This window comes from Macaca nemestrina, chromosome 5 (genome assembly GCF_043159975.1).
Source record: "Macaca nemestrina isolate mMacNem1 chromosome 5, mMacNem.hap1, whole genome shotgun sequence".
Classification (NCBI taxonomy): domain Eukaryota; kingdom Metazoa; phylum Chordata; class Mammalia; order Primates; family Cercopithecidae; genus Macaca; species Macaca nemestrina.
Window position 1 is genome coordinate 92,910,555 of NC_092129.1, and position 288,358 is coordinate 93,198,912.

Here is a 288,358-nt window from a genome sequence, read left to right on the forward strand (position 1 = left end):
AAGATGGCTTCTACTGGGTGCAGAGAAATATGCAAAATCTATGCAACACATAGACCTTGGAAATGATAGATATGTGTATTTGAATAGGTAAATATTTCTAGATCTATGTTTATGATGAATCAGACACCATTAAAGAAATACATTTTAACTATTTACTTTAGCATTGAGATAAATGCCTTATAATGGCAAGCTTTGAAAATTTTACATTTTGAATTACAAGTATTACTAGAGAATACATTTCAGATTAATCTATAAAGCATAAAAATGCAAAATTACACATTTTGTATAATGGTACACAAAATACACTTAGTCAAATTTTAACTATAAAGATATATTCGTAATATAGCTCTAGCAGCACAATTTATATAAAATTCATACTTTCATTCTCTGATCAAAAAATTGATCTATTTAAGTCTTAACCTTAATTAAAAATTAAAATGGCTAAATATAGAGCATTTGTTTTAAATATTCATCATATTTTAAGATATTTGACCAGGTAGAACTCTAACATGGATTCTAATATGTTACTACTTTCCTTTCCTTTTCATTCAGTATCATTCTCCTCCCTGTTTTATAGCCTTCCAAGCAAGTATAATTGATTGGGCCAGAGCTGCCAATTCTCTAAAATGGACACAACTACCATTTATCTAAAATGTGATGATCCACTGGACTTTCTCTAAAGTACCTAAGAATATGCATGTAATTATTGTACTGCATTTCATTAAAACTTAGAAAGTAATTGTTCCCTCAAAAGTTTAAATCAAAGGTATATGCAAATATATTATAATTTGTTAAAATAAAGACAAAGATATGATAGTATAGAAAAATTAATTTCAAGTTGAGATCTTAAAGAACTCTCATAAGGGATCTTGTCCTTCCTTATTGAAATGCAGGATAATTTCTCTTTTCTCTGTACTTGTGAGGTAGATAAAGTAGGTTTTGTCTTTTATGGTTATCATCTATCTTTAAATGAAGGAACTTTCTGCCAGAATTTTCATGTTTTTAAGTTTCACAGACTTCACCACCAAAGCCTGCTTGTTAAAAGGCTGCTGAAAGAGTGACTATCAGATATTAAAATACTTAATTAAACTGAGATTGACCTCAGTCATTTCATCAATCTAAAATCAAATAGAGAATGTGCCAGGTTAATTCTGTAGCTTATCTACGCCAATGCGCCTATGAAACTAAACAATGATAATAATAACCTCATAAAATCTGAGATGATGTAAAATTTTTATGAAATTTTCTATCTGATATGAGTGCAGGGAGGGGAAAAGAAAACAACTTTAGACAAGTCAGATGACATAAATCCTTACTGTGCATTGAATTTTATTTCAGTTTATGGTCAATAGTGCAATTATAAAGATATCATCACTGTTGAAATCAACACAGAAAAACTGAATAGTTACCTACTTCTCTAAGTATAAGATATTCTCCCTGTTTTCAAAAAGAAACATGAGTCACAAAGGCATCATGATGGATGTTAGGTCTTTTGTGCATTGGGTTATGATTTATTCATCTGCATATGTCCCTAGTGCCTTTTTATATTTAATAAATACACGAAATGCCTACTTTTGATAGAGGTTTTGGTCACCATTCTCTTTCTGGAATCTTATGACAGTCAGATTGTGAATCTTTAATCGTTTTTTCCACATTATCAAGAAGAAATACAGTCACTTATCTTTTTTAAGTTTGTTTGTCCAAATGGGCAAATTTAGCATCTCCCTTTTGAGGGCTTCTGCTCTCCTTAATTCCTCCTGAGAATCTCTAGGCATACACTCAGTCCAAAGGGATTATATTTTGTCCAGATGATTATAATGTTCAGTGCACTACTGACTTTAGTTACATCACTGTCATATTGTATATCTGATAAAAATTGGCTGTACTTAGTATGATATCTTGTTATATAGATCCCTCCGTGCTATAATGTCACTTCACCTTTGAGCTAAAATGGTACAGCGCTTTTAGTTCATACTTGTGTAATCAGCATAAATACCATAGCTAGGTTGCTCGGTTCCAAGGCCTTTGAGTTTCAGCAAATGTCTTCACCCAGTAAATTTTAAGCTTAATTCTGTTTCCCTCACACTGAGCACTTCTTTGTGATACTTGGGCTCATTTCTTTCTCAGTCAGAACCATTCTAATCTTTCAGAGCTTCTAATACTGTTAAAACTAAAATGGGACAGGTTTTGGATCCTTTCCTCCCAGGAAGGTCCTTGTCTCTTATACAAACGTGCCTTTTCTTCAAAGAGAACAACTGCATGTCAGTCTAGAGGTATTATAAGATATCACTTCTGGTATGTATAGAATTTTATCCTTCCTCCATGGAGAGAATGTCCACAGCTTTACAATTTCACAACTAGGGGGCACTACTCCTGCATTTCTTTCTCTAAAACAGAAATTCCACATTATTACGATACATAGAAACTTTATATTTTTTAGACCTCTTCTTAGGCCTTTATGAGATTAGTCAGGCAAGTTTTGACAGAATTTCATTTTTAGTATTAACCACGGCAGAAGACTAGGATGAGGTGTGGTGTCTAAAATACTCCTCAGCCTAGAAAGTTCTCTGGGAACTTCAGAGGATCCTTAACATCTCTGGACTGTCAAGTCCCAGAGCATGCTTCATCCCAGCCTGGCCCTGTTCTTTGGGTAAAAGACTAAGATAAGCAGGAACAGACTAAGGAAGAATATATCTGAGGTCTCTCTGGAAACTCACAATTCTTCGGTTTAGTTAAAAAAACAAAAACAAAAACAAAACTGGAGTGAGTTTTTCCATAGCATAGTTCACCTTCTAATGTGCCTTTGAGAGCCTATTTAACTTGGCCTCTATGAACTAAAATAGGTCATAGGACATCTCACAAATTTTTATGAAGGCATTTTGTAGGCTGGCATAGGTACCCAGAGAGAAAGAAACTTAAAAGTAATCAATGAGACAAATATTATATATTCATAATATATATGTATATATACACGCACAAATACACACACATACAATTTCACAATTAACTCATCTTTACCTTGTACAGGGTGGACTTGATTGTCCAGGACACCCAAAGGTCCTGTTGCCCCCTGGTGGTCGCTGAATTGTCACAGATCTTGATACCTAAAAATCCTCTGGGTGAAGAGCTTAAAAATTGCAACATGAGAAACCATGGAAGCATGTAGAAGTAATTTGAATAATTTAAGCCAGTTCATCCTATCAGTCCTGGTGATTTATGGCAAAATGAACTAGAAGTAATGGAATAAAAGAGCCTCCCCATGCGAAATCAAGTTTGGAAAAAAAAAAAAAATCCACTAAGAGCACTGAACATGTGCTACTTGATTTCAAGTATAAAGTGCTACATTTTCCCAGCTACATTTTGTTATTTTAATATGATTTTTAAAAAGAGTAATTTGACGGAATACTTTTTAATATTTTAAGTGATTAGAAAATTTCAGTGGTACCTCAGCAATATTCAAGTAGACTCATAATTTAGATATAAATTACATTTTTATTTGTTAAACTGTCTCAAATTAACTTGGAAATTGTACTTAAAGAATTATAATTGTAATCTTCTGAACTTTAGTCATTTATCTGACCTCATAAAAGTGTGTGAAATTTTACAAAAGCACAAAATACATTCTTGACCTATGATTTAATTTCTGACCTCTTTCTATACTTTCAGCTAAATCTGAGCTTAGAAAAATTAGTGAATTAATACGTTTTAATGAGCTTAGCTTATGCACATTTTTACATTAAACCACAAACATTTTATATACACTATATAAATAATGCTAATGTAAATATGTAACTGATTTTCCTACACAGTTTATATTTTGACTGTTTATATTTTGACTGAAATCATAGAACCCAATTTTCTGTAGTATCTATTAACTGAGACATAATGCTTCTTTTCTGTTTATAATCAATTTCTTCTGCACAGTACCTTTTCTAATTCAGTTTAAATTACCCTTTTTCTGTGATGAACTTGCATTTTCACATTTGCCAGCTGTGAATGCATTTTGATGGTAAGTACAAAAGTAGCGGGTACAGAAACAGCCCTTTGATTTCATTGTTGTTGTTGTTAACTATTTAGTTTGACAGTCTTGGATTTGTAACATACTGAAATCTCCAACTGTTCCTTTGCCCTCAAATGGCCTGAATACTAGACAAACACAGTATATCCTTTTCTTTTATTTGAAAATTCATAGAACTTATTCCCTGAAGTCATTATAATTTACTCCTATTTCTCTCTTAAAATCAGATAATATTTCCCAGAGGTAAACAGTGAGGCAAATATTAGTATTGTAACAAGTTAAAACAAAATAGCAGGTGTACCCTCATTTGGAATGTGTGTCTTGAATTTGTACATTTTCCTACATGTCCAGTGATGCGATTATTGGTAATTATACAAATAAAATAATACAAAGTGCATTAAAATTGGGTATATCTCCTTTGTATCTGAAGAGAGGCAGTTTTCATCTTTCCACTATACATTTATTATAGATGTTTCAACAGAGGGGATATAAAATTGAAATATTAAGGTCTTAGTCTCTGTTTCCATTTACTTAAAATTCACTAAATACATGTGGACGACACTATCAACTTAATTGTACAATGAATGCATAAAAATTTAAAACTAGTTTTCAGAATTATTGCTTTGGCGCACAAGTGTTGGTCTCATACACTATTTGGTATTGCTCAGGAAGACAAGTTTCTTTTGAAATCACTTTAAATACAAACACCTCACATTATTAAAAATAATTGTTCTAGAAATAATATGCTTAAATCATAGAAATGAAGCTAAAATAAACTGTAATGGTGTGAGGAAGTTCACCATTAAATGTTATTTTAAAATAAGAAAGTTTTTATACTGATTATTTTTATGTCAGTGACTTCATGTACAAATAGGTCTATATGCTTTATCATTAGTCAAATACAGTCGAGTGTACATTTATATATTAAACATTTATTATCATTAGTCAAATACAGTCGAATGTACATTTATATATTAAACATATACTGTATGCTGAACACTGTCTTCTTGACTGTCATTTATTTTTATTTAAATGCTCCAAATTCTTTGTCAATGCATCTAAATACTACAAAAGAAAGAAGAGAAGGTTGAAAAACCTAAAAATGAGTATCATTGTGCAGCTATGCAGGGAGAACTGTCAGCAGCCTGGCACATGTGCATTTAATGTGAAACTTCTTGTCTCTAAAAATAAGAGTAAGGCTACACATGCCCCTGTGTCTGACAGAGAGAAGGGACACAAAAAGAGGACTCACTATACCACCTACACTCATCAGAGGAGTGAAGGATGTTACTTCTTTGGTTTCCTGGTTTTAATGGAAAAGTATTTGTATTCACATCACTGAGTATTAGTCATTCAATAGATGAAAGGAATACTTTAAACTTTAAAGGCTACCTTGGTGTCACTTTAAAAAGTGGGGATGAGACCCTGGCAAAAGTGCTGAAATCCTGGAGAATTCATTTTAACTATTACAAGTGGTTTAATATTTGTGAGATTGTAGTTCTATGAGTTCTAAAGACTAAGTGCAGGAATTATGTTTTTAACTCTCATGTTTCAGTTTACAAGTTTCATCCTTAAATCATCTATTTACGTAAATAAAGCTTCACCTCCTCTATAACAACTGTGTTCTCCCCACATTTTTTTGTCTCTTTCTAAGGTTAATCTATTTACATTTTCTATGCATCCTTTAAGGGGCACTTAAGATGCTTTTTTATACACTTTCTAAAATATTAAATAGGCATAATGGCTAGGAATACGTAACATTTAAGAAATGTTTCAGAAACTACAGAATCAAAGAGGGTTAAGGAACAAATTTCATATCTCTCTTCCATGTTATTAGGCAAATAAAAACTACAGTAGACAATTTAACATAAAATACAAATAAATATCTGGGGGCTGTCATCTTTGAGAAGTCTCTACTGTAAACACCAGAAACAACTCAATTTACTTTATATTTCCAGATAGAAAGTTTGGAAAAAGTTTGGAGTCTTATATGAGATCAAACCTTGTATCGATCAGAAATAAAAGAAAATCATAAATGAGAAATATTTGAAAAGGAAGAAATATAGGACAAAAAAAGAAATTCATCTTAAACATGTGATCAAGTTACTCTGTGTGACCTTTGAAATTGAAGATTTGGCAGTTAAAATTTTAAAGTTCTTCCTCTTATTACCTACCTCTTGAACACAGTGTCCAAAACTGCCTAATGGAAAACAGATTTCTCTACGCAGCCTTCTTTGCTGTTCGGATTGAATGAATTCAACTGGAGATATTAGTTATGATTTTTTTAATTCTTAGTTTCTCTTTGAAAGATAAGCATTGAATAATTCCTGAAAATGGTAAATACTTGCGAAGAGAAAGGTCTTGCTTTATGAATTTAATACGTAGTGGCATTCTTTAAAATTATGTGTAATTTATGCAGCGAAATGGAATACTATCAAAGAGGAGGCAATCCAAGGAAACCCTTAGAAAATGATAAACGCGTTAAAAAACGATACGCAACCGTCAGAAGGTTCTCTCCTAAAGTCCCACTTCCCTCAACAAACTATGGTGAAAAGATAGGGCGGAGGTGAAGGGTCGCTTAAAACAAAAGACTTCCTTTCCCACTCCCTTTTCCTCTGTTTCTTTTGCCAGAGCTTGTTGCAAACTCTTGGAAACACTGTTTAAACATAATACATTTGGTTACTTTATTCTTGCAGGGATTGTGGTGGGTGGTACCCAAAGCTGACTGCTCTTGGAGTTACAGAAAAAGAGAAGTAGAAACTTTTCAAAAAGGCAAAAAACAAGGTTACCCTGCCCGCGGAGGTTCTAACAACAAAAAAGTAAAAGACACTTTACTTAAAGGTACAGCTCATTTCACTGATCGGGCTCCGTGCTTGGTAGCTGAGAGAAGGCTTGCCTCGCCTCTGGTTTCTAAAAGATCGCGCGGAGTACAGCTCTAGAAAAGAGTGTAGTTGGGAGCGTTATTCTCGGATTTATTCTGCTTTGCGAAAGCTGCGGTTGCTAAAAGCAGAGCGTCCACAGCAGCACACAACTCTGCTGCCATCCTTGTTCTCCTCCGAACATCTAGCGCGAGCTCAGAACCTGGAGGGGAATCCTGGACCAGCAACCTGACTCCGCTCGGCACCGATTGGCTCCTGCCTCGGACCCCGCCCCCGAGGCCGAGGCGGTCATTTCACCGGGACCCGCCCCTTGGCCCTGGGAATCGCCTCCTGGCAGGCCGACTGTGCCTGCCACTCAGCCCGAGTGGCGGAGGCTCTCGGCTCGGAGCCCCGCCCCCTCCCCCCTAATTGATATTATTGGAGTGTGGAGCAAGCGGCCGGTCTGCAGTCGGAGACTTGCAGGCAGCAAACACGGTGCGAGCGAACAGGAGTGGGGGGGGGAAATAAAAAAAGCTAAACGTGGAGCAGCCGATCGGGGACCGAGAAGGGGAATCGATGCAAGGAGCACAATAAAACAAAAGCTACTTCGGAACAAACAGCATTTAAAAATCCACGACTCAAGATAACAGAAACCTAAAATAAAACCTGCTCATGCACCATGGTTTTTCAAACTCGGTACCCTTCATGGATTATTTTATGCTACATCTGGCTGCTCCGCTTTGCACACACGGGGGAGGCGCAGGCTGCGAAGGAAGGTAAGGTGATGGGAAAGCAAAGTTTGTTCTGACTTATTTATTTAGCTGTCTACCTGCACAAGCCAGCTCGTCCGCGGCGCCGCCGGCCGCGCCTCCGGCGCCGGGCGACCCTCCCCCGCCAGCTCCCCGCCCCCTCACCGCTCCGGCCGCTCCTGGCGGACCAGCGAGCGGGAGCCGGGGCTGCTCCGAGCCGCCTGCAGCCCTGTGCCTGGGGCCGTCCATCCGACGGGTGCGGGAATTCTGGCGCGGGCAGTCTGGAGGGCGTGAGCAGCAACGGGGGTGGGGTGGGGTTGGAGGAACGGCCGGTGAGCTTATTTCTTAGTACCTCAGGCGGGTCACATCTCTCTCTAGCTCTGTCTTCCTTCTCTCCTTATTCGCCTTCTGTGGGAGCTGCGGCCAGAGTTAGGTTGGAGACTGGGAAGTGCAGCCCCTACGGTCTCCGCCAGCCCGCCGGCGAGTGGCGGGAGCCCGGAGCCTTCCCAGAGGGACCGAGACTTCGGTGAGCTCGGAAAGCTCGGGTTACTAATGAAGTGCTCACTGCGTCGGAGGCGGCGGCGCGGTCCTGCGGTTGGCGCTCGGCCGCCAGCGCGGAACAATAACGCCGCGGAGGTGAAGCGCCGCGTGCGGCGCGCGATCCGCGGGCCTGGGATGTCTCCATTCAGCGCGCGCTGCGCGTCAGGCCCAGCGGTCGTGGGGGCAGCGGCAGCCCAGCGGGTTTGGTCGGGCGGTGGAGGCAGGGGGCGGGCTGGAGCTGTGCAATTTGTAAAGAGATGCCGCTTGGGCGACTCCAAGTCCCCAATTATTTGCCCCGTAGTCCAGCAATTGAGAAATCCGAATGGCCAAACCTTGCCAAAGACCTGAACCCTGAGGGTTGGTTCTGGTAGGAGAAGGCAGGTTTTATTTGGCAAGCTATTATAGATAAGCCTGTATATGTTATGTTTTCCTTCTTTGAACCTTTGACAGAATACGTAAAATACCTTTCGGTGCCTGTAGTTGGAGCTGGGGAAAAATAAACCCTAGCAATGGAAGTCTCTTGCTTTTGAGCAGTGTCACAATCCCACCCTCAACTCCCCCTCATCCCCTCGCCCTTGGTCTTTCAGGCTGTGTATGTAAGTTTCATTTTTCGATCTCTTAAAAGCAGAAGAGAAATAATAACTTATTCCTGATATGTAGAGGGAGAGGAATCTGTTTTCAAATTTAGGTCATGGTGGTTATCGGGCGGGGGGTTGGGGGCTTACATGTAGGTCCTTGATTCATCTATTTCTGAAAACTTAGTGCGGCTTTTCTTTATTCTCATCGTGCACCCCTCTTAGTTCACTCAAGCTCCCCTCCAGCCCGGCGCCACATTCTAGTCCTTCATTCATCCTGACCTTCTGACCCCACTTTCCACATCTGCAACCTGTATAGATGCTGAACCCATTCAGAGAACCCCGTGCCGCCAAGCTGGCGGTTACATGTTTGCAGATGGACGGACATCTGCTAGAAAGGCACACACATCCCCTCCAAAACCACATTTCTACTCCCCTGACGTTAGCGATCAGAAACCTTCAGCCCTGGCATCCTGTGATTCCTCTGGAATAGCGGACCAGAGGAAAAGTTTTCACCGCCGCGGCGAAGCCCCGCGCGCGAACACACGCAGACTCGGGCTGGAGTTTGGGCTATAAATAACTGCATCACTAGGGGGAGAGGTTCCTGCAGCCAGAATGTCTAGTTCGCTTTGCTCTTCTGGGTGCAAGCTACGTGAAGAGGATTCTGATTCTAGGAGCCTGAATTCTTTAGATGCAGAAGTGAGATATATAAAAGGCGCGGGGGCGGTGGGAGGGAGGGTGGTGATCGGTGGCTGGCGGGCGGCGAGTGCGCCCGGCTTCTAGGCGGCGACGCTTCTAGGGCGCAGCGGCGACAGAGAGCTGGCGTTCTAGGAGCCCACAAGCCCCGAGGCGGCCCGCAGTACCCAAGGGCTAGCGCTGGGAACCGCTTGGAGCAGGTGCCGGGCCTCCTGGGGCATTTGGGGGTGACTAGAGGAAGATAAGAAACCCCCTTCCCTCACTTTCCTTGTGCACGTTCTCTCGGGTAGGTCAGTTACCAGCGCTACAGGGAGCGCGAGTCAGACTGACGCTTGGAGGCAAAGTGCAGCTGCTACTTTTTCTCTCCGTAAAAGCCGCCGCCACCGCCTCTTCCTCAGAGGAGATGCTTCCCGAAAGCCACTCTCCTCTTCCCGACTCCTTCTCGAGCGAGGGCGCCACTGGCTCCCTGGAGTGCCCAGGTCTGGCAGAGGCGTAATGGATGCTTGGCGCGGCTGGCGCGCCAGTCTGGCAGTCCCCGCTCCGCCCCTCCGACGGCCCCGCCCCAGCCCCGGGACGCCAGCCTTTGCCCACGCGGTCCTTGCCTGGGTGAGCCAGGGCGCGCCCCCAATCTAGCCCCTCTCCCATCACCTCTCGGCCCTCACAGCGGGGCGCGGAGCCCCGAAGTCCCAGGCCTGGTCCCCAGCGTCCGGGTGAGCCCAGGGACTGACTGCACCTTCGCGGGCGCAAAGGGAGGTTGGCACTCTGCTCCGAGCGGGAAGGGAAACGCGCTCTCTTGAGGGTTTAACCAGAGAGCGGAGCGAGCAGAAGAGAGACGCACTGATCACTTGAGAGCGGCTTCTGATTACAAGTTCTCGGGCCGGTTTCTGTTTTGTTTTAATTTGTTAGTTTGTTTCTCTCTTAACTTGTTGGCCGTCACTGCTCTCTGCTTAGGTCCTTAGCTTCCACCCCCAGACTGAGCTGAGGGGTTGCAGAATGGCAATAAACGGTAATCTCGCAATGTTTATTTCACACTCGGAAATGACCCAAGAAGGTCACCTGGATTTAAAATCCTGTTGTCTATATTCAGCACACAAGAAAAATAAAAATAAAGCATCTCAAAAAGAGTAGAGTACCTGGCCACCCACATTGTTTCCTTGTGCTTCATCTGTTTTGTTGAGGATACAAGTAAACTTTAAAAATTACTTTTTATATAAATTCGCTAGTCCAACGATTTATCAATGTTACAAGTTGAAATACAAATTGACATTTTAAAAGTGTTGTGTGTATGTTTCTCATTTGAAAGGGAGTCAAATGTTGCTGATCAAGTTTTTTTCTTTTTTTCCTGTCAAAGTCTCCCTGAGAGTCTTAAGTGTAAAACACTAAACAAAGAAACAAACAAAAAATCCTAGTGTCTCTATATCTATTTTCATTTACAGTTAGTAACTTTGACTAGTGTGAAGGAATTAAACACATAATCAACTGTTCCTTTAAACACATAATCAATTGTTCCTTTGTTTTCTTATCATAACAGATTTTTCTTGTCTTTCAAATACATATTTTTATCCCTAGTGATTGGGTTGTATAATTATTAAACGTTCATATAAGCATGTATTTTAAGTCAAAATTTTAACATTTTGCTGAGACTGATGTTAAGCCTATTGACATACTTAAAATATATTGAGTATTATTTCTGGACAAATTGATGCATTTGTCAAAATGGTGTAGAGTCAGATAAATATTTTTAAAGTGTAAAAACTCATGTAACTCTGAAACCAGCTTGACCAAAAGAATGAGTGCTTTAGAAGAGAGTAATTGTCCAAAAAAGAAATAAAAGATATCACATAGAAATATTATGTTATTAATATATGATATTCTAATGCATTCTCATATTGATAGTATCAGGAGCATTTATAACACTTTATATACATATTAAATGCATTATGCTTTTTGATAGCATAAAAGTGAAATACAACTGTTTAGAAGTCAAGTCAGAGTTTATACCATTTTAAGAATTATCTATCACTTTGAAAATTTAGAAATTAAAAAAAAAAATGCTGAAAAAACTGATGTTTGACTAACCTGAATAAAAATCTTGCAAATAATAGGCAATTTAGTTTTCTGATAACGTTGCTTAACATAATTTTAACATTTCTGTATTCATTTTAGCTTAAGAAAAGACACTGTATGTGAAAATATTTTTTTAAAAGATAAACTCCAATTATCAAAAGACAATAGAAAATACGGCTGGCAGAATGTTACAAATTAATGACTGGATCAAAAGTAATGTAGGAATTATACCTTATTATGTTCGTATGTTCATTATATTTGACAAAGTTCTAACAGCTCAATGGTTTACAAAACTCTAATATATAGTTACTGTAGAATTAATATACCACATATAAAATTTCTACCCTCACTTTTATTCTAATATTGCATTTTAAGATTTATTTTAATATCGTAATTAAAGAATAGCAAATATAATATTGGTGTCTTAGTATCTTTTTTCCTTTAAGGAAGTGGAATATACATGTATCAGGAGGGTGTTCATATCATTCATTTACATAAATAACTACATATCTTAAGTCATAAAATGATAGTCATATAAAAAGATTCACCTTAAAAATGTTTACATGTGTACTTTGTGCTTAAGCGTTTCATGTAACATCTGGAAATACAACTTTCTTTTTCAGTACTACTGCTGGATTCTAAAGCACAACAAACAGAGTTGGAGTGGATTTCCTCTCCACCCAATGGGGTAAGTTTTTTTCATCATAAAATATCACTTTATTTTTAAAACTAAGAAACAAAACGTTTCCCTTCCCTCCAGGGTAGTTTTTCACATATTTCATGTATAAACTGTTCAATTCCAAATATCTTGTCCAATATTATGTTATATTTATAATGAGACATTGAGTACTCTGATTAGAGAAGGTATACTTAGTACTTGGGGAAATGGAATAAACAAAACCTCGTAACCATAGTCTTTTGAGTTCTTATTGTGTGGAATAATACCTCAGGGTCCAGGCTATAAATGCTAACTAATTACAGCAAACATTCCTTTCACAAACTCACTTAAACCTCTTTAGTTGCTTTATATTTCTAGTATAATCACCATGTCAGTGGTATATAATTCTTTAAAACAGTAAGTAATCAATCTGTTTTCCTCTTTTTGAAACAGTTCTGGCATCATTCAAAATGTACTTTGAAATATCACTATGTTCAACATTTTGGTGTATAGTTCGCTATAACATAATATATAGATTCTCCAAATTTATATTATGTACTATCTGCTGTTATTTAGCAGAAATTATGGCAAAACCTGCACATATTACAATAAAAATCTGCAACAGATATGAGTGACAATTGTCCAATAATAATCTACTGAAATATTAGTAAATCTTTAAAAATACTAACAATTATTTTTCATATATAAATATAGCTCAGTATCCGTGTCTTCAGGTCTTATTTTTAATTGTGAGAGAGGGCACATTCTTTATTCCTTATCGAGGAAGAGGGCTCTGAGAAAGGAGAAGATACCCTATTGCTATTTAAGTTTATCTTTGGCACCTTAAAAAAAATCTGAAGTCAAAAGTGTGTGGATTATAAGTTATAATATAAAAACTGTAGCATATTTTGCAAAGAGAAGAATGAAAGTTTGAAAGAGATTGTTGAGATCATGAAATCAACATGTCAGGAACTGAAAGTTTAAGAATGTAAAATATAAACAAAACAAATCTGTTTAAAATACAGTTTTCATTAAATTTAATTTTTAAGAGATTTCTTTCATGCATATTGTGGTTATCTGTATTGGTTATGATAAATTATTAACAAATGACAACCATTTTACAGATTAAATATAAAAATTCCATGAGTTGGAGGTATGAATATAATACCTTTCTTGAGAGAAGTGGTTTCTGTGAGTAAAATAATATATGTTATAGACAGCCATTCATGATAAAAAATGAAACACCTTTCTTGCCAATGACAGATGTAGCCCATTTTCTACCATCCATCAATTAAAACAAATAGAGATAGAGGATGGTTTTATCTCTGAGGAGAAGTAAACTGATATATGATTGTAGTATTTCATCCATGTAATATACAAAATGACAAATTGTGACTGTCAATGTTATCTTGGACTCAAATGGGCATTTTGTCAGTCCAAAGTATCTTGAGTTAACAGTTAACCCTACATATCTGTAGACATCAACATGTAATATTAGAAAACAATTGATCGACGATATTTTCTATATTTGTGCAATAGATTAGTTCACATGTGAGTAAATACCTAACTGTAAAGAAAATGTTCCTGAGACATAAGTTTTGAGAAAACATTTCTGTAAACATACTATAAAAATGCAGTGTCTGAATGAAGACATTTTTCCCAATGGCATCATTTGTGGAAATGTTCATAATGTCTTAGAAAGTGAGATAATAAAACAATAGTTGTGTTAAATGAATTTATGTAGTCTCAATTTTGTAATCTACATCATAGTTTTCCTGAAGCATTCCCCTCTGGAATAAAATTTTAAGTAAAAATAAAAATTAATTGGGTTTCACGGGTAATAAAATTGATTTTTCTTATACAGAATGAAAGAATAAATTTGTTCTTGAAGTTAGATAAAGGAATTCTTGGGATATATTCTTTTAAAATAGCTTTGGTTTCTTCAAACTGGGGAGTTGTTAAAAAGGAACACATTTATCTTTGGAGCTTTTGATTTTTTGGTATATATCATTACTAGTTTTACTTCTTTTTGTAATTTCAGTCTAATGAAGAGACTGAAATCTACCCATCCAAATGGATGCATTTGGTTATATTTGGCTGATTGCCATTCAGACTGTAGGCAGCTAACTGAAACAAAGGGAAGATATGCACACTGTTAACTAGTCACAAATGCCAGCTGAACTGAGTAAAAACTGAACATTAAAATGGGTTCTTTACTACATTTGAGTACCTTTCATGATATTAGGCAGTGTATAACAAAATCAACCAAATATGTAACATCACCAAAGAAATTTCTGAATTGTATTATATAGCTAATTTGTCAGTCTTGTTAATTTTCTAAGGACTAGTTTTAAAAGTATACATTAATGTTGTACAGAACATTTAAATAAATCAATACTCAAATCAGGTATTTTAAATAAAACTATTTACCACATGATTTTTATTTTCTCATCTTCTTTTCTTGAAACAATAGTTTAAATATTGTATGCTATGCAACTTTGGACTTGAACACATATGTTTTGTATTTGGCATTTTTAATTGGGGAAATTAATATTAACAGATGACAATTTCATTATTAAGACATCATAAATACAAAGTGGGAAATTTTTTAATAATTGTAAGAAAAAAACATATACTACTATTCATTTAGGCTTTTAACGCTCCTAGGTGAAATGCTTTTATTGATTAATGAGTGGCAGAGAATATTATATATGGTTTAATAGTTTGAAATTGTTGCAAATTCTGACAAATGCACTTTTTTTTTCCTTTTTTGGGAAAATATTTAATATAGATTTGTTTGTAGTATACATTATATCAACATATAAATGTACATTTTTAAACATCTGATATTTTTCCTGTCAGAAAGTGACTAAATATGATCCAGCATGCAGATTTGCCATGTATATTTGATTGTCTATTGAAAGCAATTTATTTATAAAAATGAATCATACTCTTATAACTACTTATTTATAGTTATGTGGCTTTGTGTACAATATTATATATAACACTGGAATAAATAAATAGCTCTGTAAAATGTTACTTGCTTACATCTCATTTTGCAAAGATTGTAAAATATTCCAAATTATAAATATCAACATGTTGTTGAATACTTTTACATTTCAGAGTACTGTTGGCATTTTCTTCTTCATGTTTTTAAGTACTCTGTAATCGTAAGTATGATATGGACACTTAAAATGTCAACTGAGTTATCAAAAATCCTGCCAGGCATCCATACGTATATACTTTCACTGGTAATTTAAATAATTGTGAGCTTTAGTCTATAAAAATCTCAATGAAGAACGTATACATAAGCAAAGATGTAAAAATAAAAACACTAATATACTCCCAAAAAGATAATCTCAATGAAGAACGTAAACATAAGCAAAGATGTAAAAATAAAAACACTAATATACTCCCAAAAAGATATTAAACAAAATGAAATATTTATTGTATGTATACACAAAGCAAGCAGCGTAAGTATGTTCCACCTCCAGGATGAAGCAGAACCTAGAATCCAGCATTCTCTGGATTATAGTTTTGCCAGGATAGGAATCAACCTAACTTTTTCGAAGATCCACGTTTGTGAAGTACTTGCACTTTCAAAAGCAAAATGTTATTTTTTGCTGAATGCCTGATGTACTTTTTTCAACTTTTGCAGTGGGAAGAAATTAGTGGTTTGGATGAGAACTATACCCCGATACGAACATACCAGGTGTGCCAAGTCATGGAGCCCAACCAAAACAACTGGCTGCGGACTAACTGGATTTCTAAAGGCAATGCACAAAGGATTTTTGTAGAATTGAAATTCACCCTGAGGGATTGTAACAGTCTTCCTGGAGTACTGGGAACTTGCAAGGAAACATTTAATTTGTACTATTATGAAACAGACTATGACACTGGCAGGAATATAAGAGAAAATCTCTATGTAAAAATAGACACCATTGCTGCAGATGAAAGTTTTACCCAAGGTGACCTTGGTGAAAGAAAGATGAAGCTTAACACTGAGGTGAGAGAGATTGGACCTTTGTCCAAAAAGGGATTCTATCTTGCCTTTCAGGATGTAGGGGCTTGCATAGCTTTGGTCTCTGTCAAAGTATACTACAAGAAGTGCTGGTCCATTATTGAGAACTTAGCTATCTTTCCAGATACAGTGACTGGTTCAGAATTTTCCTCTTTAGTCGAGGTTCGAGGGACATGTGTCAGCAGTGCAGAGGAAGAGGCGGAAAACTCCCCCAGGATGCACTGCAGTGCAGAAGGAGAATGGTTAGTGCCCATTGGAAAATGTATCTGCAAGGCGGGCTACCAGCAAAAAGGGGACACTTGTGAACGTAAGTAATATGTCCTTTTAAAACTCTACTGTGTCTTTTTATAAACATTAATAGTTACTTGAATAAGTGAATCTGCTCTGTACCAGAAGCGCAATTCTACTGATCTTAAACAAAGTCACCGTTGAACTTAGTGATTGCCCTACGGTAGCATCTGCACTAAGTGTATATAATCAATATGGGTGATAAAGATATTTGTTACTAAAATTTAATGTGTCCTATGCTTAATATGGAAGTCAATAGTTGCATTTTGGGCTATGGAGTTTAGAGAGGAGTCTGGGTAGTTGAATTTGTAGCCTGGCAAGACTGAGGTGACATTTAACAGGATTTAATGAGATGCCATTCCTCCTGTTTTTAAACCCATATTGTCTGGTCCCTTGAGTAGCAGTAAATAGGAGGTTAAGAAGGTTGTGAATAAGAGCTCTAGTGACAGGCAGGGCATAAACGAATACATTTATAAACTTTTAGATTTATCTTATATAAATACTGTAACTTTGATACAAAATTTTTCAAATTTCACTTACTAAATCTCTGTGGTTACATCTGCGAAAGGTGTGATTTTTATTTTTGGACTAAATACAAAAATGACCACATTTTTGTGGAAGTGGGCCAAAGTAAAGTTTTAGTTATTATAGTACATCAATTGCATGTTTTGAAACAATCACGTATGAATTAGTAAACCTTTTTCTTTGTTTTATAAAACCTTTTTTTTTCTCTTTCCTAGCATTATGTGGCTAAATTTTTAAAAATATGTCATGTGGGCCTTCAAGATTGATAGATATTGTTTCTAGGTTTTATGAAAATAAATTATAAAGTTACATTACTAGTGTCTCTTTTTAACTTATGGTATAGAAAACATAGTACATTAAAAATAACACTTATATCTATATATATATTTTACGCCAAAACCAGAAGCACAGGCGTTATACTTGCAATTCTTAGTTGAGCTAAAGGGGACCACTGATAATAATAGCTATTATAACTAACTTTTATTGATAACTTAGTATATGCAGACATTCCTCCATTTCCTTTATATATGCAAGCTTATTTAAAAAGGTGGGTATCATTATCATTTCTATTTTATACAATAAAAAAAGAGGATATCAAGATATCTAGTTACATTAGTAATATTTGTCTAAGCTTACCTTCAAACTTGGGACATTCTGACTTTAGAGCCTGGGCAACAATATTGCCCTAGTTTCAATCACAAAGCAAGGAGAATCCTAGGAAATAGGATTCATGGCTCATAGTGTTTAGGTGTCTCATATACATATGTAAATTGGATTACTTCCCCATAAAATTCTCATTCTAGTAGAATATTTTTAAAATTAAATAATTTTTAAAAAAATTTAGACCTGTGCTATACGGTACTGTACCCAGCAGCCACATGTAGCTCTTTAGGTTTTGAAAAGTGACTATTCTAAATTGAGATGTGCTGTAAGTATAAATTACACACTGGATTTCAAAGCCGTACTGCAAAAAAAAAAAAAAAAAAAAAAGAGTAACATATGTCTTTAACCATTTTTAAGTGTTGATTACATGTTGAAATAATCATATTTTAGATAAACAGGGCTAGAGGATAATATTAAAATTAATTTCAGCTGTTTCTTTTACTCTTTTTTAGTGTGGCTAGAAATATTAAAATTGCATTTGTGGCTCACTTTATATTTGTACTGGATATACTTTTCAAATGGAGTAACTGAGCAAATATCTTTTTCTGTCCTATTCAAAGAGTTAAATACTTCATGTGGCTGGCTGCTAAGCATGTAAAGTGCCTATGGCTCTGCACTCAATTATCATCTACACCAGAGGTGACATTGTGAAGTGAACTCTGAGCAAAACAAATGGAGATGATACAGGTTCAGGTCCCATAGGCCAGTTTAGCAGTCTCCTTTTATGTCCCTGAAGGAGTCAAGCCTGTCTCCCATTGTCCTCTTTCCCTTTCCCTCACTGGCAGTATTTCTAATTGAGTAGAAAATCTTGCAGTTTCCATATATGTGGAAATCAGAAACTGATGAAGATTTATCCCTGCTTGTAGGCAAAATGCTATTCCAATGGGTAAGTAGAGAAATATTCTCAGTGATGAACTGATCAATTCAATGAAAGGCAATGTTCCTATTGACAAGAGGTTAACAGCTACTTGAAAGTGATGGTGGATTCAGCAGTAACTGTTACAAAAAATTTTAGGAACATTATTGCACTTTAGCTGTGAAAGCAGCAGTTTCAATATTATGCAGATCTTGATTGATATGACAAAGGAACTTAAAACTTTTACACAATTAAAATGGGAAAAATAACAAAGCAGAAATATGTATAAAGGTACACAGTTAAATTTATATGAGAAAAGATAGGAAATAACATTAAAGGCCCTGTGTTTTAAAGGTTTTAAAGAAGATTACAGGTTTTTGTGGCTGTTGTTTCACTTTTTGCAATTTAACTCATTTATTTGTTAAGAAAATGTGCTTTCCACATTTATTCGTAAGAAAATGTGAACAGGAGCTGCTCGAGTTTTATGCTTCTAATTATAGAATTTAGTAAGAAAAGCAGTCTTAAACCACAGTAAGTAGATATATTTATCATGAAAAATAAACCTCAATTTATTTCAAATGAAAAAAATCATCTCATTAACCATGGTACTATAAAATTACTTACATTTGTCAAATTTAATTGGAAGAATTGAAACATTTTACTACCAAAATTATTGTTACCTGTAAACTATACCAAGGTTTTTAAAAATAAAATAAAATTACTCCACTATCATCTTCATTAATTCTGCCTCTGAATACTTGAAATTAGGTGTTAATATTGTAGTAACAGTTCATTAAAAAATAAAAAAAAACATGGTTAAAGGAGGCAAGATGCCGCCTTATGGTTTAACCGAAAGAATATGTGCGCGTTGTTATAAGTCAAGTAAATTGCTTATGACATAACTTTCTTAATTTTTAGCCTTGGTAATGTTGACAAAGGAATTAAATACCTTCTACTTAACCATGGAACTATGTTCATTTGCAAAAACACTTCCCTCCTTGGCGTAATTCCAATGCATTGCTGCAAGAGTACTTGCCTCTGGAATCACTCCAGGCTTGCCTTTATAGTATTCTTCCTGTTTCCTTTCAATAATCCTGTTAAGAGTTTGAAAACAAATTCCAGTCCCATATTGAGGAAAAGTAATGTGTTTGGGAGAGGATGCTAGTGAGTCCCTAGCCAAATGAGAGTGGTTAGCCACTTAAAGGCAAGTTTATCTGGGCACATTTTGAAGTAGCAGCCTATTGTGATGTTTGCTAGAAGACAATATGAAATATGAATTACTATAAAAAACTGATTGTTGGTTCGAACAGTTGATGTAAGAGCTTCTCTTCATAACTGAAAAAATAGCTCAATTTTGAAAATCAAATGCTTCTCAAGTCTACTAATATGTGGAGAACTTCTGTCCAATTCTTAAACATAGTATTTTTATGAGGACATCTCTTTATATTGATTTAAGAATTTATAATTTCATTTAGTATACTTTTATTGTCATTTTTTTTAAATTTACAAGTTACATAACTTTGCAAACTAGTCAATATATTTTCTTAGATTAAAAGTTACAGTTATTTTACAAATTGAGAGATCCTGTTATATTTTACACATGTAAATATTTTGGGAAGACTAATAAAATAAATCTACTGAAATATATTTCAATTTTTGTAACTTTTGTACAATTTTATTCCATTTAGAAAATAAAATAGTGCTTGTCAAAGTGTGGATCTGGATATTATAACTTGGATTTGCATAGGCAGTTTGCAGTTTATATTGAACAGTCACATTCAGTTTCTCATTTAAACCTCACCACATCACTAAGATGTGGAAAGTATTATTTTTTTTCTCTCTCTTTCAACGTATGAAGAAACTGAAGCTCAGAGATATTAATAAGTAACAAAATTGGGTAAGAATTCAAAAATTCTGTTTACCAATTCAAGTCTTTTTTCCCCACACCACTACTTCCCTAAAATTTGTTCTGGACTTTATCCAGTAGATTTTAGTTACTAAAAAACTAATAAAACTTTATTCTATGTAGGGTGACCATATGCCCGATATGCCTGGGATAATTGTTTTTTTAATTAACACTGCTTCTTTTTGCTTTGAAAAATGTTTTTTCTGATTTGGATGATAATCCTACTTGCACAAAATTCTTCTCATTTAGAAGTAAAAAATTCAAAGACATAAGATTTACATGCACATATATCAGAATATAGAAATGTGATTTACTTGCATTACTTATATTGCTTAATTTAAATTTTTTGAAAGCAAATAAGTAAAATTTTTCTTTCTCATGATTTCATGTAAAGGGGAATTCAAGTAATCATACGTTTATAATTTTTATAAGAAATTTTACTGATAGCAGCTTTTTAATAGTTTCTATTAATGTTAAGAGGTCTATTATTATTTTAATAATATATAATTTATGAACATATGTATAATTTAATAAATGAAGCAATACGTTCAATTTTATAGCATTAACAATATTTAAACTCTGTTTCTTGACCAACTTTTTTGAAAACTACTTTATTTTTGCAGACAAGTAGCATGCAATTTGTACCATGAAATTTTCATAACAATTGAGTCTTTATATAGCATTTATAATCGTGTGTGTGTGTGTATATATATACACACACAGAAATGTAGGAAACACCAGTGGGTTAATAGCTCAGATGCTACAGTCAGTTTCAAAATGCTGCTTTCACAACTTACTAGATGCATAAAGTAGGACAATCTCTCTAAACCTTAATTTCCTTAAGTATAAAATGGGGCTAATAAAAATAGTACCTCCCTCATAGGGTTCTTGTCAGAATTGAATGAAGTAATGTATGTACAAACCCTAAAAATAGTATGTGGGACATAGCAAATAATCAATGAATGCTTATTATTAATAATACAACAAGGAATTTGCTAAGTAAAGAAACCTCATGGTGATGAACAGATGAACATATATCTCACAGGCCACAAATAGTTAAATATCCTTTAATCAAGTAATTTCACACCTGTTAATTTATCTAAGAAGGCATTTCATTAAAAAAAAAATCTTTTATGTAATCCTTTTTTTCCACTAACAGTGTATGTAATTTTAATTATTGAAAATAACCCAAATGTCCAAAGTTAAGGCATATCACCTTGATTGAACTTAGTCTATAAAATATCAATGATGCTATAAAGGAATTTTGAATTTGTATTAATAATTTTGAATGAAAAAACAAAAATTTGTATAAAATGATGTTTAGAATTATGCAAAATATACATAGGAGAAAGAATAGATGATAGGCTAACAATGAATGTATCCATGTAGTGGGATTGTGGGTGATGTTTTGTTCTGTCTATAATTCAAGACATCTTGAACATTAACTTTTATTTTTATACACTATAATTTTAAGTTCTAAGTAACCAGGTAGCTTATATAAAGACAACTTGAATTATATCTTCAAAATATGGGTTTTTCCATTAAGTTGGTTTCTGTATAACAGGGCTCAGGTACTATAGGAGTAAGTGGCAAGTATGGTTTAAATTATATAAAAGGTAGAAGATATTAATAGAAGGCATTCAATAAATACAGCTCATAGATTTTGTTCGTTTTTAGTTAATAGATACCGAGTCCTATTTTAAGTACTTGCATGTATTAAGTAATTTAACCTTAAAGGGAGGTGTTACTAATTTAGTCTAATAGAATGAGACTATTATTACCCAGTTTAAAAGAGAAAAAATACTCTTACTGTAAAAAGTATCTCTCTCTCTCTCTAAACATGTATATATATATGATTATATGTATACATATATACATATATATGGTTATATATCTTATATAAGTTTTTATGTATATAAATTCACGAATAAAAACAATGTAAGGAAACTGAAGCATAGTGATGGTGGGTTAAGTACTTATAATCACAGAGTGGTAAATTGCTGTTTAATCAAGCTAGTCCAGCGTCAGAATCCTTATTCCTAATCAATACCCTGGATCATGTCTTTATAGAGGAACATTTTATCTATTGCAAAGTCTTTTATGAACATAAACTTTTTTCACAACATCTTGAAAGGTTATACAAATTTGAACATTTTCTTTCATTTATCATAATTACAAAATACGTGTCTCTACCTTTCCCAACATCCTAAGTATTTCACTTGCTTTGTCATTCTCTTTTTGATTCCAGTTCTTTCTTTAGATGGTCATCAGATTGTATTTTGTAAAACACAACATGGTATCATTATTCAGAAAGCTTCAGGCTTTTAATTACCTAGAAAAATTATCTGTTATTTACAGTGACATTTTAATTTCCTCATCTTCACCTTATCTTCTTTTCTAACTTTCAGTCACATTTTTATCACAGTTGAAGCCTTTGCTCCCTCTGCCTGCTGTTCTCTCACTCTACCTTAAGCATGCCCATAGATATTTCTACAATGTCTCATTATTTGACATTTGGCCTCAACTAAAAAGAAAAAAATTAACAATTATGTCTCTCACAATTTTCTATTATACCTTAATTATATACATTCTTGAAGAGGCTTCCCTAGCTTCTTTTTCAAATTCTGATGTTGGTTACTGGCAGTACCTTTCTCCTTGTTCTTAATCTATCTTGTTTTTTCCTATGTAGGTGCCATATCTTTTCTTATGGTCTCCCTGTTGTAGAAATTCTGCCTTTCCTTACAATATCAAATTAAATACCACATATACCCTGTTAGGTGATCTCTCCTTTTTCTTTTTCTTTCTTTCTTTCTTTTTTTTTTTTTTTAAAGAGATGAGTGTTGCCATGTTGCCCGGGTTGGAGTGCAGTGGCTATTCACAGGCACAACCATAGTAGATCATAGCACACTACAGCCTGGCACTCCTGGGCTCAAGTGACCCTCTCTGCCTCCACCTCCCAAGTAGTTGGGACTACAGGCACCTGCCATTATGCCTGACTTCTCCTTTTGAATACTTATACTTTGCCCTTTCCCTAGGGAAGTCATTGCATGCTATTTTATTTTATTCATTGTGTCTTCCTCTTAAAGATTCTATTTTTTTAAACAGCTAAACCTTGTGATTTTTTTAACCTACACACCATGATACCTAGCAGTGTCTTACACCACCTTAGCCTTCCAATAAATATTTATGAGGTTTCTTAAAGATTTACTCATAAACTACCCAATGCTAAAGCAAATATTTTTTCTCTGAATTCATTTAATTCAATGAATTTAAATTAATTTCAATGCAATTAATGTGATTTCTTGTATATGGCTAGTCTATATGAGTAGTCTTAAACTTTGTGAGGATGGGAATACTTAACTACATTTCATTTTCCTCATAGTAAATAACAGGATAAAATGCTAATAATTAGCAAACATAAACAGGACTGTCTTCTGGATTTGAGGAATTTATTTGTGTGAAGATAATATAACAGTTATTTATTGTCACATTCTCATTCTCTCTTACTGTCCTTATGTGTCTTTTCAATTTGTACCTTTCTCTCCTCTGAGGAAACAAAAGGCATTTCACCCTTGTTATCATTATTTATGTCTTAAAAAACAGAGATCTAAGAGCCTGATAACATTTTCTATATTAAGAAGGTCTTGAAGTGTGTTTATATTTATATTATATGGGAAAGCAACTTTTGTTATAAAATTATATTGTTTTGCTTCCAAATTATATGTTATAAATATTAGTTTGGATTGCAAAGCAAAAAATAACAGAAAGAAACAAAACATGATAATTATCCCTAAGCTAATATTACCCTATTGTCTCTATAAGTGGGAAATTAAATAAATTCCATATTATGTCAAAATGTTATTTCTCCTATTTGAGTTATACCTACACGTATTACCTTTACAATTTGTTTACACCCTTCATTAAATGATTCACATTCAGAAACTCAAAATACTTGTTTTAAGATATTTTTGGATAGGTAACATACACAGATCTGGAACAAATGTCATCCCTATGACACAGTTCCACAGTATATTTTCCCAGGTACAACTGTTGTTAGTAGTTTCTTGTGTACTTTGCAAAGATAATTGCTCTTACTTTCTTTAAAAACATGGGGAGATATCATTTTGATGCTTAAAATTAGAATCATGTCACAGTTTCCAATTAGAACATTGTAGGTTTTAGTTGAAATTATATTTCTTTTTACCCATATTTAATCATCTTTGTTCTCACAATGCATTTAACATGGTACTTATTCAGTAAATAAAGAAGGATAGAAAGAACTGATGAAAGGGGGAGGAGTACAAGGAAATATGGAAGGAAATAGGAAATTAATGTGTCTGATTTAGTTTTCTGTGGTTTGTTAGTTTAGTGTGACTTCAGAGTGTTTCTAATTAACCTAGCATTGGGAAGTATATGGTCAGTCTTTTAAAAATTTCTAGTGGAAGTTTAAATTGGCATCAGTTTCTGGCAGGCAGTGTTATAATACAAATCAATTACGCTTTAAAATTTTGCATTTGATTTGATTTTTCTGTGTAATTTGTAGCTATTTTCTCTAAGATAATCACTAATCTATGAAATATTCATGATGTTATTTTCTGACATTAATTATTTTGTAGAAATAATATTTTCATAGGAGAATTTTGACACAGCTATATATTTGATATTTTTCTCTATGTCCATACAAATATGATACATAAATACTAGAGGAAAGATTTCAGAAAATCTTTTTGTTTCAATTTTCCTCACATTTAAATAACTTTAAATTACCTCATGCCCTGCAAAATATCTCACATATTTAGTTTTATGGATGCATGTCTTCATTAGGATATTCATGTAAGTTTAACATGTGAAAAGTAGAAGGTCCCGTGCACATACAAGTTTTTATTTTTTAATCTGGTAGTAAAACAACTCAATTTAGAATTTGGTTCAAATTAATGTGTTATAAATGTTATTTTTTTGTTTTCTACCTGTGTTACACACTTTGTCTAAAGTTATAGAATCTGAAGGTATGTGTTGCAATATTAATCTCGAATGATAGCATTTCCCAGGAAACCAAAGTGATACATCAGCTGAAACAAATGTGCATTATTTTTCTTACATTCTGTGACTTTGTTAAGAGTTATGGAAGGGTTATTATTTAATTTACTTTGTTTAGTGGCGATGAATGACGTAAGTACAAAGAAACCCAGGGAAAATGCACTCTGGGGTGTAATAGTTTGGACGTTTTTTAATGGTTATATTTTTTATGGATATTGATTTTTTTTTCATGTTCTTTAGTCATTTAAGTTATTTACTGCTGATGATTATGTTATCTCTTCCTCCTAATGTATTAAAAAATCAGGGGACTTTGAAAGGACACACACTGTGTTTAATATTTTGTTTCCTGTGTCACCCCATTAACACCTAGTTTAGCCCCCGGACTGTGGTGGTGGTAGCCTCAGACTTACTCTGAACCCATTAACACTGAATTACAACTTTATATAGAAAACCTAGATCTGGAGAAGAGATCACTGTGATGCTTTTATGAATAAAGCATAATATCAATCTGATACAATATTAACTACATATCATACATTTATCATTTTTAAGTTGAATGATTCAACAATCTATTACATTAGTATAACCTAGTCTACTTTTTAAGAAATCATTCTTAGTAGGCGCAGCGGCTGATGCCTGTAATTCCAGCAGTTTGGGAGGCTGAGGTAGGAGGATTGCTTGAGGCCAGAAGTTTGAGACCAGCCTGAGCAACATGGTGAGACCCCAGCTCTGCAAAAATTGGAAAAGTTAGTCAGGCATAGTGGTATGTGTCTGTAGTCTTAGCTACTCAGGAGGCTGAGGTGGGAGTATCACTCAAACCCAGGAGGTTGAGGTCACAGTGAGCAGTGAGTGATGATGATACCACTGCACCCCCGCCAGGGTGATGGTTAGACCTTGTTTCTAAACAAAACAAGCAAAAAAGAAGGGCAGGAATCATTCTTTCTAAAAGATAGTTGGACTAGGAAAGGGATTAGGGTGGGACAGGGATTAGGATAGGTATGGAGGGATAGAATACATCTAAAGACCAATTGTATATGTGGAGTTGCTTGATAAAAGCTTATTCTGAGAAAAATAAATGAAAGATTAGTACATTCACTGTACAATTCTGTATTTCCAGTGATTTATATGTTCCCTGTTTATTTTAATAGTAGTTCACTATCATTATTTGCTAAACTAGTTCCGATACAGAAAATAATATCAAATGGCATTAGCTTTATGACATTAAACTAATATATAGGTTAAATAAACCTAATGGATTTTTAAAATGTTTCATAATATATTCTACATTCATCCCAGTAAAATAAGTGACTAATATTATATAATGTCCCTATTTTAGTTGACATTTTCCTATAAAGTACTTTTATCCTTGAAGAGAGATGTGTGGTAGGATATGCCCCTCACCCACTCAAATATGATACACTCTTTATAACACAAATGTTCTTTGGGCATTCTTATACTCCTTTAGGGCATAATCTCTTTCAAGACAATTAATATTATAAATTCTTCAAGTTCGAGTGTGCCTTAAAGATCATCAAGGACAAATTAGAGGGTTTTTTTAGTCTTTTTATTTTTAAATAAATGGGACAACTAAAGTCCTCATTTATACTTCTAACAGTTCATTAATGACAGATTCAAAAGTAAGTCACATCTTACTCTTTTCAGTTTCCTTTCTCCTTTGACAGTACACACATATAATACATATACACACATAACCACAGATATCCAAAAGCACGCATATATATACTCATACATGTACGTGCACACACGCGTGCGCACAAACACACACACACACACACACACACACAGCCGACAAGAGGGAAAACATAAGTCAACATAGTGGAGCAAGAAAACAAAATATCTTTTTGAATTATTTTTAGATTTCCAAATTTCTATGCATTAATTCCTTAATTTGGGAGTACTGGATAGTTAAGATTTTTTCTCTATGGAAATCTCAATTCACAATTAAAAAGAGGCTGAAAATTCCTGTAAATATTATTGAATTATTTCATATTTTAAAAATAATAAAGCTACTTCAGTAACATCTTTAAATATTGCTTCACAAAACAACAAAGGTATAAACAAACTTTATTTTCAAGTAGATATTCAGGTTTTCTTTATCATATGAAATACCTGAAGGCTATTTATGTCTGGGAAGAGAAGAGAAAGTAACCTTCACTTTTTATATACCTCTGAATTTCTGTGGTATTTTAGAACAAAAGAACACGAATTTTAGCAATTAGTGATTAGGAAATGTGTTTTAAAATGAGAACAGTGGGCACCTCTTGCACGATCAGAAACTGAAGATTTGCTCAGGAGCAGAAGTTTTGCTATTTTACCATGTGATTTCTGACCAGATCTCCTCTGAGAAACCTTTAAACTTTAGCCTCTCCGCCCTTGCAAGGGTAAAGGGGCAATCATCCTGCAAAATCTATTTCTCAAAGCTGACTTTTAAAATTAACCCATGTTAAGCTTAGACATTCAGGCTGTGAGCTGGAACTGGGAAAACATGTAGCCCCAGAGTTATGTTGAGACAGTGCTTTAGTTTGCAAAATAAACCTGATGGGAAATTTTAAAGTTCACTATTTAGCACATGGTCTTTACTGTGTCTAATGTTTATTCTGCACAAACGTTATATACAGGAGAACTGTGTTTTTCAGAGCCGAACGTAACAATTGGATCATTTCCCTCCTTTGTAAATTTTTCCAATGAGACAATTACTACTCCAAATTCAAACAGCTCACTTGTTGATTTTCAAGATTATTTACTAGGCCATCACTGTGTATGTATTCATCCTCTAATATGCCTCATCCTTCATTATAGTAAAGTGTATGTTCTTTTCAATCCCTGTTCCATCTGATTTCTTTATTTTCCTTCTGCATCTTCTCTTATAGTGTTTTAGACACTGGCATTAGATTTTCATTTATCTTTGAGAAAATTCTACACTATTCCTTTAATGGAAAGACAAATAGTAATTTCAAAATAAAAATTACAAATCATACTGTATGGCAAATTTTCATAATTTGAATTCTGGCCTCTTTTGTAGAGCTAAGAAAATAAATCACACTTTGATAAATGCTGAAGGTCATAGTCCCTTTTGTAACATTTGGAGAGTGACTTGAATAATTCCAGAATTACCACTGTCAGTCAATACCATAAAGGAACTCAGTCAAGATATTTATAAGAGTACTTAATCAGTTAAAGTTCTTAATCTTTATTTTTTTCTAAAGGCTGAAGTAGTTCTGTTATGGTGTGATTCAATTTGAGAAAGAGAAATGGAGACCAATAACAAATAAGAATATAAAAATAATATAAAGAAATAGTTTTTGCTGCCAGGAAGACAGATTAAGGGTGAAGAGGTAAGAGGGAACAAAGTTAGAATGCTCACACAACTTGTTCTGATCTTTAGTTTTTAAGGATTTTCTGTTATTTTATACCCTGTTGCAGAGACAACAAATTACATGTTAGATCTGTAAAAGAGCATACATACTCAGGAATCTGTGAATACAACTCATTTAAGCTTATACGTTACAAGCTGGGACAAGGTTGTCTAGAAAAACAAAAGACTGATGTATACCAGAGTTCACATTAAGCACACTTTTTGCAGCCACTTTCTTTTTCTTCCTTTTGTAAAAACAACTTCCTAATGTATAATATGAAAGAAAATAACAAAACCAAGTGTGCTTTTGAATATAGGGTGATTTACAAAGAAAACAATATACATTATATTCATATAAACCTAAAGGGCATGGTTATTATTCATTAATGTCCGTAGATAACGGAGTGTCACTTGCCAGTCAGACTGGAATCCGATGGAATGTTGACATCGATTGATGGACATATGAGAATATTCATAGGTAGACTGCTTAGGTCAGTTGAATACATAACACTATGCTGGACCCAACTTTGTGGGTGATAAATCTTGCCATTTTTCTTTATTCTTAAAAAACATTGCATATTCTTCAGAATTCAAATAATTCTTAAGATTAATTTAGAGTTTTAGGAGCATATTTATCAAATAAGAGTAATGACTGATTTGATTTAAAGAAAAACTGGGTTCCTGGTGCTTCTGGCTCCCATATTGGAGGAATAATTTTGATTTTGTTCACTCTATTTTATAGAGAGAAAATTCTAAATAAAAATTGATAATTGCTTTTCATATACATATTTGAAGTTATTGGAACTTTTCTTGAAAAAATACTATTTACTTGAGAGAATAAAAATTGAGCATCATGGATGCACAACCTATATGACATTAAAAATAGAAGGAAATTGTTCTTACAAGTGTTGGTATTGTATTTTTTTAATGTGCTTCTCCACCTTAATAAGTATACTTATTTTAATGATTGCAGTTAATGATGTATCTAGAACAAAGTTTTTGGCTGAAGAAATTTTCATTAATAGTTTTTTCAACTATAATTTGATAATATTCTCAATTTTAATGAAAACAGTAACACTAAAAATAATATTCAGAATATTCAGAATATTTGAATTAAGCTCATTAATAGATTCTATTTCAGAATCATATAATATATATTTTTCTCTACAGTCTAACAAAAGGGTTAACATGGTTAGAATTAGTAATTCTTATCTTCAGTTTTAGTGAAATCTTTTATTTTTAATTTCTCCATTTGTACTGGGGATTGTGATATTTATATTTATGTTGCATACATTTATTGTCTAACTCTGAAATTCCAGATGTGCAAATCTATTAAGTTATATTTTGTATGCAATAATTTTGATAGCTATGTATTGTATTTTAGAGCTGAGTTACAAATCTGCATGTTTCATAATAGTCATTTATCCTAAAATGTGTTACATGTAAATCTATTTGTAAAAACATTTTATCATTTTAGCATATGCATTTTTGAAAAGTGGAATTTGAGGTTATGTAATTTCTTTTACATTCAAGTATCAATAACAATTCTCGAACATATTAAAAGAGCTCACAGTCAGGATCTCAAGCAGCATGTAATTTATTATATTGTTATAGCATCCTTGTTAGGTATTAAATATTTTTATATGCTTTAAGTCAGGGTAGGATCTATATCACAGCTTCAGCCACTAGTAAAAAGGAAAATATATTTCTGAAAATGATGTAGAATTTTTTTTCTGGCATGTACATTTTAAAATATGGTTGTCAATAACTTTATATAAAATGACTAGAAAAGTACATTTTTTTCTACCTACTGAATAGTTCTGTATAATTGTTGTTTACACATTAGTCATCAAAATGGCATGAGATTTTGATTTTTCACCTAGAAAAATGCTATGAGATTATCCAAGGTTAATTTCGACAGATAAATGACATATCACTTTCATTAAAATGACATTGGGAAACTGAGATAAATAGGTTAGCATTTTCTGTGCTGACATGATGTTTGCCTGTCTGATTGCATCCTTTCCAATAGACAGCAGAGACACAATTACAAAAAAAGACATCTGTGCCAAGGTTTAGCTAGCCAAAAAGGGCACGCTCTTGTGTTTAAAAAGGTAGAGAATCCAATCGATGAAAACGTCTGGACCTGTTAGCACCAATAAACCTGAAGGCCACTGGGAAGCTCAGAGAGGGTCTTTGTTGTAGAGATAGAAGGAGACCCAAACTATGACACTTTCAGAGGAGAAGGGTCAGCAAGGAAGATCATCCATCTTCTTCAGTGGCAGCTTTCTGTCAGATTCTAACCCTGTTCAGTGGAGGAACTAAGCCTCTTCTGTTGACACCAACCGATTCTCAGCCAAGTGTAAATGAAGCTAATATTCACTGACCTTATGCATAGCAAATGAAGCCCTATGTGTCATTTGAGAAATAATGTTATCTGACACTTCAAAAAGTGAGTGATGGACAGATGTGTGTGTGTGTGTGTGCACGTGTGTGTTTGTGTGTATAATACGTAAAGATATATCCTTATCCACTTCATATTTTTAGTCGACTTTCACAATAACCACAGTTTTACCATCTTGACAGAAATTTAAGTTTGTATTATTTTCGTTTACATGTCTTGACATTTTACATGCAGAGCTTGACTGTGCTGCAGAACAAGCTCATTTGGCTTTCTTCTGTCTCTAAATGCAGTGCCTAGTTACAGAAGGAGAAGATTCAGTTTCTGCTAATAAAAGCTGTAAATTTCCAAGACAATTCTGAATTACTAGTTCACACTCAAAACATAATGAAGGAATATATACATCTTTCACATTACTAAAACATGTATTGGTCTTGTTAGAGATCAAGTCAAAAAGGCTTTTTCTTTAACCGTTTTTAAAGCATTGTCTAAAATCTCCTTTTCTTTTTCGTTAGTAAGTCTGTTAAAATCTAATCGTCTTTCTTAGTCCTTAAATCAAGATTTTCATGTTTTGCTTACTAAGAATTATATTTTAAATTGCATTTTATGCATTTCTCATTTGGAAAGATTTTCCATAGTACTGTAAAAAATTTCTCACAAAAAATAAAGTTTAAAATATACCAGTAATAAGAAAAATGCAATATATCAAAAATATTATTTGCTGTATTTTGTAAGTAAAATATTAATATTAACAAAAATGAAAAATAGTTGTGATAAAACTTAAATAATTTTAAAGAATGTATGGAAATTAAGGATTTGGGGAAAAGATAGGTTAAAGCACAGCATTGGATTTTCTGAGTTTCATGGAAGGTGATTATCTGACATGGTAGATTTCCTGAGAATCACCAGGACGGATCTGCATCTCATTGACATCAATCATGTTTGAACTGAAAATAAACAGTTGTAAAATTTTTGGAATCTGTGGATTGATTTTTGTTCACCTCATCAGTCTTGTTTATTTGTACTTATTAAAGAAGTGAACTTGTTTTTTGTTCTACCAAACTTAAAAAGACAGCATCTCATCAGTGAGATATTCTCTTCTTAGTTCTTTTTTGACAAGTAACGAAAATCAGATGAGATTGTACATAGTTTCCTCCTGGCATTGTTCCTGAACCTAATCATACATACACTAAACATGTGTTTAGTCAATTCTTCTTATTGTCCTCCCACATTTTTGTTAATCTAAGCACCTTTCTAAGTAAAATGGTGCTCAAAGACCACAGAGAAATTATCTGTGTTGATAGTAACTTCACCGAGTTCTGACTTTTCTCTCTCGCTCATCGACTGTTTATCCTCAATAGGATTTAGTTATGATATATATAAAAGGCACGTATTTGAATTGTAGCTTTGTTTATAAATTATATGCAATATCTGCACATACAGCTACAAAATTCAGCCAATGAAGCCATTATTTTTGAAGTAATACCATAACAAAGAAGAACATAGGAATTTTGTTATTGTTAGTAGTGGTAATGGTGGTTGAGGTGGTGGATTAAATTGAGCTAATTTTCAAATCTTTAGAATTGCAATAGTTTGTCTAAAAAGTCAAGATAAATCCGATGGACACAATTACATGCAAACACATACACTCAGAAATGACAGGAGCCTCTTATTATGGAGATAGTTTTGTGTAAGTGATCTACACAGTCTAGTTTAACTCTCTTCATAAAAATGTATGAAAAAGCTGTCTGGAGTACATATATAATTTTTTGTGCATTTTTTACATTAATTTGTGACGGTTTTTTTTTTTTTTTTTTTTTTTTCCCCCAGAAACCTCATTCAAAGAGTTTCCATAAAAGAGGGGAAATATATGATTTGGCTAAAAGGCAATGGATTTGGCTTCATGGAATCACTGGTTAATGGATTTAGCCAGGTGTTTGAATCTAAATTGAAAGGGCCAATTGTACTTTATGATCTGCAGAAGTCATATTAGATTAGTAACACTGAGGTTTAGAAACCAAAGTGGCATTTCATGCTGCTGTCAAGTAAGTTTCTACCCCTTTGCCCTGGGAGCTTAGAGATTTCAGTCTAGTTCAGTCCTCCTAGTCCAATATAGGATTTTAAAAAATATGTTAATCAGCATATTTGGAATCATAAAGTCTTCTGTTAACTTTCCAAGGTTATTCTTTATTGAATCATTTGAACCAATGATATCATCTCACTGGACCTCTTAGTTTAATCTTAGAGGCATTATTTTTGGATAGAAACTTCTAAGACTAAAAGGGTACTAAATATATTTCATATACTAATATAACAATCATTGATTGAACTACATCACTCAAGATTATTTAGGTACTATATTCACATATGATACTGATTTATATTTCAGATATTAGCCAAATAATTCCTAAAGTCACTGGGATTCCTAGGTTCTGGTCAGAAAGCTATCATAGCTGAGGGCTATGGTTTGAGTCAAAGATGCCAATAGAAGGTTATTAAAGATGCCTAAACAATTCACACCACTTCGACATGAATTGTGATTTGTTAAAACAGGTCTTAAAAAGAGTTTCAGAAATGTTTAAAGGCAGTCAGACTGTGGAATTGAAGCACCCTTATTCAAAGTTGATTGCAGTTACAGCCTCATATTATTATTCAATGAAATGAGATTTTTTTCTAAACTAGTATTAGTTTCATGATCCTGTGAAAAATAAGATATTGCTATAATTTATTTAATAAATAACTTTATGTAAGTGTTAGTTATTCCCAATAAATAATTTCTGTTTCTATTCATTTTCAAAGAAATATTGAAAAATATTTAAGAAAATTGATTATTGATTTTATATTTTATGTTTTTGTAAATCCCTCATCTGAAAAATATATCAAAATAGACATTATGCTTATTGCTTTTAAATAATAAATGGTGTTTTATTATATAATGGATAGGTTTGACATGCATACATTTTTCAATATGAAAGAAATTATTTTGCATTCAAGCCATTAAAATCAACTTGTTCTTTGGTAACAATTTTCTATGCTGTGTTCAAGTAGCAAAATGTTAGTTTGTATTTTTAAGGAATTACTTGTAGAAAAATAAGGTAAACGGATAGTATGCAGTTTTAAATGCATTTTTTTTCTGTTTAAAAATATGTTTAAAAATTTGATATTTTTTTGTCATATAATCAATTACAGAATCATCAGATGAATAGTGACATCTGTAACTGAGAGCCATGGAATTTGCTGGTTTTTTTTTTCTTTTGCGTCAATCTGGAGGGAAAAATAAAACAGTAGTTCCTATACCTGGTTTGCCGTTTCCCACCTTTTCCTATTGAGGCAACCAGGCAAAAGCAGTCAGGACAACTGAAAAGGTAACCATCCGTTTGATGGCGTGGTTGATTTTGCTCCTGATTCTTACTGTGCTGTAGGGGTCAAGGACATCTGGAGAGGCTTGACCTGTGTTTCCTGTCAGGAAAAATGTGTGATTTTCACTTTCTATGCCTGCAGACCTCTGGAGTTATGTGTATATTGGAGTTTACTGTGCACTGCTTTGTCAGCATAGTTGTGGCTTTCTTCGGCAGTTGTGAAAGAATCCTGAGATGGAAGGAATTGGGTGTAAAAATTGTGTTCTTCTATAGAGCAGGAGAGTGTACTGTATAATTTTTTACAAATTTAGATTGTACCATATGATTTAAAAAATTTAGATTATGCCGTTTTATTTAAGGAAATTGAGTCTAACGCTGTCTGATATGCTCCAAAGAATTAACACTATAATGAGTTAAAAACCAACTACAACTCAGATTTTATATTTTTAGTTTTTTGTTTAATCTCATAAACCATGAAGAGTTTGACTTTTATTCTATTTTTAAGTAGTTGGAAGGTGAATTAGGAAGCAATAGGTTAGAAAGTGGAATATTTTTTACTGTTGTCCATGTCTTTTAGCTAGTTAACTAATTAACTAACCAGCTTCCCCTTCCTCTATTTCTCCCGCTCATACTTCCACCTTTCCATCTGTCATTTTTATTCATAAATATGAGTTCCTAAACATATAGATATATTCATAAATATATAGATAATTTTCTCAGGTCAAGAAGTTCTGAAGTAAATCCTTTTCTTAACTGTATCTTTTCTTTTTGACTGGAGGAATAGTTTTTGAGTTTTGCATGTTCAGCCTCCTCGCCTTAGGTCCTTCTCTCTCCTTTTCTGTGGAAGCATCAACGTCCACATGACAAGAGGTTATGTTCACATACTAGAACAATTTGTTCTTGGTAATACCGTATAATTGTGTTTCAAAATTTGAATATTGGAGAGTATTTTCCAGTTTTCTTTCCCTCTCTTGCCAGTTGTCTCTTTTGGTTTGTTTCTTAGATGGTGATATAATATTAGTAGTTTCTCAAGTAAAGATGCCACAGAAGTTTCCATTTCCACTTTTACTCCTATAATGACCTCTCCTGCTCCCAAGGTATAGTTCCATCTTTCAGAACCTCCGTGAGTCTCTGGAGAGGTAGCACCTGGTAGAAAATTCTAAAGGGATTGTACTTTTCGGAGTACACTTATAACAAGGCTACAAGGATTATTAGACTATATTTGAATACTTGTTGACGATTTAAGTTATTACCAAATTTTAATGCATTTTAATGAAGGAAAATGATGAAACTCACAGGAATATAATATATTGGGGGATTAGGAATTCTGCAGTGCTTCATGGAGAGTAGAAGATCAAACACTACAAAAATATTGGCATTAACGAGAATTCAGTTATAAAAAGACTGTTGGGAAAAATGTTTGGAATATAAAATCAGTTCAATTTAGTTCAATAAACATTTCTTGAGTGCTTTTTGCTTACAGATTAACTATGATAAATTTTGGAGAGAGAGATAAACCTGCATGAGTTTGTAGATTGCCAAAAATACTTAAAACTAATAATGTTAACAATCCAACAATGCATTTTCATCTCTATTTGAGAAATTTAATTTTCTTTTATTTCCTTTAAAAATGCCAAAGTAACAGGAAAATAGAAAGAATAGTATAATGAACACCCTAATGGTCTTCAGACTCTCTAATTGTTAAAATTTTTCCACATTTATATCCCCAATCCCCCCAGCCCTGTGTGTGTATACACTTTTTTTTTTTTGTCCTGGCTGAACCATTTGAAAGTAAGTTATAGACATCTTGACAGTTAATGCCTAAAGACTCTAACATATGTTGGCAAAATGAAGATGTTCTCTTATATAGACACAATGCCATATTTAAAATCCAGGAAATTTAATATTTATTTTAAAATTTATCTTAACGTGTAGTTTCCATGTAGTTAATATGCCAGTTTCTGACCTACCTCAACCTGCCTTTTTTATAGATGATTTTTTTTTTCAATTCATGATTCAGTTAAGGATTTCATTTTGTTTTGTTGACATAATTTTTTTTCTTCTCTTCTAATTTGAAACTTTCATTCACCTTTTTTTTTTTTCACTTTACTAATTTTTTTTTGAGAATCCAGACCAGTTACCTCTTAGAATATTCCACATTCTAGATTTTCTTATTTCTTTAAATATTAGTTTCAAGTTGAATTTGGGGGCAGGGATACAATATAGTTGATGTGGTTTACTTTCCATTGCATGACATCATTCTGCTTTGTCTCCTTATTTCTGATGCTAAAGTTTAATGATTTGGTTAAACCAGAACCCTGTATTATAAATTTACCAGTTTCAGTGATACCTGGGGACACAGAAATTTTCCAGTTCCCTGACAATCTTTTACAAACTGCTTTATCATTAATTGATGATGTCAGCTAGAATCATTTGTTACATTGACAGTTACAAACTGTTTATTTTCTATATTTTATTCCTTCTATATTTATTGTTTTATTCTGTGAGAAAGTTTTTTCTTTCTCTAGTTCCAACTTCTTGTTGCTGTTATTGTTGAATAGTGCTGTGGACTCAGATTCCAATATCATATTTTAAAGAAAACTCTCATCTTTTTAATTTCTAGTTGAAGAAGGGTGAAATTAAATACTCATTTACTTTGATGGCAGTTCATAATATTTAGGATTGAACTTATAGCTAAGTAATTCCAACCTTTGTTCTATTTTTACTTGCTTATTTTTCCTCTGACAAGAATTTAATGATACTTTACTTTTATGCATCTTTTGTAATGAGTAAATAAGTATTCCATTTTCAGGAGACCTTTTGAGACATATTTCTGATTAGATTGACAGCATAACCCTATCAAATTAAGTAAATATCAAGAATATTTCTTCCAGACAAGAGATAGACAGTGGTGCCAGCCCAGAATCCACCACGTGATTAGCTGTGTGAAAGGGAAAGCTATTTAATCTCTCAAGACCTTTGTCTCCTACTTTGAAAGTGGGAAATATTAGCAGTATCTATTTTAAGAGGTTGTGTGAGGAACAAATGGTCTAATACACACAAAGTACTAGCACATAGAAAATGGGAAATAAATATGTGTAAAAATGAGATGATGCTTGTAAAGGATTTAACACACTTCTAACTCATGGTAAGATATCAATAAATGTTAACTATAATTGTTATTCTAAGAATTGCTTTCTGGGTTTGTATTTTGGTTAATGTGGCTGGAAACGATCCAGAAATCTTATTGATTCTCTCTCCAAATATCTCCCAAATCTATTCTGTCAATTTCTGTACATCCTACTGCACTATTTGGGTTTTAGTCTGTGTCTTATCTATCTTACAGAGTATCAGTAGCTACCTAATTTAGTTGTGTGCATTTGATCTTGCTCCCCTTCATTATTTTTTCTACTCACTCTCCAAAGCCATTTTTTAAATTGCAAATTCAATCATGTTATGATTTTCTTTAAAATATATCTTTTCCTCCCATAGTTTCTAAGATCTTTCTTAATATTTAATCAAAATCCTTTTTTACTTACCTTTGCTTATCTTTTTATGTATCACCTAATAACACTGAATAAGTATCCTAAATGTTTTATTTCCCCCTGCGATTACAATATATTGTAATTTTCTGCCTGGATTGTTATCTCTTTACGGAAGGTTCCTCTAAGCTTATCACCCTTCACTCTTCTCCCCATTTCCTTCTGAACAAGCCCATAGTTATGCTGGTCAGAGAGGTTTTCAATATGTACCCACTTTACTGTAATGTGCCCCATTAGATTATAGGTTACTACAAAATAATAGCATTTCTTTATATCCTTCTCATTTAGCACCCTCCCTGTCTAACTTACCTAATCAGTAATCAGTAAATAGAAGAGGAATGATTACACATATAAATGAAGTCATTTAATTAACTTCTGTAAAGCAGGAAGCACAGATTATATGTCCTTATCCAAAATGTAGTGAAGCACCAACAAGTGATTTTGATGATGGTAATATTGATAATAATAGGGATTGTCTTCCAGGGCAAGAAAATGCCTTTTGACTTTTGAAAAGGTGTCAACTTAAATGTCCAAGAATAGGGGATTAAGACTATTATGAATATCCTTATGGTGAAATGTCACTGAAACTCTTAAATTATGTCATTAAATTATATTTGCTTTCATGGAAAAATGTTAACGATATTAGACTAAGGAAAAAAGAAGCGCACAAAGTAATGTGATATATATTTTTAGGAAAAGACTGGAGGAATATGCAAGATAATATTCATGTGGGTCATCTTTGCATGGTGGACTATTTGGATTACTCTATGTTCTTTGTATTTTGCTCATGGATCATGAATTGCTATATGTACATGTGTATGTCTCTGTGTGTATATCTACATCTGTCTATCTATCTATCTATCTATCTATCTATCTATCTATCTATCTATCTAATATGGTCTGGCTTTGTGTCCCACACCAAATCTCATCTTGAATTGTAATCCACAAGTATTGGGGGAGGGACCTCATGCAAGGTGATTGGATCATGGAGGTGATTACCCCATGCTGTTCTTGTGATAGTGAGTGAGTTCTCATGAGATCTGATGGTTTTATAAGGTGTTTTCACCCTTCACTCTGCAATTCTCTCTCCTGCTGCCATGTGAAGAACGATGTGTTTGTTTCCCCTTCCTCCATGATCATAAGTTTACTGAGGCCTCCCCAGCCATGCATAACTGTAAATCGATTAAACCTCTTTCCTGTATAAATTACTCAGTTTGGGGTATTTCTTCATAGCAGTGTGAAAATGGACTAAAACAGTCAATTGATATCAGGTAGTGGGGTTCTGCAATAAGTATAGCGGAAAATGTGGAAGCGACTTAGGAAATAGGTACAGGCAGAGGTTTGAACAATCTGGAGGACTCAGAAGACAGGATGATGTGGGAAAGTTTGGAACTTCCTAGAGACTTGTTGAATGGCTTTGACCAAAATGCCAATAATGATGACAATGAAGTCCATTCTGAGGTGGTCTCAGAAGGAGATGAGGAAATTCTTCGGAATTGGAGCAAAGGTGACTTTTGCTATACTTTAGCAAAGAGACTGGTGGCATTTTGCTCCTGCCCTAGAGATTGGTGGAACTTTGAACTTGGGAGAGCTGATTTAGGGTATCTGGCAGAAGAAATTTCTAAGTAAAAAAGCATATGAGAGGAAGCAAAGCATACAAGTTTGGAAAATTTGCAGCCTAATGATGTGGTAGAAAAGAAAAAACAATTTTTCTGGGGAGAAATTCAATCTGGCTGCAGAAATTTGCATAAGTAATAAGGAGCCAAATATTAGTTGCCAAGACAATGGGGAAAATGTTTCCAGGGCATGTCAGAGACCTTCATAGCATCCCTTGGCATCACAGGCCCAGAGGCCTAGGAGGAAAAAACAGTTTTGTGGGCCAGGTCCAGGGCCCCCCTGCTGCGTGCAGCTAGGGACTTGGTGCCCTGCATCCCAACCCCTCCATCCATGGCTAACAGGGGCCAAGGTACAGCTCATGGCATAGCTTTGGAGGGTGCAAGCCCCAAGTCTTGGCAACTTTCATGTGGTATTGGTCCTGCAGGTGCACAGACGTCAAGAATTGAGGTTTGGGAACCTCCTCCTAAATTTCAGATGATGCATGGAAACACCCATATGTCCAGGCAGAAGTTTGCTGCAGGTGTGGAGCCCCATGGAGAACCTCTGCTAGGGTAGTGTGGAAGGGAAAAGTGGATTGGAACTCCCACACAGACTCCCCACTGGGGCAATGCGTAGTGGAACTGGGAGAAGAGGACCACTGTTATTCATACCCCAGCATGCAAGATCCATCAACAGCTTGCACTGTGCACCTGGAAAAGCCACAGACACTCCATGCTAACTCATGAAAGCAGCCAGAACGGGGAGCCCCTGTCTTGCATCAGCATGACCTGAATGTGAGACATAGAGTCAAAAGAGATCATTTTTTGAACTTTAAGGCTTATTGACTACCCTATTGGATTTTGGACTTGCATGGGGCCTGTAGCTTCTTTGTTTTGTCCAGTTTCTTCCATTTGGAATGGGTTTATTAACCGAATGCCTGTACCCTCATTGTATCAAAAAATAACTAACTTGCATTTTATTTTACAGGCTCATAGTCAGAAGGGACTTGCCTTGTTTCAGATGAGACTTTGGACTTGGAATTTTGAGTTAAAGCTGGAATGAGTTAAATCTTTGGGGAACTGTTGGAAAGGCATAATTGTGTTGTGAAATTTGAGAAAGATGAAATTTGGGAGGGGCCCAGGGTGGAATGATGTGGCCTGACTCTGTGTTCCCAGCCACATTTCATCTTGAATTGTAATCTTTAGGTGTTGGGAACGGTCCACCCCCGCCCATGCTGTTCTCATGATAGTGAGTGAGTTCTTACAAGATTTGGTGGTTTTATAAAGGGTTTCCTCGACTCCACTCTGCACTTCTGTCTCCTGCTGCTATGTGAAGAAGGATGTGTTTACTTCCCCTTCCACCATGATTATAAGTTTCCTAAGACCTCCCCAGTTATGCAGAACTGAGTCAATTAAACCTCTTTCCTTTATAAATCTCCTAGTCTTATGTATTTCTTCACAGCAGCGTGAAAATAGACTAATCATCTAACTATGTGTCTATCTATCTATTCTATTTTATCCATCCATTCACACATTACCATCTCTATGTATATCTAATCTATTTACATATAATTTTACAAAGAAAAAGGTTCATAGGCTCATGGGTGTAGAACAAGACCAAATTACCCATCCTTGTCTCATTCTTCAGTCTCATTAATATGTGGGGTACAATTACTTTTTTTGGTTGTTTTTAAAGAAAAAATATGAGGTACCATTGTAGTGAATAAATATAGGGTTTTTTATTTTCAAGAATATTCCAGTATAAATTTAAAAATAAAATCTGGACCAATTTAATTAATATACTACTATAAATGTAGAAGGAAAACAAGTTTGTGGGAGTTAAAAGTATGAAGCGTGTGATTTTTATTATTCCTTTCCGACTGCTAGATGACACAGAGGTGGATTATTTAGACACACTGTATTACATAATATGTAAATTCTCTCTATTAATATATATTTATATGCATACACATATATATTTTTCTCTTCTATTAATATATTAGTAGTTCTTGAAATACCACTGTTACTAATAAACCATTATACATTTGCAATCAGTTGCATTGTATTGTGGGAATGAATTTCATTTATAGAACAACCTGCAAATGGGTAGCATGAGTTCTAATAGGTTTTATATATTAATTCCCCAAAAGTAAATGTGCCATTATATGTAAGGATGAAATTGGTATATAATAGTAGATTAATCCTCAAAAGGAAACCAAATTAATTACATAACTAATAAGAGGAAGTGAATACATTGCTAGAATCTTCTTCAATGGCATATTAAATTTTGCCATATCCTTTGTATTACACACATATTTGTGTTCATAGTGCAACCAGTTTTTGATCGTCTGTTATTTCATATTCCAAATCTATGGGTTTCTTCCTTCCATTGAAAATATAGTAATATAGTTTTTCACCTTCATGCCATTTGGTGGGTTTGTTTTAAGAAATTAACACTAGTTTTCATGCTAAATTACAGGAGATATTTTAAGAAGACAAATCATTCAATAATGAGTTACAATATAAGTCAGAAGTTAATTGTAATTAAAGTGAAGGAATAAATTTCAATGAGGGAACAAATAAGGTCTCTCAGGAGATAATATGTACATTGAGGTTTAGACAAATGTGAGATCCTGTCAGGGCACTTCTAGGCACAGTGAGTGTGATGAACAAAAGTGAGTGACGTATAAAATCGCAGCTCTTATTTGATGATCAGATATCTGGGACTTGAGTGAGAAGGATTATAGTGATAAAGCTAGGAAAGTAGAAAAATTGGATTAAGTTCTGGAGGGCTTTCTATGTTGTACCAAATAATTTGTACTACTCTTGGTAGTTATGGAGCAATGGCCAAGAATTCTTAAGGAGGGCATAATAATTAAATTTTGGCTGTAGTAATAACTTTAAGGGAAGTTAAAGTTATTACTGAATACTGAACTAGATATGGGAGAGACTGAAGGCAACAACTTCTTTTGGAAAAATTTTAGGCAAAGACTCTGAGCTAAGATCCTGTTGCTGAAAATGGGAGAGAAGGAAGGCGGATGTGTTAGGGACACATTATGGAGGTAGAACTAGTGCTTAGTAAAACAATAAGATATATTAAGGGTAACACATGACATTAGGTTTTTGAGTTTATTTTTTAACTATTCTTTTTAAGCCAAATTCACTTCAGCCAAACTAACTTGGTCAGTAATTTTAATATTTTTGAGTGTGCTTGTTTTACTTTCCTAATACTAATTTTAATCCATCTCCTCCTAAAAGGTCTATATATTATGTGTCCTTCAAAAACTCATGTTGGCCAAGCATGGTGACTCATCTCTGTAATACCAGCACTTTGTGGGGCTGAGGCAGGAGGATCCCTTGAAGCTAGGAGTTTGAAATCAGCCTGGGCAGCAAAGCAAGACCCTGTCTACAAAAAATTAACCAACACACTGACAATCCTGTAGCCTCAGCTGCTATGAAAGCTGAAGTGGGCAGATTGCTTGAGCCCAGGAGTTCGAGGCTACAGTTAGCTATGATGGTACTACTGCAGTCAACTGGGTGACAACAAGACATTGTCTATTAAAAAAAAAAAAAAAAGAAAGAAAAGAAAAAGTAAAACCTCAACTATTATTCCTCCAGGAAGCCCTCTCTGATTTTTATGGTCAAAACTAATATCTCCTTTCTTAGAAGTCCCAGAATATTTTATTTTTACATTTTTTATGACAAATAAGTTATTGCCTCAGATATTACATTTTGGTGGTGTAATTTAATGTAATCCTAAGTGCAAGACCTTAGAATTACGTTTTTTGGTGAAGGCAAGAGCTCAGGGACCAGCGTTTACCACTTATCGGTTATGACCTTGGGTGAGCTACTTAATCTCACATAACTTTAAGTTTCCTCATGTTAAACTGAGGAACCATGATAAAATCTATGCATTGAGTGACATCCAAGATTATTATTAACATTAAATTATACATACACACACACACAATGAGTTCCAATATAAGTCATTGTACACACACACACACACACACACACTACAGAGTCCTTGGAATAAAATAAGTGCTTAGTAAGTGTTAATTTAATTATTGAGTGTCATGAGAGTTTATGTTTGAATTATTTAGAATATTTAACGCAGTGGGGAATGGAGATTTCCTTTTAAATGATGGGTCCATCAAATTAAACTCTCTTACCATCAGGCTCTTAAAACAACTTGTTGATTGGGTTCAGTGGACAAAGAGACAGAAGTAGTTTCAAATACTCACTTTCCCTAAAATCTCCTTGGTCAGTCAGAAAATCAAATAGTTTTTCTTAGAATGAATGTGGCTCTGGATGGTGGCTGTGTGTGATGGTAGTGATACCTCTTGAAAATGACTTGGGTATGTTGGGACCTTTTCGTGGATATTTTTAGAAAGATTAGTGGAAAAAACAGCTGGAAAGACAAGTTAGATTAAATCCTGGTGGGAGACTTTTTCATGGAGACCCACATGGAGCAAGTAGGATCTCACTGTATCGCTTAAACAGTGGTGAGGGAAAAAACCTCATTCAGTAAACTGGCGACTGAGTGGTAAGGTGGGGAAATGGCTGGAATAAGAATAGAGGTGTCATGAAGAAAGAAGAGAAATGACAAAGCAAATTTGTTAGCAGAGTGAATAAAAGTTTATTTTTAAATTATTTATGTTGTCTATAGCAGGGGTCCCCAACCCCCACCTGCAGACAGGTAGTGGTTGCTGGCCTGTTATGCACTGGGCTACACAGCAGGATGTGTGGGGTGGGCAGGTACATTACCACCTGCACTCCTTTTCCTGTCAGATCATCATCAGTATTACATTCTCATAGGAGTACAAACCTTATTGTGAACTATGCATGAGAGAGACCTAGGTTACATACTTTTAATGAGATTCTAACTAATGCCTGATGATCTGAGGTGGAAAGGTTTCATACTGCAAGCATCACTAAGCATCACTTCTACCCAACTCCCACCCTCATCCCCATTTGTGGAAAAATTGCCTACTGTGAAACCAGTCCCTGGTACCAAAAAGGTTGGGTACCACTTGTCTGCATAATAAGAGCTCCACCTTGTTTTAGAGGCTTTATAATGTGAGACAACAACATTGAGAGGTTAGTTTTAAGGAATTTTTCTATCCAAAGTTTTCTAAACTTATTGGATTGGTATAATGTGTACAGTTTACTTTAGAATAAGTTCTTTTAATGTAATTCTTAGTGGTATTTGGGGCAATGTTTGTGAACACATTTGGAGAAATGATTATCTAGGCATAGAAAGCTGGATTAAAGTGGAACAGGAACAAGATACAAGGCTGAGATCAAAGTGAGGAATTTCAGAATTTGTGACTGGAAATGAAAAATTTTATTGCTGACGATGACTTAAGTATGGCTGTGCATGTTGACAAATGGAAATGCTATCAATTTCTCTTTCCAAAAGACTGAGCAGAGGAATTGGGATGAGAGGATCACAGGTATCAGGAAAAAAAAAAAAAAAAAAGAAAGAAAAAATCTTTGTCACAGAATTCCAGAATGTAATTGTCTTTTCTCCTAACTTTTTAGTTTATTTGTTCCAACAACCATTAACATAAAGCTTGTAAACTTTTAAATTTGTGATTAATTAAATTTGTGACTAATTTGCTGTTTATTAATTATCCACTTGTTAGAATTAATAGGTACATGTCTTAATTATGATACTGAAAGTAGCAGGTTATTTGGTCTATAAAATAACTAAAAAAACCCTAGTTTGTAAGGGCTATATTTTAAGTGAAAAAGATTTTCTAAAATATAAACCTTTAGTCTGTTTCAGATAATGTAATAAAACACAATATGATCTTTTAGAGGGATATTACATTAGATCATATTTGGGTTCCCCACAATTTCTTCAGTCCTGGATTTATGAAAATCAGATAGGTATCATTTAATTATACAGTAACTTAAAATAATACCTTATTGCTTATTTTCCTTTCAGGTGAAAACTTACTGCATTAAAGTTTCTCAATTTGTAATTGTGTTATCAAGGACAGATGTGCATGGAGCACTAAAAACAGATAAATTTTAAAATGGCAAATGTAAATTCTTTGAAATAAATATACCCAATAACTGATAACATTCAAAATATATAGTGTCTAAACAGGACTTTATTATTTTTACAGAAGGTATCTCTGAAAATATTCAGGAGGCATTGCTTGATGGCAGCTTAAACAAGTGAAAAGCAAATGGAAAACAGGCAGTCACCGTCTGCAGAGCTTTTAATAGTTTTGGTGAAAAATTAAGGACCACCTGCCATGTTGAATTTTATGAGTGATGCAGAGGTACTTGCCAATACATTCATGAATAAGTGAAAAAACAGGGTTTTTTTCTTCTTTTTTTTTTTATAGTAACACAAACCTTCAAATGCAGTTAATAAAAGACAAGGCTCTTCTTTACTGGGTGGAAAGTTATCTGCTATATAGAAAGGCCTATTGAATGAAACATTTGTCCTCAAATTCCTTTTAATCTACTGTGAGGTTCTGCCTATTACCTCACTTGGAATAATGTGCCAATTTTGTAAGGATAAAGAGAATTTTATCCTTTTTTCATTCCCTTAGCTTTTTGATGCAGCATTTCCTTGAATTTCACAGTACCTGCCTGTTTTTAGCAGCTCTAATTTCAGACTATCACTTTCCTGGACTAATGTGTAAAAACTGATATTCTCATCTTTTTGATGGAGAATATTCACGAAATGCAATCCCAGTGAGAATGCCACTTACTAATGGGTATTTCTTTCTCCAGACATCCTAAAAAATTCTGTTTCAACTCTTTATACCTCTTGTTCTTTACAAAAAATGGATTAAAATGCCTGGTACCATGGTGGAATGTTTTAGGGTCACATATTGCTTTTGTATTATATACTGTAAGTGGTTATTGTTCACATTTCATGCCTTTAACGGTTTGACTTAAACTATATTTTCGTTTCCCTGTACCAAACTATTTGTCTTGTGGCAGTTTAGAACTGAAGTGCAGGAATTATGAGAGATTTTATTAGATTTGAGGTGTTTGGTCTTTACTCTTTGCTTTTCTAAGATAATTGGGCACTGCTTCTACAGATTGAAAAGAGTTAAATGGATTAATAATAGATTTTTTTAAGATGTTACTGGAGAATGAAATCTGTTTTGTCACTGAGGCAAGAAAGCCAGATTCTTCATACTAAATCAGGGTGCTTTAGTTAGTATGGAGAAATATTAAAAACAAAGAAACAAAATCATTTCACAGTTTTAAACTTGTTTTTGAGAAGATTGATACTGGGAAATGTATTGATTCTAACTCCTAAAAGCATTGGTAGAGGAGCTTCAAGGCAAAAAATTTCACAAAATCTCTAAATTTCAGGACTTGGGTGTATGTCTAGGTTATTGTTTGGTGTATGCCTGCTTTATGTCTAGGTGTATGTCTTTAGTTAGTATATTTAGAATGAATTTTATTAATGGACTCATCACTATAACTTCAAGAACTCGTTTATTTCTCTTTATTGTTATTTTAGTGATTAAGCTGACATGAATTCTGCTATTATTACTAGCTCTTTTTTCACTCTTGAAAGGTTCCTGGTTTGATTGTGTAATCACTGGTCATATAAAACTTTTGACTTTCTCTTTCTACATATTTTATGTTTTCAAAACAATCACATTTCTAAGTGTGTTCTTGCGTATTTTAGCTTTTTAAATATAAAAAGTTATTGTTACATATTGTATCCCAAGTTAAATTGATCTTCATGTAACTGATAATTACATTCCCTAACAAAAGTTATTATAATGCTCTAAAGTTAAGTTATTAAACTGTGACTCAAATATTCATATTTCATAATAGCAAAATGACCAACTATAACTTTTGGAGCCAAATCTAGAGCTGAAAATGTAAAACATTTTATAGAATTATTTGTTAAATTTAATTAAATGGGAAGAAAAATTATGTTTTGGAGGAAGAGGCAATTCAAGTTTTTAATTTTTCTTTCTACCTACTAGAATTAACATTCAATTAGAGTAAGCCCGTATTAAAGCAAATTTGATTTTTATAGTTCATTATATATTTATGTTCTGATCATAGTGCCAACTATCCCATGTGTAACAATTTTTACTTGAATAATGCTAACGTATTTCTTTTTCCTGTATTACTTATATTAACATAAATACTTGTTTATAATTTTATTCATTTCAGCCATATTCAATATATGTTTGTTTTTCATCTCTATTTCTATGTGGAATAGCTAGTGAATAAATGTATACATTTATGAAATGATTAGAAAATTGTACTTGACATTAATGAAGTACCAGATTTTACAGTACACACTAAATAACACAAGACTTTGCCAGAAGTTTAGAAACAGAATCCAGAATCTAGAATTCTAAATCTTGAAGCAGCGTAATTTACTAGAAACAGAAATGGATTCAGAAATGAATGACTGGATTCTAAGCCTATTTTTACTACCTAGTCATATTTCAAAAGTTGGTAAATTACTTAATCTCTCTGAGACTCCACTTTTGTAATCTGTCTAATGTGGGAACTTTACTTGTCTTGCCTATCTCATATGATGCTTGAGGACCCTTCTTGCAATTGTAAATCAAAATGCATTTTAAGTTCCAGTGTTTTAAAATGGAATCTGCTGGTGTATTCTGGATAATTGAAAAGTACAAGAGTAGAGACAAGGGAATATGTTAAACATTTCTTGATTTCCCTTATCGAAGATTTTCTCAATGTCCAATTCCCGCTAAACTAATTGATGCGTACTGCCTCAGTCTGCTGTCGTCGTCTTACCTGTCATCTTACATTACCAGCGAAGCCCTCCTGTTATTTTTTCTGCCTCTTGCTAATTCATCATGGGTAGAGTAATCTTTCCAAATGCAAGTCTTATCATAACACTGTCTTTTAAAAATCCTTTAATAGCTTTCTTTTCCTCTTAGGAAAAACAACATCTTACCTCCTTTCCCTGTCTCTTTTTCTAGCTCTGACCTTCGCTTCTCTTCCACTTGTATTTGGCACTTCAGCCACTTTGATGTTGCCTCCAAGGCACCATGATCATTGCCTTGGATGTGCCATAATCTTTTTCCTCTCTATTATTTATTTGCCTATGAATTGTCTCTTTCCAGTCTCTTGAATATCTCTTACTTTTTCTACATGTTTCAGTTATACCAAAGACACAAACTGTCCATGTTTTCTACAGTGATCTCCTTTCATAACACCTAATGCTTTATTAGAATGGTTTCATTTATTATTGGCTTTCTACAAACTGAGAGGTCTATGAGGGCAGGAACTGTGTCTGTTTTTCTTCCTAGAAGGGGTCTGGTTCTAAGAACATAAGAAGTACCCAGAATATTTGTTGAATGAGTTAGCAAATGACTGAAACAAATCAGGAATGTAGGATGGTAAATGAGGTGAGGTATGATAACGATTTGACACACAGAGTTACTGTAATGAGAGTGTCAAAAGAATAATAAACAGGAATTGATTACCTTGATATGAGAGGTAGAAGAAAGTAGAAATTTTTAAGTTTTCTGCTGTTAAAGGAATGACAAATTTGGAGGGAAATTTTCTTCTGGTTTTCCTTTTGTAATTTGAAATAGGGATACTGATAGAAGGGATGGTGGAAACAACAATGGTTCTGTCAACTTAAATCTATGTAGCACATTTTTTTTTTTTTTTTTTTTTTTTTAGTTTTTCAAACCTTTTTTCTTATATCACAGAATTATTTCAGAGTTACTCTCCAAGCAAATCATCTAGGGAACTTTGAAGAAAACCTAATATTTTAAAGGATGAAACTAACTTTTCTAATGAAATTATATATTTTTTGTTTAAATATTAAAAAAAAAAAACTAGCAATAACCATTATTTATTTCGTTTAGTTAGAATGGGCTCTATTACAAGGAGATACCTGGAGCCTAGAAGTAAAACTGATACCTGTTTGTATTAAAGCAGAATTTCTCAGCAGTGACACTATTGACATTTTGTACAGGATCATTCTTTGTTCTGGAAGGCATATAGGATGTTTAGCAGCATGCTTGATGTCTACCTACTAGATACCAGTAACAGACCTCCTCCACACCCAGTTATGATCATGAAAAATGTCTGCAGATATTCGCAAATGTTTCCTACAGGGCAGAATCACCTTCATTTGAAAACTATTGCACTGGAGAGTTAGAAATTAGATTACATAGATAAGAAAATTTGTAAAGTGTTGGAGCCTTGTAATTCTCATGTAAATTTTTTATGGATCTTTTATTTCCTCACGGTGGTTATATGTAAAATGTAAAGCATCAAGGTGATTACTTTCAGATACTTCCAGGAATGTGGAACTGCTAGGGATGCAATGCTGCTTGTCTCAGGAAACATAGATACCCGAGCAATAGAGTAGGTGATGAGAACTTAAGAAAAGAAAGACAATTAATTTATGTTTTAAAGGTCTTCCTCAAAGATGGAAGGAGAACACACCTGAGTCTGCCCAAATCTTTAACTTGAACGCGAGGGCTGAAGAGTTGAAGAGCTCTTATATTTCCTCAAATGTGGGGCTTCCATTTGGGTATGCATTTATGCATACAACCTACTTTATTTTTGTTCAAATACATTGATATGGAAGACATTAAATGTTACCTTATAAGGGAAGGACACGATTTTCCAGACAGTCAGTTACATGTATTTCTGTAGTTGGAAGAAGAATCTTCTGTTTCTGTTCTCATATATTATGAGGATCAGATATGTTCTCAAAGAAATCATGTCAGTTATCTGGTGGCAGACTTTCAGTGCTGAATTGGTTTATGAAAATGGGCCAGGCATAGTGGCTTATCCCTGTAATTCCAGCACTTTGAGAGGCCAACATAGGTGGATCAGTTGACCCCAGGAATTTGAGACCAACCTGAGCAATATAGCAAGACCTTGTCTCTACAAATAGTATTAAAAATTTAGCTCAGTGTGGTGACTCATACCTGTGGTCCCAGCTGCTCAGGAGCCTGAGGTGGGAGAATCACCTGAGCCTCAGCAGTTGAGGCTACAGTGAATAGTGATCATACCACTGCGCTCCTCCTGGGTGACAGAGTGAGATCCTGTCTCAGAAAAAGAAACAGAAAATGAAACCCCACACACAAAATATGTGTCCCCTGATAATTACTGGTGACAGTATAGCAGTGTGCCCTCTCTCTTCCTCTCTTGATTATTTTCATACTCATTAATGATGAGATGACCATCCCCCACCTCCTTCTGTCTATCTTCTACCATGTCCACATGGCATAGATTTTTTATAATGAATTTTCTGTGGACTCATTGGCTGGGATAAAAGTGGAAGAAACTCTAAAATATTTTCCTTCTGTGATCATGAATGAGGAAAATGGGAGCTTTCATTTTTCTTAGATGTCTTAAGAAAAAAAAAATGTCAGATTCTTCAGGTTAGGTGGGAAGCAGATTAATAGCAAATTGTGTAGAGACACATCACTGTTTAGGGTAGCAAAGAAAAAGCACGAAATGACTTCAAATGTAAGTTGTAGTTTCACAGAACTCTATTCTTTTTTTTTCTTTACTGTTTTGATTAGTGAATTTTTTATCTATACTATCTGCCTATTAGGAGTTTTTTTTTTAATTGAGCTTTTCAAATCTTGAAGGTTTTTTCTTTGTTTTTTGAGACAAGGTCTCTCTGTTGCCCAGGCTGGAGTGCAGTGGCGTGATCTCGGCTCACTGTAACTTCTGTGTCCCAGGCCTAAGTGATCCTCCTGCATCAGCCTCTCGAGTAGCTGGAACTACAGGCACATGCCATCTCACTATTTTTCTTATTTATTTATTTATTTTTTTTGTAGAAAGAGAGTTTCACCATGTTGCCTGGGCTTGTGTCAAAGTCCTGAGCTCAAGCCATCTGCCCACCTTGGCCTCTGAAAGTGCTGGGATTACAAGTGTGAGCCACCATGCCTGGCCTCTCTGAGTTTTTATCAGTCTTTCTAATGTTGTTGTTGTTTGGTTTTACATTTCAAGTTACACATATTGGAACATGAGTTTGGCATACTTAGAGTTGTACTTCTACCAAAATAACATGCTAAACAGAGTAAGATCAGTAACAGAAGGAAAACAGGCTTATTTTCAAATGAAGATTTTTAAATAATATTATTTTAAAGGTTCCAGTATACATTGTTTCCTTAATTGTTGAAATTATTAAAGGAATTTCTAAATTGAAACTTTCAGACATTTAGCTATATTGTTTATATAATGAGGCAGTTAAACAGGTTGTTTGCAAAAATGTTAAAAAAACTCTTCAGAAATTTTTGTATGTTGGGAGGAAGCAATATTATCTTTTTTAAAATGATATGCTTTACTATAATAATTATGATGATAATATTAACTGATACGTGTAAATTACTTACTGTGCGCGAGACACTCTTACATGTTCTTAATTTAATCCTCATAGTGATCCTATTAGGAAAATGTCACTATTATTGCTGTGTTTCAGATGAGGAAACCAAGGCAGTTTCCTATTGGTGGTCTAGTGATGGTTCTAGCACTTGAACTCAGGAGTTGAACTCAAGGTGTTTGGCTCCATAGCCAGCAGTCTGAAGGACAAGTCTCCACTGTTGTTTAATTTTTTTCTTAACCATCAATATGCATTCACATTTGCAAGTTTCTTCTATTTTGGCAAATAAAATTACAATGATTATAAATATACGTAAAACACCAACATATTTGGCAGTGTCAAAGATTCGCTAGTAAGGCATGACACTTCAAAGGAAGACTTACAAAGATTACACTGTGAAATATAAAGGTAATATGTTTGACACTTCTACATTTAGTTAGAAAAATATGATTTGCGAGGTTTTAGTGAGGGTATCATGCACGCGGCATGAGATAGATAGATAATAGAGAGATAGAAACAGAGTATTTGTCTATGTATATAAATTCATATCTCTATTCTTTTCTGTAGTGCTAAAACAGAGGAATGGAAAGACAGATGAGGGACTCAGTTACCTAACCTAGAGGTCAGATATGGCTTCACTAAGGAGGTGATGTGTTTTGGAAATTTAGCAAATATAACTGTAATGACTCTTTTCAGGAAGTTAGCACTACATAGTGTACTCCTTGATAGAACTATCTCTGTATTTGACCTGAATATTTTTTTACAAGCTCTGGATAGATATCTTTCGTGTGACTCCATATTATTTTGAGGTTCTCTGTTGGTTAGGAATTTAATATTCTGCTACATTCTTAATAATTCTTCTGACATGTTGTACATTTTTATTTATTTATTGTTATGCTTTATTTCTCTGAAAATTAATTGATGTATTTATGAAACATGAGGTATACTGTGAAAAGCTTTATTCCTTTAGGTACTAGTATGATATGTCAAATGAGCTTTGAAGTGACTTTTTTTTTTAACTTTTGTAAAACATGCAGCAATATACTAATCCATTAGTAAATGGCATACTTATGTTGAGCTTGTGATTATTCAAAAGAGAATACACCAGAAAAAAAAAAAAAAGAAGAGTGACAAATAGAGCATAAACCTTTGTCATTCTACAGAAATAACTTTGGAGATGTTGGTGAATCCTGAGAGCTAACAATACTACAAATCTTGATGCCATCATCTAAGCTCTCTAATTAAACTGTCTCACATAATACTATGTGATAATCCTATATGGTAAACAGCTGGCAAAACCATGAAATATCAGATTCCAGAGAATCAAGAGTAGAAGTTAATGGCAAGAATGAGAACCTATTCCATACAGTTTTCACAAATGATATTGAATATAAGAAGTGCAGTGTAAAAGTACTAAATTACATGCAAGTTCCCCTGACCTGCCTATGGAATTCACCATTTCTAAGAAGTCAGAGCTTCTGTTTTATACTTGACTCAAGTCATTTTTTCACATAACCAAATTATTGAATAATTACTTTACACAGAACATTTAGATTTTAAGAAAAGGTCAAGAATTATTGCTCTTGGAGATTTCTGTTAACTTTGTTATTTTTCCCTTTTGATATTGAAGCAATAAAATAGAATTTGTGATTATATTAATAAAATTAAATAGAAAAACTAATGATTTCTAGTTGTTAATTCCAAAGATATATTACTATAATTATTGACTATATGTCAAAATAAAAATATATCTTGTTATATAATCATGTATTACAATTAAATACTTGAGTAGAAAATGTATGTATTTTAATCCAGATAACTATTTTGACAATTGTTGAAGACATGCACTCTAAATTGTAAGAGTGTATACCGTAATTCAGAAGAAAGTACTACATTTTCAGAATTCTCCATTTCCTTTTAGTATAATTTTATTTAAAAGGGTAGTGGAAGAAGTAATTTACTAAAAAAATAATGAAATAATGATATAGATATTAAGGGAAAGCCAATGTATGAAATTAACTATTATATTTTTCATGTGAAAAGTGGAATGTTTAACTAACCATATTGAATAGCACTTAGGCTGTTATAGCTGCAAGCACAATGCTTTAGAGTTAGCCACTCAACACATTTCATCAACAAACAGAAAACTATTTACAAGTTTGGACAACCTATGCCATTTGAGGCCATAACTTAGAAGGAAAATTTATAAAGCAAAGATGTAATGGAAATAACAAGCAAAAAGCAATGCTTCTCATCTTGCTAAAAATTGTTTTCTCTAAATTCTAATTTTATGAAATATTTTATAGCATTCAACACTAATATATGATAAGAGTAGGATTTCAGCCTGGGAAAATCAAAAACCTTAAAACCTTATTGACTCTATGTCTAGACATTATTTTTTAACATCTGTAGCATGAGAAGATTCACTTTCTAGCCTCTCATTTAAACAGCTGCTAACTTAAACTGCAAAATAATCATGTTTAAAAAATGACAAAAGGAATAGTCATACTCTTACAAGGTTGTAACTCCCCTTTTTGTAATTGCTGGTATTTGACAAGTATTACCCCTTGTTTTGCTGTGCCGTAGGTAGTATGCTCATTATGGTGAAATGAAATGAAAGCATAAAGGAAATGTTCAAGCATCAGATATCTCCTTTATCATGGGTGTTCATCCACTGACAAATGTTTATTTTACAAGTTCTTATACAATGCTTGATTATTCCTAAGTAATGTAAAAATAAATCATTCACCCCTTAGCTTTTAGATATTCTGTTTATTCAGATGCATGTAAAACTAGTTATCTTATCAGTCTTTTGTTGAACATTTATCCAAAAGGGTAATTTAACTTAAATGTTGAAAAAAATATCGATTCTAAAAATATTGTCTGATCCATTCCACCTGGTATCCATCTGTGACAGTATGTCTTCACAATCTGTCATCTGCTTTTATCCTGTATGTTCTTAACCACTTCATTTGGGTGCAATCTTTGAACTGATTTTTTCCCTTCCTTATTTCTGGTTTTCTGATTAGTATAAATTGACATTTTCAAATCTTTAGTCAGGTTTGGGGATGATTTATACTAATTAATTAGGAAGATGTAATGTACCATCAGCTCTCTATACATATTCGTGTATAGCATCATTAATATAGAGATAGAATCAATCATTATATTCTAGTTTTTCATTTCCTTTGTAAGAACTTTCAATGCATTTTTATTTGGAAATATACACATTTACTTTATCATCATTTCCTGTGAGAAAACAGTATTTCACTTCTAAATTTCTAAATTATTTCAGATTGAAATATATGCACATGTAGGTGTTGAGTCTAATACTTTGTAGCGCTTGTCATTACAGTTGCCTGTCAGTATCAAGGGGGGATGGGTTATAGGATCCCCTTGGATACCAGCATCCACAGATGCTTAAGTCCCTTATATAAAATGGCATACATAGTATTTGCCATTATTGTATACAAATGTAGTATTGTATACAAATATGTATATTTATTTACAAATATGTATACATATTTGTATAAACTATGCACATCCTTTTCTATACTGTAAATAATCTCTAGATTACTTATAATATCTAATACAATGTAAATTATAGGCATGTAGTTGTTATATTGTGTTGTTTTTAAAATTTGTATTTTTTTATTGTTGTATTATTTTTTGTTATTTTTCCCCAAATATTTATTATCCATGGTTGGTTTAATCCATGGATGCAGAACCAGTGGATACAGAGAACTGACTGTGCTTTTTCTGAGTTCACTCTGAATATTAAGGTACTTTACAGTTTTGCCTGGTTTATAACTTGAAAAAAGTAAAGTAGTATATATACATATAAATAAGCTTTCACCTTTAGTTTTGTCGTGCCCCTCCGTAGGTCATAGATGAAATGAATTAATATATCTTAGAGACATATGAAATGTAATGGGAAACCAAATGTACAGAAGGGTGTGTGAATATATATGTGTATTTATGCTTATAATGAAAGAAAACAAAAGATGTAATATCTCATTGTTTTTAAATTAGTTTTTTTGCTTACTCTACAATTGTTTAAAGATTTAAAAGAGAGCCAGTAAGAAATAAATTGAAATTATTTTTCATAAGAAAGAATCAGTGATATTTCTGTTTTCCAATAGAAATGTTAATTATTAGAATTTATTTTAATAGTGGCCTGTCTAGTTCCAAATTACCAACAGAAATGAAAATGCTGTGTACTTATTGTATGGCAACTCTCAGTAACCTAAAACTAGAATATCACTTTTTTTGAATTTGGATAGGTCTTGTATTTAAAGAAAAACAGTTTTTTAAGTAATCCAGAGCAGGTAAAAACTATTACTCTTTAAATTTTTGTCTTGGAAGCAACCCTGAAATTATAGTTTTGTTATAATTTATAATTCTCAGCATAGTTGTTTTCCTTCTCTTGGACCTTTTCTCCCCTGTGTTCAGAGAAGATATTCAATTATATGCTCCTAAAATGCTTTTAATCTCATTTGGATACTTTTTCTTGTTACTGTATTAAGAATGCTTACAGAATCATGTTAAAATCATTTAAAGTATTAATCTAAATATGGCTGTGCCGTTGTCTCCCTGTGCAGCATAACAAGGAGACTTAAAGACTGAAAGCCCGTGAAGTATCTCTCCTTACTTTTGTAACCAAGGCTTCACTGCACATCAGTCCTATTGTTCCATTACTATGAAAAATTTACTAAGTGGTGTCAGTGAATTAACCTTTGGTAAGTGGGATGGTGTCACCAGATGCATAATGCTGGAGGATGAATAAAATTCGTTCATTCTTCCATTCAGTAAACATAGATTAACCTCCTGCTATGTGCTGGACATTGTGCTAGGCTTTGGGAATCCATGGATACATATATTATAATCTCTGAACCTGAGGGGTTCATAATGAGTTAGAGGACACATGCATAAAGAAATAATTATGGCAGTGTGAATGTCATAATGATGGTATGTTGTATTGAGGAAACTGTTCTCCTAAGTAGCTTAAGAGGTCAGAAAATATGGAGGAGGTAAAGCATTTAACTGATTCATGAAGAAGGGATGTTATTCTTTTAAAAAGAATGAAAGTATGTAGGGTTATTCCTTACATATGTAGCTACTTTTTCTGCAGAGTTTGTTTTAAAAAACAATTAAATGATATTCTGCTAGTGGCTATGTTGTCGTTTTGCAAAATTCTATGGATGCAAAGTTAATAGGATATGGATAGAGAGAGCTGTGGTAAATTATTTGCTTGGGTGTGGAGGTAAAAATCAGCAATTAATTAACTGGTTTTCTATTATGAAAGAGTAGGAAGTATGAAAATACAGTCGGAATTCTTACTAGCTTATTTCTAAAAATTCTATGTATCTTGCAAGTATGTGTGTGTGTGTGTGTGTGACCTTTTCTTTTCCTTCTCCTTTTTTTTTTTTTTTTTTGCTAGCTCCTTTTTTTTTTTTTTAAAAAAAAAAGGATTGAGCTCAACAACATTTTTATAAGGATTTATTCTGCTTGTTATTTTCTTTTATTTCTAAGAATCAAGGATTGAGTGAATACACTCATTGTCCTGATGCATCCATTTAATACGTCATGCTTCAGGGTAAACTGATTTCTTTATGATCTCCAGAAAATTTTCCACTGACATAAAAGAAATGATTATTTACCTCCACACATGTTCAAATTGCCTTAAAGGGCTTTAGGGTTATTTGCTTCACAAGACAGTATTGATCCACATTTTATAACTGACTAAATAAGGAAACAGAGTCTTCAACCAAATAGCCAGAAAGATTGCTTTAACTGACAATTTTGCTTTAATAATTTTTAAAATTATCACAGAAAACTGGTAGTGAAAAGCCCATGTGTTGGACTGCTGTGCATAGAAGTACAGGTCTTTATTTTATGAAATTAAGATGAAATTAATTATCTTCTTTTTAGCTATGGATTTTTCAAGGCTTTTTCCACTAATATATAGATTTAAATATATCATGGGAGAAAAATTAATTATTGACAAGCCACTCACAAGATAGTCTAATTTTAATCCTTTGAATTAGACTAAAGTTGCAATTTTTATGAACTTGAAGTAACCTGACATTATAGAATATTCTTATATTGCCAGATCCTTCATTAGCCTCATTGAAAATCAAGCCAATAACTGCCACAGATAGCTCTCCAGTTTATATATAATTGGTCAATAATGTGTCCCTACACACTTCCTGCGTGTCTAACTGTGCTGAGTAGTTTTCTCATTTCACATTGATGAAATGCTACAGCTTTGGCAGGAAAGGTGACTTTAGAGTTTATAGTCACCTCTGAAATAGGAGATAATTGGGCATGCTGTAAAAGATACAAATTAAGGTACAATATTTATAATTTATAGAAGTAATTTACTATTAAATATCAGAAATTTAATTAGCTTAAGCTCATAATCAACTGATTATCCATACCATTTGAAGCTAGTGGTCAAAAGGATAATGTGGTGTTTAGAGATCATCATTATTTGTCTTTTTAGCTGATATACCTTTTTGGTCCATTGCCTGCCTGACACGGTAATAGGTACAGTATGCAAATAGTAATTATTTGGTAGAGGAATGAATACTGGCCTATATTTGGTTAATAACTAATTTGTATTTCTTATTTGCTTACACATTTGGTAAAGTGGTTCAGAGGTTGTCTGGGGCACTACAGTGGTATCAAAACTTTGCTTCGAAATTGACATTGTGAAATAGTCACAGTAGTTAACTATTTATTCAGTGCTTAGTCTATTCCAGGCAGCATACTAAGTTCTTCACATGAACTATGCACTGTAATTCATAACAATCTTTTAAGATAGTCTTATTATTATTTTCTCTATTTTATATATGGGAAAACTGGACTCAGAACTTGAGCAAATTTGTAAAGGCCACACAGCGAATGTATACTAGGAGAGCAGCCAGTCTTATAATTGATATATAAGGACAAGCCATCCTGCCTCGTTAGGATCATTGAAGTCAGACCTTATATAGTGAGACTGACAGTGTCTATCATTCAAACTATGAATTTTATCTTTTGATAAATGTGTTAAAAATTATTATGTAACAGCAAATGTAATGATACTTAAAAAGAGGAATTATCACTCATATTTTTTAACATAGAGCCTACACTCTCTAATCCTCAGTATGTTTTCATAATGAGAATGAATAATAAAACTGATGTGCAAAATGTATGGTACTTTAGTAAATATAAGAGAACAATTTGAAAATAAACTTGGCAGTGGCATAAATGCTATTGAAAATTGTGCCTCCTGTCTGAAATCTTCCAAACACTAATTGTGGGGTAAGAACTCTCCTAATTGTTGCCTCTTGTTCATAAAGGCGTGTCCTCAAAGAAGATTTTTAGTAGAATAAAATAGTGCTGTGTCACAAATAAGCCATACTTTTAAGTTCCTACAAGTAAATAATATAATGTTTGAGTTTATGAAGCTAACTTCCCCTAATTTAAGTATTTTTAGTCCTTGGGAACCCCAGAATAATACTGTTTTGTCACAGACTTGAATTAGAGCTAAAAGTACTTTATTTTAGTACTTTTCCTTTCCAGTTACTAGATCCCGAGATTTCATAGTTCATTTTTTTTTTAATCTATAGGGTGAACTCTCAGAGAAAACCTATGAGGACATTATTGAGTGACATCCAGAAGGGTTTGCATTTCATTTTGAATCTTTCCTTTTTTGCACAAGTTGATTCTTTTTAGTAATTTACATGACTTAAAAATTCTATTTCTGGATACTTATCTGCATGAACCAAAATGAATGTGCACATCTTCAGAAATACAGGCAGGGTTCAGCAACAATGGCACAGTGAAAGCTAGGGGTAAACCGGTAGGCAGACGAATCTCAATCAGGCACCGTCAGGGGTGCCATGCAGATGCAGGACAGGCCTTGTAGAACTTGTTTTTTTTAACACTGTTGCTTGCTAAGGCATCTCTGAAAGACTAAGTGGGTGAACTCTGTGTTTCTATATGGCATATTTGTAGGAGTGGTTAGGCTGCTGATGGTAGAAACGTCCTTTTTTTTTTTTTTTTTTTTTTTTGAGGCGCAGTCTCTCTCTGTCACCCAGGCTGGAGTGCAGTGGCGCGATCTCACGATCTCGCGATCTCGGCTCACTGCAAGCTCCGCCTCCCGGGTTCACGCCATTCTCCTGCCTCAGCCTCCCGAATATCTGGGACTACAGGCGACCGCCACCATGCCCAGCTAATTTTTTGTATTTTTAGTAGAGATGGGGTTTCACCGTGTTAGCCAGGATGGTCTCGATCTCCTGACCTCGTGATCCGCCAGCCTCGGCCTCCCAGAGTGCTGGGATTACAGGCGTGAGCCACCGCGCCCGGCCCGAAACATACATTTTTTACAGATAGCATTTCAATTAAAACATTTGGAAGGTAGTTTAACAGCTAGATATTTGATTACTGTGTTATTGTTATAAACAATCATTTGCAGATAGAAATATAAAAAATAACTACTATGTCTATAGCACTTTAGAGCTAACAAGGAAATAAGGAAGTAGAAGACTAATGTGAAGTGACTTTGTCCCAATTGTATGCAGTAAATGGTGGAGTGGATTTGAACACAGATCCTTTGAATTAAAATCTGAATCTCTTTCGCTGTATCATAGTACCTCTTCAACATAGGCTCATATTTATAAAGTAGAAAACATAACAAGACAAAAGAATCATAGAAAATTCTAACGACTTTTTTTGTCTTTTTTATCATTTGGGTAATGACATCAGAATTGTAGTGATCATTTGGTGAAATAAAGAGTCCAGACCTCAACCAGATTCTTAACATATTCTGAAAATTTAAGTAAAGATGTGTTTACATAATGCTTTGTTTCATTTCATTTTACATTCTAAACTTTAAAAACAAAACTTTTTAAAGCTTCTTATTTTACGTGTTTTTCTTTCCTACTATATGATAGTAAGAAAACATCAAATAATCAATTAAATAACACAAATTAATAACAAACACACACACACGTAAAATGCCTCGAAATGAGTTTTTCTTGTTAGTTTTAAAAATGCCCATGTTATCATCAAGCACTTAAGTACCTGTTATGAAAACATTTATATTCTGCATGGTATCTTTTCTAAACTCTTGCATGTTAGTTCCAGGGTGACAGAGATGGTGTTTCACAAACCGTAATATACTCATTACATCATGTTGTTTTTATCCTCCCTGCCCGCTGTTCATTCTCAACATAAAAAATCATAGCATAATAGTGACAGGAGGTCTGTATTTTAGGCAGACTTTTAAAATTATTCCCACTGAGGTACAGTCAATAGGATTAAAATACAGATTCTGGATCTGTCCATCCCAGATGAGGTCAGTTCTTTGAGCGGTGGGAGTACTATTTCTATAAGCTGTGCTTTCCCCTTTGCCTTATAGAAATATAGATATTAATATGACGCAAATATTTGAAAGCTCCTATGGAAACAGACTGATGTTGCCTGAATTAAGATAAATATTCATCTGCAATAAATAAAATAACAGCATTCATTAGAATTCTTAACTACGTTTGTATGCAGATTTTACAATAATGTTAAAGCCCAGAAAGTTTCAATTACGGAACAATCTACTTATAGTTCATAATTAATAAACTCTTTGCAGCTGCATAACTGTGGCCGGAAACATCTGCAAAGCCTTATATTTTACACACAGACATACATAATTCCTTCAGAAAAAGTTCAATTGTGCTTAAAATCACAGGTCTGGAAATGGAGTAAGACCTGAGGAAGCTGAGTCAAGTTGTATTCAGTTAACTCATGGGGGAGAAGTGGAGAGATGGGAGGAGGAAACCAGCCCTCATCTGGCAAAGTAATGTGGGTGAAAAATAAGAATGTTTAATACCTGTTCAGAAATTCAGTCACAAGTATTTGTATAAAATATATCAAAAATCTCTCCTAAATGTAAGCTTGGTTTTTGTAAGACTATTTTTAAGTGATAAAATTATTATTCCTGAGATAAAAGATAAGCTATTATTTATGAAACTCAAAAACTACATACTAAATTAACAAATAGATTAAAAGAATACCTTGATAATAGATTTCTAATAGTCTTAAAAGCAATCCATAGGTAATTTCTTTTTTTAGTTTTTAATTTTTGTGAGTACACAGTAGTTGTACATAGGTAATTTCTTTTACCTAATTGCAACTTTATAACAGTTGATGCATATAGAGTATATATGTTAGAAAAATAAACTAATATAAGCAAATAAAATTTACTTTTTAAAAAAAATGTTTGCCTATTTAAATGTTCAGATATGAGGGTATGTTACTGATGGTTTTTTTTGAGACGGAGTTTCTCTCTTGTCACCTAAGCACCACACTAGATGGAGTGCAGTGGCACCATCTCGACTCACTGCAGCCTCCGCCTCCCGGGTTCAAGTGATTCTCCTGTTTCAGCCTCCCCAGTAGCTGGGGTTGTAGGTGCCTGCCACCACGCCTGGCTAATGTTTGTATTTTTAGTAGAGACAGGATTTCTTCATGTTGGCCAGGGTGGTCTCAAACTCCTGACCTCAGGGGATCTGCCCACCTTGGCCTCCTGAAGTGCTGGGATTACAGGCATGAGCCACTGTGCCCGGCCCTGATGGATTTTATAATAAGAGCTTTATTAAGGTATAATTCACGTATCATACAATTCCCCCATTAGAGTGTACAATATATGGGTTTTTGTTATAGTCACAGAGTTGTACAGCTATCACTGCAAATCATTTTTAGAACATTGTGATTACCCCAAATATAAATCTTGTATCTATCAACAGTCAAATGCCATTTTTGCTTAGCACCCCATCCCCTGAAAACTACTAATCTGTTTTCTGCATCTATCGATTTGCCTATTTAGGATATTTTATGTAAATTGAATCATACAATATGTAGTCTTTTATGACTGGATTCTCTTATTTAGCATGTTTTAAAGATTCATCCATATTGTATTATGTGTCTGTATTTAACTCCTTTGAATTGGTGGATTATATTCCATTGACTTAATTCATTCAGTAGTTGATGGACATTAGGTTGTTTCTACTATTTGGCTACTATGAATAATTCCACTATGAACATTAATGTACAAGTTTTTGTGTGCATATATGTTTTCATCTATCTTGAGTGTAAGTAACAATGCTTATTCTTTTGAGGAACTGGTAGTCTTTTTGAAAGTGGCTGCACACATTCCCACAAGCAGTGTAGGAGGGTTCTAATTCCTCCATATTTTCACCAACACTTGTTATCTTTTTGGTTATAGCCCTCCTACTGGATGTGTGATTTTGATTTGCATTTTCCTAATGGCTAATGATGTTGAACATCTTTTGAAGTGTTCAGTAGCCATTTGCACATCATTTTTTATGTGCTTATTACTCATTTGTATAGCTTTCATGGAGAAACATCAATTCAGATTCCTTGCCTATTTTTGATTGGCTTATTGATAGATTTTAGTTTTTTCATTTTTAAAAAATTCTTGATAATATCTAATTTTACCTCCTCAGTGCTTTAGGGGAGATATTTTATTATCATGTATTTTTAAGAGACTTTGATAGTCCAAGAAAATACCTGGAACCTCCAGGATGTTGGTTCTGAACACCTGTAAAACTTTTTTAAAATATAGAAATGTCTAGGCCTTAATAATGATTCAATTATTGTGATAGAGTCAAGACATTGGTGTCCTATCAAAGCCTTCCTAATGTGCATCCATGGAGGATAGCCAAGCAAGATATGGATTATCAGTGCCTTAATGTTCAGGATGGTGTGAAGTATGTCTGAGATAAAAGTTGGTGCTTCAGACTTCCAAAATATGAGTCCATTAAGGATCAGGAAATCTTTTTTGGCTATAAAAGAACTCTAGAAGTAGGTGGATTTTCTAGCAACAAGATTGTGGGAAGGGGGATCCTTAGAAATATAATCAGGTAAAATTTCTCCCAAGCATGCACCTATAGGTCATAAACCTAAAGAACTGGACCAAGTATGGATATCTGCACCCCCATTCAGGAACAAGATACATTCCATTACTACCTAAATGCTTAAGCTAAAGAGGCATGGAAATGTATGGCTTTTGGATGGCCTTTAGGATTGTTCATTTACAGTTGTTATACGATTACCCTGATTGGTCCACCGACTGCATAATGCCAAGTATAGACTCAGAGGCCTGGCATCCCATTGCTTAAACAAAACATCTATTCAAGACAACTATGGAATATGTGATTGTTAGGAGAATTTAATGGAGAATCAGCATAGAAGGTTTCGGTATCAACTCTCTTGTATGTTTAAATATATTTGATTTCAGAATTTTGGTGCTTTTTTATTCTTAAATAATTAATTTATAAATGGGAAACCTGATTGCCTTTCATGTTCTTTGTTAAAAATTTTGAATTAAAAATACTATTTAAATCAATTTTGTGGGGTAATATATTATTTAAATAGTTAAGATTAAATATAATAAACTACATTTATTTCATAACAGTAAATAATATAGCAGATCTTATGATTTAATGTGTTGTAATATAATTTAGTAGATATATTGCAGTAAATAATATTATTATTCTGGTATATAGAAGTTTCATATATTTTCTAGATTTCCTTTTTCTTTGATGGTTTTGCATTTAAAGAACAGACTAAGCAAAAACTTGCTTAACATATGAAATCTGATGAGATTACAGGTTTTAACTCTAGGATAATGAGCTTATTTTATTTATTAAGGCCCTAAGGACTAAAGGAACAGTCAAAAGAATCAGTCCTAGGCCTTCATGATATCATGGAAAAATACTGTTATTAAAATAAGAGGTGAAATATTATTTTTACAAAAGTAATTAAATATTTAAAACAAATTTTATGTGTATCCCTACTTTTTATAAATATAGTGAAACTACTTTTAAAACAATGTTCAGTTAGAAAAGCAAAAACATCAAAAGACACAGTTCCAATGCTATATTTCTTAAGGTAACTAACTTTATCCATAGAACACATACTATATCAAAGGGCACATGCTATATCAATTAAAGTTTGCTTTGAGTTTACGTGCTATTGAACAAATTGAGAAATAAAGCAGAGGAAAAATGTGTAAAACTGCTGTTGCACAACTCCTAGAATGTTATTGTTGTATATTTCATAATTATGTATGAAGGGAATTTATCTCTAAGGTTTCAGAAGGCATTTACCTCTGAAGACTTTACTAGTAGTTTCCAGAAAACCAGCTGCATTTAGAGAGAGGAGAAATTGCCTCGATTTTCACGTAGCTTTTCTGGGAGTAGTTGGTGAGCTCATCTAACTTTCCTGTATGTATGTATCTCTCAGATATGCCACTTTACCCTGCTTTATCTCACTGAGTATTTCACTGTAGGTATTTTGTGTAGATATCTTATCACAATTTCTAATTTTAAGAGCATCTGTTACTGCTTTCTCAATCTTTTTCCACCCAGTGGATCACTGTTATCCTAAGAGGTACCGCTTTTGTTTTTGCATGTTCTTGGCTTTGCTCTCAACACCATTGCTCCAACGCTTTTGTACTTACTTTTAATCACTCTAAATTGGTAGTTTCCTTTGAGATCAAATGAAAACTGGCTTGCTTCAACTTATTATTTTCAATAGTAACTGAACTGAGGCAAAATATTACTTCAAAGAAAAAATGTTAAGACTTTTATGATCACATTTTTCTGGTATTGCCTTTATCTATTTAATGATAGTCATACATATATTCCATAATTGTGCAGGTATCATCAGTGTCAAAATTCATAGTGAAATTGAGAATATCAGTTTAATATCTCTTCTTAAGGTATGTTAGGATATTATTTCATAGCTTTCTAAGTTAAAGTAATAGCTTTCAATTAGTAAAAATATATAATAAAAATAATAAGGATCCATTGAAAATTAATTTTTAGGGTAGCTAAAGCCCATGAGTCCCATTACGTAAGTGTCAAACTTTGGCTCATTTAACAGTAAATGATGATGGTAGAATAGCATAAGGCTGAGTGACAGTAGTCCTGTGTTTTAAATCTAGTTTTATTCTAGACAAACAGAATTATTTGAAGAACTCAGGTTACTTTTGCTTTAAATCTGTTTTCCCATCTGCTAAAAGGGTAACAAAATTCAATGTAATTGGAAAGTTAAGTGATAAGAGTTTGAAATTTCTCTGCATTAGGTATCATATAGATTCTTGAAATCATGTAAGTTGAGCAAGGATTGCACCTCATTTGTGGGAAAAAGGGAATCGGCCTTTATTTAGAGGCTTTTATTTGCAACAGGAGAATGAGAATTCTGAGGAATTCCAATAGTAGACATCATTTTGGAAATGTTAAATCATGTTGCCATTGTCCCCCCATAATCTCCTTGCCCTGTAAAACAGTAAACATACACACGATGTCATCAAAAACTTGTCAGCACACACCTCTTCTTGGTCTGTATGTCTACTTTGGTTGTTTGTTTTACTTCTCCAGGCCTGATGTCTCAGACAGAGAGTTGTGAGTAAAGCGTTGCCTTCTATGTTTTATGGAATGTTGTCTCTGATCTTTGAATTGCAAATAATACATAAAGCAAGATACAGTGAATATTTTAAAAAAGAAGAATTTCCATCCCAGAAGTCTAAGCTAAACGCTTTATCCTTTCTGTTAACCCTATTTTTTAATGTGACAAGATCATATCTTTAGGAACATTTTAAGGTTTTATATTTTTGTTATAATATTTAGTAATCAATATCATTGTTCTCTGTGTGCCTTATATTTGTAATAATTGCTATTGAAAGCAAGTGAGCAAGTGAAGATGCATTATGCTTCTTTGCCTAATGTTTTTTGTAACTGCTTTCCTGTTGTATTAATTGAGAAGCCAACTAAAGACAACATAGTCAACTGGCTTCTGAGGGCAATAGTGGGTCATAAATTTACAATGAGATGGTTTTAGCCCTGTATAAATCTATCTATCAATCTATCTATCTATCTATCTATCTATCTATCTATCTATCTATCTATATATCTATCTTTCTTCTATCTGTTGATCAATGGATCTATATTCACAACATAACATATCTTTAAATTGAGTCTTTAAATTATATAAAATATCTGTCTTGTTAATGTAAATCTACTTTCTTAATGCCCCCTAAATTATTTTGAGCTCCCAAATATATCGAAATTGTGCAATAAAATTCAGCATTTGAACAGAAGTTAAGGGATGACTCAACGTTTTCTGGAAACTATGACATCTCAGTAGATTAGGATTATTCCTGCTTTCCATGTCCCCCAGAGTGAAAAACGTAGTTAATTTTCTGCACAATACCCAAGTAGAGAATATTAAACAAACTTTCAGCCAATAAATTAAATGCTAAATTTTTATTTATGTTAAATTTTCCCTAGCTTTTGTTCATAGATATAATTTTCTTTTTGCTAAATATGAAGGTTACTACAATTTAGTAAATATGAAGAATAGATGGAATTTCTTCAATATATAATATATTAATAAAAATTATTGAAATAATGAAAAAATAACTTGCTAAATTTTCATTGAAGATAAATATAAATGTATGAAATGTCCAGTGATATTAAATGGTACACTGTTACTGGATTTAATTACAGAATCTAAATGAATAAGAGCAACTTCATTAGGAGGTGGCAGAAATGCTCTCTGTCCATCTCTGTTCATTGCTGAGAACAGTTGCTGTGTTAGTGTGATTGCACCCTAACCCTCTCTCAGCAGAGGACAAACAGGGCCATAATCTACTTGCCGTTGATGGCTTTCCCCTTGTTTCTGGTGGTGCAGCCATCTCCTATTCATAGGATTTCATTATTTTTAGTAACAAAGAAGTTCACTTAGTGGAAACCAACCTGCCTTATAACTTAAATTGGTTGAAATTATATCTTGGAGTTTCCTGAAAATTTGGGGAAATATAGTTCTATCATTTTTCAGGTGAAAAATTTTACATAGTTATTATTTCTAGTCTGGTAATTAAAGTTACATTAATATTTTTCAACATGAACCAAATCAACATGTCAAAAGTTAGTTTAAAGCTATATTATATTAAGAAAACATAACTTGGAGTGTTCTAATGCAGACCAACAAACAACTTAATTATGTTGAAATCAAAGTTAAATTTGAATTATATATCAGAATTAAATGTTCTAAGGTTTTGTCTAAATAAATTATGCCTGTATTCAGTTTTCTGCTGTAGACTTTGGCCTGATGCCAACTGCAGGTGCAAGTTTGCTGTATCATTTTGTTTCTATTATTTTGTTTTATAATGAACCATCATAACATTTGGCTACTGAAATACCCTAAAATGAATATTTTATCATAAAGAGCTTGTTTTTCGTACATCAAATTTAATATTTGATTCCTTGCTAAGTAATACAATTTTTCTTTAAAGATCGATTTGCTCTCATGTCTCCATTTTTGCTTTCTTTTGCATACTCAGCCTGTGGCCGTGGGTTCTACAAGTCTTCCTCTCAAGATCTTCAGTGCTCTCGTTGTCCAACTCACAGTTTTTCTGATAAAGAAGGCTCCTCCAGATGTGAATGTGAAGATGGGTATTACAGGGCTCCATCTGACCCACCGTACGTTGCATGCACAAGTGAGTTGTACTATGAAAGTAAAGAAGGACTTTCCAATCCCTTCCACTCATTTGTACTGTTGTGACATCAATGAAACAGATACTGAATTTGTGATACCTTCTTAATTATACTTAAATATTAAAATTATTTTAAAATATTAAGATAAAATATTTTTTCATAAGCAGGTTTAGTAATATAAATATATCTTACATCAACTTTGGTGTTATTTCCATGTCTGCAAAATTAAGATGCATTTTAATAACATTTTTCACATGTATCTCATAAGAATCATAAGTAAAATTAAAAGTTATTAGGGTCAGCCAGGCACAGTGGCTCATGCCTGTAATCCCAGCACTTTGGGAGGCCAAGGCGGGTGGATCACAATCACCTGAGGTCAGGAGTTCGAGACCAGCCTGGCCAACATAGTGAAACCCTGTCTCTACCAAAAATGCAAAAATTAGCTGGGTGTGGTGGCGCCCACCTGTAATCCCAGCTACTCAGAAGGCTGAAGCAGGAGAATCACTTGAACCTGGGAGGCGGAGGTTGCAGTGAGTCGAGATTGTGCCACTACACTCCAGCCTGGACAATAAGAATGAAACCCCGTCTCAAAAAAAATAAATAAATAAGTTACTAGGGTCTTGCATGAATATTAAATGTTACCAAAAAGTAATGGCTTCAGAATTAAAATTCCATTACTAAATACAGCAGATCTCACTAAATAGAGCAAACTTCACATCTTGGTTCTTCAATTAGTGAATGTTTGAGAGACCCAAATCCAAAGCCAATCTCAGACATTGCTATAAATCATTCTTGAGTACATTAAAATGAATAAATGTATTCCCCGTTATATGGTTAAAAGGAGAACTATTTTTAAACTACTGCACAGCTGTTTTTTTTAGGTGTATTAACTGTACTGTTTTAATTGCTTGGAAGAAAAATAGCTAAAGACTGTGGCAAAAGTACAAAGACAGTTGTTATCCTGTTTTCATTTTGACGTATTAAAAGGAAAATAAATAAAACCTCTTGCCAAGTGAATTCAAGGAGGCTTTTATACAGCTTCTCTAGTAAAGGTAATGAAATGTTTATGTGAAAGAAAGCATTTCAACTCGTTTTCTCTTCAGTAATTGAGCCACTAAGCTTAATGCCCCGCACGGATCCTTTTGTTCTTTTTGTTTGCATGTCTTTTTTTTTTTTTTTCTGTTTTTGCTTATTTATTTATTCTTGGTTTCCCAAGGGCCTCCATCTGCACCACAGAACCTCATTTTCAACATCAACCAAACCACAGTAAGTTTGGAATGGAGTCCTCCTGCAGACAATGGAGGAAGAAACGATGTGACCTACAGAATATTGTGTAAGCGGTGCAGTTGGGAGCAAGGCGAATGTGTTCCGTGTGGGAGTAACATTGGATACATGCCCCAGCAGACTGGATTAGAGGATAACTATGTCACTGTCATGGACCTGCTAGCCCACGCTAATTATACTTTTGAAGTTGAAGCTGTAAATGGAGTTTCTGACTTAAGCCGATCCCAGAGGCTCTTTGCGGCTGTCAGTATCACCACTGGTCAAGCAGGTATGTTTTGTGCTTATCTTCACTGAATGGAATAATGTGACTACCTAAATGAGATGTCTTGCTTGAATATTTAGTTAGTTTCTCTACACAGAGCTTGATTCTTCCAGCTTGTTGATTATTTACAGCTTTAACTTTTCCTGTTGCTTGTTATACCATTAGTGTACTCATTAACATCTTCACAGATCTGGCAGGAGAAATAAAAGGAGATAAAATTGGCCGGGCGCAGTACCTCACACCTATACTCCCAGCATTTGGGGAGGCCGAGGCGGGCAGATCACGAGGTCAGCAGTTCGAGACCAGCCTGGGCAACAAGAAACCCCATCTCTGCTGAAAATACAAAAATTAGCCAGGCATGGTGACACATGCCTGTAATCCCAGCTACTTGAGAGGCTGAGGCAGGAGAATCACTTGAACCTGGGAGGCAGAAGTTGCAGTGAGCCGAGATCACTGCACTCCAGCCTGGGTGACAGAGCAAGACTCTTTCTCCGAAAAAAAAAAAAAAAAAAAAGAGAGAGAGATAAAATTGTAAACCCTTAAGACTGCTATAAAACAAATAACTTTACTGAAAGATCTAGAGGAGGGGAGTGAAAATGTTGGTCAAAATGAAGTAAAGGATATATTCACACTTTTACCTTTTTGTTTGGTATGCTCATGATCACAAACTACATGATAATTAGGAATAATGAAAGAGTTGGCTTCATTGTCTCACATAATGTTACCCAATTTTTTACTACATAGACTATGATCTTTGTAATATATGACAAGTCTGCATTTTAATATGCATGAGGGAATTTTAAGTTCATCAGTAGATTTGTGATCATATTAATTTCCATTTTTATATTAGAATAAATGGCAGATTTCATGAGGATTTCAGAAGAAATGGAATAACCATGATAATTGTGAACTTGTAGCTTAGCCTAAAAGCAGTCTTCACTTATTTTCTTACTGGCACTTGAAATGCCCGCCTTAAGTTATTCCTTGTTGTGTTAGGTATGTTTTGGAAAATACAAATTGGAGACCTTCCAAACCTTCAGAAAAATCTTACTGCTGAAGAAAATCTCAGAAATTAGGGGCTCTCTCAGTCTTTTGAAAAATTCTTATTGCTGAAGATAGATGCTATGTAGAAAATGCAACAAAGTGCTATGTTATCAGCAATATTAAAATCGGGCCTTCACTAGAGTAGTGTGTTGTGTGAACAATGTAATAAGCTAATAACAAGGTCCTCTTGGTCTTTGGCTGGCTGTCTAAAAGCAACCAGTATTATCCCAAATTCCTGGGATAATAATCTATTATTCATTTTAGTCTTTATTCACAGACTATTCTTCATTTCCATGCCAATTTTAACCAACTGTTACCTATTTAAATTATATCTACATAATGAAAACTATGTAGATGATCTCAGGCTTACCATTTTGAACAGATTAGTAGGTTTTTATTCTAAAGGTTTCATTCTGATGCTTATTTCAAAGGCTGTTTCAATCAGATCTCCTATTTAAGAGCAGATATCGGAGGGTAAAACATAGAAATGTAAATATTTGATAATTAGACAAAAAGTAACTGATTAAGCTAATTACCTGGACTTCCCTATTTTATTTTGGACTTACCTCTTTTATTAGCAATGTTTATACTGTTTTTTTTAAATGCTGTTTTCATTAGATAGTTCCACTTGTGTTGTTTTATATATAACTTTGTCTCATAACTTTGCAGTGAGTGGATTTGAAACGTTTTAGGTTTATGATTTTTGACATAAGAGCTATCTTTTGGAAGCATTAATAGAAACTTAGTTCTACTAAGTTAGAATGACATTCTTTTATTCCTGCTAATATCAAGAAGTGACATTTTTATTTCTGAATATAACCAGGAGATGCTGAACTGATACCAGAAATAGTGTTTGCCAAATTGGCCACTTTGGGGATGTCTTTTCATGTTCCTAAAATGTCTATTGTTTGATTTCTCAAGTTAATACTATACAGGCTAAATATATTATCAAATTTCTGTAAATTTCTGGAATCAAATATTTCACAGATGTGTAAAATGGCTTTGGATATTGATTCCCTTCTGGTTAAGAACAAACTAGGTTGGCTGGAGGGTTTTGTTTTGTTTTGTTTTGTTTTGCTTTATTTGTGGATGAGGTTGATTTAAATGTACAATAAATATATTGATATATTGTGATGGTTATACAACCCTGTAAATGTGCTAAAATACTTAATCATATATTAAAATGAGTACATTTTATGGTATTTAAATTATACCTCAATAAAAAAAAATGATAAAAACAATACCTATAAGTTTATTAAATAACATAAACATAAAGGTTAAAAAAATAGGTTTGCACTTTTATATTGAAATACTAATTCATGATTGCCTTGTCTGACTACATCTCAAATGCTAAAACTCATGAATTTACAGTTAGCTTTTTCTAACAGAGGAAATTTGGAATGTGTTGGTGATTATTGTTCTTTTGTATGAGTATAGTCAGTTCCCTCCATTACCATATTTTTGTTCTTCCTAAAGGGGGGTGATTTGAAACTTGGTCCGAGTTCAAAACTATCCAAGGAACCCTGTAAAACCCTTGAAATTATCATTCTCCATTAAACAAATAGCATCCTTTCCAACCCAGTTTATGCTGAAATCACTTCAACAATGAATTTAAATCTGTATTTCTGGTTGGTTATCTTTCTCCTCAGCAATCCACTGATGCCTAGCATAAAAGAGTTTATTAAGAGAATTTCATGTTTCTGGGAAAGCTTAGAGAGTCAGAATAACAAATAATCAGCCAGTGCTTTAAAGATAGTGTGTGTACTTCGTAATTCCTTTTCTGTTAAGTTTTGAGTTTGGAGCACAAGACCCTATACCAGTGTTTGTGTGAGTAGAAGTGTATTGAACATCTTTTGCTCACGAGAAGAATAGGCCCATTGGTATTAAGGGCCCTGAGCTCTAGTTTCTAGTCTGCCACTAGGAGGTATATACATTTTGGGTCGATCACTAAAGCTCCGCATGAAAAAGAAAAAATCGGGATAAAATAATATCTACCTCCCTGTATTATCGTGTTAAGTGAGATGATATTAAAGAAAACTAAGCTCATACATTGCCATAAAAATGCTAATGCAGTGAATAGCAAAATGAATGCCAATTAGTCCTCTTTTTATGTGACTTTCTGGGAACCTGTCAAGGCAAAATGCACCAATTTCTTTATCTGGAGAAACATGAGGGAAAATAATATGAGTGCTGGATTAGCAGCTAACGTATTATAACGTTGGAAGAAGGAGAAATTAATTTTGTTTGGCCTGTAAAAAATATGACTTATGTAGTTATCAATTATCTTATGATTGAGGTTCTTGTGTGAACCGATGATTTTACCTTTAAGATAGACTTGTATTGAAAAAGCATGAAATTTTAATATTCATATTTATATAAGTTTTATACTTACTTATCATGAACATCCATACACAAACTGGCTGAACCATACATTTTTGTTCTTGTCGTTTTGTTAGTAATTATATTGACCTATTAAGGCTGAAGTCACAAAGATCAAGTTACATACAATGGAGATATTTTTTAAAATATAGAAGTAGGGGAAAAACATATGTATTTAATTTGCGACATTATGACCCTTATTCTTCCTTATATTTTAATGTTCTCTTTAAAAAATGCCTTTTTTTAACCTTTTATGTTAAGTTCAGTGGTACAAGTCCAGGTTTCTTACATAGGTAAACTTGTGTTACGGGAATTTGTTGTATAGATTATTTCATCACCCAGGTGTTAAGCTTACTGCCCATTCATTATTTTTCCTAATTCTCTCCCTCTAGCCACCTTCCACCCCCCAGGAGGCCCCAGTGTGTGTTGTTCCTTTCTGTGTGTCCCTGTTTTCTCATCATTTAGCTCCCACTTATAAGCGAGAACATGTGGTATTTGGTTTTCTCTTCCCGTGTTAGTTTGCTAAGGATAATGGCCACCCACTCCATCCATGTCACTGCTAAGGACATGATCTTGTTCTTTTTTTTGGCTGCATAGTATTCCATAGTTTTCCATTCTTAAGCACTATTTAAGTGCTGCTTTTTAATATTAGTTTGGCCAACTAGACTAAGTACCTAGTGCCTGTCAAGCACTATGGGGGATGCTAAGAATAAGAAGGTAAGAAATGGTTCTTTTCTTAAATATCTAACAATACAACACTTTATTATAATGTTGTAGAACAACATTGAGAACAAAATACAAAAACTCTGGAGAAAGAATGATTCATTCAGAGAACAAACAAAAGCCCTTACATAAATGAGTCAGTCAATCTAGAGTGTCAGAATGGATGTGCTTTTGCCAGATATAAAAGTAAGAGTATAAAAGTAAATCCTATTCTAGGCCCAGAAGAATACTACCCCTTTTCTCTAATCAGAACATGGTAATTGCCACTATCTTCCTTCCTGAAACTAAGTTATGGTAGCACAGAAATAGTATGCAGAAGTATGAAAGTTAATAAAAACAGATCACTCAAAAAATGCTGTTTCTTTCTTTAACACTTCATTCACTCTGGGATTATTTAAGCAATTATAATATGTGGTCTCTCCTCAAAGGGACATAGATGACTTAGCAATTATCCTTCAAGTCAGTAACTGTGTCATGTTTATCTGTGTCACCACCATCAAATACAGTCTCTTCTGCATACTAGCTGTACAAAAAGTGTTGTGGAATTAAGGCCAATGTGAAAACTAGAAAAATTAAATCATTATACAAGAGTGAAACCATTAAGGCATTAATAGAAAAGACATATTATTTGATATTAAATGACATAATTACATAATTTTAGACAAGTTACTTCACCTCTTTATACTAGAATTTTCTCCTCAGGTGGTACACTATCTGACTCGACATATTGTAAAAATTGAGCTAATAGCTTAATTCCAGGTACGTTTATTACAATAAAAAGGTGTGTTACCATACTGAAACAATTACAATAATAAGAGCAATAATTTTAAAATTACTATTTATTGAATACTTACTATGTTCCTGGTACTTTTTGAAATGTAATGTAAAATGTGCATGAAAAGAGTGTCAAAGTTGAGTCACCTATCTTTTTTGGCCTCATATCGTACCCATAGGCAACTGAGAGATTTGGAATATAAGACCTCTCAGAGCTCCTCATATATTCATAACTAAATAAACAAAGTAATAACTCAGTATACAGTACAAACTTATCACTATGCTACACTATTCACTGCACACTATTAATAGCTGAGTGATAGTGTACATATACTACAGTTTTTAATGAGAGTGATAACTATTATAATGCTCTGGAAAGCATCGGGAAGGAATTGGGATGAAAACTGAAACCTCCTGAAATAAGTTAGGGATAGTTTCTCAAGTTGGGCTCCCCAGGCTGAAGCAAATACTTATATACAGATTAGCATATACAACTTTTATTAGGAAAAATGTTTGGGATCAATGCCATCAGAAAGAAGGGAAGCAAGCAGGGCTGAGCAGAGCAGGGCTGAGCTGAGATGGGGTCTCATTGGAATCCTCAGCCAACTCCATGGGGAGTCCTCTACCTGTAATGAACCCTCAGGCTGTCCCTAGGTGACAGTTTTATACGTCTATGTTGTCCAGACATTGGTTGCAGTTTTTCCTAGGAAGGAGCAAGGTGTTTTCAGAAAGGAAATTCTAAGTGAGGCAGGGAACTGAGGCCCGTTTTCTGGCAAATATCTCGGCAGCTTGGCAAATAATTTCTTCAGTCCTTTTGTAAGGAAAATGTGGGCAGCCCATTACAACATCCATTCTAGAGAGTTAAATTATGCAAAAGAATCAGAGGGGCAGCATTCAGAGTGTGATTATGGAATAATGATATGAACTGGATGAACAAAGATTTGTGGGAAAGATTACTGGGGAATTTTTATTTTTAGGAAAATAATCTTTTCTGATAGACAGGAGGGAAACCTGAGTGTTTTTGAACAGGCAAGTAACATGATTGACCCTGGTTTAACTTAAACTTTTGTGATCTTCCACAGTACATTTCACGTAGTACATATAGTAGTTTGTTTAAAAAAAATCCTGCCTAGTCTTAATTACTGTGGAAAAAACATACAAAAAATACAGTTTCCGAAAACATAAGAAAGCGTCAAAGAATCTGCTGTTATGGTGTGGAGACATCTTCATTATCTTCAAAGGTCTCTTTAGAATCTCTCAAACAGAACTATATTCTTTCCCCATCATCAGTTTCGTTGTGTTTGGATAAATGATTTATATGACACGCACACAGACTGTACTAAAATTTGAACTAAATTTGTGGAGTTGTTAAGACAAGAACTGATATCATTTTAAAAGTAAAATTTCGAGAGTTCAAATGACTTTACAAAGGTCGCACAGTAAATGATATAGTGATGACCCAAATGATTGCAATCAAATACACTTCTTACCTCAAAATTATTAAGTGTTTATGCAGTCTTATCATAGGGTGCTATCTTTAAAAATGTAGCTCCATAATCCATTACACGAGAATTTGCAGATTGGTTTAATGGCCAGTGATAAGAGCTGTTAAGTGAAAAGGAGACCTACTAAGAAGCGTTATTTCCTGAGAATATTAACAAATGTAATCTTTGTGGGATAGCATTGCTAAATATAGCATTTGCCTTCTCATTGCTGTTTTATTATCCTTCTTCAAGAAACTTTAAAAATAGCCCTGCATATTTTAAATTGACTGACTTTCCTGCGTTTTTCAATGCCCAGATCTAATTGCTCAGTCAAAATAAAGATTTGCTTCAGTATTCCCTTTACTTTGATTTGTAATGTTTATATAATGTACCAGATGAAATATGATCTGAGTCATGTGATATAACATTATACATAAGCAAAATTATTCCCAAAAAAGACAAAACCAACAATCATTTTCTGTATTTGTCAGAAATAACTTCACTCACATGAATTATTGTGACTCAATTGTGACTGTTTTCTCATAAATTAGTGTAGATCGTCTCCTTTCAATGATTTAATGGACACACATCAAGTTATATGTCTTTAAATAAGTAAATCAATTCCATTAAATTTGTGTATTTTTATGCTTGTTAGGAATGTATAAGATTGATTTATATTTTAAAGGAACATGATATTGAGAAAATATATTTTCTTATTTTACAACATTTACTGATTATATAAAGTAATATTAAACACAGCATTCTCCACAGGGTGAAACAAGACATAATTGTTTTATCACTAGGTTAAAAATACATAAATGCAAAAAAACAGAAACCATTTTGTAGAGATAGTGTTATTGTTATTAAAACGTACATTCATATGCGCACCTATGCCACCTGCAGCAGAAAATCAATCGAATAAATTTCCTTTAACAGTAAACTGTTCAAAATATGCATTTCTGTTATATTTAGACATTTTATAAACCTGAGGTATCCAAAAGTGCAGGATTTAGTCATTCTAATTCATGCTGCAGGGCATGACATTTTAGTAATTCATATGCTTTGCTTAAACAAGGAGTAACTTTAGACTGTTAGTGAAATTTATTTAATATTTAAGTATTTTTGTGACATAAATATGAAAACATATATAGATATATTTACATTTTTATTTAGTGGTTGTAAGTTATTAAAACATACAAAAAGGATGATATTTTAGATACTATTTTAATAAAATTTTAATTAGGTAACATACTACCATGTTGACATTAATACTAATAACCAGGATTTATGTAGTGCTTAGTATAAAATATGTTGATTCCATGTAAAGGCCCATATGTTTGCACAGTATCTTCACATTCTGAATTTATAATGTAAGTTTAAGAGAAAATTACATGTTTCTGTGATATGGTCTTATACTAATTACATCATATATTTGTAACATTCTTCACATGTTAGTTGTGAAAATTTTATCTTTCCTCTTAGGCTTCATGTTATAAGAAAATGGTGGTACTTTTGATCATACTCTCTAACCCCATCAACATATTGGGCCAGGGTAGATGGTTAATAAATATTTGTTGGCTGAATATATAAATTCTTTGTATACCATAATATGGAAAGAAAATTTCTTAGACTAGGTTGTTAAAGAAGACAGTAATTTAAATCAAATGATATAATGTTATTTAAATTATGCAATGAGTACATAAGTTAATAATTTCAAGTATAGTCATTTTGCAACTTGGTCCTAAAACTGTAAATATATTTAAAATCTTAAACTGTTTACAGCCATAATGTAGTATTTAGGCAGAAATTTTAAACAAAAGCTTAACCTTCTTGTAAAATAATAAAGATACAAATAAACCTTAACTTTGAAAACTTTTGTAATGCTTCATATTTTGAAAGCTTGTTGAAAATATAATTAATTTATATCTTTTATGTAACATTGAATATGTAGAAGCACAGAGATCAGGATTAGAATGCTTTCATTATTACCTAGGAAAATAATATCAGCTTTTCATACATTATTTTAATATTTTTTATAGTTTGGTATACTTAGGTTTTGATATTTTTGTATTTTTTTTTTTTTTGGTTTTGTGACAGCTTTAAGGCTACAGCACACCACTGTGCCATGACTATTCTCAATTAAAACATACATAAGGAAACGCCTCTAAGTAACCTGTGTTCTCATCCCCACACTTTAACCCTGCCACGTCAACTCCCTGATCTCCAGTCCCAGTATCTTTCTGAGTTGTCAAATCTGTCCTTTTCTGATATCGTTAATATTTGTAATGAAATAGGCTTATGTTGACATTATGATGACAAGTTGATCTGCATACTGTTGAATGGACATGCTCTTAGTAGACAGTTGAAAAAATCCTAGTATAGGGTGTTTTAAGTTACTTCTCATATTTCATATTTAATGCTTCTTTATCTTTTCTTAAATTCTTTGGTCTTGCAAGTGCTACTTTGTAAATAATGATGCTTACATACTCGGGAAGCAGTAGTTCATTTTTGACAATAACTAGTTATTCTACTGCTGTGATGGAATTGTGTCCTCCCAAAATTCCTATGCTGAAGCCCTAACCCCCAGTGTGACTCTATACTCTCCTCCATACACACTGAGAAAGGCCATGTGAGCACATAAAAAGAAGATGGTCATCCACAAGCCAGAAAGAGAGGCTTCAGCAGAAACTGAAATCTGTTGGACCTGATTTGGGACTTCTAATCCTCAAAACTGTGAGAAAACAAATTTCCGCTTAAGCCCCTCAGTCTGTGGTATTTTCTTTTTTTTTTTTTTTTTTTTTTAATAATTTATTTATTATTATTATACTTTAAGTTGTAGGGTACATGTGCATAACGTGCAGGTTTGTTACATATGTATACTTGTGCCATGTTGCTGTGCTGCACCCATCAACTCGTCATTTACATCAGGTATAACTCCCAATGCAATCCCTCCCCACTCCCACCTCCCCATGATAGGCCCCGGTGTGTGATGTTCCCCTTCCTGAGTCCGAGTGATCTCATTGTTCAGTTCCCACCTATGAGTGAGAACATGCGGTGTTTGGTTTTCTGTTCTTGTGATAGTTTGCTAAGAATGATGGATTCCAGCTGCATCCAAGTCCCTACAAAGGACTCAAACTCATCCTTTTTGATGGCTGCATAGTATTCCATGGTGTATATGTGCCACATTTTCTTAATCCAATCTGTCACTGATGGACATTTGGGTTGATTCCAAGTCTTTGCTATTGTGAATAGTGCTGCAATAAACATACGTGTGCATGTGTCTTTATAGCAGCATAATTTATAATCCTTTGGGTATATACCCAGTAATGGGATGGCTGGGTCATATGGTACATCTAGTTCTAGATCCTTGAGGAATCGCCATACTGTTTTCCATAATGGTTGAACTAGTTTACAATCCCACCAACAGTGTAAAAGTGTTCCTATTTCTCCACATCCTCTCCAGCACCTGTTGTTTCCTGACTTTTTAATGATTGCCATTCTAACTGGTGTGAGATGGTATCTCATTGTGGTTTTGATTTGCATTTCTCTGATGGCCAGTGATGATGAGCATTTTTTCATGTGTCTGTTGGCTGTATGAATGTCTTCTTTTGAGAAATGTCTGTTCATATCCTTTGCCCACTTTTTGATGGGGTTGTTTGTTTTTTTCTTGTAAATTTGTTTGAGTTCTTTGTAGGTTCTGGATATTAGCCCTTTGTCAGATGAGTAGATTGCAAAAATTTTCTCCCATTCTGTAGGTTGCCTGTTCACTCTGATGGTAGTTTCTTTTGCTGTGCAGAAGCTCTTTAGTTTAATGAGATCCCATTTGTCAATTTTGGCTTTTGCTGCCGTTGCTTTTGGTGTTTTAGACATGAAGTCTTTGCCCATGCCTATGTCCTGAATGGTACTACCTAGGTTTTCCTCTAGGATTTTTATGGTATTAGGTCTAACATTTAAGTCTCTAATCCATCTTGAATTAATTTTCGTATAAGGAGTAAGGAAAGGATCCAGTTTCAGCTTTCTACTTATGGCTAGCCAATTTTCCCAGCACCATTTATTAAATAGGGAATCCTTTCCCCATTTCTTGTTTCTCTCAGGTTTGTCAAAGATCAGATGGCTGTATGTGTGGTATTATTTCTGAGGACTCTGTTCTGTTCCATTGGTCTATATCTCTGTTTTGGTACCAGTACCATGCTGTTTTGGTTACTGTAGCCTTGTAGTATAGTTTGAAGTCAGGTAGCGTGATGCCTCCAGCTTTGTTCTTTTGACTTAGGATTGTCTTGGAGATGCTGGCTCTTTTTCGGTTCCATATGAACTTTAAAGCAGTTTTTTCCAATTCTGTGAAGAAACTCATTGGTAGCTTGATGGGGGTGGCATTGAATCTATAAATTACCTTGGGCAGTATGGCCATTTTCACGATATTGATTCTTCCTATCCATGAGCATGGTATGTTCTTCCATTTGTTTGTGTCCTCTTTGATTTCACTGAGCAGTGGTTTGTAGTTCTCCTTGAAGAGGTCCTTTACATCCCTTGTAAGTTGGATTCCTAAGTATTTTATTCTCTTTGAAGCAATTGTGAATGGAAGTTCATTCCTGATTTGGCTCTCTGTTTGTCTGTTACTGGTGTATAAGAATGCTTGGGCGCCTGTAGTCCCAGCTACACAGGAGGCTGAGGCAGGAGAATGGCGTAAACCCGGGAGGCGGAGCTTGCAGTGAGCTGAGATCCGGCCACTGCGCTCCAGCCCCGGCGACAGAGCGAGACTCCGTCTCAAAAAAAAAAAAAAAAAAAAAAAAAAGAATGCTTGTGATTTTTGCACATTAATTTTGTATCCTGAGACTTTGCTGAAGTTGCTTATCAGCTTAAGGAGATTTTGGGCTGAGACAATGGGGTTTTCTAAATATACAATCATGTCATCTGCAAACAGGGACAATTTGACTTCTTCTTTTCCTAACTGAATACCCTTGATTTCTTTCTCTTGCCTAATTGCCCTAGCCAGAACTTCCAACACTATGTTGAATAGGAGTGGTGAGAGAGGGCATCCCTGTCTTGTGCCAGTTTTCAAAGGGAATTTTTCCAGTTTTTGCCCATTCAGTATGATATTGGCTGTGGGTTTGTCATAAATAGCTCTTATTATTTTGAGATACGTTCCATCAATACCGAATTTATTGAGCGTTTTTAGCATGAAGGGCTGTTGAATTTTGTCAAAAGCCTTTTCTGCATCAATTGAGATAATCATGTGGTTCTTGTCTTTGGTTCTGTTTATATGCTGGATTATGTTTATTGATTTGCAAATGTTGAACCAGCCTTGCATCCCAGGGATGAAGCCCACTTGATCATGGTGGATAAGCTTTTTGATGTGTTGCTGAATCCGGTTTGCCAGTATTTTATTGAGGATTTTTGCATCGATGTTCATCAGGGATATTGGTCTAAAATTCTCTTTTTTTGTTGTGTCTCTGCCAGGCTTTGGTATCAGGATGATGTTGGCCTCATAAAATGAGTTAGGGAGGATTCCCTCTTTTTCTATTGATTGGAATAGTTTCAGAAGGAATGGTACCAACTCCTCCTTGTACCTCTGGTAGAATTCAGCTGTGAATCCATCTGGTCCTGGACTTTTTTTGGTTGGTAGGCTATTAATTGTTGCCTCAATTTCAGAGCCTGCTATTGGTCTAGTCAGGGATTCAACTTCTTCCTGGTTTAGTCTTGGGAGAATGTAAGTGTCCAGGAAATTATCCATTTCTTCTAGATTTTCCAGTTTATTTGCGTAGAGGTGTTTATAGTATTCTCTGATGGTAGTTTGTATTTCTGTGGGGTCGGTGGTGATATCCCCTTTATCATTTTTAATTGCGTCGATTTGATTCTTCTCTCTTTTCTTCTTTATTAGTCTTGATAGTGGTCTGTCAATTTTGTTGATCTTTTCAAAAAACCAACTCCTGGATTCATTGATTTTTTGGAGAGTTTTTTGTGTCTCTATCTCCTTCAGTTCTGCTCTGATCTTAGTTATTTCTTGCCTTCTGCTAGCTTTCGAATGTGTTTGCTCTTGCTTCTCTAGTTCTTTTAATTGCGATGTTAGAGTGTCAATTTTAGATCTTTCCTGCTTTCTCTTGTGGGCATTTAGTGCTATAAATTTCCCTCTACACACTGCTTTAAATGTGTCCCAGAGATTCTGGTATGTTGTATCTTTGTTCTCATTGGTTTCAAAGAACATCTTTATTTCTGCCTTCATTTCGTTATGTACCCAGTAGTCATTCAGGAGCAGGTTGTTCAGTTTCCATGTAGTTGAGCGGTTTTGATTGAGTTTCTTAGTCCTGAGTTCTAGTTTGATTGCACTGTGGTCTGAGAGACAGTTTGTTATAATTTCTGTTCTTGTACATTTGCTGAGGAGTGCTTTACTTCCAATTACGTGGTCAATTTTGGAGTAAGTACGATGTGGTGCTGAGAAGAATGTATATTCTGTTGATTTGGGGTGGAGAGTTCTATAGATGTCTATTAGGTCTGCTTGCTGCAGAGATGAGTTCAATTCCTGGATATCCTTGTTAACTTTCTGTCTCGTTGATCTGTCTAATGTTGACAGTGGAGTGTTGAAGTCTCCCATTATTATTGTATGGGAGTCTAAATCTCTTTGTAAGTCTCTAAGGACTTGCTTTATGAATCTGGGTGCTCCTGTATTGGGTGCATATATATTTAGGATAGTTAGCTCTTCCTGTTGAATTGATCCCTTTACCATTATGTAATGGCCTTCTTTGTCTCTTTTGATCTTTGATGGTTTAAAGTCTGTTTTATCAGAGACTAGTATTGCAACCCCTGCTTTTTTTTGTTCTCCATTTGCTTGGTAAATCTTCCTCCATCCCTTTATTTTGAGCCTATGTATGTCTCTGCGTGTGAGATGGGTCTCCTGAATACAGCAGACTGATGGGTCTTGACTCTTTATCCAGTTTGCCAGTCTGTGTCTTTTAATTGGAGCATTTAGTCCATTTACATTTAAGGTTAAGATTGTTATGTGTGAACTTGATCCTGCCATTATGATATTAAGTGGTTATTTTGCTCGTTAGTTGATGCAGTTTCTTCCTAGCCTCGATGGTCTTTACATTTTGTCATGTTTTTGCAATGGCTGGTACCGGTTGTTCCTTTCCATGTTTAGTGCTTCCTTCAGGGTCTCTTGTAAGGTAGGCCTAGTGGTGACAAAATCTCTAAGTATTTGCTTATCTGTAAAGGATTTTATTTCTCCTTCACTTATGAAACTTAGTTTGGCTGGATATGAAATTCTGGGTTGAAAATTCTTTTCTTTAAGAATGTTGAATATTGGCCCCCACTCTCTTCTGGCTTGGAGAGTTTCTGCTGAGAGATCTGCTGTTAGTCTGATGGGCTTCCCTTTGTGGGTAACCCGACCTTTCTCTCTGGCTGCCCTTAAGATTTTTTCCTTCATTTCAACTTTGGTGAATCTGGCAATTATGTGTCTTGGAGTGGCTCTTCTCGAGGAGTATCTTTGTGGCGTTCTCTGTATTTCCTGGATTTGAATGTTGGCCTGCCCTACTAGGTTGGGGAAGTTCTCCTGGATGATATCCTGAAGAGTGTTTTCCAACTTGGTTCCATTTTCCCCCTCACTTTCAGGCACCCCAATCAGACGTAGATTTGGTCTTTTTACATAATCCCATACTTCTTGCAGGCTTTGTTCATTTCTTTTTCTTCTTTTTTCTTTTGGTTTCTCTTCTCGCTTCATTTCATTCATTTGATCCTCAATCGCTGATACTCTTTCTTCCAGTTGATCGAGTCGGTTACTGAAGCTTGTGCATTTGTCACGTATTTCTCGTGTCATGGTTTTCATCTCTTTCATTTCGTTTAGGACCTTCTCTGCATTAATTACTCTAGCCATCAATTCTTCCACTTTTTTTTCAAGATTTTTAGTTTCTTTGCGCTGGGTACATAATTCCTCCTTTAGCTCTGAGAAATTTGATGGACTGAAGCCTTCTTCTCTCATCTCGTCAAAGTCATTCTCCGTCCAGCTTTGATCCGTTGCTGGCGATGAGCTGCGGTCCTTTGCCGGGGGAGATGCGCTCTTATTTTTTGAATTCCAGCTTTTCTGCCCTGCTTTTTCCCCATCTTTGTGGTTTTATCTGCCTCTGGTCTTTGATGATGGTGATGTACTGATGGGGTTTTGGTGTAGGTGTCCTTCCTGTTTGATAGTTTTCCTTCTAACAGTCAGGACCCTCAGCTGTAGGTCTGTTGGAGATTGCTTGAGGTCCACTCCAGACCCTGTTTGCCTGGGTATCAGCAGCAGAGTCTTCAGAAGATAGAATATTTCTGAACAGCGAGTATACCTGTCTGATTCTTGCTTTGGAAGCTTCCTCTCAGGGGTGTACTCCACCCTGTGAGGTGTGGGGTGTCAGACTGCCCCTAGTGGGGGATGTCTCCCAGTTAGGCTACTCAGGGGTCAGGGACCCACTTGAGCAGGGAGTCTGTCCCTTCTCACATCTCAACCTCCGTGTTGGGAGATCCACTGCTCTCTTCAAAGCTGTCAGACAGAGTTGTTTGTGTCTGCAGAGGTGTCTGCTGCGTTTGTTTAGTTTACTGTGCCCTGTCCCCAGAGGTGGAGTCTACAGAGACAGGCAGGTTTCCTTGAGCTGCTGTGAGCTCCACCCAGTTGGAGCTTCCCAGCAGCTTTGTTTACCTACTTAAGCCTCAGCAATGGCGGGCGCCCCTCCCCCAGCCTTGCTGCTGCCTTGCCGGTAGATCACAGACTGCTGTGCTAGCAATGAGGGAGGCTCCGTGGGTGTGGGACCCTCCCGGCCAGGTGTGGGATGTGATCTCCTGGTGTGCCTGTTTGCTTAAAGCGCAGTATTGGGGTGGGAGTTACCCGATTTTCCAGGTGTTGTGTGTCTCAGTTCCCCTGGCTAGGAAAAGGGACTCCCTTCCCCCTTGCGCTTCCCAGGTGAGGCAATGCCTCGCCCTGCTTCAGCTCTCGCTGGTCGGGCTGCAGCAGCTGACCAGCACCGATCCTCCGGCACTCCCCAGTGAGATGAACCCAGTACCTCAGTTGAAAATGCAGAAATCACCGGTCTTCTGTGTTGCTCGCGCTGGGAGTTGGAGACTGGAGCTGCTCCTATTCGGCCATCTTTCTCCGCCCCCCGGTATTTTCTTATAGCAACGAATGCAGACTAATACTCATCCCTGAGGTAATTTAATTCCATCCAATTATTTTAAAGAAAAGTCTGTATTCTCCATATGCGTGAGGACAGCTAAGGTATGTAAAATTTTATTTATGGCGCAAGAAATGGCAGTTGTAGAAATTTTATACATTTCTATGATTTTTCCCCTCAAAAAAACACAAAACTTGTTTAGTACAGTACCTTTGTAAGTACCAGAAAATGACCAGTAATAATGTTTTCTTTTCAACGTCCAAGTCAGGTTTTTATTTTTTAACAGAGCCAGTTAATCATCTAATAAATTTTAGAAGGTGATACATTGATGGTAACAGAACATCCAATATAAAATTTATTATAAATTTTGTTCCTTAGTTTTGAAGCTTGGGTAAGTTTGTCAAATTCTTGGCAATTTTAACCTAACAATTTCTACATGATTAAGAAGTCAGTATCATTTCACGATTATCGTAGGAGAAAGTGTTTATAGCTCTTTATTTTGGAGATATAAATTTGTAATTTGCTAAATTTAAGCATCCTCTTCAAAAAATATGACTTCCCATTAGGATCATTATCATGGAATATTCCACAATGATGGAATTATATAGGGTAATTCTTATTACATGTATTGCCCTTAATAGAAGATCCTTTATTTTGCAACTGTGAGTTTATGGGGTAGACATTGTAAGTAAGCTGAATATTCATCTACTAAAATAATATTTACAAATAAATAGCCACTTTACCTTTAGAGTAAAGAAGTTTGTTCAAGTGATATATAGAAAATCTGTTTTAAGTAAAATGTGACTAACTGGACCACATGCTCTTTACTTTTAGGGGAAAAATACAAAAAGCAAGTTAACAGGAGAGACTTAAATAACATATGCAAAGTTTTTCAGGGCATAACCTTAGGTAAATATATATTGAATTCAATCTCTTTTTCTGGAGGTACTAAACAATTATAAATCATAAAATAATGAATATGTTATATTATAGTAATACCATGACAAGAATACAAACTAACACATTTGTAATAGGTTTCCAATATACATTGACTAAAGAAGTGTTTTTGGTTAATATTTCCTTGACTGAAACCAGTTACCTGATTTGCTTGATTCTATTGTACAAACAGGTTTTGTTCTATGAGTTGTGTGTTAGTTTTTATGTAGCTAGCTATCCTGCCCATTTCTCTAAGTGTTATTGAAGCGGTAGCATTGTGGAGACAGATACAGTTTCAGAAAAATTTCATTTAAGAGAAAGAAATCAATAAGATGCATTTCACAGAATGAAAAGCCAATTGATAGTAATTTCATACATTATTCATGTAAAGACAAAGACACATAATATGAATTGGTAATAATGATGACGACAGTAGTAAAAACATGGGTCCATTAATTTTAAGTACTGTTTAGGTTTTCCCCCAGTCCCAATTCCTATGCACTGCCACTGTCAATCATATACACAGTTTTCAGCCCTGGATCAGCTAAGGGACATAGCCTTGAAAGCTATTAAATATAGGTGAAAGATAGGAGATTGTCTTTAAATTTGGACAGGCATTTAGTTGTTGTTCTGTTTTCAGTACAAGTGTTCAGAGGGAGTAAATGTTGATTATTTTATCCCTTGCTTCGTTGGTGATGAATTGAAGCAAATTTGATCCAGACAAGCAATCTGGTGGAATGATGCAGAGCCATCCAAAAAAAATCTGTACTAATCCACCAATGCAGTAAATTAGAGTTACAAGGAAAAGGCATTGATCCACAAGAATCATTAACAGTTTTAACCAACTGATCCAAGTAATAGGGTAAAGGAGAGAACACTATCAAGATCTTGTTTTTCAGATCTGTCAATTTCAACTGCTGAAGCATGATTGTTACGTGTTTGAATTTTAACTGTTTTTATGACTTTGGTTCCCTTTGTACTAGTGTAAGCAATGAGTAAGGATCAATTAAGAGGTAAGAACTCTGGGAAAAAATTACCCAAATTTCCTGCACTTAATTTACAAATAGGTCAATCGCAAAGCGAGAGATAATTGCTACAACCTAACAAATTTAGTCAGGGACAAGGCAGAGCAGATAATGTATGTTCTGTGACAAAATACGTGGCAGAGATGTACATACAGACGTGTAGCTACTTGCTTTGTTTAAGACACAAAGACTACAGAGGAAGATTTGTGAAAAACAATTAGCATAGCTTTAAAGCATGCAGTTCTTAATTATCCAAAGCATATTGACATCAGATAGTGCCTTAATTTTTAATATTTTGTCATTAACTTCAGCATATAGGAAGATGCAGAATGTTGTCTGAGCATAGCATTCATAATGGAAATTGTATATGATGATAAAAACAAAACTGGTTAAGCCATATCACTATTGCATTATTCAAATACTGCTAATATTCTTAAACTCAACACCCTTAACTCTAGTTACGTCAGACTATACCACTGTGAGCTGATGTATTTATGTGTATAGACATGTATAGATAATAATAAATATATGTTCTTTAACCTCATATATTTTATGAGTACATGTATATTCCTAAGAGAATGGGCATTAGAATGGTGGTAGGGCTTAAATCTTATAGATTTAGGAACCTTATGCCTATAAATGGTGAGTTAATGAGTGGCCTTTCCTCGGAAGAGGAGTGGAGCTATAATTTAAAAGTGTGACGAAAAGTTTTGAGAAAACAAATAAGAATTGGAAGAATCTCAGAAGCACATGACAAAGACCAAAGAGGGGTGGCCAAGCCAGTTGAATAAGAGGGCTGTCACAATTACCAAAGGAAGGGACATTTTCTCATTAAGTTGATCATAGAATCAAGTGTCACAGGAGGTCAATAGAATGAAGACACAAGAAAGTCTACTGGATTTGAAAATTTGGAACCATGAGAAGCAGTTTTTGCTGATAACTTGAGGTAGAAAAATATCATAATGATATTTTTACCATGGTCTAAAGCAAAGCCTGACACTATGGCATACGTAGTAGAGTATTCAGCTCAATGATGGCTGAATTTAATTGTAATAGATTACTTTATGCTGATTTCATACAACATTTATCAGACTGGTAAAGACTTTAAGACAGAAGAATGAGTCTGAATTACATTTGGAAAAAAGTACTGCCTTTGTTAGTTTCTAATTCATTATCATAACCTTGTTTTCTCCTTGTTTTGACATCTCATCCTATTTTCTCACATCCCTGACATCACCAAGAACCCAAATATAGCCTCACATAAATTTCATTGTTGAGAACCTGATAATCTCAGAAATAAAGGTCATAAAAGGAAAGATATTAATTCTACAAAGATAAACTATGCATTTATAACTATCTCTCTTCTAATATAGTATCATTAATATTAAATGCTATAAAATCAAATGACTGTTTATACACATCTAATACAGAGACTGTGCTATGATAGATAGATGATAGGTGATAGATAGATAAATAAATAAACATATATCTTTTCTTCTTTCTCCAGTAGATTTTAAATTATATGTTCCATATCATGTACTTGCCAATATAAAAAGTATAACCACCTACAAATTTGGAAATTTTATTTTTGCTATGTGCAGTATTTGTTAATACTGATAAATCTTTTATTTTTAGACACATTTCCTTTATCTTTGAAAATTATATAAACAAAGAACAGAAAGCCATTATCTTATTTCAACAAACGTTGGATATTAATATAATTTGTAAGTGACTTCTGGTACACCTGCTGCATTAAACACTGGTGTTATGTTTGAAAATACGCCAGCTGACCTCCTTTAGACTGCTGCCTGCCTACTTTGATGTTTCATTATTTACTTCAATCCAAGGATGAAATGGATGAATGGATCTTAATTATAGTGTCCTGGTGACTCTTTTTTCAGAGCATTTTTCTGGACAAGCATCAGCTAATCTGACAAATCATGAACAGTTTACTTTATAGTTTGGCTGGGATTAAGTTACTAACTGGAACCTGCAGGGAACGCAAAAAGCAATGTCTCCTGATAAAATGCACTGGGTGTTTGCTATGCCTGTTTCAATTTTAATTCATAACCTTTAGGAATGAAGAACTATAAACAGATAATTTTCTGACAGATACATTTTTATACACTTAAATTTATAGCACTTCAAACACAAACCCTGTGTATCCAATTTACATATCTAAAATCTACATCATGTGTTTGACTTTGAGTTTGTTTTATTTCTGGAGTTTTCACTGTGTAAAACGAGTTACTTTGTAATTTTTTTTTTATTTAATACAGAAGTATTTCTTTCTTAGAAGTATTTCTTTCTTAGAACTAGGTTAAAACATCTGCAGTTATCCTTTTAATTGCATGTAAGTGATTATACACATTTGATTATGTTTTAATTTGAAGTATTTTTATGTGATCCTGGGACACAGAGATTGTTGAAGGAATTTGAGTTCAAATTTTGGATGTTTTTCAAGTTTCAACTAAAAAGTATAAAGTTTTGGAGAAGTCAGATGACTATTTGAGAGTTTGTAATAACTGTTGTAGATAAGTATTATTCAAAATTTTCCAAAGAACAAAAAGTGTTCAACCTTTATGCTTAGGTTATTATTATTTCTTCTAATAGTAATTGATTTTTTTGTGTATTTCATATGCCATCTGCTGGATGACACGATTTTCTTGTTCAGCATAAAGTTTGTTCTTGCAGACAGTATGTGTTTTCTTTACACATATCAGTAAAGACGTGTTCATTAGTTAGAGTAGGCAAATGAATAACATGTAAAGCCATAGTTTCTAATAACTGTCATTTAACTGGACATTTTTTCATCTTTCTTCGCTTAGATGCATGATAAACATATATAAGATAACTCAATATAGAAGTTAGATTTAATATCCTTCTGGGTAACTAAAATTACCCTGCCATCCTTATAAAACAGTATTTTTTATTGTTCTTACACTGTAAACAAATGTATTGGCAATAAAGAATTAACAGCACATCCAGGAAGACTTTATTTAATAATTACAATGTAAAATACTTCTTGTGCCATTATATTTATCTAATTTATAACTCTATTTGATTATTCCAGCATGCCTTTATCTGTAAGAATTGCACCCTAGGGACTAGTCAACTTATTAATTCATCACTTGTCTTTTTTTACGGTGACAATCCCCGTGATAGTATGAGCATAGAGTGATATTCTCTTCTGAAAGCTGCCAGCCAACTGGTTCCAGTCTAGGTGACCTTTTGTTTGTAACCATGGTCCTAATAGTTTTTCTATTGGCTTCTGTTTCTAATAGATTACGTTACAATCTACTTTTTTGTCTTATGGTATCATGATGAGGATAGGACAGCAAGAGTGAATTCCACACCTGCAATTACAGAGTTTTAAAAAGAGGAAAGACTTGCTTCAAGTTAACCTGTAGGCTTTAAAAAAAATGCCTTTTGATTTATCTGTCACCTGATCCATCAGCAATGAATAATTTTCATGGAAGGTGCACTTTAATTACATTCCCATTTGACTTGCATTATCAAGCCCTATCTAGGTAATTAATCTCACCAAGTATCCAATTTCGGCCTTTATTGCTGGCAGGCAGACCTTCAGAATTATGTGTGCTTGAATGGGTCTTGGGCCTTTTTCACCAGGCAGACCCTGAAAGAGATCTGAGGCCTTCCAAATCTTGAAAGTATGCCTATGAATTTTTTTCTCTTAGATATTGTGAATAAATTAAATTATATTTGGCATCACAAATATACTTCCATAATCAAAGAAACCTATAGATTATTGTAATCATGAAAATGATATTAAAATTGAGTCACCTTTCACTTCTGGGTGTAACCAATCTGCATGTCATTTTGTATGTAGAGGATCTGTGCTGAATTATTAACTGTAGCTAACATTTGTATCAGTTTGCTGGTGTAAGTTTGCAAAAGCTACCTCCTAAACTTCAGTATATTGGTTTAGTTCAGGATTTAAGGTTTGTATGTATTGAAGTGAGTTGGGGTTAAAGATGGTTAGATAAAATTAGAAACATTTACGATAAGCCTTGTACTTTAAATTCAGTTATATGCTCTCTTTTCTACAACTTCGTTTATTCTGAATTAATAGATTCCTCACTTTTTATATTTCCCTATCTTGATTTTCATAATTTTTATCTCTTAATTTCTGACACTGGTTAATGTCAAAGGTCAGTGATCCTAACAACTTAGTTTACACACACACATACACACACACATATAAACACACTCAAAGTAATTTTGAAATATAAAATTCGCCTTTCTGTTGTTGTAGTCTTATTTTATGATCTTGTGCAAAAATGCATAAATGTTTTATGATTTGTATATTTGGAAATTATGATTACTGTATATGTACTATTTTGATTCTCTGAGAATATTTCAAGAAACCCTGGGGGTTCTCTGAAAATCAAATTAAAATATAGAGTAGATGGATTGGCTGTCTGTTTGAAAGTGATCTAAATATCTGACATTATTTTAAGCTGTAGATTGTCTGATTTGCAGAAGAGAAGGCAGTCCAATCTTTAATAGACTAAATAGGTTATAATGTTTGCACAGCAAGAATTTTGGAAAATTTGGACTGATGATACTAGGAAAAAGGATGAGTACTTTTCCAGTTTCCACTGTCACTTCTATACAGTTAAGGCCATAAATCTCTGCTTCTTGCCCTGAGTTCTCTCACAAACTGCTACCTGTATCTTCACAAGGCCATAGATTGTGATTGCATTTATAAGTGTTCCACTATCAAAACCAACTTTACACAGCTAACTTTGGTTTTTTTTTCTCTTAATGAATAACTTTCATTTGACCTTTTGATTTTTACAAAAATAATTGAAGACATTTTAATGTAACATATAATATGGATTTCTAAAACATTTAACATTTCTTTGTAAAAACCACATGGAACTTTCTGTCCAAGTGTTAGTTTCCCTTGTCATTTAGAAATAAATCTTCAATTGTTAAAAAGTAGTTTAATTACAATTATATATAGGAACATTTTACTACAGGTTGAGTATCTGTTATTTGTAATGCTTGGGACCAGAAGTGTTTCCGATTTTGAATTTTTTTTGAAGTTTTGGAATATTTGTATTATACTTACTGGTTGAGCATTCCCAGTCTAAAAGTACAAAATCCAAAATGATCTAGTGAGCATTTCCTTTGAGCATCATGTCAGTGCTCAAAATTGTTTTTAACTTTGGAGCATTTTGGATTTTAAATTTTCAGATCAAGTATTCTAAACCTGTACCCATAATATTTCTAGAATGAAGATGTGATAATTTAACAATGTTTTCATTAGATACATTCATGATAATTGTTTACAAACCACATAGTAGCTTAAATCAGAATTTAAATTGGTCAGGAAGATTCATTACTGAATGATTTACTATTGTGAATTCTGTAGTAAAGTTTATATGTGCACATACATATATATACACATACACATGCACACTAGATATGTACATATTCTGTTGTATGAATATATATGAATTCACACTTTACATTTTTAAAGAAATTGTTTTGTTTATATAGTATTGACATATACTTTCCCTAACAATCAGACATATATAGCTAAACAAAGAGTTTATGGCTTATTAACATCTGTCCCTATCTTTAGTTCCCTTTTGAACCTAGGAATCATGAGAATTTATGTTTCTCAGTAATTGTTGTAATTGTTATGGTTCCCTGTAACACCATTTTGAATCGAAATATGGCAAATATAATTAATCTAACGTATATAGATAAAGGAGAGATTACTTGTACATTGTATAGTAAATAAATAGGATTTGGTTTAGTATTTAGGAATGATTTGTTAACCAGAAATATTCCCCAAAGTTATTTTACTTTTCTTTTATATATTCTTTAGACATATGTTTTTTCAATATATTGACATGCCAAAAATGTGTATTGCCTGGTCTGTTTACATAATCAATAAATACATCGAGCCCAGTGGATTATTTTTTCTATATCAAAATAAAATCAGTTTCTATGTAATAATGCATCTAGAGAAAAATAGACATAAAAGACATATCAGAGAAATTGGGCACTGGATTTAGAATCAAAATGTTTGAGTCCCAGGTTGAACAAATTGTTTTTTGACCTTGGGCAAGTAATGCAATCTCTCTATCTTATTAGTTAATCTCAGCATTACGTGAAGCAATACATGAAAAAATGTTTTATAAAATAAAAACCTCATTCTGTTATGAGTTAGTGGTGTTGATGTAGTAGAATTGAATTCTGTGCTATATATTTAACTGTGACAAAGTGGAGTTTTGGAAAAAGTAACAAAATAATGCTGATTATTATACAAGATTAATGTTGTCTTCACTCTCACAATATTGTAACCCTCTCAATAACCAGGACTACAAAAGAATAATAAATCATTGAGTATTCTTTAAACAAGTAATGTTGACATTTTTAAAAACCAATCTCTCGGCAAAATTTTTGCAATTAATGAGCTGCATTAGATATAATCAGTTTCTAAAAATGAACTTTGAATTCTGAAGACACTATCTCCCAATAAATTAAAAACTTATTTTTATTGCCAGTTTTCATATTACATGTTTTTAAAAAATGATGCTAAGTGTTCATGTAAAATTTTATTCCTGTACACTTTGAGAAATCGTTATTTGATAAAATGTTGGTACCCTACGGTATTATATGTGTGCGTATATTTATATAAAATTGAATATTTATTTAATTTAACATAAAATTTGATTATCTCTCTGTATATAGATACAGATAAAGCTATAAGGAGAGATGTATAATATAGAGATATATAGAGATATGTAATATGTATTATAACATATAATACATATGATTTTCTTCTCTATCAGACTATAGGACCTCTTCCATCATTGCACCCAATTTATGTCGTGTTTTCAGGGTTAGATAGCATAACTTTGGAAGACAATAATTTTATAGGAGGAACATTGAAAAGATTCAAAGATCAACTCTCTGTAGCTGTTTTAAGTTTTTAAGATATATTCTCTATCCCACCTCCATTAAACAAATAAGAGAATACAAAATAACCATTTTATTGTTTTGATTACTGTTTTAATATTCAGGTATAATTGAGAACTTTGAGGAAATTTTAAACGTTTGTGGACATCTATTTTTTGAAATTTAAGCCCATTTATAGCCAAACTGGACAAAAAAAATCCATGATTTATTGGAATACTGATTTGGAGAGAGAGTTGAATTTCAATGGTTCAGAGGTCGCATAGGAATCACAAGCAGAATATCCCCTTTTGTAATTTTGTAGGAGCTTCCAGGGCACCTGAAAGTCATTCTCTTATTTAATATATTTGATTGGTTTTAAGCTATTGAATATACACACACTAACACATACACCCTGCTTAGACTATTTCAAACTATTTCAAACTATTAAATTTAAAAAGCAAGAATTAGGAAGCTGAGGAATGTAAAACACAAGAAAAGAGAGAAGAGAGAAGCATGTGATTTCCACAAGTACTCTGAATTTGGATGGAATTGCATATGAATGACAGCAGTCCCAGACTTTCGTTAACCCCAGAAAATTGTTGTTTCTTTTACATCTACTCCCACAGGCTGTTGGTGGGGATTTGGGGGCAACATGATGATATTCTTAGGCTTCCTCTTCAAGACTTGTATACTGTTTGATGAGTTATCTCCCTTTTGTTCTCTCCCTCCCAATGCTTCTTCTTCCCTCCCTCCCTTTCTTTCTCTCCTTCCCTCTTTTCCTCACCTCCCTCCATCCTCACTCCATTTCTTCCTTCCTGTTTGTTTTGGTGGTAAGGAACTAGGTGCAGAGGAAAAAGCATGCTACAATATGAGATCATTATTCCAGTGTCACAACAGTCATATAAACGGTGCACAAAGTGCAAGTTGTTCCCTGAGAATTCATTTCTTTGCCTCCAGGATGCTGCTGTTTTTTCCATCCTTTGATACTTACTTCTCTTTCTGAGGTATATCTAACTTGAGAGCTCCAGGTTTGAGATCAGTAGTAAGAACAACAGGCTTGTCTGTGATACTCTACTGTTTGATATGGAAAAATATTGGAATATTTTCTTTTCCTGCCAGCTCTCTATGAGAGAAATCTCTCAATTATCTACTGAATACATTTCAACAAATCTGAATAAGTTTCTTTTAAAGTAGTTGTTTGAGGCCCTTTGAAAACAGATTTTCTTTCCTTTGACATTTACACATTCTTGTAAACAAAATACAGCACAATACCCAAACTGATTTTATGTTTATACAAGTAACTTTTTTTCTAAGGGTAGAATTGGTCAAAAAACTATCCACAGAAAATTAGGTCTCGTTTCTAATCTATATTCCAGAGAATAAAAATAGTCTTTTGCTATAGCCTTGTTCAATCAGTGTGTAAAGACATTCACTTACTAAAAGAACTTGTGATTCTGACCTTTTGGAAATGGTGTGCGGTCACTGGAACCTTGCTTTTGATCACTGGTAATCTTTGACATTATTGAGCAACCTTATCCTTGTGGATCTTTCTTCTGTGTTCTGGGTCAGTCTCCCATGGGAGAAAAGTGGAACTTTGAATTGCGGATTTGAAAACACAGAAGCAATACACTCTTCTGTTGTTTAAGGTATTTTCTGTGAAGATTCTCACTGTACTGACTATGCGTTCTACCAAACACAGTAAAACAAAACCAGCGGCCACTTTTAATTACTCATTGATACTTAATTTTTATGTCTTTTTCCTAACTACTTCGAACTGCCACCCCTATACAGGGCAAACAAAAGGAATAGGTTGACTGATATAAGCTTCCTTGTTTTTCCTTTTTTTTAATCAAAATAATACTTTGTACACTATCCAATTTATATTACTCTACAGATCCTTCAAATCTATGATAAAATTGTTAAGTTGGAAGAAGGATGTCATTCAAACAAGAGGTTACTCTTGGTTACTTGAGCAGTGGCTGCTATTGGAACTGGTATTGGGAATGAGCTATTCAATTCTGTTCTTAAAAGTGTAAAAGGGACCACCGGGCAGGGTGACTTATGACTGCAATCCCAGCACTTTGGGAGGCCAAGATGGGCAGATCACAAGATCAGGAGATCAAGACCATCCTGGCTAACACAGTGAAACCTCATCTCTACTAAAAATACAAAAAAGTAGCTGGGCGTGGTGGCATGTGCCTGTAGTCCCAGCCACTCGGGAGGCTGAGGCAGGAGAATTGCTTGAAAATAGGAGGCGGAGGTTGCAGTGAGCCAAGATCATGCCACTGCACTCCAACCTGGGCAACAGAGCAAGCCTCTGTCTCAAAACCACAGCAAGAAAAGTGTAAAAGGCTTTGAACAGTTGTACATTTGACTGCCTGCTACGCTTTCAAAGTGAAATACACATGAAATCCAAGCAATTTGTAACATGAAATATGAATAGAATCTGAAACTTTCATGTATACCTTGCATTTGCCTCATTTTCTGATGCTAAACTCATTGAAGAGGTTGTGAGAAATATTTTATTGGGCAACCTGAAAATATAAAGTTATGTGATGATTGTGTATTACTTTTCTTTCTTGTATTAAAAGACTTTTATTCCAGTAGTAGTATAGTATTAGGCTTGAAAGTTTCAGTGCTTAGTATACTACATGAACTGTTTTTTTAAACACTACTTTAAATAGGTTTTTAAAGGTACATCAATTATAATGAAACATTTTCCAATATGTTCTGGGTACCAAGTATAGTACTTGTGCCTCTTTTGTAGGTTATAGCAAGAAAGATGCGTTATATGCCTCCCATATACTGGATGCATGTTCAGATCTCTGTGCAGCCATTTCTGGAGTATATGAAGAAATGAAATAGGGAATTTAACTATGATTAGAATTTTAATAATCTCTATTGCTATATAGAAAATTTTCCATTTCTCTATTTAAATTTTCACAAAATACAGAGGAAAATAATGTAATTTACGGTTATTCATACCACAGTATGAAAATAATAAAGATTCAAAGAGTATAGTTTCCATGTGTCTATTTTAATTGTTATAGGTAGATAGGCATGGGATTAAAAAGCAAAAACAAAACCAAAAAAAAACTGTAGCTGATTATTACTGGTTAACTTATGGGTCTAACAGGTTATTCTTTTTGCTCCTATTTTCCCCCTACTATTCTATATCTTTGCTGGTGGTCTCCCTCATAAAACACAGGTGCTTTTAAAAAATATAATTATTTCACCTTTTAAAAAATATTTCCTTATGTCCTTATGATACAGAGAACTTTAACAAATCCTTTGGTATTATAATATAAATACCAGTGAAACTATAAAATTTGAAATATAATTATTGTCCCAGGTTTGGTCAGGGCAAAACGCTTACATTACAACCCTAGACAGATAATGTTTCACATATGTTGATGATTATGCTTTACATTAGACGGAAAGTCTCATTTCGTTCTAAAACTAAAAACAGAAATAGAAGCATTTTTATAATATTTCTTGAATATCCCCCATTTTTGGAAGCAGAAAAAGTAAGACTGGATTTATGTAAAATATATTGAAGGATGCATTCTCACCTGTTAACACTTAATTGACCCTCTAGGAATCAAACTTGCAAGAGTTTTGTGAGGAATGTGTTATTATTCTGAATGCTGAGAGAAGTTAAACAAATTGCCGAAGGTGATAAAGCCCATACACTTGCTGGGTGAGACAGCCCCTGAGGTTATATGGGTCTGTGGCCTGTCCTGTTGTTTTCTAGGTTATTTATTTCTTCCTGTCCTTGATTTTCACACTTGTGTTGTCCTATTTCTGGAAAAAGAATCAATTATAATAAACATGTGATTCATACTAATACTGGAAAATGTTAAGATATGAGCTACACATCACAATCTATACTAGTTTTGGATTAAGTTTAAAAGTGAAACATGCAAATATATTCATGGTTATCAGAGAATGAAATGGATTTGCATCACACATTTAACCTTGATATTTGTGGATTTGAGTCAGAATATCCTAGTTATAATGCATGGAAAAGCCATGGGGATAGTCTTCTATGCACAGTAGCAGAAATGCTAACATCTTAATGTGCTTCTTTGGACATTTTTTTTCTACATTATACATTAAGTTTGTTCTCTAATAGTTGGAAAGTGTTTTAGATTGTTGGTGTTGTATATACTGGTTAGAGAATTATTTTTAGAAATATAAAATTAGTTTAAGTTCCTTATAGATTCTGGCTATTAGATTTTTGTTGGATGCATAATTTGCAAGTATTTACTCCCATTCTGTAGGTTGTCTATTTACTCTCTTGATAGTTTATTTTGCTGTGCACAAGCTCTTTAGTTTAATTATCTCCCATTTGTCAATTTTTTTGTTGCAGTTGCTTTTGGCATCTTCATCATGAAATCTTTGCCAGGGCCCATGTCTGGAATGGTATTTCTTAGGTTATCTTCCAGTGTTTTATAGTTTTAAGTTTTACATTTAAGTCTTTAATCTATATTGAGTTTATTTCTGTATGTAGTGTAAAGAGGGGGTCCAGCTTCAATCCTCTGCTAGTCAGTTATTTGAGCACCATTTATTGACTAGATAGTTCATTCCCCACGGTTTGTTTTTGTTAACTTTGTCAACGATCAGATGGCTATAGGTGTGTAGCTTTATTTCTGGGCTCTCTATTCTGTCTACTTTTGTATCGATACCATGCTTTTGTGGTTACTGTAGCATTGTAATACAGTTTGAAGTCTGGTAACACGATGCCTAGAATTGACCTGACTAATTCAGCTCTTTTTTGGTTCGTATGAATTTTGAAATAGTATTATCTAATTATGTGAAGAATGTCCTTGGTAGTTTGATAGGAATAACACTGAATCTGTAAATTGCTTTGAGCAGTGTGGCCATTTAAACAATATTGATTTTTTTCCTATCAATGAACATAGAATGTTTTTCTATTTGTTTGTGCTATCTCTGATTTCTTTCAGCAGTGTTTAGTAATTCTCATTGTACAGATCTTTCACCTGCCTGGTTTGCAATATTAAACAATCCTATTACAAAGTGGGCAGAGGACACGAAGAGATGCTTTTCAAAAGAGAACATGCAAGTGGCCAACAAACACATAAAAAGTGCTCAACATCACTAATCATTAGAGTAATGCAAATCAGAACTGCAATGAGATCTCACAACAGTCAGGATGGCATTATTAAAAAGTAAAAAATAACAGATGCTGGTGAGGTTTTGGAGAAAAGGGAACACTTATACACGGCTGGTGGGAATGTAAATTAGTTCAGCCTTTGTGGAAAACAGTGTGGTGATTTCACAAAGAACTTAAAACAGAACTACCATTTGATCCAGCAATTCCATTATTGGATATATACTAAAGGAATATAAATTATTCTGCCATAAAGAGACATGCATACAAATGTTCATCACAGCACAGTTTACATGGAATCAACCTAAATGCCTATCAGTGTTGGAGACTGCATGGAGAAAATGTGGTGCATGAACACCATGGAATACTACATAGCTTTAAAAAAGAATGAGCTCATGTTCTTTGAAGCATCATGGATGGAGCTAGAGGCCATAATCCTACACAAATTAATGCAGGAAAAGAAAAACAAATGGTTCATGTTCTCACTTACAAGTGGAAGTTGAACACTGAATACAGAGAGACACAAAGAAGGAAATGACAGATATCAGGACTACTTGAGGGTGTAGTTTCGGAGGAGGGAGAGGATCAGAAAAAGTACCTGTCAGATACTATGCTTATTACCTGGATAATGAAACAATCTGTACACCAAACAACCATGACCCAAAATTTACCTATAAGACACCTGCACATGTACCCCTGAATCTAAAATAATAAGTTTAAAAAGATATAAAATTAACACAAAAAGAAAGAAGACATTGATTACTATTATTTTGATGAATTTGAGCCAGCATTTTTTATGTTTAAATTAATACCCTGCACAAATTAATTGCTTTAAATCTGCTGTATCACATTGTTGATCATATCAGTTTATTTGAAATTCGAAAATATTCTAAATCATATTTTTTACCTAATCGTATTGAAATTTTAAGGCATTTTCTGAAATAGCTCTTGCTTTTGTCTTCAGAATTTGAGATGTGTTAATACAATGTGCACAATAAACAATTCTAATGTTTATATAAACTTGCTTACTTTTGTCATGCACATATGTATTACAATATAGCACAAAAATTAAATTTAACATTATAATTGAGTTCCTATAAATTGCATATAAAAATATATAAGCCAGTTAGCAAGGAGAGAGATGGAATTTGTAATTTAAGTACATATCAGATAAAAGATTACAAATATACAAAGCTCATGTTCTGTAGATAACTGTTCATTATTTATAGTACTTACCAGAAATATAATTTGCTGGAGTTGGGGTGAAAAGAGTTATACTTACCATTATTATACTTATTTTATTTTATAAACATTTTTCTCAAATTATTAATTTTCTCAAGGTTTGTTTGTTTGTTTGTTTGTTTTTTGCTTGCTTTATTCAGTTCTACTTCTCACCTTCCACCAGGTCCACTGAGCTCCACTGTACTACACTTAATCTTAGCCATGACGCTGACAAGCAGTTGAGCTTCACTGTAAATATACTTTGAAACCAATTCTGTGAGAATTTTTTTAAACAAGTGCTATTATTAAAAGTCTTTTCAAAAGTGAAGTACCAATTTCCTGTGATCTCAGTGAACAACAAAAAAGTCAAGCACCTAACAATGTCAGGTGTGTAGTAGTTGCATAATATGTATTTTGTTGAAAAAATAGATTAATATATTATTTCTATTGAACTGAACTGTGTGAGACAATGTAGCATGTTGTCTACGTTTGCCTTAAAGCAGAGTTATATAATGAAAGCCTATTCATTCAGTCTTTGCTTGTGGATGCTATGAAAAGATAAAATGACATAGTGGTTTACAATAGTAGCTGAAAAATAGAAAGTACATATCTTTGAAGAAATAATTAATCAATAAACTAAACAAGGTATAATATGATTCAATTGCTATTTGCCACACATATACAAATTACATGGGGAAGTTATTGGATGAGAAAACAACATTGCTTCAATTGTTTGTTTAGTTCATGTAAAGTAATAATTTGTCCTTAGTTATTCAGATGATTTCCTTAACTTTCCATGATCATTTATTTGAAAAAATGTTTATGTGTGTACGTGAAATAAATTTAGTATGCATTCTAAACGAAATCTCTGTTTCTAAATAAGTTATAAATGAAAAAATAAGACTCATGTCTAGGTTTGATTTTTAAAAGCTCTGGAATTTTTTTTAGATTTTTCTGTTAAATATATAATCTGCATATTTCAGGGAGGCATGTATTCAGTAGTTGCAGAATTTGGAAACGGATTAAAGGTGAAGAAAACTGAGAAAATACCTTTGTGTTTAGCGAGAAAGATATTGAAAACCTTAAAAAACAAAACACGATTTTATTATAGTAGTGTGACTATACATGTGGAAAGTAAAACTAAGGAGAATTGTTAAGGCCATCTCTGTTTCCTTCTTTTCTTAAAATACAGTGATATCCTTCATTTGTAGTATTGTAATGTATACTTTTGTTGCCAAAATTATAACTAGACTTTTACAGATTTACTGCATTTCCATGTTGCTAATTTTACAATTCAGCATCTGCAGTACTTTTCCCCAAATAGCCATTAGATTATCAAAATGTTTGACATATATGCCCACTCTTGACTGTAAACCTAAACAGACAGATCATCTAATGAAAAGCCAGTTAAGAAATATTGTGGGTAGGTGTGCATGTTCTCCATACAGCAAAGTCCTAAGATCAGTTATAGAATAAGGAGTTAATAAATGCTTTACACCTTTTGAGATGCCTTCTTAGCTGATAGTCAAGCTAACATAAAAAAGAGAAAAGTAAATATTTTGCCCTTGGAGAACATGCTATTGATTGGCTTGGATAAAGAGCAAGTTTCAGAAAGGAAATCAGCATATTGAAGAGCTATCTGTACCTCTATGTTTATTGTAGCATTATTCACAATAGCCAAGATATGAAATCAACCTAAGTGTCGATCAACAGGTCAACAGATTTTTTTAATGTGGTACATATATACACAATGGAATACTATTCAGCCATAAAAAAGAAAGAAATCTGGTCATTTGTAGCAATATTGTTGAGCCTGGAGGATATTATGTTAAGTGAAATAAGTGAGGTACAGAAATACAAATACTACTACATGTTCTCACTTATATGTAAGAGCTAAAAACTTTGATTTAATAGAAGCAGATAGTAAAATAGTGGTTACTGAGAAGGTTGGGGAGAGAGGAAGATAGAGGTCGGTTCATATATACAAAACTAGAGCTATATAGGAGAAATAAGCTATGGTGTTCTTTAGTACTGTGGTGTGATATAGTTAACAATAATTTATTTTATATCTTCAAATAGCTAGAAGAGAGGATTCTGAATGTTTCCAGCACAAAGAAATGATATTAACAAATGTTTGAGGTAATGGTTATGCTAATCAACCTAATTTCATCATTACACGTTGTATACTTGTATCAAAATATTACTATGTACCTCATAAATATGTAAAATTATTATGTGTCAATTAAAAAGAGTCACTTTCATCCTATGATTACCATTTTGTGTACTGTTTGAAAACAATTTAATTGCTATGTTTAACATTGTATAACAAGAATTATTTCAACTTCCTTAGTTATCTCCCTCATTCCACTGACTCAAATTTTTCTCAATTCCTCCCAAATATAGTTTATCTTCTAACTAGTGTAAAAGGATAAACCTGCTTATACTTTAGGTGAGAGTTTACATTGCTAATAATTTAATTAATTAGTATTCTTGTTCAGTATCTTCTGCTCCAAGAATGAGTCTTTATTTTTTTGTTGTTGTTTTTTAAATTTCTTCAGCTGATGAGTGTAATGGAAAGAAGGTGGGCTCTGAAGCAAGAGACCTGGTTTCGCTTTCCAGTTCTGCCACAGTCTCCTTGTATAAAGTAGAACATATGTATAACAAAAGTATTTATACAAAATATAATAAAAATTATTTGAGACAGTAAGATTATTTGAGAAAGTCAATGAAGTTGCTAAGTTTATTTAGTCAGTTATACTCTATAATGGCTGAAATGTATTCTTTAAGAGATGTCTCCTTTAAAAAAAAAGTATACAAAGAATAGCTTTGTTGGAAAAGTATTTGAAAAATCAAATATGTCAGGATTCATACACATTTCATGGCATAGCACTCACATTCTTTATTAGGTGTGAAGTAAAATTCTTGGAACAGCTCTTGAACCATATGCTGTTGCTAGTTAGCATGTCTAAAAATGATAATTGTATTTTCATATTTACATTAATATTGCTTATAATCTGGCTTAGATATTAATTAAAAAAAGCTTTTAACCTTTCTGTTTGAAATAAATAATGATTAGCAATCAAACATTTCAGTTACTTCTGATTGTAAAAGTATAATAAGTGTTTAGTGGCCAGTGTCTCATTCAGAACTTGTAGGTCATACTCTGCAGTTATTTATCTTTGGTGTGTGTTACTTATATTATTACAATGCAGATCTGAAAAAAGAATATTTTCATTCAGTCTGACACTAAAATATACAATTCTTACAGGAAACAAAAGTTAAAAGTTATTGGTAATGAAAAAAAAACCCTACATTACTTTATTCACTTTAGTTCCCTGAGGAGTTAGTTATTAGTGTGTACATGTTATTGTTAAAGTGATTTTTAATATTAAAAGATGAATATGGATTTTTATAATGCAGTTTTGGTTAATTCATTCTGCAAAATGTGACCTTGGCTTGCTGTTTTTCTCTTCCCTCCTTAATAATGTCATCTTTAAATTAGAAAATAGTACTTTTCATATTCGGTTTATTATATTGTATAATCAAAGTATTATTTCGCCCATGTAGTCTTTTCAGGAGACCATGCCATTTTCTATTCCTCTTTCTCCTTACTATTTAAGACATGTGCTTAGAGGGAGCACATTGATTGTGGAGGGCTTCTATGGGAATTCGCTAGTGAGAATATATTATTACCCAGATTGAGTAGTGCCCCTTTGATGCATTAAAATTGCCATGACTCAGGAACCAATGTCCCAGGAGAGATCTTGGTATCCAAGATAATAAAGTCAGGTAAGGAAGACCAGATTACCTCTCTTTTAGGTGAAGAAAGATGATTAAAGTATGACTTATGATGCACTTTACAAAAGTGTGGATTCCATCATGCTAAAACACTTCCCAGCTGGCTAATACTTGAAAAATCACCAGTGAAACGTTTTCCCTTAAAACTCTCATATATTGTTGTATCATTCAAATATATTTATTCAGCCATTTCACACGTTTCATACATTACTCTAGATGCTGGGAAAAGCTATAGACAAAAAAAGAAATCTCTGTCCTTAAAAAGTTTCTAGTAGAAGTGGGGTGCAAGTAGAACAGACAGAAATATACTAAATATGTAACATACAAAAACTTAGATTATGTTGTCCAAACAAAATACATAGGAAAGCCATGAATGGAGTGTCAGGGGATTGCAGTTTTTAAAAATTGCCAGGAATGGCTTTATTGGGATGACGTTTGAATAAAGGCCTGAGTGAGATATGAAAGCAAAGCCAAACGGAGGAAGAGTGTTCTGGACAGAGAGAACAGCCTGTGCAGGTCCCAAGGAAAGAGCATGCTTAGCATGTTCGGTGGGAGAGATGAGTGTATCTGATGTGAAGGGAGAAAGGATGAGAGTAGAAGAAATGGAAGTCGGGTGTTAACAGAGTTGCAAGGACACACTATGTTAGACCTTGCAAGTCATTATAAACCGCTGGCTTTAGATGAAGATGGAAAGCCACTGGGGGGGATTTAAGCAGAAGAATGACATGAATATATTTTCATTAACAATCTCATTAACAATCTCTCTGCTGTGTTAAGAATAGGTAAGAGGGGTTCTAGGTTATGAGCAAGAGAATAGGAGGCTATTGAAATAATCTAGAAGGTGGCTTTCACTAGGTGGCAATGGAATGGTAGGGAGTAGTGAATTCTGAATACGTTTTGAATATAGAGTCAACAAGATTAGCACATTGAATGTGGAATATGACAGAAAGACAGTGACCAAGGGTGGCCTTGAGTATTTTTAACCTGTGTAACTTTTGAAAAGATAAAATAACTAGTAACTAGACAGAAAAATTTGTGGAAGAGACAGGTTTGAAGAAGTTTAGGAACTCAGTTTCTGTCATGCTATGTTTAAGATGCTATAGTTGCCTCTAGTTTATCTGTGATATTGGGGTTAATTATGTAAATCTGGAGCTTTCAGCATTGACATGGAATTTAAAGTCATGAAGTAAATGAGATAAAAGGAAGTGAGTATAAATAGAATAAAAAGCAGGGTTGAGGTGTGAGTGCCGGGGCACTGAATGATGAAGAACAATCAGGAAAAGTGACAGAGAATGAATGGCCATTGAGATAATAGAAAAAATTCAATTTGATGCCCAGAAAGCAAAGAAAGTTATTTCAAGGAGGAGGCAATGATCTGTCCCAAATGTTGATAGCTCTGCAAGGTGAGGAGTGAGAACTGAACTTTGGATATAATCAATTCAGTATGAGTCTAGTGGCCATCAGAACATCTCATATGTCTTAGACTGCATTGATTTATAGAGTAAAGGTGGCTGATACTCAGCTCTGCTTGGCACATTCACTTCCAACTGGGAATATTGTGCCCAATTCTAGATAGCACAGGTTAACAGTCATACAAATATATTTTAAAATGATGGGAAATATGAGGTAACTCACAATCATGTAAGATGGATACCAATTGAAAGAATGGGTTTGGCTAAGTTGGAGAAAACTAAGAAGACAGAACAGTAAAAATTTGCAGCTTTATATCTTAGAAAGTTCTTTCTTATATTCAGTTACTGTATGTCTTTCTGTTGTTTCTGCTCATTCATTGATGTGTTTAATAAATATTAAGCACCTGTCATGAGTCATTCTGCTAACCACTGGATATGTGGTAGTATGAAACAAAGACAAGATTCCTGTGTTCACAGAATAGATTCTCTGAAAGAGTTTAGTCCAAACACATCATATGCTATGATGGGATCCCAGGATCCATTCCTGCATTAGCAGGAAACTCACTTGCTAAACACAATGAAGAGGAGAGACCTTACCTTTAAGTTTCAGTGAACAAATAATTTATTAGTTTTAAAGCTTGCTTCTACTTATAATTTTCAGTGAAACTAGAAATCTTCACATAGAGACAAGTTTAGGTCACTTGCTAGTCAACCTTTCTCCTAACTTCTGCTTATGCCATTCATTAGATATTTAAGTTAACACAGGAAACTGTCTTCATATATTTTATATAAATAGAGCATTCATTAAAATCACTCTTTAATATGTTTAAGATGACATTGAATGTTGTGCAGTGTTTTATTGAAATGTGGGTTGTGATTTTACTCATTTGTTGAATACTTATTGAATGCTTTCTGTATGCCAGGTAATTTGCTGAGGGCTGGATATTCAGTGGTGACATGAACATAGCCTCTCATGGAACTTAGACTATAGGGAGAGATATATTTTAATTTCTTTCCTTTTTACTTCCCACTAATACCATGGCATAATTCTTCAGTGTTCTTATGAGATTTTCATTACATGAATCTTAGACTATGAATAGAATTATCTGCTGTATAGCTAATGTTTGGTGAACACAGCAGGCAGTTCGTAAATCTAGAGTTATTATTCTTGACTCTTTGTTAGATCTCATTGATGGCAAAGAGAGGATGTTGTGTCATTTTTTTTTTTTCAGTAAGCCTGGGCATCAGCACTACATCTTTCTTGAGCCAGCAGAGCAAACAGATTACTATTTAATATCCTGTGTTTGATGATAACCATTTTTTCTTGGCAAATGTTTGAATTAAGCAAGTTTTCTTTATTGAAATTTCCAAAATACAAAGTCCTTTTTAGCCACTTAGATACATGCAGATACTTCAAAGTGTGTCTGAGTAAGTATAAAATATTAAGTATACCAGTAGATTCATAACAGTTTTTTACTGCAGTTAACCTTGGTTAAATGTACACCTATTTTCAATACCAAGAAAAGTGATAGTTCATTTTGTTGGAATTTTTAAAATTTCCTTCATTTACCATATCTATTATTTTTACCTTGATTCTCTTGATAGATATATTTTGGTAAGTTTAGGAGTAAATGTAGAGGGTGGGAAGGAGTGGAGTATAGTTGGATGATAGATCCTAAATTTTACTATTTTAAACAAAGGTTACAATTACAGAAAATTGTAGACAACTGATCATAGGAGATACTTATTTTAGGTCAGGTGCCCATCACTGGTTTGGCCTGTATTATCATGTAGCTAAATAGGCCTGGGTTTTGTTTGGATACAGAGGCATATATCATTTTAGAAGTACTTGGTGATGAACTCCTCACTTAAATAATTTTACTTATTATAAAAGAATAAGTGATATAATGCTGAAGTTTTATAATATAAAAACCACTTAGGACCAATTGTTTCTGAATTCCATTGATAGTGTCCTTTGAACTTAGGGTTAAAATTGAACTATAGCTTATTTTATAACAACTATTTCCCTATATGCATATATTATTCCTGGCAATTCTAAATATTTCTTCAGCTGGTAGAATCTTCACACCCACTCACTCTCATTCTCCTCCCATACACCCTCATTTTTTATACTACATAACCCCAGTGTTAGAAAAGGTATGTTCACTGGAAAAAAAAAAAATGCCTTTTTTCAGGATTGTTATTAATAAGTACAAAATAAAATATGGGTGAAAAATCTATCAATAAAAGGCTTGCACATATCCCTTCTGCCCTCTACAATGTGAACCTCTTTTGCTTTTACTCCTACTATGAACACACAGAAACATTTTACTCAGCTTGCTGGCCAAGGCCTTGGTTTGTGAAAAATTATGACTTTCTCAATGCTTTTATGTTTGTTTGCCTAGGTGACAAATAGTGAAGATTTGTCTTTCTCTGTATATGTGTTGAAGGCATCCTTAATACTCTCTTTTCTTGATTTTATGTTTCTGCAATCTCAAAGAATGGAATGCCCCTATTTGCCCTGGCACACTTACACACATATTCTTTTAGAGTATGGCAACCAATGTTATTTAAGAGGTAGGATACACATGTTGAGAGAGTCTAGTTTCCTTCTTTCAGACTTACCCTATTGTGCGCTTACATGTTATATGAGTTCTGTGATCCCATTTTTGCCTTAAGGCCAATCCTGCTAGATTATTGTATTTCATGCCTTTCATCCGCCGTTGGGTTTACAAAAATCTAATAAAGGTTTATAGATGACTTCCCCAAGCTAGAAAATCTAATGGCACTGATGTTTATGAAATGCTCCGTAGCCCCACCAAGGATCAATGTTATTTTCAGATAGAAACTTTTTAAAATTACCTGAGATTTTCTTTGCCACTCTTGTATAATCAGAACCCAATTAAAAAGATTCTGATGAATATTATGAGGATGTAATTAGAGGCAAATTTTATGTTAGTTCTAATATACTCATATGTTGGTAAAGGAAGTTATCCCAGTACAAACTTAATGCAGATTTTAAAAAAATCAGTCTATCTATTAACATTAATTTTGCAGTATTTTTCTAAGGAAACACATCAAAAGACAGTAGCAATACTTCTGCCTTAGGCGAAAAATCTCAAAAATATTTGTCGTGCTCCAAAGAGTCTGTCTGCCCCTTCATGGATGGTTTAAGATAACTTTTGGCAACAGAAAGCAGACCACTGATAATACTTGGAGGTAGTTTTGTATTCATGATTTAATACATGTGAAATATGTAATGGAGGGACTCCTGGAGTGAAGATTTTAATATTTCAGTTGTAGATAACTCTCTTTGAAAACATAGCTTTTTATACAGATTTGGTGTGAAAATGTTTAGTTGAGCAGATGGAGATCCAGCTGGTAGAATATATGTTTGTCAGGGTATCTGGCATTTAGCTACATCCAAAAATGATATCAAACTGAAAGATGCTAAAGAGCAGCACTGTATGAAAGCCAGTATGATCAGTTAGGGGTAGAGTCCTTTAATTTTGGATTTCCTAAACCTTGTAGAAATACATTTTAATCCAGATGGAATTTTTAATTTTAAAAATAAAATCTGAGAAAATGTAAATAAAATTGTCAAACATCTGCCTTTCCAAAATCTTGATTACAGTGGGCCAGGAAAAACATTCTACTTTGTGTGTTAAAATTTAGTACCTAATGAATAGTATATATTTGTACATGTACAATAAACATGCACATTTCCCAGAACTTTATATTCTATATATTTAATATCATTATTTTGGTTTCTTGAACTAAACTGTAAGAAGTGGTGGATGATAATTGAGTAGAATATTAAGAGAAAGAAGGAAAGAATTTGTAGAAGAATGACAAGAGTCCTAAATGTACTCGAAAATGTTTCACCCCATTGGATTCCAGTGTTTAAGTCCCCACTGAGGTGGATAAAAAGCCAGCTTAGTAAGGAATCATGTGTTTAGTTGATTAATACAGTCTGCTTATTTGTTTCTTTCATAAAGAATGAATATTTAGAAATAAATTATTTTGTTAAAATGCTTAAATATGTATACTCAAAAAATTCTATATTATGCATTTGAAGTTGTTTATTTTAATTTAAAGCAATCAGGCAAAACTAAAAAGTTTTTTCATCTTGTTTTTTGTTTGGTTTGCCCTTTGGATACCATATTAATAAAACTTTCATTCAAACTTTTAAATTAAGTCCACTGAAAATGCCCAACTTGATTAACTGTTATCCTATATGGCCCTCAAAACGTGATAATTGACATATTCATTCATAGTGCTAGTAAAACACACACACATGTAAAGCACAGGTGGGGAACAGAATGCTCCCTGAATCCATAGAACTGCTTATCATAGTGAGTAAAAGTATCTATAGGTGACTTTTGGAAGGCTTCCCTTAGGGATGTATTTGAATCACTAAATCCAAAGAGAATATTTAACCCTTATTTGATACAATGACTTCATGAAAATGGGTCCTAATTTTGAAGGTATAATCAGAGTTAGATAGTCACTAGTATGCCTCTCTAATTCAGTCATTGATATAACCTGAGCTACGTGCACTGCTTTAAAATATTCCCTTACCAAAAACTAAAGCTGGGAAAAGCATGTTCCTTACGAGCATGATTTAGTAAATCCAGACTTAGAAATTAATTAATGAAGAGTGTGCCTCTGCAAAACTCCAGTATATTTATCAGAAAAGCACCCCTCTATGAAATAATGAAGATTTCGGCCTTCCTGGGGAGCTTTATATTTTATAAAACAAGACACACAAAAAAAGGAATTGCTTGCAATAGATTATAAGAGATACAAAATTTCCCTTTAAGTTTTTGTTGTAATATTTCTTCCTATATTTTAAAAAGAATAGTAATTAATGCTATCGTTTTTCTTCAAATTCCATCTTAAACTTTACTTGTTTTATATCACCTTCCTACAGTGTAAATTATATATAGTATAAATTACAGATATATAATAAATAAATAACATACAGTGTAAATTTTATACATCTGTATATACATGTTTGCATTATGTTTATAAAATATGTGCATGTATTCATCTGTATAGTGTGATAGCCTGTGTGCTTAACTTATGACATATTGAGCCTTGTATTGTTTTTTACATTCATTATTCATTCATTAATTCAGTGAATCTTCACAGTGCTCTATAATGTAACTAGTATTAGTGTCCTCATTAATATGAAGAAATTAATGTATAAAGAGGTTGAATAAGCCCAAGGTTGTACAGTGGCAGTAATCAAACCCCAAATTGTGCTCTTAATCAAAATGCCATATGGCTTTTGTTAATTTTCTAACATTTCTAAAAGCCAACATTAATCTCAAAAAGAGATAGTTTGGACATTTACTTGAGTAAGTGACCAGTTAGTTTAAGAAATTCCTGTAGAACTGACCAATGAATGTTGATGCAGTGTGGAGTTGTGTAGACCACAGGGACCTGAAGAGGGATTATCTCCTTTATAAGCAGTAGTCACTTCCCTGTTCTTGCTGAAGATGCGTAAGTGCCCAGTGTGGCCAGAAATGTCAATTCCAGAAGTCAAGTCAGAAATCTAGATTTGTCAGTGAAATTTCAGATATTATAATTTGTATCTTGTAATTAAACTTAATAAACAAAAAGCACCTTAATGGTGTCCAACAAAACAAATATAGAGAGAGGAAATAAGAAGAGCAGTAATTAGTGAGCTCAGTCATATCCAGATATTGCAGGTTGAGTTCCAAGGATAAACAAACTCTGAGACAGAGATACATATGCAGGAAGTTTATTGGGGAATGCTCCTGGGATCAATGCCTCATCTATTGTGATTGATATATACATAATCAACAAATAATATATTACTGTTGCCCATGATTTGATTCTTCTGTTCTCAAATTATTATGTTCTCACAGTTGATATTAGGTGCTTTTTGCAATGCAAATACTGAGACCCACACTCAGGAAGTTTTGATTCTGTAGACAAACTTGGTGGAGAACAGTTATATACATTTTTACAAGTATGCAGGTAATTCTAATGATTTTAATACATATGCCACATATTGAGATATACTGATTTAAAAGAGACATATATAAATAAGAATTTATATATTTTCTCGAGGGTATGAATTATATATTGTAAATCTTTTATAAGCCCTCATGTAAGATGTAATAAATAATTTGAATTTACTATTTTATTTAGCAATTATTACATGATACAAAATATACACAAATTATCTTGTAAACTATATAACGTTTTATAAGTGAAATTATATTTCAATGAATCAAAATTATTTTTGAAAATTTCTGACTTGGTAAGCTACAATCCCGTATTTCAACATTTTAATGCTGCCTCAGGACTTGGCTAATTGTGTTGGGCCATCTTGTCTCTAAAGCATTAAATACTAGCAAAGCTGTGTAAGCTTTAAATATAATTTTCCAAATTATATTTTCCCACTAATGCTTATGAAATTTCATATGTTATCAAAATTGCAATAAATTTCTTTATTATAAAATATATTTCCCTTAGCTTTAATTGCACCTCTGACCTGTGTCTAATAGCATCTTTTAAAACCATGAAAGAGAATACTAAGCATTATACTTCTGCAGAACCTGTTTTTTCTAGCTACATTCTTAAGTATATTTAGTAAATATGAAAGGGAATTGTTTTTCTCCCAAGTGAAGTAAAATTGCACTACAAATCATTTTCTGCTAATGACTGTATTCTTTTAAAATAGCAAAGCATATTTGGTCTCTAATCACTTTGCCTATCATTGTAATATAATGTTAATTTTAAAGAGTTCTCTTTTGGAATGAAAGAACTAATATACTGAATCTGTATTCGAAATTTACTTATATATTAAAATGCTTTGCTAAGCTTTTGTTAAATCTGCAGAATATTCCAACACACTGAATCTTCTTAATATTAAAATATGACATTTATTAAAGCACTTCTGAGTAAAATAAAACCAGGCATGAAAATGTAATATCAGATACAATTTCTACAGTTTCACAAGGAGGTCAGCTAATCAATGAAATGGATCAGTGATTTCTCCTTAAATGAGCAGCCCATTAATACTAGCACACAATACATGCTAGACATTTCACCACTGAGTCACATCTTTAATTATCTATCATACTTTCTGATTATAATATTTTTTCCAATTTATCCCTAAATATCTAGTAAATGTATACTAGTAAGAGGGAGCCTCAGCAAAGAATATTTTTCAGCTTACCACATAAATAGAAACAAATGCAAAAAATGAACTTTTATTGCTATACAGATATTATTTTTCATGTGAATTTATAATTGCACAGTTATCAATTACTAAATAAAGAGTATATTTGATTATGAATATATGTAATCTTTCAGCAAATCTTATTGAATCTACCTTCCAAATATTTGTAAAACATATATATGGAATATGACCACTTTCTTCACTTCCACGGCTATGTAGTCCCTATCATTTCCTATCTGGGTTACTGCAAAACTTCCTAATAGGTCTCCGTTGTTCTATACTTGACTCTACATCCAGTTCTCAATCACAGCAGTTACATCATTTTTAAAGCATAGACCATTTTGTTCCTCTGCTCGGAAAGCTACTGTGACTCCATATCTCACTCAGAGCAAGAGTAGAAGTCTGCCAGGCTTTATGTGATCTGCTTCCTGTCTCACCTCCTCAGCGCCTCTGGTCTCATCTACCACTAAACCCCTCACTCATGCATTCCAGCCGTGCTAGTCTGTTTATTAATCCTTAACACACACCAGAAGTGTTCCTATCTTTGGGCCTTTGTTCTAGCTGTTCCCACTCCCTTAAAATTATCTACCCCTGGATATCTGTTTGGTTACCAAACTGATCTCCATCAAATCGTTGTTCAAACTCTGCATGCTCAATGACAGTGTGCAAACAACCTTACTTAATGTAACAACTTGTAACTTCTTCAACATTTCTGACCCCATAACCCCACTCTTTTTTTTTTTTTTTTTTTTCTGTCTGGAGTACTTCACAACTTCCACACTGTACAGTTTCCTTAGTTGTTAACTCTATTGTCCATCTTTTTGGGGGGAAAATATGTGTTTTACTAAGATAGAGATGTTTATTTTCCTTGATTTTACTTCCTAAACACTTACAAGAGTGGTGTGAACATACGAGGCCCTTAATAAATATTTGTTAAATAGAATTGAAATAAATTCTAGTTTGTGACATTAGCTGGAAGATAAATTATTAAATGCATATGATTTTTATTTAAGAATTGGAATCTAAATTTAAGTGACAGCAATGGTTCAGAGGTTGAATTGCCAGAAAAATTCATTGTATTTTTCAGAAAACACCACTATTTTTCTTTTCCCTTCAACCACAGCTAGTTTCCTGATTCTAGAATTTGGGGTAACTTTAAAATTAAGAAAACAATTTTTTAAGAAGTAAAAGCTGACAAATAATTGCTGCTTTCTTCTAAAGCTTTGTTATTTTTTCATAAAAACTACAAGAAGTTCTAATAATGAGTCTCATTATGGTATCATTGCCAAAATGGTCATGTCATAGATAACAAAGCAAAAGCAAATAAACAAAAAACAAAGTGACATAGTACTTTTATCTCTACTGTTTCTTAAAAGCAGTTGTCTTTAAAAACTAAGCAGAAAATGTAATTTTAAGATTAAGGTCATTTTTTAAATTAAATATATTCAGCTTTGTTAAAAAATGCATAATTTATTGTATTACCTGTCTTTTTCTCATTTCTCATGAAAACTACGTCAAGAAATTGTTCTTATCTGCAAAACTGCACTTAGATACAATGAATTAGGGAACTTGTTGGCTTCAGAATGCCTGGTTCCAAGTAGCTTCTTTCTGTGCATATCTTTCACTTTCTCACCAAGCAGATGGCAGCATAGTGGCAAGTTATGGAGACATGCAGGCCAATTTATTCTGCCATGCACTAAAAACTGTGCTAGAATTTGTGGGCAAAATAAAAGCAAGAGAAAGAAACTAACACTTTTTGAGAGCCATATTATATACCAAGCTCTGTGTTAGTGTTTTCATATACACTATTTTATTCAAAAAAATTCTTGAATTAGCAAGAGAGATATGTTAACACACAGGAGTACAGTATGTCTTATAAGTACATTTTTTCTTTTTAGAAGGGTAATGCCATAATTGGATTAGTCGTTTGAACTTTATGCAGTATAATATTTCTATCAAAAAGAACTGGTGGGACTTTCCAGATACAGTAAATGATTATGAAGAAGGTATTGAGGTGAGAATGAGAGTTATGATTACTGGATGGCTGACCTGAAGGAGGATGAAGAGTTCCAGCTCATATGTAACCTCATTAGATAAGCTGCTTTATCACTTTCTAGCTAATGACTCTCCAAGGGGTTCGTAAGCCAGCTGTGATGGCAGCAGGAGCCAGTTTCACATATTGTAGGTGCTAGACACAGCCAAGGATTTCTGCCTTTATAACAGCTGAAGGGGTTGGAGGTGGGTTGGTTTGATATGAAGGGAGGATACAACTTAACTATATTTTAATTCAGGCAAAATGGGTTCTGCTTAAGCAGTCAATATCTAAACTTGTGATTATGTATAATTCTGTGACCAAGTTTAAATGCAGCTTAAGACTAAATCTTTATATGCCAAGGCCTCATTAAAAAGAAAATTAATAATTCCTTTGCTAATGTTAAAATTGAATGACCTGAAAAATGTGTCTGAGAATTAACAGTGGCTATAATTCATATGTAAAAATACCAAGGCCATCACAAAACTGGGTCCGGTAGAAGTGTGTTGCCCCAATTTAGTACCTTTACTTGTTGAAGAACTGTTTTTTCTCAGCTAGCTTCTACTGCCTTTCATACCATGCATTCCTAGGACTGACTCCCACCTGTTATGTATGGGAAATGTGAATTCATTTTCACATTAGCTTATTTAAGACATAATTAAAATAGTAAATCTTCTTTAAAATCCCTATAGTAAATTTCAAAGCCAGAAAGTTGTGGGGTTTCTGCAGGAATATTTTATATCTACCTAGGCAAACATACCACTTACACACTAGAGAATAAAGCCCTCAAGAGCATCTGCCTGTAAGTTTGCTTGCATCCTAGAAGAAAGAACGAATGAGGACATAAGAGAGGAAATCCAAAATGTTGAACAAGTTATTATATGTTGAGGAAAGAGCAGCCAGGGAGAAATGACCCCCGTAAGCACAGCAGGTAGTTTTACTAAATGTACAAACTGAAATTACTATGTTCCATCTTAGGACTGTAGTTTAGTTTTCCTCTTGTCAAGGCTAATTATTATTTTCCAACTGGCTTCTAAATGTTTTCAATATTTGTTTGTATTGCTATCTCACTTGTATAGTTAGAAGCCAAGCATATAGGGAATGTATTCAGAGAATCTAATAATGAATACTATTCATTTACATAATGCAGAAACTCAATATCAACAGGACATTCTTGAAAATACATAATCCTTCTGAAATATAATCAGACATAGTAAACAATTTTGCCTTAAGTTTACTTAGTCATTTTACTAGTTAGTGTAGAAAGTAATTTCTTTGCACAATTGATATTTTATACGTAAGTAATTTATTGCATATCAGATAAGCAGTTTGCATCTGATAGGTAGATACTCAGAAGAGTATATATTGCTTTAAAAGGATAGATGTTTTCACAGAAATAGTGTTACACACAATCTAGAAATTCTATAATTACAGTATGTAATATAATACAAACAATATTAGAACAGTAGCTTTCCAAGTCTCTGAAAATATCTGTAACCTCACAGGGAAAACTCCTAAATATTTTCAGGTTGATTCTACAGGTAAATTCTGATGTTATAAGCTAAGTGACATATTCAGTTCAACAAAATGAAAAACTTAAAAGGATATATCTTTAAACATAGTTAGGAAGTTAGAAAGGGGGTGTTATGCAACTATTCTTAACCATAGATAATCTCCTACATACGCATTGTTAAATATGAGGATTTTTAGAAATCACTCCTTCCTGCTTTACCAGTTGTGGTTTGAGGGAGTAAATTACGCTCATTCTTAGGATCTGTTAGCTTCACTGTTATTATTATAAGTACGGCAGTGCAGGCCCTTCCTACGTTAGCACAACTATATCATTTGCTTTCTTTCCAATAATATGTTCTCATTGTACCCTCTTATCACTTTCAAAAACATAGGAGCTTAGCTGAGCCATTTCTTTAACTTAGAGGAACTTTAATTTCTACAACAGGAACAACGAAATCAACTTTTTCCCATCTATCAAAAGTATACTTTAGGGTGCATACCCCAGCGCGTCTAGTCCTACAACTAGGTTCTTATAATAAAACATAAACTGTGGATCCCTAAAGAGAGGATCAAACACCGAGAGTGAATTTTTAGTACTTTTAGCATCAGTAAAATAACACACTAAAGAAAATTAAATAGTTTCATAGGCCATAAAATTGATAAGACAAAACACAGTACTTCTTAGGTAAAAAGTTGAACAAGAAAAGATCAGCAGAGAGTGAATCTGTTGATCTTAGAATTCAGTGATGAGCACTTTAAAAAATATGCAGCAGAAGCCAAATCACTTATTCATCCACAAGAGTAACACTAATGTTACAGAGATTTTTCAAATAGAAAAAAGTAGACTTAGCCATTGGTTTCCATCACTTATTCATCCGTAAGAGTAACACTAAGGTTACAGAGATTTTTCAAGTACAAAAAGGTAGACTTAACCATTGGTTTCCATAACCAGAGATAACAGCTGAAATCAGAGTAAGCTGTTATATAAAGGGGGATGAAGTTTCTGTCATTTAGATTGTTCTTATTAAGTATTTTTTTTTAATTTGTCATAGATTTGCATGATTTGGGACCTTTGAAGACAAAGACCACACAACTGCTGCATATTCTTATAATTATGCTCTTTATTCTATGACTTAGTCTACATCTTTGAGATATGTGACACACAGCTTAGAAGAAATTACCCTACTTTTTTGTTAAGTATGAATACCTAAGTGATACATATTTTAATCAGAGATTTAAACCCAATGAAAGCATCTAATATTCTGGGTTATCAGATTTTGATAATATATATTTACTTACTAATCCCTTAATACATTTTATTTAAGAAAATTATATTGTTAGTCTTAATGTTAATTTTCAAGTTTTTAACGTATAAATATCATACTGACTTAACATTTTTTAAAGCTTGCAAGCATCACTAAAATATTTATTCAATAACTATAATATCTAATAAAATTTATAGTTCAATTCCAGACAATTATCAGTTAAATATCTAAGTTCAGTTTTCTTGAGTAAACATTTGATTTTTTTATATTCCCACAAAATTGGTTGTATTCTTCAACTCACACCTACTAATATGGCTTTCATATTTGGTCATCATTGTAGGTCCAGTATGTAAGGTGGTTTTGTTGCTCTTGGTTGAACTAAGAGCTCTGCAGATGGTCAGTAGATGTATACTTTACTTAAGGATTGTGAGGCAAGTTAAAACAGATATGGAGGTTGGGCCTGTCAGTGAAAGGGTCAGCCTCTTTGCAGTCGAATATGTTTATGCTACTTTATGCTACTTTGTTAAATACTCATCCAAGCCTGAGATTCTTCATCTCTGCAGTTGTAATCACAAGAAGTAATAAGGATGATTACTACGCTAGTTAAATAATACATAAATAATTAATGTTAGACAATATAATAAAAGCTGTGGTAATGGGTGTATTATGTAGGATTATTGCCATATAACACTTGTTAGAAGGAAAAAAAAAAAGAACTGTTCAGCCAAACTGAAACTTCTTGACATTTGTTTTCTGATGTAATTTATTTGGTATATGGTATTTTTAAAAACCCAAACTATTTTAGTTTTTTTTTTTCCCCAGTAGAAGGAATATTTCCTATGGATATATTTACCTCAGGAAAAATTAAACATAATAATATTGTTTCAATATGACTATTTTTGAAAACATTCTAAATAGCCTAAACTGCATGTTGAGACAGCTATTGTTAAGTAGAGCTAACACCTTATAAAAACAAAACAATTGAAATAAATGGATGAAGAGAAGGATAAGGAAGTTAATGAAACAGAAAAATATAGGAGAAAAGACTGTGGACTATAAAACATAGAAGAATTGAAAATGAAAAGAAAGATGAAATGAGTGAAATTATAAAATATACCACAGGAGTAGAAAAGATAAAGGAGGACAGAGAAGGGAAACATCATCTTTAAACTCATTATCCCTAATGAATTTGCTACCGTCTTGTATCTGTCTACCAGTTAGTGCTAGGCCATGGTACTGCTGCCGCAGATTTTTCTCCTTCCTAGCCTAAGACCGCCTTCCTTAGTCCGGTCCTATTTCTTAATCATCATCTCATTGCAGCGTAAAGAAACTTCTGCTTGAGTCTTTATATTGCTTGTGCCGTATCTTTTAAGAAAACTTAACCTTAATGATTAATACTTATTTACTTTTATTTTTTTTAATCTGAAATCATATGAAAAATACCTTGGGTCTAATTTAACAATCTTAATTTTTTTATTTAGTAATTGTTTAAAAAATAGAATGTATTTTGTTCTGCTTAGTTATCCATATTTAATTTTGTTTATATCTTTTTATACCAACTAAGGATATTTTTACTATATGAGATTCTTTTAAAACATTTGTTTTTTCTGCCTATAAAAGCAATAAGTGTTTCCTGAAGAAAATGGGAAACCCAGATATGCACAATGGAAAAACAAGAAAGAAAATAATCACCAGCTATTAAAATTTTCCCAACTTTTCATCTATAGTATATATTTCATCTTATATGCTACTTTTTCCTCAATACCATGTAGTATCCTTTTCTCATGAAATGAAATCTTTTTTGAAAACGTTACCACCACTGTTTTTATAATATTAACATCTGAAGGTTATTCAGGTTGTCTCCAACTCTCTACTACTACAGACATACCTGGTTTGATTCTGTTTTGCAGATATTGCATTTTTTACTAATTGAAGGCTGTGGCAGTCCTGCATTGAGCTAGTCTATCAGCATCAGTTTTCCAACAACATGTGCTTACGTTGTGTCTCTGTGTCACATTGTATTTTATATTTTTCATTATTATTATAACTTTCATGGTGATCTGTGATCAGAAATCTTTGATGTTACTATTGTAATTGTTTGGGAGCACCATAAGCCATGCCTGTACAAGACTATAACATAGCAAACTTAATTGATAAATGCTGTGTGTGTTCCGACTGCCCCACCAACTATTTCCCTATCTCACTTCCTCTCCTTGGGCTTTCCTATTCCTTGAGACAGAACAATAATAAAATTAAGCCATTTAATAACTCTGAAGTAACTTCTAAGTGTTCAAATGCAAGAATGAGTTGCAGGTCTCTCACCTTAAATCAAAAGCTAGAAATAATTAAATTCAGTGAGAAAGGCATGTGGAAAGCTGAAGGCCAAAAGCTAGACCTCTTGCACCATACCATTAGCCAAGTTGTGTATTCAAAGGAAAAGTTCTTGAAAGAAATGAAAAGTGCTACTCCAGTGAATACACAGATGATAAGAAAGTGAAACAGCCTTATTGTTGATATGGAGAAAGTTTTAGTGGTCTAAGTATAAGATCAAACCAGCCATAACATTTTCTTAGTCCAAAACCTAATCAGCAGCACAGGCATAGCTCTCTTCAAGTCAATAAGGGCTAAGAGAGATGAGGATCTCAGAAGGCAAGTTAGGTGCTAGCGAAGGTAGGTTCATGAGCGTTAAAAAAAGGAGCCATCTCCATAACATGAAAGTGCAAGATGAAGCAAGTGTTGATATAGAAACTACAGCCAGCTATCTAAAAGGTCTAGCTAAGATAATTGATGAAGGTGACTACTCTAAAGAACAAATTTTCAGTGTAGATGAAACAGCCTTATATTGGAAAATGATGCCATCTAGAACTTGGTATCTGGAAAGGAGAAGTCATTGTCTGGATTCAGAGATTCAAAGGAGAGGCTGACTTTCTTTTTAAGGGCTAAAGCACCTGGTGAATTGAAGTTGGAGATTCTGCTCATTTAACATCCAGAAATCTTAGGGCCCTTAAATTATGTTAAATTTATTCTGTGTTCTATTAGTGGATCAATGAAACCTTGATAACAGCACATATGTTTACAGCATGGCTTACTGAATGTTTTAAGCCCGCTGTTGAGACCTACTACTTAGCGGGGAAAAATGCCTTTTAAAATATTACTGCTGATTGGCAATGTACCTGGTCACCCAAGGGCTCCGATGGAGATATAGGAGATTAATATTATTTTAATATCATTGTCATGCCTGCTAAAACGATATTTATTCTGCAGCCCATAGATCAAAGAATAATTTCACCTTTCAGGTCTTTTCTAAGAAACACATTTCCTAAGGCTATAGCTGCAGTAGATAGTGATTCCTTTGATAGATCTGTGCAAAGTAAATTGAAAACTTTTCTGGAAGGGATTCACCATTCGATAATGCCATTAAAGGCATTCATGATTCATGGGAGGAGGTCAAATTTTCTACATCAATAGGAGTTGGAAGAAGTCGATTCCAACCCTTGTGGATGATGGTGAGGGGTTCAAGACTTCAGTGGAAGAAGTAACTGCAGATGTGGTGAAAATTGCAAGAGAACTAGAATTAGAAGTGGATGCCGAAGATGTCACTGAATTACCACAATCTCAAGATAAAACTGTAATGAATGAGGAGCTGCTTCTTATGGATGGGCAAAGAAAGTGGTTTCTTGAGAAGAAATATAGTCTTCATGAAGATTATTTGAATATTGTTGAAATGACAAAGAAGGACTTAGAATATTACTTATATAAACTTAGCTGATAAAGCAGTGGCAAAGTTTGAGAAGGTTGACTTTAATTTTGAAAGAACTTCTACTGTGGGTAAATTGTTATCAACCAGCATCACAGGCCGTGCTCACACCTGTAATCCTAGCACTTTGGGAGCCCGAAGCTGTTGGATCATGTCAGCCAGGAGTTCAAGACCAACCTGAGTAACATCGTGAGATGTTACCATCTGTGTAACAAAAAAAAAAAAGTAGCCGAGCACGATGCACATGCCTGTAGTCCCAACTACTTGGGGGATTGAGGTGGGAGGATCACTTGAACCCAAGAAGTCAAGGTTGCAGTGAGCTGTGATCACACCACTGTAGGGAGACACTCAAAAAAACAAAAAACAAAAAAACTTAACATCACGTGCTACAGAGAAATATTTCACAAAAGGAAGAGTCAACTGATGCAGCAAACATCACTGTTGTTTTAAGAAATTATGACAGCCACCCCAACGTTCAGCTACTACCTGATCATCCAGGTAGCCATCAACATCAAGGCAAGCCCCCTAATCAGCAAAAAGATTATGAGTCGCTGAAGGTGCAGAGGATCCTTAGCAGTTTTTAGTAATGAAGTATTTTTTAATTAAGATTTTAGACATAATGCTGTTGCCACTTAATGGACTAGAGTATAATGTAAACATAACTTTTATATGCATTGGGAAATCAAAACATTCATGTGACTCACCTTATTGAAATATTTGCCTTATTGCAGTGGTCTGGAACTAAATCTGCAATATGACTGTATTGATAATCCTTTCCTATATTTTTTCCTTTCTTTTTTTTTTTTTTTTTTTTTTTGGTAAAGACTGGCTCTTGCTATGTTGCCCAGGTTAGAGTGCAGTGGCAGTCCCTCTACCTCAGCCTCCCAAGTAGTTGGAACCCCAGGTACACACCACCACACCCAGCCGTATTTATTAAAGATCTATTTTTTACCACATTGGTATCTATTTAGGATATATTTAGAGAAGCTGAATTACCTAGTCAGAGACTTGGTGTTTATTGTTAAATAGCTTTACAAAGGGGATATTTCACTGTACAATGCATCTAATAGTATAGGAGCGAACCTTCTATAAGGTTTTTTGTTTTGTTTTGTTTTGTTTTTTTGAGATGGAGTCTCTCTGTCGCCAGGCTAGAGTGCAGTGGCACGATCTTGGCTCACTGCAGCCTCCACCACCCGGGTTCAAGCAATTTTCTGCCTCAGCCTCCCGAGTAGCTGGGATTACAGGCTCCCAGCACCATACCTGGCTAACTTTTATATTTTTAGTAGAGACGCAATTTCACCATCTTGGCCAGGCTGGTCTTGAAATCCTGACCTCGTTATCTACCCAACTTGGCCTCCCAAAGTGCTAGGATTACAGGCATAAGTTACCACTCCCGGCCTTTGTTTTGTTTTTTAAGTTTTGTGAAACTATAAAGTGAAACATTGTGTAAAAACATTGATGTCATCTATTTGGGGGATTTTTCCATTGCTTATTTTTATTTAATTTTCAATGCTTATCACAATAAAACTGAAAAATCACTTGTAGGGAGTGGCAGTACAACTTTCTCCATTGAAGTCATAACCAAAGTTTATATGAACTTGACTCATGTCATAGGCCAAGTAATTTATTCCAAAACCTTTTAGCACCATGAAAATTAAGTTAATTTAAATAATTCATTTTTATTGAAGACTGTTAAAAACATACCTCTTTTTAGTCTTATTCTTTTAAAATGTACTTGCTAGATGCCTGATAAAGCAATTAAACTGTCAAGGAATTAAGGACTGTGAACCAAATATAAAATGACTAAAGTGATTAAAATCCACCTCTTAAAAATTAATTCTCCATGCTTCTGATCTCACTTTCTTTATTTGCCATTTTAAAAAGTCAAAATTTAAAAAATGTTATTTTCTGATATTAGAGCATTAATAGAACACTTAACAATATTGTTCATTTAATTGTGGAACTACTCATGGCCTTTAACATCAGAAGTTGTGTTAATGCTTTTACTTGCTAGTCCCTGTGAACATTCATTTTGTTCTTCACATATGTTGATCTCAAGTATAAAATATTTTATGATAAAATATTTTATAATGGTATAACATTTGGATGGGTATGAATTTATTTTCTCATACAATTATCTTGAATTATATAAATTATATATGATCATAGTTTATCAAATTCAAAAAATAGATTTATTTCAATAGCATATGTAATAAATATATTTTAATTAGCCTTATTGAGCAACAGATGCTTTTTGCAGTATTTAATTAAAAGTGAAAATTTCTTTATGTCATTATTTTATATCAAGTTTAGGCTTTTAATTATGATTGTGTTAAGTGCTAAAAAAATTTTGTGCCCAGAAATATTTTAGAACTTAGATGACTACAATAATTTCTTCATATCAGCATTTCATATGGCAAAATATATGTATAGAACATTTTGAAAGTAGCCTTCATAACATGAAGAATTTCAGAAATAAAGTCTTGTTGCTGCTTTTCAAAGAAAAGACAGCTCTGAAATGTATTTGTTAAAAGATGTTTGAGGCTGGGCGTGGTGACTCACGCCTGTAATCCCAGCACTTTGGGAGGCTGAGGCAGGCAAATCACCTGAGGTCAAGAGTTTGAGACCAACCCTACCAACATGGTGAAACCCTGTCTCTACTAAAAAAAATAAATAAATAAAAAAATAAAATAAAATAAATAAATAGCTGGGCATGGTGACACATGCCTGTAATCCCAGCTACTCAGGAGGCTGAGATAGGAGAATCGCTTGAACCCGGGAGGCAGAGGTTGCAGTGAGCAGAGATCACACCGTTGCTTTCCAGCCTGGGCGACACAGCAAAACTCTGTCAAAAATAAATAAATAAATAAATAAAAAGTTTGAATTATTTGTAAGTAATTGTCAAACTAGCCGGGGCTTTTAAAATCTACACATGGGTATGCAACTAGCTATCTTAACTATATAACTGAACACCTATGTGTAGAGGTTAGAGCCCTAATCTAAAAGCCATTAGTAATGATACCTTTAAAAAATACCTTTAAGGCCGGGCGCTGTGGCTCACACCTGTAATCCCAGCACTTTGGGAGGCCGAGATGGGCGGATCACTAGGTCAGGAGATCGAGACCATCCTGGCTAACATGATGAAACCCCGTCTCTACTAAAAATGCAAAACTTAGCCGGGTGCGGTGGCGGACGCCTGTAGTCCCAGCTACACGGGAGGCTGAGGCAGGAGAATGGCGTGAACTCGGGAGGCGGAGCTTGCAGTGAGCTGAGATCCCGCCACTGCACTCCAGCCTGGGCGACAGAGCGAGACTCCAGCTCAAAATATAAAAATAAGTAGTAATAATAATAATAATAATAATAATAATACCTTTGAAAATGTATTTGTATAGGACTGGGAAATGTTGAACCTATATTTATCTGCTGTGGATTCACTTAGTATGTTAGTATATTCCTAACTAGCTATTAACTCTTAACTATGTGATTGAATACCTATGTGTAGATTTTAAAAACCCAACTAGTTTGACAATTATTTGTAAATAATTCAAACATCGCTTAGCAAATAAATTTCAGAGATGTCTTTTCTTTGAAAGTAAACACATAAATAAGATGTTGTTTCCTTTCTGTGTACATCTCAGAAAGGGATATACTAACATACTAAGTGAATCTTAGAGCGGAGAAATTTAGTTCCAACATTTCCCAGTCCTACATACACACCACATTTTTAAAGGTATCATTCCTGATAGCTTTTAGATCAAGCTCTAAAATAAATAAATAAAGCAGTGCTTCTAATTGTAACAGCAAAAATAATAAGGTATATTTTCCTTTGGTATATTGAAATCTATTCTACAGTAGCCAGAGCAGGTGTTGAAAAGCCTGTGTACTCCAGTCATCAAACCACAGAGAAAAAATCCTAGTATCCTGAGCAAGAGGGGATGCTGACAGTTAGAGCCTGAGACAGTTTGAATTATCATGTAGGCATGTCACTCAAGAGTGATTAAACTTCAAAAGATTAAAAATGGCCAACATCTCATGAGATACAAAGAATATGCTTTCTGTTTGGACAGTGTCAGTTTTCGGTGACTGATACAGTTACTCTGGTGCTGTTAGTTTATTCTGCACACTAGCATTTCTCCCAGCCTACACCCTGCACCAGGAACACTGCAACTCAGGATCATGTTCTCTCTTTATTCTGATAGTGACGACATCTGAACAAAAATGCACAAATACATATTCATCGGAAAAAAGTCTTGATATTTGAGAACTAAGTAGATGTTGTTTACTACTTTCACTATTTTTGAGTAACCATAGAAGTTACTCTCATTATTATTAAATCTTCCTGATTTCTCCCAAGCTCAATGTATGGATGAGTAGTAGCACTCTCCTCAGAATGAAGAAGACAGTACAAGTTGATCCACTCATTAGGGAGTTAGAACATAAGCTTAATGATTGGTCTATATGAATATGTAATATATATGCATACATATTTTACAATATTTATATTTTCCACTGTCTACTAACTACTTGATCTGAATGTCATAAGATTTAATCTGTATTAGTCAGCCTAAGGGGAGTGCAAATAAGCTTGGCTCAAAATTGCATAGTTTACAGTGTAAAACTTAGAAATTATTTTTTAATTTTCATTGAATAGATTCAGTGCTTAGATACTGACTATTTTGGGAAGAAAAAAAGTGCGATTACATCCTTCTTGTTATTTTCCACAATACCTATTCTTTAAAGGATTGTGGAAATGGTTTAGCTCAGAGTAAGCTGGAAATCACTGCACAGGGCTTATTCAATATCTGTTATCAGTGTCAGAACAACTTTTACCTAAATACATTCAAAGCTTTCTTATATTTCATTTATTTCTGTTAAATAATGTGGACCCTGTCTTTTAACTAGAATTTTGTATTTATGTTTGCTATCATGGTGATTTTTTTTTCTTTTCAATACCACATATTGTCACAGTGGTTGATTTTATAAAAAAATACAGGTTATCTAACATTTGGTTGATGCACTAATTGGTATCATTATTTAAGTATTATTCATAAAGAGATGGAGTTTAGAGGGGTTTGATAATTTATAGACTGAATTTATTTTTATTAGCAGTTATGTTTAAGTCTTGTATTCAAATATTATAATTATACTTCTTTTATGCAATAGTATTCTATTATGATTTAATGGAGATATGAGCAATTCTAAATGTGTCAATCCACTATGATATTTTCTATTAAAATTAATTATAATTGCTACTAAAAGAAAGAATTTATTTGATCCATCTTCATAAAGATAGTTTTTTTCTCCTTCTAGAGGGAATTGATTTATTTCATATGATGACCAAAACTAAGCATTGTTACAATAGGTCATAATTTGGTTCAAATTTTAGCATAGTGAAAATAAAACTGAGGGATGATTGTCTAATGCTTTGGAAAGTTAATGAGATTATTTATATAACATATGTATTATTTACATATTTCATGATAAATATTGATTTGAACTGCACATGGGATTTAGTTTAGAAATCAGGAAAAGTGAAAGCAACTGACTTAAACTGAACATTTTGTTAAACATTGGAATTCGTTTTACATTAAAATTTATGTTTAGTTCAGTATAACATAATTCACATGAAATATTACCTAGCTTTAGATCTTTGTTTTACTCCAAATTCTTTGGTTTTGTCATTTTTAAGTTCATCATACTGTGCCATGCACACACATTTGTGGGGTTGGCTAGTTCAGTAGAAATTATTTGCTTTAATTAATCCATTTGGATATTTAAGAAATATATTCCTAAAACTTTTTAGTACTTTGTGCAAACATGATTCTTGGCAAATTCCCTAAGGACACTTTTTTTTACATTTTCACTCCAACAGAAGCTAACATTATAGTACCCTTATCCTATTAAGTGATATAAAATGTAAACTTCTCAATATATTCTCTGACATATCAACAAAGTAAAAAGTCATTCAACTGGAATTTCTGGGAGACTTTATAAAAGCAGAGAAATATTATAGGCTGCTTACAAAATTCTGCAGTCAAATTATATTTTAAAAAATCCTTCTAGAGTTAGAGACATGTTTGGACTAATTTAGTTCAAGTAAGTATGCTTCTTGCATAAATAGTGATTCTCACACTAGCCTTTTTAATGTAAAAATATTAACAAGTATTTCTGCTTTTTAGACCAAAGTAAATTATATTCTGGTATTTTACTATGATATCCATTGTATAGACTGATTTATTTTAAAGCCAGGAGTTTCTAGGTAAATACTGAATATCTCTTAATGAGAATAATAGTGACTGTATTAAATACTATTATATCTGTGTGAACATGCAGGATATATGACAACAAAGAAAAAACTTAATTTATTTTTTGTTTTCTTCTGACAGATAAATTTGCAAAGGTGGCTCTAGTAGAGGTATTGACAATAGCAAACGAAAAAATCTATTCCCATAGGTAATGAAATAAATTAATTACTTATGGTTTTCATTTACTAGGTAGTTTAGTCTGTATTATTTTCACAGTAACCTCAATATGTCTAATAAGTCTAAATAAACATTAAATTTTATTGAAGAATGAAAAAGAAAGCCACCCTCGGAATCACTAATTGTTGCTCCCTTAATTGTGTGTATTTTTCTTATTTGGTTACCAGGAAATATTTATTTCTCACATAGGCTCTTTAGATTGGAATTGCCTGAGTGACTTTTAATTTTTATAGAGGAAATGTAGAAAGAATTATTTCTTTTAAAAAATTATTTATAACCCCTATAAGGATTCATAGTATTATTAAGAAATTTTAATTCACTGAATTCTGGAGAGCAGAACTCCTTCAGTCTCTTACATTTTTTTGGACTTTTACTTTCATAATTTCTCCTTTCACTAATACCATCTTTTACTTTTATTTTGGTCTTTTACTGTTCACCCTGCTTAATCAAATCTTTCCCCATCCTATAAGGTCTAACTCATGCTTTCCTTCCATGAGCACTTTCAGCTGTGCATTGATTCAACTACACACATGTACTTTGTACCAGGAAGTAATAGGGAAGCTATAGAAATAGTTGTGGGCCAAATACACACACACACACACACACACACACACACACACAAATTGCTAATATAAAAGCTTGTAAAGCTTACATTCTAGTGAGGTTGGGCAGACAGCAAAATTAATAATCTACATTATATTTTAGAAGGTGATAAACAGCAATGGAAGTAGAAATGGAGTGGTGAGGCAGGGGTTGATTGACAATTTTAAGTAGCAGTAAGAGGGTGATATTTCATAATGTAGAAGAGGAAAGGAAGCAAACCATGTACATATCTAAGGAAAGAATCTTCCAAACAGAATACCGTCTGTGGGCCATGAGACTGAAGTATGTCTGTTAAGTTCTGGTAATGGTAAGGAAACCAGTGTTGAAAAAGCAAGATAAAGAGAGTAGGCAGTGAATTCATGTAACTACTCTTAGGACTTGGGCTCTTGTACTGAAGCAAGTGAGAAGCCACTGGAGAATTTCAGCAGAGGAGCGACATAATCTAACTCTGGGTTGAAAGAATTCTCCTCCTATAAAACAATGGCCTTCATTAAGGCAATCATTTTTATCTAACTTCCTGGACTGACTTCTTACTTTCCTAACCTGATTATATGCTCCTTTTAGTCAAGGGCATGAGATTTAATCAATTTTTTTATATTCCCTACAGCATCTAGAATAAAGTAGGTGGTGTAGTGGCACTCAGTAGAGAGTTATTGATTTGGTTTGGGAGGCTGGAGCAGAACAGATAAAAGAAGCATTGCTTCCAGCATTGGCAGCTCCAGAAATCTTTTCTGCACAACTCTGTTAGTTTAGCTTGTAAATACAAACAGTCCAATAGAAGCTGCCTTCCTATCTTCAATCTAGAACCGAGAATAAATCACAAGTCATCAAGTGCATCTGTATTGTCTTTCAAAATCTGAGCAGGTATACAAATTTAGTAATTACTCATAACAGCCAATCCATTCTAGAATGCCCACTATTCCTTTACACTTTGTTTTAGCAGATCCTGTGATTTAGTCAGAGAAATGTCCAATGTCCTCTTCGTTTGAGTGCAGTGAAGTCTGTCTTTAACAACAGATGCAAAATCATCTTTCTCCTCTTCATTTCTCAGACAGTTATGTCTTGCAGCATGTGAGAAGCATATTAAGTGCTAGTCAGGTAATATAAGAAAGGTTTCCACAGATAATGCTTGGCAATTCAATCAAAGAAAAATCGGGGAAAAATGCATGGGAAAAGGTGGCTTATAGACGATAGTGGAGTTCCTGTGGACATTCACAGAATAAAGAGCATTCCCTTGCTTTCCTTTCTCATACTTCAGAAACATAACTTCACCTGTCATTTTTATAACATCTTAAATCTCCTATCTACTGATGAAATTACATTTAAAACCTCCAGTAGAAGCTTAATTAATTTAATTTTAAAACATAGAGCAGATACTATGCTGGTCCATATGATCACGTGTATGCCTTTGTCTTCATTTATTTCCATGTTGTTTCTTAGAAATGAATATATGGTAAGATGTACTGCTTAAGGTAATATGTATGCAGATCTAAAAATGCAGCCATCAACAAACATTCCCGCCACTACATCCAGCTTGATTTTTTGTCTCTTTAGTACTTCTTACTATTAACAGAGCATATATTTAATATATTTGCCTTATTTTCTATCTACCCCCTTCCCACCCCTATTAGAATGTAAGCTTCTTGGACTCTTCTGGAAAAAGACTGAAACTGGCAAACACAGAAGTAAGGAGGTAGGTTAGCAAGCTATGAGAGGGTACAATGCTGTCTTTTAATGTAGTGAGAAATGCTTAATACTGGCTGTATTTTGAATATTGAGCCAGCAGGATTTGGTGTAATAGACACACGGGTGTTCAGTATAACTTCACATTCTCTGGTCTGAGCAAATGTAAAGATGAAGTTTCCACTGAGACAGCACTAATTGTGAGCAAAGTAGGATCATGGGCAAACATCAGCAGTTAGGTTTTGCAAGTGCTCAGTGACAGGCAACTGTTTTATGCCTACGTAGTATATGGCCTTGTGCTTCCTGATCCATTCTTCGTGATTCCCTTGCTCTATGTGTATGGCAGGTCTTTTCCCCTGCAGGTAATGTTTCCCAGGCTACCTTGTCAGCTAACTGACATGTGGATCCTATTAAGAGCTGGCTAGAGCTTGGAAGGCAGAAGAAGGCAAAAAAGGCGAGTATTTCTCCCTTTTTCTGTGCTTTAAGTGTAGTTTCCATCAGCAGCTGTTTCTCTTCCATGACTCCAGGTCCCTCCATGCAGTTCCGGTTTGTCCTCATTTATTCCTGTCCAGTAACTCTGACTTCTCCTTTTCCCCCTCCAGTGAAAGAATAGCAAAAGCATCTCCTCTTGCCTGAGGCTTGTCAGCTCTTCTAACATCTGTATAAACAACTTCATAAATTAAATTATCTCCGTTTCAAATATATGTTGCTGTTCTTGCATCCAGATTTCTATAATTTATAAGCAGAGATAAAAGGTAGAGCAGTCTGCATATCAGAGAATTATATGTGCCAGTGCAGTTGAAGAAGTCTAACAGTCCAGGTACCAGAGGGAGTGAGGTGAGAATGATAGGAAGTAATAGAGAGTGCCACCCTGGAAATTGTTAGGTATAAAAAAGGTAATGATGAGGTCTAGGCTATGCCATTGGAGGGGACGGTTGACGTATTTGGAGACATGAACACTGAAGAACAAGAGGTCAAAGAACCGAGGAGTCATAGTTCAGTAAGAATTATTACCTGGACATTGATAAGTGAAAATGTCAGTGAGCTAGGAGCTGAAATCTTCAAGGAGTGAGAAGGACTGACCTGGAGTCTGTGAATAGCAACAGCTTAGAGGGACAGAAGTCACATAATCAGTTGACATAAGCATTATAGCTATGCGATTTTATATGGAAGTGAAAAAGTAGTAAGACTTTCAAGGTAATGGAAGAGAAGAGCAAGGAGAATTACCCACTTTCAGGCCCAGTGATGAGGAGGATGGAAGAACAACCAGCCCTACTTAAGAGGGGTTCCAGAGAAACTATGTGCGCTCAAAAGTAATCAAGATTCTGTGTGGCTGTTAGAACAAGAGAGGATAGGGAATGTTGAAGAAGACAGTGAGGATTTTGCTGATAACTAAAGATAGAGTAAGGCATGTGGTTATATTGTTGTGGATGCAGATTTGTGTGGAGATGATAATTCAGATGTCGAGCAATGACTTGGGAGTTCTGGGTAGTTGTAGTAACTGATGTATCAAGGACAAAAGACATGGAGGGATTATTCTAGATTGTCTTTGACAAAGATTGCATTCACTATGCTGTAAGTATAGGGAGCAAGGGAGAGGCAAGGGTTTTTCCAGGATTACATAGAACTTTGGCTTCTCTGTCATCACTTTTGCTGATGTGGAGATGTCGGACAGTTACAATTATTGAGAACTACTGATAATGTTGACATTTTTGCTAGAGTATATGATTTGAAGTGGTTTTTATTTGTCTGTAAAAAAATCAATATTAAATTTATTATATAAACATTTATAAAGTATTTAACAACTTTGTTTTGAATGGATTTATACAGAGATTACCCTTTAAATAGTCTACGTTTCCCAAATTGTAAGATCAGTTATTTACAGCAGAAAATATATTTTAAATTTCTTGTTTATTTCAAAATAGCTGGAAGAGAAGAACTATCATGTTTCCAATACAAAAATATTTTAGGTGATGGATATCTATCTCAGAATTACCCTTATTTGATCATTACGCATTTTGTACTTGTATCAAAATATTACATGTACCCTCAAAATATGTACAACTATGAGATCTCAATTAAAAATAAGAAACTTAAAAGAAAATACATTTTTAAACCAGAGTAGATAATATATTTATTGTGGCCAGATATTTAAATTTTGAGGGTCACTTCATCACCTGTATGAGAGATACAGTCATGTACTACATAATGACATTTTGGTCAAGGACAGACCACATACACAACAGTTGGCCTATAAGATTATAATACCATATGTTTACTCTGTTTACATGTGTTTAGATACACAAATACTTACCGTTATATTACAATTGCCTAGAGTATTCAGTACAGTAACATACTATGCAGGTTTGTAACTTTGAAGTGGTAGGCTCCATAGCCTAGGTGTGTAGTAGGCTGTCCTGCCTAGGTCTGTGAAAGTATACTCAATGATGTTTGCATAATTATGAAATCACTGAATGATGCATTATTCAGAATGTATTCCCATCGTTAAGCAGTTCATGACTGTATATTCATTCCATGCAATGGAACAAATTAAGAGACTTTAAAAAACAAATTAAACAATATTCCCCTTATGTTATCTAACATGTCTAAATACATTTGAAATATTTATTGAATGCATTATTAAAATATCAAGGTCAATTGGGAGAATTTTCATAGTTATTTGGGTTATAGCTTTAAAAATTACAGATTAAGTGTTAGCAAAATTTGACTAAACATCGAGGACTCTTCATTATTGTATTCATGTATAATTCTTTTTTAAAAATTATACATGTCCAGAAATTCATAAAATTCCAAAAAGTTGTAGGAAAATAAAAATTGTCCTAAATCTTATTGCATGTATTTCTTACATTTCTCCAGGTGTGTTCTGTATGACTCTTCTATGCCTGTATTTGTATATCTGTTGTTAATTATTTTTAATAAAGTTTAGATCATACTGAATATGTTGTCTTATTTTCATTCAACAAAATCATCAGCATGTTGCCACAAATGTTTCTAGCTATTATCTGAATGCATGGTTTCAACTATCACTGAATCCTATTATATGATTGTAATACTATTATTTTAATCACCTCTATTTAGGAAATTGTTACTGGTGCTTCTCATGTGAGAAACAATCTGTGTTTAAATCACTATACCTACCTTTTTTTTTAACTTTCGGTTCAGGGGTACATGTGCAGGTTTGTTATATAGATAAACTCATGTGTGACAGGGATTTGTTGTACAGATTATTTCATCACCCAGGTACTAAGCCTACTACCCAGTAGTTATTTTTTCTGGTTCTCTTCCTCTTCCCACCATCCATCTTCAAGTAGGCTCCAGAGTCTTCTGTTCCCCTCTTTGTGTCTATCAGTTCCCATTCTTTAGCTCCCACTTACAAGTGAGAACATGTAGTATTCACTTTTTTGTTCCTCTGCTACTTTGCTAAGGATAATGTCCTCCAGCTCCATCCAAGTTCCTGCAAAAGATGTGATCTCATTCTTTTTTATGGCTGCATAGTATTCCGTGGTGTATATGTACCACATTTTCTCTATCCAGTCTTTCATTGATGGGCATTTAGTTCGATTCCATATCTTTGCTATTGTGAATAGTGCTGCAGTGGACATTTGTCTTTATGGTAAAATGATTTATACTCCTCTGGGTATATACCTGGTAATGAGATTGTTGGGTCGAATGGTAGTTCTGTTTTTAGCTCTTTGAGGAATCACTATACTGCTTTCCACAATGGTTGAACTAATTTATACTCCTACCAAAAGGGTATAAATGTTCTCTTTTTTTCTGCAACCTTGCCAGCATCTTTTATGTTTGTCTTTTTAAATAATAGCTAATCTGACTGGTATGAGATGATATCTCATTGTAGTTTTGATTTGCATTTCTCTAATGATCATTGATATTGAGCTTTGTTTCATAAGCTTGTTGGCCACATGTATGTCTTTTGAAAAACATCTGTTCATTTCCTGTGCCCACTTTTTAATGTTTTTTTTTCTTGTAAATGTGTTTAAGTTCCTTATGAATGCTGGATATTCCACTAATAAAGCAGAAAAGAGAGAAGATCCAAATGAACACAATTACAAATCACTATATCTATCTTTGATTTTTTTCAATAATCAATTTTCAGAAATAGACTTGTTTAGCTACAAAGTGTTGGAATTTTATTGTAGATAGCCAAGCTGACCTCCAGAAATAATGAACTGCTACGAACCCTTACCGAAACTCAGCATTGTCTTTTGGTTTTCAATCTTTGTCAGTGTGATAGGCAAAATAGTTTCTCATTTAAAAAGGGATTACTACTTGGTTTAAGGCTTAGTATTTTTCATATCCTTATTGGCAGTGTATGTAAGTATGTATCAGTGTTTCGTTAGGTCTCTTTTCCAATTTAAAAATTAGGATGCTCTACTATTCATCAAATATGGATGTGAACTCTCTTGCATATATCAGTTCATATACATATATATAATATAAACGTTTGTGATTTGCCATTTAATTTTGTGTGTTGCCATTTAATTTTATATGTGCTACTCTGCATTTTTATGTCTTTTGCTGAATGGTTTATGGCTCTGATACCATATTTTGAAAACTTTAGCCATAACAAAGTAGGAAAATATTTATTTCCGTGTTCATCTTTTGTTAATTGGCTTAAATTTTATGTTAAAATTTATTTTATCAAGATTTTGTTTTGTGTACAATGTGAAGGTATTTCTGACTGTCAGCTCCCACTAATCTATTCAGTAATGTTGATACCTTTATTATAAAATACATCCTTCCCACAGTATTTTGAAAGACTAATATTTTTTTTCCAAGGCCAGGTAGAGACTAAAGCCTGTATCTAGACTTTCTGGTCTTATTTAATTCTTTATTATTTATTTTGTGGCTAATATGACATTGTTTTACTGATCATAGATTATCTGTTTCACAGATACTGATATACCAAACATGTCTTTGAAAGAATCTCTGAAAAGATACATAATTAAAGCTAAAGTTTGTTGCATTGAGGGCTACTTTTATTTCTACCCAAACCAAGGATAATTCCATCTCTAATCAATGGGTAATTACATATAAAATATTATAATGGAAATAAGGGCTAACTCAGGTATTTTGGAGAGAGATATATGCTGAAGTAGAAACTTCAGTGGCTTGAAAAGCAATTAGCTCAAGCCTTTGTAGTATGTCTTGGTGCAGACTTGAAGATATAGTATATATGGACCTCAATTACTGAGTTCCTGTTTTTAGTAAATAGCTGCCCTGTAGGTCACTAAGTGCTATTGCTGACAAGGTTGTGTATGAGAAAGCTTTTATTTTTGTAACCAGTGGCAACTGGCACTTAAAAAGAAACTTTCCATTTCTCAAAATTATTCTTTGGTTCAGAACGGCTATACAGAATTGCAGGCACCTCAGGGTTAGTAGAACTAAACCAATTATAAACAAAGGACTAAATGAGACATCAAAGAAAAGGAGTTTTTAAGTAGAGACAGAAAACCAAAACTTATTCTTATGGAATGTGGTTTGGTGTCTTTATGGCTATATTGACCAAAATAACTTTGGTTTAAAATATGCTTTACTTAAGATCCAAACACAATAACCTGCAAATAGGTAAATTCATTTTCCTCAGAAAGAAAAATAAGCTATGCCTAGTTCATGTAGTCTACACTATAGTTGGCAGCTTTAATGCTACAGGTTTGGTGATCCTGGAAAAGTTACTTAAATTATTTTAACCTGTATCCTCCCTGTAAAATGATGAAAATGCCTTCTGTGAAGACGGGTTTTAGGATTCAATTAGTTAATTACATAGAGTGCCTTTCTCAGTCTGCAGTATGCAGTAGTTGAGAGAAATGAATGGTGACCAATGAAAAAGCATGATTTTTTTTTTTTTATTTTTTAGGTAAATTCTATTTTATATATTTAAGTTATACAACATGATGTTGTGGGATACATTTAGATAATAAAATGATTACTATAGTGAAGCAAATTGACATAGCCATCATTTCATACCGTGACCTGTTTGTTTGGTTTTGTGACAAAACCAGGTAAAATCTACTCATTTAGCAGGAATCCAAACACAGTATAATTTTGTTAACTATTCTCATGTTGTATATTAGAATTTTATGAAGTTGCCAATGTGATAGGCAAAATAATTTCTCATTTAAAAAGTAATTACTACTTGGTTTAAGGCTTAGTATTTTTCATATCCTTATTGGCAGTGTGTGTAAGTATGTATCAGCGTCTGCTGTTTTCTAGCCCGTGAGCTGCATCATGCCATTTCCTCCTCAACCCCTTCTTATCCCTGGTAACCATTATTTTATTCTCTATCTCTGTGTATTTGACTTTTTCTTAGATTCCACATGTAAATAAGATTATGCAATATTTTTCTTTATGTTCCTGGCTTATTTCTCTTAGCATAATGTCCTCTAGGTTCATCTATGTGGTGGCAAATTGCAGTATCCCCTTGTTTTGCTTAAGGCTGAATAATATTCCATTGTGTGTGTGTGTGTGTGTATGTATATATATATATATTTATATATGTAGTTTCTTTATCCAGTCATCAACATATACTTAGGTTATTTCCTTGACTTAACTGTTGTAAATAATGTTTCAATAATAAGGGAGTACAAATATTTTTACAAGGTGGTAATTTCATTCCCTTTGGGTATAGTCCCAGAAGAGGGATTGCTGAGTCATATGGTATATCTGATTTTTAGTTCTCTAGGAACCTCCATATTGTTTTCCATAATGGCTGTGGCGAAGTGTGTTCCCACCAAAGTGAAACAAGTGTTCCTCTCAGGAACATTTCATCTGTTGTAAAAACCAACAGATGAAAATCTATAAAGGGCCATGTAATATGCAAGGTTTTATATAGAAAACTACAAAACATTTTCAAATGGCATTAAGAAGGCCTCAAAATACAGAAAGGCATAAAATATTTATTGCTTGGAAGTATTAATATTTTAATTATATAAAGCCTCCTTAAATTAATTTATTAATTAAATATGAGTATTGTACAACTTCCAATAGGAAGTGGTATGTTTGTGTATGTCTGCTGAATTAAATGGAAGATCAAAAATGGTGAGGAATAACTAAAATTATTTTGAGGAAAAAGTTATGGGTATGTATTATAAAGCCATGAAATTCAGAAAATACATTGTCAGCCTAAAGATAAGCGCATAAATAGGACAGAAATCTCAAACAATGGAAAGATAGATAACAGAGGTGACAAAAATAGATAATACATAATAAATAAAATCAGTTCCATAGATTAAGGACAATTATGTAGGGAAAATAAACACTTTCAAAGAAAATATAGACTATCTTAATGACCTTTGATTAGAGAAGGAATTCCAGAAAACCCAATCCATAAAGAAAATCTTGATAAAATTGACTATAAAAATAAAAATATAAGACACACAGCACAAGAAAATGTCATATATATTTGTGATATGTATTTAAGTATAATTAGATATTTAAAGAAATATCTAGTATATATTTATTTAAAAAGAAAACCACAAAACACTAAGACAAACAATCTAATCAAATGTGTGAAACTGAAGGAAAAAGAATGTCTAGTAAATACACAAAATTACAGAAACTACCAAAGTGGAGAGCAATGAAAAATTACTTAAAACATAATTAAGAAGTGTAAAATATTAAGTAAAAATATAGCAGCATATTAAAGGTCATCCCAAACACACAAAAAATGGAAAATTTCATAAATTTCTGGTTGAACTGCAGATATGTAAATCTGATTAGAAGTAATGTAGCAATATTTATCAAACTGGAAATTATCTTACTACTGAAATTCTAGTGTACACATTCACAAAAAGTTCAAAATGGTTGATCTCTCTCTCTCTCCCCATTCTGCCTCCTTGTTGCTCTCTCCCTTCTTCCTTTCCTCTTTCTCTTTATCTCTTTCTCTCTCCCTTTTCTTCTTTCCCCCTTCCTCCTCAGTTTCAAAAAGTAAACATACTGTATGATTTGGAAATTTTTCTCAGGAACTAAGTCAATGCAAAACTTTTCAATATTAATATCTGAGAAGACTATTAAACAAGCCAATCTGGTTTTAACATAACTGTTGCATATTTCAGATAAATTCAGTAAAATATATACAAGCAAAGAAAAAGTACTGATTTTATTCTACTTGCTATAGCCCTCCAACATTTTGACTTACCAATGCCATATGTGAATCTATATCTATTAATGTATGCATTGAAAAAGTTGGATTTAAGCTGAGCATGTAAAAATAATAAACAGAGGTATATTAGTTTATTTTGAGAGCTGGCAAGTTATAATTAATACAACCATAGTTTTGTATGATTATGCATATTATACTTATATATTCTTTGAAATAAGCAACATTTAACTACCAATTGATGACATTGTTCTGTTTACTAAAAAGAAAAACTAGACATATAGACTATTTTTTCTTCTTAAAAAATGTGTTAAGGAACATTCCCCTTAATAAAAATCAAGGTAGTTACCCATCAAAAAATATATTTCTCCAGTAAATATTCTTCCTCAGGTTTAGTGTATCAGTAGTTATATATAAATCAACTTTTTCAAACATCAGAATAGACATTTTAACCATAACTGTCATGGGACTTAAATTTAGACTACCTTGTCACATCATCCCTGATACACTGCCCATTTAAGGGCAAGGAGAATCCTTATTACATGAAAAAGAATTTATTTTAGTATATTCCATTCAGAGTCCATAGTTAAAACCCAGGCTATGTTGTCATCTTCACATTCAAAATCATAGTGTATTAAGACTTTTTCCACAGCTAACATCCTTGAGGTTGACATCTTCTTGTGACTGAGTAGATAGCAGCAAGAAATTCAATTACAGCAAGCCAGCTCTGTCATTGCACCTGTCTGCTTGCACGGGAAGTGATTTGTAAATTGGGCTTTATCTTTCCCGTCCCATAAATCTCCTGTCCATAATTGACACTTGTCAGCATAGATGAATAGTGGGAGAAAGAAAACAGAAAGTAAATGAGTAGCCCACCTGGGAAAAATGATGTCTTGTTGCCTTTGGGAGTCATTTACAAACAGCAGTATCTGCGGGCCAGTTTTTATCCACAAGCAGGTTGCAAACATTTTACTATTGAAAAATACAATGCCAGGGCTGAATCATAACAAAGACAAGACAAAGGAACCGTAATTAACACATAACATTTTTCCAGAGAATATAAACGTGTCTTCCAAGGAAATTGAAGCTTTTTCTTAGTATGTGATGCTCACTTATTGCTGCTGCACATTTGTAAGTATCGGGTTAGCATCTGACCTGTCAAAATGCATTCATGAAGCAAGCATTTTGCTTGTCTTGGGAGTTGATATTGTCACTTGTTACACAACTCAACATCGGTTCAAAGTTGTTTGATACCAGTGTCGACAGATTGCTTTTAAAAAGACATAAGAATGACGATATTTTCTTTCAAATGTCAAAGAAAGAAACAGGGGATTTCATAACGATGATCTTGGGAGCGAGCACTAACCATAAAAACATGACAGATAAACCTTCATATCTAATTTTTCTAAATGTCTTATTTGACTTCACATTCCTTTCTGAAGCTTATCGCATGTTACAAAATATTTGTATTTTAAACCCAAAGGAAAATATTTCAGAATTCATTAATAATCTTTTAATACTAAACTACCTAAATATTCTGAAACATAATTCTTAAATTATCACTAAAATTTGATGTTTTAAATTTTAAAAGTACCTGAATAAGATGAAATGATAGATTGAATATTTTGCAAACTAAATTATGAATAACAAAAAATTATATATATATATGGGTTTACATAGTCTTTTCTACATATTACCTGATTTTTAATAATCTAATTCTTAAATGTGTATAATTTTGTTAATATTTTTTTAAAATCTTTAACTTAATATTAGAAAAAAGAACTTATCATTATTTTTGAATTGTACAAGGCCTCAAACTATTTCTCATCTCCATAATTTACTAATATATTCTAACTTAACATCTTTCTTACCCTCTTTGCTCCCACAGATCAGCATGAATATAAAGAGTTTATACCTTCTCCAAAATGAGCAAAAACTATTAGAAATGGAGCACTTGACAGGAGTGTAGATTTATCTTTAATACCTCTTATCACCTGTAGTTCAATGGGTTGTTTGCCTTTCTCTCTAGTATTTACAGAAGTTGTAAACATTATGTTATATGTATAATACAAAATGAAAAGTTATCTGATGATGTTAAGTTACTTCTCTGTAGGTTATTGTTAGTGTAAAGTAACATATTTATTTATTACCTACTTTCATATGCTGAGCTTGTAAAAACAGTTGGAAATCTCTTGGATATTGATCTAAAGCAATAGGTATTAATAGCGTAATACAGTAGTACTCCATAACCTTTTATCTGCGTCAGCTTTGTCATGTGGCAACTTAACTGAATAACACCCCCCGCGAAAACACAACTTTTCAATACAAATAAGAGTGCTGCATTTCTACCTGTCTTTTCTTAGGTCATCAGTTTTCCAATAACAACTATATCTGCTATTGTTTTTCTCATTGGTATCAACAGTTTGGACAGAGATATTTAAAATACTAGGGTAAAATTAAAATATTAGATAGCATTGAAAATAGAGATGTGAATACTTTTGTATTTATGACTGCATTTACCAAGTCATGTTCCCCATTGATATGCAAAATAAAAATAAATAAAAAAACTAATAAGTAATAAAAATAACTAATAACTAACAAGGGGAGGGAGAGCATTTAGCAACTTGGACAAAATGACATAACTAATAAGTGACAGAGCTGCGATTGTGCCTTTTCTTGCATGACTTCAAATCTTGTGAAGGAGTGTAGGGAGTGTCTTCAGTAATATACTTTCTGTTTACTGTAATTAACTATGTATGCTTATGAGACAGTACCCAATCATATGTTATTGTTTAATTCCAAGTATGAGAAGTAAAATTTATGTTGATTTGAAAATATTTTTCTAACTTTGGAATATAATGGAATTATATTCTATGTGTGTTACATACCTTGAATATTTTGACATATATGTGTATGTGGCTAAGACTTCTTTTGCACCTTGTCTGAGGAGTAATGTACAGTTTTGCAAACAAATCATTGGGAAGCAACTAACAAATAGCTTTTGTTTTTTGTACCCATAACCTGGTAATCTGGTTCCAGAAAAGTATTTTTTGTCTATTGTTTAGTGATGGAAGATTAATCAATTTTGCAGCTTTTGTCAAATATTGTATTTGCCTGTGTGATTAGATGCTTAAGGATAATTCTTTTTGATCTTTGACAAAAAAAAAAAACTGTAAAAGCCCTAGAACTCTGTTAAATTCAAAAGTTCTTATTTTAAAAGATTGCATAAGGAACCTTGCATTCAAAATAAATTTTTAGTAAGTAGAAACTGTAGAGAGTATGCCTTTTATTTATCATTGATATGTAGGACTTTATAAACAAAATGTTACACAATTGCTTTTGTTTGCCATCCAAGACAGTTTAGGACAGAAATCAGGGATGTATTCATAAGGGGATTTTCAGAGATGGATGCTACTGAACAAATTTTATTACTATCAAAATATAAAATTTACTCATTTTAAAGAAAAATTCAGCATTTCTTGGTCAGTGATTTGCAAATATTAAGTGAACATCTACAGAGTAGTGTTTGCAACATGAACTATTGGGATATATTTCAATGCTGTATTCATTGTTTGCAGCTGTATTTTTTGTTTGTTTTATGATGATGATGATGAAATGCAGAATCCGATTTATATTAACTATTAGATATAATTGCCTTTTAATGAATCATTTATGTGACTTTTTTCTGGGCCTCAAATCTTAAAATGCTAGAACACTGGGCATTTGGAGGCACCTCACTATTGTTTAGTGAGAAGTCCTGTAATGGAACGTATTCATACCCTGTGTTGCTTCACATCTCAGGAAGCAAACATTGCTGCCAAGTCTTGGTTATAGTTTGTATATAATCTAATGGTTTAAGCAAAAGAGATCTAAAGCTGAATAATTAACCTAAATCTAAAATTAAAGGAGAGAGAAAAGACAGAAGAGAGAAATTATTTCTATTTCAGAGGAAGATTTTAGATAATTGAAAGTTATCAGACTTCTAGGGACTAATTCCAGTCTCTCTGAATTAGACCTGGCAAATTGCTAAGAGTTGAAGAAAATTCCGATGTCATTTTGTATGTATTACCTATCATTGAATGGAGAGCTGAAACCTTATCAATCTTGTACAATTATTGTATATAGAATTCATTTTTAGAGAATATGAGCCAATACAATTTCCATGACTGCATTATATTAAATGAGAAATATTTTCAAGAAGGTACAAGTCATTTGTTACATAATACTTTTCTGTAGTTATCATATTATGGAATTCACTAGTCAGAGAATTACCAAAATATGTTTGTCATAGATTGCTTTTGACTATAAATATGAAGACCTTTTTATATAAAAATCATTACATATGTGTATATTTATGCACATATACATATATGACAAGTTTAAAAAGGAAACTCTTGGCTTAGATACTATAAATAAAGAACTATAACCATTTTGTTACATGGAAAATTACAATAAATATTAAGAAGATGAGTGTTGTGTATAAAATAGAGTGTGTATCAGTTTAGACAAAATTTTTCTTTAATAGTTTGTTATATTTTGCTTTTCCATCCAAAACGATTTTAAGACCAAGGGAATATATAAACTAAAATCCTTCACCGTGATGACCATTTAAATGAAAATTCAGGGAATTGACACTATCATTTTGATGGGCTTTGTTTTATTAGTAAGTGTGGTATATATAACAAACGATTTTATATGTCCTATTCAATCTCCAAATTCCTGTTTAGTCATGCAGATAAAATGTAATGAGATAACTTGGTTGCATTTGTTTAAAATAAGGTAAACCCTGAGATTACTTTTAGCAAAATTATTCTACATGCTTTTTTTGGGGGATGGAGTCTCGCACTGTCACCCAGGCTCCAGTGCAGTGAGCGATCTCGGCTCACTACAAGCTGCGCCTTCCGAGTTCAAGCCATTCTCCTGCCTCAATCTCCGGAGGAGTTGGGAGTTGAGACTACAGGCACGCGCCACCACGCCCAGCTGAATTTTTGTGTGTGTGTGTTTTAGTAGAGATGGTGTTTCACCATGTTAGCCGGGATCTACATACTTTTAAAAGCTATCAATTCATAAGCTATGAATTAATAGTTTTAATTAATTGTTACCAAAATTTATCTTAGTGATATATTAAAAATTATCAAAAAAATTATTGTTGACTTTCAAGTTGTTATTCTAACATATATGGTATCACTAATTTGCTTCTCTTTCTCTCATTTGAGAGTTAATGATGTTTCCTTCTTAGAGATTTGCAATATACTAGTTTTTTCCCTCTTAGAGAATTGCAATTGCAAGCACTAGTTAAAAATATAAAGTCTGATCTTGAGGTGTGTGTACAATATTACAAAGTTTTATAAGATATTTTAGTACTTTAATTTGAGCAAATAAATAACCTAGAACCTATATGGGGGGAAAAAAAAGCTTCCTGTCCAAGAGGGAAATTTTAGGTAATTGATAGTTGTTATTCATTCATTTAAACAGAATTTAATATACGTCTAAAGTTGCATGCTGTGATAAATAATGGAAACATATTGGTTAGCAAAACCAAATGTGGGCCCCCCACCACTTTATGGTACTTACAGTCTAGTGGGGAAAACAAATAGTCATCAAATAATCATACAAACACATGCCAGTTTTCAGCTGTAAAGTGTTACGAAAAGATACTTCCTAATTCCACGAGAACACATAAGAGATGGATTATACTCAGAGAAGTTAGGAAAGTCACTTTAAGAAAAGAACAGTCAGAATGACATCTTAACTTGATGTGAAAAGCAGCTGGGCACAGCTAAGCAACAGAAAAGAGTATAAGGTGCACAAAATGAGGGGAGATTTATGCATGGTGAGGCTGGAAAAATACATGGGACTCAGACAGTACATGGTAATGATTTTGTTTCTTATTCTAAAAGTCATGCAAAATGAAGTATTTTAAACAGCTTTTATTAGGTATAATTTGCATATGATAAAATTCACCCAGTTCAAATGTATAATTCAGTGATTTTAATAAATTTACTGGATTGTGCAAGCATCACCACAATCCAGTATTAGAACATTTCCATTACCCCATAAGATCCCTTCTGCCCATTTACATTTATTCCCATTCTCACCCCCAGACCTAGGCAACTACGAAACTGCTTTGTGTCTGTCTAAAATTGTCTTTTCTAGACATTTCATGTAAGTAGGATCATATAATGTAGTTCTGATACATCTGGCTTCTTTCACCTAGCCTAATTTTTTGAGGTACTTTTGTGTTGTACTATATATAATACAATACAAGTCCATTTGTATTGAGCAATTCTATTTATTTGTATGTATTCCACCTTATTTGTTCACTAGTTTATGAACCTTTAGTTTGTTTCTACTTTGGAGCTATATGAATAATATTGCTGTGAACATGCACATTTAAATCTTTGTGTGGACCTATGTTTTCATTTCTTGTGGGTAGATAACTAAGAGTGGAATTGCTAGGTCATATGGTAACTTTATATTTAACTCTTTAAAAAAAACTGCTTTTACATAGTGACTGCATCACTACCATTTCTACCAACAACATATAAAGAATTCTATTCTTTTCACATTCTTGCCAACACTTGTTATTATCTAGATTTTTAAAAATTATAGTCATTCTAGTTGGGTGTCAAGTGATATCTTACTGTAGGTTTAATTTGTATTTCCCTAATGACTAACAATGAACATCTTTTCATATGGCCTTGAAGAAATTCGACTGTTGCTTGAGTAGAAGGGGCTTGCAAAGGAAACAAAGTGGTAGCTAAATGATGAGAACACATGGACACACAGAGGGGACAACACACACTGGGGCCTTTCAGAGGGTGGAGGTTGGGAGGAGGGAGAGGATCAGGAAAAATAACTAATGAGTACTAGGCTTAATACCTGAGTGATGAAATAATCTGCACAACAAACCCCCATGACACGACTTTACCTATATAACAAACCTGCACATGTACCCTTGAACTAAAAATAAAAGTTAAAAAAAAGAGAGAATCAACCAGATAGGAGAAAAATTAGAAGAGAATGTGCCACAAAAGCCAAGGAGAAAAGGACAGAGAGATTAAAAATATTCATGCTACTGAGAATCCAAGAAAGGTAGAGATTGAGAAAAGCACTTCAGTGTGGGTAATCTTATCAATAACTCATTTAATGGAATGAGAGGGACTGAAGCCAGACTAAAGAAGGTTGAAACATGAAAGGAGTTGAGAAAAATAATATGGACTTTTTTTTATATATATATTTGGCTATACAGTGAAGAAAAGAGATTCTCCAGCAGATGGAAAGGGTTATAGGCTTGAGAAACAATTTTATTTTCGTGGGAGAGTTTACACAAAATCTTTCAGGAAGAATCCAGTAGACAGGAAGACACTGGTTTATATAAAAGAGAGAAGGTAATTTGTAGTGTCACACCATTATTCATTTGTTTAGCATATACTAAGTACCAAAAATATGCATGGTGGAGTATTCCTTGTTAGTACTGTGAATCAATTTCAGACTTTTTCAAATAAATACTTCTCAATTGTAAAATAGCAAAATTAAATGTTATTGAAAGTCTTTTAAAAAGGACTATGTTGGCCGGGCGCGGTGGCTCAAGCCTGTAATCCCAGCACTCGAGGTCAGGACATCGAGACCATCCTGGCTAACACGGTGAAACCCCGTCTCTACTAAAAAACACAAAAAAACGAGCCGGGCGAGGTGGCGGGCGCCTGTAGTCCCAGCTACTCGCTACTCGGGAGGCTGAGGCAGGAGAATGGCCTAAACCCGAGAGGCGGAGCTTGCAGTGAGCTGAGATCCGACCACTGCACTCCAGCCTGGGCAACATAGTGAGACTCCGTCTCAAAAAAAAAAAAAAGTGCTATATTCATGCTAATTAACATGTTATACATGCCATCTAGTAAATGACTTCTCTCACTGGAAATATGTTTAAATCACCTGATGTGACTGTTTCAGACACAACCTGTTGCCCTGTTCAAAGTCCCTACAGCTGTCTGGTCCTGCAGGGAAAAGCCTCACCTGAAAACTCCCAGATACAAGCAAAAAATATTTTTCTCATCTGCTACCTCTTAAACCTGACAAATGAAGGTTTAATGCTATCATATATAGTCTTCCAAGCCCTAGTTTAAAAACTATTATTTTTATCCATGATCTGGTGCCTTCACTTAGGAAATCTGAATCAATTCGTTTGGTTCTTTCTGTTCTATATTCAGAAAAGAAATTAATTGGGGAGGAGGGAGAATCAAGTTAAGTGTGTGATCTCCTTCTCCTCTGCTACTGGGATGATGAAGGTGACAGACACTGCTAGTTTACTCCCTCATATCTTCTTTCTTCTTATTTACCATATTTTTTTAGTGCAGTAGTACAGCCAGATTCCATTTTAAATATCCATTTCCCAGCCTAGGGAATGAGATGCAAACAGAAGATTTCCAGAGCTTGTGGGAAACTGTGGCTTTCCGATTTGAGGTGCTGAGCATTCGCACTGCCTTTTCCTTCTCCACGCCTGCAATATAGATGTCATAGGTGTCGCAGCAGCAGCCAAGAGGGAAGGGCCATGAGAATCATCTGTACAGCCTTGAACAAATGAATAATACATAGTAGATGCCCATCTGTAGAATACATTTGTTTGTGTGTAGGGGGTGTGTGTGTGTGTGTATGCGTGTGTAAGGAAAAACAACAATCAAATTACTAGTTTTTTGTTTTCTTACTTGCAGCCAAACAGACGCTAACTCAGACAAAGGAAAACTTTTTCTGAAAAGGGCCAGGTAATAAATATTTCACGTTCTGCAGGTCATGTTTTCTGTTAGAATTCCTCAGCACTCACATTTTAGCACAGAAGCAGCCAGAGGGAATATGTAAAAAAAAAGTGCGCTGTGATCCAATGAAACTGTATTTACAAAACAGGTGGCTAGCCAGATATGGCCCATGGGCCCCAGACCCCAGCTCTAACTGAAAAAAGATGAAAGTCAGTACATAATCTACTTTATGTTTATGTTCTAGTTAGTTTTTGAGTTTGTTATTTCTTGCTGGCTGGAGACTATTTAGGAATAAAGCCTGGACTTCATATGTGTCAAGAGAAGGAGAGAGGCAGACAACAAGCAAAAGTTTCTGTCCTTGGCTAAGATGTATCAGAATATGGGGAGAATTCAGGGAGATCTTAATTCCTGTAATTGAAGCAACCGCATCAGTAGTAATAGCAAACACATTTTATTCATTGTCTTGGTTTTCCTCTTTTGCATAGTAACTAATATTAAAACAGAATTGTTTTCAATTCCTTATCTGTGCAAATTTACGATAGTTTAAGAACCTTCTGGGTCAAATACGTGTTTGCTGGCTGGCCTAGCAATCTGCTATTTGTGATATTATGTCTGTGTTAAACAAACTCCAAATTACAAACAACGAAATTACAAATTAACTTTTGGAACCAAACTTATTCATAAATTGGTAACTCTCACTCTATATAACTATTCATTATAAGCCACATCTTCCCAGTGCATAAAAGTGATTCTTGGGTATTAATTAGCTGTGTTAATTTTCTCTTGGTAATAAAATATTATAGAGTGAATTAATGCTGCTTTGTAAAACAACAACTTTAAAAGACAAGTTGCAAAGCTAATCAAAATGTATTGAGCAGAAAATACTAAACTTAAGTGCTTAGTTTGTGGCAGATTCTTGCAATAAAGTGGTAAATCTTGACTAATATTGAGAACTTTCTGTTAAGCAATATGAATTTCTTAAGTTTATGCACTTTTGAGATAAAATGTATTCAGAGTACCTGGAGCAATTGAGATGATAACTTTTTTAATTGTACATTTTTAAAAATTATACTTTAAGTTCTGGGATACATGTGCAGAATGTGCAGGTTTGTTACAAAGGTATACACATGCCATGGTGGTTTGCTGTACCCATCCACCCATCATCTACGTTAGGTATTTCTCCTAATGCTATCCCCCACCAGTCCCCCACCCCCAACAGGCCCCGGTGTGTGATGTTCCCCTCCCTGTGTCCATGTGCTCTCATTGTTCAACTCCCACTTATGAGTGAGAACATGAAGTGTTTGTTTTCTGTTCTTGTGTTAGTTTTCTGAGAATGATGGTTTCCAGTGTCATCCATGTCCCTGCAGAGGACAAGAATCTATCCTTTTTTATGGCTTCATAGTATTCCATGGTGTATATATACCACATTTTCTTTATCCTGTCTATCATTGATGTTGATGGGCATTTGGGTTGGTTCCTTGACTTTGGTATTGTGGACAGCACCACAATAAAAATACGTGTGCATGTGTCTTTACAAATGAGATAGTATTAAGTCTTAGGCCACTTGCATTTTCCTTCCTTTTCACTTCCGTCTCCCCCTGCTGCTGCTCCTCTTTCTTATTCTCATTCTTCCTCCTTTCTTTCCTGTTTCTTTTCTTCTTCCCCTTCTAGGATAATCCACTTTACAGATCATCACTCTGAGGAACACCAGAGTGATGATTTTGAAAAAAAAATAAATGAACAAAGCCACTAACAAGGAAGAATTCTGCAAAAACTAACATTGTTAAATCATGTTTAAGAAAGTCAATTGGTATTTGATACATGCGGGTTTTAGGCTTAGAAAAAATACAGTCAAAAACAATCCATACTATATAGAAGGAAAAAAGGAGAGAAAGAAAATGAAAAGATAGAATAAAATAAAAAAATATATGGTACTGATAGCAGCCAAAATATAATGAAATTGGTCATTCTCTTCAGCCATTATTGAGAACTTTGGGATGGAGTAAATTAATGGTATAGTATGGAACTATCAAACATTTTCACTGTATGTATTATGTTTTGTATTTTATCAGCTTAAATGAATATCACTTTATGAATAGATGTACCTTCAATTATATTTTATGTAATATAGTGATTTTCAAAACTTTTAAATGTATTTATAGTAATTTCTAGATGCATATTATGTATCTTTATTTTCCTTTATCCATATGCACATACACATGTGAAACAAAGGTTTTATGAAACTATATTACTATCTGCAATGAACTCAATTTTTATTCTAATTTATTTGTAAAAACTTTGGTTGTAATCCATTCATTGTGTTCACAATAATGAAAAATGCTGGTGTGATGGAAAAGTATTTGGGAAATTATAAACACAGTGTAGTCACCTATTAAGCACACAGTTAGTGTTCATAACGCAAGTTTTATTTAAATGGATAAATAGGATTTATTATGAATGGGTATGATTAACAGAATATAAAATATGTGCCTTCAAGACAAATCTCATATTCCCTTTTTCTTCAATTTCTTTCTCATGGACCCTGTTCTTAATAAACAAATTATATGTTGTTTAAATACATTATTTACTGTTTCTTAAAAGTAAACCAAGTCTGTGAATTTCCAGAGTATTATTATGTCCATGACAATGTTATAAACATTGTGTACATATTTTGGAAAAGGAACTAATAAGCTTACTTAAGCACATAGTGACATATATAAATATATGTAAAATTGTATTACATAAAATTATTTGTACATTTTGTGAAATATATAATAAATAAATTTACCTTATCTAAATGAAGGATTACACTGATGTGCATGTTGTAAGGAAATACAGTTATAGTACGTCAAATTGAAAATCATTTACCTGTGTAATAGAGAAATCCATATTGTAGAATTTAAATATCGCTATGAAAATTTAAAGATATCCAGAGCTTGACATTTAGACTAAGTTATTATGTCAAAAATTGTCAACTGGTATTATAATATTTTTCGATTGGAATACTATATATTTCTCTCTTTATAAAAAAAAAGTTCTGAGGTCAAAGAAAATGTGCACAACTGAAAATGTTACTCTGATGACCTGCAAGGGAGGTCATTAACTAATGTGTGTGTGTGTGCGTGTGTGTGTGTGTATAGACATATATACACATATTCTACTTAAAGGTTTATTGTTAAAGGAGTCTAGTTGTGGGCCATAGCTGTCCCATACTTCCTGATAAATCATTTCTATGATTATTCCGTCATTAAAGCTAAGCCACAGTTATGTAGTTGACCTTATAGAGTACCCTTTGGCTACCAATTCATGGAAAATTAGAGATGGAGCCAGTTTACTGACTGTAAAAGTACGAAAGTAGTTTAAAACAAATAATTCAAAATATTAGTTTCCTCACCAATCAAAATAGAAATTACTTAATCTGTGTATTTCTCCTTCTCAATATATTTTATAACAATTTGAAAAGAGTGTGTGTTGTCGGTCTTCATCTCATTTTGGTAGTTATTTCATTTTCTTACAATGATGTATCCCTTCTAAGTGACTTAACACTGATGATGTACTTTTCTAGCTAGTTCATGCATATAAAACAGAGTATACATTATACGAATGGATTATTTACTGAAATGGCTATTTTATAAAACTTACCAATGTAAGATTTCAAAATCTAACATTGCCAGCATTTATTATGGATAGTGCTAGTATCCCCCCTTAGAATAGCAATTTATGTTCCTGCCAAAGATTTAAAGGAATTATTCTCAATCTCAGCTGTCTGTCAGCTTTATCTAGGCAGTTTTTGAAAAATACGAAGGCCTGAATCTGATATTAGAATGAGCGTATTCTGGAAGGTGTCCCAGGTATCAGTAATTTTAATACAAACAAAGTCAGCATAGAATAATAATACATTTTTTGGGGAATTCTTACCATGTGCTAGGAATGATTTTAAGTATTTAACATTTATTTATATATTTAATTTCCATAACCCAATTCTATCTATGATGTAAGTATTCTGATTATCCTTATTTTAAAGCTGAGAAAACTGAGACACAGAGAGGTTCAATTTTCTGGTCAAGATCACACAGCAAATAAGCCATGGGCTAGCCCTCTGGCCCATGCTCTTCATTCCTATGCTCTACTGCTTCTCTAGGTTTTCTACCTTTAAGGAGCATCAGAATAGCTGAGGAGATAGACAGGTGTAACATAATTGAATGCCACATTGTGTAGCTACTCTTACCAACAGAAAACAAAATCTGTATTAGCTGAAGCAGAGGAAGAATGATTCAAGAAGTTGTTGCTTACGGGTTGAGGCCACTAGACAGAAAAATATGTGCCCAATCTTGAAACTGAGTTTGTTACTATCTAATTGATACAAAGTTATCACTTGCAGATTATAGATGCAATGCCAAAAGTATTGATAAGCTGTTTAAGTGCATGGCTATATACCAATCAAATGCTGAATTACAGATGGGATCGACAACAGGGAAATATTCTGTGTGTTTTGCTCTTTAATGCCTCCAAGGAATATGTTGGCACTTGATTTATATTTCATCTTTGTTACGATATTTAGTTTTGCATTTAGATTGTTTGTGCACATTCACGTTCTAACTTGTTTTCTGGATTTAAATCTGGAAAGTAGAAACTGAGACATCATCATCTCCACAATTCGTACAACTCCTTATACTATAATCAGTCATGAGAAATTTTATGTTGAAGGTATGAGCGAAAGGAGTTTTCATCAGAAATCTGTAAAAATATTATAGTAATCTTACCTTTTGGGCATTTTAGTGTTACAGTGAAGGGTATTTAAGACTAATGCTAGCATACTTTTAAAAGTCACTCTTACTCAAAATGCCAGCATATGACAGATAAGTAGTTAGCACCCGAAAGAAAATGATCAAGGAAGCTGCAAAGAAAAAGAAATGCTTCTTTCATCAAGAAATCTTACTAAGAAAAAAACGTCAGCTGAGCTACAAAAAAGTGCTTACTGATGTAGTTGATGTACATCTGACACAAGTTCCTCTCACACACCAACAACTTGCAGCTGCGTTTTGAGTAGCCAGCCTGCACTTTGAGTGGCACTGCTCTAGAATATTTTAAATAATAATAACTAAATAAAGTGCTCGTTTTCTTTTCTAAAGCAAAACCTCTAAAGGAGTTTTCACAATGGCCACATTTTGCCTATTCCGTCCGTGTAACTTTGCCTACCTCTTTTCACCTGTGGGCACTAGACTACTTTGAAATATTTTACTCTCCTTATAGGATTAACTAATTAGATACCAGTTTGCCAGCAGTTTCATTGGATCATAATGAGTAAGAAAAAGAGGTGGGAAAGGACCATGCTTATTGATAAGTGTCTGGTCAAATAAATCATGGCGCATATGTATAATGGAATACAACAGAGCTGATAAAAGAGTGATGCAAATCTGTATGTGTTAAATGATATGTTATAAAATACAGCATGAATCAAAAAATACCATTCATGTAAAAAATGCACATATTTGTGTTAACCTAGATGATTTCTGGAAGGATACCAAATAAATTGCTGAGAGTGGTTGCTTCAGCGAGAAGTACCTTAGTTACATGGGGACAGGTTGGGAGGGAGTGTCAATTTTCACGCTTCAGTATTTTTGAATTTTGTAGCATATACATGCATTTTCCATTTAAAAAAATCTCTGCTCAGCTTAATCTCTTCTAGTATCTGCAGCTTCTGAGACTGCTACTGCCTACTAAGCAGATCCCTATGGGTCTTTTGATCCTTATATTCTCAAAACCTAATGTCGTGGCACATCATTGATTCTCAATAAATATTAAACAAATGAACGACTGCTTAGCTTTCCTCTTGCTAGTTTCTGTTCTCAGGAAGTGTCGGAGCCTAGAATTTTGCAGTATAGTTGAAAAATACTTGGGAATTAGGGCTTAAAATATGGATTAAATAAAAATATGCCTCTTTCTGAGATGATGCTACTTAATTTTTAATGCTCAACTTCTTCACACACATACACACACACACACACACACACACACACACACACACACACAGAGCAAGAAAAACAGTATTTACCTCATAGGGCTTTAGAAGGAAAGAAATCTCTCTCTCTCTCTCTCTCTCTCTCTGTCTAATGTTGCAAATTCTAAGGAACTATAAAAATCCACAATGCCTTGCATATAGTAAATGCCAAACAAGTATTTGTTGAATAGAACTAAACCAGTAAAAAGACAGTATTACTTGTTGATTGAAAAGATAGAGAGCATGTGTCTTACTATCAGGAACTCCTTAACCATTCTAAATTGTCATGTTAGGTCATTATTGAGCTATTCCTTTGTAAGACTGGTATCAGTAGGACAGCCAGTTCGGGGAATTTGCCTAATTTATACCTACTGTGTTCAATATTTTATATTTTTTACATTAAGAGAAATTATATTAAAATTAAAATGTATGAAGAGTTACACATTAACCTTTCAACAGTTGACATTTTAGTCAGTACTTTAGCAGATATTAGGAGGAGTCCTAGTATGTGTTTAGCATCAATGACCAACAGTAGCTCTTCTCCACAACCGGATGCCCCTTATAGCCTTTTCCTTATAGGTTTTCATGAGAAGTGCTAACTTCTATAATAATTAATTAAATGTCCAAACAATTGGTTGCCAATTATCTGGTGATTAAAAAAAGAAAACTTTATTCTCAAAAAGATGTATTGTCAGATCATTTTTACAATCGCTGCTTTAAAGAACAGAATTGGTCCTGGTTGATCAGATTGTGAAGTGGTGACTTTTGTAGTTCTTATTTTGTATTTTATCACTCTACTGAAGATATATTGATTTATAACTCACATGTATACCTGACTGGGGCCCCTATGCAGGATGCTTTTATTTTCCTACTTTTTCAGCTCAACATCATATTTTTTTTCAGAACTTTCAAACCTTATTTCTTAGTCAAGTTGTCTTTTTAGTAACTGTTTCTTGAATTTATTTAGAAATTCATTCTGTTATATATCTTATTATATTGTACATTTTACATTTTGAAAATCATTATCCTAATTGGTATGTTAAGTAGATAGCAATGTAAATAACGTAATTTAATTTTGAAAAAACATCATTCCTCTTCCACCAATTTTTTCAAACACTTACTATAGAATGAAAATTTATGTTGGTTTTAACTACAGATCATGCTTCTTTCCAGTCAAATATAATTAGACAGACATCTGTCACAAAAGAATAGCTCATAATTGCTACAGGTTCAATTACCTTTAGTTCCTGTACCTATTTTTTTAGCTAAAATTGTGTATCTATCATTCTTAATATTATCAGTGCCCCTGTTTTTCCACAGCCAAGAAATTGAAATTTTGTGAAATTATGTGTTTAGCATTTTATACATATAACTACATACCCTAGAAACAGAATTGCTATGTTACATGATACACTGCACTGCATGTATAACTATGGCCAAGGATTTCATTATTTAAGCAAATTTGTATGTATTTTTATGTTTTTCCTATAGTGCAAAAATGAACACCTGTGGGGAAGAGTGAGAAAGCTAAAAGTTGAATATTTTAAAATACTAGGCTCATAGTAACACATACATTTGTTATTTCGAGGATTGCTAAAAATGAATTTCTTACTGATAATGTGTACTAGCAAAAGTGTTCCATGAAAGAGCATCATTCTACTATTAGCAGGTTTTCCTTTGACTGTATTCCAAAGATGTCTTTATTTTTCCTTTTTGTATTTACCTAATGGATTTCTAACAAATTTCAGTGGATTTAAAAACTTGATATATTTGATGAAAGGTCATTTTATGCTTGTTGACCCATCTTATCTTATTGTATAGTTTAAAAATACAGATATATTTTTCCATCTCATTCTTTGTTTAAATTCAGTTAGAAACATGTAAGTGTAGAAAAAATAAATGGTATAAATAACTGACTTTTTAAATCCAAAATGAAATTCATTATCTCGGTTAAGTTCTTTTCTATGAAACATTGTATTTTGGGTCTTAAGGTCAATATTCCTTGATTCCATGCTGTTTCAACATATAATTTAATATCACATTATTTAAATATGCAATCACTAGCCTGTTTTCATAATTTCATAAAAATTTCAGTAAGTCTGATTTTTTTCTTACTATATGTATTCATTTTCTATCACTGTCATAATAGATTACCACAAACACTGAACAATTTAAAACACTCATTTATTATCTCACAGTTCTGTAGGTCACAAATCTGGGCACAGCAAGGTTCAACTACTAGCCTCACAGGCTGAAATCAAGTTATCAGCTGGTCTTGGCTCTTACTTGAAAACTCTGGGGAAGATCTACTTCCAAGCTCATTCCTGTTGTTGGAAGAATTCAAATTCTTTGCTCTGATAGGACTGAATTACTGATTTCTGTGCCGGTCAGTCAGGGCCAGTTTGATCCTAAAAGCTGCCCCATATCTTTTCATGTTTCTCTGAGGTCCCCTCCAGCAATGTCAAGTTCGTTCCTCCCACAGTTGAAATTTCCCTGACTTCCGCAGCATCTCTGTTTGCTCTTAAGGGCCCATATGACTAGATAGTGCCCACTGGGAAGAATCCAGGATAATCTCTTCATTTTAAGGTCTGTAACCTTAATAACATTTGCAGTACCCTTTTTGCCATGGAATTTACATATTTACCTGTTTCAGAGATTAAGGTATAGACATATTTGTGGGGTCACTCTGCCTACTATTCTGTGCTTTAAAATTGTCTTTTTCCCTACTTCATGCTAAGAAATTTTCATTTACAAATAGTTAAGCTTAACAGGTTGGCAGGGGGTAGAGGGAGGCAGTACATAGACCTTATGAATAAATTCCATTCTGTAATTTAAATACATGTTTTGTAATTGGATTTTAGTTGGAAATTGATTAAGATCAAAGATCACATATGAGTGCTTGATACTCAAAATCTGTAAAATGCTGATTGGTTCAGGTCTGAACATAAACCCTCCATTCTTGTTACTGATTATTTTTCAATTTAAAGCCTTATACTAACAAACCCATTCCACAAATTTACGTTTCTGCCTGTCATTAGACTTTTGCTTTACTCATTCATCAAATTTATCAATTTTGTTTTCATGCTGTTGAGATTTACCACTTTGAACTCTGGAAACAAATTTTGAATTTCCTAAGGTCTTCTGTCATTGTCATTTGTGAAAATTCCAAATACAATTAATAATTTTCTTCATGACTTAGTCTGTTTTATATTTTATTTATTTGTAATATCTTGTATCCCTGATAAGACTTGAAGATCTTTAAGGGCAAAGGAAGTTCCATCTTTCAGTTGAGTTTAATTTTTATATTTGAATATTTCTAGAAACTCTAGTAAAAATGAATGTGTTAATTTTTTGTTAGAAATCCTACTAAAAATTTATGTCAAAAAGCTGTTTTATATACAGTATGTGTTTACCTATGTCTTTCAATTCAGGAACTTCATTATTTTTGTTGGTTACTATTTACTATCTTCACATAATTCCAATTACAACATATCTAATTTCACTTTGATAAGTATAACAATTATAATTTAAATGTTATAACACTGAATTGGTTCTTAAAGCATGTAATTAATTTGTATATTCATCTGCATATTGTCATTTGTATATTTCATTTGTATAGTTCATTTGTATATTGTTATTTTCTTTTAAGAAATGAACTTTAGATGGTAGTTAACTGAATATTTTGGTGTAAGAGTGAGCACATTCTTAGTGAGATTGTTACAATATCATTAAGTTAGTAAATCAAATATATTATCCATAGAAATCATTGTTTTAAGATTAACATACCTTATGCCACTTTAATTTTACTTTAACATATAACTTTATCTGAAAATAATTACCTTGTTAGAATCTAACTAGGCTAGAGATGTTTTTGGTTAGAAGCTGTATATCCTGTGAGTTGTGTATCCTTTATACCTAAGATATTGAAGCTCGGGGAACATATAATCACGTTTTCTGTACCAAATGTTGTATTTGAAGGACATAAGACAGAGAGAGATTTTTCCTGTCATGCAGTTTATCCATTCTCAAGGGCCATGTGCTAGTGCTTCCGTTTCTGACCCTCTTAAAATGTGTGACTTGATATAGTATCAGCAAGGGATACAAGAAAAAAAGAAAGAAATATAGAAGAATTCAGGAGTATATTCACTTACAGATATGGCTCCTGTGCAAAAGGGAAAATACGTTGAGGCATACTTCACTGTCAGCACTGTGATATGAGTTTCAAAATATTATATATTTCAAGTATTTTTAGCAGCTTTTCTTTTTCAGTCTCCAATTGCTGTGATTTTATAGGTAAAAATTATTTTCCAGGGTGAAATAATGAATGTAATTTTAGTATATAACTTGCAAAAATCATCTCATTTTATATTTAGATCTTGTTTCAATGTATCAGAAACTTAGGGTAGATTTATAACCCAAATCTTTTCCATAACTTGAAGAATTCAGAGTCTCCTGCCTCTTTTATCATACCAAGCAAAGTGATAGTTGGGGATAGAAACTAAGCAAAATGTCTTAGTGTTTGACTTATACTGAAAATCACAGTAGGCTATGGGTGTTATTTGAAAGAAACCTAGAGATTTACACATATGATCTCTCTAACCTATTTCTAGCTAACTTATTTTCAAATGGCACACATAAATTGTAAACCCTGATCAGAGACCAGCAGCACTCCTGGGTAACTCAGTGTGTTGACGATTGCAGTATACTCACCTGTGCTGCAGTCTATTGTTTTTACTAGTTAAAATGTACATTTTTGCATGATTTTTTAAAGTAAGTTATACTATTAGAGATTATTTGTCAAGTAGAATCTCATGTCACAATTAGTTGGAGTTGGATTCCTAAGGCCATGGCCTAAGGAAGCAGCCTCTTGAACGTTGCAGTCTGCTGAGTTATGCTAAGCATGTTCTGGGTACAGAGACGTGTCACTTTAGAGATAAGTTCTTGTTTACTGCATATGTTCAGGTTTCAAAAGTTGTGACAAAAATAAGATTTCTTATTAGACATTAGCTTTGTTGAACACATAGCAGAAATGCATTTAGACTGTAAACACAGTTTGTTGAGTACTTCAGCTACATCGCCTTCAAGGGAAAGTTGTCCCACTTAAACTGCCCTCGTTACGCTTTTGTTAGTAATCTGGGAGGAAATGAGAGTCATGCATCTTCCATGTCCTTCCTTCAAAATTGCCAAGCCGGAAAGAAGTGAAAAATGTGTTTTATAGACATTGATACAAGAAAATATTAGGTAGAAGAAACAAAATAAAGCCAAAGGGATAAACATCAGAAGGTTGCTTAAACGGCTTGGTCCCATATAATTGCTTTTCTGTCAGCAAGATTATTAACAATTTCAGACATCAGAAAATTAAATTAACAGCCTGAAAATATTTTACAGAATGAGATAGAGCATGATACATGAAACATAATGACCCCACTGAAATTCAGCCAAGCCAGAGCAGCTACTCATTTAGACAGAGTAGACAACTAGTTAATCATCACTGAGCAAATTAGACAGAGCAAATTAGTTTGCTACATTCCACAGACTTAGCTACCAAAAAGAGTATATGTCACTAATTAGAATGAAAGAACTCTAAGCATATTATTATCTGTATAGAAAGAGAAAGCAAGATTGTAGCTTTGAATTGCTCCTTTCAAAGCTTGAAACCTAGGTTACGTAGGTATAAATTACACATGCAAGAGTCCATGTGTATGTATGTGTGTTCATGCACATATTTTAAGTAGCAGGCAGCCTTTACATTTTCTTGCATCTTGACCTAATAAAGTCTAAAGATGTTTTCCAAAGTTGTTTGGAATTCTTTGGGAGTATACACACACCAAGTGAAACATGAGAACATTTTTAAAAATATGATCCCTTTCACTGAAGATCAAAGTAGCCATTTCATACACTTTTTCTTGCATAATATTAAATTATTTTTTCTTTTAAAAAGTGTATTGCTGTTGCATGTGAAATAAATATTTGGACTTAGTTTATCACTGGAGATTAATCAGAAATCATATTTTCTAGCCTTAATTAGCATTCATTTGCTTAATTGTCATTCTCAGCCCCATCATTTCCATTTTTCACTAACTTGAACAATGCTATCTTCTGCTGTTTGCACTTTAATTTAAATTTCTATTAAGGTTTATGAACAGTAATAAGGTCCTGTTTGAATATTCATTAGCTTCTGAATTGTGAGCTATGAAAAGGTGCTTTCTTTTACCTTAATGAAACTGGCACAGCATGGGACTGATCAGTTGTGACATTTGATTTGAGGCATCCAGTGAATTTTCTCATTGTTTATTGACACATCTTGTCCAAACAGCTCCCTCGCAAGTGAGCGGAGTAATGAAGGAGAGAGTGCTGCAGCGGAGTGTCGAGCTTTCCTGGCAGGAACCAGAGCATCCCAATGGAGTCATCACAGAATATGAAATCAAGTATTACGAGAAAGTAAGTGCTAAGAGCAACTGAAATGTACAATGTGCCGTGTGTCTCATGTCATCCCACTGTATTGTAGACTAAAGTTGCTCATTATGCCAACAATTTGGAGCTACTTCAAACTTCATAGTTAATTTTAGCCATTTATAATAACCATCTCTGTGAATCTCTGGCTCATTACTATAACTGTGATTTCTGTGTATTAAGTTTCTGTGTTACACAAGTGAAAGTGTCCCATTTGTAGCATATGTATTTATTTATATATTCAGTTTTTGATATCGTAATAATTAGATGTAGGATATTTTAGTACCACAGAAACCACACAGCCCAATGCATTTTGAAAAATATTTTCTTTAGTATGTCTGTTTCGGACCTTAATGATTTGTTTAATTTATGTGGTTTCAGTGATGATAATGACTTCAAATAGTTTAGTAATTTGAAATAATATTTTGTATAATAAAGATATAGTTCTTCAGACTTACAAATCACATGATGCTATTTCACTCCTTTAAATTCCTCCTGAAGTTTATTTTATATGTGTTTTAATAATCATGTATGGTACTTATTTACACCTCTCCTTCCAGGAAAAATAGTATGGCTAAAACCCAAGTGCTGCCTTTTTAATCTCCCTATAATGACTAAATTTTAGTAACTAGTGATGTATTTGAGTATATGAGTGTATTTATTTCTGTTTCATTTGGAAAGAGAGAGAAAAATGTTTATATGAACCATGTTCACAGATTATGATTTAAAACTCCACCTCACAGAAAGATTTGAAACGTGGAAACCATTGCTATTACAAACAGTAATAATAATGTGTTACTATTTTTAGCTTACCTGAGTTACCTGAAGTGCTATAATACACATAATTATTTTAACTGTTTAGACAATACAATTAGAAAATTGGGAGCTTAAAGCTTTGAGAAAACTTTGGGGATGAGTTGACATGACTAAATAAATTGAAATGTATATAGTACATTGGCAATAGATACCTTTGTTTTTTTTGAAGAAAAATTAGTTTAAAATATGATTTTGTTTTAATGTTCAGATTAAGTTTAAAATATTTTTGCTTGTTACTTACATTATGAATTCATGACTTCATAGCTAAGGTTGCATTTTATGTGCTTCATTTCTCATCCCACCAAATGTGTTTTAGAGGGGATAATTGTTTTTAACGCTGGTTTTAGTATATATGGTTTCCCATGAGAGCTAACAGTTATAGTCCCTGATGAAATTGCATCAAATTTCAAAAGCGATGTAACAAATAGGTGGTAAGAGTAAAGTTTCTCACAACATAAATCTGAAATATTTTGCAAATGTTTTCTCTAGAATAAGTCTGTTCAAATCATGTTTTTTGGCCTTACAGAAAAAGTATCTACATTCGCTAAATTTGCGTATTAGGCAACTAAAAGACAATAATAGCATTGTATTGTATTATATTGTAATGTATATGTACACATGCGTGATGTTTGTGTCACCTGAGTTATGCCTAGGTCTTTCGTTTGCAATAAATATATGTAATACAAACTATCATTTTTATAAATGATTGTAATGAGGACAATCACAGATCAGTTTGAGTAAATCAGGCTTAAGTATATATTTATTTACACTTTTGCAAATCTCACTGTGAAGGCAAATCGAACAACTAGATAGACATTTTAAGATTTCAATGAAGAATTTCATTGCCAGATAAAGTTGAACACATGAGTTTATTATAGACCAAGTAAGAACTCTCTAAAATTGTATATTTTGAAGTATAATTTTTACAGCTTTTATTCATAAATAGCTTGTGAGAATCATATGAAGGACGATTTAAATTTTTATTTATTTAAATATTGTTTTGATGGAGTTTTTATATGCTTGAGTTTTTACATTTATTTCCTTCTTAATCTTATTGTATATGCACATAAAATGTGTTTGATGATAGGATAAAAATTGTTAATAAACATGAAACTATTATTTTAGTAAACTCTGCATCAGTTTTTATATCTGAAATATGAAAAAAAGAAATAAATCATGTTTAAAATATTCTCAAGCCATAAATCATATATATGTAAAATTTAATATTTATAATTTTACTTTAAAAATATTTCATTAAATACTGTGTTGCAGAAGTGGTTTATTCTGTGAGAAATTCAGGGTTGTTTTTAAAAAATTGGTATGTCAATATAGTGGTAGTGTTAACTGAATTTCTTGATTTAATAACTTTCTGGATTTTTAGCATCTAGCTTTTTTTCTTGCTGAATAACTTTCAAAAAAAACGTAAGAGAACTACATTATGATGTGATGACTTCTACTAAACTGTAGATTGTACAGGTGTACCCACTCTTTGACCAGTAGGATATTTTATTATATTATGGCTAAGTAGTTCTTGTCACGTATTACCTGTGCGAAAGTTAAAAACATCATAAATGTTTTAACTAAATTATTTCCCCCTAAATATATATATTACAAAGGCGTGTGTTTCACATTTTCATTTTATATTACCTTAGAAGTGACTTAATGTTATAATATTCCACAAAGTGCAATGCAGCCTCTATAAAAACAATGGAGCAAATTGAATTAAATTGAAACAGTTGACTGTCAAATTGTCTGGTTGCAATCACAATTAAATATTTCCTCTAAATATTGTTTCTAGGATCAAAGGGAACGGACCTACTCAACAGTAAAAACCAAGTCTACTTCAGCCTCCATTAATAATCTGAAACCAGGAACAGTGTATGTTTTCCAGATTCGGGCTTTTACTGCTGCTGGTTATGGAAACTACAGTCCCAGACTTGATGTTGCTACACTAGAGGAAGCTACAGGTAAAATGTTTGAAGGTAATTATGCCTTTGGTTTGGATTTTTACTCTCAATAACTCCAGCATATATTATTATTTTTTCAATATTGGGGTGATCATTTGCATCATCATAATTTGTACATATACAAATATATATGTACATATAAATGTACTTTGTAAAAGTTCATGATAATTTAACATTTGCTGTTTTGTTTAGCAATTTTAGAACCTTGTGATTTAAATTAGTTTCTTTAACGCATACTGGATTTATTTTTTGAAAAAGGTGAAATTAGAAACAGAAGCAGGACTGATTAATTTGTGTATTGACACAAGATGTTTTTGTCAACCTCAAAACAATCTTATTCTAAGTGTGTCCATCAAAGCGGCTACTTCACAGAAACCCACAAATGAAGCCAGAATGTGTAGTGAGGTGAACAAGAGAAAGATGGTATCTAAGGACCTGTGTTCATTTAAGTGACTTACCCTTTAGCAATGATTTAAAAAACGAGAGTTCAGGAAGGTCTTAGAACTTATATTTATTTTTATTTTTGATATTTTTCATTTATGTTATGGGATATTTCATGCATACTAAAGAATATATTTAAAGTATATATGAAATATAAGGGAGATAATTAAATGAATATCACTATAACCACTCATCTTAAAAATAGAATATAGCTAATATCTTTGAAGCCCCTTTATCATTTTGTTCACATTTTATAATGCAACAAGATTATAGTAAAATTGCATGTATATATAGTGTATAAGAAGTAAGCAGATGTATCTTGGGATGTATGTCCCCATTTGCTGTCAGAGTGCAAGTTCAGAACACCCTGAATACCACTGCTGTTGCTCCTCAACAGAGCCGATGTCTCAGTTTGTGTTTCTATATTTTAGGGTTTTGATTCCTCCTGATGTTACTGCTCAGGCACATGAGTTTTCCCGCTGTTATCTCTTCTCCTTGCCAATCCAGCATTCCTCCAAAATTCTAATCAAAATTGAGTTGGAAAATGTTATGTGACTTTTCTCAATTAAAATATTTTAAACAAATTAAATTCATATAAGTTTGATTAAAGAATTATTTTGGCTTTAAAGAAAGAATTGTATAGATATTTAAAAGTTAGAGTGAATTGATAAATATCCTTTGCATTAACTAATGTTTGTTAAGTTTGGTAACAGTATTATTCTTCCACATATTTTGTTACATTTTAAAATAAATCTGTAACTCTCATAGCCACAAATAATAAAAATGTATGTTGAAATCATTTTGAGATATAAATCATTCACGTAAAATGGTAAACATAAAGGCATCCATTTAAAAATTTGCTACATAATTTGATTTGGTGAACTTAATGCCATTTTTATGATTATTATTTTTAAATAGATTATATAAGATTAAGAATCAGCATATCAAAGTTTACTGTCCCCCAAAACATTAAAGCATTTTAAGTTAAGATTTCAATGTTTAAACATTTGAGTGGTTAGTGTTAAAATGTGCTCTAGTAGTTTTCAACTCAGATCTATATCATAATATCAGCCTGTAAATTCAAATATAAAAAGATACTTCAAATTATGGTTTCTTTCATCTTTTAATAAATAGTTTAAACTTAAAATGTCAGGTATCTCACATTTACCTAATCATTCCTTATTATTTAAAAACACTTTTAGATTTCAAAAGATTCAAGATGAATTTATGCCTTTTCCTGACTTTGTAAATTGAGAATATTAAACCAAACTATCATTTAATGAGTGCTGAGATTCATAGATATTATTTTTATTATTTAAAAAAAGAAGTAACCAAGACTCAGAGCTTATAAAGTAGTGGAATCTGAAAGATCACATGAAATGTATGTTAAGAATGGATTTTTACATTAGAATTTGATTTTTACTATCAATATATTCTCTCCCAGTGGAATGTAAACTTGATGAGAGAAGAATCCATATCTCTTTTCCTTACTGTTGTCTTGCCAGTGCCCACTATGGTTTCAGGCACAGAAGGCACTCAGTAAATTAGCAATAAATGAATACTTCACACTGATCAGCATAGAATGAATTACTAATATCACTCAGTGCCAGCAGAGAGCTGCCTAATTTCAAATCTCTCTGCTCTGCCATGTCCGGTTATAGGAGTTTGGATGAGCTAGGTCTCTGTACCTTAATTTCTAGTAAAGTAGTCCTCAATTCACAAAATATTCTGAGGATTAAGTTAATATATACAAAGTGTCAAGGAGAGTCCCTATCATGGAAAGTCTCCAGTGTCAGCTCTTATTAAACACAGCCTTTCTCAAAAGTTTTCATCCCAGGAGCCCTTTTACTATTAAAAAATGTTGAGGATATCAAAAAATGTTTTATATTTGTTATATCAATTAATATTCACCAAATTAGAAATTAAAATGGAAACTTTAAAAACACAAGAACACACTAACACATTTTATTAGCCATCAGAGTCATGGTATTATCTTGTCATAACCTTCTGAAGATCTTAACTGCATTTGTAAGCAAATGAGAGTAAAAAAGGCAAATAACATCTTCATATTATATGAAAACTATTTTGATCTTGCAGACTCTATGAAAAGTTATTGAGGACTCTCAGGGTTTTCCAGATTACTCTTTGTGAACCAGTGAATCAGCGTAAGTTACTATGCTAAGAATTAAGGAGACACTGAAACATGCAGTTCATGATCTTTATTGAAAGTTCAGTGAAAGAGAGGGGCAGGTACAGAGATTCTGGCCACACAATTAAGCAATGGTGGAATGCATGGTCCAGTGATACCACCATGTCAGGGAGCAGTGACTTGCTGTGCCGGAAAGCAGGTCAGAAGATAAGATGCAGTCTAAAAGAAGTCACTTGAGCACTGTTTGTAAAGAGAAGTTTGACAGTCTCTCATTGCACATACATCCTAAAATCCCCTTCTATGCAGTATCCTATCTACTTTTTTGAGTTTTTAAACCATGATATTCTATTTATAGCCTTAGCAAATTATTTTTAATAGGTATTGCCCGTGAAATAGATGAAAATATTAACCTTAATGTCAGCTGTGGAAAGATTAAAGTATGACCCTGACAATATACAAAAATGTATAAATAAATATGCACAAATTCTGATTCATCATTCACCTGAGTTCACTTTTCTCATTAGAGTTCTGTTTCTGAAGCTAAGGGAAAAACCGAGCCTAAGACAAGCAGAGAATTAGGCCCATGGGACACATTGCATGGAAAGAATTTCATAACATATGTACATAATTTTTTTCTTCCTCATGACTGGAACTACTCCATTCTTTTACTTTCTTAAAATGTATAGAAAAAAGACTAAAAACATAAAATAAACAAATTTTTAAAGTACTTGAAGTCATCTTTTCTCTGTTGTGTGATAATAGGCTGTAATTCAGAAATTAGTATTTGAAAGTTGTTTTCTTCTGTTTTTTTTTTTTGGGGGGGGGTTCTGTTTTTTTTTTTGTTTTTTTTTTGTTGTTTTTTTTTTTTTTTAACCTTTTTAAGTTCCCTCAGGGAGCAATTTGGCAGGTGATAAATTAGAGAATGTGTATAATCTTCTTTGTTCAGAAAGTATCTACTAGACCAGAGCTGTTTTTACTGTTTTTCAACACAGGAGCTATCTCTTGTTAGCATAGGTATACGAAATTAAGAGATAATTTGTCAAAAGGAGACAGACAAATAAACTAGAGAAAGGCTGATCTGAAAAAAACTTTATACTTCCTATTGTGGCAAGATATGTTTTGCCTTCATATGAATTACTACTCTAGAGATCTAGTCCCTTGCCATCAACAAGAAGGAAAGGTAGTTTCCATCCTGCCTTAAATTAAAGATTGCAGCTGTTGATTGTTTCAGAATTAGCAAGTTATATTAGTTTGACATTATGTATTTTATGATATTTGCAACTGGATCATTTATTGAAATATTCATTTTCATTTTTTCAAATGTCTTAAATGATTTTATAAAGTCTGTATTGCTACTGAAAATATGAAACTGGGAAAATATGACAATTGTGAGTCACCATATAAATAAAATTTCACTAGTTTGGAAAAATGGAAGTGATAAGTGCAAAAATTCTGTATCAGAGAGTGTTTTAAAAGACATGCAAACATGTATTTGTTCCCAAAGAGACTGTCAGAAAGGTTCAGCTGAGTTTGCCTTAATGAGCATAGAAGAATTATTTTTTATTGTACAAGAAGTGTCTGCAGTTAGGTAATGATAGCGTTTTGTTAAAAAGTACTTGCAGAAAGTTTTCTCTTTCTAAAATAGGCTAGCTATTTTTGTAATCTTAAAATATGAAATGTGTTTACTACATACTTCATGAAAATTAACACAGATAATATGGCTCATCGTTTTCCTGAATTATAGTGGACTATAATTTCATGATGTTTAACTATGATTACACTATGCTTTCTATTTTAATTGATGATATGAGAGATAAAGCATTTAATGTGTATTAAAGTACTTTAAAAAATACACAAGGTATGTATTTTGGTTCTGATTTCACATGCCAGAAAAAAAGACACAAAGGGATCAAAATCAAATGCCTTGCTGAGGAACAATAGGGATTTAATAGCACTAGCAGATCAGATGTGTCTATCTCTTGATTTATAACTAAGCTTTCTACAACTAAGCAGGAATATAGTCATTCAGTGAGCATTTATACGTTCCTTTATAGCTAATAAATGGAAAATATGTGAAAGTATTGTCCTTACCAGTTCTTTGAAAGGCAGAAATAAACATTTATTTAAATTTACTTTGTTACAAAATAATGCAGTTATTTAAAATTAGAGTGAATTACATAGAAAAGATATCACTAATTTTATTTAACCTCTCACGTTCTTGCATGGTGTCAAGTATTTCTGAGCCTATTTCCTCTGTTTGCAGCTACAGCTGTCTCCAGTGAACAGAATCCTGTCATTATCATTGCTGTGGTTGCTGTGGCTGGGACCATCATTTTGGTGTTCATGGTCTTTGGCTTCATCATTGGGAGAAGGTAGAACACAAAGTTGTTCTAATCTCAAACATTAAAACATATTGCTTTTTAAGAATTATGTCAGCCTATTACTTAGTGTAATAGAATTTTAAATAGTAAATGCAAACATTCTTTGATACAAAACAATAAAGATCAATAACATGTCATTCCTTTAAGATCAAAATGTAATATGAGTTTGATCACTGCCTTTAGTTTAGGGGGAATGAGTATTATAGTTTTTATTGTGTGAATTTTTATTTCTTATTTTCAGAGTTAAGTTTTCATAATAAATATAGAATATACCTGGGGAAGTATTTACTCTTTTAGTTATTAAATGTTTGGGGAAACCATTTAAAATGTGTTTTTTTCCAGAAAAAAATACAAGTAAACATTCACTTGTGAATATTTGTGACTCATGAATATTTTTGTGAATTGAACTTTGTGGATTCAAATCATATTAAATTTTGTATATTCATTCTAAATGTATTTTTAAAAATGTTCCTTTTACATTTTCTCACACAAAAAGTTTGTTTTCTGTGCATCTTAATCATGTGAATTGCTATATTATTACTAAATGGATTCATAACTATGAACAGTAAATTTAACTCTAGTAGGTTGTTGAGTAACTAAGGTGCATTGTAATGAAATTTAAATATAAAAAGTAAAATCACTAAGATTGTCACAAATTTGCTTTCTTCCAGGCACTGTGGTTATAGCAAAGCTGACCAAGAAGGGGATGAAGAGCTTTACTTTCATTGTAAGTGTTTGGCTTTTCTTTACTATGATGTACCCCTATTAATAGAAAAATCTGGTTATTAGCATTGGCATTAACAAAGTCCTTATGCATCATGCTTGAAATTATACCATGAGCTCAAATTGTTGCTTTAAAGCATTTGAATAAGATGTTTAGAATTAAAATCATGTGATATGAATTTGAAAAAATAAAATATATTCAGAAATGCCATATAACTGCAGGATATTCAGCTGCTTTTACATCATAATGTTTCCTTTTGCAAACTTTGCCCAAGTGTTTCTTGCCATCATAATAATAATACATTAAAGGTTGCATGTGCCCATTTGCTAGCTATGGAATGTCATTTCAGGTTACAAGGATAGGCCCTTTTTTAATCCAATGAGTGGTGCTACCACAAAAGACTAAATTAAGGAGCCTCTTTCTCTTCAGCTACTATAAATTACCTATCACTGATAGATATTTCACAGAATATAAATAGTATAATAATAAGATTCATGCCTCTGATGTTTTCCTATGGATTTGAGTTAGCTTATTCTTAAAAGTTCATTTTAGAAATCATATTTAGAAGAAAGCTTAGTGACCCAAATAAAATAGATGCCTATCTGCATTAATCTTATTCTTGTTGCAGTGAGAATGGCATGTGAAAATGCGAGCACTGAGAGTAAATGTTATTACTTTATGTAGGCAAAATCAAAACCTAATCATCAAATTACTTCAGTTCTGATAATTAATGATGTTCTTACCCAAACCCATTTTCCCCATTTTTAATCCTTGAGAATATTAAAAACCAATTTTATTATTATTTTGTATTGCCTGTAATCTTTGGCAAATGTTCTCATGTGTAGATAAATTTCCCATGACATAAGAATTGTATCTTTTGTGTTATTTATTAGATTCTTATGTCAGTATCTGTGAAGATGCTGTCCTATACCCATCATAAAGTCATAAGAATAGCAAAGCCTCCATCAAGAATTTCTAATACATTTTAGATTTTCTTTGTGATTCCTTTTTTTGTAAAAAAAAAAAAAAAAAAAAAAAAAAAAGCTCAAATGACAATGTGTGGTTTAAATACACAAATTGTAAATGCTCTTATCATTCCTAAATTTTCTCAATATGTTTGCATTTTTGAACCAACAGTTACCTTCAGTTTTCAAAATAGAAGTGGTTTTACATAACACAAATCCAAATTGAATAAGAAATTATCTTGAATCTCAACCACTGATGGTAGGAAGGGCATGTGGGGTAGTACGGTTTACTACAAATGGAAATTAAAGGTATGCCCAGAAGTGGCTTTATTATAAAGTTTAATATTCAAGGCCTCTTACTTTCACAGGCCTATTTTAAGCCGTGGGAGTGCTGTAGCAAATTTGTGTATATAATCATGTATTATTTCCCCTAAAGACAGTATCCCAAATTGTATATGGGTTAAGCCTCAAAAGACTTAAATATACCCCTGATTATGACTGAATATGTGTGTTTCTATACCCCACTTGGGATTATTTGATATGCCCCCAATGTCAGAACTTCCTTTTGCTAATCTGGCATTAATTTTCCTGCGACAAGCCTCAGTGAAGAGAGCACCATAGGTAGTTTATAGCTAGAGGAAATAAAGAAAAAAGTGGAGGTTACCTTTTTTTTGTTTCTATTTAATGACATGGGAGAATATTTTTAACACTTCCCCAGACAGGAAGGAGCAGATCAAAACTTGAATTTCCAAATTTTTTTTTCTAGTGTAGAATGTATATAGAAGAGTAACATAAGACTGTAGTTCCGGGAATCCCTGGTCCTGCCCATATGTGAATAATTTAATGGCACAATTATTTAATATTACCATAATCAGTATGTCACTTTTATTTGTTGAGCATATTTGAAATATCCCCAAATGATCACATATACCAGTTTATTTGCTTTTAACTTGCAGGTTAATGCAGAAGGTCAATTGAAACATGACTTATCCAAAATTTGTTGTATAGCCTTATAAGTTTTAATGTGTTTATGCCATTCACTTTCTTCACATTTCACATCCAGTTTGTAATTAGAAAATATATAATTGCATGCCTTACTTGCTAATATATACAAGATAAGCTTGCTGTATATAAAGTTTTAACCTTTAGAGAAAACTAGCAATGGTGGTTTTAAGATGTTTAACTTTCATGAGAAATCGAAATAATATTTTAAAATACAAAAGTTCATACTCAAGTTGGGATAAACCAGAATATTCAGAAATAATGTCAATATTTTCCTTATTTTAAAACATTCATTTCTTAAATGAATAATGAAAAAAAGTGCACTTACCATATCCTATCCTGGTGAACTCTTAATATTTTGAATCACCCTTTTTCCAAGGATATGTTTTCTTCTTGTTTGATTAAAACAAGGTATTTTATTTGATTTTATGATTACTTAATATACAAAGTATGATACTGTGGTAACCAGTTGTTTACAAGTTGGTGTCTTTCTATTACTCTATTTAGTTCATGGACAATTTTCCCAAGTGCTAAAACACCAGATTGAATTTTTACAGAAACTTGAAAGCAACCATTTAACTAGCTTTTAGAGCACTGAATTTAATAGAATGTCCAGTCATTTGTATCAGGCACCCTCAACTCTCCATGCCCCCAAGTGCTACATTTAAAGATATAAACACAATGGAGGAATTTAGTGAAGCAATTCCGATTTACATTTTGTTTCCTCCTACCATTTCTTCTAACAATGTCTTCAAATCCAAGCTGGGCAGTATTTCATGTTTTTATGCCAAAATAGCTCTGGCCTGTCAAAATGTTTTATGACAGCTTGAATAAAGAACCGTCAGAGACCGTTTGAGATGCGGAAGGTTACCTCCAATCTAGCTCCCTTATCAAAACAAAATTTTAAAAAAATGAAAGAAAGAGAGAATAAAAAGGGAGAAGATGGCTCATTCTCCATCTGCCTGCCAATCTAGGAGGTTAACCTATTGTTTTCTTCCCTTCTCTCTTTTTCTCTTCCCCCTTTCCCTATACTCCTTCTTCTCTCTTTTCTCCTTCTATCCCCTCTCTCTTTTCTTCTCGTGTTGTTTTTTTTTTTTTTTTCATGTTCAGCTTTAGTAACAAATGAGCATCTGTCAGTTTTATAAACTGCAACAATAATTGTTTAAGACAATCAATTTTGGATAAACAATCAACTACAGCAGAATAAATCAAGATTTTTAAATCCCATTTTCCTTTATACATTTTGCTTCTTTTTGTTATGTGTTTATTTTTAAAATATAATTTTAATGTGATGACATAAGCACAGTTAGGCTGCAGTGTAATATATAAAGAAGTATATTGTTCTCCAAATAGTAAGATTTGATGAAAAGATTGTTCAGTGGCTTTGTTAAAACAATAAAGTTTTTTTGAGGATATAGTGTAATTTTTATTGCATTAATATAACCAAATATATGCCTATCTATCTTATCTTTGTCTTTTACCAAATAGATTTGGAATACATTATTGTAATTGAATTTTATTTAAAGTTGACATAGTATTATCTGTTACCTGCATGCTTCTGGGTGCATTTTAAGAAGATTTTAACTTTTAAGATTATTCTATGTTGTTTGCATTTTGACTACCTTTTGTGAGGCATATTGGCTACCTCCTCAGCAGTTAAGATCTTCCAGAGCCTTATAATTGAAAGTTCATATAAACCATTCCTCTTTCAAATCGCTGTCATACTTGGTTAACAGATCCCAGGAATATTGTAAATTTTCTACTTTACTCTGCACTTTGTATATCTGGCCTCTATTGCCCTTGAAGGTGAAGATGAAACTGTCTTTAGAAGATATCTCTTTGATTCTGTGATAGAAGTCCCTCACATCTTGTATTAATTTTATGTATATGTCAACGGTGGTTGGTCTTTTAAAAAATAAATCAAAAGAATAAGTAAGATGTCTAAATGTTTTTAATATTGCTGTCAGTGTAGTAGGCTACCTGTAAATGAAATGTCTTCTTTTCCCAGTGTATTAATTTGATTGATTGACTGACTGGTAGTTTTACAAATGTGTTTCCAAGTCCATTACAAACCTCAATATGGCTTGAACTATGCCATGATAGCAGTGAATTTAATTAAACCTCCCGTCTGATAGGCATGTCAGAAATTTTGGTGAATGTCTTTTGTTGATTTACTGGAAAAGCAATTCAGTTAGCAACCTATGAGCTGGATCCTATGTTACCTATAGAAGCTTGCAGATAATACCTATACGCCAGCAGACTGAAGTAGTCTGTTAAAACTGCTGTGAATCAGGTGATGTGGAAGCAAGTTCACTGTTCCAAGGAGCACTCTGCATAATGAAATTCCTGGGCTGACTGCACAATAAGGGCTTTGCTTCATCACAGTCATGCTTTCTTACATCATTACAGTTAAATTTCCAGGCACCAAAACCTACATTGACCCTGAAACCTATGAGGACCCAAATAGAGCTGTCCATCAATTCGCCAAGGAGCTAGATGCCTCCTGTATTAAAATTGAGCGTGTGATTGGTGCAGGTAAGGCTATTGTAGCTTCCTTGTTCAGCTGTTCCATTTAGCCAAGATCGAAAGTCATACATCATAATGACAGGCAAATAATTATCCCTCAAGTATAGAACTTTTGCATTCACCTGAACTGTTGGAAGCAGTGAGGCTGTACTTGTTTATGAAATCTTACGAAAAAATGTGAAAAACTAGCATGTGGCACGAAGAATCCATATATTTTTGTTTTCTGTTGGATTTTTAAGATATTGTTCTATTACAAGCTACTTTATAATAGCTCTGGCCTGTCATTTAAGAAATGAATTGTATTTTTAAAAGGTCAGAAATTTCCAGAATTTTGCTGCGCATTTCCTTTTACTTGATTTACTGTCTTCTTACAAAACTTTCATTTTTATCTTTTTTCTTGTATTTGTAGATATTAGCCATTGTAATTTAAATTCATGTAGAAAATTAATGTGTATGAATTATTTAAAGGGAATATTTTCTATTTGTATGTATTTTTATAATATACATTTCTGATTCTAATTCCTTTAAATCCAGTAGACATAGTGCATATAAATTCCAGATTTTAAATGTTTAATAAATATTTTCTTCTCAAAAGGAATAGCAATGTTTAGAATTTGCTGTGTCCTCATGCTTTAGTGGGTAGTCTAGGTTATATACTAATGCCATATATAAAAAATAATTTTAAATGTATAATAGCATAATTCAAATCTGAATGTTAACCCTGAGTGTTGGTTAATTCAATTGAAAAATAGTAGCCTGTTTAACAAGACAGTTTAGGAAAGCGTAACTTCTATGAAGGAGCTCTGAACTGTATCTTCAAGTTTTAATTTCATTTATGCCATTATTTTCATAAACAACTTTTGTGTCTAGGAAATAGACTCCCCTATATATGGGAATGTATTCTATGTAACTTACAGGGCTTTATCAAGTATTTTTGAAAATATTTTAAAATGCTTTAAATAATTTACTATAAGTTAAAGAAAAATAATTAAATGCATTTGCTCTTAAAAGAAAAGTACAATATTTAGAAAATAAAATATGCCTGCTTGTTCTGTTACTTCAGGAGAATTTGGTGAAGTCTGCAGTGGCCGTTTGAAACTTCCAGGGAAAAGAGACGTTGCAGTAGCCATAAAAACCCTGAAAGTTGGTTACACAGAAAAACAAAGGAGAGACTTTTTATGTGAAGCAAGCATCATGGGGCAGTTTGACCACCCAAATGTTGTCCATTTGGAAGGCGTTGTTACAAGAGGTAGATATTGGTTATATCTTTATTTTATAAAACAAACCGAGTGTCAGAAATTAGTATTATTATGTACATAATAAAACAAATTATGAAATATGTTGCATAGTCTAAATGAATGAGTTTTCTTGGTATGTAACTAATAAAAAAATTCTTCCTTTATGTTATCACCTCAAGGGGGAAAAAAAGCAGAAAAAAATGAATGTAAGATTAGAGTTGAAGAATAACTGATAGATGGAATGACTGATAAATATTTTTATTTCTCTTCAAGAGACATAATAATTATACAATATAGTCTTTACGTTTTACATAAAGTATAATTTTCTCTGAGTTTTACTCACAAAGCAGGAGTCAGAAGAACACCATGACTTTTATTTATATGTTTTAATTTTATGAATCATGATCATGTTCCAAGCAGACATATAATGACTTTTTGAGCTTAGCAGCAACACTAAAAGAAACACTCATACTTCACACACACACTCTTTCAAAAGAGCACCATGTGTTTTACTGCGGGATGAGAAAGGAAATAACCCTGCAGTTCAGGTTACAACTTCTGAAACTTTTTTTTTTTTTTAATTTTAGGGAAACCAGTCATGATTGTAATAGAGTTCATGGAAAATGGAGCCCTAGATGCATTTCTCAGGGTAAGTACCAAAGTGATCCACTTATTCTAAATATACTATGCTTGCTACCAATATAATTTTTTGAATCTTTTTTGCGATGTAAAATGAGAACCTTGTAAAATAGTAAGAGGTTAGAAAATTGTCTTTGAAAATCAGATTAATAATCAGAGTTCAAGACTAGATTAAACTAGAATAGTTGAAGCATTTAAGTGATACAATGTGGTCACAAAGTTATTTCCGTTAATATTATTACCTGAGATATGGAGGATGCCTGAAGCCCTGTAATTTGAATTCATGTTATAAAGCAGCATGTGCAATTGTAAATGAAATATAGAGATAATATGGAGAAGACTAAAAGGTGAGATAACCATTCTGTGTTGACACTTTGATCACAACTCTGCTCTGTAGAACCATTTCTATTTTATTGTTAGGTGAACACCAAGCATAAAATATATGATTATTAACATTATTTTTCAAATTAATGATGTGTGATTCATTTGTAAATGACATATAAATCCAAAATATATAAACATAGATATTTTTCCTCTCAGAGGCTTTTTAACTAAGAATATTAACATGTGAACATTTTTCCAAATGGCAAAGAAAAAAATAATCTAAAGAAAAAGAGAACTTGTAAAGTTATTTAATATGATCTGGAATCATATTTAACTCAGATGTCTAAACAGTCATAGGATTTAGAGCAACTTTTATTGCTGCATCATCATGATATAAGAATCAATTAGAAAATTCATCAACTCAGACTAGCACACTTCATCCAGCATATTTATATTCAGCTGGAGTAATTTTTTGGTTAAAATAGGTTAGAAGTGACCGGTCTGGTTGCAAACAGTTCTCAATCCCATTTGCTAGTACATCTGTCCTAGAGAATCCTTGTTACAAGTAACACTCCTATCAGTAGCATAACTAAGAAAAAATTAAATGAAAACCAAGTCAGCCACTACAATCACTTTCTACATTTTAGTTTCTCTTCATTTTGACTCAAATATTTCCCCCTTTCTCATTTTTACCATTTAGAGGAAAATAAACCTTATTATATGTATATTAATTTCATTATATACTTTTATGTTATTTAGACTTTTTGGCATGTGGGGAAAACACTTAGCTAATTGGGGTAATTTTTTAGATATTCTATTTCCAAACTTAAAAATTAGCATATACTTTTAGACTTGTGCAATCTCAAACTGTTAGTTCATATTAAAATATCAAATTAATATAAATAACTAAATGATTACCAAAATTATTTGGCTATCAGCTAAATGAGCATCTTATGCTTTTTTCCACAGGTATCCATATTATATAAAAAATTAATTAACAATTCCTGTTATACAATAGCAAATTACTAGCATGCAGATATTTTTCATGGTGATTTTTGTCCCTTTTAAAGTATGCAATTAACTGGGCTTTCATTTTTGTCTTCCTGCAGAAACATGATGGGCAATTTACAGTCATTCAGTTAGTAGGAATGCTGAGAGGAATTGCTGCTGGAATGAGATATTTGGCTGATATGGGATATGTTCACAGGGACCTTGCAGCTCGCAATATTCTTGTCAACAGCAATCTTGTTTGTAAAGTGTCAGATTTTGGCCTGTCCCGAGTTATAGAGGATGATCCAGAAGCTGTCTATACAACTACTGTAAGAAAAAGTCATTTACTGCACTTTTTCATATTCTTAAGATTTTTCTACCACGAAAGCAGGACCTAATAATGTAAACTAAACAGGAAAAATGAAGCAAATTGAGCTAAGCATTTTGAGGTTGCTTTTATTTGTTTTTTGTTTTTCTGGAAGAATCATTGTTTGTACAGTGTATATATAAGCTAAGAAGGAAAGTGTTGATAACATGACTACCTTATATTGAGAGAGTCATAGAATATAGTTACATACAAAAACATCTAGTTACTAGCACTCATATTTGTAGAAAACTATAATAACATTTTAAATAAAGATTTAAAAGAATATTAACTATGCTAATCCTTATAACTTTTGTAAGATTAGAAAAAAAGAAAATATGTGAGAGTTTATTTAAATTATCCATATTTTATTTCATTTTCATAGTAACTTTGCCTAGTTTGTCTTTGTTGTGACTGTTGTTGTTGTCCAGGCTGGAGTGCAATGACGCAGTCTTGGCTCACTGCAGCCTCCACCTCTCGGGTTCAAGCAATGCTCCTGCCTCAGCCTTCTGAGTAGCTAGGATAACAGGCGCCCACCACTACGCATGGATAATTTTCTCGTATTTTTAGTAGAGACGGGGTTTCACCATGTTTGCCAGGCTCGTCTCCAACTCCTGGCCTCAGGTGATCCACCCACTTCAGTCTCCCAAAGTGCTGGGATTACAGGTGTGAGCCGCAGCGCCCAGCCTCTCATTGTTTGTTCAATATACTCTTGCCCTAACACCACACAAAGCTCCATCAGTTGAGTTGCAATGTAAATTTGAAATGATGAAATTTGTAATGGGATTCTAAAAATCAGATTAAGAACTTTAAATACACATAGAGATTCAAGATGGGTAGACCTGATGCTGCTGAACTACCAACCAAAAAGGCACATATGTATTTATGATATTGCCATAAATAATAGATAAGTTATTATACATATTTTAAATGTTCATTTCTTTTTATAATAGGGTGGAAAAATTCCAGTAAGGTGGACAGCACCCGAAGCCATCCAGTACCGGAAATTCACATCAGCCAGTGATGTATGGAGCTATGGAATAGTCATGTGGGAAGTTATGTCTTATGGAGAAAGACCTTATTGGGACATGTCAAATCAAGATGTAGGTGTTACATTCATTTAAACAAAAGAGATTGAATACATTAATAGCCACTATTACTGGAACACGTAGGTAAAGGCTCATTAAGAACACACTTTTAAATAATTATAAAAATACAGTTTTCCACAATTACTACCACACTAATTACCATAAATTAGTGGCTCTACTAATTTTATTATTTTGGCTTTCATTTTGAATAATGTCTTTCTCTTTTTATAATACAAATTCTATGGACACAAAATAGAAGCTTACTAACGATATTTCTTCCTTAATAAAGATAATGTTTCCACACTTGCACAGCTGGAGTGGGAGCATCACATGAGTAAAAGAATCATCTGTGAAGAGGAGGGAAGGAAGTTTGGTTGTGCTTTGTTTTGTCTTTGAAGCTTATCTTTTTCTTTTAGTGTTCTAAGAAAATTCATTTAAATTATCTACTGTTGATCAGTGTAACTAAGTTTTAGTTTCATGCGACAATCTAGATTTTATGATCACTATCAGTAAATGTTTCATAGTGATATTTTAGAATGTAATCACAATAAGAATATCCCTGGAAATTCCTTTTAAAAGTGTATTTATTAAATGTACATCCCCTGCTGCCATGAGGATATGCTAGAACATAAAGCATACTGTTATCCGTTGAGAAAAGAAACTGATGGTAGTCCATGTGAGGGTACACATCTCACACCAAGAGACCATTTATTCAACAATATAGCAAAAGTGCAAAAAAAAAGTTGCTTTTATTAGGTTGAGTTTGATAAAATGGCCGTTTTGTAGGCCAAGAGCACTTATAGTTCAACCTATTGAAATATGAGTGAAATTTAGATAGATGTAGAGCCAGTATGAAATGTAGCACGATATCCAGGATTGTACTAGAAATCTGGAGGATACCTTGGTTCAGAGCTGATGAGCCATTCTCTAAGGAAGCACACTGGAAAGTTGAGAGGTTAAGGTTTAGAGGTGTATGAAGACCAATCAAATGGACTCACTTTTCTATAACAGAGATGCAGTACACTTGTGGTAATTAGAAATGAAGACGTAGGTTTGGACAGATTGATGAAACAGTTTTCGAAGGAGTCTGGAAATTATACTAATCCAAATTCTTGGAGTATGAAGTAAAAAAATAAGTAATGCTTCAGGAAAATAGAAGCTGACTACTACAGTTACATTTGAGTTATTTTTTTAAAGAGATCATGCAAATTGTTATATTAAATCAATAACTTTGATTTGAACTTTAGAATTGCCCATATCAAGTTGCTATGGGTCTTAAAACTTACAGTAGTTATTTTTAGACAACTAACATTTAGACTGTTTTATATGTTGTTGGTAAGGTTATTTTTGATGCTTTCCCTACAAACTTTTGCATTAACTGAGAAGTTCCCAGTCTGAAAAGAGGATGGTTATAAATCAGTTAAATCTGTTGATATGTTGAGCTGGAAGATGACATAAAACTTTTTCATTTGCTTTTAGTTTATTGTTGTTGTTTTGTTTTTCAAAGATAAAAGTCTAAATGACGAGTCTGTTTGGCAGAGGCAAAGTTGTTAATATTTGACAGGTCTCAGTGTCAAAGATTTCATGGACTGTCAAAATGTGGACAAACAAATCCTTAGGGCAGAGAAAGAGAAATATTTACATTCCCTAGATACTCAGTGGAGTTTCATTTCTTTTGACACCTTCCTTCTGTACTGGATTCAAACATAAAGGGACTGACAGGACTGACAAATTCAGAGTTCACTTAACTTCCAAAAACAAATAATGAAAATGGTTAAGAAGAAACAAATTAATATTTCCAATTTTAAATTTTAAAATGTGTTAAGTATTGTTTTTTGTTTTTCTTAAAAATGAACATCATGAATATAGCCTTAATATACGAAGGATTAATAAATATTTTATTAGTCAAATGACATAATTATGTCTATTGTGCAGTTTAGTTCTAACCTAAATTATTTGGCACATTCTTTTATGTTTTTAGTTAGAAAGTCTAAAATAATTAATAAATTTGGACACAGGTTTGTTTAGCAGTGAGATATTACCTAGATAGGTCAGTTTGTACAGTGAAATTGATATTCATATTCCTCTTATTACATAATAGCCATTATTTTATAATTATGTCAGTAGAGTGCTATTTGAACAATTATATGTTTAATTTTCAATATGCAAATGGAGAAAAATTGGATAATTTAGGATAATGATTTCCATTCTGGGATAAAATTTTCTAGATAAAAGCTTTTTTACTAGGAAGCTTTGGTAGGAGTTCATGGAGAGACTTAAATCTATGAACCCCTGATACATGTGGAAACTGCTGTGTATGTGTGAATATATTATTTTTTTCTGGGAAGGTTGCCTTCGTCAGATTTTCGGATATATTCATTGTTTTTTAATTAGCCTAGATGGATTTATTAAGTGAACCGATTCACTTTACATTATTAAAATTTAGTTGCTAGGAATTTGTCAGGGATTTAAGAAAGCCCTCACATTTTAAATGCCTCAGATTTTAAAAGATTTTTTACAAGACACAAGAAAACAAGATGTGCAGTGATGGTTACATTTCTAAGCAAGTCCACACAGTTCCAGGCTGAATGCTGGATAAGGTGAGGTTTTTGTAACCTGAAGAGACACAAAAGGGTGGTGTAGAAGCTAATGAGTGAGAAAGTTCTGGACTATCTGGACAGTGTGTGTAACTCTGGACAAGGCAATGAACAAGAAAAACCTAGGGAAAACTAATATATGTATACATGACCAGACTCATACTCAAATAGATTATCCCTTAGTTAACCCTTGAATGGGCACTCATTTGTATTTTCATGTGTCTATTATTTTCTTAAGTTTTAACTGCATTGGAAACAGTCAGATTCAGTTACTTGCAATTAAAACCGAGAGGTGAAGCTTTCCAAATAAATTTCCAACTTTTATTCTTCTAAAAAATCTGCAGACATTTAGCTCTTTCCATTAATGACTTTTCAAAGAAAAATCTTCATGTATGTAAATGTCAAATATAAGAACTTTTGTGGAAATTGAAAATATCATTTTGGTTTTCACAGCAGCTATCTTTTCATTGAATTTATATCTTGATTCATCCAAATCAAATTTTTACCGTCAAATTATGAAATTTTAAAGTTTTTTACTATATAGATTTTATTTTTCCTACTATTTTTCTTACATTCGTATTTTAATGTATTGTAATATAAGAAAAAATACTACTAGCATAAAAAGAATAAAATCTATATAGTAAATTAATTATCTTAATACTTAACTAAAAAGTATTTTTAAAAAAGAATGTAAGAAAGTATTTTTCTCTTATATAAAGCTAGGCCAGTAAATTGTTAATTTTCCTAGTTGGTAGATATTAGGATATTAAAAAATTTAAGCTTTTGTAAAGGTATGAGACATAAAGATAATTCCTTAAAGCCATATATGAAAAATCATTTAAGAGCTTTGAAAATATAATATACTCATAAGTAAATGTATTCTCAGCTAAATTGTGATACCTAATTTTTCATTTTAAAAGTCACCACTGATTTATGACTTTATTATTTTTTCGTGTTAAGATAGAAGCAAAATTATGATGTTGTTTTATGTAAAACTTTGCCATAATCTCATAAGTGAAGTCCAACATATTTAATTGCATAAAATGTGGGTCATGTTACTGCGAGGTTAATGAAATAGAAAATGAATATTGAGGAGAGGACAGAAGCCAATCATATCATATGCCATTTTGAGTTATTACAGGCTCATTAATGGGGTCTTATTGTGTTCCTTTTTCTCTTAATTACAATGGTCATACTGTAATAATATGGAAACACTTCTCAGTAAGTAACTTTTGTTTTTATTTCTAAGTATTGCTTTACAGCATTTGCCAAAGAAGTGGTCCTTGTTGTGTCCCAGAGATCTTTTTTAAAGTTACATTTACCCAAATCACTTCTGGTTCCTCTGGGAACTATTTAGATATAGAACTGGTTATGAATGAATTTTATTAGAATACTAACGCAAATACAAGGAGTTTCTAGTAATTTCACAAGAATATGTGTCAGATGAATTCAATGAACCAATTACATAATCCTCTAAGAAGTGGAGGGTCAGCCATCTTACCTCTGTGCATTGTTTTTCCAAGAATATCTAACTATTTGAAGAATGTACCTATTTTTTAATTGGAAAAATAAAGGCATTCTTAACAGCAAGGGCTCTGGTCAGATAGCCTACGTTAAATTCTGTCTTTTCTACTAACAGCTACCTGATATTGAGTGGCCCTCTTTCTTTTTTTCCTGTGTGTCACACATTCTTTATCTCTTGAATCAGTGTAATAATGATACTTAATAAGGTTTTTGTAAGAATCAAATAAGATAATTAAAGTTTAAAACCATGCCAATCATATAATAAGCATTTAATATATATTAACAGTGATTATTAATTACATCTTTAACAGGGAAATTGTTTTACTGCCAGGCTAATAAATGAAAACTGCAGAACCTCAAGGTTCGGTTTTTCCCTAAATTAGCTCCTATTGGCTGGTTTTGTTTCAAAGGGTATATCTTGGATTATGCCAAACTGCTGTATAAGGTGGAAGAGTTCCCAGCAAGTACCTTAAGTGTTCATGTCCATAGGGATGTGACTATTAATGAGATTATTAAAGTCCCAGTATCTCTTATTTTAAATGTTATATCTTCTTGCTATCCTTTATGAATGTGTAAACCACTGTATCTTTGAATATAGCTAGGAGTTTCACTTTGAAGTGAGATCAGTGTTGTTTCTCTGCAATAACAAAAGGAATCATTAAATTTCCGTAATGCAGTAGAACAACTACAGAGGTTCATTAACTCATTTTTTTAATAATCATTTAAAGGTCCTATGTTCAGTGCTACAAACACTTAAGAATATATTGTGTTGAAAGCTAAAGAATCAATAATTTTAAGTGTTCTTTTGAAAGCTTGGAGTGCTATTGAAAAGTATTATGTCAAGAGGGCATGATAAGATTTAGATTTACATTTTAAAACATTACTTGGAGGGAAAGAAAAAAGGAAAGATCACTCAACTTACATTGTTCCTTTCAGAACACCTGAAGATAAGCTGTAAGCAGGGAAGTAGGTTAGGAGGTGGTGGGAAATAATGAGGACTGAATTAATGTTATGAGCATTAGAATGCAGTCATGTCAAATCAGAAATAGACTGCACGTGTTTAAATAGAAGCAGCCTCATATACAAAAAGCCACTCATTTTCCAAAAGTAAATTACTTTTACTTTTATTGACATTTTTTAACATAGCATTTTTGAATCCAAGTACAGTGCTATTACTGGAATGTTTTGCAAAACCACTTGAAATTCTTAGCATTTAAAATGGTTTTCAAAAAATATAATTTCTCCTATACTTATATATTTGTGATCTTTGCAGAGTTACCATTTGTATGTATTTGTTTGATGTATAGCTTTTAAAAGTGATATATTAGAGGAATGTTTACAGTGATATGCAACATTTGTAATTATGGGGTCATAAAAGGACATTTTTAAGTTCTGTCATATGACCTCCATTGCATTTAGTACCAACACTGATTAAGGTCACTTAAGACCAAGGTGTTTTCTCCATAATTGTTGTTCAAAATAAAGTACTTAAAGAAACACCTCAGTGTGAAACTAAGGACTTAACTATGAGATAATTACTCCATCATTTCACAGAGATGTATATATAGAGAGAGATATATAAATGTAGATATAAATATGGAAAAATACTTTTTCTAGTATTTGAGCATACATTATATTTGGGAAGTAGAAATCATCAGAAAGTGGTGACTAATTGTGTATATGAGGATGTGAGGCAGGAAGATCAGGATGTGGGGCCCTGGAGTTCAAGGCTGCAGTGAGCTGTGATCGTGCCACTGCACTCCAGCCTGGATGACAGAGCAAGACTCTGTTTTCTTCTTTTTTTAAAAAAAAAAAAAGAGAGAGAGAGAGAGAAAGAGAGAATGAAAGAATCTGGGACAGTTTGCAGCTTTCTAACTGGGACTGGAAGTGCTAATAATTGAAATAGTAAAACATTGGGAAGAGAGGTGGTAAATTCAGTTTTAATTATATAGAGTGGAGGTACCTATGAACAATTCAGATGAAGAGTTTAATAAGCTGATAGAAATAAAACCTAGCGATTAGGAGAGCGTTTGGTCTTAAATTTTATACTTATATGAATTTTCAAAAGTTACTATAAGTCCATCTATTTACTTTTTAAACTTAATTAGAGATTTGCCTTAAAGAAAAAAGTAGACGTTTTTTCCCCCTTATACAAAAGAATTTTTTTTTCAAGCATTGTTGATGCCAGGTACTGTACTCATTATATCCTATCCTATAACTTTTTATATTTTAAGGTGCTATTTTTGAGTGTCGGCATGCATCTTAAGGATGTGTTCCCATAAAAATATTAAGGCCAGCAACATTTCTTAAAGCCAGCTTTTTGTTTGCCTACTTTTGGCCTTATTTTCTTTGAAAATTCAAAGTTTTTTTTTCCTGAGAGGGTCATTTTCTGTTATATTTCTACCATTATATCAGTCAGTGTCAAAGGATTTGTTCTTCCCCCTAAAATACTATTTTAATGTTCTCCAAGCCCTTCTTATTTCTGCTATTTGTCTTCTTGTTCTCTTCCCTTTGCCACTCAGATTTGGAACATTTTCAAATTTTTAAGATCTATTTTTGCCTTTCATATAAATGAAAAACTCAAATCTGAATGATAATTTTTCTGATTGCCACATACAAATGTTTATAGGGGCCTATTTTTCATTAATACTCAAAGCTTCATATAAACAGTTTTTTAGGCTGTTATTAGACATAAATAGGCAGTGGTATGCTGATAAAAATTAAAAATAAAAACCAGCTCTCTGACTGGGAAAGCCCTGATTTGTAGACTTTCCCTATTTCCTGCTGTAACCCTTCCCCCACGCTTATTTCAGTCTGCCAGCGTGAGGTAAGGGAACTTGGAGTAAGGAAGGGATGCAGTCGCCACTCATAAACCAGTACAACCTCGCTCCAGCACACTACTGTCTTATAACACTAACAATAAGCTTCATATTATTTAAAAGACTCATGGGCTTGGTAATAACATTCATATTATTTTGATGCCCTGTTTGAAAGTGAATCATTCTGGCTCATTCTGGGTAACTCAAATTCTTTTTACAACTTGCAGAATTATTAAATGTATGGGCACATACGTATACTCACAATTATATACAAGTAAGATAGTTCCATAACATGTTCCTTTTTGAAAGCCTCTGGGATGATGTTAAAAACGTTTCCATCTCTTGCACCCTGGATGAACTTAATTGCTGCTCCCTATTGCTGAATTAACTAGCAAATGTCATCATATCCTCCACTTCATGCACTCCTTAATAACTTGCTTAGTATTCATGGAAATTTGGGGGAAAAAAGTAAGTCTTTTGTGAAGCATTGTGCCTCATTCTTATCTGGATAAATCATTTTGCCTACCGAGAAATTTGTTTTATTATAATTTGCAATGTCCTTTTGGCTATTAGGTTATAAAAGCAATAGAAGAAGGTTATCGTTTACCAGCACCCATGGACTGCCCAGCTGGCCTTCACCAGCTAATGTTGGATTGTTGGCAAAAGGAGCGTGCTGAAAGGCCAAAATTTGAACAGATAGTTGGAATTCTTGACAAAATGATTCGAAACCCAAATAGTCTGAAAACTCCCCTGGGAACTTGTAGTAGGTAAGAAATGCCTAAGAGAATGGAATCTGGGAGAAATTAAAATAGTCACATAAACCATTCATTTCCTCAACGCCACCACAATCGCAAATTGACTTTTGTGTTGAAGTATAAATTCATATTAAATAGATTATATTTAAAGAAGTTTATTTTTTCTTTCCAGTTAAGCTTACCTTCATTGGTGTTTAAAGAGAATATATTAGTTATTATTGTATTTTTTAAAGTTATAAGTATTACTAGCTGCTTTTATCAAAAAAACTTTATGAACTGAATTTTTGTGATATGATAGTAGTTCATATTTTCAGACCAATACTTTTATTATTACATGGGTTTTTATTACTGTTGTTCTTGTTTTTTGTTATATTCATAGTACCTACTTAATTGTTTTGCTTCAAGTCATTTAATAAATTATTCAATGATGTTAAAGTTTATAAAAGAAATTCAGGCCAGGCACGGTGACTCACGCGTGTAATCCCAGCACTTTGGGAGGCCAAGGCGGGTGGATCACGAGGTCAGGAGTTCGAGACCAGCCTGGCCAACACAGTGAAAGCCCGTCTCTACTAAAAATAGAAAAATTTGCTGGGCGTGGTGGCGGGCGCCTATAATCCCAGCTACTCAGGAGGCTGAGGCAGGAGAATTGCTTGAACCTGGGAGGCAGACGTGGCAGTGAGCTGAGGTCGCACCACTGCACTCCAGCTTGGGCGACAGACCGATACTCTGTCTCAAGAAAAAAAAAAAAAGAGAAATTCAATACATGATTAAAGAGGTGTACTCATTAAAAAGAGTCCATTCATCCTTTGCATTAGGCTTGCTTGATTGTAATGCATATTAGTAGTTATTCAGCCTCAGACGCCAGGTAAGATTGATGCTCTGGTTTACACTGATAGTAAGGCACCTGTGGAGGTGCCTTACTTAACTCCCCCGGCATTCACAAAAATGCCATCAGCAAAGGAGATGCACAATATCTCTGCAGCATTTGTGGCCTGAACAGATTAGAACACAGCCATATGTGCATCGTTTATTCCCAATTACTTTTGGAAAAAGCAAATGAACAATTATTTACTGATTCCAAATATTGTTGGCTGTACTTTTAAAAACATATGGAAGACAAAACCAGGTGGTCATCACATCTAAATAGAATATAAATTTAGGAGTTTGTAGTTACTGACCTCCTGGATGCTTTAGGTTTTTATTAGCATATAGATGTATTTTTTTATTATATACACCAGTTAAAACATCTAATTTTATTCTTTATACCTTAACTTTATATGGGTCAAGACATTCTTTCTTTGGTAGTTCATGATAATATTCGCTTTTCTGTTTCATTTTTATCTAGGCCAATAAGTCCTCTTCTGGATCAAAACACTCCCGATTTCACTACCTTTTGTTCAGTTGGAGAATGGCTACAAGCTATTAAGATGGAAAGATATAAAGATAACTTCACAGCAGCTGGCTACAATTCCCTTGAATCAGTAGCCAGGATGACTATTGAGTAAGCTTAAACTCTTAACATTATATTTAAGGTTTTATTAGGTACAATCTGCACTTTATACATTAGGTTATCTTCTTTATGTTAAAAGAATTTGAATCACAAAATCAAGGAAAAAAGTATTTCTTTAACAAGTTCTTACTGTGTACCAGGCATTATGCTAAATAGACCTTTAAACACATTACCTTTTTAAACTTCACAACAATAATTGTATTAAGTCTATAGTTTTATACCTATTTCATTGCCAACAAGGCTAAAGTTCAGAAAATTTAAATATTTCCCCTAAGCCAACTTAACTAGTAAGTAATAACTAATATGACTCCATAGCTGGTTTCTAAACACCATCCATTGAGGCTTCCTCTGTTGTTAACCTCTGTATTATTTAGATTCCTATTCACTGGGGAAACTTTCTCCATTGCAGAGGAGGATTTCTTTCACCATGTTTTTGTTGAACTTAAATAATCTCAAAACTTTATACTCAATGCTGAAATGCATTAGAATGTCCAATATGATTATTTCTGAAGAGATCAAAAGAAGCTTAATTCAGTTAACCATAGCTTAAAAGTAAGAGTTTAACTTACTTTTTGGAAGATGTGTGATTGATCGATTCCTTTTTTTTAACCTGAAAAAAATGACCTGATAAAACAACTTTTGAAATTGCTATGAACTTGAAGTTAAAAGAACTCACTTTTCCTGTCTGGCTCCATCACTAATTATGGGGTCCTGGACAATCTAAAAATCTCTAAACCTCAGTTGACTTGGCTGCAGCATGATTTTCATGGGTGACATAGTTCCTCTCAGTCAATGTGTTTGAAAATGGAAAACAATATTCAAGGTTCCATTTGTGGGATTCTATCTATGTACTGTCATCGTTTTTCCAATGAGATGAAGACCAGCAATCAAATATTATTTTCTGGCATATGCCAGGAAATGTCATGTACATGAATTTAAGTGTGTGCATGCTATTTTGTTCAGTTTTCTTATAGTCACTATGTGGGCATTTTTACACTTGGGTCTCCAAAGCAATCTGTACCCCTGAAAAACCATGTTTCTCTGTCACTGCCATGAAAAACTACAGTGCTATAGTTTTGTAATATTTTAGCTGCTTGTAAAGACATAAGCTCAATGTGTCTGGCTATTAGGAAAGGCAAGAAAACACAAACAGATACAATTCTTAATTCAAATTTAAGCTATTAAACAGAGATGTTGTACATTTTTAAAGATAGTTTTTATGACATATAATGAAATGATTGAACTGACTGGAGTAAGTATATAACCAATAATATGCTCAGAATTACCACATGTTAATTAAATCCAGTATAAAATTTTACAAGGTCATTGATGATTTCCAATTTTTCTTCTAGATCCCACCAACTATTTTCATTATACTATATCCAGCTTTTTCCAGTTAGAAATTTCTAAATCCCAATTAGGTTCAAGAAGACAACATTTCAAATAACATTTCCTAACCTTCCCTCAAGTTAATAATAGCTTTAAGACTTTAATAATTTCTTACGTAAAATTTCAAATCACTTTAAAAATGAATTGAGAGTAAATTGAGAGCCTGAGCAGTTAGATTTTTACAAAGGAGAATGTTGATACAGGTTTTACTATTCTGATCTGATGCAGGGGTGTGATCATAATACCCAAGAACACTAAGATAAGATCTATTTGGCTAAGATAACATATTTAATTAAACAGTTGATGATAGTTTCGTGCCACACTTACTCTTTGTAAGGTACCTAATAAAAACTACATTTGTCTTTTTCAGGGATGTGATGAGTTTAGGGATCACACTGGTTGGCCATCAAAAGAAAATCATGAGCAGCATTCAGACTATGAGAGCACAAATGCTACATTTACATGGAACTGGCATTCAAGTGTGATATGCATTTCTCCCTTTTAAGGGAGATTACAGACTGCAAGAGAACAGTACTGGCCTTCAGTGTATGCATAGAATGCTGCTAGAAGACAGTTGATGTCCTGGGTCCTTCCAACAGTGAAGAGAAGATTTAAGAAGCACCTATAGACTTGAACTCCTAAGTGCCACCAGAATATATAAAAAGGGAATTTAGGATCCACCATCGGTGGCCAGGAAAATAGCAGTGACAATAAACAAAGTACTACCTGAAAAACATCCAAACACCTTGAGCTCTCTAACCTCCTTTTTGTCTTATAGACTTTTTAAAATGTACATAAAGAATTTAAGAAAGAATATATTTGTCAAATAAAATCATGATCTTATTGTTAAAATCAATGAAATATTTTCCTTAAATATGTGATTTCAGACTATTCCTTTTTAAAATCATTTGTGTTTATTCTTCATAAGGACTTCGTTTTAGAAAGTTGTTTATAGCTTTGGACCTTTTTAGTGTTAAATCTGTAACACATTACTACACTGGGTACCTTTGAAAGAATCTCAGATTTCAAAAGAAATAGCGTGACTGAAGATACATCTCTGTCAGAACATTGGTATCCTTTTTGTGCCATTTTATTCTGTTTAATCAGTGCTGTTTTGATATTGTTTGCTAATTGGCAGGTAGTCAAGAAAATGCAAGTTGCCAAGAGCTCTGATATTTTTTAAAAAGAAATTTTTTGTAAAGATCAGACAACATACTATCTTTTCAATGAAAAAAGCAATAATGATCCATACATACTATAAGGCACTTTTAACAGATTGTTTATAGAGTGATTTTACTAGAAAGAATTTAATAAACCCGAGTTTTAGGTTTATGAGTATATTAAAAAAATGAGGCGCTTCATCTGAAGAATGTTGGTGAAGGCAAGTCTCTGAAAGCAGAACTATCCAGTGTTATCTAAAATTTAATCTGAGCACATCAAGATTTTTTCAGTCTTGTGACATTAGGAAATTTAGGATAAATAGTTGACATATATTTTATATCCTCTTCTGTTGAATGCAGTCCAAACATGAAAGGAAATAATTGTTTTATATTATAACTCTGAAGCATGATAAAGGGGCAGTTCACAATTTTCACCATTTAAACACAAATGTGCTGCGCAGAATATCACCATTGCAGTTCAAAACAAAACAAAACAAAAAGTCTTTTGTTTGTGAACACTGATGCAAGAAACTTGTTAAATGAAAGGACTCCTTACCCTAGAAGGAAGAGGTGAAGGATCTGGCTTGTTTTTAAAGCTTTATTTATTAAACCATATTATTTGATTACTGTGTTAGAATTTCATAAGCAATAATTAAATGTGTCTTTATAGATATTACAGGAATGTATACATATTGTGAGTAATGCTTTCAAAAGTTATGAAAATCATGAACTACCCCAGAATTGAACTGTTGTACTTCCAAAGATAATTGGGCTGTTTATAATGATTTTAATAGAGAAAGATCCCAGGGATCGGTCATAATTGGTCTTGTTTGATAATGTGGGCATCCACAAACAAACAAACAAATAACAGAAACAAAATCTGTAAATGTTCCTTTGTAAAACTTGTAAATTTTATTTATACTGTCTTGTTTTGTACACACATTTCTCCGTAGTGGGCTCTGAATACATTGAAAATGCACTATATTTTTCTATTTTACTTGCAGAGCATCACAAAAGAACAGGTATTTTCAGTGCTACATAATGTGTTTTCCCACATTTAGGACCAAAGATGGCTATAGAAAAACTCAAATGGATTGCTTCCCAAACCCCTCCCCACCCTATTTTTTTTTGTTTTAAATCACTGTACAGTGTTATTTGATATTTTAATTTATTTTTTGATTGACTAGAAAAATCATTTTAATTTCACTAAAATGTTTTTTGTCCCTAAGGAAAATTAATCTGTAAAAATAATTTTAATTAGCATAATACAGTCACCTAGAAACTTCCATTTGTAATCTTTGTAATAGACTGTAAATATATTTTTGGAACTATAACACAATGTGCTTGAGGGTTATTTTTCAGTGTCTGCAGTGTATACAAGTGTTTATACTAAGTACAGCACTTTACAATTCTAATCAGTAGCATTGGCCTTTGTGAGAATGAGTGAAAGAGTTTGAGTGAGTGTTCTTAATTCCTTTTGGATTCTAGACTCACTAATAATGAAGTTCTTTTCTTGTTCATAGCTTAAGGTGCTTATTTTTTCTATTAAAATTAAATTAACAAAAAGCCATTCTAGAAATAGAAGACATAGTATGGTACACGCAAACGGTGTCTTTCCTGCTTTTTTCTAGCACTAGATTTATAGTTGAGTAGTCTTTCTTGAGTAGAAGGGCAGAATAAAAGTTTTTTTGAGTTTTTATCAAAAATAACTTTTTCCTTCAGCAATATACCTCATCTGCCTTAAATTTTTTACAGCTCTTTACAGGGAAAGGGGAGAAGGGATGGGAAAGACACACAGCACAATAGGAAGTGTATGATTACATCACTATCTCGTTTGTAAGTTTCTTTTCCTAATCAACATTATGATTTTGAAATACATGTATGTGAAACAAATATTAAGAGAAAAAGAACATTGTAATGCTGATTGTAATACTCTCTTCCAGAAAGAGATGAGATAGTATAACGATAAGAATGTACAACTTGCACCTTGAAATCTTTTTTTTTTTTTAAATAAATTAGTGCTCAGGGGAGGAAAAGTAGGAAAGTGAACGTCAAAAATAGAATTCCAGCATTATAAAAATGCAAAAGGAAATGGCCTCCTTGCTTTAACAGAGCCACCTTTTTTAGAACGCTGTCCTCACACTTGACCTGTGTTTTGCATTCAGTACCGAAATAAAAGTAACTTGTTCTACATCTGAATCTAACATTTTCTCAGCAATTGATGTGGGCCTTGTTTACTAGAACTGGTGGTTTATGCTTGTCAGAGCACTATTAGTTGAATCATATTGTATACTTATGTAATCTACATTAGCTAGTACTGTTTAGGACTATATTTTAATTGCTCTTCTTATCCGTGTTTTTAAGACAATTAAAGTGGTGTAATTCACCTCTCTTTTTTATTTAGGTAATGCTGATATTCTCCCTTTTGTTTCTTGAGTAGCCTAGAACTATGCTACTCACTGATGTGCATGTTCAAATAAATTACTGATGTGTATTTTTTTGCTCTATGTGGAGAAATCATGGGGAACTCGGGGCGAGATGTGATTTTTGTTGGTTGAATTTGTCCCTCCTTGCCTAAGAAATACTACAGGGGTCATCCTTTTATAAGGACAAACTGCTTTTGAACAGTGTCTTCAATGTATCAAGCACAAATAACTCTTTCTTCAACACGAATCATAAGTCTCTTTTTACCAGCTTAAAATAATAAACAAGTCTATTAGACAATGTAAAGAAAATCCTGTCTCCAATCATTGGTGGATTCCTTTATGTCCCTTACATGTTCTTTATTTTCCTATGTAATATTACAAGAAGAGATAAAGTTTTATTGAAATAGTTGAGTGGACCAATCAGAATATGAAGAAAAATGAATATTCATTGTTTCCTTTTAATCTCTTGCACACTAACAATTCCACTCTAATTATTACAGAATAACAAGATCATGCTTCAAAGAGCCATACTGCCAAATAGCTACAATCTTTCTTGCTCCTTCTGAAACTACTGCATGATACAACAATAATATTTGCATGAGAAAGGAAATATTTTGTCATTGGACGTTCACATGTATTTTAAACATTTGATAGATTAAGTTAGATTTTTTGTTTTTGTTTTTTGCATTCAGGTTACTAGATAATTCTAACGTTAAATCCAAAACAAAAGGAAAAAGTGATAAATCTGGTTGAATGGTTGAGTTGTTTAACATAGAAAGTGACTCAGTGATCGTTGGAACTTGCACCTGAAATGAAAACCAAGCACTCCCTATTTTAAAACACCACCCTCTTAAATTCCCCAAAAATGAGAATAATAGGCAAATGTCAGATGAGGTGCTATTGCTAGCTGTCATACTTGCAGTGCTGAGGCTCATGCTACACTGAACTGAAATTCAAAGATAATCTTGAAATCCTGGCCTGTCCCTGCCCAATTCTCATATGCATATTAACAAAATGCTGCTCAAAGATGCAAGACATACGCCAACATTCTTCTTAAGTTTATACAGTGATAATTATATATCCTGGAACACTGAGGAAGATTCCAGAAATTATAAAATTATCTCTAAAATATTAGGTTTATAACTGGTACAAAAATACACTATCAAAAGCCATTCTTAAAATACGAAAGTTCTATAACTAAATAAAAGTTATATTTAAACATTAATGGTAATCATCAGTAACAAGGTTTTTGTTGAAGCACTTATCTCCTACTTTTACCCTTTGTTGTATATTGTTAGCTGCAATGAAAAGTCAATGTCAATTTTAAAGAAAGCTACTGAAAGAAACACACAAATCAAAGAGATTACCTACATCTTAAATGCAAAAACTGTAACTACAGATAGTAAAATGATAAAGAAAACATGGTGACTGGCAACTTTTCAATCTGTGGAGCAGCATCCTCTTGGCCTTGTGTTGGTGTCCCTGCAGTATCCCACACAATCCTACCAGCTGTTCTTACTCTTCTGTGTAGTGCATCTCAGCATAGCTCAAAGAATATGGGCAGAAAAATAAAATATTTCAATAGGAATGCTTCTGAGAACCTCATTAGAGTTAAGTGCTGTAAGGGGGTGGATTTTTTTTTCAAGTTCAATGATGGAATATAATTAAATCTGTAATTAAAACAATAAAAGACCTGACTGACCTTGAGGTTAAAATAAATGTAATTAATTGATCCAATTTAATTGGACCTATTGCACAAAGTTTAGTAAGTAGTGATGCACTAGCCAACTGTTTTGTAGATATGGAACAGTAGTAGGAATTTATAAATTTGATAATTTGGCACCAAAAACAAGTGAGGTGTTGTCTATTCTAAACCTCCATTAATGGCAAATAAAGCTCCATCGGATATAACCTGCACCTTGTATTTCATTATTTTAAATGTCCTAGTTATCTACTGCTGAACATTATTTTTATCTTCCTCTTGAAATTTAAATTAGATATATTTGTAGATTTTATATGTAACTAAAGAAGGTACAATATGTTTTTCAATGTCTGGTTAATCATAGATCTTACTTGAAGATGCTCAGAGGAAAAAAAAATGAGCAAATTTGTTTTAAGTAGAATGGTTTTAGGTTAGCAAAGGACAAACACTGTTCAAGTCTCACCATTTCACATAACTAAAACTAAATAAAATGAATGACTAGACAACAAACAATACGAAAACAAATAGAAAATGTTAAACTGCATATGCAGAGCATGTTGAAATAAATCATAGGATTTTTAAAACATCAGTTCATAGAAATGAAGCAAATAATTTAAGAATACCTTTAAAATGTAACATGAATTTGCAGATGCTTATTACACTGATAGCACAGACTCCGCAGCAAATTACAACAGAAATTTCTGAGTTTAACTTGATATTCTTCTGTCAACTTGCTAGAAATATGCACTGTTTACATTAAAAAACAGACAGAATATGAGACTAAAATGTATTCCTTCCAGATGACAGACACCCATGCCTTTCTTCATTCCTGACATTTGCAGGAGTGTTTTCAGGGATCTACTGGGCTGGAGATCTGCATTATAATTCTTTGTTTTCACTTAGATCCTAACCAGTTACACACTGAGCTCCACACAAATTCACCAGGACCCAACTTAACAGGAACTACAGGAACCTGACACTGCAAACAGTCACGCTTAGTTTTACCTGAGAAATGAATGTGGGTTAATGCTTGAGTTACTGCTATTATTGTGATGGCTCCTCTCATAATAAAGGAGTCCCTGTTCGGTTAGGTTTGTTGTGGAGCCAGCAGAACAAGGTGCAATTAAATCCCTTCTGCTCTGCTTACAAAGCAAGACCCGCAAACATTAAATACAATCCTTCATATTTTGAAGAGGACTAAGTAATATTGTATAGAAATTTGTATAGAAAAGGCAGAGATGAATTACATAAAATCTTGAAAGTCAAGTAGGAGAAATTGAATTTAACAGGAGAGGCACCACAAAGCTATTGGCAATTTTGGCCAGAAAAAAAAGATATGGTGGAAATGAAGTTTAAGGCAATGGTGTCTGAAATACAGATTAAGTTAACTACTGACTGTTTCTGGATCAGATCAATAGATTATATACTCCTTGACTTATGATAGGGTTACGTCCCCATAAGCCTATTGTAAGTTGAAAATATTCTAAGTGGAAAGTGCATTTGATGCCAGCAACACAGCAGAGGGTCCGCAACTTAGTTTTTCCACTTCAGTATGGGTTATCAGGACATAGTCTCATCCTAAGTGGAGGAACTCCTTAGAATTTAGGATGAGGTTATGGCCTCCACTGAATGCAAATGGCTTTCACACCATTGTCAACTCCACAAATCATAAGTGAAACTATTCTAAATTGGAAACAGGCTGTACGTCCATGCTCCCATTCTTTTGCTGTCCAGCTTCACATTCCCTCCCACGTTTCTTTTTCTTTCTTTTAACTGTTTGTTTTGTTTTGTTTTCTTAGAAAGAATCTCACTCTGTCGCCCAGGCTGGAGTACAGTGGTGCCATCTCGGCTCACTGCAACTTCCGCCTCCTTCACTCAAGCAATTCTATTGCCTCAACCTCCTGAGTAGCTGGGATTACAGGCATGTGCTACCACGCCCAGCTAATTTTTGTATTTTTAGTAGAGACAAGGTTTCACCATGTTGGCCAGGCTGCTCTCGAACTCCTGACCTCAGGTGATCCACCCGCCTCCGTCTCCCAAAGTGCTGGGATTACAGGCATGAGCCACCGTGCCAGGCCTCCCTCCCACATTTCTAAATGGGAGAAATCCCCCTCTCCAAGATATAACTCAGAAGTTATTTCCTGCAAGTCTTCACTGACGCTAGGGACCCAGAATTAATTCTCTTCGGCGCTTTGCTTACACTGTTGGTGCTACTATTATCCTACCTTGTTCTGTCAGATTATTTGTGTGCGTCTCTCCAACTAGATCAAGTGCTCTTGGAGGGCAGAAGCTAACTGGAAATCTTTGTTTTATGTCCTTAGGGACTTAGCAGTTTCTGGCACTCAGTAGACACTGTATAAATATTTTAGAATCCTTGAAGTGTAAATTAATTCAAATTGTTTTCTTCTTAAAAGGTAGCGAGAATTAGGTGCTCTGAAGGATGCACAAAGTGCAGGAAAGGTGGTGGGAAAATGGGTGTTGAGGGAGAAAACTAATTTCAGAGCATGGATGGATGCTTCTGTGATGGACTGGGGAAGCGGGAACGCCCCGAGGGACTCAGAGGAGGAACAGTGGTGTGAACCTGCGAGAGAAAGGAGGGTGGAATGAGCTGATTAGTAAACAAGACCAGGGTGTACCAAATAGCAGCATCTTCCAGATATTGAAAAAGAATAGGCGGCATCAACGGCTGCAAATAGCAAGGCCAGATCAAACAATTTGAAATCAAGTGGAGGAAATTGGACTTGATGAGAGAAACAAGGAAGGATTATTTACCAATATCTCATTTGATGAGGGAGACACATGGTAAGAATGTTTCTGAAGAAACAGTAATATGCAAAATATGTGAAATGTTATTTTGACCACTTTAAAATTTAGACAAGATGAAGACGAATATTTTTTTTCTTCTTTCATAATGGAAAAAAAAAAAAAAAGCCCTCATTTTACCTCATTCTATCTCCCAAACTCAAGATATTAGTAATTCTATAGTTAAGAAAAAATATAATGAAATAGAATGTTGTTGGTCAGCCTATAAGTCTGCTTAGCATTTATATCATGAAAAAGTTAGCATGGGGTGGTGGGGTAACTGCAGAAGGTTTGAAGCCAGACTGTGTGGGATTTATCCTTATTACTACATTTGTAACACAGGGAAAATAACTTCATTTCTCCATATCCTTCCTCTTGTCTGTAAAATGGTCAAAAATACTACTTACCTTAAGAGTTGTTAAATTTGTTAATTGATATTCAGAAAGTATTTATAATAATATAGAGCGAGGAAGTACATGTTAAGTCTTATTATTGCTTTGGGTAATATTTTGTCTGCATTTCTATCTCTTTAGCAAACATTTGTAAATTCATTGCTGTGAATTCTGAACAACTAATTCACAAATGAATTTTAGAATTTAAATTATGTTTTTGTTCCAAACTCTTCCTTATCTTTTACTCAGTTTTGTTTTGTTTTGTTTTGTCTTTTAATCATCATTAATCTCATCTCTCAAATCAGTACACAGAGAGTCAAACTTCATTCATCTGGCCATAAACAATTGTTCCCCACATCCAGTTGATTTTGGCTCTTCAGTATCCCTCGAATCTATCACCATTCCACAGTCACTGACCTAAATTAAGTTTTCGTTATCTCTCACCTAGATTAATATCACATTTTCCAAACCTGTTTCTCTACCTCTATCTAATCCTTTTTACTTATGACCCTCTGAGTAAATTCTCTAACACTTACCATGCTATTGCCTAGTTTAAAAGACTTTGATGGCCCCTCACAAATCAGAGAGTCACGCCCAATTACGTAATATAGCATCAGGAATTGGGACCCTGCCCATGCATGAACTTCAACCATTCTCCTCTCTTACCCATGACTCTGCTGGACTGAACTACTGGTGTCTCCTGCAGCATAGATCTTTTACATTTCCTTGTAATTATGAGTTATCTAAGGGGGATAAGCAAATGTATTTTACTCTTTTTAGTATATACGGAGTCCAACACAGTTTCCAACACAGGATTAACAGCTAGGATGGTTTCTATTCCTATCCCCTAATGCAAGAATATGTAATTATCACTAAAACAATTCTTATATTTGGAACATTCTACTGAACAAAAAAAAAAATTTTTAATTTGAGGAAAAACACACAATTCCTACTCAATTTATAGTTGATTTCACCATGTTATTTTTCTTCACTTTCTCATATCTCCTTCAATGACTCGAATGTGCCTCTGGAAGGTATAAAACAAAACATCGTTTTGTTAATAAACATTACACTTTAGGTGTAATAGAAAGTTGTAACTATTGCATGCTAATTTATATTTTCTTTCTTCTGAATATGTATTTTAATTTTATCTTTCATTGCTATTGTTGAAGCAGTGTTGGGGAGATTTCTGCATGACTTTGTTCTGCCATCTTGTCAAAAAGTTAGAAAACCCCTAATTTTCCATTACCAAATTATATAATATTTTACATTTTTTTCTCTGTCAATTATGTTGCCTCACAGATATGGAGTAGCATTTTTGTTCAACTCACATTTGTATTCTAAAGCCTGGAACAGTGACTAGCACCTTATTGATTCCTAACAGATATGCATTGAATGATTGAAAGTCACATGATGCTCCAAGCCAGTGACTCTCTGATACTCTAGCAATAGATCCAAACCTAGTACAAGAAGACTATTCTCTAGAACTGAGACTTTTAGTCACTCTTGTCCTCCTGAAGTGTCTCTTTTCAATGATACAAAAGATTTCCAGATGCTGCACTGTGCCATTTTTCACTTATTCCTCATCTTCACTTGACATCATCATTCCAAAATACCAATACTAAGAGAATATGGCCACTGCTATAACATCTATATATTTCTTCTCCCTATCATTTTCTAATAATAAAGCTAAATGTTTTATGTATTTTCCCAGCCTTGTAGCCAATTCTCTCATTTGGCAAAATGTCTATATGGCCTTAACACAATGCAATGTCATACTCACTGTCATACTCACTGTTTAGCTCATTCTCTTGAGTTTAATATTCTTAAAATGCACACCTCTGTGCTTTATCATTTATTCACTTATGTATGCTGAGTTAAATAAGCTCAACATGTGCTGCTATAATTCTCAGTCTACCCTGATTTTCTGCTCCCAAAGCAGCAGCAGACACTCCTATCTGCCATGTATTTGGAAAGATGGCCAAAGAGGTGTGCATCTACTGTCTTCATACATTCAATGTGCTAATGATAAGAACCAAAATCTGTTCCTAGTACTTGCATTTATTGACATAATTTTAGTACCATTTAGGAGTAAATAGATCTTCATGCTTCCTACTTGCTTCTTTTTATAGAGTTAACTTTCCATTATATTATTGCAGAGTGTCTTTCTGCATGAGTTATGGCCATGGAGTTATTATAATGAATATTCAGGTTTGTATGCTTACTCAGCACAGTATATAGGCTGAATAAACACTGCCTTACTCATGGTAGATACATAATCAATGATTTTGACTGAATAAGCAATTCTGTAGCTGCCTTTGAGGCTAAAACATATAATACATTTCAAGTGCAACTGAAATAGAATCTTTCACTTATATAATACTGTCTCAGTTTTGACTATTAGTTATACTATCATCATGCATAAATTCATATAAATTTGATATGAAAGAAGAATCTTCACAATTAGCCTAAATCCAGTCAAGACACACAAAAAAAAGTTAAAAGGTTTCAAAATTAGAAGACTTCAATAGTAGATGTGTTAGTCCTGGCTCAAACCATTTACTGATTCCTTGACATTGGGGGGAACCATTTAACTATAAAACTCAGTTTCTTTATCCATCAGATTGGAGATATCTGTCTTGACTTATTTTTCTCCAATGACTTTAAGAAAACTACATGAAATTAGACAATAGCACTTAAAATAATATAAAGCAAATTAAAAATAACATTATGATGATTTTATCTCTTTGGAAAAAAGGTATCTTTGCCAAATCCCTTCTTAAATGTTTCAGTTTAGCCTAATAAATCCCACTATATGTGCGTAAGAAAATATATTGATGCTTTCTTATTTGTAATGATTTTGGTATATTTTCCTGGTATCTAGGATGGCATTTTCTAACTTACTTGTGGCTTCTCAACCTTCATGACTTGGATATTATGTAGTCCAAGAATTTCCCTCTAGCCATTGTTTTGCTTTTCCTTCAATGGCTTCCACTCAAGCACAGGCTCCGCGTTCAAGGTTTTTTTTTTTTATTATTTTTATTTTTTTTGTAGCTTCTAAATCTTCTAGAGATCTTGAAATATGTAATCTGCAAGGTCTCTTAATCCCATAAACGCTAGAGTCGTGTTCTCTATCCTCCAAACTTCATACCATTTATCTACCCTTACCGCCTACCTGGACTTTCTTGATCATGATGAATTCCGTGTGCTGGTCCCTAGGTTACAGGAGGTGGGTGTTACTCAGTACTTGTGTAAGCTGCCTGGATATAACAACTGTATTTTTGCATGAATAAATGATGTTTGCTTATTCACTAATGCTCCAGGGTATAGTAAATTTTGATTCCTCTATTTTAATTTTGTTTATATGCATATCTAATTATGCTTGTTTGGTTTAGCACTGCACAGACATGTTAGGTAATGCTATTATCAATGGTTTGCTCATCTTGAAATATCAGCCATAGGACGAGAGCAGAACAACTAGAGTTGAAGCAACATGCCTGAGGTTTGGTCAATATTGTTTTTAGACTCTGTATAATTTTAGAGATTTCTAACTTGGATGTAAATAATCACATCAGATTCAACCATGGCAGTTCTGTTCTGACTCTTCTCTCCAGGTCTCAGATTATTTGAATCAGGTTAGGTGACTGACATTTTTGAGACTTTTTTTTTGTTACTCTGGATTTTCAAGAGGCTCAGTGCATTTAAAAGAAAATAGACTTTTTAATTTTAATGTATTTCAGACAAATAGGAAAGTGCATGCATATACATAAATATCAGTGCTTTGAAACTAACCATTTCAAAACCATTGCAACTGAATAAATAAGCACATAAAAACTATTGACATTAAAGAAATACATTTCAGAGTTATTAAACTCTTTGACTTGCTTGGTAGTTCCTCCATCTTTGACAATAAAGTTATAACTTCTATTACGTGTAGATCCATATAATTTCTGATAATACATGGCATATTGTGTCTTGATCTGCATTTTGCTGTTTCCTAAAGAGCTTGCAGTTCTGGTTCTTAAACCGCTTATCTTCATTTATCAAGTTATCAGAATCTTTTCTCAATTTAAATATACAAAATCTGTTGACACAAGTGAGAGTAGTCTTTGTTTTAATTTCAAAATTAGATGTCTAAAATTGTAGATGTGCTAGTCCTTGTTTTAATTGCAAAAGTAGATGTGTAAAATTGTTACCTTCGTGGGATTCCAAGATATGACACTTACGTCTCTTCTGTTCTCAGTCAGATGTTGACAGTGTGAGCAAGCTAGACATTCACAAATACTTGAGCTTGGCTAGAGGAAAAGGTTAGTAGTGTTTGTCTGTAAAGAAGATGTGAAACTCTTTTGTTTCTGCTTTCAAATCCCAGTTCACCAATTACTGGTGGTGTGACCTTAGACTAGTTCATCACATTTTTGCCTCCTTTTCTCCTTGTAAAATGAGAATGGTAAATAGTACCCATTTCATAAGGTTGCTGATAGAAATAAACTAATTAACATATGTAAAGCTCTTAGAAGAGTGCCTGACTATCATTATTTTAATCATTAAGCTCTGTGACTAAAGATTCCTCAGTATTTGTAAGTTAAGAGGGCAACAGCCTATCTAAGGACATGTTTCATTATAAACATTCAAATAGAATCACTGAGAGCAACTTAAATGTCAAGCATTTTACTAGGCCTCAGAGTCCTGTGATTATGGAGGAATAAATGACAGAAAATGTAGGGAACCCAGAAAATAGCTTTTAGAGAACTTTTGAAAGAAGAAGGCTATATACCTGAATATGCAGATTTCCAGAGCAAAGCATGGATTCTAAGAAAAGGGAAGAAAGCCTGCTTATGTGTTATCTTAGTACACAGATGTGAACTATGGATTTCTTAAATCTCCCCCTGCACGACTGCACATTTATTAGAGTAAGACACATTTTTCTTAAGTGAAGACTTGACCATTCAATAAAAGTGACTTTGAGGCTACCTCTCTAACATTTTGAATCTGTATCATCACCAGCCAAATTGGGCTAAAGTACCTCTTCAAACTGCTGCTTTAAGAAGAAAAAAAATAGATATAGCACTCTCTCTACTAGTGTAACAAAATGTTGACTTCCCTCTCCTTGACCAAACCAAGGGATTGACAGGACACACGGAGGTATAAAGCACGCCTTTTCCTTGGTCTACCAGGATCTGTTTCCAAGGACAGAAATCCTCGCAACAAAGACAACAGTAGCAGTGACTGTATCTTCACACTGTACATGGAAACCCCAGCTAGTCTCTTCTGCCCAAGGAAGCTGAAATTTTTTTCGGTCTATACCCACCCCAAATTGCCTCATTAGTAAGGAGCAGCCAGGGCATGATGCAGCCACTGTCCTTTATTATTAACACATCTAAGAAACAAAGCCTTCTGTTTCCACCAATGACCTCCAAGCCCAGAATATGATTTGAATGTCAAATTTTTTAAGATTCAATTTTTAAAATTATCATCACTCAGAATTAACAGTAAGTTATTCTAAAACTTAGTTAACATTACAAATATACCAAATCTAAGTAGAAAAAAAGTAAAAAAACAGAAAAAGAGATAAGCCATTTAGTTGTTGAAGCAGGGGTAAAATTGGTAGAATAATAAAAAATGAGCTAAGAGTTGATGTAATGCACCCCCACAACACACATCTACAGCATATAAGTTCATTAAATGGGATGTGTGAACATATATGATGCCCTGGCATTTGTAATCATAATGTAGTTCAATATCTCAGATAGTGTGAATGATACAATAGTTTGTGTCTCAAACTCGGTGTAATTTAATAATGAAGAAATACAAGCCAAAGAAAGAGCGATATCTAGTCACTATTTTTACAACTTAATTCATCCTTTTGCCCAAATGCCCTTCCCCTTCACTATCATGACCAAAGAAGAACTAGTTTTTAAGAAAGCATACCAAGAGTCTGCCTGTCTAAAACTGCACAGGTTTACAAAGCCCATTTCTTTCCTGTTTTCTAAATAGCTATAGAGAGAATCATGAAAATTATAGAAAAGCACAATCTTCCTCTACTTTATCTTCATATGCATTCCATATTGTGTCACTGGTAGGAAAAATAGTATCTTGCCTTCATGCATAGATCAGCATATAAAAGATAACTATTTGAATAAGTAGGCAAAAAGCTTAAGCAATGAAAAGCAAGTCAAGAAAGTATATATACCCCCCTCCTTATGTGAATGTTTTAAAATATGAGCCTGTAAACCTCTAGTTATTAAATAGATAACAGTCAGTCATTGAACTTACGATCCTAGACGAGTTAACGCACCAGGCAAAAATCCACATTTGAAATACTGTGAAAGCTTAAAAGTTGTCCTTCAACTTCTGTTAGCTGGACTTCTCTGTTTTATTGAGGGATTTGAAACTAAGTGTTTTCATGACTTCTATATTGTAAAATTCCAATTCCAATTATGACTTTCACCATATTCAGAAGTATTTTCAGTGATTTTTCAAGACTTTACTGCTGGGTATTTTCTAATTTCTTTCTTTCTCTTGGAGGGCAGTAGGTGAGGCTTGCTTAAAATAATTGTTTTTTTAAAACTTTTAGTGTCTTACCTATTTCTCAGATAAAGTCCCCACTAATTAACTTATAGGGATCTTAAAGAAAAAAAGAAAGAAAAATTGGCCTTTAAATAAACAAACATAATGACATAGCAAATAACTTAGTATTAAATAACCTAAGATCATCTCGAGAGAGGTACAATTTCCATCTTTACCTCACAAAATTTTGATGGCACTATGAAGAATCATTTGCAAATTTCTGATCGGTCTATACAAATAAATAGAAGCACAATTGGTCAAAGTTCCTATGAGAACTAGCACTTTCTCACACCATCAGCAGATTGGAAATCGTTTGTCAAAAACCTTGGGAGACCTTGGAAGTTAAAACAAGAAATAATTTTACTTCAAAGAATTCTAAGTAAAATAGTTTTCATATTTAGGTTTCAAAACAATATTTCCATTTCTTAATAAAGTATAAACTAAATATTTTATATGACTATCAATGTACAGCCTACTTTTCCTAGGAATAATCTAAACCTACTCATTCTAATTATCTTGCCTGTGCTATAAATACTAGCACTCCCCACCCTCTGTATTAGCCCTGATCACGTTGTTCGCAAAGTTTGAAATCTTGCCAAATACTAGTATCCTTTTAATTATTATTATTATTTCCAACTTTCCTTTGTTATTACTTCTTCAAAAGCTAGATATCATTGAAAACAGTCAACCTCAAATGATTTCACCTAAATGTTTTCTTTAGTATAAAAATATTTAGTTTGTGAATTGATATTGTAAACAAGAAGAGAGAGCTGAGTCTAGAACTCAAATCCGCAAGCTAACACTTATGCTGATGAGTCCCAAATTTGAGGCACATTAGAATCAAATAAGGGTCTTCAAGAAATATACATGTCTTGCTACAACATTGATCATTTTGTTACAAGTGGTCTGTGGTACAACCTGCACATTAGGATTTTTTAAAATTCAGGTGATTTTATTGTGTAGCAAAGTTTGGAAGCTATTGGTTTGGACTAGTTTACAGGCTTTAAGACAGAACTAAATAACACTCTTCCAGCTCTTTTCTCACTTAAAGAAAATTTTATAAATGATAATTCCTTGCAAATCTCTCTTCTACTCCCACTCCTCATAATCTCAGGAAAAATGAAGTAGTTGCCTCGGTCTCATATTTTTTATAAAACTTTAGATATGTCTACAATGAGGAAATGTTTGAGAAAGACTGTTCATCTTAATTATGTTATTCTTCCTTAGTCAAGAAATGGGAAGTTGAGATCATCCCTCTGCATCAACAGAGATATGTTTATCATTGACATAAAATTGTTTTTGGGTAACCTAAATATATTCTTAGGGTTTGTAAAAGATTCATGTGGTTCACTTTATGCTGTGTAGAATAATACTAAAGGCTAAGACTTTTTTTTCTTTTCCAAATGGTATTATTTCAGAATTCTAAGTGATTCTATATGAGCACAACAATGTAACTCCTTAATAGTACTCATGATTTTACTTCTTCATGGAAAGTATTTTTGACTATATAGCTTCAGCGAAACTTATAAATAAATGGTGATTTTCTAACATATAATAATAACACTTTGTAGCATCTTTACAAGACAAAATATTAAAAAAAGTTTATAAAGTTCAATTTTTATGGACAGTAGTGAGGTAAATAAATATGTTTAGGTCAATTTTACATAGGCTAAAAATGAAATAAAAAATAGTTATTTCCAGAGATTTCATAGTACTGAAATTGCTTTTTTATAACATTCTAACATCTTAAATGTTAGATGCTTTACATATATAATGCTAGATGTTTAAATGGTAGAATTATTCCTTGGATATATATAATCAATATTGTAGGCTTAATTTATTGAACATATCAGGTGCTTTAGATCTTATCTGATTTTCTTCATTTAACGAGTAATAACTAAACATTATTTTCAAATATATTTAAACATGCAATAGTAAAAATAATAACTGTTAATTTGTGTTAATAATAATACTGTTATGGATAAACATAAACAGAATTACAACTTTTGCCAGGAATATGCTAAATCTGGTATGTGAATTATTTCAATTATGTGCTCTAAAACTAAATAAGGTGAAGATTTTTGTTAACTCAATTTATAGATGTGGAAATAGAATTAGAGAAGGTAAATGATTTGCCCAGATTACACAGAGAATAAACTGGCATCCAGGTTTCAAACCAAGGTAGATCATTTCCAGAATCCATGTTTAATATATTGTAATGAAACTAACACTAGACCATGACTGGGTATGTAACATTTAAATATCTTGAAGAAAAGTTTTAAAACTTGTATTGGCCACTCTTTATTGGCCAATGAGATCTGTTATCCAGATATTTAGGAACGTGAATGCATATTGATTTTATTTTATTGTTAACCAAATACTGGTGTCACCATATACAGTGTTACTTTTTATATAATTTGGGATGACAACTGACAAAACCCAAAATATTTTTAGAATAGACCCATAAACATTTTTCAGACTGAATACTCTATTGGAGTTAACTATCTGGATATGAATTAGGGAAGCTTTCTTTTTTAAAAATAATCTGAGCTTGTGCATTAAATAGAAGGGGAATATTCATTGCCCATTTGCAGTATAAACTTCATATCCCTTCTTTACCCTCTTACTATCTGAAAATCACACTAGTATTAGGGGCCAGGCCCTTTAACACATCAAACTCAAATGGCATAACCCATACCACTTCCTTTGAAGGACATTCTTTAAATAATTAACCCAAGCAGCCTTGAGGGTTTTCTAGTAACTATATTGACAAGGTGATATGTGCTCTGATGTGTTAAGGCAATGCCTAAAACTCAATAGTTCCTCTTGTAAATTATTGTCATTTCATAATTGCAGACAGAAATTGCATAATTTTTAGATACAATGTCTAATAAGCTAATTGTCTATAAATTCTAAGAAGAGTTACCCTTTAAAAACAATACACTACTTTTTGGTACAGATTGAAAAGCTGTATCAGGGCTGATCACAGCACTTTGGGAGGCTGAGGTGGGAGAACCATTTGAGGCCAGAAGTTCAAGACCAGCCTGGGCAACATAGCAAGACCCTGTATCTACGAAAAAATTTAAAAATTAGCCAAGCATGGTTGAGCACACCAGTAGTCTCATCTAGTTGGGAAGCTGAGAGCCCAGGAGCTCGAGATTATAGTGAGCCATGATTGTGCCACTGCACTCCAGCCTGGGTGACAGAGGGAAACACTGTATCAAAAAAACTGAAAAGAAAAGAAATCTATATCAGAACTATTGGTGAACATGAACTGAATTACAGGAATAAGAATTATCTCACTATCTCCAATCCTGAGAGGATGATGGGATAGTTAAGGGTGAAAAAATTACAAACATACACAAACAAATCCATACAAGGATTAGAAACACAAGGGTTATATAGTCTTTTGATGAGAAAATAAAGAAATATATAAAGCTAATAGCTAAACTTAGATGGATATTTACTGATGACATTATTACATCATAGCCATCTGTAGAGGAGTTAACTGCTAGACTCAATATATGCCTTCTTTTTGTTTATCATGATAACTCTGTGAGGCAGACATTCTCAGTCCACAGATGAGAAAGCCATGTTCTAGAGCGGTTAAGTAACATATCCAAGGTCACACATCCTTGGTGGCCATATTTGACTCTGAAACACCACACTCTTACCTGCATACCACATTAACTAAATTGTTTGCTTAGTTCTGCCTTCCTGGTTCTAAATGTTCTCTCATCTAAGCAGGAGAGAAATAGAAGTATATATTCCTAGAATCTTCTCGTAAAGCTTCCCAGAACCATAAAATGTGAATATCTTACATCATCCATTAAAGAGCTAAAAATACAAAATGTGTAGATTAAGAAATACTTGTATTCAATATGATTTTTATTTCAGCTTTTTCTAGTGACAGGTTTAATTTTTTAAAATAGCTACCAATCAAAAAACAAGGAATGTTATTAGTATAATGCAGTCCTCCAAATTAAAAAACAAATAGTTTTAAGATATCAAAAGAAATACATCAGCAAAATTTAATAGACAATATTTTAAAATTTAGAATTGTGAAGAGTCAATTAAAAAAAACTATCTTCTCAGTGTGTGCTATAAAAATCTTCTAAATCTAGTTTTCAGGTGCTGTGAGCCATGACACTTTATGCTGTTTAGAAAAAAAGAGCATAAATGGCATAAAATATGAGGAAAATTTCATGTAACTTAAAAAAAAAATGTTGGAGAGTAGAAAAGACTATAGCAATTTTGCAGTCCTGAATTACACACACCTAAAATTCATTTTATTAGTGTCCTAAAGCTGCACTGTAACACCTGGGTGTGTAATGATTCAAGCCCTCAGTCCTCAAGAAACACATGGTCCTGAAGCTGTGGCTCCACCTCCCTATTTCCACCCTGCAGGCTTGTCACACCTCTAAGCTCTAACTGACAGTCTTTAAAGAAACTGATTACCGCCGGGCACGGTGGCTCACGCCTGTAATCCCAGCACTTTGGGAGGCCGAGGCGGGCGGATCACAAGGTCAGGAGATCGAGACCACGGTGAAACCCCGTCTCTACTAAAAATATAAAAAATTAGCCGGGCGCGGTTGTGGGCGCCTGTAGTCCCAGCTACTCGGGAGGCTGAGGCAGGAGAATGGCGTGAACCCGGGAGGCGGAGCTTGCAGTGAGCCGAGATCGCGCCACTGCACTCCAGCCTGGGCTGGGCGACAGAGCGAGACTCCGTCTCAAAAAAAAAAAAAAAAAAAAAAAAGAAACTGATTACCTAATTCCTGACTTTAGTGAATAATTTAAGGAATTGCTTAGGGGCAAAATGAATAAATAACACTAACAAAACAGACTTTGTTTTTAATCTTATCTCAGTACCCAAATCACCAATGTGGTAACCTCTGAGGCTAGTTTCCTCATCTGTCAAGTGAAGATCTTGATTTCAAATTTTATTGGCCATCACAATCACCAGAAGGGCTCGTTAAAGCACAGACCGCTAGACTCCACACCCAGAGCTTCTGCTTCACTGGGTTTGAGGCTGGGTGGAGGAAGTTATATGTCTAACAAGTTCCCAAGTGATGCTATGTTGCTGGTAGGGACTACACTTTGAAAACCACTAAATTAGATGATCTCTACATTTGCTAATATATCTAACATTCCAATATTTTCTGCTTGAAGATTTCAAAATATTTCCCCAATTTTTCCTCCAGCAATATGTCTAATAACTGACATTTTTACATTTGTATTGTGCAAATAATAGTATCAACATATCACATTCACAAAGTCTAAAAACCCTAATAGAGAAGCTTCAGTCTTTTCCAACACCTTGTTAGAAGAATGAAACCAATACCTACTCTATTTTTTTGTGTCTAATGTCCTTGTTATTAACATTAACAGAAATGCAGACTGAGAAATTAAATAACTTCCTCAAAAACTTAGTAGTGAAAAAACCCCAAGTTTAACTTAAGTTCTTTTTTCCAGGGTCACAAAATTATGCTTTAGTTCAATCTTGCTTTAGAGATGTGTCTGATATTATATCTTCTACTGAGGAAGGATTTTGAAATTATTTTGGTATCGCTCTATGCTCTAGACATGAATAGATTCAAATCTGAATCAACACAACAATCTCAAGGTGCAATTTTTCTGGGTAATAGTTTGAACACAATGATACCAACAGTCAGAATAATTATTATCACAGTACAGCATAGTAGTTTGAATGTGTATCTGATGTGTCAGCTTTGATATGAATTCTGGGTATACATATCGGTTCCATAATGCTTTTTTTTTTTCCTTTCAAACAGACAAGTTCAACAAGAGCTCTTTAGCAGTCATGAGGCTGGGACAAGGTTATATAGTTGCCTGATATCTCAGGCACTCTCCTGTCACCCAGCTCTTACTGCTATACTTAGCAAGTAATTGTCAGCAAAGAGCCAGAGGAGGAATCCAAGGGCAGACTTACATATGAGAGGGTTATTCTCTCATAACAGCTATGGGACTCAGTTTGCTGTGGTCAGTTTCCTCATGGCAGATTCGAATTTATCTTTCCACACATACAGAATATGAAAATATTACATCCCTTTTCCCCGCTTTTATAATTAATCCATACCAACTATCAGTGCCTTAATTCAGACCATGTCTTCCTTATATGGGGAACAAAAACACTTTCTCATCAGGGTAAGAGTTTTTGTTTTTGTTTTTGTTTCTGTTTTTTGTTTTTGTTTTTTCCTAATCTCATGAGGCAGGTATGACACTTTCAGGGGTCCGTTCTTAACTTGCTGGGTTGGCCAAGCCAGCAGGGTGGAGTGGTAAATATGCTACCCTCCTAGGAAGTCAGACAGTTAAGAAAGCCTTGTTCATGTGATCATAGTCTTTATGTTCTGCTAGATTCGGCATTCCAGTACTCTAGTCTTGCTCCTGAGTACTGGTTTGAACTCTTATTCTTATGGTTTGGTATCATGGTTTTGCATCTGGCCTTTGACATTTTATTGTCTACTTCTAAGCAGTTAGTGAAATTCCTTATTATAAACAATGGTATCACAAATAATGAAAGGACGTAAGGAAAAATTGCTTAATTTCTGGTGAATTTCAGATATTAGGATAGAGTTTGGCAGACTCATAGGTGTTTGAACGTCCCTCGGTTACCAACAGTTTTGACCTCTCTACAGTGGTATGAGTAGCAAAGAGTAGCAGGACTAATGACAGTTCTATTCTTGTACAGTATCCATTTTATGTTCCCATTAAATTATCATCACATGAGGAAAAATGCTGTAAGGCTTGATTGTAAAGATTACTATAGAGGAAATTTATACTAAACAAAGTAGAGAATCAGAAGAGTGGATTAAAACCTTTCGCAGATTCCTCTTAATATCTGGACTAGACTAGTTAGGGAAATGTGATATATTTTAGTCAATCATATATGTCACAGTGTAAATCTAGTCATGTATGTGCATGTGTTTTGATGATTTTTACTGTCATAGGAAAAAATCCCTATCTGAAAAATTTGCTGTCCCATATTTTTGGGAATATTCTTAATTTAAGATGGTATGGACATTCAGTCTATAACTGCAAATAATGTGTATGATTCAAAGCCCCCAAAAAGTAAGACATTGAGTCCACAGGCACAGGTGTACATGTGGCTCATTATGTAGTCTTTGCCTGAGCAGCCTTTCATAGAGAGATGGCAATGAAGGTAGGCATGGTGGCTCAGAGTATACCTAGGCCTGGGACAGAGAAAGACAAGAGCCATAGCAAGAGAAACACAGTTTTAGCATGCTCCACGTTTTGTCCATGAATGGTCTAATTTCCCTAGTGAGGAACACTTGGTGATATCCTGCCATGGTAAATATTTGTCAGTTGCCTACCCACTGTTCGTTGCCTCATCCTCTTGACTAAACTACTCTCACTTTCGGACAAGTAGCCACCGCTGCAGCACATGTGCTTCAAGTTAGCATCTAAGAATAAGGCTCTATTTACTTAAACTTTGAGATTTAATTTTGTCATTTGAAACTTAGGTACACAGGTTTGGATTATTCATGATCTTTGGCTTTTGTAGTACTTATTTTATTGATCCAAGCATGGCCCACTGGTATATAATTAGTTAAATAGTTCAGCTTAGTTTTTTATTTTTCAATTTTATTTTAGTTCGGGGGCACATGTGCTGATTTATTACATAGGTAAATTGCATGGTTCTGGGTTTTGGGGTGTGATTTTGTCACTTAGGTAGTGGGCATAGTAGTCAATAGGATGTCTTTCAAACCCTTATCCTCCTCCCACCCTCTACCCTCAGGAAGGCCCCTGAGGCCTCTTGTTCCCCTTTTGTGTCCACGTGTACTCAATGTTTAGCTCCCACTTGCAAGTGAGAACACGTGGCATCCATTTTTCTGTTCCTGCATTAGTTAACTCAGGATAATGGCCTCCAACTTCATCCATGTTGCTGTAATCCATTTACAAGGTATATACTCAATTAGTTTCATACCATACCAAGAACCCATGAACCAAGCATCTCAAAGCCTAACTGAATCTGATATTATGTTGGTCATTATTATTCATATGGTTTTGCCAAAGTCCAATAGATATAGGCATTACATCCTGACCACCTGATAAAATATGTGAGAGTGGACAAATAGCTTTTGTTTTCTCATTACTCACAGTCCCTCCTTTGTATAACTGATCACTGCTCATACTGTGTGCTGGTCTACCAATTCAAAAACTCCATGCAACTAGCCACAGGGATAGGTATGTGGCCCCTGCCTGAGCAATCATGGCAAACCACCTACCTGGCTACTGTAAGTGAATTATGAGTAGAACTTTCTGGACTATTGTAACAGCTATGGCTTTTATTTTCAGCGAGATAGTGAGGCACTGGAGGGTTGAACAGTGAAGTGTGGTCCGATGTGCTGTGTTTTAGGGCTACTCAGCTGCTCTGCGGAGAAGAGAATCAAGGAGATAAGCAAGTCAAGAATTTTGTGAGGAAAAGATCCAAGCATAGTCTGACACTTCCAGTGTGTTTTTTAACAACCTTGTGCTCTGTGCAGAACATGCTGGCAAGCGAAGAAACTGCATTATGTGAAACAAACTCACAGCACAGCCAGTATGTCTCTGTTACCTCTGTAGAGCGCACATGCAAAACTTCCTTGGAACTTGTTAGCCACATGCATGTCAGTGGCTCTCACGCATGCCCCCAACTTTCTGTATTCCCCACACTGCAAGGCAAGGGTTGGGGCCTTTTTCTGCTGCATGAAGTAGGGTGCATTCAGCCACACTGCCGTGTCAGCTGGAAATGGATCCACTAGCCATGAAGAGCCGACTCATTGCAAGGGGCTGGGTCCTGCATGCTCTTTTCTCTTGCTGTGAGTGAACACTGCACCACTTCAGCCTGGTGTATGTCTTGTCTGTTTTCAGCAACCTCAAAGCATGCACTGTTCTGGGTACTGCTTACCTGCCTTTTGACATTGGTCTCGCTCTTGTTACATCCTATACTTCAGGGCAAAGAAACAAGTATCATCTAGGAGGGTGATGAAATAGATTGAAGTAGGTTTTAGTAGTGGATTTGGTGAGAAGAATTAAATTATAGATATATGTTGAAGATAGAGACAACATAATTTATACTGATTGGATATAGATGATGAGTTAAAGAGGCAGAGCAGTAAACAATGCTTGATGTCAGGACTGAACAACTGGAAAAAAAAGAAAGGCTCTATTAACAGATGGGGAAAACTGGAAGAGGCATCAGTTTGGAGCTAGGTAGAAATCAGTTTCTATCAGGAGAATGCAACTTTGCAGGGCTATTAGATATCTATATGAAGGTGACAAGAAATAGTTTGATAAGTGGACCTGGAGTTTAGGGAAGAGTCTGAGGCTAGAATTTAAGTTTGGAAGGTATCAGCATATAGATGACAAGTAAAGCCAGGAAACTGAATGAGATAATCAGGAATGAGTGCAGACAGAGACATGGGCTAGACAAACCAGGGACACTACAGGGTGCAAACAGAGGAAAGGGAGCCACCAATGTAGAGCAAAGAGGGACAGTTTCTGAGGGTAGGACGAAAGTCAGAAGAGAGAGTTGCTCTAGAATATGGAGAAAAGGAGGGTGTTTCTATAGAAAGGAGGGATCAACTCTGTCATACATCACTTACGAGTCAAATAAGATGAGGATAGAGAATCAAACAATGGAACCCAGATAGCAGCAGCTCTTGCAGAATAGTGAGGTTAAATATTTATTGGAGTAGGTTCAAAAAATAATGGGAAGAGACAGGTTGGAGATAGTGAGTATTGATGTTAGGTTTCCTCCTTGAGAGTTAGATTTTACTCCTTTGAAAAGATTTACTTGCTATTCGACATTTTACTAAATGTAAAATGTACATGGCAATTAATTTAATAAATTCCTTCCTAACATTTAATGAAATGTCTGTGTCTTTTTGTCCTCTGCAATGATTGAGATGTATGGCATGCAATAAAATTATTAATAATGTTATCCTTTTGAATGAGAATCTGCTCTTCGATTCACACCATTAAATAACCTTCTTATCTGTGAGCCAAAATGTCAGCCAATACGTTGGACTGGGTCCTAAGAATATTGGTGGGTAAGAAGAACATTCCTTGGCTGGTTTATTTTTCTTTGGTATTAGTGCTTACTTGGCTCATCTCAACGTCTGTAGTAAATTGCTTTTCACCCAGGAATTTGCAAATAATTTAGCTGGAACATTTCTAACCATATGTATATATATTTTTTATTAAATCCTGGCCAGATTCCATCAGTTCTGGAGCTGTATTGTTTTACTGATTTCATGACTGGTTTGTCTCATAAAGCAGAACAAAATCTAATCTTTTTTGTTGTTTCTGGGTATCAGTTTCATTTGGCAATGCTTGTATTTCAATAGCGTCTACAAGATGTCTGATGTTGGGTCATGGCTGAGAATGAGCCATTATTGAGCATTTTTGGTAACACACATTCGTTAGCTCAAGTCCAATGTATCACCAGACAGACAAACAAAGGTTGGCTATTTATTCCGAGCAATGTGTCCCCAGAAATCTACTTGGTTTTAACTTTAGTACAAGCAGATGGATTTCAATAACATACACAAAACAAACCCTGCAATTTGGGAAGAATATTTACTTTTTTCCCGAAACTGTTCCATGTGAGCTTCGAATTTTTCACATACAGTAATTACAAGAGGAGACAAATTTATGATTACATAGGTTACAAGGATTTTAACAGAGACATTTTAAAATATAAATATCTGGTGATATCAAGTTATATGATAAGTTCATTATATATTTCTGAGATTTCTAGATGCATACATAGATAATTTAAATACATATATTATTACCACAGCATAACGATTTTAAAATATCAGATTTTAAATATCTATATTTAAAACTACTATGACTACTATTAACATCTCTATGTGTACAAACTAGAACACCTAAAAGAAATGAATAGATTCCTAGAAACATACAACCTCCCAAGGTTTAGCCAGGAAGAAATAGATTATGAAAAGACCAATACCAAGTAATTAAATGGAATCAATAATTTAAAACCTCCCAACAACAACAAGATAGCCCAGGACCAGGGAAATTCACAGCTGGATTTTATCAGATGTACAAAAAGCAACTGAAACCAATCTTACTAAAACTATTCCAAAAAGTCAAGGAAGAGGGATTCTATCCCTAACTCATTCTATGAAACTAGTATCACTCTTATGCAAAATCAGTCAAGGACAAAACAGAAGAAGAAAACTACAGGTCAATATCCCTGATGAGCAAAATGCAAAAATCCTCAACAAAATACTGGCAAACCAAATCTAACAGCACATCAAAAAGATAATACATCACAATCAAGTGGGTTTTATTCCAGGGATGCAAGGATAGTTCAACATATGCAAATCAATAAATATGGTTCACCACACAAACAAAATGAAAAACAAAAACCATATGATTATCTTAATAGAGATGCAGAATAAGCATTAGATAACAATTCAACATCGCTTCCAGATGAAAATCCTCAACAAACCAGGCATCAAAGGAACATAGCCGCATATAATAAACCCATAGCCAACATTATACTGAATGAAAACAAGTTGAAAGCATGCCCCCTAAGATCTAGAACAAGACAAGGACGGCCACTCTCACCAATCCTATTCAACATAGAACTGTAAGTCTTAGCTAGAGCAAGTAGACAAGAGAAAGAAATAAAAAGCATCCATATTTGAAAAAAGGAAGTCAAATTATCTATATTTGCTAATGACATAATATGATACCTAGAAAATCCTGAAGACCATGGCAAAAGACTTTTAGAATTGATAATGACTTCAGTAAAGTTGCAGGAGACAAAATCAGTGTACAAAAATCAGCATTTCTATACACCAATAACATTCAAGCTGAAAACCGAGACAAGAGCATAGTCACATTTACAATAGCTACAAAAACAAAACAAAAAACAACAACAAAAAACTATGAATGTACATCAAGATCTCTACAAGGAGAACTACATAACACTGATGAAAGAAACAAATGGTAAAAACATCCGAGGCTCATGAATTGGGAAAATCAATATCATTAAAATTTTATACTACCCAAAAACAATCTACAGAGTCAATGCAATTCTATCAAATTACCAATGTCATTTTTCGCAGAATTAGAAAAAAATCCTAAAATTCACAGGAAACCAAAATTGAGCCCAAATAGCCAAAAAGAGACGAAAGCTGGAAGCATCACATTACTTGGCTTTAAATTATACTACAAGGGTATAGTAAGCAAAAGAGCATGCCACTGATACAGAAATAGACACATAGATGACTGAATATGATAGAGAGCCCAGAAATAAAGCCACACACCTACAACCACCTGGTCTTTGACCCAGTCAACAAAAATAAGCAATGGGGAAAGGATCCTCTGTTCAATAAATGGTGCTGGGAAAATTGGACAGCCATATGCAGAAGAATGAAGCTCTATCTCTCACCATACACAAAAATTAACTCAAAATGAATTAAAAATTTAAATGTAAGACCTGAAACTATCAAAGTCATTTTAAAAGTCTAGGAAAGCCTAGGGAAAACTCAACTGGACTTTGGTCTTAGCAAAAAATTTGTAAATAAGACCTTAAAAGCAAATGCACAAAAACAAAAATAGACAAATGGGACTTAATTAAACTAAAAGATTCCGCACAGCAAAAGAAATAATCAACAGAGTAAACAAACAACCTACAGAATGAGAATGATTTCCAAACTGTGCATCTGGCAAAGAAATAATATCCAGAGTCTATAAGAAACTCAAGCAACTGCTCAAGAAAAAGCACAAATAATCCCATTAAAAAGTGGACAAAGGATGTGAGCAGACATTTCTCAAAAGGAGATACACAAATGATCAACACACATAGAAAAAACTGCTCAACATCAGCAATCATCAGATAAATTCAAATTAAGACCACAATAAGATACCATTTTACACCAGTCAGAATGGCTATCATTAAAAAGTCTAAAAACAACAGATGTTGGGAAGGACTTGAAGGGAAGCACTTATTCACTGTTTGTGAAAATGTAAATAAGTACAACCTCTACGGAAAACAGTATGGAGATTTCTCGAAAAACTAAAAATATAATTACTGTTTGACTCAGCAATCCCATTACTGTGTATCTTCCCAAGTGAACAGAAGTTGTCATGTAAAAAAGACATCTGCACTTGTATGTTTATTGCAGTACTGTTCACAATAACAAAGTCATAGGTTTAACTTAAGTGTCTATCAGTGGATGACTGGATTTAAAAGAAAAAAATGTGGTATATATACACCATGGAATACTATGCAGCCATGAAAAAGAATGAAGTCATGTCTTTTACAGCAACATGATTGGAGCTGGGGGGCGCTATCCTCAGTGAAATCACTCAGAAACAGAAAATTCAGTACTGCATGTTTTCACTTATAAGTGAGAGCTAAACAGTGGGTATACATGGACATAATGATGGAAATAATCAATACTGGGACTCCAAAATAATCAACACTGGGAGTGTAAGGGAGGATGAATACGATTGAAAAATTACCTATTGGGTATAATGTCCACTATTTGAGTGTTGAGTACACTACAAGCCCAAACCTCACAATTATGCAATATATTCATGTAATAAATGTGCACATGGAACCCCCAAATCTATTTTTTAAAAAACAAACAAAAAAATCTTTTAACAAATATCCACAATGTATGCTCATTTATTTATTTATAAATTGGGACATATGAAACATATACAAATGTGTGCAGTTTAAGGAATGATCTGAAGATTAAATAATTAGTTTTTCATGGCTTCATACTGCTACTATCTAGTTTCTCAAGATACAATATATTCTTAAAAATAGGCTTAGTATATCAATAATGAATCCAGTTTTATATTTCAAGTAATCTATTTATTTATTTAATTTTGGGTGGAACAACTTTTACTCAAATTATCTCTTCTTTTTTTTCGTTTTAGACAGGGTCTTGCTATGTTGTCCAGGCTGGTCTTAAACTCCTGGTCTCAATCAATTCTCTTGCCTCAGTTTCCTGAGTAGCTGCAATTATAGAAGCAGCTACAGAAGCTAATATGTATCAGAGAGTTCTTATATATTATTATTATTTGCTCTAAGAATCATTATTTGCCTGGCTAAATTACTATTATTTTTATGTCTTGACATGCTTGGGAAGAGCTCTGTTCTGGGTGAAAGATGATGCTCCAGGACTTGGAGATTCAAAGTCTCTGGCTTCATGAAGCTTACATTCTATTAGGGGATACAGATGAAGCAATACGCAAATGTCATCTCGAATGCAGTAAGTTCAAGGAAAGAAGCATCCAGTAGTATAAAGGGAAAGAGTTATTTGAGATGGAGTGTCCATGGAAGGCCTCTGAAAGGTGACATTGGAGCAAAGACCAGAGCAAAGTGAGGGACAAAGCCTTGTGAAGGTTTGACAAGGAGTACCCCGGGTGGGCAGTTGGTTTCTTCGTTGCCTGTCTGACTCCCTCAGAATATAATCAGCACAAATTCAGGCAGCTTCAGTTATCACGCTAACTGCAGGTATCACAGTATACAGTGCCTAGTACAGAGTGAAAGTTCCGTAAGTATTGGATTAAATCAGTTTTTGAAATATTTATCTTTTGAAAATTAGTTTGGTGATAAGTTAGGGAAGAATTATAAAAACACCACAGACGAATATCTTTTAATAATAAATCTGCCAAGATTTTTTCTGAACAATATGAACACAAGGTCAACAAGTGTTATTAAGGAGTGGAAAATATGCAGTGAAATTTTAAGTGGAATGCTGATTATTAAATTTACAAGGAAACAAAAGTAGAGAGCTAAATAAACAAAAGAAAAAGGAAATCACTCCATAAAAATGCAGTTTCTGTGGAAACCCAAGTTTCAGCTCTTAAATATTTTTCAGGGACTAACTATGCTGTTTGGGCTGTGTGGGAAGCAGATGCTGGGATGGAGTTAGGAGTTCAAGAGTTTTATTGGATGGTAACACCTGTAAACAATGAAAGGAGAAGGAAGCAAGACAGGAAGAAAAAAAATACTTAGGTCTCAAGGCAATGCAGCGCTGACAGATGTAAAGGGAAGGCAGAGCTAGGGACAGAGGAGAGGAGAAGCAGGATTAGGCAGCAAGTGCCTCAGGCTGAGTTGCAGATCTGAAAGTGTCTCCACCAACTCAACAGGGAGCTCCAGAGCAAAGATTGCCATTAGAGTAAGCCCACATTGGTTAGAAATGGCCAGGCACTTGCACTCTGACCATGATCAGTCATTTGTTGGGGGCTGCCAGAGAGGAACAGAGGCAAATGATGCAGCACTAATACCCGCAGGCTGTCAGCTAACTGTGCTTCTTGCAGCCTGACAGCAAGCTCTTCCTTGAAGGAAGATCAGAGAGGTGCTCCTCCGTGCATGACACACTCACAGAAGAGGCAACAGCTGTGGTGTCAAACTGGATGGCCTTCCAGGGGACTCAAATTAGAGGTCGCACCTCCACCCTTCTTGTTGTTCTTTCTGGTGCTGGTGTTAAGAGTTTTTATCAATGATCAGACCCGTTTTGTAAAAAAAAAAAAAAAAAAAAAAAAATCAGGCCCCCTCTCTACTTTGTGAGTCTTGATTTTGTTAATAGTAGATTGTATAAGTGAAAAATCCATGTCATTGGCCACAGGTAAACTGCAAACACTGTGAATTGCTAACAGCAAACAGAGCAGTTGAAGGTGCAACATCCTACCTCCTGCCCTGTTCTCAGATTCCTTGTAGACCCTCCATGACACATGGTTGAGCTGCACTAGTGCAGTAAAGCTGCCAGTTCAAGTGTCTGTTAATATTAGCAGAATTTTTTTTTCAATGTTTTGTCTTATTTATTAAGACACACACATATGCAATTGGAAATGCCAACATTTCCTCCATTGTCTGTTTGGGGAATGGTGATAGTCTGTGATATGTAATGAGGAGATGCATAAGAGCTCATGCAGGTCTGCAGGCCTTTTATATTTTTTTATTTTTATTTATTTATTTATTTATTTATTTATTTTGAGACAGAGTTTCACTCTTGTTGTCCAGGCTGGAGTGCAATGGCGCGATCTCGGCTCACCGCAACCTCCTCCTCCCGGGTTCAAGTGATTCTCCTGCCTCAGCCTCCCGAATAGCCGGGATTACAGGCATGTGCCACCACGCCCAGCTAATTTTGTATTTTTAGTGGAGATGGGGTTTCTTCCTGTTGGTCAGGCTGGTCTTGAACTCCCGACCTCAGGTGATCCGCCCACCTCGGCCTCCCAAAGTTCTGGGATTATAGTCGTGAGCCACCGTGCCCGGCTTCTGCAGGCCTTTTGAAGGCAGTATTCTGTGAGGGATTTTGCTCACTGCATCTGCCAACTGCTGATATCAGGCAAAATACATGCAATTCAGGGAGCACTACCTTTAGTTCTAGCTCAAATGGCTCTTAAGATGGCAACTTAATTACCATTTATTGAAGCTTAATACGTATCAGAGGCTTTTTGTATGGTATGATTATTAATTGCTTTAAGAATAGTAAGATTATTTCCTCTATTTTGTAGATGGTAAATCTGACACATAAAAGGAGATTAAATATCTTGCTCATATTCACAAAGCTATCATTTGACGGAGCTGAGATTCAAATCCGGTTCTGATTCCCAATTTCATATTCAAACATGTTCTAATTATTTCTCACAATGAGAACTTTAACAACTTGCTAAAATATTGTTACAAAAAAAATAGAAGAGTATAACTTGTTCATATACAGCATAACAGAATGTACACATTTATTTATATTTAGTAACTTTTTTCTATCTCATTATTTTACATTTTGTTTACTATTGGCAGCTACCCTTTCTGTACTCTATTTATATTTCAAAAACTGTCTCTGTATTGCTGTGAAATTGAGAACAGTTTTCTTATTAGTATTCAGGTGACAATGAGAGGAAGCTACCAAATGATGCACAGGAAGAAGGTAAGCCTATCATTATAAACTGAGTGTGTGAGAAATGCCAGTCAATGTTGGTGGCTCATAGACTGGCCTACCTCTTCCCTCCATCCCTCCCGCCCTCCCACCCTCCCTATCCCCTTCCCCCCTTCACCCCTTCCCCGCTTCCTTCTTCCTTCCCTCCTTCCCTCCTTCCCTCCTTCCCTCCTTCCCTCCTTCCTGCCTGCCTGCCTGCGTTTAGAAGCAGCCTCTACTTGCATGGTAACATGCTGAGGGCAATGTTATTGTCTGAATGCTCTGAAACCAGAGTAACTAGCTTAAAGGAGACTTAGGGAACACACTTGGTCCACAAAATGAGCTTCTGAATCAGGCAGAGTGCTAGTTCACCTTTCAGAGAGGGCGACAAACTCTGCTCTCTTCATACTTGGCAAAATTACTTGGCATTGCCATGTGTATGTTCCTGCTCCATGTTTAAAAATTCCTGGAAAGAATTCTTCTTTGACATCCTAATAAGAACATCCATTTGAATCCGGGTCAGTGTTCATTGGATGCTTCCTGCCAGGTGGTGCAGATCCTTCTGTACTAAGATGTTTGTGATTTTCTGAAATTGTGCAAGTGTGAGCTCTAAGGAAGCAGAGATCTTTATTTGGCTTCCACTGGCTCCTCAATTTGCTCCTGCTACAGTGAATGAGGATTTCAATTCCATAATTCGAAAATCTCCTAGGCAATCTTGTCTAGACTGAACAAAGGGAGGTTGCATGGCCCCCTGACACTGGGGGAAACAAGTCACTGCCCTGGAAGAACTCTCTTTGGCTACTCTTAAGAATCTGTGTAACCTCTGTGTGGCCAGTGATATGCACTCAACTTATTACTGCTGCTTTAGAATGTAAGCTCTGTAAAAGGAGTAACTGGATCTTTCTAGATAGGTCTCTCTCCCCAGCACCCTAGCCCTGAGGCCATCAGAGCTGATTGATAAAGATGTGCTTATATGAATAGAAGAGCTGAAAGGAAAGGTATCTTGTTGTTAATTTTTGTTGGTTGGGTGACTGACATTAGCCCCGTGACATGCTACTTCAAAACCTGTCATGAACTTCTTGTAGATTCATGTGAGGCTCCTCAACTCTGGCTTGTTTTTTTCTGTGTTTGTTTGGTTTAGTTTATATTTTAATTTAGTTTTTTACAAATTATAATTGTATATAAATACAGGGTACACAGCCACGTTGATATACGTACAATGTGGAACGATTGATTTTGAACCTCCCACCTTAACTAGCTTCCTATACTACTTCTCTCTGTCACTATTTATGTCTCCTCTGGCTCTGGCTGATCCTCCAGGTTCTGGCTCTTTGCTTTCCCTAACTTCTCATTCCTGCCAGTTTCTTCACACTCTGATCTCTGCTTCCAGGATCCTTGCTTCCTAGGCCTTTTTTATTGCAAGTGTGACTTTTAAGCTCAGTGACCAAACCAATCATTCCCTCAAACAGCCATCTTCCTGTCACTTTCCTTCCCTAACCTTCACTTGTGTTCTTTAGGTGGAACTATGTCATGAACACCGGGGATTTTCTTTGAAAGTAATGATGCTTGCTAATGTGAAATGCTTCTCTGGGAACAGAGACTGACAGGCATAGCACAACTAAAGTACCCTCGCCCAAGGTAGAAGTGAAATGCAGTGTGGCTTTCCATTCTGTGTACTTTGAAGATATGTTGTCGTTCGGCAGCCATCTGAGCAGCTATTTTGAGCATATCACTAGACCAGTTTCTGTGAGGAATACATAAAAGCAGGTTCCTCACTGTTCAGTGGCCTGCAGGAAGAGTGGTGTTAGGCATAGCAACGAATACAGGGAAAGATAACGGGATAGGTGTATGTGAGCACTGCCAAGAAAAGATAGCAGGAGTTTTAGGAGCAAGTGAATCACTAAGAATCCCAAAAACAAAAAGTAAATGTTTTCCCTCAGGCTTGTTTGGATTCACTCCTAAAGAACAACAATCATCTTGGGAGGGATTTCATATGCTGGAAACACCCAGTGGGACAGATGCTAAAACCTTTTATCTATCATATTTCAAAAGGAGATAATGGAAGGTGTTTCTTTTAAAATGTATGAATTAAAATATTTGCCTTTCCAACAACTTATACTGCAAATATTTTCCCCATGCGTTTTCCATACATATTTCACTTTAAAATAAAAATCAAGGAGATGACCTTAAAATATATTATCATTGTTATTTTTTTAATATGCAAACATTTGCACAACCCAGACCACAAGTCATGTGAATAATTCACAATTTATCTTTTTTTTTTTTTTTCTATTGGAGAGAGTGTTATCTTCCATACTGCAAAGAATTTGGCTCCTTAGTCAATAATATTTAGCAAACGAAGTGGAGGAATGTAGAGTGATAATCTGAGATGTGGACGTGTTTCAGCTGCCACATCTCTGAAGCAATAATTCCTTTCTTCTGACAAAATACAGAACTTTGTATAGGTTGCCCACTGTTGTGTCACAAACAACCCTAAACTTTAGTGATCTAAAAGAACAATTCATTTTTCTGTCGCATGGTTCATGGATTGACTGAGCAGTTCTTCCTCAGAGTCTGTCATGTTGCAGACAGTTGATGGTTGAGGCTAGAGTCATATGAAGGTTCAACTGAGTTGAATACCCACGATGGTTCATTCAGAAGGCTGGCAGTGTGGGCAGGCCTCTGGCTGAGAGCTTTTTTAGGACTGTGAGTGAAACACATACACGTAAGCTTTGCATGTGTCTTTGGGCTTTAGACAACATGGCAATATGTCCCCAGAGCAAGCATTCTAAGAGGCTCAAATAGAACTAAAAAACTTCCTATGATGCAGCCTCCAAAGTCCCAAAAGTCATTTTCACTATACTTTGTTAGTCAAGTAAGTTACTGGGAAAGTCCCTATTCACAGGGAAGTGCATTAGGCTCCACCTCTCGATATGAGACTCAGCATGTGTAGAGGGACCAAGACTATCTACCAGTTGGTCTGTGGCTATTACAATTCATATCTCTCCCACATACAAAATACGCTCATCTCCATTTCAAGACCCACATGTTATCATTCCAGTACACTATTAGTTCAAAGTCCAGGAGTTCATCCTCTAAATCAGGCCCTGGTGTGATAAAGGTTTCTCAAGTGTAGTTACTTTCAATGAAACCTGTGAACTAAGGAGACAAGTTAGCTGGTTTCCTCACACCCACCATACAATGTGGTTTCAAGGATATGACAAATGCAATTAACTCTTCAGGGAAATAAAGTTGGAGAATATGGAATGGGAATAACGTATCCATCACTAGTCCAAAGCATTTCTGAATTCTAGCTAAACATATGATGCCTTTTTTTTTTTTTTTTTTTTAAATCAGGCCCTGATTCTGTTCCATGCGAGTGATATGCTGTTTTAGTTTCCGTTCTCTGGACTTTTGGTCTGTATTTGTGGCTTTCTCAGCCTACTTCCAATTACAGACTTTTTTTTTCCTACTTGAACTGTCTCTTTAACTTTTATTTTCAGTAAAGGGATGCAAGTACAGGTTTGTTACATAGGTAAACTTGTGTCACGGGGGTTTGTTGTACAGATTATTTAACCCAGGTATTAAGCCTCATATCTATTAGTTATTTTTTCCTTATCCTGTCCCTCCTCCTAACTTCCACCCTCCGAAAGGTCCAAGTGTGTGATGTTCCCCTCTTTGTGTCTGTGTGTTCTCATCATTTAGCTCTCACTTGTTAAGTGAGAACATGAACTGTTTCTTTTTCAATCCAAGATAGCAAGTAAAATTTCCTTGAAAACTTTGTAAGTTTCTTATCAATCACATTAGTGTTCACTCTATTAAACATGAGTGAGATCTGTTGATCTCTTAGATACAAGTTCTTCTTAACACCTGACAGTCAAGGTGCTACAGGACACACTCTTAGAATTTTTAAAAGTCCTTTTGTCCAACAGTGTTCTAAAAAACGAGTCCTTTGTCTGCATTTGAATATCCAGTTTACCCAGCACTATTTATTGAAGGAAGAAATTGTCCTTTCCCTAATGTGTTTTTGATGACTTTGCCAAAAATGAGTTGACCATAAATGTGTGGAATTATTTCCAGCTTCTTTATTTTTCTCCATTGGCCAGTGTCAGTTTTTATGCCAGTACCATGCTGGGTTTATTTATTTATTTCTAGATAGGTCTCACTATATCGCCCAGGCTGGTCACAAACTCCTGAGTTCAAGTGGTTCTCCTGCTTCAGCCTCTCAAATATCTAGGACTATAGGCACATGCCACCACACCTAGCTACCATGCTGTTTTTGTTACTATAGCTTTGTAGCATAATTTGAAGTCAGGTAATGTGATGCCTCCAGCTTTACTTTTTTGCTCAGGATTTATTTGTCTATTCTGGGTCATTTGTGGTTCCGTACAAATTTTAGGGTTTTTTTTTTTTTTTTCTATTTCCATGAACAATGTCATTGATATTTTGATAGGGATTTCATTGAATCTGTAGCTAGCTTTGGGTAGTATGGACATTGTAATAACATTGATTCTTCTAATTCACAAACATAAAATATCTATCCTTTTTTGTGATCCTCTTCAATTTCTTTCATCAATGTCTTAGAGTTTTCATTGTAGAGGTCTTTCACTTCTTTGGATTAGTTTATTCCTTAATCAAAGGGTTTTGTTTTATTATTAGCTATTGTAAATGGGATTACATTCTTGGTTTCTTTTTCAGATTGTTCACTATCAGCATACAGAAATACTACTAATGTTTTTGTATGTAGATTTTGTATCCTGCAGTTTTACTGACTTTCAGTTAATAGTTTTTTGGTGTCATCTTTAGGTTTTTATAAATATAAGATCATATAACCTGCAAGCAACAATAAATTGTTTTCTTTCTTTCCAATTTGGATGCATTGTATTTCTTTGTTTTGTCTAATTGTTCTGGGTAGGACTTCTAGTACTATGTTGAACATAAATGGTAAAAGTGGATATATTTGTCTTGTTCCAGATCTTAGAGGGAAAGCTTTCAGTTTTTCCCTGTTTAATATGATACTAGCCATGAATTTGTTACATATGGCCATTACTGTGATGCGGCATGTTCCTTTTATATCCAGTTTGTTGAGAGTTTTTATCATGAAGGAATGCTGAATTTTGTCAAATCTGTTTTTTAACTATTGAAATAATCATATTGTTTTTGTCCTTTATTCTGCTGATGTGATGTATCACATTTATTGATTTACATATATTGAACCATCCTTGCATCCATAGGATGAATTCCACTTGGTAATAGAGAATGATCTTTGAATGTGTTGTTGAATATAGCTTGCTAATATTTTGTTGAGGTTTTTTGCATCTATATTCATCAGAGAAATTGGCCTGTAGTTTTCTTTTTCTATTGTGTCTTTGGTTTTGGTATCAGTGTAATACTGGCCATACAGAATGAGTTTAAGAGTATTCCCTTCTCCTCAATTTTTTTGGAATAGTTTGAGTATGATTGGTATTAGTTCTCTCTTAAATGTTTGGCAGAATTCAGCAGTTAAACCATTAGGTCCTGGGCTTTTCTTTAATGGAAGACTTTTCACTACTGCTATCTTGTTTCTTGTTATTGATCTAGTCAAGTTTTATGTGTCTTCGTGGTTCAATCTTAATAGGCTATATGTGTCCAGAAATTTATTTGTATGCCAAAATCAAATCAAAATGGAGTAAAGATTTAAATGTTAGACTTGCAGGTATGAAACAACTAGATGAACACATTGGAAAACTTCTCTAGGACATTAGTGGTCAGAGCAAAGAATCCTTGAGTAAGACCTCAAAGGTAGAAGCCAAAGCAAAAATGGACAAATGGGATTATATCAAGCTAAAATCATCTGCACAGCGAAGTGCAGAGGCAGTCTACAGAATGAAATAAATTATTTTCAAATTATTCAATTGGTAAGGGATTAACAACAAGAACACACAAGGAACTCAAACAACTCAACAGCACAAAAAAATTAATTATCCAGTTAGGAAATGGGCAAAAGATCTGAACAGATATTTCTCAAAAGAAGACATATAAATTGCCACCAGGTACATGAAAAAATGCTCGACATCACTAATCATCAGGGAAATGCAAATCAAAACTACAAAGAGATATGCTCTTGTCCCAGTTAGAATGTGACTGTTATTAAAAAGACAGAAAAGCAATAGATGCTGGTGAGGATGCAGAGAAATAGTAATTGTTATACACTGTTGGTGGGAATGCAAATTAATACTGCCACTATGGAAAGCAGTATGAAGATTTCTAAAAAAAAAAAAAAAAAAACCTAAACTAAAAATAGAACTACCATATGATCTAGCAATCTATTACTGGATATATATCCAAAGGAAAATTAATCAATATATTAAAGAGATACCTACACTCCTATGTTTATTGCAGCTTATCCACAATAGTAAAGATCTGGAATCAACTTATATGTACATCAATAGATAAACGAATTTAAAAAGTGTACATATACACAATGGAATATTATTCAGCCCTAAGAAAGAATGAAATCTTGTCATTTGCAACAACATAATGAAACTGGAGAACATTATGTCAAATGAAGTAAGCCAGGTACAGAAAGCAAATATCATATGTTCTCACACATATGTGAAAGCTAAAAAATTGATCTCATGGAGATGGAGAGTGTAGTGATGGTTACCAGAGATTGGGAAAGGTGGTAGGGCGGGGGAAATAAAGAAAGGTTGGTTAATAGGTACACAAATACAGTTAGAATAAATAAGATCTAGTGTTTGGTGGCACAATAGGGCAACTATAGTTAACAATAATTTATATATATATATATATGAATATTTTTGTATATTTTAAAAGAACTTGAGAAGCGGGCTTAGAGTGTTCTTAGATTGTGTTAGATTGTAATACAAAGAAATAATAAATGTTTAAGGTGATGAATATCCCAATTACCCTGATTTGATCATTGAACATTGTGTACTTGTATCAATATATCACATGTACTGCATAAATATGTACAACTATTGTGTATCCATGAAAGTTAAAAAGTTGGTCATTCAGGACTACTCAGAAAAAAAATAAAAATTGGAAAAGTTACATCCTCAAGATTCATGGATGTTTCATTGTTTATTTCTTAGAGTGTCTTTGAACATATCCTTAAATTTTTCTAAGCTCCAATAAAGGATTGTAGAGTTGCACCCTTGACTTTGTTTTTACCATGAGGCCATTTCTTGCTTTGAGAAATTTTCGCTGGCTAGAAAGACAATCCTGGGCCTTCTGTAATTCCAGTTTAAACTCCTTTCTCTCTCTCTTTATCATTTGCTGCTTTAAAAGAAAGTTGTTACTTTCATCATTCTGCCTAGAAATCTCCTTAGTAAAAATAGTAGGTTGGTATATCCTATTTTCCATGTTCTCATAGGTAGGTAACTGGTGCCCAACTTTCTTCCATTATGTAACAGAGGGCACTTCTTCTACCGTTCTGATAATGATGTCTTTCATTCTTCATTAATAGTCTTCTCAAGGCTCTTCTATCTTCTGCCTGGCTTCCAGTCTCAAAACAATGCTAATTTGTTTCAGTTTTTTGTTGCAGTGGGACGTCATTTTGAGACATAAATTCTGTTTTGATTATGTATTTCCGGGAAAAAAATTACTTGAAATATTAGTGGCTTGTAACACCCAGTTTACTTTGCTCACAGCTTTGTAGGTCAGGAACTTGGGAAGAATTTGATTGAGAGATTTCTCGCTGATTTATATGTGGTCATTTGGAGCATCTGGGCCAGAAGATGAACTTCCAAGATGAGCCCTTCACTCATATGTCTGGTGTTTCAATTTTCCTCATCCTTTCGCTTGTGGTTTCTCATCCTCCAAGGCCTTGCCACACGTCTTGGGCTTTTTACAACATCGTGTTCTCAGGTAGTACCACTTATTACATGGTACATGGCTTCCAAAAGGAAAGAAGCACAAGCTCCCAGGTCCATGTTCAGAACTGGCTCATCATCATCTGCTGCATTCTATCAGTCAAATAAGTCACAGAGTTCATCATTCTGGTGGACAATGAAGTGGAGAAATAGGCACCCTTTTTTTTTTTTTTTTTAATGTGAGAATGCCAAGGTGTCATTGCAGAAGACTTGTTAACTTAGGAGATAGAGTTGTGAGCATCTTTGAAAAGTACAGTCTGCCACTCTCTCTTTGATGTTCTGGCCAAACCTGTCACTCCACAGTGCCTCATAACTGAATTCTACCACTCATCAAAGCTATTCAATGCCTTGCCAAAAGATTGATGATATCTTATTCCAATTAACCTAAAATTAGCTTCTAATAAAAAGAGACACTTTATTATACTGAGAACCTTATTTTTAAGAAAAAATTTAGATGCCAAAAGCAGGCTTAATGCTCTATCAAAAACCTTTTCCTCTGTATTTTCTCTCAAATGTAATAAAATATTAGAAGGGCACAAGAATTATCAGATTAAAGGAGATGAGTTCAAGTTTTTTCTTGACCTAAAATATATACAGTGTTATCCTAAGATGTAAAACAATATTTACAAGCTTCTATACGAAAAGAGAGATCCAAAAGTTTTTTATGCAGTTTAGCCATCTGCATTTACTTCTGACAAAACTTTAACAATCAGAAGATTGCCAAGTAATCTGTGAAGTGCATAGTATTCAGCATATATCTACATATATTATTGTAACTTCACATCGTGATTTTTAATTTTTCTCAACTTGTAACTTTAAGAATAATTTCTTTAGACAATGGTATAAACTTACCATAGAAACAAAATACAATTTTGGGTTTAAAGAGGATGTTACTATGAAATGGCCACAAATAAGTTAACACTTCCTTCTGTTTGAATGCTAATATTTTGATAACATTTTATATCAACAAAATAATGAAAGAAAATACGTTTCAAGCTTTTGTCTTTTAATCCTGTTGATCAGGATGTATTCATAGTTCTTCCAATGTCTAAATAGCATGAACTGTTTTATTTATTTATACTAGATACTTCTATAACCTAATATTATTTGGGGCCATTTTCTTCTGAAAACTGCATTGTTTCATATTATTAAAAGGAAATCAGAATGTGTAAGAAGTACTGAATGGAATTTTTTTCCACCGTGGCATCCATTAATAGGAAAAGGGAAGACTATTTTATATATAGTTATGCTAGACTGATATGCATACCATCTAAAAGCAAGCCTAATTTTACCCTGGTCTGGTGAAACACCACGCTATGGTAATTCTTGGTAGTGGAACCTCATACAGGATTCAGTAGCTTGTGGGACCCACTACCAATATGGGAATATGACATCAGAGAGTGTATGTTTAGCATAAATGGAGGACACCTGGGATTTGGAAGGCACGGTGTTAGAAATTCTATTATTGACCTCACTGAGTTAGGATTATTATTTTTCTAGGCCTCCTTTCTCTTCCTTCTCTTTTTCCTCCTCCTCCTCCTTCTTTTAACATTGCTTGAAGGTTTTAAAAGTTTTTAATAATTTCTTTATTAACAATTGTATTAAAGAATATTTACATACAATAAATAGCATCTATTTAAAGTAAAAATCTGATGAGTTTTGACATGTGACATGTATCCAAAAAACCATGACCACAAAAAAAATAATGAACATCGCTCCACTCCAAAAAGTTTTTTCAGGTATCTTTGTAATCCCTTCAAAATCCCACGTAACCTCCCATCTTCAGGCAACCACTTATCTGTTGTCACTATAGATAAATTCACATTTTCTAGCATTTCATAAAAATGGAAACATATAGGATGCACTCATTTTTGTCTGGCTTCTATCACTCAACATAACTATTTGGATTTTCATCCATAAGATTGAATATATCAATAATTCACTCCTGTTTATTATTATGTAATATTTCATTGATGGATATAACATAATTTTTTAATCCATTTTCTCGTTTAAGGATATTTGAGTTGTCCAGGTTTTTGCTATTACAAACAAAGCACTCTGTATAATTGAATACAATTATTTGTATGAATGTAAGCCTTCCTTTCCTTTGAGTGGAAAGATGGAATAGATGGGTCATATGGTCAGAGTGTGTTTAACTTTTCAAGAAAGTATCAAATTGTCTTTCAAAGTGCTTGCACCATTTCACATTCCCAACAGCAGTGTGTTAGTTCTAGGCCCTCCACATTCTCATCAACACTTACATAATCAGACTTTCAAATTTTAGACATTGTAATATGTGTGTAGTAGTAGTAGCTTATTTTGGTTTTCCCCAGTGACTAATGATGTTGAGTGTCTATTGTATGCATATTTGCCATCCATACATCTTTTTTGAAGAAGTATTTGTTCAAAACTTTGGCCTATTTAATATATTGAGACTGTCCTTTTTAAAAATAATTTTCATTGTAAATAAAAAAAATTATTTTTATAAATAAAAAGTAAAAGTGATGTCTATTATTTTTATTGTGGTGATGGTTTTGTGGATATATGTCACATATCAAACTCATCAAGTTTTTACTTTAAATAGGTGCAATTTATTATATGTAAGTATTATTTAATACAGCTGTTTTTAAAGAAGTTATTAAAACTTTTAAAACCTTCAAGCAATGTTAATTTTTCTTTTATAAATAAAAATGATTTGTATTTATAATTGATACACAATTATACATATTTATGGAGTATAAGGGGATGTTCAATACATGTATACAATGTGTAATAATAAAATCAGGGTAATTTCCATATCCATTACTTAAAAGTGTTACCATTTCTTTGTGGTGATAACGTTGAAAATTTTATCTTCTAACTATCTTGAAATATACACCACATTGTTAACAAATATAATGTATTTGCTGTGAAATAGAACACCAGAACTTATTTTTCCTAACTGTAACTTTGTACCTGTTTATTGGTGACTATTCTTGTTGAGTTTTAAAAGTTCTTTATATATTCTAGATAAAAGTCCTTTATCAGCTACATATTTTGCAAATATTTTCCCCAGTCTTTTTCTCTTAACAGTGTCTTTTGAAGAGCGGTTTTAAATTTTGATGAAGTTCCATTTATAAGCTTTTCTTTTATGTATTATTATTTCTGATGTTATAGCTAAAAAAATTGTTGCTTAACCCAAGGTCAGAAAGATATTCTCTTACGTTTTCTTCTAGATGTTTTATAGTATTTGCTTTACATTTAGGTTGGGAATACATTGTGAGTTAACTTTTTATATGGTAGAAGTTATGTCTCAATTTTTAAATATAGATATACAGTTACTTCAATACCATTTTCTGAAAAGACCATCTTCTCCACTCAATTTTTTTGAACCTTTGTCAAAGCTCAGTCATCCATCTCTATGGGTCAGTATCTTGACTATTCATTCAGTTCTATTGATCTATTTGTCTCTATGCCGAGACAATACATTGTCTTGATAACTTGATAACTGTCTTAGATAATGTTAGTAATCCAACTTTTTTCTTTCTTTGCAAATGTGTTTTGTATATTCAAAGTCATTTGCATTTCCATATGAATTTTTGAATCAGCTTGTAGACTTCTATTTCACATTTATTTTAAAAAACTTAACATTAGTATACTTTATTACCCTCCTCCCAGTCTTGGTGCTATTATCATATATTTCACTTTTAAATACATTATAATCCCCACATTACATTATTATTAATATATTTGTTTAAAGAGCTATCTTTTAAAGATATTTGAAACAATAGAAATCTTACATATTTTCTCTCATAGTTACAATTTCAGGTGCTCTTTATTACTTTTGAAGAACGATATTTCCATCTGGTGTTATTTTTCTTTTGCCTTCCTTTAATTTTCTTGGACTACAGGTCTATTGGTGATGAATTCTTTCAGCTTTTGTATATCAAAAAATGTCTTTATTTTTTCTTCGTTTTTGAAATGCATTTTCACTGGATATTGAATTGTGGTGGACAGGCCTTTTTCTTTCATTACTTTTAAGCTGGTACTCCTTTCACTTCTCACTTGCATTGCTTCAATCATCTTTGTTACTATGCCTATGATATCTTTTCTTCTCTGGTTGTTTTTAAGATTTTATCACTGGTTTTAAGTAATTTGATTATGGTTGACTCTGTGTAATTTTCTTTATCTTTCATGTGCTTGCATTTTTGTGGGGGTTAATTCTCTCAAATTTGGAAAATTGTTAGTCATTATCTCTTCAAATTTTCTTGTCCTCATCTTCCTCTTTTAGATACACATGTGTTAGGCTGTTTGGTGCTGCCCACAGCTTACTGATGCTTCATTCATTTTTTAAAAAATTGTATTTTGTCTTTGTTTCATTTTGGATAGGTCCTATTTGGTGTCGTCAGATAACTCATCATTTTTTCTGCAACGTTTAATCTGCTGTTATTCTGATCTGATGTATTTTTAATTTCAGGTATTAGAGTTTTCACATCTAAAATTTTGATGAATTTGTTTTATTGTCTATGTCGCTACTTAAGTTTTTGGACTACAAAATGTTAAGTAGAGACACAGACAATAGAAATATGGACTACAGTTGTAATAGCTGTTCTAATGTCCTTGTCTGCTATTTCTAACATCTATTTGAATACTGGGTTGTTTTCAATTGATTTCTTTTTTTCTCATTATACATCCTATAATCCTGTTTCTTTGCATTCCTCACATTTTCTGATTGAATGCCAAACATTGTGAACTTTCTTGGTAAGGTTGTGAATATTTTTGTATTCCTGTGAGTATCTTTGAGTTTTGTTCTGGAATACAATTAAGTTATCTGAAAACGATCTATTTTCTTCAGTTCTTGGTTTTAAGTTTTTCCAGAGGGACCAGATCTGTATTTAGTCTAATTTTCCCCTATTACTGAAGCAAAACGCTTCTGACCACTGCAACCGATGCCTCATGAATTATAAGAATATCCAGTTTGATTGATAGGAGTAGGCACTCTTCCCAGTCTTGGATGAGCTCCTAGAACTGTTCTCTCTAATCCTTTTTGGGTATTTCTTTCCCTGGTGTTGGGTAGCTTTCTCATTTTTAGATGTGCTATACTAGGCTGCATAATCAAGAAGCACCAGCCTCCAGGGTTCTCCGTCTGTGCAGCACTGTCTTGTCCATTACTCTCTTCCACAGTCTCTAGCACCTTGGTCTCCTAAGACCCTCCGCTTTGTCTCTCCAAGTCTGAAAGTCTGAGACGTTCCTTCAAGTCCCCCTTGCTGAACCACAACCTGGAAACTCTCTGAAGCCGACAGCTAAGGCAATTACAGGGCTAACCTTATTTATTTCCCATTTCTCGGGGATCATCATTCTTTCTTGCCTAACATTTAGTATCTTGAAGTCCATTGTTCCAAATTTCTTCTTATTTTTAAAATGGTTTTGTTTTAGTGTATATATATATATATACACTATATATATACACTATATATATACACTATATATATATACACATATATATATATATATGTTTGTCCCCTGTTATTCCATTTTGGCTTGAAATTAAATTTTGGCTTTTTCTCTTAATGTTAGAAAACAACACCCACCTCTAACTAGTCTAGGCAAAGTGTCTTTTATTTGTCTTAGATTAAGAAAGCAAACATAACAAACAAATATATATCAACCTAAAAATTATCCAGTGCTTAAAAGAGAATTTAAAACCATTTTGAACATTTAACAGAGAGACATAAAACGTACCAGAGAGGAATTCCATTCGCAACTCACGTATCTCTCCAAGTCTAGCTTCTTGTAGCTCAGCTGGGTTCCAGTCACCTAGCACTCACTCTGCCCTAGAACTATCCCCAGACACAGTTGAGCAGGAGTGTCTTTTTTTCTCCCCACCTTTTCTTCTCTTTCTTCTATCTATATGGTTTGATGTATCTGCCTTTCTAATGGAAATCAGTAGAGATCTTCCAGTCTTCTTTCAAATTTTCTCTCCACCAACCTCAGAGGTATAGACTTAAAAGTTCTGCCTTCAAAAAAGTTAAAAATTAAAACGTGGTAAAGTGTTATGTGTATGTCTATGTGTGTTCATGTGTTTGTGAGATAGAGAAAAGCTTGTGAACATATATATTTTAATTTTTCTTTTATATTTGTCATAATCTTCTACCTAGAAAAGTAATAGAGTTAATCCCCCTCATAATTAGACAAATAGCCTTTCTGTCTGGTCCTGGTTTCCTGATTATTAAGATCTCTTCTGGCTTTAAAAATCTGAAGGTTGTTGTGGGTTGTATGACTTCCAATCCTTCCATACGGTTCTAAAGTCATTTATAGAGGCCTGAAGACCTGAAATGACAGGAAATATCTCTGTGTGACATGACAAGAAAGGTGGGACCTTGAAGAGCCATTGCATATTTTCCCCTAGGATCACCCTACCTCAGAGAGCTACACCTGTGTTCAGGGCCACCACAGCCCTCTAGTTTAAAGGTTAGACAAGAGTCTGCAGGAGAAGGTTTAAGTTTACACCTTCTCGACAGTCTGAAATAAATGGCCCTGATCCTGGTCCCTACTACTGAACTAACCAGAGATAAAAGTCTGATCAGAATAACCAATCATGTGTAGATATGGGGCTGAGAAAGCTTTGCTTAGAAGAATACCTGAGAAGGCAAACTCTTTTAGGAAGAATTGTCTTCCTAAAAGTTTCCTCACATGATTTCATGTTGTCATAACATCTGTGTCATGTCTTTTCTACAAAAGAGAATCTTCTAACTAAAATGGTAAAACAGGTTAAGCGTGAATTTAAATTCAGGCTAGGAGAGAAAAAAAATGTTATGCATGAAGATAAAATAGCACTTAAATATTTTAAATTCATGTCTTTAGGCAGAAACAAATTAAATCCCAGTTTCTTGTGACAATTCATGTTTTGATTCAGTAAATATTTATTGAGTGCCTACCAAGTACCAGCACTGTTGTAAATGTTTGCTTATACAGCAGGGAGTAAAACAGATAAAGATCCCGCCCTCAAAGTACTTTTATTTGTAATTGTGATTGCAAAAGTATTATCTTTACTCTTGAAGTATCACAGGGAATGGGAAACTGCCAGATGACTGGAGATGCCAAATTCCTTCTTAATATTCAAAAGTAAATGGCAGCAGCAGAATTCAGAAACTCTGCACCCTGAGTGACAACCTGGGGTGAGGGTTTTGAGGGTTTAGATTTGAGTCCTTAAAACAAGAAAAAAGGAATTACTTAACAAATGCACAATTAGACTAGTCATATTATAACAGTCTTGCTTCATTTTATCATTGAATTATGATACAAGAAAATCAAGAGAATTCTATGTGTAAAGTACCCCTTGATTTCAGCAGGGCATTTCTCAGTATTTCCACATTACTTTGAGGCTACATAAAAAGACTGACTGAACGAACACTCCCTAAGAATCTAGCTTTAATGGATTATTACCAAGTTGCAAGGATATTTAAAATCTTTTAGCTGATATAAATATATCTTCTCCTAATCTCTCAGGGACTCTTGTCATAAAAATAAACCTAATAGTGAAACACAGGCACAGGTATGTAGCAAGACAAAAATATCTACCTCATGCCGTTTTATGAGGATTAAGAGTTCTGTGCTTGTCACACAATAGGAACTTTATAAATATCACTTTGATCCTCCACTCCTCGGCTCAAAACATAATATTTACTTTTCAGCCTGTTCCTGAATATGTGCTTAGATATCACTATTACTAAAACAAAATATAAGAATATAGGTTGAGTATCCCTTATCTGAAATGCTTGGGACCAAACGTGTTTCAAATTTCATACTTTTTTTTCAAATTTTTAAAATATTTGCATATATATAATGAAATATCATAGGGATGGAACACACATTTAAACGTAAAATGCATTTATGTTTCATATACAAGTTATACAGTTAGCCTGAAGGTAATTTTATGCAATAATTTGTGTGTGTTTGTCATATGAGATAAGGTATGACATTTTCCACTAGTGGTGTCATGTCAGCACTCAGAAAGTTCATAATTTTTTAGTCTTTTGGATTTTGGATTTCCTAATTACAGATACTTAACCTGTGTTATAATTTGAACTTTGATAATATCTGGTGTTCTATTAGTTTAAAAATGATGTAGAGGCACTCTTTACATGTTATATCACATGAAATTATTTAAATTTTAAATGTAGTACGTATACTAATTTTAAAACACAGGTAACTTATTGACAGTTAATAATAATATTTTTGACATAATAAGAGTTCAAAACATATAAAATAATTCACTTTAAAAAACCTACATTTTCTCATAAGGTGGAAACAGAAAATATTCTTAGTCAGGTTCTCAAAAAAATCTACATCTTTAGTTTCTCTTTTCTGCAAATGTTAACACTTAAATAATATGGTCCTAAAGATAGGTGTTAAAAAAATGTTCTTTGTGGACACAAACAAATGGAAGAACATTCCATGCTCATGGATAGGAAGAATCAATATTGTGAAAATGGCCATACTGCCCAAGGTAATTTATACATTCAATGCCATCCCCATCAAGCTACCAATGACTTTCTTCACAGAATTTGAAAAAACTACTTTAAAGTTCATATGGAACCAAAAAAGAGCCTGCATTGCCAAGACAATCCTAAACCAAAAGAAAAAAGTTGGAGGCATCATGCTACCTAACTTCAAACTATACTACAAGGCTACAGTAACCAAAACAGCATGGTACTGGTACCAAAACAGAGATACAGACCAATGGAACAGAACAGAGCCCTCAGAAATAATACCACACATGTACAGACATTTGATCTTTGACAAACCTGACAAAAACAAGAAATGGGGAAAAGATTCCCTATTTAATAAATGGTGCTTGGAAAATTGACTAGCCATACATAGAAAGCTGAAACTGGATTCCTTCCTTACACCTTATACAAAAATTAATTAAAGATGGATTAAAGATTTAAATGTTAGACCTAATACCATAAAAACCCTAGGAGAAAACCTAGGCAATACCATTCAGGACATAGGCATGGGCAAGGACTTCACGACTAAAACACCAAAAGCAACGGTAACAAAGCCAAAATTGGTGAAAAGGGATCTAATTAAACTAAACAGCTTCTGCACAGCAAAAGAAACTACCATCAGAGTGAACAGGCAACCTACAGAATGGGAGAAAATTTTTACAATCTACCCATCTGACAAAGGGCTAATATCCAAAATCTACAAAGAACTTAAACAAATTTACAAGAAAAAAATCAAACAACCCCATCAAAAAGTGGGCAAAGTATATGAACAGACACTTCTCAAAAGAAGACGTTTATGCAGCCAATAGACACATGAAAAAATGCTCATCATCACTCGCAATCAGAGAAAAGCAAATCAAAACCACAGTGAGATACCATCTCACACCAGTTAGAATGGTGATCATTAAGTCAGGAAACAACAGGTGCTGGAGAGGATGTGGAGAAATTGGAACAATTTTACACTGCTGGTGGGACTGTAAACTAGTTCAACCATTGTGGAAGACAGTGTGGCGATTCCTCAAGGATCTAGAACTAGAAATACCATTTGACCCAGCCATCACATTACTGGGTATATACCCAAAGGATTATAAATCATGCTCCTATAAAGACACATGAACACGAATGTTTATTGCTGCACTATTCACAATAGCAAAGACTTGGAACCAACCCAGATGTCCATCAACGATAGACTGGATTAAGCAAATGTGGCACATATACACCACAGAATACTATGCAGCCATAAAAAAGGATGAGTTTATATCCTTTGTAGGGACATGGATGAAACTGGAAACCATCATTCTCAGCAAACTATTACAAGGACAGAAAACCAAACACCACATGTTCTCACTCATAGATGGGAAATGAACAATGAGATCACTTGGACACAGGAAGGGGAACATGACACCGGGGCATGGGGGAGGGATAGCATTAGGAGATATACCTAATGTAAATGATGAGTTAATGAGTGCAGCACACCAACATGGCACATGTATACCTATGTAACAAAACTGCACGTTGTGGACATGTACCCTAGAACTTAAAGTATATATTAAAAAAAATGCTCCTTGCATCATTGAAGTCAGAAAAAAATTGACTTTAGGAGAGTGGTTATGTAAATTTTAATACATCTATACAATGAATTATAGAAAACAATAAACAGTAAGAATGTGAACCTATAAATATTGATATGGAGTGATCTCAAGAGAACTATGGAAAAGTTTCACCGTCATACAGTGTATTTCAAATAGTGTAAAAAAGCAAAAAGCCAAAAGACATATGTACATCTGTATGTGTGTGTGTTTGCACGTATATACCAGCAATAAAGTAAAGGAAGAGGGGCTAGAAGGTGGTACTTAATCATTTTGTAGTGATTACCTCTGATGGTGTAAGAAGGAATCAGTAGGGTAGAAGTGAATGGGATATTTATATTTTCTTCTCATTTCTTCTACATTGATCACATCTTTTAAAAAAATTTTATTATACTTTAAGTTCTGGGATACATGTGCAGAATGTGCAGGTTTATTACATAGGTATACAGATGCTATGGTGGTTTGCTGCACCCATCAACCTGTCATCTATATTAGGTGTTTCTCCTAATGCTATCCCTCCCCTAGAATCCACCCCCTGACAGGACTCGGTGTGTGATATTCCCCTCCTTGTGGATCACATCTTTTATAGAGGCCTGGCATGGTGGCTCACACCTGTAATCCCATCAATCTGGGAGGCTGAGGTGAGTCGATTGCTTGAAGTCAGGAGTTCGAGACCAGCCTGGCCAACATGGCGAAACCCCATCTCTACAAAAAATACAAAAATTAGTTGTGCATGGTGGTGGACACCTGTAATCCCAAGAACCCACAAAGTTGAGGCACGAGAATTGCTTGAATTGAGGAGGCACAGCTTGCATGAGCAGAGATTGCGCCACTGCACTTCAGCCTGGGCAACAGATTGAGACTCCATCTTAAAAACAACAACAACAACAACAACAACAACAAACTTTTATAGAAAAATGCATGCATGTATTTCTAGTATAAAATTTTTAAAAAGCACTGATATTACTTATAGGGATTTAATGTAAAAGAATAACCAATCCTCAGAATTTTTGGTCAAGAGAAGAATCGTTTAAGCCTGGTCTTGCAGAGCGCATGACTACCAGGAGAATAATCAGGGACTCAAATCCAAATTATGAATTCATTGTTTGAAAAGAATAATGAAATAATACTCTCATGATTAAAATTTTCTTCAAAAGTCTAATTTGCCTATACAAAGAAGCAATTTTGCCATTTGCAATTAGTCTTCTTTACACAATACGAGCAAATATAATTACCATAATTTCTTTTCTACTATCATTTCACAAGAAAAGATCTAAACTAACAATATAAAAGTGGAAGATTCATTAATTTTATTTTATATTATCATTTTAATTAATTTGTCTAGATTGATCCTCAAAATAGAGTAAGAGCTCATCTTCTACTTTTAATATTTACAAAGGGAATTCAAGCCCTAATCTTGATTGTAATAGTGGTATTCTCCCTTGTCACCCCCTATTCCTCTTCGTTTTTCTTTCCTCCTTGTCCTTCTGTTCCTTCCTCTCCACTTCCTCCTGCTACTGCTGCTTCTTCTTCAAATGGCACTTCTGTTATTCATTGAATATGAACATTCTACCAAATTGGAATATGTAGAATGGTTTTACCTGTTACTCATATTAACCGAATCAGCATCAGTGAAAACATTTTTACACAGTCTTCTCAAGAAAATCTTGAGAAACCACCCTCAAGTCCAGTGTCCCCAGCAATACCTCCACCATATATTCCTGCCTTTACCTTTTTTCATTTTTGTCTCATGAAATATCAGCATTTCTGAATGTAAAATAAAAGTTCTGATATGAATCAATTATTTCACTTGAATTTAGCTATGTTCTAGGAAACTAACTGGTCCTTTCTCAGGGCAATGCCTTTGATGTTGCTGGTGTCAAAAATGTCATCTGCTCCTGCTAGAGAGAACTGTATCTTTTGGAATAGGTCATAGCTTTTCTGTCTATCTGAGCAAGTTATATCATCTTTTAAAGAGGCTGTCAGTTTGGTCATAGGTCACTTGAAGCACTTATTTTGTAAATTGTGGATGTTTTATTCTCTCAGAGGTGCCAGAGCACTTTTTTTCTTGTTCCTTTCTAAATTTTGCTATGAATAAAAGAGCTGTCATAAATCACCTTCTTTGACTTTCACTGGGTCAAGACTGTGTCTTTCAACTTTAAGAAACAGTTAACTACCACATAGATTTCTTTATTCTTCCTATTATAAAGAAATAGTCCAATAGAAAAAAAAAAAAAAAACATGCAGCCATCTGTGTGATAAGCACATTCCTGTTACAGTAATTGTGTAGACAATTATTTCCCATATCAATCTACATGGAGAGGGCCTCTTTGTCCCACTTTTTGGATATAGGTGCAAGACTTCCCCATTTTTTTATATCCCATTAATTCCAGGCTCCACCAAAGTTCTTCTCATGCACTCAGAGAGGAGAGAGAGAGAGATCTTCCAGACTTGAACTTGACAAGTATTCAGCTTTAGTTGAGTTCCATTGTGACCACGTGCATATTTTAAACATTTAAAAAATATTACTTCAGAGAAAACAACTTAGGACTTGGCTCTGCATAGATCTCAGCCCCTTGATAAAAATGCAGAAGCAGAGAAGTGCTAAGCATGACTGAGGCTAAATTTTCAACCATCTCATTTGAAATCAGCATTTAAGTGGAATTAGAGAAAATAAAGTGATTAGAGAAAATAGTGACGTCGTCTCCTCCTGCTGGAGAGACCTGTATCTTTCGGAACAGGTCATTTGAAATCAGAGAAAATAAAGTGATGCTTTATTTATCAGCAAATATTTGTTGAGTGTCTACTCTGTTATAGGCAAGGCTTAAAGTGGCAGAAAGAAAGGTGAAAGCAAAAACAGGCAAAAAATGTTGGCCTCATGGAGTATACATTCTGGTGCACACCTATGACGGTGGACTGAGAAGCTACCATGTCAAAACTGCTTGGGGTTTTGTAACGATCCTTCCGGCCTGCATGTCCTTGATGATGTCCAATCATCACCCTAACACTATGCAGAGATGACTATAAATTTTCAGAAGTAGCCATAGACTTGGAAATACTATAATGAATATTGATATAAACATGAAAGCGAAAAATAAAAACACTTTAAAACACTTGGGCCTGTAAAGTGTGGTAAGTATATGACAAAATAAAGACCTGTTAGAATTTTTCTACAACATTAAATTTTCTGTTTTTCTTGAAGAGCAACCAGAAAAGAAGTGGTATAGAAGGCAATGACCCAAAGTTCAGACTCAGAATTTCTTTAAAAACGTCAAAACTCTGAAATATTACATGCTAATGTTGTCAGAGTTCTGTGAAATATGACTACCCCCATTTCCTGGACAAACCATCTAAGAAAGCTTGGGCTTTCTCCTGAGCTAAGTTTTTGGCATAGGCTAATCCTATGATGGAAATGGTGATGTTTTGGAAATATACATACAATTTGGCACAGACTATATTCTGAAAGTGTAACTTCTGCCATAAAGAAAAGATTTTTAAAAGTTAGCAAGCAGTGTTTGGTTTCCTGTTCGGCGGGTGGGGGGCTGGGGGAGGGATAGCATTAGGAGAAATACCTAATGTAGATGACGGCTTGATGGGTGCCGCAAACCACCATGGCACGTGTCCACTAATGTAACAAACCTACACATTCTGCACATGTACCCCAGAACTTAAGGTATAATAAAAAAAAGTTAGCAAGCATTTTTTGGGATGCTGTAGCAAAGGTAGTCACCTAAATTTGTCCTAGTTAATGGAATATGACCTGAGCAGCACAGTCTTAGAGAATGGGTTTATAAAATAAATTGTAATTTAACAATTGTGGTTGAATGGTTTATCAGTTTAAAACAGACTTATGAGCATATCAGAAAGAGAAGAATTTTCCGGGAAAAAAAAAAAAAAAAAAAAAAAAAGCCCTAAACACTTATCAGAAGACTAATTAAGAAAAAAGAAAAAAGTAATAAGGTACCTCTATTCTTACTGAGGCTAGACATTTTGGTCCAGAGTTCACTGGCCAACATCAGATAATTTGTTTCTGGTTGATTTCTAACAGATTTGAAAGGGTCTAGGTAAAGTCCTATTCTGTGCTCAAGTTTTCCCTGATTGCAGGATCCTAGCCTCCACTTTTAACCACTGACACCATTAAAGGACAGAGAGAAGGAATTGCTCATGTCTAGTGGCCAGTGGATCCATGCTAAGGTTATTTGACAAGTAGCAACTCAGGATGTGCCAGACAAGGCTACTATTATTCATTGCAGGTAAAGTGTCTGCTGGACACGTCAAAGGCTTTGGAGAAACCATATGAAAGCTGGTTTCTTTTTTGCAGGGTTCCTGAGAACTCGCTGCCAAAGCAAAGGAATTCCAGTATCCTAAAAGTGAATCTGTTTCTTAGTGTGCCATTTATGTGTTGGCCAAAGGCCAAGATAGGATAACACTGTTGCAGAACATTAGCCTATAATCAAGAATCATCAGCCTCACAATGAAGGTCAATATCATGAAAAAGACATTAAAAATTCCATGGAATGCCCCATGAAGCAGATTTAATACGCTAAGCACCTCATAAAACAGACTTAATAGACCAAATATTGAACAAAAAGGAGAAATAACCTTAGGTAAAACAGATATATAAAAATCATAAAGAATATTATGTACAATTACATGTCAATAAACTTGAAAATGTGGGTAAATTTGAGGCAAATAATGAAATGTCCAAGTTGGTTCAAAAGGAAGTAAGAAATTTGAAAAGATTGATAACCAATAAAGAAATTTGAGTGTAGTAAAAAGGCATTCTCTTCAAAAATTCTAGGCCTAGAGGGTATTACAGGTAAATACTCTCAAAATGTCAAGTAACTGATTTTATTTCTCTTTCCAAACATAGTTCTGCAAATTAAATCAATATATTAAATTAGGCAAAGTGTCTGATTCATTTAACTATGTAAGTATTACCTTAATCCTTAAACTAGGAAAATAAAATTATATGTAAATTTTAAATAAACATAGGTATAAAATTTTTAATTAACATTAGCTGATCAAAAAGTGCAGGGTACTAACAAAACAAGTCATCGTATTTGAGTAAATTTTACCTTGAAAGTGTAAGGCCAGTTAAATAAAAGAATATCACTCAGTATTTTCCACCACATTAGTGGGGGAAAAAGTCACATACTTTTTCATACATGCAGAAAAGTCATTTGAAAAGCTTCAACACTTATTTAGGATAAAAGCTCACATGAACCAAGAATAGACAGGAAATTTCTTAACCTTATAAAAATTGTCTCCCAAAAACCTAAAGGAAAGGTATGAGGAACTTTAGAAATATCATCTTTAAAATTTGGAAGAGGGCAACAATTATTGGTGTTGCCTGTATTGTACAATATATTATAAAATGTAATATAATATATTACAATATATTATAAAAAACAGTAATATAATAAGCTGTATGGATAGAAAAGACAACATTGTCATTATTGCCAGATCATTTGGTAATTTATCTAAAAAAACCAGAAAGGATAAACACAAAAGCTTTTAAAACCAATAATAGACTTCAGCAAGATTTTTGGATTGATATAAGTAGCCCCAAATCGGCAGTACCTCCCCATACCAGCAACAACCAAAGATGATGTAACAGACAAAGTGCAATAAATGTTTGAGAATTAATTTAACATTCTACTAAAGGACAAAATATAACAGCTGGATAAATGGAGAATCACATTATGTTCATAAATTGGCCAACAACACCATGAGGAAGTGAATTTTCTTTAGAAATAAGCCATGAACACATAAACAACAACAAAAAATTTGGATTTATTTTATAATAACAAAGCAGTTCATTCAAAATAAAAATTTTAAATTAACAACTAGAAAATGTTACTAATATAAATAATACAAAGAATCAATATCAATAAAATGTAGAATTTCCAATAAATTTTTTAAAAGTAAGCCAAAAATATGGTGAAATGATATGAACAAGCAATCACAGAAGACAATATTAGAATGACAATAAGCATATGAAAAGTTTTTAAAATTAAAACTAATTTTAAATAATTTATCTAAGATACTTAGCAATATCAATTTAAATTTAATATTAAATTAGACATCTTAATTTTAAAAAGCCAAGGGCATATCTTTTCTCACCTATCAGATTAGCAAAAATAATAAAATCTGATGCTATTATGTGTTGGCAAGACTATTAGGCGCTGATTCTCAAACATTTCTGCACATGGGAATCACCTGGAGATCTTTTTTTTTTTTTTTTTTTTTTTTTTTTTTGAGATGGTGTCTCGCTCTGTCGCCCAGGCTGGGGTGCAGTGGCGGGATCTCAGCTCACTGCAAGCTCCGCCTCCCGGGTTTATGCCATTCTCCTGCCTCAGCCTCCCTGAGTAGCTGGAACTACAGGCGCCCGCCACCACGCCTGGCTAGCGTTTTGTATTTTTTTTAGTAGAGACGGGGTTTCACCATGCTAGCCAAGATGGTCTCGATCTCCTGACCTCGTGATCCTCCCGTCTTGGCCTCCCAAAGTGCTGGGATTACAGGCTTGAGCCACCACGCCCGGCCACCTGCAGATCTTTAACATATCCTAATGTCTGGCTCCCCAGTATTCTGATTTACTTGGTATGGACTTGCAAAACTGTGCCTATGATTTAGGCTTGATCAGAGAATTACCATGATCTGCTATGTAATTTCTAATTTTCAAAGGAATGTTAGATAGAATATTAAATTGTGAATCCTATGGGAACACTGGTACTAATAAATGGAAGTTGCATTAAAAAATTGGAAAAATTTTTAGCAATAGTGTCCAAAGAAAGAAGGACTTTCTTTACTTGGTTGAAAGCTAATATCACTGGAAGTGTTCAAGAACATGTTGCATAGTAACTTGGTAGGGTTTGCAGAGCAAAATTCAGGTTGTTAGACTGGTAGTTAAAACAGACGACCTTAAAATTATACTTATAAATGTGATACTTGAAACGCTGGTTACAGTCCAAGCTGAATCTCCCTTTCACCTCTCTCCCTGCGTCCTTTTGTTTTCAAGAATTCCTGACTCAGCCTCTGTCTTGGGGGACAAATAAGGCATAACCCAGAAAGTGGCTGTGTATTCTCAACTCTTGTTTCTATATGATTGTCGTTGTCAATAATTACAGAGTGAGATGGAAAATAGAAATATCACACCGATCAGAGTATGCTTAATAAAATGCTTCCGATCTTGGAAAAGAGTGGGGATTTTTCTCTATCTTTGTGGATGACACTACTGTCAGTCCATTTGGGTCCGTATAAAAGAAGACTATAAGGTGGCTTATAAAAAACAAAAATTTATTTCCCACAGTTCCAAAGCCTGAATAGTCCAAGATCAAATGGCCAGATTGAGTGTCTGGAGAGGACTCTCTGCTGCATAGATGACGCCTTCCATGTGTCCTCACAGAGCTGAAGGGTCAAATAAGCTCCCTCAGCCCTCTTTTATGAAGGTATTAATCCCATTCATGAGAGTGGAGCCCTCATGACTATACATCTCCCCAAGGCCCATCTCCTAATACAACTGCATTGGGGATTAGGTTTCAACATATGAATTTTGGGGAAACACAAACATTCAGTCTATGGCAACCGGGCTCCTGCTTCAGAGATCACGCCTCTTCCTGAAGGTGATTATTTGGCTCTTTAGAACCTTTGGAATACTGGAGCACAGTCTTGTACAGTACCCGAAGTTTGACAATGTGTACATAAAAAAAGGCATGAATTTATGACACTTAAGTTTTTTTACTAAGAACAAAGATAACTAAACCCTCTGATAATATACACTGGAACTCTTACTTGGAGTCTGGCACAAATGGAATTTTCAAAGCAAATAATCATATAACACCATTCAAACAACCTCTCTGTATTATAGCTACTCACATACATACATACATATATGTGTGTATATATTATATATAATAATAACTTTTGTATTAAGAACATGGACAATTACCTATAACATTTAGTTTTTAAAAATAGGCTAAATTCTATCCACATGTAAGCATGTGTATTAACATATCCTGCACATATAAATTTCATGTACATAATTTACTCTAGTACGTTATAAAAGCAATTATTGACAGGAAAAATAGGATATCTGTGACCATCAGAGGAAAACTCCTCAAGGTCTTGAAATAGGTTACTAAGCAGTAGAATAGATAGTATAGCTGATTTGTTACTTTTGACTATTGTCTTGACTATCTCATCCATGCGCTCAGTCCTAACATCTAGTTTTCCTAAGTTCTTATTGTCTTTATTTTTAAAAAAATTAGTCCCGTGTTCTTGGCTAGGTGGGTACGAGGAGAAGGAGGACTAATTTAAGAATTATCATTCATTGTGAATTATGATGTGCTAGGCATTGTGCAAAATACCCACATGAATTTTCTTACTGAAGCCACAGAACACATCCATCAGATGTTCCAATTACATTTCTTTTACAGAAGAGGAAATTGAAACTATACAGTGATTCAATAATTTGCCCAAGATTACATACTGTGAGACAGAACTGTGATTTGAACTCAGAGCATCTGACTTTGCCATGGGTGTATGAATGTATAGAAGTTTGTTAAACCCTGGTAGGAGAGAAATTTTTTACAAGTTCATATTGCGTATAAAGAGAGCTAGGACTAGGTATCTGTCAAAACAAATCAGTTTTATGTGAAAATCCTTTATAAAGAAGTTTTTTATTTAATACCATAAAATAATCAGCAGTGACAAAAATGTGAAATCAAATATTGAAAGACATCATAAATTTAAAATACTTTAATTTAGAATTTGTAGCTAATTATATTTAGTCTACATAAAATTGACTTGTGCACGTTTTTAAGACAGGAGCATTGTGTGTAAAATAACCGTAGGTGATATCTTTGAAACTTGAAGAAGAAACTCTGCTGTGTGTTGTGACATTACTCATTATTTACTATCAAATGATACTGCTAAATCCAAACGAGTTTTGATAAATTTATACCTGACCTCCTTATAGAAATATATCATAACTAGTTTAAATGATGTTAAGATTTTAAAGTAATTAAATGCAATTCATTAAAATATTTAATAGTAGATATTCCTTAATATTAAGTAATATTTCCATCCAGTAATTTCAGATTAATGAGGATTTATTATATCTATTTGAATCAGTGCCTATAATTTTTACTACTTTTGAAGAAATACTGGTGTTAGTTAAGATGTTTCAATCATAGGGTAAAATAAATGTTCATTTTCCTTTTAATATCATTCATTTTTATTAGCAGAAAGTAATGTTACAGTATTTCTTTATTTTCAGTTTTATATTCAAATTGGTTGTAGGTCCAAGTATTTGTCCAAGTGCCTAGTATTTGTAAACTCTATATTATACAGAAGTTTCCAAATTTGGAGCATACTGTTCTCCCACCATCTGGGGGATTCTGTTTTATAGAAAAGTAATAACTTGCTTGAACAAAATTACTAATGCCATTTCCAATGATGTTCTTGTTATGTTATAACCCTGACACCAAAAGCAATAGTTAGGGCTAAAGCACAGCATAGGTGCTTGTTCTCAGCCTGATCAAAGAAGCTTAATTATGACCTCCAGATAAAGGTACTGCCATTAAGCCATTGAATTATCACAGATAAGGCTGAGTCTTCGTTACTGTCTGATGATAAATCACAGCTAACAACAGCAAAGAAGTTAGCTCACACAGCTAATCCTTCGGAGATTTTGAATGGGCTGGTTCTCCTACTGTTTTGCATCTATTTATATTGCACTCAGAGCCCCCAAATGGTCTCTGCTTATCTCCAGCTTTAGATAATTTATGCTTTTTGGTGTGTCACCTCACCGCTGAAGCTGTTATCAGGAATGAGGAGGTTTAGGAAATCGGATCCACTGAAATGCTAATCCTCCTGCCAATTACTACACAAAAACAAGTTTTCTTCACTGATTTGCTTTTGTTTATTTGATACTGCAAATGTGGATTTTATGATTACAGTTTAGGACAATTGTTTAGCTCCAAAACAAAATAAGCATTTAATTTGACTAGCTTTCTCTTTTCACAAGAGTGGTTGGGCAATTTAAACTGATTCAAATGGCCAGATGGTTTCCTCTCTGTTTGTCACTGACTAAATAGATGTGTAAATATTTTTATTTTCATAGAGGGCTGGTCTTGAGAAGAGAATTTGTTGAAGCCCCCCTCGATGGTGGGCTCCTGCTCCAAGATGCACTCATCCTAATTTAGATTCTTCGATATAAAGGATATTCTATGTGAAACTTTCACATGGAAATATGATGCCTGTCTTGGAAAGTCATTAAGATAATTTTTTTTCATCCCTTAGTGCTGTCCAAGTTTTATGAAATCTTATCTCTGAGACTTTTATGAGGTTGTTTGACTAGTAGTTAAATGTATTACTTTTCGGTGATATCAAACATTCCTAAGTGAGTAACTATCAAGCTCACAAAATTCTCCTGTGCTTATTAGCATAGTATAATGAAAATTTGAAATGCAAGGTTGGACTGTACTTTTAAACAGGCAAATTAAACTCATACCTAGCTGTGTTCTCCAATTTATTTTTTCTCAATAAGATCTCTAAGTTTCCAAGATTTGGAAAGGATGAGGTCACCCAATTGTCATGATTGATCACCAATTATTCAAGTCTTCTTGTGTTGACTATTGATGCCAGTTATTGAGATAGTAATCTTCAAAGTGATAAAGGAAGTTACAAAATTAATTCAACCTCGAGATTCCATTACACTTAATGTCAGCTAATAGGACATTTGATATTTTTAATCCTAGTTAAAGGCTTTCTTGCTAAGCTAATGCTGATGGCAGAAATGATGGAAAAGAAAAATATCTAACATTATAACTTCTGCAATTCTTTTTTTCTCGGTATATTTCAGTGTAAAGCATTTATGTAGGTGGCTTCCCAGATGGCTCCTTGATTCTTCTATAGAAATGTAAGATAGGTGTCTGTATTTTAACTTCAAAATGAAATGCTCAAAAGACTTCTTTAGACATATGTGAAAGTTTCTTCTCTTCAAAGACTGCTTTCTGTATTTTAAACGTGTATTTAGAAAACCTTCTTAACTTTTTTTCCTGAGGCAACATAATTAAAAATATATATTGATTACTAGATACATGCCATTCCAAGAGCTACTTAAAACTGAATTTCAGGTGAGATTTAATATATTAGCAGATATTGTGAAGCTAAATATCAAATCACTAACCACCTGATATATTTCATTGTTTGTTTTATATTTATCAGTAGGCACATCCCTTTTGAAAGAGCAAGTTCTGTTTTTATTTTTTTTATTTTGTTTTATTTTTATTATTTTCTTTAACAGCATGTTTAGATATCAATTTCAAATTTCTCAGGTGCTAACAGACTCCTACTATTAAATTTTACCTGGTTTTACTGTATCCAGGCCTAAGGTAATATAACTCATTACTCTTAATGTAAATACACAGAAATAATTAAGCAGCGTTCTCAGATGCTTTGCTTCTCCATACCTGGAATGAAACTTTCAAAGAGATGGAAGGGCAGAGCACTCATCATTTTATGGCGCAAGTAATTGTGGTGTCAACAGAAAGTCAGTATTTGACTTTGGAAATAAAAATATCTGCCACCTTATTTGGCTTTCATGTGCAAGGGTTTGAAATTAACTGACATTAGGGCATTAAGGAGTGTATGCATACGTTTATTCATCTCAATTCAATTATCTCTAACATTGAAAACACTTTTAGTAATTTTATGTATCACAGCTCTTAACCAACTGCTCTATGCCAGAGTCCTAGTGGATATCATTCCCTTCATTGAGCATAAAACAAAACAAACAAACAAACAAACAAAATATGAAATAAACAAATGAAAACAGAGTAATCTGCCTTCTTGCTGATAACAATGATTATTTTTTACAAGAATGGGAAAGAAACTTAATAAAATAAATTCAGCTTAAAGGAGTTAACAGAATCCCAAGTTGCGCAATTTGGGAGATTATTCTTAGTTTTTTTGTTTGTTTGTAAAGGATTGCTTTCTTGTACTACCTTTGCTCTCAGTCACCATCTTCTCTCTCTTCATCTTTCATCTAAAGCTGTTTTATTTTCCCCTCTCTGATACCTTTTCTTCTGCCCTTCTATTTCCCAGAGATGTGGGTTTTCAAACTGCCTTGTTTTGTTAACATTTCACATATAGACCTCATGGTACAGATGCCTCAAAGTGCTTTAGATATGAAATTTGTTCCTTATGCAATAGTAAAGTCTTAAGTATATAAAGTAAAATGTGATCTTAATATGAGAAAAGCTAAGCATTCAAGGTTTAAAAATTATTTTTCTGCAAGGATGTGCTGCCGTTATTGTCCAAACTAGCAAAGTTATTAAACTATTCTTAGACAAATTTCTGTCAGCTGAAAGAGTAAGAGAAAGGGAGGAAGAGAAGAAGAGAAGAGGAAAGGAGAAGAGAGGCTGGTCTGTAAAGGAAAAGCATGGAATTTGAATATTCTATTTCACATGACCTAGATGAATAAGTCAGACAGTTATTTACCATTAAATAATACACATAACGACCTACATGGAAATTTTTCTCTACTTCAAGTTTGGATCCCTTAAGATCAATGAAAAGATTATTGGAAACTCTTTATTGATCTCTCACATTTCCAAATTCTCAACACATTTACTGTCCAAACTATATAATTGAGGATTGGCTATATATTATTTACATTATCACCTTTAATTGTTTCATATATGTGAATTTTTTTCTTCCCAAATAGCTTCTAACTTCCTTGAACATGGGAATGCATCTTATTTTTTAAATATATTCATTGCACTGAGAATAGCTGTTGGTCCATAGACCTAGGCTATCAATATATATTTAGGGATTTATTAAGATAGAGAGATCATAGGTGAAGATCAGTCTAGAGCTGCTCAAAGGTGCTGTGCACAAGATACTCTAAGAGGTTGTGCTCAAGAATGATATGTGTTTGTAAGAGGAATCTGACAGAGATAACAATAAAAAGCATAAACTTATTTATTTCATAGGCCAAGTGAGTCCATAGCCAGGCAGTTTGACAAGTCACTGTCGAACTGCTTAGTGTACATAACTCTTTGGGTTATCTGCTCGATTTAAAGCGACTACCACAGGCACTAGAGATAATATTACAGAATTTAGATTGGACACTTATTTATTATTTCTTCATAGGTACTTTAAGCAGCTTAAGATACTGTTGTCTACATCATGCAAAAAATATGTAACTATTTGGGTAGAGAGACCTTTAAAATGATATTTAGACCAAGAAAAATGGGGGCAGAATTTTTGACATTAGCCACAGAAAATGAGGATTTTTGTCATAAGTGTTTGTACCCAGTTCTTAGAGTTGCAATAATCATAAAGTCAAACAAAGCCAAATGACCACATGTTGTGGTTTCAGTTAAGCAAATAACTCAGGAAAGCATGGAAATCACCAGATATCTATGTAAACTTGTGGTTTGTTTCCTGGTTTATGCATGTGTACTCATGTGAGCTATTGACCCTGTTTTATAAAAGCCTGCTGGGAAAAAACACAATTGGCTTTGGGTATTTTATTAGATTTTTTCAGAGGAAAAAAGTCCAAACCTCGTATAAACTTTGCTGATCTTTAAATCTGTGAAAAATATTAGAATACCCTAGAGCAAAATTGAAAGCCTTTGTGTTTGTGTGTGTGTGTGTGTGTGTGTGTGTGTTGTCCTATTTTTTAATAGGGAAATCACAAAAGCAAAGACATTTCTTTGTATTTCAAATGAATGTTTGGTATGGAGACAGGGGTATTTCTCTGGAGATTCTATTTCTCTTTCCCAATCTCTCTCACATTTATGTGCAGGAGATTCCAAGTTAAAGAGCAACCTTGAGTAAAGGAAAGGACAAAAGAAGATACCAAAACTCAAGACACAACCTGAGAGAAATGGAGACAGGAAGATGCAGCTACTTTGATTGAAGGTTGTAGCTGAAAGGGACTTTAGAAATCTGATACTCTCATTCTGCAATGAAAGAAAGGGAGGCCCAGAACCTTTAAGTAACTTAAACACACTCACACAAGTAATTAATGGCCAATGTGGAACTGGATCTCCTTTTCCTAGTTCCTACTTCTAAGTCATTTCCCCTAAATCAAAATGTCTTTCTTGTAAGTGACGTGTAAGGGAGAAGAGAAGTCATACAGTTTAAAATATCTTCTAGTCTTTTAAACTGCTCATGCACACCTGAGCTTTGCCTATTCTTGTCACTACTTAAGGCAAATCCCCAGCCCACTGTTCAAGTCCTATAATTCGCTATAACTTAAATTTGAACCACAGGCTACACAGCTAAATATAGAATATTGTAACTGATTGAGTGGCTATAGATTGCCTGGGAAAGTAAAACTAACTCCTATTCACCTCTAATGAAATAAGAAACAGACTGTTGCGTGTTGTGTAAATCGCTCTGTAGTGGGCCCTGTGTTGTTCATGATTTGTGAGCAGGTATTTAGTCCTGTTTTTTGAGCGAGCCCAGGGAAGGTGATGTCAGGAGGACAGCGTGGTGTTGGCAGTGAGGGCCTGCCTGAGATCAAGTTGAATGAACTTGTTCTTCCTGCTTTTGTGTTCCAAAAGTTTGTGGCGGTGCACTGAAAAGATGAAATTCCTTGAGATAGAGAGCAAAGAGAACATGTAAAAACAAACAAACAAACCTGACAAGGTTGTGTAATAGTTTGGAAAAAAGCACATAGTAAAATCTTTTTTACTGTGTAAAAAACAGCATACCTGGTCCATTTTGGAGGAGATGGGATGTTGTAATGAGCACTTGTCCCTTACTGAACTGAGTGAAGAATAGCTAACCAAGTCACCATATTTTATATATTATTTTATATATGCAGTATCTTAGGAGCATATTCTCAAAGACAACAGGAAGTCAAAAGCTTGTAATTACTCATTTTTCGTGCCTTTAATGTGTGATATTGTTGCATACTTCTTTTTTATCTTTATAGCAAATGAAGGAGAATTGCAAAACAGAGCTGCCTCCCCTTGTCTCTGTGAGAACTCAGGCAACAAGAACATGGTTCCTGCTGTGCAGCATTGTTAGCTGTGCCTGCAAGTGCTGGCTAGAATATAACTAAATATATTAAAGAAACACCATTGCACTTAACATGCTGTTTTACTTTGGTTTTAAGTTTGCAAATAATTTTTATTTAATCGTCAATATGGAGGAAACCTAAACAGATCTCAAAGGAAAAAGCACTATTAAAAAAAGGTTCACTTTTACTTTCTGCCAAACAGACTGATACAAATTAAATATGGTAGTTACATGGGACCAATAGGAAAGCACTCACTCACTCATTCACTCAGTTATTCATTTGTCTACTGTCTATTTGATGGTCTACACATTAGATCTTATTATAAAGTTATCCTATGAGTTTAACACCAGTATTAAGAGACATGTAAAATAAGTTCATACGTTTTATGTCTTTTGCCAAAAAGACATGTAAAGTAATGGGACATAGACTATTATTTCTATCAAGAGCACATTTTCCTCTACTACTCTAAGACAAATCCCCAATCTTTCATGATGCATTATTGAAAAATGGCAAGTTGGGAGAAAGGGGACATTCAATAAACACCTGTAATGCAGTCTTACTCCTTTTTTGTTATTTGGCTGCTGACAGCTTTCAACATCCACTCCTTTCTAGGCTCACTTCTGGGAAAATCCATAAGAAGGCTCTTATGCTCCTTGCCCTGTGCCAGTGGGCCATCCAAACCACCAAGCCCTGCCTGTGCTCGGGAACCTTCACCCTGAACTCACCCACTAAACACAACTAGTTCTCAAATCAATTGCTCTTTCTCACTCTCTTAAGGCATTTTCAGACTTGGTTGGGAGCTACCATGTCCTCTCTAGAAGACCTCATTGTATGAGTAATAAACTTTTCATACCCTCTTGGTGCATGTATGGTGTCATCTGTTTCAATATATAAACTAAATTTTGTGTCAAGAGTTGATCCTCCTACCTCCTTGGGGCAACCACAATATAGTACCAAATACATGCAGGCATCTATAGAGGGATCACATGAACTATCAAATGTAATATCACCAAAAAACAAAGAAGTAGGCAAACCACCAATGAAAGGGCAGACTTCATATGACCAAGTAAATTGTAGTTTCCATTCGAATTTTTGTCTGATCCCAAAATCCACACATTTTTTTTTTTTTTTTTTTTTTTACAAAATGTGTCAGATTGTTTTTAGCTACAAGTAGCAGAGGACTCACAATGTTCAAATAATAAACAGTTAGATAGTTCACAAAGGAAAATGGAACCAACATTGGTCAATTCAAGAAGCAGTTGAGGAGACACGATGATATTCATTGAATAAGAGGATATTTCCCATTGTATACCTATTTTTTTAAATCAATGAGGAAGTGTTTTCCAGTCTTACTCCTGAAAAAAATGTTTCCCAGAAGCCCCTAAACATATTTCCTGCCTCAGGAGTGGAGCCACATTTGCAAACCTCAGTCAGACACTGGTAAGAGGATTGATATCACCCTGGCTAATTTATATTAGGCATGATGTGTCCTGGGAAAAGGAGTCGTCTTATATGAGCATATGAAAGGCAAAAAAAGCCGGGCACGGTGGCTCACGCCTGTAATCCCAGCACTTTGGGAGGCCCAGATGGGCGGATCACAAGGTCAGAAGATCGAGACCATCCTGGCTAACACGGTGAAACCCCGTCTCTACTAAAAATACAAAAAATTAGCCGGGCGAGGTGGCAGGCGCCTGTGGCCCCAGCTACTTGGGAGGCTGAGTCAGGAGAATGGCGTGAACCCGGGAGGCGGAGCTTGCAGTGAGCCGAGATCACGCCACTGCACTCCAACCTGGGTGAGAACGAGACTCTGTCTCAAAAACAAACAAACAAACAAACAAACAAATTTAAAGAAGAAGAAGAAGAAGAAGAAGAAGAAGAAAGGAGCAACCTAAAGATCACCCCGTCCATCCTCAGTTTCTCAATTGCAAGCTATTTGTTGCTTCTGAGTCTGGTAGCTGCCAAAGCGTCTATGTGACAGAGGTTGGATGAAATCCCTGATTCTTAGGTTCTTCCCATGTGGGCTACTCAATTAAAGAGTGACTAGCTGGGTGTGGTAGCATATGCCTGTAGTCCCAGCTACTCGGGAGACTGAGGCAGGAGAATCGCTTGAACCCGGGAGATGGAGGTTGCAGTGAGCTGAGATTGGGCCACTGCATCCCAGCCTGGCGACAGAGCAAGAATCCATCAAAAAAAAAAAAGTGACATAAAAGAGGAATGAGCAGATAAGTGGTAAATCCTGGGAAGATCTTGGTGTTTGGGAATGTATAAACTATTTCACAAAAGGAGGTACATAATCGCTTATTTTAGTGACCCTAGTCAACTTGATCCACTGGAGACCAGGATAGTACTAGTTATTTACTGAGTCGTCCCTGATTCTGAGGCTAGTAGATTGCAGAAAAAAATAGAAAACTGAGTGGTCTTTCTGAGTATATCAAGAAGAGGCTGTTAGCTTGCCATTCAAGACCGGAAGCCAGAGTGAGATAACCCTTTTGACTTTCATCCTCTAGAGAGTCTCTGCCCTAAATAAATTTCAGCCACCAGAAGTCAGCTGCATGTGCTACTTAAGAAAATAACTGCCCATTTAAGGGGCCATAGTAGTAAGAAAGAAAAAGATCAGGTTGCAATTCAGGATATATGCCCAGGGAAAAATGAGCAACTGAATTTTTAAAAATAAAGAAGGAAGAGAGGGAGGAAGGAAAAAAGAATATATTGAAAGATGTTCAAATCACACACACACACACACACACACACACACACACACACACACCACATTACTGGTTTTGGAACTAACATTAAATAGACGTTTTAGAAGGGAAAACAGTTACTATTGAAATTAGAATTTACGACTGAATGATTTAAGCACAAGAAATACTGAAAGCACAGAAAAGAAAGAGAAAGAGAAATCATGAAGAAAAAAGAAACTGTGAGAATGGCTCTAAGAAAAAGAACAGCCAAAAGGTGATTTAAAGGAGGAAAAAGGAGTAAATGGGAGAGAGGTAATTACTAAACAACTTCTAGAAATAAATTTTCCTTAACTGAGAAAAGATTCGGGTCCAGAAATTAAAAGGGCTAAGTTTCAGGCTGATTTAATAAGAAGATGTATGCAACCAAGTAAATCCTTATAAAATGTGTGAACTCCAAGGATAAAGAAAAAAGTTTATGTTTACAGCTTGGAAGAACAAGTTACTCACAAAGGAAAAATAATCACACTGACATAGGCTTTATTTTTTGACACTGGAAGCTAATAGACAATAGATCATTTAATACACTCAGGAAAACAAACAGCGTGCAAAAAATCCTATATTCAGTCCATCATTTTCTTGTTTATTATCTGGTTGATGCCTTTTTAAAAAAAGACAAAATATATAGTGAGAGTGACATACACAACTGGAATGGTTTGCTATGCAACTATACTACCTAAGGAAAATACTTGAGGAAAGGCCATAAAGACAAATTAATCGTAAGAAAGACAAGGTAAAAGAAGAGAGAACAGTGTTGAGTAATGACATTTAATATATGTAAGTTTAATAAATGAGGATATGAGGAATTTCACAATCTAAGGGACTGATTTCAAAACAATTCAAATAATCACTCAGTTATTCCAGCTATTTCCTTGGTGATTTCAGTCCCATTCTCTTCTCTCATACAACTGTGCTGCTGATTATTCAAGACTTATTCTCTCCTTCTCTTACAGTCCTTTACTTTTTCCCACATATCCTTCGTAACCCTCAATAGGAAAAGACCCTAAGAATATATTTTCTTTTTCTTCTGTCCTCCTTTCCCCTGTCCGTAATGACATGATTAGAACATTTTCAATCTCTCTTTACGTCCGTCATCCACTGATAAAGAGAGGTTGGAAATGCTCTAATCATGTCATTGTGGACAGGGGAAAGAAAATATATTTATTTATTATTTATTATTATTATTTAACTGTTACATGTTACATCTTAACACCAAGTTATGATCCAGTAGATTTGTTTCATAGTGATTCCAAAATGTTTTCTGACCTCAAATGCAAATGGATGAATCAGTGCATCACAAATTCGAAGATCTGGGGGGGGGTTCTGAGGAAATCAGTGTTAAGACAATGCAGGAATTCATACTAGTGTAAACTCATACATTCTATACATTTGCGTTACTTCTTTTCCATGTGATTAAATAAATCCACACTCTCTTCCTTTTATCTCTAGCTCCGAAATAGGTAAAATAAATGTATTAGCTGCCATAACAAAGTATCACAGACTGGGTGACCTAAACAACCAAAATTAATTTTCTCACAATTCTAGAGACTAGAATTCCAAGATCAAGGCGTTGGCAGAGTTGATTTTTTTTTTCTGGGGCTTCTCTCTTTAGTTTGGAGATGGGCGTCTCCTTCTGGTGTTCTCACATGGTCTTTTCTCTGTGTATGTCTCTATTCTAATCCCTTTTCTTTTTTAGGAAGCCAGTAGTATTGAATTAGGCTAACACATATGACATTTTACCTTAATTACCCCTTTAAAGCCCCTGTCTTCAAAATACAGTTACATTCTGAGGAAGTGGGGGTTAGGACTTCAACATATGGGTTAGGGCGACACAATTCAGCTCATAATAGCAAAATAAAATAAAATGTCTCATACTTCTTTCTGTGGATTTTGAAATGTCCCAGGCCCAAGTTTCTGAGAACATTCTGTAAACCTCTAATTACTCTGTAAACTCTTGTAGCCTCTGAAATAATCATTGAACTGGAGATTCTGCAGAAACCAGGGGAAAGAAAATCCTTTTGTTTGAGTATTTAAAAGTTTAAAATTTAAATTTCATTCTGATTTCTATTTAGAGATCTATTTATCATCCATCCACATATCTATCTATTTAATTTTGAGATATTGAGAGATTGTCCAGAGTAGTCTCTCTCCCCACAGAAGGTCTTCCACGGGCACTATCATCCAGGGAGATAGTGAACCTTGGGAAAATAAATTGTATCAAGCAGAACCTTGGAAAAATAAATTGCTAAATATCCAAATGGATTTTGTAAAGCATTATATTGAAGCATGATGCAGACACATAAATGGATTTTTATTTACATGCATGACAAGAGTCCTGAAAGCAATAATATTTTCTCTCTTTCTCTCTCTCTCTTTTTTTTTTTTAGATTGAATCTCACTCTGTCGCCCAGGTTGGAGTGCAGTGGCATGATCTCGACTGACTGCAACCTTTGCCTCCAGGTTCAAAGGATTTTCCTGCCTCAGACTCCCAAGTACCTGGGATTACAGGGGCAGGCCATCACGCTCAGCTAATTTTTATATTTTTAGTGGAGATGGGGTTTCTCCATGTTGGCCAGGCTGGTCTCGAACTCCTGACCTCAAGTGATCCACCCATCTCAGCTACCAAATTGCTGGGATTACAGTTGTGAGCCACAATGCCTGGCTGTTCTCTCATTCTTTCTATCCTGATGATCAGGTGGTTTAAAAAATAAAGGTTCTGTTTTCCTTTTAGTTGTTGGTTTCCTCTAAAACACTAATGTAAAATATAAAATTATAAATCCTGGAAGACTTATAATATGAAGTTTAAAGTATAAATCATATGATGCAGAAGACTGTAATATCAGAGCATTGGTTTCCATCCAAAAGGAGATGTGATTTCAACCAGCAAGGGGAAGAAGAATGTGAGTCATAAAATAGAGCATAGACCCTGGCTAGTGACTATCAAAGGACTTTGTATCCTTCTCCTCCAGGGACTGAAATTCTATTAATGTCCATTGAAATTTCATATAAACCTCAGAGATACCTGGACCTGGGTGGCTTTAGGGAAGAAAGAACTGATGCCTGACTCCCACACAAGTAGTCCACTTACTGCACGTTTCACAGGACAAGCCCAACATGGTAAATGAGTGACAGAGCAGTGAGATTGGGGAAGGAGTACCAGCAAAATGAGCACTGGGACAACAAATGGCACAGAGAGAGTCCTAGCAGGATTCTTGTGCCAGAAATTTCCATCTTTCATTGATATTTGTTTATCTACCCCTTTTGGACCACTAGGAAAGATCGTGCTTTCTTGTTCCTTTGAAGTTAGGTGTGGTGGTCAGCTCTTTGACCAATGACAAACTGCCAGTGTGATCATTGGTGATATGTGTCACATGTGGGAAAGTATGAATCTGTTGGAAGTATTTACTGCTGGTGTACAAATCTGTATCTCTTTTCCCTGCCACGGCAAATGTGGAAAGTTGCTTAAATGTCACCATCACAAGATAATGTAGCTTCCATCGACAGAGGGACAAAGCTAGTGACAAGACACATAGGACAAAGTCACCTTTTTTGGTTATGTAGCATGAAAAACAAATACATTTTGTTATTTTAAGTGCTGAGATTTGGGGCTGTCAGTACCATGTGACCTCTTCAGATTGATTAAACCAGCCATCTCCATGCAGTACCAGAGAGTGGCTCTCAGACAAGACTATTAGCTCCTGATGTCAGGGCAAAAGAAAAGTCCTGGCAAAAGAGAAACATCTTTACAATTTATATCACTTCAGTAGACAAAGTAAGAGGAAGAAAAGAGAAGAATCTGAAAGCAAGTACATTTGAAATGACTAGAGACTGTATGTTAACCCAGATGCAACTCTGTTCATAAGTCAGCAAGATTAAATTTCTCAAAATCAGCAGAAATGGAAGCTAAAGAACAAGATTTATTCAGTTACAGGAAAATAAAAGTCATCATGATACACCCTATTTTAAGAATTAATGTGACCATAAAAAATTACAAATGTGTATAGAAAACCATATTGTTTAATGATATAATTGATTTAACTCTTAAATATGTGTTGGTAGGCCGGGAGCGGTCGCTCAAGTCTGCAATCCCAGTACTTTGGGAGGCCGAGACGGGCGGATCACGAGGTCAGGAGATGGAGACCATCCTGGCTAACACGGTGAAACCCCGGCTCTACTAAAAATACAAAAAACTAGCCGGGCGAGGTGGCGGGCGCCTGTAGTCCCAGCTACTCAGGAGGCTGAGGCAGGAGAATGGCGTAAACCCGGGAGGCGGAGCTTGCAGTGAGCTGAGATCCGGCCACTGCGCTCCAGCCTGGGCGACAGAGCGAGACTCCGTCTCAAAAAACAAACAAACAAACAAACAAAAAACCAAAAACGTGTTGGTAAATAAGTCGCATGAACATTTAACAACAAAATATATCAGAGTGACATTGTAGTGTTGTGACAGCACAATGTTACCCTCTATCTTTAGAAAATGTTTTTAAAACAAACTAAACAAAAAACAGTCTTTCAATTGGATTCCTTTATACTCAGCATATTATGTTCAGGAATAGTTGAAAGGAAAGGAGCATATAGAGAAGTAGAACAAAACTGTTGCTCAATTTTTTTTAATGAATAAATGCAGAAGTATACGTTCATAGATGTTGATACTGGCTAAATATCTTGGAAGGTGGTGAATAGTTAGTCAGCAATAGACTTACAACAAGGAACTGTACCTACAGTGGTTGGCAGGAAACTTAAGTAGCTGTTTGAAGATTCGTGAACATTCATATTGGGGTAGCAATTACACTGAATACTGAGGCTAAAAATCACATTTCTATTGCTGTTCTTTGTCAAATATAGATAAGCAAGCTCACTCTTCCCATAATTACTTCCCTTTCTGGATATACAGAATTTGGTCTACCACTTTATAACTGCTAATACTTTTAAATATAATTATTTATTGTAACAATATGTTAATTATATAACATGATAATATAGTCAATAATTAATATCAATAAAATGTATGCTATTATAGATTATAACTAAATTAAAATTAATTATAATCGCTATTTTATATTTTGGTAAGTTGAAAATATTCTCATTTGAAACTGACTTTACCGGGGCCGGGCGCGGTGGCTCAAGCCTGTAATCCCAGCACTTTGGGAGGCCGAGACGGGCGGATCACGAGGTCAGGAGATCAAGACCATCCTGGCTAACACGGTGAAACCCCATCTCTGCTAAAAAATACAAAAAACTAGCCGGGCGAGGTGGCGGGCGCCTGTAGTCCCAGCTACTCAGGAGGCTGAGGCAGGAGAATGGCGTGAACCCGGGAGGCGGAGCTTACAGTGAGCCGAGATCCGGCCACTGCACTCCAGCCCGGGTGACAGAGCGAGACTCCGTCTCAAAAAAAAAAAAAAAAAAGAAACTGACTTTACCACATACATTCAAATTTTCAAGATACATTTCATTGACATATTAGGAAAAACTTCTTAAAGAATGAATATTTCAAAAGTCAATAAATTGTCATAGTCATGGGTAGCTAGAAAATGAAGGTTATCAAGACCTGCCTCTAGTTTATTAAAAGTATCATTGCTCGCAGGATTTATTTTATTTACTACTGTGCAATTTATTTGTACCTTTTTCAAGGGTCCTGAAATAAGTATCTCAACTTCCTAAACCTAATACTTTATAGTAGGTGTGGCATATTTATGTTCAGAAATCTGTAAATAATTCATTTCAATAGAAATTTTGGCATTAAAATACTCATTATGTGAAAAGTAGTGTAATATTTTTGTTAATAATTTTAAATATTTATTCATTTTTACATAGTTTTGAATTAAAGCTAAGTGTGTGTGGATTCTCTGGCAACATGGAAAAGGGAGAAAGCTTTGTGTCTGAGGTTCAGCTATCTTTATTTTCTATTTTACTGCTACTCAAATTGTGATCTATGAACTGTTTGTTTCTAATTTTTGATGAAATAGTTACAAAAATTGAGTGTGAGAGTTTAGAAACTTTCAGGGTAATTTAACACACAAACACAAGATGAGTGAACTTGTCTCATTGAACAGGTTGTATACCAGTTTCTGTTTTAACTTCTCTGTGGGTCACTTGCAGCTTGAGCTCCTTAGTTACATCAGCTCACGACAGGCTGGGAAAAAAAATGAAATGAAAACTGATTCTTCACCATGGGTAATTTGGTCTACCTTACTAGGGCCTAGTAATCTTAGGTCAAGATAGTTTACTTTTTGTTCATTTTTAATTTTTGTTATTAGCAAACAGTTTCAGCTGTTTAAATGGTTTTCTAAACTAAACTGCGGCTGATTACCAGAGTAAGTAGCTTTAAAAAATGATATCTATTTTCCTTGTAAATAGTATGCATAAATTTGAATATGTGATCAGTGAAATTTAAAATTATGTACAAATGGTTTTAATAACTAATAGTAAGAATAAATAAATAAATATAGGTGGCAAATATATAGCTGTTAAGACATGCCAGGTTATGTATTTAAAAATCGTTATGTCATTTAATCCTTATAATTACATTTGACCTTAAGTATAATATTATCCTCAAATAGTACAAGCAGATGAAGCACAGAATAGTCCAGCGAATTACCCAAGGTCAAATATTTAGGAGGTGGTAAGATAAGAATTTGAATTTTGACTTAATACGTAGGCTCTGTACCTCTTATCAGTACTTTTCTAACTTTAGCATGTATGAGAATCACCTGCAGAGATTGTTAAAGAGAAGTCCAGTAAGTCTGGGAATGACTCAGTAATTTGTATTTCTAACAAGTCCCAGGAAATGCTTGACACAGGGATCTCACACTTTGGGAAGAAGCCCATCTTTTAGTTAGAGAGCTTTACAGGATCCTGTTGCAGGAAGACACTGAGCAGTTAGTACGTCTTTCTCTTCTTACCCAGGTATGCTATCTACTGTCAAAAGATGCTGAGACCATCACACAGTACCTTAAATAAAAAGCACAAAACCGAATTTATTGTGTGAGAACTATGCTGGTCAGGCACAGTCTCTCTGAGAAGAATAGAGGATGGATCTTATATGGGGTTTGGGGAAAGCATGGAGTTCAGGAATCGGTAAATATTCAGAAGTACAGAAGTTGACATCATTTGTAGAAGCTTAGTAGCTATTTGTTACCATGGCTACAGAGAACAATCAGTGTTTTCCTAAATTTGCACAACTTCTTTACTTTTATCACCAAACCTGATACACAAATATACTACCACCAAATTCAACCATGGTCTTCTTCATGTCACTATTCCCAAATTTTGCAAATGTTGTTAGTAACCAAGTCTAAGGAAGTACTTTACAAATTATATGACAATGTATCTATTTAAAATCTTACCCATGCATGTCTGTCGAAATTGAAAATGTGGTAGAGTTCCTGAAACAAAGCAGGATTCCTGAGTATCCAATAGCAGGAATAATAGAAAGATCCATGGGCATCTCTTGCAGATATGAGAAGAGATGCTCTTCCAGAAACTCTTATTCATACATAGTGCATTGGTCTAGGAGTCACAATTTGTTAACATCCAATTCTTAATTACCAACACAATCACCAATATATTGACCCAGAATACTCTATGTATGTGTACAGGGGTGTGTGTGTGTGTGTGTGCGTGTACAAAGGAAGAACAATTTATCTTCACCTTCCAGTATACACTATTATTACTATTCTTAGACACTGGGAATTATGAATGAATTAGCTCATTACTGAATACTTAAATACTAACTGAAATATCAATAATGCCATATAAACTCTGTGTACCAGGTGGTTAAAGTTAATAAATGACTGGCATCACTGATTTGTTCTATTTTTTCTTACAAGTTTTACTGTGTAAAACCTTATGTAAAACATTTTACTTTTAGAAATGTAAGACCAATGTTTAAAGGTGACAAATAAGTTAACTCACAATTTATATAACTACATGTTTTTCCCCTAGAATTAATCATTTTCTCTAAGAAGTATAATTTTGCAATTATTTTCTTATTTAGTTCTCTGTGACTGATTAAATGTTTTAATGCTTCTACCCCAGGGATTAACCTGGAAACAGATACACAAAGAAAAAGATTACTCTCTGTAAAATACTGATATATTCATGGCTATTTATGTAATACTACAATTTTACCCATTCTGAACAGATAAAGAGCAAAGATTTAATCGAATACATAGACCATCATTAAGTAATTATTGGAAGCAAGACTCCACCATTTGTTTAAATTATGGGGCTTCACCAAAAAATTAACAACAATGAAGCATCAAAGTTTTCTATCAAAATCTTGTGCTTTATTTCCTTAAGGACACTAGCATTTAAGCTTTTTGGTCTGCTGAAGCAAAGATTTTTGTGTGTTTTGAGCAGAGCCTAGAAGAGTGTCTGGCATAGAGTGAGTGTTTGTGTCTTGATTGACTTAATTAATGTACTTAGGAGCAATCTTCTAGAAGAACCTCAACTATTGATCCAATGAACACAAAGAGGTCTGCTATGGAGAAATCAGCATGAAGTTGCTTAGTCCCATGCTTCTCAGACTAATACGATTTGTAAATCACCTCATGTTCTTGTTACAAGGCAGATTCTGATTCAGTAGGTCTGGTCTCAGGCCTGGGATTCTGCATTTCTAACAAGCTCTCAGCTGATGCCAATCTGTAATCTGATTGGCCTGTGATCTGAGCCATAGTTTGAAGAGTGATGGCTTCCTCACTTCTGCAAGAAACTGTCCCTTACTCCTTCTTACAATGTGACACTGGAGACTAATCACATTATAAAAATGACAAATTCTATGCTAGAGATATTAAAGTAAGTCAAGTACAATGCAACGTGATTCTTCATAGTTCTCTTTTGTAAACTGTACTTGGTAGAACTTTGTAGTCATAGCGTGTTTATAAAGCAATGAAGAAAGTGTGTTCTTTGTTCTAACAAAGGGTCTTAGTCCTGATTGGGAAATAGACTGAAGCCTGCTGTCAGTTCACACAATTGACTGTTACTGCTGGAACATGTGAATTTCCTCAGGTGAGCTCAGTGAAAGAATCACTCTGTTATGAATAAATACTGTGGGTTTACACTTTAGATCCTCCCTCAGTCGTTCTTCCTCAAGCTAAAACTTTGAGTTTTGTGTGCCTTTTTTCCTTTAACTCCTTAAATAAGACTTTATTATTGAGGAAGTTTTTAGAAAGTGTACAAATTTAGCAGAGTTGACCAACATTTCTTTTGTATGAATCTAGAGAAAGTAAAATGTTTTGTATTGGCAGAACTGTAACCCATTCCAACTTGTGGAACAGATAAGAACTATAAAATATAGTCATCTGGAATGAAGTAATTGTTCTTGGGATGTAATGTGCCAAAGACAGAGAAATCTCTGGTTGGCTCTGAGAAATGTTTGATTATCTTTAAAACAGGATATGAAAACAACACTATAACATCCTGCTGCTTTTAAAGTCTGGGTGGCTTGATGATACAGTTTGTTAAACAATACACAAGATAATCCTCAAGCTACCTCTTTTTCAAGGTCAAGTTCATACTAGCAATTATAATGATGTTTGTTGAAGTCATTTGAATGGCAGGTGTAAAGGCTGCCGTTTAACCAAACTGGTTGATCGGGTGACTTTGGCTGCGAGTTTTGCTCTTTGCTTTTCCTTTAAAAGAACCACTTGTGTGGAAAAACAAATAAGTTATTGGACTAGTCCAAATAACCTTAAAGCTAGCAGTTTTCTGGAGATAGACCTATCAAGCATTCTCACTGAACTGGATAAGAGCCATTCACATTTCATCTAACACAGTCTTTAGTTTCTCACCATATTGGCTGCCCAAGATTTAGGAATAGAAATTGTTATTGGTGTCCTTCTTGTGATTATATTACCTAAAGTATGAATCAATGAGTACTTAATCTTGATGCAGTGATTAGATTTTTAAAATCTGGGGTTTTCTTCTTGTGTATGGGACTCTCTTTTTTGACACTTTCTCATTTTTCCCCTTACCTGACTATACTAGATGATCTGGGAGCAGAACTCACTCTGGCATGAACAGAAAAATCCTTTTGAAAATGTCTACTTTTTCTGCATAAAAAATGTGTTAGAAAGAATTACACGTTAATGGAGACCTTAAATAGGACAAACAAGTCTTTCAAATAAGCTTGAATGATACTGTGAGTTACAAAGCTGATTTTAATATAATCAATTATAGAAACTATAAAACAAGCCTTGATTATCAATACTATAACCAATCATCATATGGTTAAATAAATTTTACAGGGTAGTTATAAATATGTATCCATTATTAAATACTTGATCTGAACTTTTGTTGTTTATTACAAGCTTTGTTAATATTAAAAAATATTAAATTCTCCTGGGAAAATCAAAAGATGCTGTTATTTATGAAAAACGTAAGTTATTATTCATACTAGCATCCCACTTTTGGAGAAACAAAAAAGAAAGTATTTTTATTTACTCTTATTTGTCAGTCTTTATAGGCATGTTATCTGCATGAGCATTTTAGTCAGGATAGGGAGGGCTATTCTTGTAATAAACAATTTTTAAGTCTCAGTGATTTACGGCAACAAGAATTTATGGCTCACTCTTGTGAGTTCTTTGTGGATCTAGACAACTCCAGTGGGCAGCTGTTGTCCCCAGTGACTCAGTGATCATGAACATGTCAAACCTCTCCCCTGCTACCTGAACAGAGGTCAACTGGTTGCTCTAGCAAGAGAAAAAGAGTAACTGAAGAACTATACAGTTGCTTAGCACTGTCATCACTTGGAAGGGATACATTTCAATTTTCACATTTCATGGACATAATTAGTCAAATGAACTTAACCACAAAGAGGTTGAGAAATGTAGAGAAGTACATGGAATATTTGGTATCCTATATTTCCAGAGAAGGAAAGGATTAGGAGACATACCTTACTGTTAGGAGTAGATACTTTGGGTAGTGGAAGAGGAAGTGGCTAGGACGGTCACTTTTTGCTTTATTCAAATCTAAATTATGTGGTTTTTTCCAACAAAACTGTTTTATTTGTAATTAAAATATATTTTGAATCCTATACATCCTTAATAATTACCCATGAGGCATAGAGGAATCCTCTTTGGGTTAATTTTTATAGGAAGGGCATGAATATTTAGCATCTTATATGGAATTTAGACTCTTCTTCATTCAGTATTGTCCTTTTAGTTTTCTTTCCTACTTAGCATTTTTGTAATGCTATCTATTTTTTATAGAACCAAAGAGTTTTGAACTTTGTTCTGTAGGCCAATGATTCTTAGTATCTGATTTGCTCATAAGTCCTTAATAAAATAACCAGAAGGTAGACTTGTAAGAAGAAAGACCTTCATGAATCCCAATGGAGTTTCATCAAAGAGAAAGATTAAATCTCCATGGGAGAATGTTTCCAATGATATAAACTTCAGACACATTTTAGATTTAATATGATTGAAAAAGTCAGAATCTAAAATTGTGTAAGCTGGATAAAGCCCTAGGAGTCACAGGCTTTCAGTGCTCACAGTAGGAAAGAGAAAGCTGTTTGGTAAATTTCCATGGGATATGGCTTCAGGGAAATCCCAATTTGTCTTTGGTTAGCTAATTTAGGAGTGGCTGACCTTATGTGGGTTTTTATGTTTCCCTAGCTTACTTTGAAGGTATGTAATTTGTTATTCTTTTGGACACATATTATGAATTCTTTAGATATGAATAGTATCATATGGATGTAATTCTTAACAAATGCTACATAACCATAGTTATTTTAGGTATAATATAATTATGAAACAATTACTACTCCCAAGCTTTTAAAAAAGTATATAGTCTGGCAAGATATGATAGGCTAAAGGTACAGATTCATGGAGGAAACTTGAGAACTCAGTATTCTTCAAAAGATTATTTGCATGAACAAAAGAAGTATTAAGCTGAGGTAACCATAGGAGGAAGCGTAAGATTTGTTCAAAAACAAGTTGTGATGTAAAATTGCATGCAAATGCAGACTGGTGTTTGCATTTAAAATAACAATATGGATTAAAGGTCTGACAATCTCCATGATCACAATATAATATTATCAGAAAGAAATTCCCATGTAAAGACTATATTAGTTGCAGAAAACAGCCTTCATTGTAGCTAACACAATGAAAAAGAGGGCTTTATTCAGAGGTACTATATAGTTTATAGAATTTCTAAAGAGTCAAAGAATGAGGTTTAGACACCACACAGCGGAAAACCACACAGGAAAAACACAAATAGGAAAATGCCCAAATACCCCATGGGATCATTCTGGGGTAGTGTTCCAATTCAAGTGTGGTTTGTGGACCAACGACTGATCTGCATACTGATACTTGTCTGGAATGAGAAAAGTGCTTGAACCAGATGGCAAATGACCTGTGTCATTAGGCACACTATTTAGTTTCCTTGAAAACATTTTCATACTTACAAAAAGATGTAGTGTGTTGGTTTACATTTGGGTGCAAGCTCTTGCTCTTTTCTGACATTAGCACATTAACTATCACTGTTTTGAAGATACACCACTACCTTCACTACCTGCCACATTACACCTGTGATTCTATGAAGTGGAAGCAAACAAACAAAAAACTACACTACAGAAACTCCAGAAGAACTGAATGACGTCATCACTTTATTTGCCAGAGATTCAATTCCCTTTAAGCTACAAAAGTTCCTCAGGATCCCTTCTGCTTCCCATCTTCTATGTAACTTCCTTTTCTTGGGAGAACCAGATGAGTTTCCAGCCCCTAATCCACATGAGAGTCTAGTTTTTAAACTCCTTAGCATCTGTCACCCAAAAACAAGTTAGAAAGAGTTTAGAAGTAGGTAGAGCCCTAATACACACAACCTATCTCACTAGCCAATTCAGGCAGGATTTTTTTTTTTTTTTAAGGGAGGAGATATTAATGAACAAAGTGTTGTTGTTGATTTCTCAGACATGAAAGAGGGAAGAAATATGTAAAGGACCCAACAAAGGCTAGAGGATGGCCAAATAAATGTGTACATGGCCTCCTTTTATTGAAAAAGCAGATGATATTATTTTTCCTATGTGTAGTTAGGAGCACATTTGTGATATATTTATGTGTAGTTTTTTGCTTGTTTGTTCTTAAAGTCTGAATTATCCACAAGAATCAATAATTTAAAAGTATTTCCGTATTGGAAGTGAATTTTGAGGCCAGCTATTTCAACCTCTTCCATTAAAATATTTTTTGAAATATGATATTGCTTACCAATATATAATAACCACTAACTATAAAAGCACCATCAAATAAATTTCTCTGGGACATGTCTTAATAACTAGTATAATATATAATCAGCACATCTCTTTTATGTAAGTAGGTGGTTCTTGAAAATTAATTGGCTTATTTTATTAGAGTAGGCATTTGCTTTGAAAGTTGTTAATTGCTTAGTAGACCAAGTAATATTTATGGCTGAATATCACTTTCAAAAATTGGTGTCAAATTAATTAGTTTTATTGCACTTAAGAAATGCAAAATTATGTCACATATAATTTTAGCATTGGTCACTGGTTTTACATACAACCTAATGCTAAATAAATAGTAGTAAAAAATAGAGTACACTGGTTTAATCAAATGTTTTGAATACTAAAATGTATCATTTAAAACTTCACCTAAAAACCCTTTTCAGGTCATAAGCTATTTTATGATTCTAATAAAAGCCATGGGTGCTATTGCCAAAAAATTACACATATGCACCAATTGTACATGAATTCACAGAAGATTTATGGATCTTTCAAAGGCAATTCTCAGGCTTTAGCTTAAAAAAAAAAAAATCCTGATCAAGTCTGGGCATGGTACATATGCCTGTAGTCCCAGTCCACTTCAGAGGCTGAGGTGGGAAGATCACTTGAGTTCAGGATGTCAGGGCTGTAGTGGGCTATGACTGCCCCATTGCACTCCTGCCTGGGCAAAAAGAGACTAAGAATCTGTCTCAAATTTTAAAAATAATCCTAATTTGATTTTAATACATAACTCAATCTTTTTCATAATATGATATTTCAATTTGGAGCTGAAAGTTGAAGATTGATTCATAACTATTACTGGAAATGTGATCTGGACATATAAACCCTGTAAATCTCAATTATGTTACTTGTAAATTGGAGATGACAATAGTTGCTGCACAAGATTACTGTAATTCTTTTAGTATGTATCTAGCACAGTGTCTGTTGTAAAATTTTAAATAAATGTTTATTTACTCATTTTTATCTGTGATTTTTCTTTTGATATATTAATAAGATTGCTCGCAATCTCTTGATCACATTGTAGTTATGCAATTATGTTCAACAAATACTTACTGAATGCTTCCTTTGAACCAGGAATTATGCTAAAAGCATGCATAGATGATTAAGACAGAATCTCTGTTCCAGAGAAATTTACAGTACAGTGGCATGTAAAGAGAAAATTTCAATATATTATAGTAAGTAATATAAGAAATTGGCACAAGACTGTACTGGAGTTTAGAGAAGAAGTAGTATAATAATCCTAAGAATTCATGAAAGTATCCATGGTGGAGATAATACTTAAGTTGTGCCAATAATATTAACAATAAAAAACTGTCTGACTGTTTACTATATGTTGATTATCTTTCTGTATGTACTACCTAATTTAATTCCAATAAAAATTCCATGAAGTGTATATCTATTTATTTTCCTATTTTTTGGAAAATAAATACCCCCTTACAAATGTGGCTACTAGGCTAAAATAGGATAAATAAAATTTCCAATGATGTATAGTAAATTAGTGACAGAGTTAGAATTAGGGACTTCAGACTTTTGTTCTCTAACAATCAGTGGAAGAAAGTTGAGAATAGCATTTCAGGTAAGGGATGTCATGGTGGCATGGAATAACATGTTTTATAAGGTAACTGAACAGAATAAAATAACAATGATAGGACAACCTAGCCAGAGCAATAAGGCAAGAAAAAGAAATAAAGGGCATCCAAACAAGAAAAGAAGAGCTCAAACTATTTATCTTTGCTGATGATATGGTTCTATACCTAAAAGATCCTAACTAAAGACTCCCCCAAAAGACTTAGAGAATGAATAAATAATTTAAAGGTTTCAGGGTACAAAATCAATGCACAAAAATCAGTAGTATTTCTATACACCAATAATGCCCAGGATGAGAGTCAAATCAAGAACACAATTTAATTTATAATAGCCACAAAGAAAATGAAATACCTAGGAATACAGCTAACCAAGGAGGTGAAATATCTCTGCAAGGAGAACTACAAAACACTGCTGAAAGAAATTAGAAATAATACAAGTAAATGGAAAAATATTCCATGCTCAGGACTGGAAGAATCAATATTGTTAAAATAGCCATACTGCCCAAAGCAGTCTACAGATTCATCACTATTCCTATCAAACTACCAATGTCATTCTTCACTGAATTAGAAAAAAACTATTTTACAATTTACATAGAACAACAACAAAAAAACCCTGAATAGACAAAGCAATCCTAAGCAAAAAGAACAAAGCCAGAGGAATAACACTACCTGACGTCAAACTGTACTTTAAAATGATAGTAACCAAACAGCATGGTACTAATACAAAAACAGATTCATAAAATAAAGCCACACATTTACAACCATCTGATCTTCAACAAGGTTGGCAAAAACAAGCAATGGATGAAGGACTCCTTATTAAACAAATGATGCTGGGATAGCTGGCTAGCCACATGCAGAAAATGAAACTGGACACTTACTATTCACCATACACAAAAATTAACTCAAGATTAATTAAAGATATAAATGCTAGACCTCAAACTATAAAAATCCTAGAAGAAAACCTAGGAAGTACCTTTCTCAACATCAGGAAATAATTTTTGGTGAAGTTTCCAAAAGCAATTGCAACATAAACATTAAGAAATGGGACCTAATTAAACTAAAGAGCTTCTGCACAGCAAAAGAAACTATCAATAGAGTAAATAGACAATCCAGAGAATGGGAAAAATATTTTCAAACTATGCAACCAACAAAGTCCTAATATCCAGAATTTATAATAAACTTCAATCAACAAGCAAAAAGCAAATAACTTCACTAAAAAATGGGCAAGAGACATGAATAGACACTTCTCAAAAGAAGACATACAAGTGGCCAAAAACTTACGAAAAAAAATGTTCACTGTCACTAATTACTAGAGACATGCACATCAAAACCACCATAAGATATGATCTCATACCAATCAGAGTGACTTTTATTAAAAGGTAAAAATACAACAGATGTCAATGAGGCTGCAGGAAAAAGGAAACACGTATACACTGCTGGTGGGTATATAAATCAGTTCAGCCACTGTGGAAAGCATTCTGGAGATTTCTCAAAGAACTTAAGACAGAGATACCATTTGAACTAGCAATCCTATTACTGGGTATATATCCCCCCCAAAATAGAACATTACACCAAAAAGACACATGCTTTGCTTTACAATAGCAAAGAGATGGAATCAACCTAGGTGCCCATAACTGGTGGATTGGATAAAAAAATATATGGTACATATACGCCATGGCATACTACACAGCCATACAAAGAATGAAGTCGTGTTCTTCTCAGCAACATGGATGGAGTTGGAGGCCATAATCCTAAGCAAATTAATGCAGGAATAGAAAAGTAAATATGTCATCTTCTCACTTATAAGTGAGAGCTAAACATTGAGCACACAAGAATGTAAACATGGGAGCAATAGACATGGTGACCTGTTGGAACAGGGAGGGAAGAAGGTGGTTGGGTTTGAAAAAATACCCATTGAGTACTATGCTCACCACCTGGGTGCAATATACACATGTAACAAACCTGCACATGTATCCCCTGCATCTAAAATAAAAGTTGAATTTGAAAAAAATATAACAACGAGAATAATCATTATGAACACAAATAATGATGGATAAGTTGGGATATACAGGAGGTAGCTGGATATATGAGTTCTTAGCCTAAAGATAATGGTCAAAACTGGAGATAAACTGTGGTTAACAGGGATTAATATGGCAAATAGGAGGCAGGACTAACTTGCAGCCCCTACTCTGAAAGAGTAGTGTGTGAAGACTCACATCGTGAACTTTTGCTCCAAGAACTACTTCAGGAATGTACTGGGAAAGCCAAGAGAATCCACAGACATTTTGATGGAATTCAATCACCCCTGCAGGCTCCCTGAGATGCCGAAAAACTGTGAGTCTGCTTGCTTTCTCAGTAGGGGGGCTCGTGGTCTGGGGCAAGTTCTCAGCCCTGGTCACCAGTTGCCTGGAAATAGACTTGGTGCTGTTGAGGGAGCACGGTGGGGGTGAGATTGCCTTTAGGACGGCAGGCTGTGTGGGAGTGGGGTGGGGCCTGTGACTGCCAGTTTTCCCCCACTTCCATGGCAATCTGTATGACTCAGCAGAGGCTGCCATAATCCACCTGGAAATATAACTTAATTGGACTGGGAACCACACCCCCACCTCCACAGCAGCCACAGCAAGCCCTGCACAAGGAGAGGCTGAGCTCAGACATGCTTATTCCTGCCCCCACCTGGTGGTTTTTCTCTGACTGCCCTGGTAACCAAAGACAAAGGTCATAATGTCTTGGAGCTCTATGGCCTTGCCCACCACCTGAGAAATCTCAATACTTAACCAGGTGTCCCTAGGGCAAGTTTGCATCCTCCCTATAAGCCCGCAGCTAATGCATTCTTGAAAGTGCCACCTCCAAGCTGGAAGCCAACCAACACAAAACCACAACCAAGAACCCTCACAGAGTCCACTTCACTCCCCTGCTTCATCCACTGGAGCAGGTACTGGTAACCATGGTAGCAAGACGTAAAGATGAATCACATCACAGGACTCTTTGCGACACTCCCCAGTGCCAGTCCAGGGCCCGGTTGCTCCACTGGGTGGCGAGGCCCAGAAGAGCAAAAACAATCACTACAGTTCAGCTCTCAGGCAACCCTACTCCTGGGGGAATTGAGAGAACACTACATCAAGGGAGCATCCTGTGAGGCAAAAGGACCTGAACAGCAGCACTTGAATCCCAGATCCTCTCTCTGATAGAGTCTATCCAAATGAGAAGGAAACAGGAAAACAATTCTGGTAATCCGACAAAACGAGGTTCTTTAACACCCCAAATGACTATACCAGCTCACCAGCAATGGATCCAAACCAAGACAAAACCTCTGAATTGCAAGAAAAAGAATTCAGAACGTTGATTATTAAGCGAATCAAGGAGGTACCACAGAAAGCTGAAGTCCAACTTAAAGAAATCAAAAATATGATGCAGGGTATGAAAGGAAAATTATTCAGTGAAATAGAGAGCATAAATTAAAAAAAAAAAAACACAACTTCTGGTAATCAAAGACACACTTAGAGAAATGCAAAATGCACTGGAAAGACTCAGCAATAAAATCAAACAAGCAGAGGAACTTCAGAGCTTGAAGACAGGCTTTTGAATTTACCCAATATGTCAAGGACAAAGAAAAAATAACTTGAAAATATGAACAAAGTCTCCAAGAAGTTTGGGACTACTTACATGTGAAATGCCCAAACTCAAGAATAATTGGTGTTCCTGAGGAACAAGAAAAATCTAAAAGTTTGGAAAGCATATATGAGGGAATAATTGAGGAACACTTACCCAGTCTTGCTAGAGATCTACACATCCAAAAAAGAAGCTCAAAGAATACCTGGAAAATGCACACAAAAAGATCATCACCTAGGCACATAGTCATCAGGTTATCTAAAATCAAGACAAAGGAAAGAATCTTAAGAGTTGTAGGGAAAAGCATCAGGTAACCTGTAAAGTAAAACCTATCAGATTAACAGCAGATTTCTCAGCAGAAACCCTGCAAGCTAGGAGGGATTTTAGCCTCCTGAAACAAAACAATGATCAGCCAAGAATTTTGTATTGAGCAAAACTAGGCTTCATAAATAAAGGAAAGATACAGTCTTTTCCAGACAAACAAATGCTGAGAGAATTCACCACTACCAAGCCAGCACTACAAGGAGTTCTAAATGCTCAAAATAAGCCAAAATAGAACCTGCTTAAAGGATAAATCTCACAGGACCTATATATAACACAATGAAAAGAAAAAAACAAAACAAAACAAAACACAAAAGGTATTCAGACAACAAATAGCATGATGAATAGAATAGTACCTCACATCTCAATACTGATATTGAATGTAAATGACCTAATGCTTCATTTAAAAGACACAGAATGGCAGAATAAGAATTCACCAACCAAGTCTCTTCTGTCTCTTCAGGAGACTCACCTAATACATAAGGACTCACAGAAACTGAAGGTGAAGTGGTGAAAAAATACACTTTATGCAAATAGACACCAAAAGTGAGCAAGAGTAGCTATTCTTATATTACACAAAACAAACTTATAATAGCAGTTAAAAAAGACAAATAGGGATATTATATAATGATAAAAGAACTAGTCTAGCAGGAAAATACCAAAATTCTGAATATATATGCGCCCAACGCTAACGCTCCCAAATTTATAAAACAATTACTACTAGACCCAAGCCATGAGATAGATGGCAACACAAAAACAGTGGGGGACTTCAATACTCCATTGACAGCAATAGGCAGGTCATCGAGACAGAAAGTCGACAAAGAAACAATGAACTTATACGCTATAACAAATGTACTTATCAGATATTTACAGAAAATTCTATCCAACAACTTCAGAATATACATTCTATGCATCACTACATAGAACATTCTTCAAGATAGATCAAATGATAGGCCATAAAACAAGTCTCAGTAAATATAAGAAAATTGAAATTATATCAAGTACTCTCTCAGACCACAGTGGAATAAATTTGAAAATCAGCTCCAAAAAGAACCCTCAAACCATGCAAATCCATGAAAATTAAATAACCTGTTCCTGAATGATCATTAGGTCAATAATGAAATCAAGATGGGAATTTAAAAATTATTTGAACTGAATGATAATAGTGACATAACCTATCAAAACCCCTGGGATACATCAAAAGCAGTACCAACAGGAAAGTTCATAGCATTAAATGCATACATCAAAAAGTCTGAAAGAGCACAAATAAACAGTCTAAGGTCACACATCATGGTACTGGAGAAACAAAAACAATCCAAGCCCAAACCCAGCAGAAGAAAAGAAATAATGATGATCAGATCAGAACTAAATGAAATTGAAACAAACAAACAAAAAATACAAAAGGCAAAGGAAACAAAAAGTTGGTTCTTTGAAAAGATAAATAAAATTGAAAAACCATTAGCAAGATTAACCAAGAAAAAAAGAGAGAAGATCCAAATAAGCTCAATTAGTAACAAAATGAGAGATATTATAACTGATACCACAGAAATAGAAAAGATTATTCAAGGCTACTATAAACACCTTTATGTGCATAAACTAGAAAATCTAGAGGAGATGGACATATTCCTGAAAATATACAAGCTTCCTAGATTAAATCAGGAAGATACAGAATCTCTGGACAGACCAATAACAAGCAACAAGATTGAAATGGTAATTTTAAAAACTGTCAACAAAAAAAAGTCCAAAACCAGACAGATTCACAGCTGAATTCTATCAAACATTCAAAGAAGAATTGGGACCAATCCCATTGACACTATTCCAAAAGACAGAGAAAGAGGGAATCTTTCCTAATTCACTCTATGAAGCCAGTATCACCCTAACACCAAAACCAAGAAAGGACATAACAAAAAAACTGCAAACCAATATCCCTGATGAACTTGGGTGTAAAAATCCTCAACAAAACACTAGTGAGCTGAATCCAACAGCATATCAAAAAGACAATCCACCATGATCAAATGGGTTTCATACCAAGTATTCAGGGACAGTTTAACACACATAAGTCAATAAATATGATGAACCATATTAACAGAACTAAAATAAAAATCACATGATCATCTCAATAGATGCAGAAAAAGCAGTCAACAAAATCCAGCATCCTTTTATGATTAAAACCCTCAGCAAAATTGGCATAGAAGAGACGTACCTTAAGGTAATAAAAGCCATCTATGACAAACCCACAGTCAACATTGTACTGAACAGGAAAAAGTTGAAAGCATTTCCCTTGAGAACTGAAACAAGATGAGGATGCCCACTTTCACCACTTCTACTCAACATAGTACTGGAAGTCCTAGCCAGAGCATTCAGATTAGAGAAATAAAAGGCATCCAAATCAGCAAAGAGGAAGTCAAAATGTCACTGTTTGCTGATGATATGACTGTATACCTAGAAAACCCTAAAGACTCATCCTAAAAGCTCCTGGAACTGGTAAATGAATTCTGCAGTTTCAAGATACAAAATTAATGTACATAAATCGGTAGCCCTGCTACATACCAACAGCTACCAAACCAAGAATCAAATCAAGACTCAACTCCTTTCACAATAGCTGCAAAAAGTAAAATACTTAGGAATATACCTAAGGATGTGAAAGACCTCTACAAGGAAAACTACAAAACACTGCTGAAAGAAATCATAGATGACACAAAAAAATGGAAACACATCTCATGCTCATGGATACAATGAATATTGTGAAAATGATCATACTGCCAAAAACAATCTACAAAGTCAAAGCAATTCCCATCAAAATACCACCATCATTCTTCACAGAACTAGAAAAAAATGGTTCTGAAATTTATATGGAACCAAAAAAAGAGCCTGTATAACCAAAGCAAGACTTAGCAAAAAGAACAAATCTGGAGGCATCAAATTGCCAGATTTCAAACTATACTATAAGGCCATAGTCACCAAAACAGCATGGTACTGGTATAAAAACAAGTAGATAGACCAATGGAACAGAAAAGAGAACTCACAGATAAAGCCAAACCTTTACAACCAACTGATTTTCAACAAAGCAAACCAAAACATAAAGTGGGAAAGGACACCCTATTAAACAAACGGTGCTGGGATAACTGGTAAGCCAGATGTTGAAGAATGAAACTGGATCCTCATCTCTCACCCTATACAAAAATCAACTCAAAATAGATCAAAGCTTAATCTAAGACCTGAAACCATAAATATTCTAGAAAATAACATTGGAAAAAACCCTTCTAGACGTTGTCTTAGGCAAAGACTTCATGACCAAGAACCCAAAAGCAAGTGCAACAAAAACAAAGATAAATAGATAGGACTTAATTAAACTAAAAAGCTTTTGCACAGCAAAAGAAATAATCAGCAGAGTAAACAGACAACACACAGAGTGGAAGAAAACTTTCACAATCTATATATTCAAAAAAGGACTAATATTCAGGGTTTACAAATAACTCAAAAAATTCAGCAAGAAAAAAATTGAATCAAAAAGTGGGCTAAGGACATGAATAGACAGTTTTCAAAAGAAGATATAAAAATGGCCAATAAGCATATGAAAAAATGCTCAACATCACTAATTATCATGGAAATGAAAATCAAAATGACAATGTGATACCACCTCACTCTTGGAAGAATGGCCATGATCAAAAAGTCAAAAAATAATAGATGTTGGCATGGATGTGGTGAAAAGGGAACACTTTTACACTGTTGGTGAGAATGTAAATCAGTACAACGAGTATGGTAAACAGCATGGAGATTCCTTCAACAACTAAAAGTTGATCTACCATTTGATCCAGCAATTCAACTACTAGGTATCTACCCAGAGAAAATGAAGTGGTTATACTAAAAAGATACCTGCACATGCATGTTTATAGCAGCACAATTTGCAATTGCAAAAATATGGAACCAGCCCAGATGCCCATCAATCAACAAGTGTATATATACACACTATGGAATTCTACTAAGTCATAAAAAGGAACAAAATAATGGCATTTGTGCCAACCTGGATGGAATTAGAGACTCTTAAGTGAAGTAACTGAGGAATGGAAAACAAAACATTGTATGTTCTCACTCATATGTGGGAGCTAAGCTATGAGGATGAAAAGGCATAAGAATGATACACTGGACTCTGGGGACTCAAAGGAAAGAATTGGGGGTGGCGAGGGATAAAAGACTACACATTGGGTCAGTGTACACTGCTCAGGTAATGGGTGCACCACAATGTCAGAAATTATCACTAAAAAACTTATTCATGTAACCAAAAACACCACCTGTTCCCCCAAAATATATTGAAATAAAAAATAAAAATATAAAAAACTGGTTAACATTAAAGACAGCAGCAAGAATCATTACATGTATGAAAACAGAGTATAATATAAAAGAAAAAGGGTATCAAACTATGTTATTTTGACCAAAACATATACATATTCCAAAACATACACACACAATTTTTATCCATTATCCACAAATTAATTAAAAATTATTTTGTATTGCTTGTTTGCAAAAAGATTTTAGTAAAAGTAGAATCTATAGCTAAATAAAGTTAAATATTTGGTTGAAGTCAGTTAACATGTTTATTCAATGAAACTATGCTCAGTGAAAGAACCCTTTATAGATGAATTCATCTAAGCTCATGTTAAAATAACTACCAAATAAAACAAACAAAACAACAAAAAACTAACTTAGAAAAAAAACCTTCTTGTCTTTTGCTGGGAATTTAAATTAGAGCTGGGGTGGGAATCTGATTGAGAGCGATTTTTGTTTTAAAGTCAATTGGACCGAAATTTCTTCAAACAATCCCATTGGTGTTTTTCATTGTAAGTGCCTTGTGATATTTTGCATTTTTTAACTTATAAATATCTGAAGTTAATATCTGGAGGCTGAAGGAAATTTAGACTATTTCTAAAAACATAATCTCTTATTAGAATGTTCCATTTAAAAGGCAGTTATGTGGACAAGGCTGCATCTTCCATCTCGATAGTTTAAAGATTAAAGGAGATCATGTGGATAATCAGACAGATTTTATTTTCTCATTCCATTCATTTTTAAACCATCTCAAAACTTTGTTATGGCAGTCAACAGTAATACAGAGAACTTGTGTTGCTGGTTTTTTTTTTTTTTCTTTTTTAAAAAAGAGAAAACTCTTACTTTTTGTAGTTACATAGTTAGTTTCATTCAGCCTTACTGATCATTTCAAATACAGTGTAGGTCTATTGATTGAAAACCTGATTCACTGTCAAATGAACAGATGTATAGTTACTAATCTTAGGTGTTTCCATACATGACTTCATCAGAGATCAGAGAAGGTGATAAGGAAATGGCATGTAATCTTGTGTTCAAGAGTTCAGCAATGCTGGGGCAAGAGGAATGCATGCCTAAAAGCATCAGGAAAGAAAACCTGCCTTAATTTTTTTCCTTTCCATTAATTTTTAAATTCTTAAAGCAAAACTTACATCTAAATATATACCTCAAACATATACGTATTGTCTGGAGCCTTGCATGTTTTCGAATGCATATTCGATAATGTATGAGTCATTGTAGACCACTCAAAATTTTTATCTCCTAACTTTTCATTTTTTCCTACGGTTTTTATTGTTTGTCACAGGGAATGGGAAAAAAATGGTTATTCCATTAATGCATTAGAGAAGCAAGTTCAAAATCAGGTTAGGGAGATATTAAGAAACGGGCAAATGGAACTATTCATGAAGTTATTAAAAAGAATAAATAAAAAATGAAGACCTCAACAGCAGGAATAAGACATTCTTATGAGAGATTAATATTTCAAATATGAGATTGGCTGCAGAGATAGAATGGTATGTACAATGCTACCCCAATTGCTAACTTATTGAAAACATGTTGAGTGTGCATTTATAATAGAAATAAAATCAACAGTGTGGTTACAGTCAATAATAGTAAATATTTTAACTTAGAAACACTTTTAACAATGACACAAATTATTTTCTTGCATCTTAATATAGCCAAAAGCCTCTTGTATGTTTTTATTGAAAGCAAATAATCTATAGCATGTAACTTGTATGTAGCTTTGATTTTTGGCTACATACACACAGCCTTACTACATTACAATAAACCATAGTGGGTCAAACAAATGGTAATAATTGGAGGATAATTTGGCTTTTGAAAAAAAGAATTGGTGCTTTAGACTCAAAGCTATTCTTCCTTTAATCATTTCTTTCTTTTCATGATTTTAAAAATCTTTCTGTCAACAAAGTCCCCACAGAGTTTCATGATTAGTGGAATACAATTTTAAGAGATGAGGACAGAGAGATTAATTTGTGTGGAATCATCTCATTAGGGATTTCAGTGGCAGAAAGTTTAGGTTGTGGGGTAAGTTGTTTATTACCAAAGTATGAATGTTCTACTGTAACTTTTTGGCTGTTTTATAGAAAAGGGCTGTGTATAAAAAGAAGGAACCAGAATATGTGATGTTTGTGATTGAGAAGATAGATAGCTATAGTTTGATGAAGATTAATAAGGCCTGGCCATCTAATGGGAAAGGTAATCTAATCATTTGATAGCTATTATACTCCATCTTTGATTCTGAAAGCATTGACTGTCTTCTGGGAAAATAAAGAGTGGACCTTTTTAAAGTCTCTTAATCATAAACAACAAACAGTATCTGTAATGAGCTTTATTTAACTTGTATTTTCTATATTTAATCTAGACAATAGAGGTATTAGAACGACAAATAGTAAAGAATATACATTAATAATAGTGTCCTGTTTATGCATGGTACCTACTGGTGTTTAGAATTAGTTAGCATTATATAAGTACATTCACTTTTTCCTCTCAACTCATCCCCTTTCCAGGAACAGAAAGAATAAAGGATTATGACTTTATTCTTATAAGAGTTTCTTGTGTAGAAATGCAAAGACAAGTTTATGGAGTCTGCCTATTGAAGGATAAAGTTATAGATCAGAAAGACGTTAGTAAGCTAGCTACTTAGTACAGTTCTACATATCACGTTCTATCTTTTCCCTGAGCAATTAACAGACTGTTCTCTTTATCATATTGATATGTAGTCATTATGATACCTTTTCAAGTAGAAGAAGTCTTTGTCCTCTATAATTGTACATAAAGCACTCTTGTGAAATTTAGTAATGTAAAACGAAAACATAGTTCTTTGGGACTTTAACTTTTGTGTTCATACATGCAATCAATATATTTCCAATGATCTATGTGAACTGTAACCCAGTAAACACATATGGAAGAGAATTTCTTCTTCAGCCCTGAAATACATCAAATTTTATATTTCTAATTTTAAGACATTGTAGACGAGCCTAGTCCCTTAGCTTTTGCAGGTTTCTTTAAAAAAATCCTCAGGCCAGACGCAGTGGCTCACGCCTGTAATCCCAGCATTTTGGGAGGGCGATGCTGGCGGATCACGAGGTCGAGAGACGGAGACCAACCTGGCAAACATGGTGAAACCCTGTCTCTACTAAAAATACAAAAAGTAATTAGGCGTGGTGGTGGACGCCTGCAGTCCCAGCTACTCAGGAGGCTGAGGCAGGAGAATCCCTTGAACCAGGGAGGTGGAGGTTGCAGTGAGCCGAGATCATTCCACTGCACTGCAGCCTGGGCGACGGAGCGAGACTTCTTCTCAAAACAAACAAACAAACAAACAACACAAACAAATCCTTAATAGTTTTAACTCTCATTTTGGTCCATATGTTCTGTTTCTTGGCTTTTCTCCATGTTTAGGGCCTCCTGGATGTAAAAATATTACCTAAATAACTCTGAGGCCTTATCTATCTACAAGTAGAAAGGATTCCAAATGAAAGGGTAGCAACATTCTTATCTAGTCAGAACTTGCAGAGAAGATAATAAATGCCAAATGAACATTGCAAAGAGAAAACAAAAAGTATATTCTCAACTTGCTTTAGTTTAAATTTCTCTCAACAAACCACAAAATTATAAAATTAAAAATTAAAAAGGGAAACTGCAATTAAGATTCTGTGAACAGCTGACTAATGTAAATATTTTATACAGTATGATTCCCAGAGACCCCTTTGAGTACATCAATTGGTTTGAATGGCTGTTTACTTGCAGTCTGTTTTCATTCAGGCTTTTAACTGAAAAGCTGGAATGTGTAGTTTGGCAATAAGGAGACATGTTAAATTTGAGATGTGTTTAAATGTTACAAAATAAAGGTTTGAAATATGTTTTGTTAATTTTAAATCATGAGATACTTAGCAATGTCGCATTTGAAAATATTTTCTTTATAAAAATTCATTAATTATTTTAAAATTATTGCCCCTACACTGAAAGACTCTTATTTATATAGACAACCTAAAAAGAGTATATTTCTACATTTTTACACTTAAGTAGTCCCTGTACTTAGCTTTATATGTAATAATGTCTATGTGAATATATGATTCTATAATATTCAGATTTTTTTCTTTTTCTAATGGGAATCCTTTGACAATTATAGAAAACTTTAAAGTTATACCTTTAAGATTATGTTAAGTGGTAAAGTTTAGAGATTACAGTGTCCATTATGAGGATAGGCTTTTAGGTTTTACTGAAACTGTTTATCTAAAAATAGTAAGGAAAGTTTAGGTTTAATTTAAATACTGGCCGGACGCGGTGGCTCAAGCCTGTAATCCCAGCACTTTAGGAGGCCGAGACGGGCGGATCACAAGGTCAGGAGATCGAGACCATCCTGGCTAACCCGGTGAAACCCCGTCTCTACTAAAAAATACAAAAAACTAGCCGGGCGAGGTGGCGGGCGCCTGTAGTCCCAGCTACTCCGGAGGCTGAGGCAGGAGAATGGCGTGAACCCGGGAGGCGGAGCTTGCAGTGAGCTGAAATCCGGCCACTGCACTCCAGCCTGGGTGACAGAGCGAGACTCCGTCTCAAAAAAAAAAAAAAAAAAAAAAATTTAAATACTATGTTACAAATAAACTTTTGGAGGAATTTTGATCTATGTTACCTTCTACCTCATTACTCTTTTAATTTTTGAAAATTGTTCCTATTGTTCTTCCTTGAAATTTTCTTCCCTCACAATTTGTCCATTTTAAAATAATAGGATACTCACTGCGGCAAGAATGAAATTTCTGCATTTTTCCTTTCAAAGGTATTTAATTAAGAGAAAGAAAACAAGAGTGGAAATGAAGCATGTCTGGTTATCCTGTGTTTGACTCATACTGCTGGCAAAGATAGTGATAAAGCCATACAGTAATCATTACACTTCTTAAAGCAGACCATGACAATTGATTTCCATTATCTAGCATAGCATCTACCATTGTGCATGCTTCTCAGATTTTAGAGGACACAGACTCTTAAACAGAAAACTCTAACTTTAAAAAAAGTCACCAACACCAATTAAAAGATGTGGAATATGAGTGACTTCAAATCTCAAAGAGAAATATAATTATAAATTTTTATATCTAACAGTTGAAATCTTTGATCAAAATGTCCGTTTCAACATAATATCATGATTTGAATCATTGCATTTTATGCAAATGTTGAATGTTATTGCCCACTAACCTAAATCAGAATATTTAAAACCTATAGAATGCTATGGTCCACTAACTTAAATTGGAATATTTTATACTCCTCACCTACTTTGTTCTTTTCTTTTTTTGGGGATTACTTTTGTTTGCCTATTCTTAAAACATATCATGATGGCAAGAAAATAGAACTATATTTATCCCTTCAGTTCAAAAAAGTAATTACTAATTATATACTGTTTATTGAATGACTTGTAGGGCTGTGTTTACACTGTGGGAACAAGAAAGTTGTATCTTGTGTCTTACCAAAAGAAATACTTCCTCATATTAACAGTTGATTTTAAATGTAGATCTGTAATTTTATTGAACACGAAACTGAGACAGTGAAGTGACATCCAGAAAAATCCCTTCAGACTACACAACAAAACCCTTGATTCTCAGTATAACATCCCATGTGCAAGACACCTGTTTTAAGTTTAAAGAAAAATATCCACATGACTTGAAGTTTATATAATGCACACTTAGCTTTAATGTTAATGATACCACTCTGATAAAGTAGGTGAGTAATGAATATGGATGTTTCCATTGAATATTGCATAAGTATAAAGTGAACATAAATGAAGGAATGAAGTTGTTGAGATTTTTTTATTTCCCACAGATTAATTCCATTCAAAGTGTCCTTCAGCTATCTAGAAACTTGTTTTGTTCTTCCATCACTTCAAGGGTTTTTGATCCCACCTGACTTACATGCTACCACTTGGGGCATAGCGGAAATATTTTAAATGAAGCAAAATGTAAAACATTATTTTTTAAAAAGCATTTAAAACATTTGCATTTTCTAAGCCTATTATTACCCTTTCAAAACATTCTTTCATTAAAAATGGATGCCTAGTTTTGTATATTTATGGTACCTAATGAATAATAAAAAAAACTATGACTTGCTTAATAGACATCATGCCAGACAATTTCAAATTAAAACCCCTGCAACACTCCATGTAGAATAAGCCATGATGGAAGCAGAAAGATGCAAATTCTCAAGTATACCTTATGCAGCTTCTGATAATTGAGTCACTGGAAAAGTGCCACAGGACCATCTGGCTGGCTGCATGGAAGAGTATGCTGACCAGAAATAACAGCCACACATGTAACCTCTCAGCCTATAGCTAAGCTTGTTCACTTGATTTTCTCTCCAAGGAAACATTTTGTAGGGCCAAATGGGCAATATCAGTATGATTGTTCTATGATGGCTGCTGGATGATGAAAACCAAGGAAGGAGGCACAGATGAAGGAAAAGGTGGCTATGGCTATTCTTCTTCCTGTGGTAATTTTTGAGTCAATGTCCTGGCACAGTTTAATGTACAAGATTCTGAAGTGGGAGCTCACTATCTTTGGGTCTGAGGCTGCCCTTGAAGGAAGTTACCTCTATTCCTAATGTCATCCTTTGTAAGTCTTTGTATGTTAGTTGCAGTGCCAATTCCTTAATGGACACTTGTATATACAGGCTGTTGATGCTTCCTCTCCCACAAAATGTTTGATGCTACAAGAAGCAGGAAAATATTGTGAAAGAAATTATTACAAATGATTTTACAGCAAGAGCATAAATTTCTTATTAAACAAACTTAATTATGGGGGACATACACTAATTTATAAAATACAACTGGTAAGTTAGGGTTCTAACTTTCCTTTGTAAATTTCAGTACTTCATCTACCTTATAACAATCCAAAGGTACTTATACCTCCCCAGGATTTCCAAACTGTTGTTTTATGGATCAGCAATAATATGTACTTTAAGATACTCTGATCCCACATATTTATTAAATCGAACTGACTTCTGAAAAATGTCATTTTCTACTCTCTTTTTCCTTTTCTACTTTGTCCTCTTTCCCACAGCAGGTGATTTATACTTTGGTTATCTGATCAGGCCTGACTTTTTCTTGAAAGAATGAAGGTTAACGGCATTTTCTCTCTGTCTTTCTGTGTCCTGTGTCATCAATTTCCACCTATCAATAAAGACACATCGACTTTTTGACTAATGAAACATTAAGTGTAGAACTGTTGGTTCTTCAATAATAACACATGTTGCCTCATTGTTTTGGGGAAATATAAGAAAAGATTCGTGGGATAAAGAAATATTAATTTTAAATGCTTGTGGAAAAGAACTGGTCAAAGAGTTGGGAAGACATTTAGAAAAGGAAAATATTAGAAGACCTGTTGGCTAAGAGAAGTATAAGAAGAGAGCTTGAGAAATAGTTTGGGTTTGACATAAAGAGTCATAGTTTTTCAGTCAGTATGAAAAGCATTGTTTTTAAGTAGTCAAAGACAAAAACATTTCGCTTAAGAGATCAAGGTAAACGCACTGTTCATTGAAAGAATGGGAAGAAGTAAGTAGGTAATGAGTAGCTGCCTCAATGTCTCTTTTTCTTTTTTTTTTTTTTTTTTTTTTTGTGAGACAGAGTCTCGCTCTGTCGCCCAGGCTGGAGTGCAGAGGCACGATCTCCGCTCACTGCAACCTCTGCCTCCCGGGTTCACGCTATTCTCCAGCCTCAGCCTCCCGGGTAGCTGCGGCTACAGGCACCCGCCACGACGCCCGGATGATTTTTGTATTTTTAATAGAGACGAAGTTTCACCGTGTTAGCCAGGATGGTCTCGATTTCCTGACCTCGTGATCCGACTGCCTCGGCCTCCCAAAGTGCTGGGATTACAGGCGTGAGCCACCGCGCCCAGCCTCGATGTCTCTTAATGATTGGTTAGTGTGAGCCCAGACTGGTGTTTGGGCAGACACTCAGGAATGACTCTTTGTATTTCTCTTGTCTGTCTAAACTTCCCCCCCCCCGCTCTTGTTGACCAGGCTGGAGGGAAGTGGCATGATCTTGGCTCACTGCAACCTCCGCCTCCTGGATTTCTTCCTCAGCCTCCCGAGTAGCTGGGATTACAGACATGCACCACCACACCCGGCTAATTTTGTATTTTTAGTAGAGACCGGGTTTTGCCATGTTGGTCAGTCTGGTCTCGAACTCCTGACCTCAGGTGATCCACCCGCCTTGGCCTCTCAAAGGGATTACAGGCGTGAGCCACCGCACCCAACGTATCTAAACTTTCACTTTCATTCAAGGGACCTAGATCATGCTGAAGCTGGTGATGACCAACCATTTGCTTTGTTTTCAGTCTTTCAATTTAGTTGTCAATCAAATTTTAAGCATAAATGAGTACAAATTTAGAGCTGGCATTAAAAAGTACCTTCGTGATCAACCAGTTCACATTTCACGGATAAGAAAGTGAGAATATAGAGCAGGGAGTAATTTTCCTGAAGCTGTGCAGCTGCAATTATAATATTGTAGAGTTTTATGCCCTATTACTCATTTTCAGCTAGGTTGTCAGTGAAATACAGATCCACCCATGTGAAGTATCATTTTTCCTTTATGAGTAAACATTTTTTGAGATGTCAGTAGATGGACTTAAAGACTCAGAGCTGGATCATAACAGGACAGGGTCTAGACTAACCCCAGGTATTTTTCACTACATCATGTTTTCTGCCATACTCAAGGCCTGCAAAAAAAGCAATAAGAAAATGCTGGGAGGGTCAGATTTATTACTGTCATTAGTATAAGGTGAGAGAACTAAAATATTTTTTTAACATAGCAATCATCTAGCATTATTTTATGTTCTGCTAAATGGAAATATAGAAGATTTAACTAGTTTAACAGAAATATTTTCAGCAGAAGTACAAGAATAAACATTAAAGAAAAGTGTATCATCCAGTAATATTACCCAAAATACCTATGTAGCATTATGTGTCCCTGTCTCACCAGATGCCAGAAGTTCTGTAGATAATAAAAGGATAAATAAAAAATAGGGTTGCTCTCAATTACCCAGAGAAGAACAGACATGCTTAAGAGTAATTGAAATGAAGGAGAGCGCAGAATGAGGAGTAAGTCAGTGGAAGAGGATTGGCTGTAACAAATCTCACCTTCAACTCCTTCTAGAAACTTGGCAGGACTTTCGGAGGCCAGAAGTAATCCAGATTTCTTCTGAGGATCAGATAGAGTTTCTCTTAGAACCTCCCAGGGGTTGAATGACAAGACCATATTGAAATCCCTTAGATATTTTTTCTTTTAAAA

General features: G+C 34.1%; 1 protein-coding gene across 6 annotated transcripts; it reads left to right on the forward strand.

The window, feature by feature from the left end:
- Positions 1-7,332: 7,332 nt before the first annotated feature.
- LOC105492201 (EPH receptor A7) lies at positions 7,333-192,178 on the forward strand. Of its 6 annotated transcripts, none has more exons than XM_011759211.3 (17): positions 7,333-7,652; positions 12,127-12,191; positions 15,820-16,489; positions 68,476-68,631; positions 69,846-70,181; positions 159,933-160,057; positions 162,684-162,867; positions 167,706-167,814; positions 168,495-168,550; positions 172,924-173,049; positions 174,104-174,289; positions 174,866-174,927; positions 176,351-176,560; positions 177,549-177,698; positions 185,197-185,390; positions 186,724-186,879; positions 188,648-192,178. In XM_011759211.3, exons 1-17 carry the CDS (start codon positions 7,556-7,558, stop codon positions 188,760-188,762), a joined length of 2,997 nt encoding a protein of 998 aa, XP_011757513.1. In that variant the 5' UTR covers positions 7,333-7,555; the 3' UTR covers positions 188,763-192,178. The 6 variants fall into 6 exon arrangements, with proteins under 6 accessions (XP_011757513.1, XP_011757514.1, XP_011757515.1 ...); XM_011759212.3 differs by having other exon boundaries at positions 172,936-173,049; XM_011759213.3 differs by having other exon boundaries at positions 162,684-162,852.
- Positions 192,179-288,358: the final 96,180 nt, after the last annotated feature.

Coding starts and splice junctions, on each gene's coding strand:
- LOC105492201 (XM_011759211.3), top strand. CDS start 7,556: ATGGTTTTTCAAACTCGGTACCCTTCATGGATTATTTTATGCTACATC. Junction 16,490..68,475: donor AAAAGGGGACACTTGTGAAC/GTAAGTAATATG, acceptor TTGCATACTCAG/CCTGTGGCCGTGGGTTCTAC. Junction 186,880..188,647: donor GTAGCCAGGATGACTATTGA/GTAAGCTTAAAC, acceptor TGTCTTTTTCAG/GGATGTGATGAGTTTAGGGA.